Source organism: Engystomops pustulosus, chromosome 8 (assembly GCF_040894005.1).
Source record: "Engystomops pustulosus chromosome 8, aEngPut4.maternal, whole genome shotgun sequence".
Classification (NCBI taxonomy): Eukaryota; Metazoa; Chordata; class Amphibia; order Anura; family Leptodactylidae; genus Engystomops; species Engystomops pustulosus.
Window position 1 is genome coordinate 80,109,785 of NC_092418.1, and position 277,956 is coordinate 80,387,740.

The window sequence follows — 277,956 nt, forward strand, 5'->3', positions numbered from 1 at the left end:
AACATGTTTTTTTGTTTTTTTTTAGGAATCTTTGATGTTTTATATTCAAATGTTTGCATGCCTATATATTTATTATTAAAGGGCTGCAATAAAAGATAACACCTATATACAAAACACCTTAATTTCATCCAAAACGAACACTAGGTGATGTCACAGCCTATCTACATCCCTCCCTGCACAGAGCATGCCTAAAAAATGCTCCATAGACCTGAGTGGGTTTCAGACTATTGTATCAATGGCCATGGGCCGCTGTAAAGTATATCCCTATTTGCTGTTACTAGAGCGCAGGAAAAAATGTTTGTTCCTATAATCATAAAGAAAAAGTTTCACTATTTGAATATAGGTCACTTTTGCTTATTCCTTATGCTGTGATAAGTGCATGGATCACAAGAAGGTCCCTAAACAACCCACAAGAATGACCCACCAACCTCCTGATTTATTTGGTGGCCGTCCATACTGACATCCAATTTATGCCAGGCCCTACATGGCATAAAATTGTGCTAATACTTTGGCCATTCAAGCCTGAACTGGCACAGGCTATAGCAGTGCACAGGCGCAGGGGAGGGGCACCCACTCCGCCATTAGACACGCCCCCTCCACACTCATCCACGCCCACTATGTGTGAAAGTGATGTAAAGGGTAAAGCCAGTTTGCAGGGAATTGTGATTTTTGATGGTTCTTACTCCTGAAAACTGACATAAAGCCCTGATAAATGCCCCCCCCCCCCACTCCCACTTTATACTTATATTTATCTTTATATTTGTGTTTGTGCACTTAGTAAATAATATTGTAATGAAGAAAATGCCTTTGTATGATTTAATTACCCTGTAAAGCCTGTAGGGTCCTGATAATCCTTTACATCCTACAGGGAAAGGTCACCAAGAAAAGGTAACAATTGACAAAAAAAAACTATATAAATACATTTATTACAGCAAAACCAAGACAATAAAATAGACATTTTTGCAATTTTCATTATACAAAATAGATTATTCTCTGCTTCATTTCAAGCTGGTTACAAAACCTGAAATAAAATGTTACACTGAGGATAGTGACTCTTTATATGGTATGAGCTCTGTATATTGTCCCAGCATAATACAACCCATATTGTAGAAAGAGTAGCCGTGTGGTCAGTATACGGACTATCCCATACACATATGTTACAATACAGAATATTTCTGACTTCTAAGTAATAAGTATTAGATGTTTATTCTTTGGTAACCTCCTCTATACCTGGTCGCTCTGTAGTCCGGCCCATCTTCTGGATAAATTCAGTATCTGGCAGTGGTACATTAGAAAAACTCTACACTTTACAGATCATGTTAAGCAATGATATCTGTCATTCCTATGTTAAGTTCTAGAAGGAGATAGAAACCTTCTCTGACAGATCTTAAAGTCCCAATCTGAAGGCTGATGTAGATCCACCATCACCGATGTCCCAAGCCTGTTTGGAAAGTCTCCAGAAATGGGGTCCATATGGTTAGTAGTCCACATTGTTGTCAAACAATTCCTTCGCTTCGTTTGCTTCTCCATACTACCAAGGCCGTCATAAGAAGCGTTATAAGCACAGGGATGAAGATGAAGGAGCACAGGATGGGCAGGGGAGGGTCTGCGGGCAGCCTGCCAGTCAGGGCACAGTTCTTGAAGTACTTCTTATGAAGTTCTGTGAAGAACCTATCCACTACATAGTTTGGCCAGTAGCAGTGCTGAATCTTAGCCAACAGGCTAGTACAGTTTGTGACTTCAGTGTAGATCCTACAAGACAAAGATAAAACACATATACTATGTCATTGCTGTAAGAATCAGTACTGTAGGTTGGCACCATGTCTGCGCCAAATCAGTTGGTATAAGCATAAGGAAATTCTGCTTATGCAGTATATGAGACATAAACCTCTTACATGTGCTGTTCCTGTATTACTCCTACTGGCAAAGCATCACTAGTGTATATATGTATGGCCCATTATATATAGTCCATATGTAAGGACACATCCAAGTGACAAATGGTAATGTTGACACATATTGATAGCTAACATGGGAACAGTTTAACACACATTTTACACAGCTATTCACAGAGCAGGTCCTATTTTTCACACATTTAATGCAGTATGTGCCTGTGTCTCTTCTGATCAGCTTCCTCATGCATACGGCTGTGTTCACCCAGACATGATTTACTGGTAAGCTTGCCTGAATGTCTGACCCGATTGTCTACAGACCAGAACTGAACCGACATGCAGTGTTCAGTTCTGATCTCTAAACGTTCAGGCCAAGCTTACGTTGCGAGTCTGTTGCGAGTAAGGCCAGCAGCACACGTGGCGGTTTGAACCTGTTTTAGGGACATTTTTAAGCAGTCCGTTAAAAAACACATACATTTTTGAAAATGCATGAATTTTTTCAGTTTTTGTCCGTTCTTCCCCAATTATGATAATTATAGTAATTGGGAAAACCTGACAAAACGGAAAAACAGATGCGTTTTCAAAAACGCCTGTATTTTTAAAATAAATAAGTTTTTTTAAAGGACTGCTTAAAAACGGCCCCAAAACAGGTTCAAAACGCCACGTGTGCCGATGGCCTAAGGGCTCTTTTACATTGGAGTGGTTTCTCACATCTGTGAATCAGTGAAGCCTCACAAAGCCATTGACTTCTAAGGGTGTTTTCACATGGACTTGTATTTTCACTGATCCGTTGTCCGTAGGAAAAATTATGAAACGTGTCTAATTTTTGTTATGGATATAGATCATAGAAGGAAATAGAAGTCTATGTGTCTGCAAAAAAAACGGATGAAACATCCCTTTTTTTTCACTGATGAGGATGAAAAAACAGGTGTGATGTTTTCAAAGCAATGTTATACCTCGAGTCGGCAAAAAAAAACTGAAGACAAAACAGAAGAAAAAACGGAGACAAAATGGAGACAAAACGCAACAGATGTGCAACGGAAGCTGAGCACCAACGCCAATGTGAATGAGCCCTAAATCGCATCACACTCGCTTGTTAGCAATAGGCCATATATTCATCTGAACTATTCATTTACTAAAAAAAAAATTGAAATGAAAATTCTTTAAAGAGAAGCCGTCAGGTCAATCTGGGACACTAAACCAATATAGCTCCTTCTGGACCAAACCGTCAATGAGTTTTCTCTGTGGACGCATTATTAAAAAAATCGAGCCAGCATTTTTTTTTAAAGCGGTCATGGAGAGAGCCGATACAGGGAGATTTGGGACACTAAACCACCACTCCATAAAGACGAGTGGGTGGTATTGTATCAACCTGACAGGTTCTCTTTAACCATAATGTCCGGCTATGCGCCTATTTTAGTTGTGTTCTGTGCTTTACTTTTTCACCTTTTGAATGGACTAATCATTTAAAATAGCTGAATGTACCCTTTCTGCATCTAATCCGCGATTCTCTGCCATACGCCCAGACCATCTTTCTATTCTAGGCCGGAGCTGCACAGTGGGGACATGATATGGCACATTTATTTTATCTGGCAGATTCCATATCAGCAGCAGCTCATAATAACACACTTGCTGCTTATCAGTGACTTTGGCTTTATCAGCTTTACTCATTAAGAATCTTAATTACTTCCCAAACAATAGAAAGAACACACAGTCTTATCAGCACGGACAATGATGGGAAAACAGTTCTGTGTGCCAGGGGACTGCCAGCGTGTTCTGCCACTATCTGCTATAGTACCAGGATATAGACCGGGATAAAAGACTCAGATTGTTTTATATGGAAATATTATGGATTAACCCTTGAAATGAGCTGTAAACACCCATTACATTAGAGACAACTCCTGTTAGTTCATGTACTGAACAGTACAATCCAGCATTTATGATACCTGCTGATTACTTGGCTTAACAAGGGTTAATGTGAAATCATTGTAACTACTATTGGGACAGCACATAAAGTATTTCCAAAAGCACACTGGATTTTTATAGTAATGACGTCAACACTTTCCAATGGAGAGGTCACTATAGTGTTTTGTTGCAGTGTGAGAATTGAGTACCTATGGGACATACAGTCTGTAGACTGGGGCAAAGGACTCTGAGTCATCCCCCTTGAGGTTCACAGACTTCCTATAAATCATTCTCAAGGAAGAGTACAGTATCTGAGTGAGCTATGGCTGGCTCCACAGGTCCTTCCCTCTGATATGCAGCTTATAATGACCCTACTGCTGTTCTTGATTGATACCTTTAATAGGTGAAGTAATATAGCTTTCTGGTCGCAAATCAAAGATGCAATCCACAGATGCAATCCACAGATGCAATCCACTGAATATGCAAATCAGCCTGTAAGTGCCAGGATTCTAGTCACTATCTGCATCACTTGTCTGGAGCACATTGAGCTCGCCCCATTGCACTAGCACGCTTATTTACCTATCCATATTGCTTTATCTGTTTATAGGCTTTTTCTACCTATAATTGGTCCCTACATAAAGTTATTCTTGGTTTTGGAGGCAATGTGGACTGGAGAGGCCACCCCCTTCAATTAATATCAAGCCTGTATATACAAAATTCTAAAAATGTTATCATTATCCTATCCCTGCTTGTCTTCATGGAGAGGGCCTGCGCTTCCCTGACCTCTAATTTCATCATTGTTGACTGAGCGCTACCCTGACATTACTGGACAGGTGCAAATAAAACTCATTCCATCGGAAGATTCTTCCCACACTCCGGGGCCGACCCAGGCAGCTGCTGCGATATCCAGTACATAATATCAGAGTCCTTGGTGACTGGGGATCATTTCATGTCTGATGTCTAAAGGAAGAGCCCTATGAAGGGTAAAACAAGTTACATCTCTCTCTCTCTCTCTCTCTCTCTCTATATATATATCTGCTGAATATAAATATTACTCATCAGCTATGGCATCATATACAGTGTGTTACTCCAGTTTTTATTTTAGATCTGTTATTAATTGAGAACAAAGTAAACATTTTGTTGCTCATTATTGAATATAAATGGGTCCCAGTACTAAGGATTTGCCATCTCTCTGGCATTTTTTTGCCAGAATCTTTTTTCAATCTTGTATTTTCGTATGTGAATAGACAAACAACTGGGCGGAACCATTTGGAGCAAGATGGCGTTGACACCATGAGTGATTCCCATATCAGACTATGTGAGATATTGTTTGCTTCTTAGTTTATTTCTAAGTATTCCAGAGGAACGCCACAACGTAAACGTCAAAGAAAAGATGCTCCCTGTATGGGCGATTTGTCAAAGCCACAGCAAAATGACATCTCCAGCAAAGCTCTGATGTGGAAGGCATTAGTACACAGCATTGCTATGGGACCATACAGTCTCTTTATAAATGTTGCTTTTATGGGTGAACAATACTGTGACATACAAGGCTTTGTAGTGCATCTCTATAGTGATCGCATGTGTGGGTGTATAGACTGGTCTCCAATTCATATAACTATTCCATTGGTTCCTAGATGTCTTGTGCTATCAATTGCGACTATCTAGGACTGTACCATTATATAACACATTTACTTACACATGTCAGTACCTTTAAGTAAAATCTATGTATAATAAGACAAGGGCTACCTCGTGACTTCTAAATGGGACTTGCAAATCCAAAGGAGAACTCATGTACAACTTTAGTTACTCAGAACATTTCCAAACTTTTGAGTAATTTACATGCATTTTCCCCAGTAAGTCACATACAGCTGTCACATTTCTGCAACTGTATTTTCTCTGTGTAACCCAAGTGTCGTCCTCAGATATCATGGGTTCATGTTCAATGCAATATTCCTGGGGAAAATATGAAAAGCTGATGGTCAGGTCTTATGTTCTCATGACGTCGCACTGGAAACTTCTCCCAGCTGTGCGCCAGAGATGCATGCAAATCCTTTCCATAATGCACAGGAGGTTATATGTATACAGTGTTCTGCTAAAGGTATAGGATGCATACAGTATACATCTCTCCAGGCTTGGGACACTGACCCATGCAAATCCTATATTTCATTTTAGTGTAAGCAGATATACAGATTGCAGACTTGACATCCCCCCCCTCTCCCCCATGGAACCACAAACCCATAACACGTGGATATGTCTCCTATACATGATAAGCGATTGTGTGCAATTCAATGTAGATTTCTCATGAGAGTTCAATGAACATAAGTGATACCATGGCCTCTACAGGAAGGAGAAAACTTTGCCTCTCATTGCCGTTTTTTCAGCCTTTTTATATTTTAAGATTTTTGAAAGCACTTATCTCCAAGGAGATGAGGGAGCAGTCTCCCAGGGTTCAGTTACTATGGAAACTTTACATTTTATTGTTAATATTTAGTTTAGAAAGTGCAGTGGTCAACATGTCAGGTTCTGTGCACACTAGTCTACTCATATTTAGTAAAAAAAAAAAAAACCTTAAAACCTGGTAAATTAGTAAGGACATGGTGTAAAGGATTCTTTTTTTTATTGATGTCTTGCTCCTTGCTGTATCACAGGCTCATACGCATTGAATTATTCTAAACAAACTCTCCTGATGATACATCACAGGATTAATTGGCCCGTCCCATTAGGCATATTTTTCTTCAGGCACCAAAACCAAATCTATTACACAAAAGAAGAAACAAAAGGGAAAAACCTTCTAAATAATCTTTATTGTGTAAACAAAAATCATAAGACCAATGAGCATTAAAATGACAATAGACAATGAAGGAGCAACAAGCAGAATCATAAGGCATGCACACTACCTGGGTGTTAATATATATCTCGTAATTCCTCCCTGAGAATCAAGAACACTCAATGAATAGATGCAGACCGGTCGGTACAAGTAACTTGTTTCTTCCCCTGCTTTTTGTACCTCTTTTACATTGTTGTTGCCCTTATTTACTAACTTGCTCAATGTTGAGACCCCCACAAATTGCAAAAACGAGTCACTCCTCAGACTAATGGAGCAGACAGCCACGCATAACCATTCTGCTCCATTAATCTCTATGGAGCTGATGGAAATTGCTGAGCACTGAAACCAGGGGCATAACTTTAGGGGGTGCAGAGGTTGCGATCGCACCTGGGCCCATGAGGTTAAGGGGGCCCTTATGGTGTCACTTTCCCATATGAGAAGACTATTACTATAAACCATACATTATGGTCGGGACCTGGCACAGACTTTGCACTGGGGCCCATCAGCTTCTAGTTACGGCACTGACTGAGATCCCAACTGATCAGCAAGTAAGACCCTATTCACGGGATAGAGCCTAACTTTAGTTTGTGGGAAAAACCCCTTTGTTCATTTGGTAATTTAAAGCCCCTATTCATTCAGTGTTCTTGATTCTCAGGGGGGAATTATGAGATATATATTAACACCCAGGTAGTTTGCATGCCTTAGTTTCAGTTGGTTGCTCCTTCATTGTCTATGTCATTTTAATGCTCTTCTTTTTATGATTTTTGTTTACACAATAAAGATTATTTAGAAGTTTTTTTTTCCTTTTTTTTACTTCTTTTGTGTAATAGATTTGGTCTTGGTGCTATAAGACTTGGGGTGAATGTGGTTTGCCCAGTATATATATCCCCAACACTGTTTAGGTGTATATTTTTCTTCAGGGTAAATCATACTAGAGGTATTTAAAGGACACCTGTCATCAGGTCTGTGTCACTAGTCCTGTCACTACTACCTGTTAGAGCAGCTCACAAGGATCCCATCCCAGCATTTATATCTAGTCAATCATTGTAAAATCATCTTTTCTTTATTATGTAAATTAGGCTTGTCACATGGTCAGAGGCAGTGATATCATCCCTATTACCCCTCCCCTCTCCTCCCCCTGCTCATGTCTGTGTGTAATGTATAGTAAAGCATGGCTAGTGTGTGTGCTGTATCTGCTGACATGCTGCATCCTCCTAATACACAGAGACACAGACATCAGCTACACAAGTACCTGCTATGTTCTGCTATGACATGGCTGCCTGGAGCTGTTGTATCTCTCCTATACACACAGGCTGCAGGGGGCGCCAGCACCAGGAAGCACATCATTATACAGCCTCACATCATTATACAGGCTGTCAGTCATGTACTGGGGGAGTGGCTGTACCTCCCACTCATGAATAAGTTGAACAGCTTGAATATGCTAATGACTCATTGGACATTTCACAGGCCATTTGCATACAGCTTTAGGACCTCATTGCTTAGGTTTACAGACATGTAGAGGGACAATGAAGGGATAGAGGCAATGCTCTCTTATGGCAGTGTATGAAAATATAAAATAGTTAATTTTGCCTGACGGTTCTCTTTAAAGAGGACTTTTCACCACCTCAGACATTTGGGGCTAGAAAGAAAATACAAATTCCCCCTGCATCTGTAAAGCAGCCCCCAAATCATGGCATGGTCTCTTATGTGAGTGATGTGAGATGGTGAAAGGTCCACTTTAAGAGCCATTTAAAAGAGCCCTGGAGAGCTGTGTAATCTTACCTCTGTGTTATTAGTGACAGGACTGTGAAAAGTAAAGTTATAATACAGTTCTGCAGCTCTTTCAGCTGCTCTGACTAGTTATATTAGCATGAAGAGCTTTCTACTCCCTGCACTGTGTAGCTCCACAACCCTTGCCCTCTGCTAGGAGTAGGGACTGTATCAGGATATTGGTTTGATACTTACTGCAAAGATTAGAAAGCTCTTTGGGTTTATAGATCCTCCCCGAGCACTTGCAGGAGGTGCAAAATTGGATTAAAAGTTCACTTTTTACACCCCTGCTGCTACTTATTACACACAAAGGTTTGATCACACAACTCTCCAGGGCCTATACCTAGCACTGTCTGCAGTATATTATAGTAAAATCTGATGACAGATTCCCTTTAAATGGATTCTCTAAAAAAATGCTGATATTGCAGAACATGGGTCTGTGATCAGTAAGATATTTATGAAGCATTTACGAAAATTTTGGCTAAAGCTTTTTATTCCTATTTATATTAATAAAGATCTAGGGCAGTGGTGGCAAACCTATGGCACCAAAGTATAAAAAAGTTATTAGCGCCAGAAGATGGCAAAATCCAAAAGTTTGGTATCCCTTTAATCGTACCGACCCAAAGAATAAAGTAGTCATGTCATTTGGGGCACACAGTGAAATCTGAAAAATCTAAGTCCAAAAGAATACGGCGCAAATGCGTTTTTTCACCAATTTCACTGCATTTGGAATTTTTTTCCCGCTTCCCAGTACACGGCATGGAATATTAAATACCACTATTTTGAAGTATAATTTGTTACGCAAAAATAAGCCATAACACAACTCTGTACATGGAAAAATAAAAAAGTTATAGATTTTTGAAGGTGGGGAGGGAAAAATGAAAACGCAAAAACGAAAAAGGACATTGGCAGGAAGGGGTTAAAGTGTACTCACTCTGTACGACTATATGATAAATGGATGGCTTGCTATATTATATTCTGTTCTAGAAAAATACGTCCTTCCATGTTATCTGTACGACCTGAAACCATTACTTGTGTTCACAAGAATGCTGACTATTGTGTTATATTGCTTTACGTCTTATTGTAATGGATAACACTAAATTTAAAAAAAAAAAATGACAGTTATAAAAAAATGTGTACTTACTCTTCTGTTGCGTCCCAGTCGCACCATAGCTGTCTTCCTAATTCTTCCATCTTAAAATGGAATTGTAACATACAAAAATCATCAATTAGACTTGAATAAGACTCCTTGTTACATTCCGCAAAAACCATAAGTGGAGGAGCTGGAAGATAAAAAAAAAAGAAGATGTTACAGTCATCGAGTAGGTACCTGTCAGATGAAACACGAGTACATCAATGACACATGTTTATCACATGTATATTTACACGGTAATTATGTCTGATATGTTATTACCATACCAATGGCGCCTACTGACAGATGAATGACAGGTGAAAGTACAACAAGGAGCGTCAGTAACAACCGCTCCTACATTCTGCTCCGGTATACCACGGTCACCCGCTCCTGTAATAATGCTGAGTGGACAGGAAAGCCGCCACATATTTTTCTGTTAACCTATTATAGTAAGGTCATAAGTTTTTTTTACAACACTTTCTGTAAAAATGCAATAAATCTGCTATGTGTGAATGTGCCCTTCCTTGTGTTCTTCAGGAGAACACAACACGAACTCAATATACCATAACTGCAATTACAGTCTCTGTTATATCGTAGCCAAAAGGGAGCACCATTTTTTGGGATTGTTTTCGAACAGTTACAAATTTTAGGTGACAGTGTGTCTCCCAGATGGAGCCAAACACATCATTTAAAAGAAGCTGGAAGGAAATGTTCTTCATTGTGTGGCTTAGTATCAAAGTGAATGTCAAAATAAAATCAAAACCACAAAGTCTGATTTACGTTATAGAACGGAGATGTATTGGGCATTGGGTCATGATACGACATGAGCAAAGCGTTGATTTAGATAACATTTTTAGACACATTTTTGATGAAAATGATCAATTTTACCAAAATTTTTAGACATGAGGTAGCAGATATGATGGAGAAATCCTAGAAAATACAGGATGATTTCCCTGGTAAACTAGGCCTGGCCTTGTGATGATGTCAGCATGATATTACAGTATAATGAGGCCTTGACTTATCTGATTCCAGTAACGCATTACCAGTATACAGCTTAAGGCCACATTAGTCATGGTCCAGCTAATAAATAAGGACGTGCTGCTTTGTTAAAACTGTAGGTTCAGCCTTTCTTTTAGTGTGGGGTTAATTGAATTTCCATAGATGTACCAGAAAAGCCAATCTAATAGAAAAACTGTTGAAATTTCCATGCAAAGCCTAGTAGCTAAGAAACTATCGATTTCCCATAACTACCCTATCGGACAATTGATTTCTGGATAATAGAAATTGATCAAGTAGCTGATTGCTGGTCAATAAATGTCCCACAGGGCAATTAACATCTTTGCCTGTTTCTCGTGCAAGAGAAAAATGAAATTCCATTCGTAAAGTAAGAAATAATGGTCTTTCCTAACAATCTGTTCAATCGCTAAAGCCTAATGTGGCAATTTCCTGCCTTGTTAATATTGTAAGGAGATTTTACATACACCATACTGTAACAAACAGTCTCTGTCACTGACTGTCTCTGTCAGTCTCTGTCACTGACTGCCTTGTGTTGTGTCTTCATTGTTCTGGTAGCCATATTTTTTTATGTCTGTATATCTATACTGTATAAGAATTTACCAAATTTGTAGAATTTACCAGACTGTAGCTCCCGGGATAGTAAATATTGGCTATAACAACATAGCATGGGTTAACAAAAATATTTTATCTGTCGCTAAATGTCTCTATCATTGACTGTCCCTGTCAGTCTCTTTTACTGTCAGTCGGTCACTGACTGTCTCTTTTAGTCTCTGTCACTGACTGTCTCTGATGATCTCTATCAGTCTCTGTCACTGACTGTCACTGACGATCTCTATCAGTCTCTTTCACTAACTGTCTCTGTCACTGACCATCTCTGTCAGTCTCTGTCACTGACCGTCTCTGTCAGTCTCTGTCACTGACCGTCTCTGTCAGTCTCTGTCACTGACCGTCTCTGTCAGTCTCTGTCACTGACCGTCTCTGTCAGTCTCTGTCACTGACCGTCTCTGTCAGTCTCTGTCAGTCTCTGTCACTGACCGTCTCTGTCAGTCTCTGTCACTGACCGTCTCTGTCAGTCTCTGTCACTGACCGTCTCTGTCAGTCTCTGTCACTGACCGTCTCTGTCAGTCTCTGTCACTGACTGTCTCTGTCACTGACCATCTCTGTCAGTCTCTGTCTTTTTCTTTGCATCTTACCTCACCCATAAGCTGTCATATACTCATTGCTTATAATAACCAATCAAAGCTCAGAGCCCATATTAATGACCTGTGGTAAAACAGCAACCAATCACGGCTCAGCTTCTATCTGCCACAGTAGTAGCAGAAGACAAAGGCTCCTGTAAATGGAGGTTAAAAAGTGTATTTTGGAAAGTGTGGCATTATAATTTTGTCTCCAAACCTAGTCTACCACTTTCCCCGAATCACAGAGATTGGCTTTGCAAAATTTGGTGATTGTAAACGCAACGGTGCAGATTCCTATAGCGGACATTCATACACAAAACAAACTGAGGACCCTTTCTGGCACATTTGTAACCCTCACATCTCCAATGACAACACGTCTAGGGTGGGGCTAAGTGAAGCGCAGGAGGTGTTGTGCCTAAGTAACTGAAAGGGAGATTAGAACTCCCTTTAGGCTCCATTAACACCTATGTTGCCTGGAGCTCCTCAGGCTCATTTGCATAATTTTTAAAGCATTTTTTGTAAAAACAAGGGTAATGGAAAAGCAGATCCTGCCAGAAGGGGCCCACACCAGTATGTAAGTGGGCTTGGGTTAAAATCCTTCATCCTGGTGGTAGATTTCTGATCTTGTCTTCGTGGGAATATCCCTTTAAGAAGGCAGTCCCTTTCTGATGGCTTTCTAAAGCAGTAATAGCATTGGATCCCATAATACATTCTACAGAGATCTGAGGCTGGGTACTATGGCACAGAGGGAGTCTAAATGAGCCACTACAGTATACCTGCTTTATTTATCCCTATTCCCCTATGAGATAACCATCATTTTACTGTATATTCCTCTATGTATACACCAATTGAGTCCCCAATTGTCTATGTCAATTAGTATATATGTATCTCTCACACTCTGTTCCTAGTCCTCTGTCTGAGGGGAGGAGTTAAAGGGGTTGTCTACTTTCAATAAATAATTGATATGATTTGTGTAAGGAAAAGTTATACAAATTTTCCAATTTACTTTCTGTATGAATTCCTCACCATTTTCAAGATCTCTTCTTGCTGTCATTCTATAGAGCAGTGATGGCAAACCTTTAAGTGGCCAAGTGCCAAAAAAGCAACCCGAAACCCCCCCTTTTTATCGCAAGGTGCCAACCAAAAATTAAAGCAGTAACTTACTGCTCCCTGTTCTACAATCATCATATTGGCCTCCTGAAGACAGCAACAAAGTAGAAAGATGGAAAATTTGCATCATTTTAGTTTCTTTCCAGTGTCCCTCTGTACACAGAGAATCGTGGTGCCAGCAGGAGGTCTATTCATTCTCCCTTTTCTTACTGTCCCAAGTAGCGAAGAAAGTATGAAAATATAACTGAAAGCAGCATCTTGTTAGTTGCTTGGAACTGTCTGGTATGCTGGGGCGATGGCCTGGGTGCCCACAGAAAGGGCTCTGAGTGCCACCTCTGGCACCCGTGCCATAGGTTCGCCACCACTGCTATAGAGGGTCAGCAGGCCCCTGGTTGACAAAGCCTCAGTGGGTCCCTTTGCAGTGAACTCATATGGGGGCATTAAAATTCTGAAACTGAAATAGTCTCCTGTTCCCTAAAAGATTTCCTAGTTTATCGTACCAAACATCCCTATCCTGGTTATTTATGTACAGCCCCCTCATGTTATTTTATATACAGCCCCCCTCACACGCTTTGGATTCATTAGTTACAGCCCTCCTCAACCCCATTCCTTATGTACATATTGCCATTCCTTAGATCGACAGTCCTTGATACTACAACTGTTTGCTGTCAGTTTAACTTGATGCTATTCACCTTCCCATGATCTTCATCCCCCTGACTACACATTGGGGGTCATGCATCTTTATTTTTCTTCCTTTTTTTCTGTCTTTTTGAGACTTTCTTTAGCGCATTGCAATTTTTTGCGCCTTTTTGGGGACATTTAGAAATTTTCATATCAACATTTATCATTTCATATTGTCTAACATTTGAGAATTTTTTTGCGCAAAAAAACGCAGACGGAACCATACTTGAGGAAAAGTTTGAAAATGTTAAGAAATTACATTTGTGCAACATTTGTAACCAATGTCTCAAAAAGAGATCTGAAAAAAACCCAAACATTTAACTCAAGGAAAAAGTGAGATTGATAAATTACCAAAGTAGCAGACGAAAAAAAAGACAGGCAAAAACAAGCCAAAACAAGCAGAGATCAGATAAGGGGACAATGTGATTGGCAGTTGTGTTTATGGAGTGGAAGGTTTGGGATTAGGGGACGTATGGGTGATGATGGTTTTTAGATTTCCTGGGCATCTATGCAGTCACTAGCTCTGTAGACCGCAGTATTCACGTGAGGGACTCTCTGATAGGGCTCCCCAGGGGTGAGCTTACACCATAGTTCACGCCATTTACACCCCAGGACAATCCATGACTGGGATTGTCTCTTTTACATTTAGCCACCAGTTACTCATGCATCTGCCTTAGTGACCCAATTACAAATTAAGTTGCAGAGAAAAATAGAGAACCAAATAGCGCAGATATAGGGTAGGGACAGCACGGTGGCTTAGTGGTTAACATTACAGCTTCCAGTGCTGGGGTTCTGGGTTCAAGTCCCAGGGTCAACATCTGCAAAGCGATTGTATGTTCTCTCCAAGTTTGTGTGGATTTCCTCCAGGTCCTCTGCTTTCCTCCCACACTCCAAAACATACAGGTAGGTTGATTAGATTGTGAGCCCCATAGGGAACAGGGACAGATTTAGCAAGGTCTGTGCAGCGCTGAATAATCTGCGTGCTCTATATAAATAAAGGAATTATTAATATTATTATTAGTTTTGTGTATTACACTAGGTATTATAGATAGTTATGAATAATAACAGGTGGGTGCTCACCTTAAATGGTGTTGTAATAGCCACAATCAATTGATTTCATTTTATTATCCAGGGTGCAACCTCTGGTGACCCTTTCGCCAGGATCCTGTGGGTTTCTGAAAATCTCCAATATTCCTTTTTGAGCGCAAGTTTATTCTAAAAATACCATTTGTGGCTCAACCGTGGACTACAATTCCTTTAAAGCTTTATTCAAATATAACATTTATTCAGTCAATAACCAGCTAATCCAGCTAAGTCCATTTAAAATTCTCTTTGCAAAAAAGAAGCACCCCAATCTAAATGTGACCTTATTTTATGTGTGCGTCTTTTTTACAACAAAATAAACCCTTAAATGGAGCTGGATGTTGTTGACTGAAGATGAGCCCAATCCAGGTCTCAAAATGCATATCAAATCCCACATGTAGTCATAGAAGATGTGGGGCTGTTAAGATGGAGATAGTTCTCAGTGTATACAGTTTTTATTTATTTAATATTTGAATAAATCTTTGAAGGAATTGAAGCATGAGGTTGAGCGCCAAATGGTATTTTAGAGTTAACTTGCACTCAAAAAGGAATATTGGAGATTTCAGTGAATCTCCGGGGAATCCAGTTATTGGAAGAAACACGTCAGGCAAGCGTACGCCCTTTTAAGAGTCAATTTCTAGGATAGGGACAGTTGGGTGCCTACCTGTATTGTGATAACTGTACACAAGGATTCATGTGTGAACCATAGGAGTCTGCCATCCTAACGCAACAGTCCCAGACTATCCACCATTTCTTGAGGATAGACCCATGACTAGAAACAACAAGTTATCATGTAAGGTATAAATATTTGCGTACTCTTTGCTAGGCGTCTTCACATCCGGCGCTAATAGATAGCTGCCTAGTAGGTGTATATTCTTTCAGCCTTGTGTATTGCATGTGTTGTGTGCATTTTTAGGTTGACTTTGTATTGTAATGCATACCTAATAAAATGTTATAGGTTTTAGTTAATATACCACAGGTTTTGCTGGCTCATATTTGTTAAAAATACAAGAAACAGTAGATGCAATATACCAACCACATCCCCCCTCCTTGTTTGCTTTGAAATTAAACAGGTTTTTGATATCCCATATGTATCATTTCCAATACATCGTTCTCTTTCCCACACATCACACTTGGTCAATCTAAGTTTTTAGATTGGTTGTGGACTGCAGTAGTATCCTGAGGATGCAGTCACACGTTCAGTTTTTCAGAAGCAGTTTTCAATGACCAAACCGGGAGTGGAGTGAAAATAGAGGAGGAGTAGCACTTCCTATTGATAAGTCCTCACTCATTATGATCCACACCCGCTTTTGGGTTCAAAAACTGCATCTGAAAAACTGAATGCATGGCTGAACCCCAAGGCCTGTGGCACACGGGGCGTTTTGAACCTGTTTTTGGGACGTTTTTAAGCAATCCGTTAAAAAACCGCATGTGTTTTTTGAAAAAGCATCAGTTTTTGACTGGTTTTACCAATTATCTAAATTAAAACTGGTCAAAAACGGATGGGTTTTGTAAATTTAACAGGTGAAAGACATTTGTGGAACAGGTTTCCCCTTCAAAATCAAATATACCCATGCAGTTTATGTCTTTCATCTGATAAATTAACAAAACTGCACATAAAACCTCCTCAAAACTGATTGCGATGAACGTGTGACTGCACCTCAGACTCCAGAAGAACAGTTTTGGCTGTGGCTCTGTTACTTATTTTCTTACTGTAAAGCTTGTCCTGTTCCATCAAGGAGGACATATTCAGAATCTATACGATACATGTTACCTATGGGGTAACAAACAAGAAATACAAAATTGATAAAAGTAACAAATTAAACTGTTCACAAGTCGTTGAATATTATATGTACAGAGAGAGTCGGTAAATGCCTTATACACTGTACTGAAGCCAATATAGGCATTGCAGAAACTGCCAGGACCACAGGAGATTTCTGAGTCATAGCTATGTCCAAAGTACAAGGTGGGCAGATAAATGGGTATAATAGCTAGTTACTAAGGCACATAGGGGACTGCAATGAAATTTCGGAAGCAGTTAAATACAAGCCCAGAATATCCCAATAATGGAAGAATAAACAAGCAGGCACTGTCCACGGATCTGTAAATCACGTCTGCCTCTAATAGCTGTTGTTTGCCAGAATTCATGGTCTAAATTATTAGGAGTGCAGCAGCCGAGTGCTCGAATGTCAGGAACACTCAAATCACAAGCTGGAATATCCCAGTGTCACTACTGAGGGTTTAGAGCAATATCGACTTCTGACTATGATCTAAAGCTGACTAAGATGTCTTCACATCGTGAGGCGGAATAATAGTACTATTATATTTTTAAAGCAAAATTTCCCTACCTTTCTCTCCTAGCTCTCATCCAATAGAAGACACAATGGCAATTACACAAAATACTCCTACTTGTAATCAGACATGTTCCTGTCACACAGTTGTCAATACATAGATCACAGCTCAACCTTCCTGACTGACCTTATAGTATGAACCTTATGGATGAAGAGAATGATCACACTGCACTCTCAACTCTCTACTTGGTCATGTGATGTTGTGCTGAGGCATTATGAGATTGATAGCAAAGCAGAGAGAAAGACAGTGAATATAAAATACATGCAGAAAGGGAGACTGCAGCAAAATATAAGTGCTAACTGCACAAAATAAGTGTAGGGTTCATACACAGTCAGATGGGGACAGGGGTGGGGGGTGGAGAACTGCGTTTTCACTGGAATTGTTCTCTAGGTGTGCTTCATGTACAAACAGCGGGAATTTATCCAGTCTAAACAATCCCCTGTGATGTTTTATATTTCTCTCTTCTGCTTTGAACTTCCTTACGAAAATATATGTAATATACCTATCGGTGTGTGTTTAAAATAACTGAGAAAAAGCTAATTTAATAACCAGTTTGTTCAGAGACACAATGGCACTTGGGGGGCTGCACATTAAATTCCAAATGAAAACATAAAGAAAATATCAATTTTTATGTGTTTGCTCCTTCACTTACAAACTGAAATTTGCCCTTAATCATTGAAGTAATATTATATGGTATAACATTTACTTCTGGTAAATGCTGTATATTTGTGTGGCATGGAATCAACTAACATCTGACACCTGCCAACAGATGTTCGGCTGCTATTATTCTTCGCAGAACTTATAGAAAGTGCCTGGACTGACATGTTTTACTTACTTATATAACATAAGCTGGGTATATTGTTTGATGAACCCTGTCCAAGGATGTAACAACAGTGGTACCAGCCATAGCAGCTGCTATGGGGCCCACAGTGACAGGGGGCCCTGTCATCTGACCTGACACTAAAAAAAGGTAGATGTGCACCATGATATACATATTATGCTCCACATTGTACAGCATAATATATATATATATATACACATATATACACATATATAGAACATATATGATGTGTATATGCTGTATGTGTGTATTGTGTGTATACACTGTATTTGTGTTTATATGTTGTAAGTCTGTGTATGGCACTGTATGTGTGTGTATGTGTGTATATATGATGTGTATATTCTCTATATGTGTGTATATGTGTTTGTGAGTGTATAAATGTGTGTGTATGTTTGAAGAACTGTATGTTTGCTATGGGCCAAGTGATGACAGATAATAGTACATTTCTTGCCTGTTCTTGTCTACAATTTCCTCCAGGGAAACTTCCTAATGGAAATAACCCTAAAGTCATCATCAGTCTTAAAATACCCATTATAGTCAAATAAAGAGATCAATTGCATTTACATCTCCTCTGGGGGGCAAATGTACAAAATAGACTTAAAGCTTGCAGTTTTATGTTTACAATGATACTTCTAGTCTATCCCGACATCAACTGGAAACTAGTACATATTTATTGATAAATAGATATATTTTTATTATTATTATATTCATACAAATATGAATGTGTGCCATCATACAATTATTATCTGACTGACATAATTGCATTGACATATCATCTGATATCACCAACTATGTAACCAATATACCTATAGAGGCGCGACTACAGCACTAGCAGCCATGAGAGCTGCAATGGGGCCTTCATTGTTAGCCTCTTATTATATCAGGAGCAATGTGCACCAGGTGGGGGGTTGTCATGACTGGAGCATAATAATAAATCAATGTATATATTTTCATTTATTATCTCTCGTTATTTATTAATTTATATATTCTGCAGTGTGATGACTCTCTTATAATTATGTTCACTGTATAGAATTTAATATTCATATGGTAGCATATGTGGCCATTGTATGACATGCTATGATGACATGGTGTTAGTATGGGAGCATGGTTTGGCAGTATTTAGTGCACATGTGGTGGTTTCATTGGGTCATAGGGGCTCATTTACTAAGGGTCCGAACGCCGCACTTTCGTCGGGTTTCCCGAATATTTCTGCTTTGTGCCTAATTGCCCTGGGATTTTGGCGCACATGATCGGATTGTGGCGCAACGGCGCCGGCTTTCACACGACAGCAATCGGGGGGCATGGCCATCGGACAACCCCACAGATTCGGAAAAAACGTGGAATTTAAAAAGCAATTTGTGTCGCAAAATCAAGCACTCACATGCACCAGGAAGAAGAATGTGAACTTCAGCGGACCTCGGCACAGCAGCAACACCTGCTGGATATCGGGCGCACGATCTTAGTGAATGCCGGCAGAACCGAATCCTTGTCGCGGGATCGCTACTGGACCGGATAAGTAAATGTGCCCCATAGTGTGCACATTTTTAACATCCTTAGCAGATATTCACCCACATTTCAGCTGGAATGTCATGCCAACTTTTTACCCGTCAATTCACATACAGTTTTCTTTATTGACTACTGTAAAATTAGAGCGCCCCTGAACTAACCAGAACATATGCACCAGGACCTGCAGATTCACACAGTTATATTTAATGCAGTGCAGGGCTATGTCTGGAGCCATAATGATTACAATGGAATGAAATCAACATTGTCTATATTAAGGTAAAGTAGAAGCCCTAAGCGTCACTGTGGCTGCCATATGACAGATCTGTACAGTGATATGCCTGTGTGATATGTCGTAAATACATGATAGGTGGGGGTATTGTATTAGTTGTTTTTACATTTAATTCACATCCTTTACTATATTCACAACCTTTAATATATCGGTATACAGGCAGTCCCTGGGTTACGGACAAGATAGGTTCTGCAGGTTTTTCTTAAATTGAATTTGTATGTAAGTCGGAACTGTATATTTTATCATTGCAACCCCGGCCAGAATATTTTTGGTCTCTGTGACAATTGGATTTTAAAATGCAGAAGAACCAGGATTAACCATAAAGCTTAACTGCAGTCACCTTTTATAACTGTTATAGCTGTTTATTGTAGCCTTGGGATAAAGTACAGTAATTCAACAATATTCAGAGGTTCGTTTGTAACTAGGAGTCGTCTGTAAGTGCAGTGTTCTAAAGTAGGGGACTGCCTGTACTATATAACAGACAAGGCTCCCATATTGGAAACTATGGGGGTCATTTATCTTATCTCTGTTAGTTTTGGCTAGTTTTTCCATCTACTTCTTTGGTAATTTATCAATCTCACTTTTTCCTTGTGTTAAATGGGGGTTTATTTTCAGATCTCTTTTTGAGACCTTTGTTACAAAGTTCTCAAAAATGTTGCACAAATGTCTAAAGTCACTTCTTTCTATTTTCTAAGTTTTCCTTAAGTATGGTTTTGTCTGGAGTTTTATGCGCCAAAAAATTATGCAAATTTTAGACAATTTTAAATGTCATTTGCACCAATTAGCCCATCTGGAATAGAAGATAAATCTGTCTTACTAACGAAAAAAAAATTATCCGGACTCCGGAGGACATTTCAAAATGTCCCCAAAAAGGCGTAAAAATTGCAATGCGCCAAAAAATGTCTCAAAAAAGACAGAAAAAAACAGGAAGAAAAATAAAGATAAATGACCCCCTATATGCTAACAAATATCCCCTTTAGAGTTGTTTGCATTTGTGGTAATGTCTAAAAAACTACTCATATCTGATGTGTCAGGAGCCGACACTATATAGCAGCAATGGCAAACCTTTTAGACACCGAGTGCCCAAACTACAACCAAAACCCACATATTTTTTGCAAAGTGCCAATGCAACAATTTAAGCAGCAACTTATTACTCCCTGCTCTGTCACAAGTTTAAATTATATAGGCACCTGAGGACACCAATACAGTAGAAGAAGTTTGGATTATCATTGTAGCTTTCTTCTAGGGTCCTGGGCTGCCTGGGACTGCCTTGAGTCCTGTCTGGCGAACCCTACCCTGGGGTGATGGCAAGCGTGCCCATAAAGAGGGCTCTGCGTGCCACCTCTGGCACCAGTGCCATAGGTTCGCCACCACTGCTATATAGTATTGTATATGCTTCACTGACATTAGGGGCAGGTATATAATTGCCGGCTATGAAGGACTTAGCTTGTAATTCCTCCATCACTAAATAATTTACTGACACGGTGCCATGTTAGTCCAATGGATTAACACAAATTATGGTCTTGAGTTAATTGTCAAGCTGGAGATGTTTGCCCTGTACACAATGGAGCATTTCTTGCTAGTAACACATTAAACCTATTATGTTTCCATTGGATTCCACTGTAACTAATGCTCTATATACATGACAGTGTACTCAAACGTCACATAGTCATCGTAAAGAAGGCAGATATTGCTTCCATGTCGCAGAAGGTATGTAAATGGATAAAATGGTCAGAATAAAGTGACAGAGCCAAGATTTTGTTGTAACCCAGTAACATCTCTGGTCTAGAAGGCCTGGGGCAGAAATAGGAGATTTATGAGAAGTGTCTGAGGTAAAACTGTTCTAGCTGCCTATTGCAACCAATCAGAGCTCAGCTTTCATTTTCCAACAGCTGTTTATAAAATTACAGCTGAGCTGGCTTCAGTTCCCGTTGTGACCGATATTTCACATGATTTGTCTGCCTTACCACTTTTAATTATATATCTAAAAAAAATTAATCAACAAACATGGTAGCAAAGAGAATAGACTTACAAGTTACAAGTTATATTTCAAAGAAGTTTTCGCAAGTAGAGTCCACAGGGGAAGCCCATGTTCGATATTGTTGTTTATTATATTATCTAAATAACTACAAGTTTCGCCTCTGTACAAGAGCCTTCATCAGTTTAGTAATAAACACCAATATCAAAGATGCGCTGCCTGCATGGACCCTACTTGTGAAAACTTCTTTGAGGTTTCTCACAAAAGATGGACCTTCTGGAAACTCATCCCGTTGCACATCCACACCGCATGCTGCACTTTATGAGATTTTATATATGCCTACTATTCATCGTCCGATATTCTGCAAAAGATTGTACCAAACCTACACTTGAGTCCTGGGCTTTGTTGTTTCTCCTAGTCTCTGTTGGCAATTTTCCAGCAGTAAGTTCTCGTCACTTCATATAAACTGAATGTATCTCAGCTGAACGTACAGTATGGGAGGCCAACTATCTAACTCCGCTGTGATTGCAGATATTGGGAAGAGAAGGGTATTGCATGACATTTTAACATGCCAGATATTTTGTTCTCATAATTAAAATTTAAAAAGAAGGACATACCATAAAAATACTAGGCACGACAGGGTGTTGCTTAGCCGGCAGTCAGTAACTGTATCTCCACTAGATTTATCTGGCATTGGCTCTCTCTCAATGGTTATAACATAAAGCATGCTCAGTACAGTATACATGTATATGGACAAGTATAGATAGACGGCATTAGCCAAACAGACATCTCATGTGTATGACCAGCCTTGGTTTTTCTATTGGTAAGATTTGTATCAAAGGGGTTTTGTACCAAGTTATATTGTTATAATAGTTACAATCTGATTGAAGAGTTTCAACTTCTGAGACCCCCCACCAAAAACAAGAATGGGTCATATTCTAACTTGGATGGAGCAAAAGGTCGGGCAAGTGACCTGTCGCTCCTTTCAACACTATAGAAATGTTGAAAAATAGCAAGTAAAGAGCTCAGGTATCTCCAGCACTTCAATTTAGAGTGTTGAGAACGGGACCCCCATCCAGCAGTTGGACCCCCCCAAACAGAAGAATACCAATCCTGGTACATAGAGGATAACAGTGTAATTCAGTACAACTTCACCATTCTCACCATTCAAACCATGCCACTTCAGAGATAAGGCACTCAGGATAAACAATTTTTAAAAAGTGCCCCCGCGAGACTAATAGAACCCACTTTAGGCTTCACGTGCATTACTGCTTCAAATTCAGGGATATACTAATGAGCCCCCACCACTATAGCGGAGCAATAGCTGCACCCTTGACCTATCCCCTGTGCCACATTGTTGCATGAAGGAACTGTCTGTCCTCTCTTATCAGAAGTTGCCTCATTCTGCTGTGGCCTTTTAAGTAACTGTATCATATTATTGCTCCAAGTAAACTTCATTAGTGAGAGCTGATTTCTGCTATGGGGACAGTTCTCGAATACTCCTGCTACTTAGCAACGCCTTGCTATAAAGTAAGGATGATTAAGTATAAATGACTTCAAGGTGGCATCTAATATCATTTACACTGACATTGTTGTATATTATATCAGTTTATATCATTACTAAATTTCCTACAGACCTGACATGGGAGCAGAATTGAAGCCATTAAAACTAACCATCCTTTTGAATTATGGGCGCTGGTCCATTACTTTTATGTTATTGATATTATAGAGAGGTATGACATAGTGGAATGATGGCTTGTATTAACCTGAGCATGGCCCGTAAACAAGTAACTGTCCCATAGCGCTAAATGATGGTGAAGAGGTAAATGTAATAGGATACTTATTCTTCTCTCTGGTTTATGTCATTTTTCCTTATTTTTGCTGCAGACCTCCTGCTTCTAATAAATATTATCACACAGCTGTAGGACCAGCTACAGGGCAATGAGGCAGAGCATACAGCTCTTAGAATTTATAATGGGACCTTCTGTAGTGCACTGACCCTCTAAGCACCACCATAAAGAGGTAAGATCATAATACAATAATACTGTAGCAAGATTCAATGACTCAATGCATATATATCTCCAACTGTTTCTGTCTGCCTCTGACTATCTCTGTCTCCGGGTTCATCTGACTGTCTGATTGTTCATGTCTCTGATTGTCTCTAACTTTCTCCGACTTTGTCTCTGACACCGTCTCTGATTCTCTCTTACTCTCTTGTGAGAGCAGAACTGTTCTAGTTGCCTGTGTCAACCAATCAGAGCCCAAGTTTCATTTTCCACAGCTGTTTATAAAATTACAGCTGATCTCTGATTGGTTAACTTGGGCAACTGGAACATCCTTGTGCTCAGACATTTCTCATCTCAAATCCTCCCCTATATCTGTATCCCTATCCATCTTACCTCACATGTAAGCTGTCTTATACTCATTACCTGTAGTAACCAATCAAAGCTCAGAGCTCATATTAATAACCTGTGGCAAAACAGCAACCAATCACGGCTCAGCTTCTAACTGCCACAGCCGCAGCAGACAATGGCTCCTGTATATGGTGATTAATAAATGTATTCTGGAAAGTGCAGGGTTAAAATTTCAGCTCAAAACCTGGTATATGATGTTCCCTGAGACACAGAGAGCGGCTCTGCAAAATTTGGTGATTGTACACATGACGGTGTAGATTTCTGTAGAGGACGTACATACATACACTCAGCTTTATATATTCGATATATATAGAGCAAATGCTTCCCTAGGTCTTTACACCATGGCACACTCCTGAACACTCCAAAACATCAGCTTTTCTAGAGGTGGTCACACTTGGAGATGATCAATTAATAATTTAATAGACCCTTGCTGCTACTTACACATTTTTCATAAATTACAATTATATTTATGCCCAATTTGTACCAATTTTCATCTTTTATGATCTTGTAAGAAACAGATTTTTTTTATCCTGACACATCAAAACATAGATTCCAAAGAGGAAGGACTTTCTTTTTCTCATGACTATACTTAAAAAGTTTCCTTCCAGCACCCAATATGTCATGGCTATGACCACAAAAGGGGAACCAAGAGTAAGACATTCATAAGACTTCCCTTACAAGTAAAATAAAACTTGGAATAATTGATCTTTTAAAAAGTTTTATGGACACGCTTTATACTAAAAAAGTTATTCTTCTTTACACTAGTCTTTCATGAATTCTTAGAAAAGTCATTATATATTGTAGTACCTTCTGATAACATTATATAATCACCTTGATTACATAAGGGCGGTCATAATGGAGGATGGCAGCTACTCCAAAAAGAACATCCTTTTTTTGGGGACACTATACACATGCACATGTAAACAAACCCTACAACCCCGTGCGTCACAGCCGGGCAGCTACAGCTTAAGCACGCTTGCAATGTACAGAATTTCTTTCTATTTTATGAAGCTGTATGTATGAAATATGAGAGGAAGCCTGGAAAGATGTCCTTTGGCCCATCAGTCAGAGGTGACAGGAAACATACCCAGTATAACTTTGCCCAGGGCAGATCACTTCTCACTGGTTGAGACCAGAGGTCACGTCACATACATGTGTCTTTTTCTATGTTATGTTTATAATGTGTCAGGGTATATCATCGTGGAAAAAAGGCTAAAAATAATGGATAACACTGTGTATATAGTGCAAGACAAGTTTACATTCCACTATTGAAATTATTTGGGCACTTTGCCTACCTCGTAGAAGTCATACTGATCATTGCCAGGGCTGTACCAGAGCGTCTCACAAGAACGGTGCTCAGACGTCACTGATCAATAGATAACTACATCTCCTGTTTTCTACTTGGGAAGGCTTGTAGGATGGAGATTCCAATTTGGTCTCACTTTTTATTCAGAAGAAAGGTTGTACAACATGACTGTATGATAAATTCTGTTTGATGTTACTTTTTACAATGAAGTGCTCACTACATAACCTTTATACTTAAAGGGTTGGCCCATTTTCAGCAAATAATTGAAATGGTTTGTGTAAGGAAAAGTAATACAATTTTCCAATATACTTTCAGTATCTATTCCTCACAGTTTCCGAGATCTCTGCTTGCTGTCATTGTATGGAAAGCTTCTATGTTTACTTTTACTGGATAGAAATCTGTCCATATGCTTGTGATGGACATACAGACGTTATTATGACTGAGAGTAATCAGAGACGTGTGATAATAATTGCATGTGCACCTGTGTGACATCACAAGAACATAGACAGATATCTAGCCACTGGAAGTAAACAGAAGCTTTCTACAGTATGACAGCAAGCAGAGATCTAGAACACTGTGAGGAATTGATACAGAAAGTATATTGGAAAATTGTAATACTTTTCCTTATTATTTGCTCAGAGTCAACAACTCGTTTAACAAAGTTTAAAGAGGACCTGTCACCCTTAAAATCCGCACTAGGAGCTGCTAACTAAAGTAAGCAGCTCCTAGTGCTACAACAGTCCCAGCTGTATTACACTGCTAGCATTATCGGAAATCTCACCGCAGCGGCGCCGGCTTCCATCAAGGAAGCATGACAGAGAAAAATGCAACTGATGCGCAACATCAACGACCCTTAAAGCAACACTGATTTAAGTCTCAAAAAAAGCCAAAAAATGCATGTCAGTGATAATAAATAAAAAATATTTTTAATGCTGTCGCAGTTGCTCCTGTCATGGGGCAGGATACAGCAGGCAGCCAGTGAGCAATCAAGTTTATGGAATCAGGAAAGCAGGAAAAACAGGCAACACTATTAACATGGGCCAAATTATGAATGATGTGTGGGAGGCTTTGTGAGGTTACTATCTTCAGAAATTGATCCATGGAAGACAATTTGTGGCTTCATTCTGGTTTTGACAGAAATTTGTCAATACACGCCATGTATTGGAGCTTCTTTTATATGGGAGGTGTCATGCGGGTTCCTACAGGGAACATCAGAACTGAACAAAGGAGTTGTGAAAGTTGGGGCCCGGTCTGATAAATCACATGATGTGGTCAACAGAATGAATAAGTGTCCCCAACCTAGGCCTAAGGGAAGTGGAGTGATATTCTGGGCTATGTGCTGTACATGTAGATGTTATTTTGGCACATATCGCCTTCCTTGAAACAAGTGAACAAGATGATACACCCTGCAACAATGAGATTCTCCTGAGTATCACTTAGAACACATAAATACCAAATGAGCTTTGAATAATTCAGAACCAACATCATAAACTTGACAGGTCCTTAAAAGAACTTTCTAGGTTGACCGAAAAACTCCTGGGAGACCGGGACGTGTGGGAAGATAAATACATAGTACCCAATCTTTCCCCTCTTCTCCTTGCCTGGGTGGGGAAAGCCAGTGATCACATGACTGCTGCAGCCAATCAGTGGCCTCTGTGGTAACAAAAACCAGTAGGGAAAATACAATATTTGTAAAATTTAATATAATAGTAAATAGTTTTGACAGATGGACTCAACTTTGATTTTCAGCGCCCTGAACTGGTCTGGAGCAAATAAAACACTTCTATGGAAACTGTGTCCCTTGTCACCACCACTAAATTATTGCTATATTTTGTTTCCTAAACTAATGTTTCTTCTGGAGTTCAAATTTCCAAACTGGAATGAGATAACATTTTGCACGAGGGAACTTGTCACTAAACATGATATTCTGGAAGAAAGACTGACGTGTCCATAAAAAAGAGAGACAGAGAACTTGGTCCGTGAAATTAATCTGGCAACACTGTGGATATCCTCTACATGGCACTCTGAGGAGTATGATGGAGAAATCCATTACAAAGATATTTTCCTGTGGTCCTTGGGCAAGGAACGGGCTTGTTGCATATTCAGGTCAGTTACCTGACTAGTCAAGTGGAAACGTAGAAGACATGGCAAAATTTAATTCATATCTTGTTGCAGGTTTTTTTTTTTTTTTTTAAAGCATTAGGCTCTTGGTTCACATAATGGTGTATAGGCCATGGTATACATTATTCAATGCCATACTGGTCATAGCAACGTTACATTCTTATTAGCTATGGCACATGAGCAGCAGAGGAATATTGGAAATCTACTGTGCGGGATTATACTGACAGTTTTCATATCTGGTCCCAATGAGAAGTAGAGGAGGTGCCTTTTACAAGAATAAGTAGATTGATGAGCTCGCTTTTGTTTCGGACAATTACTTGGTCAGCAGATTGGTGGGGGTCCAAAACGGAACAACCCTAAAATAAGCTGGTGGGCTGCCAGAACTACAAAGAGTACAGAGAAAGAAGCAGAGGGCTTTGTGAATCACAGCTCTCAACTACTTAAAGCTAGAGGCGAAGGAACATGTGTAGCCTGTGCTAGGATACCATGGACTACACACAGAACTCTGTATGAGTCCTTGCATCATACAGAAATTATGATGCCAGGATTCCTTGCCTGCCAGCCAAACAGCAGAAGTACCATAAGAACAGCAGAGAGGGAGCGTGTGAGAGATATTTCGGTATAATGCAAGCACCCGTGTCCTGTGAAATGTGTGCCGCCCATGGGATTGGACCAACATATGGGCCTGTACCCATAGGCTGCACATGTTCATCTCTAGCCGGCCTAAAGGTGAGCTTCATGCACCTGCCCTGTTTTTAGGGGTTAATTCAGACGGGCGTGTCCGCTACATGCGGACGTGTGATGTCCGTGTTCGGTCCATATTGTATCCACATCAACAAAAAAATTAACGTGTTTCTAATTCCACTTTTTGCCCTGCCCAGTTGTTTTTTTATGTGGATCCATTGACTTCTATGGAGGTCTATGTGTGAGAAAAAAAATAGTGCATACTGAAATATTTTTTCTATCTGTGAAAAAACTGATGTGTGAACAGACCCCCAGGAATCAATGGGTCAGTATGGCATCCGCAAAAATAACGGATAGCGTCACAAACGCCAGTCTGAATGTGCCCTAATTTGCATCCCTTTGTTTTCTAGTTGTGGGACACATGGGGGCTATCCTATTTAGGAGGTACAGGTAGTTCTGTATATCAACCTCATAATCACGCAGAGCCTCAGATAATGACAGATAAAACCAACATCAATGTTTCAACAAAAGGAGAGACTATGAAGTATTTTGCCTGATGAAACAGAAAATTAAAACTTCCTTTACCTCTTCAACCAGTAGAAAAAAAAAAAAAACAGAGCGGCCTAAGGCAAATTTGGAAAAAAAAAGAACAACAAAGAGAAGTGACTTCCTCTATTACTTCTCAGTCCATCTGATGCTTCAAGGCTGAGATACTTACAGGAAGACAAATTCATTCCGGATATTCTATGGAACATCAAAAGTGCATTTGTCTAAGAACTAATTCAGTCTGTTAACAGATTGGATCTCCTACATTGTGACTCTTCTGCACCTTCCTGCTTTATATGTGATTTGTCAGCATTTATATGATCCATCAGGGAAGAACGTGTCTGTATTCTGCACCAGTTTTAAAGTTAATATTATTATAACATATTTAACAATGCCTAAAAATAAATTAACATACAGAGCAAAGATAATCATAACGGTCAAGAGACACACAGGTAGTGGAGTGCAGTACATACAGTTGGACTATAGCAGGACTGAAGCAACCGTCAAGCACAGAGTCATCAAGGGGAACTGGTTTGACTCTTTCATGACTGCCCTACAGCTATATACATCCTTGTTCCCCCTTAGGACTCTGCGGGCTTGAAGGTTGCTTCAGTTCTATTCTGCACTCCTCCTGTCTCTTGGCAGCTATATCTTTAGAGCCAGGCACCTAAATTTAAGGGAGATTTATCAAAAGTTTTCTAGAGCAGAACTGTTTATAGCAACCAATCAGAGCCCGGCTTTCATTTCCCCACAGCTGTTTATAAAATTAAAGCTGAGCTCTGATTGTTTTTTATGGGCAACTAGAACAGTTTTACCTCAGGAACTTATGATAAATCTCCTCCATTGTATTATATTAAAGAGAACCTCCACTTTAATTTCACATTGACATTGGATATATCTCTTCCTGTGGAACCTAAAAATACAAAGTAACAGTGAGAAATATTATCTAATATATAAAGCTGAATGTATGTATGTAGGTATATGTATGTCTGTCCGCTAAAGGAATCTGTACTGTCGCCTTTACAATCACCAAATTTTGTACGGCCACTCTCTGACTCAGGGAACGTCATAGACTTGGTTTTGAGCCGAAATTTTCACCGCATTTACTTCCTAACCACCATATACAGAAGCCATTGTCTGCTATTCCTGTGGCATTTGGAAACTGAGTCATGATTGGTTTCTGTTCTGCCACAGGTCATTAATATGAGGTGAGATAGGGGGAGATTTATCAGAAATGTCTGAGGTAAAACTGTTCCAGTTGCCCAAGGTAACCAATCAGAGATCAGCTGTAATTTTATAAACAGCTGTGCAAAAAGGAAACTTGTGCTCTGATTGGTTGCCATGGGAAATAAGAACAGTTCTACTCTCAGACACTTCTGATAAATCTCTCCATAGACAAAGTGACAGTCGGAGACAGAGACAGTCGCTGAAAGAGACTGCCAGAGACAGTCTATAGATACATATAAAATATTTTTTGTTAACCCATTCTATTTTGTTATAGCTAAGAGCAGTTATTTACTATCCCCTGGCAACGCTGGGAGCTACAGCTAGTTTATACATAAAGTTGCAGTTAGAAATGTGATTTTTCATGCAGCTCCTGACTGTTACGTTGAATATCTCCAGTTCTGAGGAACCTAGAAAGATGTTCTAAAGATTTTGTCATTTAAAAAAGAGCAGAACAGAACTGCAAAACAGCAGTAGCTAGTAAATACTACATAGGTTGTTGGTTTATAAGTAATAATATAGAGCTGGTGATGCAGCTAAAGTAGGAGTGAACCTAGCCTCTCTGCTGCCTGAAGAAAATAATAGAAAGATGCCCTCCCTCCCCCATCAAAGGGTTATATACTGTGCTTATTCCCGATATTCAATTGGGGTACCCACGGACCACAAAATTGATAGAGAAGTCGGTCACATATGCTCCCTGACATAAAATGGGCCATTTCCAGCAGCCCTCCACTAAAATGGCCCTTTATTGTATCTGACCCTTTTATTGTAGCCTATCCTGATAGTGCTCCTTTAATATAATATCCACAGCAGAGTCCCCCTTTAATTAAATGATCACAGCAGAGTCCCCTTTAATGTAATGTCTACGACAGAGCCCCCTTTAATGAAATGTCCACAGCAGAATCCCCCCTCCCTTTAATGTCCACATTGTCATTGTTTTGGCTGTGTTACATGGGCTTGTTATTTCACTTAACCATTGTCCATGGAAAAAATCATGCAACCTGTCCTATATTTTTCACTTCCACAGAAGTCTATGGGTCCGCAAAAAAAAGCTCATGAAATGTCCTTTTTTTCACCAATGAGGCTGAGAAACCAGGTGTAATATTTTCAAGGCAATGTTAAACATTAAATTTTTTTTTGTTGTGGACGTGGAGACAAAACAGAAGCAAAATGGAGACACAACGCAACAGATGCTGAGCGCACGCCAATGTGAAAGAGCTGTAAGTCAAATGAAAGGGGGAGACCTAAGAAGACACCTTTGGGTGGAGTTCTCTTATAGGGTGCAAAGCTATAATCACTGGTAGATAAACCGGTCCTTCCTTGTCATGTCAGTATCCAAGTATAGAAATATTTCCAGTTTATAAAGTAATGTGATGATTCATTAATGGTAATTATAATTGTTAGTTAAACTATGACCTACTTCTCCAGCAGACAGGATAAAGCTTTGTAAATCATTGTTCTCGTAGCTTCAGAATGACAAAGGAAATTTCTTTGTGTGTTTTGTTTTTATGTACAAGAAAGGTTATATTTAATCTATATTTAATAGAAAACAATCACTGCCGCGCTGGCTTTCATTTTGGACGTGCAAATCGTCTTTAGTCATAATGGATGCATGGAAATGCGTCCATGGCTACTATTTAACCATCTTTTAATATATCCTAGTAAAAGTTAGGGATTTTACTCTCCCTGGAAACTAGAATTTTCCCCCTATAATCGATATGCACAAGCAGGAAAGGGTACGGAAGATGGAAGTTCTGTATCGGGATTAAACCTTAATGCACCTGATCTAAGGCCCTATGCCTTCGAGTGCGGATCTGTTGTTTGTTGCCTTAAAATGTAGATTGTGCACAAAATATAGAGCATGTTGTTTTTTCATTCCTCTAACGCCCATAACGCCCCTCCGTTTGAAGTCAATAAGAGATAATAATACTAATAATTCCTTTATTTATATAAGCTGCATAGAGCTTGCCAAATCAGTCCCGTCCCCAATGGGGCTCACAATCTAATCAACCTACCAGTATGATTTGGAGTGTGGGAGGAAACCGGAGGACCCGGAAGAAACCCACACAAACACAGTGAACATGCAAACTCTTTGCAGATGTTGACCCTGGGAATTGAACCCAGGTCCCCAGCGCTGCAAGCCACCGTGCTGCCCCCAGAGATAGATTTTGCCAAGGAATAAAAAAGTCATGTGTCCTATATTTTGCACAAAATTTGCTAAAACTATAGGGCATAGAAGTCAAAATCTGTACAGCTGAACAATAATCTACCTTACCAACGAATCAGCCTTGTTCAGTATAAATTCGGAAGTTTTATCCATGATACAATGTGCTTCAAACGTAGCAGTGTTCTTATGAAAGGTAAGTAAAGTCAAAGGGGCTTATTTACTAAGGGTCACGGATCGCACTTTTTTAAGACTGTTCACGGTTTTCGAGATTTGAGCAGCTTTGAAAGGTATTTAACAGGTGTCTGCGCTGGCATTGTGGTTCAGCCGCGCTGGCATTGTGGTTCAGCCACGCTGGTTTCCATGCGACTGCTTGCCATCAGATGATCTGACTGAAAGTTAAATCCCGAGCTCAGTCCGAATCAATTTGTGTCGCAAGACCAAGCACTTACATGCAGCAGGAATAAGAAGGTCAACTCTGGTGGAGCTGAGCAGGGAAGCGACACATGCAGGATATCGGGCGCACAACCTTAGTGAATCGCGGCAGAATGCATGATCGTCGGACAATGCACTTTGGGTGAACTCCGTTGGACAGATAAGTTCCCCAAAATCTGTAATAGTAAATCCGTCTTTTGAGTTGGATTTTTATGGTGGAAAATCTGCATAAAAATCCACCCAACAGTGGGTCAATAAATTTCAGAGATCCAAAAGTCTGACAAGCCAGTTACACACAATGTAAAGTGGGTCAGCACCTTGGAAATTAGCCTAACATCTATTTATATTGTTAATAAGGAGCTAACATATGCTGCGATCCATACATAAAAGAGCACACGAGTGCTGGTAGCAGCCACAAATAAGGCCAGAATTTAATACAAAAAATACAGTTTTTTTTTTTTTTTTAATAAACTTTTTATTAATTTTGTAAACATACAGATACACATATACACAGAATCATGACAAATGTTGGCATATATGTTGAATCTATATCCAAGATACTCTTAGGTCATTGTTTGAACCGTTTCTGAATGTTTAAACTGTTTTTGATTATTCTCTTTTTTCACTTGGATTAGTTAAGTTGGTTTTGTAAGCTATACTGGATACCCAGATTTCTACAGGACATTGAAGTTTTCTATCCATTTAGAGAAAAATCTTTGTTATTTGATAGCAATGTGTAATTATGAAAGTATTTTGTGAACCCTACCCCCGAGCAGAAAATACATCATAGCCGCCCCCACACCTGGAATTATATGTATGGTGTAAGCAGGAGCAACAGGTTAAGCCGGACACATGCAATGCACTAAAGTACAATGAGACTGTAAGAGGGTCAAAATATGAAGTCCTACATACGCCCCTATGCAGTAGTTGATCAAATGTTTCATTAAATGAAACAGTAATTAAGCAGGGTACAAATCCTTTCCCCCCCGTTTTACAATTTAATTTTTTGCCCACTGGAAAATATACTCTCCCTTTTAAAGAGTCTAATACATTCTATCTCCTACGTACAAGCTACAAGGGCAATGACTTGCAAGGTCTGCAGAGAAGTTTGAGAAGTCTGCATGAGAGCACGAATGTTGTGTGATATTAAAGACGGGCTCATTACTGTTACTGGGTATCAGTATCACATCCGGTGCTCTCTGCTATCAAAGCTGACACTCCTGACTCTGCAAACATCCAGCGGGGTCTATGTACAGCAGGCAATATAGTAAGGGGGGCTCTGCACCTGCAATATGCCTCTCCAGTTTTATCATATGGTCTATTCCATTATTAGCAAGGAAAATACTTTACATTATTAATGACATTATTAGTCATTATGATATGGACAGTGTCTTCATCCCAGAAATCTTCTATCCACATTATTAGAATCTAAATCACATCCTGCGAGGGAGTAAAGAACGGTGTGAACAGCGGGTTATAATATAAAGGGATAATTCACACACACAATGATGGAAACATTTGCATCCAGAATACTTGACCACAGCAGATCATTACAGGAACTTCAGGTCCATTACTCATGTAGCTAATAACAAAGCAGTTCTGTGGAAAAAGAGAAGAATAGAAGGACGGTAACCTTATATCCCACCGGCCAGGACAGGGTGCTGAAATTTGTCTGTGTGAGCAACTGGTACCTGCACTAAAGATGTAATGTATATGGGATGAACCTGCAATATGCAAACCTTATATGTGTGAACATAGATGGGCAATACCTCAAACAATGATCCAGCACTTGTAGTCTTGTGAAGTAAAAGGAAAAAAATTAACTTTCTTAAAAAATATATATTATTTCCTCATATTATAAGAGAAGGATACGAGTATGTATACCGGAATAAGAAAGACCTACGCGAATTGAACTTATCTTTCTCTTGTTCATGGCTAAAAGATAAACTTGAAACTGCAATATCACAGCCTATGGTCAAAAGGGGAGCAGTGTACTAGGAATTTAGATACAGGGTTGTCACAAGTTTGATCTATATCCTCTTCCCTGTAATCTAGGGGGTCCGACTTCTGGGGCCCCTGCTGATCACAAGAACAGAAGTCCCATTCACACTAATTTGTGTAGAGCATTCATCCTGTTTCCCTACTCCATTCTACGGGAGAGTTTTTCACTCCTAGAGGCTGGAGATAGTGGAGAACTGTACTCAGCAATTTCTGGCGCCCCCATAATATTGAAGGGGGCAGCAGGAAGCAGGAGTTAGTTAGCGAGAACGGGACCCCCAATCCCGTGATCCTGTGGTAGGGATAACCACTTTAACTAAAAGTCTCATTACTCAAACCAAAGATCTATGTTGGCTCCTTTGCAGAAAACCATTATAGTTTGTATTTTATGTAGAATCTAGCCAAAATAGAAAGCCACCGCTGAGATCCGCTCTCTGTAGGCCACACTTCAATCTAACAAGTTTTGCTGTCCTGCCTAACTTGCCTTATTCAACTTATTCTCCATGTTCCCTATTTATATATTATATATATATTATATATATATATATATATATATATATATATATACACAGTATATATGTGTTAAATGTGTTATTGCTGCAGCTTTGAAGTAGTTATTTTCTGGAGCAGTAATTACATATCAGAGCGTATATTATCTGTGGGACTCTCTCTATGATGACAAGTGCTTTGTTGTGGCCATGGTTTTATCCTGTCCTATGAATACATTGATGTATAAGCAAGTTTTTATCTTTCTTAGAATTATCTTGTTACTATGCTGTTATAAATATACATATACATTTAGAATCTTAAAAACGTCCTATAACATATGTTTAAAGCGAACCTTTTCCCAGATTTTACCCCAGTAAACTAGCAGCCCCCTCAGGCAAAGCATGAAATGTCCTTTCTAGAATTCCCTCTTTTATGTGAAATTTCACTTGTTTACCTATAAAAAATTCTCTCCAAAATCAGGTGATTTTGCCTCAGTTGAGTCAAGTTTAAAGGCTACAGGAGGAGTGTGACTTCAGAAGCTGCGATTTTCGTTTCTAAAGTACTTACGTACTTTTGGTGTTATATTAAAGATGAGATCAGGCTTGCAGTTCTGTGCTACAGAACCAGACATACACACGGTTATAGATGTAGTTAGAAACATTAGCTGCAGATAAACAATTCCCACCTATTTCTTTCGCTGCCTGTATCTCCAGGTCTGTAGCTCAAAGAATCACAAGCCACATCCATATTTTATGTTTTGGGTTTTGAAAATCAAATTTTGAAAATCAAACTCGGGCAACCTTTCATCTATCCCTTAAAAAAAAAGTTACAAATGTGTGATGGGTCAGAGCACGACCCTAAGGACACCCTATGATTATTAATAGAGATATTTCTAACTACAAAAGTTGCCAACATTTCTGGAAAACTGTCTGGAAGGGAAATGGCAAGGTGCTGGTTTGTGCAAATTTAACCAAAAGTGAGCAGTTTGTGGGTGTTTCCTGACCTTAGATATGCCTGAATGTATAATGTTACCTTTATAAAATATAGGGTTTCCTCTAGCCATAGCATTCATCCACTTAATAATGCTACACACTGTGCATGGCATCTCCTTACAGAACATTATTACTATAAGGAGGAAGATAAAGAACTGCCTTTTACATTTTATCCAGGGAACCAAATAAGCGGCTGTCTCACAGAATCCTGGTCTTGTGAAATTCCAAATGTCCCAGAACTTTTGTAAACAACCCTAATTGTTAGTATTTGAAGAAATCAACAACATACATGAGCATAAAGCATGACTGATTTCAATTAATTTGCTGTATTTACATTTCCCAATCTTTCAGTTCTCCGTCACAAGTTTCTCAAGTACAATTCGCATGTGATCTCTCAGAAAATAAAGATGTTATGCAATATAAAAAGGTAAATTTTACTCTGTATCTTATTGAAATGCAATATTTCCAATGTTTGCCGTTTTCTTTTTGTTTTATTTCCTTCTCCAGTCCAGACAGCAGTATGCATTTCTCAGGTATCTACCTACCATGTACATTCAGGCTAAGTGTCAGGTTCGCTAGGGAGAATGCTGGTACTTCTGGTGGTGCCAGCAGCGTTCTCCGACCCCCGGCGCATATCCGCGCAAACTCCACCTCTCGTCCCGGGCAGCGGCTGCTAAGATCTCGCGCTGTCTAGGAGTTGTGTTCGGAACTGCTGGGACTTGTGGTACCTCTGCATGGTGCCTGGTTGTTCTGCACCATGAGGGGTTAATTCCCAGAAGCTGTCCAGCTCCTATCAGGTTCTGGAGGTGGAGTTCTGGCTGCATAAATTGCAGCTTCACTAGTCACCTGTGCCAGTGTTTGAAATTCCTTCATCACTCGCTTGCTGCATTAGGTTGTATTGCTCTGTATCTGTATCTGTATTGTTGTTACCTCGGCTAGTTTTTGACATTGACTCTTGTTTACGGATTTTGTTCTTGACGTACCCTCTCGTTGTGACTCCGGCTAGTTTACCATTCTTTTGTGTTTTATGTTTGTCAGTCTGTTTGTGTTTCCCTTCCCACACTTATCAGTGTATTTCGAGTCTTCAAGTAGTCGCCCCACGGTTGAGCGTGGGGGGCTATAGGAAGAAACAGAGGTTGGGGCAAGCTCAGGGCACACACTCCCCTGTCTTCTGTGTTACCCAACCCTAACACTAAGTGGTCTAGGCTTAAGGTGAAACCAATTAATTTTCACTCATACTTATGTTTCTGGACATGTTCTTGCTGTTGTTAACATGGTTAGTACACGTTTGTTTGTATTTCAATGGGCTCATAAACATGACAGGTCCTATTCCTCCCCATGCTTAAGGTGAAGGTAGGCTTTACTACGTTCATTGGCGCATGAGCGGACCTCACACGCACCCCGTTGTTTGCTGTCCGATATTGAACACGTTTATTTTGCTGGGAATTTGCACAGTATTTCAAACCGGAAAGTGGCAGAATGTGCAGTGATGATCCGAACAAAGAACATGTTGCGGATTAAAAGTCTGAACTGCATCGCAGGTCAAGGTCTGCTTACTTTTTTCCTGCAGAACGTGGAAATATATAGTTCTGGGATATTTGCGCAAGATTGGCAGTCCCACGAAGACAAGATTCTTAAATATACCCCGGATTCTCTAATTAATTGTTATTAACTAAAATTACAGCATTTCACAGATATAATTCCAACCTGTCTTCATCAGTCCTGGTGTATACAATTTTCAATGTCTCTGGATCCGACTATAAATCTTCTGACTATGGTTGGATTCTTCTCATGAATAGCTTCTCTTGCCTGCACGGCTGCAGTGCTCTCTGCCTCCTGCTCTTCCCCCTGCATTACAAGACCAGCTCAGATGCAGCCACTTCCTGTCTAGCAGCATCCTGTACAGTGTACTCACCCAGCTACAGACAAGATAATGTCTTTATAACAGAGCAGATTGTGTGTATTATAAGTGAGATAGCAGAGCTGAAGTGTGTCATTGTATTTTATATCCATCTCATGCCTCTGATCTGTCTCATCTCTTGTATGTGACAGATACTAGTAGGATGTTCAGAAGCTAAATAAAAGTGTAGATAAAACCTGGACCCTGATAATCTAAGTGCATCTATGCTCACCCTCTGGGCGTAGGGAATTTCTGGGAATTTTACACTGACCATCACTAAGTGATAAGAGCCAAGACAGCAATAAAACTGATCAAAATTGTAAATTAAGGCGTTAAAAAAGGATCTTTATTGTGCAAACATCACTAGTGAATTAAAATTTGAGTACTTTCTCTAATGGGCAAACCCCTTTAAGGACATGCAACTTATAGACGACCCCTAGTTACAGATGGACCTCTCTGCACACAGTGCTCTCTGGATGCTTTCCATTACTCCGAGGCTGCAATGATCAGCTGTAAGGTGTCTGTAATGAATCTTTATTGATAATCCATGTTCCCATGACAGCACAAAATTTTGAAAATCCAATAGTCACTATGACAACATTTTTATTCTGAAGTTATCAATATAATATATACGAGTTCTGACTTGCATACAAATTCAACATAAGGACAAACCTAAAGAACGTGTCGGTACATTGCATCACATGAGTTGCAACAAGAAAATGACATATAGATTATGATGGTTGTATGATGTCTGCAGTGTTCAAGGCTGGAGAAGAGATACAGTAGGGACCTGTCCTTCTCCATTGCTGATAATGAATGACCTGTAGTCACTAAGTGATGTCACACCAAGTTTAATGAACATTCTGCTAATTTTACCCTGGGTACTGTTACCAGGAGGTCAAATCACAGGAATAGACCAGCTAACCCACTTATCCAGTGCTAGTCAATATTTATTACCAAGGCAACCAAACCAGATGCCCATGGCGGCACAGTATATCCCAAGAACATGAAGTGACGATAGTATACTTACACTTTATGATACAAGACTGTAAGCTCTGCATTAGCAGGTAATTTGTACATTTACTATACCCAAATAAAAACGGATCATAAATCATGAAAGAATAAAACCTTTACTGCCAAAGAATTAAGGTAGGTAGAAAGTCTTGAATCTGAAGCTTCCAGTTACATTGTAAAGTAAGGCAAAGAAAATGTATCCTAAAACTTCGGTTCTATATCAGCCTTCACAACTCTGCTGCTATTGCACAGAATTATTAGGGCTCAGTGATGGAGATCATATGCTTATAGGAGCAGGTTACAGTCATATTTTATGTAAATTTTTATTTTTGTTTCATCTGTTATTTCTGCAGCATGAACTGCCTCCGGGGTGCAGAGTTGAAATCTGCCACATAACATATTTAACACTTTTAATTGTAGCAAACCGATAGCAACAGAAGCTTCAATGCTCTGCCAGACCCCAATACTGTCCCCGTGGACCTTACTGGCTTCCAGTGGGGTCTGCCAGGTTATTCAATGGATATAGGAAACCTGGTTTCAGATAAAAGTAAAACCTGTTTTTGCAAATAATAGTCAACTCCACTTCTCCATCTTGGATCAGAGCGTCATCAGGGAGCGATATACCATTCACATGGCAGCCTCAGGCTTTATAACGCCACTTTTTTGCAACACAATTTTTTTTAAAAAAGTGATCAAAAGGTCGTACAGTCCCAAAAAGGGTTGCAATGAAACTTTCCTGTAAAATATTACACCTAACATAGCTACTAAGTTCTCGGTGTCAAAATAGGGCAAAATGAAGACATTTTTCTTTTTGTACATAAGGTTTTACATTTTTAAAATCTATTAAAACATAATTAAAAAGACATAAATTTGGCATCCCCGTGATTGTACTGAACCAGAGTATAAAGTGTAGGTGTCATTTGGACCGCTGCATCCACAGAAAACCGTTTCCACAAGAAAATGACCCAAATGATTTTTTCTACGATTTTATCACATTTGGAATTTTTTTCAGGTATGGAAAATGAAAGGGCGTCATTGAGGAGAACAGTTTGTTAGGCAGACAATAAGCCGCCCCCCCCCCTCCCCAACAGCAATGTAAATGGAAAAATAAAAAAGTTATGTGTTTTTAAAGTCAGAGAGTGAACAATGTAAACGCTAAAAAACTAAACTAGCATGATCTTTAAGGGTTAGAGGAGCCACAAAACGCCTTGGGTTGTCTAATGGATTTACACTTGGATGATGTAATTTGAACACAATGGGGCACATTTACTAAGGGTCCGCATGGCGCATTTCCGTCGGCTTTCCCTACTATTTAAGTGGGGTTTTTGGCTTATGTGATCAGATTTTGGCGCCATCGCGCCAACCTGGTGAACTCCGGCGGACCTGAGCAGGGAAGCGACACATGCAGGAAAATGGACGCATGATCTTGAAGACTCGCCCCGGACTTAATCCTCGTTGGAGAATGCACCTCGGGGATTGCGACAAGACCGGGTAAGTAAATCTGACCCAATGAAGTGAGGCTGGATGGTGTTTTTCCTTTTCCAGCCTTATAAAAAGTATTGTATGCAACGGGGCAGTTTCTGCACCGATTCAATGTGGAAAACCCAATGCATATCCCGACCATCTACATTGATCCTAAACCATCCACCAAGTGGTAAGTCAGCCTTTACATATAGCAATAACAATAGCACTGGAGACACTGTAGTCCCAATATGACCAGTGGTATTATAAATAATTTTTACCGTTACTCTCAGGATATCTGCGTGCACCATTGTCAGGTAGTGTTGTTATATGATACTTTTTGTTTCGTCTAACGCTTTAGTTTATGCCAGTGGTAATTTTATGTTCCATTTTCATTGTAATAAATTTAAAAAAAATACATTTTCCAAGGGAAAAAAAATCTACTTTCTGGCCGACTACCAGCCAAAAACTTATCACTAGTTTGCACAAAAAACATGACACAAATAGTTGGCAACTGGGATATAGTGAAAAATCTCCATATTTGTATGAGTAGTTTTGGTATTCCTAACTAGAATTTGTATCCAGCTTTATGCAATTATAATAATTTAAAGATAGTTGTATTGAATTTTTTAGAAAAATTTTCAGTAGCTTTAAAGTATTTCTGAATCTACATAACTAATCTTTGTGACACCTTGATGTATTTTAAGTGTAATATAGTACATACTTTTTTGTGCTACTTTGCTTAGTAAAGCGCTGTCACTGTACACACATAAATGTACTGACAAGGACGGTGCAACAGAAATATCTTCTTGAGATCATAACCTGGTTTTCTGTTATTTCCAAGTGTTCCCAATCAAGGCAGTACTACTGTATATAACAGGTTTTATCTCTGCGATATAACATCTGCTGGTTGTTATACAGGAAAGTTAATATAAAATACTTGAGAGTTGTGTCATACAACTACCAGGATCATGATATAAACAGCTACGGGTGTGGACATGAAGATCATTATGATAATGAGAGGAATTTGTATGTCACACCTTAGGAGTCGCAGGTACAACTTCATATTTTAAAGATTATATAAGAGGCTGCATGCTGAGAAACACAGTCATTCAATGAGGAAGAGTCTCTTACCTATGAGGATCCAGAGGAGATGTCTGGAAGTAAGGAGGAATCCCAGGTTCATTTCTGGACAATGCGTCCACAGCTTAGGTGGCTATGTAAAAGCACATTACATGAACCATCTGAAGGCTGGACAAGTCTGGAGTCCCCAGAAAAAAAAACCCAAGCACAATCCAGGTGCAGGAGAACTTCCAACTGCCCCCAAAGATGATGAGGGAGGTTCTTAGATGAACCAACCACCTGTGGTTGTTTTATGGTCTTTAATTTAAAAAAAGGAGATGTCTTCAGAAGCACCAAGCAGATTCTAGACCAATTTCTGTGGTTTGTCCTTCTTAGCTGGAGAAGTCTTCTGGTCAGCTGAAGCTTTTAGATACAGATGCCTCTAAGGGAATGTATGTCATATCTGATTCATCTTAGGATTCTTTTTATGTGACTACTTCCATGGGCTGAAGTTCAAGGTTTCTCCTTGGGAAGTCCTCCTCTGCAGGTCGTGATCTGTTTTCTAAGAAAACATTAGAAGAAGTGGCTGGAAGCCCCTTCTTAGCTAAAGGTCTGTTTGTGTGTAGGTGGATGGGATTATACTTCAGTGTGTAGGTGGAGGGGCTTTCCTCACGATGTCTGTAGGTGTGTAGCTCCAGGCTCTCCAATGCCTTTGTATGTCTAGCCCCCTGCCTCCCCCTCCCCTACTCTTACTATATAAGATAGGGAGGATCCTGCCTCCTCCTATGTGACAGTAGAGTGTTGAGGGTCTTCTGTTTCTCCAAGTTCTGTTGCTTGTGCATCTAAGTTTAGATCCAGATCTGACATAAATAGGAAGAGACTGCAGCCGAGATTCTCAACTATAATGCCAGGAATACTTGTGTCATTGCAGCACAGGGCTCTTAGTGTATGAAGAAGAACTGTGTGTGTGTGTGTGATAGGATTCTTGGAGGAGTTAGGTGCTTCTTCTGTACCGCAGTCTGTGCAGCTTCCACCCACATAGACAGTGCAGGGCAGGGGATTAGTACACAGACTGCAGTACCTGTCATTTCCAGTTGTCCCTGCAATCTGATCATGTCACATTCATTACATTCTCTCTGCACTTCCCTTATTACCTACCTTGCTAAGGCATCCATGGAAAGCCTCTAACACAGGGACAGCCTCGGATCTTTGGTACATGTCTATTTAATTCATTGACTTCATTGAAAGAAGTGCTAAAACTTTTAGGCAAAGTAGAAAAGTCCATGTACATATACAGTCACACTTATGTGGAATATACACATCCCATCCGCTACAGAGAAACATTGAGATAAGATTATATGCTGCAGGTAAGTCCTGTACCTGGTGGTTTTATTTGGAGAGCATACCATACACCTGCACATTAGGAGCTCCCTTAGGAATCTCAGCTACAAAGATTTTATAATTGGACACTAGTCTACCTCAGTGAGGTCTGTTCTATGCCTCAAAGCTTATCATACTACAGCAAAGATTACATTATTTTCTTTTATATGTAATAAAACTTTAATCAGCTGTAAGCACTTAGTAAGGTGTAGTTTTTCAGGATAAGCTGTGAAGCCGTATGACCTTTTATGGGCAGTGAAATGGTGTGGCAATTTCAACTTTGGCCATTTTCTACATTATGCTACTCATCCCATGGCATAAATGTATACCTAGATTTACTTTTTTTTTGCAATTTTTGAGGCTTCCAGTAGGATATTATAAGCTTTATTGCATCTCTACTATGATGTAGCAAATAGTTCACTTAAAAGGTACAAACCTTTGATCGGTCTAGCACCACTCTCATGTGTCAATGGCAGGTGTCTGTAATACAATACAGCCCCGATCCCTCCCAATACAGCCTGAGGGTGCAACCACATGTTCATTCCAGGTTCGGGCATCAAAACCTGCATCTGAAAAACTGGAGTAGGAGAAGTAGCACCTTTCAAGTATTTGTCTTAACCCATTATCATCCATACCTGTTTTTGGCTTTAAAAACTGCATCTCAAAAACCAAACATGTGGATGCAACCTGACGGCGCGTTCACATGTTCTGCTAGCGCCGCGTTCATAATGGGACGCTAGCACACAGGGGGCGGGGCTCTGGCCGACCGCATATGCGGGAAATGCATGCGATTGATAATCCGATCGCATGCGTTTCTCTGGAAACGCATAGATCACCCCGCCCCCTGTGTGAACACGCCCTAAGGGCTTTCTTGGACTGTTTTTAAACGGACTGAAAACGCATGTATTCTTGTATGTTTACTGTGCGTTTGGCTGGTTTGAATGATTTTCTTAATTTCTAGAAGTGTAGGCAGCTGATAAACGGATTATAACCAGCCAAACGCACGGTAAGCTTACAAAACCGCAAGCCTTTTCAGTCCTTTTAAGAAACGTCTGTTTAAGAAGGCGGCACCATGTGATGGCACCCTAAAGGCTCAAGCACACAAATGAGGGGAGTAGGGGTGAGCTCTCCTTACACCTCCACTCTTTATAGAAAGCACAGGAGCACTGTGTGCTCAGCCTCTATGGGGGTAGAGATAAGGCCACCAATTGTGAGGTCATATCACTGTCCCCCATGCGGTCACGTGCATGGAGTCTTAAAGGGGCTATAAATGACCATAGGTCAGAAGAATTACAAGCTTTCTGCACGTGCCATTTCATCCAGTGGAATATGTGAACACTTGTATTACACATCCTTACACATCTCTGTAGTGGGATTTCTTAAATGAAACAATTAACAGAATGGTGCACTGACAAGTGGATGCCCACAGCGTCAGGCAAGTCTCCTGAAAAACTAACTTCTGTATAAACATCCTCTGCAATCAACATTTAAAACTCCATGTCTGGAGACCAGAGGGGTCACCAAGAAAGTTCAGTCTACAAAATGCCGTTTGTGGGAAATGTTGTCACACAACAAATTCCATCAAGAGGAAATACAAGAAAAAAAAGTTCCTTTTGTTAGTTTCTTTCTTCTAAAAGGGAAGAAGGGTTTCAGACTTGTGCACATGTTTTCAACCAAAAATCACATTTTAGAGGTTTAGATGTTTGGTATTAGTCACAGGAGTAGACCTTCATTATAATGCAGATATGAAATCTCAAACTACACATGGCAGGCAATGTCCATCCATTCAGATCACTCACCACCTGCAGTACAGTTTTTACCCCTCCAGGACCTTGATCTTATATTCATGAATACTATCATAAGGCCCTGGCAGGGTGATTTTATGGTCAGGAATCTATAGCAGATGAGGTAAAAGACAGGAGGTTTCACTTTAGATATCAAGAAAGTGGCCCACAACGTATTAATACGTGTATATTGGTGAATTACCTAACATCCTGCTCCCTACACTGACACACACATTACCAAAAACCATGAGGTAAAGTGGCCGACCCCTTCAATATGTTTCCAATATAATAATCACACTTGTGTCTGATGATGTAGTAACCACGTGTTATTGCAGGATAGCTACACATGATACAACGCATTTGAATCCCTTCCATAGAGTTCCCGACCACTGGATGCAGTTATGTGACCATTATACAACGTAAAGCTCATTCCTTCCTGAGTAGAAACAGATGACTTCTCATCACTGCGGACATACTTCTCTTAATCTACCAGTATTTTCCTTTAAGTATGCTTATCTTGAATGTATGATTTAAGCTGTCAAATAAAGACCCTTACAGTTGATGTATACATTATTTTCCTTTAACCTAGATATATTTTTGGTTCTAACCTCTTTTTGAACTGTTCAGATGAAAGAAATGTTAAAATATTTGGACTCATCTGTCACTAGAAGTCCTAGGTATATCCTAAGCGGTCTAATATCCTATATTATTTTGGCTTCCAAAATGTATGCATTAACACACCACCATACAAATGACAAGAGCTCTGGAGCTGGGGAAGTCATCACATATATTACTAGGCTTACTTGATTTCTAGGTTTGTTTTTGGTGATATTGTGGCCATAAACCTTGGATACAAACCGTGATGTGTAATAATCAGCAATGCTGCTGCTGACACATGTTGTCCTCTCATTGGCGTTGGTGCTCAGATTCAGTCGCGTTTTGTCTCCGTGTCTGCAAAAGAGCCTGAAGATTTACCATCGCTTTGAAAACATTACACCTGGTTTTTCAGCCTTATCAGTGAAAAAAAAATTGATGTTTTATCATTTTTTTTTTTTTGCAGACCCATAGACTTCTATTGCCGTCCGTAATCCGCATCCGTGAAAAAATAGCACATTTCATAATTTTTTTCCTCGACAACGGATCAGTGAAAATACAAGCCAATGTGAAAACACCCGTGAAATAATCATGGAATCTAATTGACGTTTACACAGAACAATTAGAAACTTTAGTTTGTATGGCTTACATACAGCTTACAGGGATTGCATATGGTTGATAGGGTTTGTTTTAAGTCAGTCTTTGTCAATTTACAATATATACATTTTGTGCATAACATGGTTGATACTGCACATTTTTTTAAAAATAATTTTAGCTTTTGGAGAGGGATAACTATTGTATTCATTTAGACGCACTTGTTCGAGACGCGTAGACCGGACTGATGCTGCTAACTGCATGTGACTTTTTTGCTGTTTTTATGGGAGAACCTGTGATCTAGTAAAGAAGAAATTATTTTATCTCCAATCCTGAGTGATTATTGGATTGCGCTGGACAAATTCTTGAAGTTTTGGCATTTCTACCCGTTGGCTGCGGTGTGTCCGTGGACGCGATACCATCATGGGACTATGAGCATGTTGCAGCTTGGTGAGCTGAACTACATTTTGTTTTTTTTGTTATATAGATAACTATTATAAGTATAATCTCTAGCCTGCCAATATTAAACCACAACCTAATAGGCCAGTGGTGGCGAACCTATAGCACGGGTGCCACTCAGAGCCCTCTCTATGGGTACCTGTGCCATCACCCGAGTGCAGAGTTCGCCAGACAGGACTCAGAGCCTCTTGTAGTCCCAGGCAGCCCAGGACCCTGGAAGGAGCTACAATGATAATCCAAAATGTCTTCTCCTTCTTTCTACTGTATTGGGGTTCTCAGGTGCTATTACAATTTAAACCTGTGACAGAGCAGGGAGTCATAAGTTACAGCTTAAATTGCCGCATTGGCACTCCGCTAAAAAACTTAGGTTTTGGATGTAGTTTGGGCACTCTGTGTCTAAAAGGTTTGCCATCACTGTAATAGGCAATTATACCAGTGCCATCTACAGGCTAAAAGTGAGTATTACATAATACAGTCAGAATAGCGTTTTAACTGCACTGAATGCTCATTTCACTGGCCATTTTTATCAAATGCATAGATGAGTACAGACCTAATGGGAAATAGTTATAGCACAGCAGCAAAACCCTGAACCTGTTATACATATAAAAGGATATTCAGATGCAGAATAAAATATTTTTCCCCTCCAATAAGAAATGATAAAAAAAAAGCTTCCTCTGGAAACGCATTTGCGATCGGGCAAGGGCCCGTCCCGTGTGCGCCAGCGGCTTGTTACAAACGCAACGCTAGCCGAACGTGCACGGCCTTACTGTGTAAACCCTGGCCTTCACAGTAGAAATCCACAGAGTTAAGAGATGTATAACATGAGAGCTACTCCAGAATACTCCAGAAACTGGGCCAGGACACCCAATTCACTTCCATGGCGATAACTCACATGTTTATAGATTTATGTATTTTTATTTCCGTTTTAGGGAAAGTAGGGGGTGATTAACATTAAGGGGATTTTTTGTACTATTTTTATAAGTACCTGAGAATCCCAAGGGGTCTGATCACTGATGCAATATGCAGCAATACCTCTGGAGGGTTAGATACCGATATTGCGGCCACACAGTGGGTTTTTGGTGCGTTTTAAACACTTCCACACATGAAGAAAAACCCATTCAAATTTGCCAAACACAAAGTAAAACATGCAAAAATGCATGTGTTTTCCCTACGTTTAAAAAACTTACCAAAAACAGTCCAAGGGACTTCTCTTAGAAGAATCCAGAGATTCCCAAATGTCATGGATTCGATGGATCCGACAATGTGGCGACACGCAAGCGCCACCAGCATTTAAATGGTTAATCGGATGACACCCCTCTGACGGATGCATAATGCAGGAGATATCCACCTTGTGTGGTGAGGACTTGGCACAATTCAGTCACGTGTGGTTAAAGTGTTAAAGAGCAATTAAGATGATAAGTTCCTATAGAGAATTTCATAAACCATCTAAAAGCAAGACAACATAAATTGTGAAATAATCATCTCCTTTTAGAGGATATTATATATATATATATATATATATATATATTAGGATCATAGATATTCAATCTACATTTCAGGCACAGACATCATCCATATACTTGTCTATACTACGTGCTAGAGAAGTACAACATTCGATTGTCTCCATACAAAATGTTTATTTTATCACACTTTACCTTTGCTAAGCAGTGACCGGAGAGATGGGGTTATGCTTTGTGCTGATGAATTGTACACAGTATAATCTGGACAATCCCACAAGCAGTTGTTCCCGCACACCTGAGCTTTTATTTTCTTTAACATAACAAATATTAATTTTCTGATTACATGATGTTTACCAAAAAGCTCAGCTTCACTATATGCACACTAGATGAGAGAAGCCTGCATCTGAAATACAAAACCATCTGCAATGCATTGTGACAATATTGAGATTGATTATGGGACCATGGAGTTAGATTCTTGCTTGAAGCCTAGAAGTGATCATCATTTTAACATTTTTTTCAGCTTCAAAAATAGGGCAGGAAATTAATCTCTAGCTTTAGAGAACAATGTATGATCACTGTATCTTTTCAGGAACAATGTAATCTTCATTGTCAACATTTGACAGATTTTTCGTAAGGGGTACACCATGCCGTATTTTCTAAAAGTATTCACATAGAACTTTCTTTTTGCAAAATAAAGGTTTGAATACACACTTGCATTCTGTCATGTAGCTTCATGAGAATTTAAAACAAGAAAAAAGAAAACATTCCTCAAACCATGACATTTCCTCCACCACTTTTCACTGACTTCTTTACACACTTTGTGTTCTATCTTTCCCCAGTTTGTCGACAAACTAATGTTTCACATTAGATCCAAATAAATTCAACTTTCTTTCATCACTAAAATGAACTGTGGGGCATTTCTCCTCTGTCCACACAACATGCTCTCCAGCAAAGGTTAGTCTAGCCCAGGGGTCTCAAACTCGCGGCCCGCGGGACAACATTTTGCGGCCCCCACCTGGAAAAGCACCGCCCGCCGTGTATTCACGGCGGCGGTCGGGTCGCGCTGCATGGAGAGGGCTCACGGGCTGAGCCCTCTCCATAGCCGGTAAGTCTTTGCTGCATATTGCAGCAAAGGCTTACTGGTAACACCCGCGATCGGTGCCAGCACCGATCGCGGGTGCTTTCACAGCGATGGCTGCCGGCAAAGCTGCCGGCAGCCTCAAAAAGATAGCGGCGCATGGGCGCCGCCATCTTACCCGGGATCGCCGCTCCCCGTGACGTCATTGGGGGCGGCGATCCGTCTCCATGGTAGCCTCGGGTCTTCGGAAGACCCGAGGCTATTTCGTTTTAACCCCTTCATTACAATGTGCTGATAGCACATTGTAATGAATGAGGAGGAAAATCCCCTTATACTGCCATACTGTAGTATGGCAGTATATGGTAGGATCGATCAGACAACCTAGGGTTAAAGAACCCTAGGGAGTCTGAAAAATAGTATAAATAAAAAAAGTTTTAAAAAAAAAAAATTAGAATAAAAAAAAATTAAATTTCAAATCACCCCCCTTTCCCTAGAACTGACATAAATATAAATAAACAGTAAAAATCATAAACACATTAGGTATCGACGCGTCCGAAAATGCCCGATCTATCAAAATATAATAACGTTTTTTACAATGCGTTTTACCCCGTTACGGAAAATAGCGCCCAAAGTCGAAAATGGCACTTTTTTGCCATTTTGAAAAATATAAAAAAATCTATAAAAAGTGATCAAAAGGTCGTACAGTCCTAAAAATGATATAATTGAACATATTATCAAATTTCGCACTGAGCCCCTGACTGGGCTCAGTGCGGTAGGAGCTTGGGACCCCTCGGTGCACAGGACGCGTTCATAGAGAAAACACGTCTCCCAGCTCGGGGCTTTCCTTGCGCTGGGAGACGCCATGACATTTGAATCTGAATAATGATATTTTGTAAGCGCATTTTGTGTGGAAAACTTGATGCGGCCCAGCCTTACCCAGAATCTACCTCCAGCGGCCCCCAGGTAAATTGAGTTTGAGACCCCTGGTCTAGCCTTTTGATTCTTTCTGCTAATGAGAGTTTGGTCCCTGCAGAGTGGGCTTTCAGTCCAAATGCTTCTAAAAGTTGTGACACAATGGAAAGACAGATCCTGGTCAGCGCTAAACTGGTGAGCAATTCCAGCTGCAGTGTTGAAACGATTACTTATGGAGATTCTTCGCATTATGCTGTCCTCTCTTGCACTTGACCAACCATCTTTGGGGACTTGAATGAGTTTGTGATGTTGTAAAGATGCAATATTCTAGAAATCACAGACTTGGAAGACCAACTTCTCTTGCTATGGCTGATAGGGTCAACCTGCTGCCGAAGGGTTTCAGTCACTTTGGAATGGCATAACATTTTTGCAAAGTCAGCGAAAACTGGAAAATTTGGGTCAGGTAAAAACAGTTTGTTAGATAATGAAGGAAATTAGCATCAGGTGCCTGATTAACACCAAATAACTTAATAATAAGAAAGCTTTATTTATACAGCACCATCATATTCTGCAGCGCTGTACAGATAACTTGCACGTATTTTGATCAGTTTTTTACTTTACTTGCATTTTTGATGTACTTTGGCTCATGGTTATTACTATTGCTGTGCCGTACCCTAGCCCTTGTTGAGATCAGTTTTTTACAATTATCTTTTTTACGTTTTCAGTCTGTGCTTTAGTATATATACAATTTATGAAGTAATCTTAACCCTTTACCACCATGTGATGTAATAGTACGTCACAAACCAGTGCAAGTGCATGGCGAGGGGTCACAGGCTGAGCTGTCTCCATAGCCGTTCAGTCTCTGCTGCATATTGCAGCAAAGGCTTACTGGTAACACCTGCGATCGGTGCTTGCAGCTTTTCAGACGGTTTAAAAAAAAAAAAAGTGGCTCGTGGCCGCCGCGATCTTGCCGAGGATCGTCGCTCCCAGTTACGTCATTGGGGAGCTGCGATCCGTCGCCATGACAACCTCGGGTCTTCCGAAGACCCAAAGCTGTCACGTTTTAACCCTTTGATCGCACATTGTAATGAATGAGGAGGAAAATCCCCATATACTGCCATACTACAGTATACGATAGGATCGCTCAACCTAGGGTTAAACTAATCTAGGGAATCTGAAAAATAAAAAAAAAAGTTTAAAAAAAATTATAATTTAAACCCTAAAAATTCACCGTCCTTTCCCTAGAACTGATATCAATAAACAATCAAAATCATAAACACATTAGGTATTGGCCTGTCCGAAAATGCCTGATCTTTCAAAATATAATAACTGTTTTTCACTGCGTTTAACCCCTTAACAGAAAATAGTGCCCAAAGTTGAAAATAACACCTTTTTTGCCATTTTAAAAAATTCTATAAAAAGTGATCAAAAGGTCATACAGTCCTAAAAATGAAAATGTCATAAAAAGTTGCAAAAAAATGACACCCCCACAGCTTCATTCACTGAAGGATGAAAAAGTTATTAGCACCAGAAGATGGCAATATACCGTATATACTCGTGTATAAGCCGAGTTTTTAGCACAAAAAATGTGCTGAAAATCCTCAACTCGGCTTATACACGAGTCAATAGCCAGCCCAGCACTTCTATCTTCTGTCTTCCGCAGGGCGCCGCCATTTTCTTCTCCCGACCGTCGCAGTATGACATCAGCAGCGGCCGCATCATATTATGCGCCTGCAGGCTGGCAAGAACATGACGGCGCCCTGCGGAAGACAGAAGAGGACCTCGGGGGAGCAGCGCTGCGCATCGGGGGCCACCGGAGGGTGAGTAAGTTTTTGGGGTTTTTTTTAGTGCTGGGCTCGCTGTATACTAGTGGGAGCAGGCTGTATACTACTGGGGGGCAGGCTGGGCTGGCTGTATACTACTGGGGGGCAGGCTGGGCTGGCTGTATACTACTGGGGGGCAGGCTGTATACTACTGGGGGCAGGCTGGCTGTATACTAATTGGGGGCAGGCTGTATACTAATTGGGGGCAGGCTGGGCTGGCTGTATACTACTGGGGGCAAGCTGGCTGTATACTATTGGGGGCAGGCTGGGCTGGCTGTATACTACTGGAGGCAGGCTGGGCTGGCTGTATACTACTGGGGGCAGGCTGGGCTGGCTGTATACTACTGGGGGCAGGCTGGGCTGGCTGTATACTGCTGGGGGCAGGCTGGCTATATACTGGGTGGGTTTGTGATCAATGCATTTCCCACCCTCGGCTGATACTCGAGTCAATAGGTTTTCCCAGTTTTTGGTGGTAAAATTGGGGGTCTCGGCTTATACTTGAGTATATACGGTATATATATTTTTTTTGTATAGGAGGTTTTATTTTTTGTAAATGTATGAAAACATTATAAAACCTATACAAATTTGGTCTCCCCGTAATCGTACTGGCCCGAAGAATAATGTAGACAAGTAATTTGTACAGTGAAAGCTGTAAAATCCAAGCCCACAAGAAAACCGAAAAAATGTGTTTCTTTTACCAATTTCACTGCATTTGGATTTTCTTCCTGCTTCCCAGTACACGACATGGACTATTACATACCCCCATTTTGAAGTGTAATTTGTTCCACAGAAGACAAGCCATCACACAGCTCTGTACATGGAAAAATAAAAAAGTTAGGGATTTTTTAATACACAATGACCTTGACATTTAGAAAATTGTGTGTTCACTATTTTTGGTCTCCAGTGCATGGTCCCCAATACTGCTGTCCAACTAATGTGTAGGGAGGTCTTTCAGCACTGAAGGTATCAAAGGGTCAGGTATATGCATTACTAACATACCAGAACCTTTTGTATCAACTATGCCATCGGGGATTGGAGGAGGAAGATCCCTCATACAATATACGCCATTTAAACACCCAATGGGGCCTAAAAGAAATCTTAACTAACCCTTTTTCACTAGAGCATATATATTTAAATAATATTGTAAGAAACAAAATAAAAAAAAATAGGTTTTCAACGCATCTCTTAAATGGGGGTAAACAACTTCCCTCTTTTTCTTCAATTTTACACAAAAGACTCCCAGTGAGACACATAATCCAGGTTCTGACTCTTGGGACTTGCTTACACAGATAATTGCATTGGAGCTGCGCTTACCTCCTCCCAAATGGCCCGATGGCAATTCTAAAACAACACATGACTTTGTCGCCATCTTGTGGCTACAGTGTATTAGGTCTGCTGATTCACTACACTAAGATTTGGGGCTTCTAAGAGAAACTTTAATAAGGTGCAAAAGATAAAAAAAATCTGATTATTTCATGTATATACATACAGGCGGTCCCCTACTTAAAAACACTAGACTTACATACGACCCCTAGTTACAAACGAACCACTGGATATTGGTAATTTATTGTACTTTAGTCCTAGGCTACAATAAACAGCTGTAACAGTTATCACTGGTGTCTGTAATGAAGCTTTAGTGTTATTCCTGATTCTTATGACAACCCAACATTTTTTAAATCCAATTGTCACAGAGACCAAAAAAGTTCTGTCTGGGATTACAATGATAAAATATACAGTTCCGACTTACATACAAATTCAACTTAAGAACAAACCTACAGACCCTATTTTGTATGTAACCCGGGGACTGCCTGTATTCATAAACTAAACTGCAATAAAATAAAGTGATGATTAAAAATACTTCTTAGAATTCTATGTTTTCTAGCATCAGGGCAGAATACTCTATCACTGGTGGCGAACCTATGACACGGGTGCCAGAGGCGGCACTCGGAGCCCTCTCTGTGGGCACCCAAGCCATTACCCCAGAATGAAGTTCACAAGACAGGGCTCAAAGAATCTTCCTGCAGAATCTTCCTGCAATGATAGACAAATTTGCCCTCCTCCTTTCAACGGTTTGGTGTCCTTAGGAGACTGAAGGATTGAAAGGTGTCAAAGAACAAGGAGAAATAAATTGCTGTGCTGGCACTTTGCAATAAATAAGTGGCTTTTGGTTGAAGTTTGGGCACTCAGGTTTTAAAAGGTTCGCCATCAGTGCTCTATATGTTTCCTAATGTTTTGTGTCCCGGAGCCTATAGACCCATGGACTCATTCACAAACATGAGCATTTTGCAACAGGTTGTGTGTCATGTTCTGACATTCACACGAGATCTGCACAAATAGGGGAAGGAATAATGACCATGATAGGCATTTTTATAGCGCGATGATGTGTGGTGCATGGGGTCCAGGTATAAATCATTAAAAAGCTCGGATAATCTTTGCAGAAAATTCACCTAGAGGTCAGACCCTATAATGTTAACCCCTTTCCACTGATGCCCTTTTAAATTTTGTGTTTTTACATTTTTTTGCTTTAAAAATCCATAACTTTTTTATTTTACCCATGTACGGAGCTTTAGAAGGGCTTGTTTTCTTCATAACAAATTGTACTTCCTAGTGCCAATATTTAATTTTCCATGATGTATGTTGGGAAGCGGGGAAAAAAATTACAAATGAAGTATCTTGAAGAACATTTAACATTTTCTTGTGGACACCTTTTTTACGGCTTTCACTGTGCGCTCCCTTTTTCCTTGAGTGGGTGCGGTTACTGGAATATAAAAATTCATTTAGTAGAATTTTAGATTTTATTTGGTTTAAAAAAAAATTAAAACCTTTCCCCATATTCTAATGCTAATAACTTTTTCATATGTTGATTTTTATTCAAGAGAAATCAGTTCAAGAGAAAAAGGTGTGCAATTTGAAAATTTTTTTTTTTTCACTTTTTACTGTATTTCTTTACTTTGTACTTTGACCCTAGAGTGTCTGAGGACTTATACACTACTGTATTGCAGTATATTGTAAAATCACTGGATCTGTAAAAGTACCTGCTGATAACAGGCTCCTTTACAGGACCTTCAATGACAGCCACAGAACCCTGTGTTGGGATCCTGGCTGCCAAAGCAACTAGCCAATGCCCACAGATGACGTCAGAGGGGACCAGCCGGATCCAAGATGGCAGCACCCATGCGCGCTGTCACTTAAGTGCCACCATGGGCCAGCTTCATAAATCCTTAACCAACATGTGACGTACAGGTACATCACATTTCAGTAAGGGGTTAAGATCAAATCAAAAATCTTGGGTACGTGTAACAAATATGTTAGCATTGCATGAATTAAGTTCCCCACTTCTGAAATCGCCAGTATGCAACTATAAATAAAGAACCATGTCAACAAATTATTTTTCTTATCTTTTAGTGAAAAAATATAGAATACAACAATCGTTACTTTTTTCCAATTTTCACATCATTATTTCATAAGTTATAGCAATCCACAGTCCATTTAGAGTCGTATACACTAGAGGAAATACTTTAAACTGTAGTCAATAGGTAAATACCTTCTTAATCCTTCTCATTCATGGAAAATCACAGTCCGACAATAGTTTAATATATCGACTCACTGTGGATATCAGGCAGAGACTGTAAGGGGTTAAGAGAAATTTAACCAGCATCCAAAACTCCCAGACTGTATAGGGTGCAGGAAACGCATCGAATTTTGAACACTGGTTGCATGGCGTAAAGTTGGTATAAAATTTATACAGTTAGCTCATGTATCTCGTGTGTCTGTAAATATTATGTCTTTGTGTATATATGCATATATATTTCATATATCCCTGTGGCTTTCCTATCCCAATTGTTTTATATGATATATTCTTTTTATATTAGTATTTTTTGTAAGACTCAATTAACCAGACAAATTTTAGACATATGTTACCAACTTACTTATTTGTAATGTGATAGGTGGGGTAGAATCTAATCCATTTACACTTTTGTATTTATTTGTAACTGTGTTGTATCACATATTCACAAGTACTTTGGTCTGATAAAGACACCGATAAAGTGTTGAAACGCGGTTGCCATTTGTTCTGCATAAAAATATGTTCCATACACAAGCATATGACCTCTATTGTTTGATGTCCTGAATGGTCAGGAAGCACAATCACAATCCCTTCTTCTATCTTTCACCTATTGATTTTATTCATTACCTTTTGCACTGCTGCCATTGCCTAGCACCACCACCCATCGGTGCCATGCCCCTCGCCTGGCATGCTCACCCATCGACTGCTGCTGCACATGTTTCCGCTTTAGTTTTAATGCTCATCAGGTGGGCATGACTAGTCAGAACGGTCGGCATGCCAGACAGCAGAAAGTAGTCTGATCGGAGTGTGAGCATTTAAAAAAACCTTTTTTTACGGAACTACATTCATCCTGTTGGATTATATTAGATGCTAATCTGACAGCTTGATGTGTGTCCTAACTATCTTGACAGCTCAAGAGCCCTGTCTCTTTTGACAGGTACAATAACAGATAATTGGGGTTAAGGATCTCTTAACATGAACAACGAATATTCAACCCACCATACCAATATAATTAATTTGAGGTACTGATCCATACTACCGTACAAGTTGGTGAACTAACCAACCTAGCAGAAATTGGTTATAATTTGAGTTATGTTTAGTGGAGCACATTTTTTTAATTGTCTATATTAAAAGCTAAATTTTAACTATAATTCTCACTACTGCTGTAATTGGTTTCTTATATTCGCGAGGGCAGATTTCTCAAATACAGATATTGAACGTATTTTTGTCTTTGCAGCTTGTTTCTGATGTGACCAGAGTGAATGTTTAAGCCCCAGATTTTTTGTGACCATGTAATTCACCTGCTACGGGATTACACAGCCAACTATACAGCATTTTCACTGGTGTGAATTTGTTACAATATTTAAATTAAATTTAGTGCTTGAATTTTAGAAAGATGCACAGAAACACAGATTTCACTGCTGAATTTTATTAAACATAACTAGAAACCAAACAAGACAAGTGGTTTATCCCACAAAAAAAATAAAGAAACCTAAAGATGAGTAAACAAAAGATGAAACAAAAATGAAAAGGTTGTTCTATTATCTAGAACGGAAAGTAGCTTTAAATATTGTTATGATTTGGCACTCCTTGGTGTCTATTATTTCCATTCTCAAGCAGTACCACTAGAGAGAAAATGAAAGCTGTACTCACTGAAACTGCTTATGGTCAAACCAACGATCCTTCCTAGATTATTGTTGGAACCATTTAAGAGACACCTGTCAGTGCAATAAAACAAACTAGCTGCACATATTAATGAAAGAATCTCCCTAGCCCTCAAAGTTATATTACGGCGACAATCTTAGTTTTATCGGAAACTAACCTGATAAACTGACCTATCTTCCAGCGGCCCGGAAGATACCCCCCACTCTTTTGCTTTTCCCCTAGACCGCCTCTCTCACACCAGATGACGGCGGTGACTGCCAGGCTTGATCCTGCAGTCAACACTCCCTCAGAAGGCCTCAGACAGCCCAACTCATGAATACGCTGGACCACTGGACTAGGTCTTTTGAACGGATCGCTACGTGTCACAGTACAGAACAACTTTTAGGTAGGTTTCTATAAAGCTAGTATTTTTACAGTGAGATAATTGAAAGAGGGCTAGGGGGATTTTTTCATTAGTATGTGCAGCTAGTTCTTTTTATTGAGCCGACAGGTGTCCCTTAATCACAAGTTGTTGTCCAGCATCTAGAAAAGTAGCTTCTTGGTGCTCTAGCTTGCCTTGTGCTTAGTCTTTGCATGTTATAGGTTTTGCAGTTAGCTTATTTCTAGAGTAGGTAAAGATACATTTTCTCTTCTTTTAGAGTTCACAGAGCAGATTATAAAACCTAACTCGTCTTTGCACAATCCTAACCTTTATGACAGATCAGTTTTTCCAGTTGTAGACTGGATCCTTAAGATTTACATTTCTACATGTTATACAGCACGTGAGTGCAGTAAAATACTGTGTATGTTATGGGTGTCCCCCAGGCAGGCTGTACCTGCAGCCAGCCATTACCCTAAGGTCCAAATACCATGGCCTGCAAAATATATGTAAACTTATTATATGGTTACACAAAAAAATATAACAAAATATTCTGCCCTGACAACTCAAAATACAGGTAAACGGGGGTGGGGTGGCTTGGGGAACCCTACATTTAGTTATAGGTTACGGTCTCTGGATTTTCCTATAGAATGAAGCATACTGGGCAGAGCACAGCAACTGTAATCCCTCCATACATATTAGATTGAGGAAATCTAACAAACACACACGTGTTCAGCTAGGCCTTGACCTTCCATCTGAGAAGTCCAAAAATCATATACACATTAGAAATAACAGAATCCACCAAAATCAAGGAGTTTGCTTTATACTGCCCGTTGTACCACCCAGTACACATTAGATGAAAATGGATCAATTACAGTTTACTGTGTGGATTTTCTCTCATTTTGAACTTGTTTTTGCTTCTTAACCAGCTGTTATACACAAGGTCATTTTATGCATAAATAACTTGTACATGTAAATTTTAACAACGTGCAAGGAAAACTGAACAAGTGCTTTTCACATTTATCTTTCCCTATGGCTCAGTTTTTCATTTCTTTAACTTCACGAGACAAAAGTATACAGGGACCTGTGAAAGAAAAAAAAAATAAAACACTGTAACACTGCATCCAAAACAGAGGGTGTTTTTTTTTTTTTTTGCTCAACAAGTACTAGGAAGTGCTCACTACAGAAATGCTGGGGAGTGGGGGGGTGACACTGTAACATACTGTAAAGCCAGATACCAGACGGGCTAGAGTGGCTCCTTAGGTGCAGTAGAATAATTTCAAAAGTTGTTTTTTGAACGGTGGAAACCATGGATAACCAGTCTAAGTAGATTACCACAGTCACACTGTCTGGAGTTAGCAGGTAGGAAATCAAAGTTCATTATATGTTTTTTTTTTTTTTTTAACTGAACAAAAGGGTGTCCTTGTGATATAAGGGCTCTACAAGAACCTGTCCATGCCGAAATTTCAGTCAAAAGTGGTGACAGGTTTCCTTTAATGGAAAAATCAATAAAGCCTTAAAGAAAAAAAAATAGAAAGATGAATAATAAGGAGGTATATATAGTCGTCTTAGCCTTTTCATACTTTGGGTTTCTGAGTTGGGTAAGATGTTATTTTCAATGGGACTAGCTTACATTTTCATGGACAACATTTTGGGGACTACACAACCTGTTGATCACTTTTTATTACATTTTGTTTTGTGTGTGGTAAAATAGCGCCAATTAGATGGTTTTTTCCCGGTGATGTGTTGCCCTGAAGGGAATAATTTGTGAGCTAGAGAGTGCATTTTTGGGACATCCAAGTTGCTTGTGTGTACGGTATTTATTTTTAGTTGCATTCTAGGGTAAGGCAAGCAATTTGAACTTTTAGGGTTTTTTAACTAATCTTTTAGGCCTCATTGGCAACTTTAACTCTAGGGGATCTGATCGCTCATACGATATACAGCTGTAACAATCAGATCAAAGATAGTGGCAGTGTCTACGGTTCAGACGCTGTTTTAGGGACAGGAGTTCAAGCATCACGGTTATCTATGATGCACAGAGCCACCACAGGATTGTCATATTCTCAGTACTGCATGGTTGTCCTGCATTCCTTGCATTAATATAGAAGTATAAATAATAATACATCACATCTTTACAGAAATGTGTTTTGAGACTGTGCTATTTTTGTTATTCAACTGGTTAAGTATGCCATGAATTTTTGCCATTTTTTGGGAATGGTACGGTATGAGCCAGTGGCCATCACTTTATATCTATGTAAGATGTGGCTTCACTACGACTAAAGCATTTGTTTAAATGCCATAAAAAGGGTGGGAACAAGATATATTTGCTAAAACATGGTAGAAACATTGGGAGGATTTACTAAGAAAAGCATTTTAAACACCAGCCTCCATTATCCCCCTCGCCAGTGTAAAGCACGCGCCATCTTACTGCTTGCTCCCAACTTTTGCCAGGTTTGACAGCTTAAAACCATGTCAGACTTGGTCTAGAAATCAAAACCAAAAGCAGTCTCTGCCATTTTATGGCAGAGTAGTAGCTGCATTGGGCGCCCCTGCCTGCTCCCACCCACTCAGCTACATTTTACACCTACGCACCTCCATACCCAATTTTTTTTATCAGTACCTGTAATATAATCATTTCAAGCTGGTGGAAAATTTCCTGACAACAATAAGGATGCAGCAAATATAATTTGTGGTATGGTCATAACACCAAATGATCCTCCTCTGTTTACTCTTACGTCTTCTAATGCTCCAACAATCTGCTGTCTGCAAGTACAAATAAAAAGGAAAACATAAAAAAAAAAAATTTCTAACAACAAACCAACAAAGACTTGATTACTCACCTTGTAGCACCTTTATGCCGCTTTGAAAGAAACTCTACAACCCTTTTGAACTGGGAGAAATTCAGCTTGTTAGGAATGACGACACCTGGACCCTCAGATGCTGTAAGTTTTGGTAAAACACCCCAGTCCTTTTGATAAAAATAAATATATACAAGTACTGCTCAGGTACAAAGTTAAAGTGTATTACACGGATTATGAATAAATGTTTTTAACAGATGTCAATCATTTCCATTAGATGAAGAATTCTTGGCATTGGTATTTATTATGTAATTTGATGAAGTTTACATGTTATGATGAAGATATGATTATATGCTTATCCAATATCCAAAACATGATATCCAAATATTTAGCAAGACAGAATAAACCTACTACCATAAATACTTGAGTATAAGCCGAGGCATCCAATTTTACCACAAGAAAACTGGGACAACTAAGCCTAGGATGGGAAATAGAGCCGCTACGCTCTAATAAAATGCCCAGCAGAGTGTCCCCATTAATGTAATGCCCAGCAGAGACCCACCTTAAAAAAAAATAAAGTTAGTACTCACCCTCCAGCACTGGCCCCAGCATGCTATTCTCCCCACAGCATGTCTTCGGGTACCCGGCCGGCAGATGCAAGTACTGTTTATGCGATCTGCCGCGTCATAGTTTATTTCATAGATTTTTTATATCACAACTTTTATTATGTACCCTAGTATACAAAGCTGTATGAGGGTTTGCCATCTGCTTGACTAATTAATTTAATACTGTGTTCCTAGTCCTGGAAAGCTGGGGGAAAAAAAACCTCCAAATGTGGCAACAGAAAAAAAGCATTTGTGCCAAGTTCTGATCAGCTCTGTATTTACAACTTTCCCTGTGCATTCAGGATGACATTTCCCCTTTATACTTTGGGAGATAACAAATTTACAGTATATAGCAGTGATGGCGAACCTTTTAGAGACCGGGTGCCCAAATTACAACCGAATCCTACTTATTTACCAAGAAGTGCCAACATGACAACTTAAACAGTAACTTATTGCTCCTTGTTCTTCCACAACATTCAATCATATTGGCCCCCTGAGGCCACCAATATAGTTGAAAGCAGGAGGACAAATTCGGACATCATTGTAGCTTCTCTCCAGTGTCTCTCTGTACAAGAAGAATCATGGGGCCAGAAAGGGGACCTCAAAAGATAATCTTGACTTTCACTCTTCCTGCATTTGCAATCAGTCAAAGATGTGTCACCTTAAAATAACATTGAGAACTGCAGGAACATTTTGGTCCTGTCTGATGAATCTATCCTAGGGTGACAGCCTGGGTGCCAACAGAAGGGGTTCAGAGTGCCACCTCTGGCACCCGTGCCAAAGGTTCGCCATCACTGGTATATAGGATGAGATGAGGTTTACATTTGATACCATTTGGACAACTGTACAACATTTTAATTACTTTTTCTTTTAATTTTAATGGGAGGCAAAAAAAAAAAATTGGGACATTTTTTTCCCCCTCACGGGGTCCACAGGAGGCACTAATCATTTTATCTTTGATAGATTATTTCAGACATTATGATATGGCATTAAATAACAAGTTTAGGGAAAAGAGGGGTATTTGAATTTCAAGGTTTCAAATTTTTTTTTTAACTTTGAAACTTTTTAAACTTTGAGAGCCCTCAAATAATTCAAATTTACACTATTACAGTCTACCTCCAGCAGACTATAATAGAGCCCGTCGAATGACAGCTATTGGAACCTCTACCAAGTTTCCAGCAATCATAATTTAATAAGGTTAAACCAATTTTACTTCTGAATTATCCCATTAATTTAATTCTCCCATTCTGCTCTTCTTTATATGAGAATATATTTGGAACTACAAAATTGACCTGGACATTCAAGAAAGGGTTAAAATTACACTAGTGCAGGCAAATAACCAATCTAAACTCCAATCACATTGTAATAGCTGCAGCTTACAACCAGGAAACATAACATAGGGGACCATAGACCATTGGGCTCCCGAGCTACTGGTTAGAGAAAGCTTCTACAGCTGCTAGGTTAGTAAACAATGTTAAAATGTTACAATTGAAGGTAAATAAAATGCATAATTATTCTCTGTGCCCCTCTTTACAGGGTCAGTAACATTGAGATCATACCGGTATTCCAGCGGAAGATAAATCATCTTGCTCTGATGTGGCAGTAGTGCTCCCTCTGGCCGGGTTGGCAGAAGGTGTGCCATCTTCTGCTCTGCAATTGGGATTCACAAATGGCTTACTGGCTTCAGGTATGGAGACACTTGATGGGACAGATGTTGGAAATCTTAAAGGAGTTGCAGATTTGAGGTTTGACGCTTCGGAAAGATTTCTCGGCTTCTCAGGAGATGACAGACATTCAGCGGAGGGGTTCTCTTCAACACTTGCTGGAGTAATCGGAAATTTAAGAGCAGCGTCTTGAGATGTAGTCTTAGACCGGTCGGGTTTTGCATTCATTGACGGAACGAAAGCCGTTGTTGGTTCACTGGCAGATTTTACCACAGCACATTTATCGTCCATGTTTGCTGCACCGGTGCTTCTTTCTGGTAGTTTGGTGTTGGTAGCTGAGAAGTTCCTCTTCTTGTGCACAAAAGATCGAGTCCGAGAGTTGCTCTGTTTGTCTGTGCTATGAATAGATTTCATAGGCATGGCATGTAAAACACTGGCTTCATCTTTACCAAACTGAAGGTGCCCGCTATTGGGATGTGCCACAGAAGGATGAAAAGGAGAACTATGCAATTTATATGAAGGATAAGAAAAGGGAACATACGCAAAATTAGGCATGCTGCTATATGATACCATGTGTGAACGATGTGATTGTAACAGATACGGATAACCTGGAGGCATGAAGTTAGAGAAGCCAGGAGAAATGCAATGTGGGGCCATGCCTTGATGTGTATTGGTGGGACTATAAAAGTTGTTGCTTGTTGTATGTGTGAAAACTTCACCAACGGGTGGAAAATGGCGGTGGTCAGGCTGCACTTGGCTCGGCTTTGTGGAGTCACATTGTGGGGGCTCTGAAACAACATTTTCTTTGGTTTCAGCTATATCAAGTCCTTTTGCATCCAGAGGGATCTCTGTTGAAACCGATTTTATCTTTTCAAAAGAAAGTGAAAGATTGTGCTTGGAAGTCTTGACAGCTCGAACTTTTAATTTTTTTCCATACATTATCTTTCCGTCCATCTCTTTTATGGCAGCTTCAGCATCTTCTGAATTGGAAAGAGTCAGAACTGCATAACTTGAGGAGAAAAAAAAAAGGATTTTGTAAAAAAAAAGATAAAAAATTATAGCTGTTCATAGCACTTTATTATCAGCCATTTTGGAAACTTTGTTCAGGCAAAAAAAAAAAAAGCCTGCAAAAAAAACCCCCTGCCAAATGCTGCCTGTAATATCACCAAAATAACGCCACCAAGCTCTTAACACCAATTATTTAGTGGAGCTTCAAGTCTCAACTATATAAAAACATACAAAAAAGGTTAAAATAGAACAACTGCTGAGAGCCCGACACCCAGCTCCACCACCAATCTGAAATTGATGACCATTTAAAGATATTTTATCAATGTTAAAAATGTCCTGCCGAATAAGAATTTAACAATATAAATTATACATAAAGACTTTAAAATTCCATTAAATACCAATAGTTTACCAGCAAGTCAGAGATGATTCTTCAAGGAAAATACTATTCACATGGTATTTTCCGAACAGATCCAATAGTTCAGCCTAAAATAAAAATGAATAAATAAAAAACGCCACTACATACCACAAAAATTCACACGACTACCTTTAGTGTATAGCAAAAGCAAGACTCTTTGTGAACAGACCTCTATACAATACAACTTTGTTGATTTATTATTTCAGGTCATGTACTTAAAAGCGGGGGTGAAAAAAAATCCAGATGCAGGGAAATTGGTGAAAAACCGCATTTGTGCCATTTTCTGGTGGGCTTGGATTTTACGGCTTTCACTGTGCTCCCCAAATGACTACTTTATTCTTTGGGTCGGTGCAATTACGGGGGACACCAAATTTGTAGAGGTTTTATAATGTTTTCATACATTTACAAAACATTTAAAAACCTATACAAGAATTTTTTTTTTTAGATTTTGCCATCTTCTGGTGCCAATAACTTTTTCATACTTTGGTATTAGGAGCTATGGCTGGTGTAATTTTTTGCGACTTTTGTTGACGTTACATCGCTAACATTTTAGGACTGTACGACCTTCTGATCACTTTTTATTGAATATTTTATATTTTTCAAAATTGCAAAGATCTTCCATTTTCAAATTTGGCGCTATTTTCTGTTATAGGGTTAAACGCAGTGAAAACCTGTTATAATATTTTGATAGATTGGGCATTTACGGATGTGGCGATACGTAATATGTTTGTGATTTTTACTGTTTATTTATATCAGTTCTAGGGAAAGGGTGGTGATTTGATTTTTTTTTAGGTTTTTTAATTAAATTTTTTTTGAAACTTTTTTTTTTATTTTTACTATTTTTCAGACCCACGAGGGGAAATTAACCCTAGGTTGTCTGATTGATCCTAATATAAACCGCCGTAGTACACTATGGCAGTATATGGGGATTTTCCTCCTTATTCATTACAATGTGCAAATTGCACATTGTAATCAATGGGTTAAAAAGAGACCCAAGGCTGTCATAGCAACTAATCGCTGCTCCCCGATTACGTCACGGGGAGTGACAATCTCCAAGAAGATGGCGGCGCCCATGCGGATTTGCCAGAGATGATACATATTATTTATCAAACTGACAGAAAAATAATTTATTATTCATTAATAATGTTCATTTTGAGTTAATTTGAAAAATTAAAAAAAGTGTTTATTGCTGTTTTCTATCCTATCACTAGTGATGGTCAGTGGAAGATTCCAAGGTGTGACCAGGGACACTCTAAACAGACACATTATTATCCATTTAGTTATGTGAGCTGAAAATATGGTAAGATGATCAGGGTACAGGTTTACATACAATTTTAGTTACCTTCTGAACATTCTACTAGTATCTGACACATAGAAAGAGAGAGGAGACAGATCAGAGATTTATATTGCACACAATGACAGTCAGCTCAACTACATATCTGCTTTTCCCCAACACACAGACCTGCTGTGCCTTCCTCCATCTCCCTAGATAAAGAACTTATCTTTCTGTAGTAGGGTTGCACGATGCATCGGAAACTCGGTACTTATACGATGCTTTCAAAGCCAGAATAGTTCAATACCAGGTTTCTGTTACATGCGGTACAGAATGACTTCCACAGACACTACAGACTCCTTGTATCTGTCTGCAGAGGAGACATCGGGAAGGGAATTCTTTGCATAGAAGTGTCAGGTTAGCTGCAGAGCAGGGACCGCGTCATCAGGGATATATCACCATCTGTCCATATATGGAGTCTATACATCTCCCATGGATTCCCCAGACACAAGGTCTCTATTTAATTAAAATTTTTACCCAGCCCACATTTGAACCCACAACCTCCACACTCCACCTGCCATAGATAGACAGAGCCTCTATCCACTAGACCAGTGGTGGCGAACCTATGGCACGAGTGCCAGAGGTGGCACTCAGAGCACTCCTTGTGGGCACCCAGGCCATCACCCCAGCACAGAGTTTCCAAACAGGACTCAAAACTTCCTCCTGCAGTCCCTGGTCACCCCGGACATGCTGTGAGTGTGACCAGTGCTATTTTAAAGCTACACATGCTTAGCAGCCTTGGACTACAGGAGGAGCAGGCAGGTGCAAGGCTGCGTTATTATTGCAGTTCCTGCTCTGGGACCGGCAGTTCTTCCTGTTCAGGGGGCCCTGGAAGGAATCTACAATGAAAATCTGAATTTCTCCTCTTTCTTGCAACTGTTTTGGTGTCCTCTGGACGCTGTTACAATTAAAAGCCTTGACAAGACAGGTAGCAACATGTTACCACTTAAATTGCAATATTGGCACTTTGCATTTAAATACGTAGATTTGGTTCTAGTTTGGGCACTCGGTTTCTAAAAGGTTCGCCATCACTGCACTAGACTATGGGCTTAGTGGTTGGGTATGGGAGGATTTCATGTAACTAAGAGCTTCACATTTACACGGGCATACAGGGGTATTCCCATCTGGGAATTCATATTTAATTTAACTGGCCATTTGTAAACTTTTCTTCAATTGGATGTTATTAAAAAAAAAAGAAAAGTTCCTGTGTGAAGATAATTTCTCATAAATGTAGCCATGTTGTCTCTTAGAAACGAGAGAACTTTCTTGGATACGACCACCTGACATTTTGGCAGCGGTGGCCAGACATGCGGTATTGAGTCCTACCTGACCACCGGAATTCAGGATTCAGGATTCATTACCACAAGACGGCTGTACGACATGTAGTAACCCCTGGACCTTTCATATACAAAAACCTTTTGTGTCTTTGTGCAATCACTCAGCAGAGGTGGCGGTATCCAAGGACACAGTCTTGTTTCTAAGGGACCATATCACTACATTTATGAGAAATTATCTTCACACAGGAAAAAAAATGTTAATATCTAAATGAAGAAATAAATATATATGGCAGATTAATGAAATTGAATGTGAATGCCCAGACAAGAATACCCTTTTTATGCACTGGTATATAAAAGATGGATCTTCTCAGGAGATTATTTATTATTATTATTATTATTATTGAGATGATGATTATTATGGAGATTATGATTATTAGTGTCATGGGGTGATTATTATTGAGATTATTATTATGGAGATCATAATATTTTAAGCATATAATACATTTAAATAAATAAAAATGTATAAACCAAAAAAATAAAGGTGTTCACGGCTCATTTGCAAAAATGCTGACAGGATGTCTGTGATTAGTCCATTTTGTATCCGTACGCCATCCATTTTTTTCACATATGCAAAAAAAGCTGATGGGTTTCTAATCTACTCTGCATACAGATGTCATGCATGTTCCGTTACATTTTTTTTTGTGGATCCATTGACTTCTAGGGCAGTACGTGGTTTGCATGTGAGACAAAATAACGCTTGCTGCAATTTTTTCTCACAGTCTGCACATCCGTGAAAAAAATGGACATGTTCAGACCTAAGGGTGGTGACACACGTGCCGTTCGGGCTGCGTTTGCAAACGCAGAACAAGCCGCACCACGGTCCGATTGCATCAGAAGTTCTATGGGAACGAGCAGCCTGCGTTTTGCATTAAATTAACGCAGAACAGCGGTGGCTCGTTCCCGATCGCAGGAGTCGCCATAGAAACACCGATGTGATCGGGCCTCAGCCCGCCCCGGTGGGTGTGGCTTTGTCTGTGTTTGCAAATGCAGCCCGAACGGAACGTGTGCCACCACCCTAATAGGAAACGGTGAGTCCATGTTATTGCACCCTAAACATTCAGATAATACCTTTTCTTTTCTTGAAAGTATCGTATTGGTAGCGAGTATTGCAATACTTTTCGGGGTATCGTACTCAAAATTCTGGTATCGGTGCAACCCTAGTCTGTAGCTTTACACTCCTCAACGCTGCTGCCGGCAGGATATCAGTGTCTGTATCGGTGTCATAGATACAACCTGGAAAGGGAGGGGCTAGAGTGCAGGGAGCAGAGAGAGAAACAAATCTCTTCTCCACAGCTGTCAGAAAATCAAGATGGCTTCCCCAAAGTTACAGAGCCCTGTCTAAGGGCAACTGAAATTGTGTACACCAAGACTCATATCAGTCTTGTGTTTTTGTTAAATATACCCTGAATAACAAAATAACACATTCTCTAATTCACTGTTATTAAGAAACTTGTTTTTGTGCAAAAAACAAATACAAAGGGTGCAAAGAATAAGCAATATTTCCACAAGCATACCTCTTTAACACAGTGAGCTACATTTCCCACATGGACATAATATTGCTTGGGTTTTTCTGACAAATGATCTTCAGGACCAATTTCTTAAGGAAAACAAAAAAAACAAAGATTCTAAAATGTATCACTACAATAAAATATGATTTTCTATACAAGTAATAATAATAATAATTCACAATCTAATCAACCTACCAGTATGTTCTACCAAGGTTCTTTATTAAATCTAAGTCATAAGTTGCCTGCACCATCATTACCCCTTAAAGAGAACCCATCATGCAAAATAACCCCCCTAAACTAAATATATTTTCATAAACTGCCATTAGAGAGCATTGCCTCTATCCCTTCATTGTCCCTCTACATGCCTGTAAATGTAAGCAATGAGGTCCTAAAGCTATATGCAAATGACCTGTGAAATGTCCAATGAAGCATTAGCATATTCAAGCTGTCCACTCTATTCATGAGTGGGAGGTACAGCCACACCCCCAGTGCATGACTGACAGCCTGTGTAATGATGTGAGGCTGTATAATGTTGTTCTTCCTGGTGCTGGTGGCCACGCCCCCTGCAGCCTGTGTGTGCATGTGTGTGTATGTATAGGAGAGATACAGCAGCTCCAGGATGCAGCCATGTTACAGCAGAACATGTCAGATTCATGTGTAGCTGATGTCTGTGTCTCTCACCTGTATATTAGGAGGATGCAGCATGTCAGCAGATGCAGCACTCACACTAGCCATGCTTTACTATACATTACACACAGACATGAGCAGGGGGAGGAGAGGGGAGGGGGAACAGGGGTGACATCACTGCCTCTGACCATGTGACCAGCCTCATTTACATGATAAAGAATAGATGATTTTACAATGAATATATGAAATAATTAGATAAAGGCTGGGGTGGATCCTTGTGAGCTGCTCCAACATGTAGAGGTGACAGGACTAGTGACAGACCTGATGACAGGTGTCCTTTAACCCCTTTTCTGCACCTTGACGTGATACTACGTCATAGGACAGTGGTGGCGAACCTGCCATGGCATGGCAACCCTGAAGCCCAATAAGGACCCCAGGGTTGCCTTCACTAGAAGCCTGTTAGGATCGTGCTTACAGCACGATCTAATAGTGCTGTCGTCAGCCTATGCAGAATGCATAGGCTGACTATGTAATATGCTGCAATACATTAGTATTGCAATATATTATAATGAACAAGTGCTCAAAGTGCTCAAGTGCACTTGTTCATGTCCCACCCTGGGACAAAATAAAACCGTAAAAAAAAAAAGTAAAAAAAAAAGGGCAAATTAAAAAAAAGTTATTAAAAAAGAATAAAAAGTGCCTTGAAGTCCCATCCCATGCAATAATCCAATAAAACATAAAAAAGTGAAAATCACAAAAAAAAAACACAACATATTGGGCATCACAACATCCGTTACAACCCATACAATAAAATAAATGTCACTGAACCCGTACGGTGAACGTAAAAAAAAAACTTGCAAAAATTATGATATTTTCACATCTGACCTCATAAAAAGCGCATAAAAAGTAATAAAAAAGTAACATTTACCCCAACATGATACCAATAAAAAGTACAGCTTGTCCCGCAAAAAATAAGCTCTAAACCAGCTCTGTAAACAAAAAAATATAAAATGTTCTGCCCATTGTTACATGGTGATACAAAAACAAGCAAATTTCTCACAAAATGAGTTCTATATTCTGCAAAACAAGTTAACCATAAAAAAGCCATATAAATGGGGTATCGCCGTAATCGTGATGACCCATTATTTTTATGGTACGGTAAACGTCCGGCGAAAAGAATGCTAAAAACCATAAACAAGAATTAATGATTTTTTTAACCACCATCAAGAAAGAGTTAAATAAAATTTGATTATTAGCTATTGAGCCCCCCCGTAAATGTACCTGAAAAGTGGATCTCATCCACAAAAAAAAATAATCTCCCATATGTACAAATTACAAAAAATAAACATTTTATAGCCTGTAAAATGTGACAATGCAGATCTGATCTGAATGGCGCAGCTTCCCTTCTATGCCCGGCAGTGAGCCCATACAGCAGTCACCACCACATATGGGGCATCCTCATACTCGGGAGAAATTGGGTATCAAACTTTGTGGAGTTTTTTGTCATTTAATACTCTGTAATGGTTTAATTTTTGGCCAAAATTAATATATTGTCTAAAAAAAATTACAACTTGTAAATTACACCTCCATATTGTTTTAACCCATGTGAAGCATCTAAAGGGTTAACACACTTCTTAAAGTTGATTTTTTTTTACACATTGAGGGGTGTAGTTTCTAAAATGGCATAATTTATGGGGTTTTACTGCTGTTTAGGCCTCTCAAAGTCAGTTAAAGCTGAGCATGTGCCTCTAAATAAGGGTTTTGGCGATCTTCATAAAAATAAGAAAAATTGCACCCACAATTCTGAACCTCCTAACAACCTAGAAAAGAGAGAGGATGCATAAAACCCTGTGCCGATATAAAGAGCCATTCAGGAAATGTTAGTTATAAAGTTACTTGGGCGCTATGACTATCTGGCAAAAAGCAGAAAATTTTGAACTTTGAAGATGAATAATTTAAAGAAATTTTTGCCAAATTTCAATTTTTTTTATAACTAATCACAAAAGATATCATCAAATTTTTTCGATTACTTTGTTTTCACATCACACATTGTACTTCAATCTCAAAATCCCCTGGTTAAGTTAAAGCATCACAAAGTTATAACCACCTATAATGACACAGGGCAAATTTTAAAAATCAGGCCTGGTCCTAAAGTCTAAAATGGCTTAGACACAAAGGGGTTAACAACCATTGTAAATTGTCTAGAAAATATTCAATCAAGTTGCATACAACACATGGATGCAGCAGCATTGACACTATTATTTGATTGAACATTTTGGCTATTTAAAGAGAGGTGTTGGTTAAAAAAAAAATTGTGGTGAAGTGGCTGGCTTTTATATTTAAAGTCTACAATTTGCTTTTATGCATTGTGAACCAAACATACCTTGAGAATGCTGTAGCAACGCAAATGCAGAAACATATCTTGCTTAAAAACACAGCTGGAGTGGGTGATTGTTTATCATGTGGATGTGTCTTCATTATTAACCCCTTAAGGACGCAGCCACTATACAGCTTAAGGCTCAGCCCCATTTCTTGTATTTTGACTTTTGCTGCTTTATATGGTTCTAACTTTTGAATACTGTTAATTATCAAAGCGATTCGGCGATAGTTTTTTCCCCACATGTACTTCATTCTAGTTTTAAAAGCTGGCTGATAAATTTTGCCTTTATTTACAAAATAAAAAAGGAAAAAACTGATGAATTTTTTTTTTAATTTGCCATTTTCGAAATCATTGCGTTTTAAGGCAGATAGATTTACCACCTAAATAAGCTAAATTGCTGAATAACATTTCCCATATGTCTACTTTACATTTTCATAATTTGTGAAATGTCTGGATAATTTATTTTGATGTCACGTGGCTTACAAATCAAACATAGGTTTTCCGTATTTTCAGAATTTACTATTTTGCAGATAAATGCTATTTTGAATGAAATTTTAAATCTTTATTCTATGGGTCGGATAAGATTACAGGGATACCATATATTAATATTTTTTTCTTATGTTTTACTAAATTTGCCAAATAAAGCCCTAATGTGGGGAAAAAATCTATCATTTTTGCATTGCCGTCTTTCAAGTGCCATAACATTTTTACTTTTTTGGCTACAGAGCTTGTTGATGGCTTGTTTTTTGCGGGACATTGTACTTTGCAACAGTAACAGTTATGGAGTACATAAGATTTTTTGATCACTTTTTATAGCACTTTTTGTGGGAGGCTACCATGGAATTATACTGTAGTTAGTGGTAGATGCCATTGGACCCCTTTTAAGGGAAAATCCTTCAGTGCCCGATAAATCTTTAATAGCCCTAATATGCAAATTCGTGAAAGTGGCTACTGTTGCGTTGAGTATCTGGAGCTGAAGCTAAATGGCACAGCTACTTCACGTCCCAGTAGCCTCTTTGAATACTGCTACTATATCTTCTGCGTGCAACTCCCAGTAGCGCTGCACACTCGTCCGCGTTGGACCTGGCGGCTGCACGTACTCGGCTCCGAGCATGTGCAGTATGTCAGGCTTCAGAACCCAGCTCGTCGGCTCTGCATACATAATCTATGCAGGGCTTGGATGAGTGTGTGCAGTAGGAGGATCAAAAGAGGCTACGTGGAGTAGCTGCGCCGTGTAGCTTCAGTTCTGGCTACTCATTGCCCCAGTAGCCTGTTTCACTAATTTGTGTATTATATATAAAAAAAAAATTATACATTTTATTTTGCATTTATCAAACAAAGCCAACAAATTCCAGGCTCGGAGGCCCTTTTTTAACAGACATTATGATGTAGTGATATACAATACCATAGCACCCCATATCACATTTCCCTAAAGTGGTACACAACTTACATATACCCAATACTGGTCTGCCCCTTGGCGAAGGACCATCTCCCTTTCCTTTTACATGATTCCCCACCAGCCTAGAGACCCTTTCTGCTGTTCCAGCAAGTCCCATAGTGTCAGAGTGATGGGACGGAAGAGCTCCCTTTCAGCATAAGTGTAAAACTTAAGCAAAACCCCTCAACTTCTTTTACAATTTAGTCATCAGCTTCGATTTTCCCCTCTCTGCCTCTAATCTCTCCAACTGGAATCCTTTTTTTGGGTCTGTGGTTCCAGCTATCTTTGCAGTAGACAACTCTTCGCTACTAAACTCACCGAGCCTCTTCATGTGATTGGTCATAGTGAAATAAATATGTAACAGGGTCCCTTTGAACTGAACGTTCCCATATTTCCTTCCCCATCCTTTCCACCTCCTCCCAAAATGTTTGTGTGTATGAGCATTCCCATAATCCATGGAGGACATCCATTGCAGGTGTCTGGCAAGCGGTCTATCGATCCTGGAATCTTGTAGAAGGTGGCAGATTGAATGTATATATGCCTTATGTTGGATTCTGAATTGTGTGTCCTGCCACAACTCGTTCAAGACATTAGTCCTAACACTTTACCAGCTTTAGGATTTTGTCAGCTATGTTCAGGTCATTTAGCTGCATTGCCTAGAAGTTCATCCAGCAAATTTTGGGACCCTTCCCTAGTCACATTTAGCAACCCCTTCCATATAGAATTTTTTCACCTGAATATACTGAAAGAATTGTTTTCCTCCCTGGACAGGCCAATAAGTTCCCTATGGTCAGGATCCCTTTCTCTCTCTCCATTCCACAAACGTCCCAGCGAGGATACCGGGCGATTCCAGAGGGAGAAATTTAGAAATTTTCCATGGCAATTTGTACCCCGAGTGCTCTTCCTTGCTCCTATAGTGTCATTAATCACCACTGGCCCCTTTACCCGTGGTGGTTGTTTGCCCTGTGCCACATGTAGGTGTGTACGTAAGTCCCATGGAAGGCAAAATATGGATTCCAGCTTAAAGTCTAAAAAATTACTGGAACCCCTAAGCCAGTCCGTCACGGGTCTAAAAATAAATGCTAGGTTGTAACATTACATTTCGAGCAGGTTTATCTCCCCCTCGTCTTTTACTGCCATCAGCTTTCGTGCATTTATCCGGGGTCTCCTTCCCTTCCTTAAAAATTGGGAGCTCACATCACTATGTTTCAAGAGAATCGGCAGGGTTTGCATAGGGTACATCAATTAAGAGATAATCATCATCTTAGTTGATTACGTCCCAAAAGGGAAAGAGGGAGATTAAGCCACTGTTGCAATTCTCTGGCGATCTTCTGAAATAGTGGGACGTAGTTAAGACAATACAGTGATTACCAATTTGCATATTAGGGCAATAAAAGATTTACAAACTAATCTAAGCATTAGCCCTAAAAAAGTTTTTATTAGAGGAACCTACCACAGGATCTACCTTAAAGGAAACCTACCACTACGGATCTACCTATTAAGGTAGATCCGGTGGTTGGTGCATCTAATGTATGTAAGGATAGCCCTTTTTAGGGCTAATCCTCTACTCCCCTCCATCTTTTCTATTCTTTAATTAGGGTAATATGCAAATTTTCTAAAGAGGCTACTAGGACGTAAAGTAGCCGGAGCTGAGGCTACATGGCGCGGCTACTCCACGCCCCAGTAGCCTTCTTGATCCTCCTACCCTGACATCTTCAGCATGCAGCTACAAGGAGCTGTGTGTACTCATCTGTGAAGCCGGGGTTCTGCGCATGCAGCTACAAGGAGCTGAAAATATATGGGTAAGAGGATTAAAGATGCTACTGGGACGTGGAGTAGCCTCGCTGTGTAGCCTCAGCTCCGACTACTCTACGACCCAGAAGTCTCTTTAGAAAATTTGTATATTACCCTGTTTAAAGATTAGAAAAGAGGGGAGAAAGGATTAGCCCTAAAAGGGCTATCCTTACATACGTTAGATGCAGCTACCACCAGACCTACCTTATTAGATCCAAGATAGTAGGTTTCCTTTAAGGCCACGAAAGCACAAAGATTTAAAAAAAATGTTTTGCCTCTAGTTACACTTTTATGAACAACCCTACTTGTTCATAAGCATGGCTGTACATCCAATTTATTATTAAATTCACATTAAACTCACCATCTGGTTTCTGGAAGGATTTATCTAAACTAGACATGAAAGATGCATCAAGGTCCTGAAGGTAAAACACATAATTAGGAGAAAAACACCCCGCAAAACATTCAAATAAATACTAGGTAAGAAATAGTACATACATTGTTCATACATTTTGTTTTCTTTAAGTCCTCGGCTGCAATAACAGAAATATCTTGCCTTCCACTGAGCCGAAATGTGTCCTTTAGCAAGTTACTGAAAAAAAAAGGTCAAATTAAGTCGCAAAATGCAATAATATTTACGTTTAAAAAAAAAAAAAAAGTAATGTAGCCATCTATTATTTTTCATGATGCTCTAGTTTCCACATTATGAAAAAACAAAAAACACTCAAATAGTCATTGACAGGCTGAGCATCTTGCCACAGTCCAAAGCAAAAAACTGCAGCTGATGGCCACACATCACTTATCCTCAAGTATCGACCCAACATAGAAAAACAAGAACTACAGTGTGGTAGCTTTTAAAATGAAGAAAACAAAATAATAAATTTGCCCACATTAATTTGAGCGTTTGCACCAGTTTTGTCTTGTGGCTGCTTGGTGTCAAAACAGCAATAATGTGCACCTAAAAAGGGCGTGATCGTGCCTAGTTGGATCGTGCGCCACAATTCTGCAGCATAAACAAAGTGCACAAAGAGAGGGGGGGGGGAGAAAGAAAAAAAAAAAAAAAGGTGGACGCATCCAGAGCAGTGCAGGGGGCGCACTTGTTTTCTGTGTAACTAATTGGCAATATTTAAAGGAAACCTACCACTTCTGAAGGTAGGTATGAGATGCAAACACCGGGCACCAGCTCAGGGTGAGCTGGTGCCGGTGCTTAGTCTCGTTAGTGTTAAAACCGCGGTATCGCGGTTTTAACACTTTTTAAACTTTCTAGCAGAAACTGCTTCGGCGCTGCGTGCGCAAGGTCGCGCGCAGCGCCGAAGCAGTTTCTGCTATAAAGTTTAAAAAGTGTTAAAACCGCGATACCGCGGTTTTAACACTAACGCGACTAAGCACCGGCACCAGCTCACCCTGAGCTGGTGCCCGGTGTTTGCATCTCATACCTACCTTCAGAAGTGGTAGGTTTCCTTTAACATGTGGCATTATTTAAAGAGGACCTGTCACCCATAAATTCAGCACTAGGAGCCGCTTACTAAAGTAAGCAGCTCCTAGTGCTAAAACAAAAGCAGTGGTGTTACAATCATAGCATTATCAGAGGTTTACGTGAACACTATCATTGTAACACTGCTGCGTTTGTTTAAGCACTAGGATACTTTCTGCATCTGTTCCTGACAGTTTCCTTGCTGTCCTTCTATAAAAAAGCTTATGTTTACTTCCAGTGCACAGAAATCTGCCCATGAAGACAAGTCTCCAAACTCTGCCAGTTCCGATCTGTAGACCATACGGAGTCTTTTGCTGTAGTCTTTGCCGGTAAGACTTAAGTAAATTTGGCGGGCCGGGTGATCAGGCCTTCGGCGGGGAGAGGGAGGTTTATATGGTTTCTCTGCCAGAAAACTGGGAGAAGCAATAGTAAATCTGGGGCAATGTGTTTTGAAACACAATTAACCCCTAAAGGACGTGGCCTATTTAGTTTTTGCGTTTTCATTTTTCACTCCCCACCTATAAAACTTTTAACAAATTAACAAATTGCATTCATTGTGACAGTATTACATGGCTTGGGAAGCGGGAAAAAAAATTCTTAATGCAGTGAAAACCGCATTTGTGCCATTTTCTTGTGGGCTTGGATTTTACAGCTTTCACTGAGCCCCCCCAAATGAGAGGTCTACTTTATTCTTTGGGTCGGTATGATCACGGGGGATACAAAATTTGTGTAGGTTTTAAAAATTAAAACATTTGCATATTTCAGGGTACGGAGCTGTGGGTGGTGTTTTGCGACTTTTGATGACATTTTTAATGCTACCATTTTGAGGACTGTACTTTTGATCACTTTTTATAGAATTTTTTTTTATTTTTTAAAATGGCAAAATAGAGGCACTTTCAACTATGGGCACTATTTTCTGTTGCGGGGTTAAACGCTGGGAAAAAAAAACGCTTTTATATTTTGATAGATTGGACATTTTGATAGATTTTGGGACGTGGCGATACCTAATGTGTTTATGATTCTTACTGTTTATTTACTTTTGTATGAGATCTAGGGTGAAGGCAATTTACTTTTTTTTCATAATTTTTTTAACCATTATTTCAGACCCTCCAGGGTACTTTAATACTACTGTATTGCAGTATATAGCAATATTACTGATGATTTCTAATAGCCTGATATCATGTAATGGTAAGTTAGGTGCTGCGGTCGAACCCAGGTTAACTGTCGCAATTGGTGCCAGCACCGACCACAGCAGTAACAGGTGGGCGTCAGCTGTATTATACAGCCGACACCTGCTGTGTATGGAGAGAGCTCAGCTTGTGAGCTCTCTCAATACACCCTTTGCAGCACAAGGAGCTTTTTCCAAAGGTTGTGAAGTGTTTAGACCTAAAACACTTGTGATCAGGAATAATCAACATGTGTTCTGCATTGTTTTACTACCAAAAAAATTGTTCCCAATCACAAGCACTTAGGTCTAAATTCCTGCCTGCAGTTGCATTGAAAGAGGACCTGTCACCCACAAAACAAGTACTAGGAGCTGCTTACTAAAGTAAGCAGCTACTAGTGTTAGCCCATTTATAGCAGTGATAAACTGCTAGCTTTATCAGAACCCTCTAATAAAGCTAGCAGACATTGCCCCGAAGTACAATAGGAACGCAGGCCACACTCAAAACAATCCGGCATATTCATGAGGGGGCGGGATTAGGAGACGGTGATTGCAACATCAAGCCCAGCAGTCACCACCCACCAGAGGGGCAGTCCAAGGTAGAACACTCCAGACCGACCCCTCATGAACACGCATCTTGCGGCAGTATCTGCTAGCTTTGTGAAGGGTTCCAATAAAGCTAGCAGTTCATTACTGCTAAAAAAGGGGTAGCTTTAGGAGCTTCTTACTTTAGTGAGCAGTTCAAAGTGCCTGTTTTATGGGTCTTTAAAAATGGAGTCTGTGATTCTTTTGGACGGAGCAGGACAAGAGTGCACTCACCGCTTTCCCCAGCAGTAGTTGCAGCCTCCAGGAGAATAATACTGAAGGACCTGTGATGATGTCATGACCTGCCGGGGAGCTGCACCAGTGAGGTGAGGGGGGAGATATGATAGGGACTAGGGAAGGGGGAGAACATGGGGTGCTGTGAGGGCACCTTACTTACTGAGGGGGGGGGGGGCTGTGTGGGACACATTACTTACTGGGGGGTGGGGGCTGTGAGGGCACCTTACTGGGGGGAGGGGGCCGTGAGGGCACCTTACTTACTGGGGGGGGGGGGGGATGGGGGGGGGCTGTGAGGGCACATTACTTACTGGGGGGGGGGGCTGTGTGGGCACATTACTTACTGGGGGCTGTGTGGAGGACATTACTAGGAGTAGCTGTGTTGGGCACATTACTTACTGGGGGGGGGGGGTTGTGTGGGGCACAATACTGGAGGGGTGTATGGGGGACATTACTGGAAAGCTGTGGGGCACATTACTGGCTGGGGGGCTGTATAGGGGACATTACTGGGGATAGCTGTGGGGGAAATTACTGGGGTAGCTGTGAGGGACATTACTGGGAGGCTGCGGAGACATTACTGGTGGTAGCTGTGTAGGGCACATTACTGGGGGGACGTATGGGGCACATTTCTTGGGGTGTGTTCACACGTGGCACTAGATCACATATGTTTCCAGTGAAACATATGTGATCGGTAACAAACACCTGTGTGTTTAAATGCAAGACAAACGTGTGAGCGCAGCCTTACAGTATTTGGGGGAGATTGTTAGGGGCAGCAGCAGGAAGATACTGTCAGGGAACGAATGCAGGGCCTAATGGAGAATATGGAGGACACGTCACCTGCCGTCACTGGATGTAACAAGTAGGGATTTCTCCTGTGGCATCTGTAGCTGTATATACCCTCCGTAAAGTTGTTATTGGGGGTTGTGTACAAGAGGGGGCATTTGAGTATTTAATCAAACATTTTCAGACAACTTTTCTTTTTGTGAAAAGTATCATATCAATATCGAGTATCGTGATACTTTTCCAGATATCGTATCAAAATTTTGGTATCAGTGTAACCCTAGGATACATAAAGAATGGTTTTCTCTTTCTGGCTTTGATGATTTGATCTTTAATTATTCAATGGGCTTTTTCACACTTCAGGTTTTTTTACCACTGAGCAGTGGTGAGTTTAGAACTTCTTTGTGTGTGTTCACAGACAACATTAGAATAATGTAAAAAAAAAAAATAAAAAAAAAAACTGAAGCGCAAGTAAAAATGGTTTAAATAAAAAAACAAAAACAGAAATCACTGATGTTAAACCACCGCTGCTTGTCTGTATCCACACCTCGCAGCTAGGAATGGTGGATGGTTCATTTTGGATGCCACAATAAGAATAAGTGCACAGCCGTTAGCTTCCCTATCTGAAGCTCCTTACTCCCTCGTAGGCGCCGTCCTTGTTGTCTTCTTCAGCACACACTCCCAGAACTCGCAGAAGACAGTGTGATATATTAGCAAGATCACACTATGAAGGTACATAACAGATTCCCTGAGGTTGTCTGCTGCTGACTGGACAGTGTCAGGTTAGGTTAGCATAACAAACACTCCCTCCCCAGCTCCAGCACCCAGCGGAGAGGATTACAATGGTCAGACACCGGGACTGATTTGTTTTGCGTTATGTTATATGTTAAACTCCACATATATAAGCACCCAACAAACCTAATGCTGTACACAAATGAAGCTGAAAGTGAATTAGTCCCCACACTAACCCTCCAAGCCTACAAACTTTACCTCCTTCTTTAATATGTACATCCCCTGGAGGTATTTTAGCATATTTGTAGGTGGCAGCATGAATGTTGCCTTTTGAGTCTTATTATTTTGTAGGATGCAGTCACACAGCAGGCCCACTCCATGGATCTTGCCCAGCCCCGTCTCCTAGATCTCCAGCTAGCTAGAGAATGACATCACAATTAGGAGGCAGGAGGGAGAATTCAGATGCATTGAGTGCATCCTACAAAAGAATAAAATATGAGGAATTCATTCATGCTTCCACCAAGAAATATGCTACAAACAACTCCAGGTGTTAGTGTGGTTTTCTTTAAATATTGTTTTAACGTACTTACTCAGTAGAAGTTTCAACAGTTGTGAGCTAGAAATTAAAAAAAAAAAAAAAAGTAAAATTCTGGTTAGAGCAATGATTTAGGCAAAAAAAACAAAAACATCGCTGGCTGTAGAATATAATAATGACTTTTTCACTGAAAGACCTTGGGCGAGATTTATCAAGTGTTGGATGTTAAAGTCTTACAAAGAACTAGACTGGCCCTCCTCAAAAATCATCAGTGGCTTTTCGTGCAAAGCATGCTTTTCCCCCCTGGCAGCAGGCATATATCAAATTCAAAACAGAGGGAATCCAGGACTTTTTCTTTAAAAAAAATGCTGTAGCTACACTGATGTAGGATCATATCTTGGTTAATCCCCGAGCCGAATGGTTTTGCTGAAAAAAACAATTATTAAATTCTGATCATGAAGCCATCTCGCTTCTGTGACTGGTTAAGGGCTTCTCCTAGCACATTAGTTATTCACTGCTTCATAGGATAATGTGATCCCTTGGTTGTTCCTGAAGGCCGAATAATCAATTGCTGCACCACCCCCCAGCTGCTGTTTATGATCCAGCTCAGGTTGATTAGTGATGTCTTGACTAAGCTCCATGTGTAATGACAAGCTCAGTGTGTAATGTGTTTATGTAGGCAGCCAGCCTCACCCAGCTTTCCCAAAGTCCTGAATGTTATAATTGTTTTTTTCAGCAAAACCACTCAACTGAGGGATCATCAGTGTAGCTACAGCATTCTCACGGTATGTTTGGTTCATAATGCATCAAATCAAATGGTAGGTTTCCTTTATTGTATATTTCTTCATTAAAATAGCTCTATTGTGGAGCAAAAATGAATTCTTTTACAGTCTTGGTGAATAAACGTCATCTTCTGGTGTACAGAGCTGTTCAAGATGTAATTTTTTGCCAGATGAGACAACAGTTTTCATTGAGGACTGTACAACCTTGTGAGCACTTTTTATTAATATTTTTTTTTTGAATGTTGCAAAATGGCCAAAAACTGGCAGACATTTGAACGTTATTTTTCATTACAGGGTTAAACTCTGGGAATAGCCGTTATAATATTTTGATACTTTGGACATTAATATGTTTGTTTGTACAGTTTATTTTTATATCAATTCTAGAGAAAGCGAGGGGATTTAAATTTTTAGGGGTTTTTTAAATTCATTTTTTTACTATTTCAGACACCTTAGGGTACAATAACCTTAGGTTGTCTGATACTACCATGTTATAGTATGGCAGTATATGGGAATTTTGCCCCTCATGTATTACAATGGGCCACTGGCACATTGTAACAAATTTGCAGAAATCATACAGTCTCAGAACTTACAGAGAGACCCAAGGCCATCATGGAGACAGATCGTCACTCTGACGACGTCATGGGGAGCAATGATCTAAGCTATGATGGCGCTTTGTTAGCACCAATCGCGGGTGCTACTGGTGGGTGTTGGTATGGAGTGGGCCCGTGACCCGCGGCCGACATGTGACGTACTATCATGTCACAATTGGGTAAAGGGTTGAAGAAAAAGTGCAGGATTTTTTCATCCTTTTGAATTGGATTTATGCTGGATCGCAGAAGGGAAAGGGATACTTTGTATGCAAACTACACCAGATGTGTGCAGATAGTGGTGCATATAAGATATGATATCATTTATTGTCAGTAGTGGAAGCAACAGAACTGCTTTCTATAGAAGAAGTGGCATCTTTCATCGTAATCCGGTCTATGATTAAAATAATATACAAAACCTCCAATTAAATGGAAATTGTCAGTCTATTAGGTTTAGTGGCCAAAGTTAAAATTGCAGGATTTAGTACTTATTACGAAGAAAAACATTATTAAAATAAAAACAAAAAAAGAGAATATACACAGGTAATATGTTTTCCAAGTAAAAAAATTCCCCCTAAAAAGGAAGACGCACCTTGGCACTTATGGCGAGTGGGACGAGGTCATCAAGTGGGGTACCAGACTTAACCTTTGCTCTCATTTCCTGATAATTCTCTTCCACCTCAGCAAGAGCTGATGAGAGATTGAAGTTGGTCCCGGATGTGGGCTGGTCACCAGGCTCTTTATTCAAGTTAAAGAATGACTCTATGGTTTGTTGTTGAGTCTTCCAGCACATTTGCCAACACAGCCAACGCTGCACATCAACAAGCAGAAGTTCAGCCTTCACCGCTCTCTGCAGAAGTGCATCTGATGATGAGCGTTCACTAGTTCTATAAAAGGAAAGACATATTATTCCTTAAGCTTACCCATCAAGCAAACAAAAAAGGAGGAGCCGGGGAAAGGAGCGGAGATTATATATATATATATATATTTTTTTTTATTTTTTTTATTTTCTTTCTTTGTTTATTTGCTATGATGGAGCAGGGGTTTAGTATTGTTAGTCTGCCCTGGCGTCTCCATAATGATTGTCTACCCCGAATGTGCTATACTGCGGTAGTGGTGTGCCATTTTCTGCTTACTACGGTTGTTGTGTTTCTTGGGTACTGGTGCAGATAGAAATAGAAAATCAACAGCACTGTCCTTCCAAAAGATATAGCCAGCACTACAGGATGTGAAAAAAAGTGTTTATTACACCCAGCCTTGGTCAAGCAGTGAACATAGTGTTACAATGGTGTTATAAAGTTATAACGTAGTGGCATCACTAATTCATTAATTAAATACAAATCCATACATATATCCATAAGACTTGTATATCTCTTACACGTAGTGACAAATGTGCAAATTCATAAATGCAATATAAACATACAACATCAAGATAATACAGTGCTTTAATGTATATTTCACAGGAATTTAAGTGTTGATTAAGGAAAAAGATCCCGTCTGTGGATCATTTCCAGTAACACGCAGAACTATATCTGTCTCTAAAGATTGTAAATGCGCATGTCTGGAAAGTATATTGGAGACAGAAAAGCTGTTAAGGCGCATGTCATGCATGCATACTCCTCCTAAAGCGCAGAACTGTGCCATATTGGAAGTGGTATTCCACTCTCCATGGTTCGCGCATGCGTAATATTCACAAAGTGTTACCTAAAAGATCTTGGCTCTGGTCATTTGAAGTCCAGAGCATATATGCATGTATATCTATCCATCCATCTCCCTCTCTATCTATCTCTCTCTCTATCTCTAAAAACCAAAGGTGCCCCTTTAAAAGAAAAAAGGGGAAAAGGGGTGGAGGCACAATTGAATGAAAAGAACAAACCAACTGGAGTAAATCAAATACTTTATTGATGAAAAGTTAAAACGTATATAAAGTATTTGATTTACTCCAGTTGGTTTGTCCTACTCATTCAATAGTGCCTCCACCCCTTTTCCCCCTTTTTTCTTTTAAAGGGGCACCTTTGGTTTTTGTCTAAGTTTATGGGAAGCATTATCTGGTGTGATTATTACCATACCATTGCCGATATATACACAAACATTTACCATATTGACTCTGACTTGTCAGGTACATTGGTCTGGTACCCCTACCCTCCTCCTTCCCTTTTCCTGATTCTTCCATTTTTTGACTAATATAAATATTATATATATATATATATATACACACACACACACACATATACATATAATTATAGAGAGAGAGAAAGTTACCAACTTAATCTAAACTGTGTATTATGGGCAAGATAAAGAGCGCAACTGTATGAAAAAACAGGGGCAAAATTAATATAGCAACATTATAGGTCACAAATAATGGGTCAATGAAAGATTTGGAAAAGTCTAATTAATAGAAGCAGTGTTCATTTAATTAATGAATTAGCGAGGCCACTACTTTGTAACTATATTACACCATTACAACCAAAATTTTGAATAGAATACAAAAAAAAAGTCAAGTAAGTGCCAGACAGATAAATTTTATTATATTAACAAATAAACGGCAATACAAAAGTAGCAATAAAAGTATAAAAAGCTCTCTTAGCTAGCACTGAGACATAGTTACCTATACCAATGTGCCTGCTTTACTGGTATAGGTAACTATGTCTCAGTGCTAGCTCCATATGAGGTTTATGTTTCCCCTTTAGTTATGGGATCTCCATTTTGGTTCTGATTTACACCATACCCTATTGATTTCCTCAATTAGCTTATGACTTTGTGATCATTTGGCACTCTCTGTTTTTATACTTTTATTGCTACTTTTGTATTGCCGTTTATTTGTTAATATAATAAAATTTATCTGTCTGGCACTTACTTGACTTAAACTTTTTTTTGTATTAAACACCGGGGGGTGACTTGTGATAAGAAATCCTATGCGCACACCCCTCGCTCTATAATTGTTTTGGTTTTGTCTATATTACACCATTGTAACACTATGTTACAATAAACACCACGTGAACCCTACGGCCTTCTTTTTTCGATATATATTTATATATATAGCATATAAAATACCAGAAACTAGGCTGCATAATTTTAACCCTATAATAACCAGGTGTCATTACTACCTGAATGTCCCTTTATTCTTTGGGACGTTGCAACTATAGGAAAACCTGGTTTTATATATTGACAGACTGGTACCATTGGGATGCGGTGCTACCTTACATGTATAGCATTTTTATTGTTTATTGTTATATCAGTTCTAGAGAAAGAGGGGGATTTTTACATTTAGTTTTTTCCCCCCCCCAATAACTTTTTTTTTGCTCCAATTTTTAGGACCCTAGAGCAGGGGTCGGGAACCTATGGCTCGCGAGCCAGATGTGGCTCTTTTGATGGCCGCATCTGGCTCGCAGCCAGGGCCAGGGCCACATCCAGAACTTGGATTTTTAAAAAAGCCTCGCATCCCCCCTCCCTCCCGCGCGCTGCAGACATTACATTACTGCAGCTGATTGCCCGATGCATGGTCATGTGACCGGAGCCCAGTAATTGTGTACATACCAATGACGCTCCGGTCACATGACCAAACACCAAGTCTGCCGGGACCTCGTGCTGCTGGAGCTGTGCCTGACCCTCTCCTGCAGGAGCCGACTGTGTGAGGAGGGGGGAGGGGCTGCAGCTCATGTCTGTTGGGATCCAGTAGAGAGAGCAGAGCCTGAGCTTCCTGTGCAGCCTCTGTACAGACCCCTGCATTGATATCCTGGGGGATCTCCACCACAGGCTGCAAGTGTATAAAAGTAACTGTTAGTGGGTCATATGTATTGTACTGTATGTATGTATGTATGTGTGTGTGTGTGCAGTATCAGTGGGTCATATGTATTGTACTGTATGTATGTATGTTTGTGTGTGCAGTATCAGTGGGTCATATGTATTGTACTGTATGCAGAGGTCGCACTAACATTTTTCCAGAAGGGTAAAAATACTCCTCTCACCATTTTTGAGGAGTATTGTTACCCGAGGAGGAGTATGAAAATTTCAGTAGCACACTGCGCACACACACTACACACTACACTGCGCACACAGCACACACTACACTCACACACAGCACACACTACACTGCACACACTACACTCACACACACACACTGCGCACACACACTGCACTCACACACTGCGCACACAGCACACACTACACTCACACACTGCGTACACTACACACACTGCACTCACATACTGCGCACACAGCACACACTACACTCACTACACACACACACTGCACTCACACACTGCGCACACAGCACACTACACTCACACACTACACTCACACACTGCGTACACAGCACACACTACACACACACTGCGCACACAGCACACACTGCACTCACACACTGCACTCACACACTGCGTACACTACACACACTGCACTCACATACTGCGCACACAGCACACACTACACTCACTACACACACACACTGCACTCACACACTGCGCACACAGCACACACTACACTCACACACTACACTCACACACTGCGTACACTACTCACACACTGCACTCACACACTGCGCACACAGCACACACTACACTCACACACTGCACTCACACACTGCGCACACTACACTCACACACTGCGCACACACACTGCGCACACACACTGCGCACACACACTGCGCACACACACTGCGCACACACACTGCGCACACACACTGCGCACGCTGCACTCACAGCACACACTACACACACACACTGCGCACACAGCACACACTACACTCACACACTACACTCACACACTGCACACACTACACTCACACACTACACTCACACACTGCACACACTACACTCACACACTACACTCACACACTACACTCACACACTACACTCACACACTACACTCACACACTACACACTACACTCACAGCACACACTACACACTACACTCACAGCACACACTACACACTACACTCACAGCACACACTACACACTACACTCACAGCACACACTACACTCACAGCACACACTACACACACACACTGCGCACACAGCACACACTACACACACACTGCGCACACAGCACACACTACACTCACAGCACACACTACACTCACACACTGCGCACACAGCACACACTACACTCACACACTACACTCACACACTGCGTACACTACACACACTGCACTCACATACTGCGCACACAGCACACACTACACACACACTGCGTACACAGCACACACTACACTCACACACTGCGCACACAGCACACACTACACTCACACACTGCACTCACACACTGCACTCACACACTGCGTACACTACACACACTGCACTCACACACTGCGCACACAGCACACACTACACTCACACACTGCGTACACTACTCACACACTGCACTCACACACTGCGCACACAGCACACACTACACTCACACACTGCGTACACTACTCACACACTGCACTCACACACTGCGCACACAGCACACACTACACTCACACACTGCACTCACACACTGCACACACACACTGCGCACACACACTGCGCGCACACACTGCGCGCACACACTGCGCACACACACTGCGCACACACACTGCGCACACACACTGCGCACACACACTGCGCACACACACTGCGCACACACACTGCGCACACACACTGCGCACGCTGCACTCACAGCACACACTACACACACACACTGCGCACACAGCACACACTACACTCACACACAGCACACACTACACTCACACACTGCACACACTACACTCACACACTGCACACACTACACTCACACACTGCACACACTACACTCACACACTGCACACACTACACTCACACACTGCACACACTACACTCACACACTACACTCACAGCACACACTACACACTACACTCACAGCACACACTACACACTACACTCACAGCACACACTACACACTACACTCACAGCACACACTACACTCACAGCACACACTACACTCACAGCACACACTACACACACACACTGCGCACACAGCACACACTACACACACACACTGCGCACACAGCACACACTACACTCACAGCACACACTACACTCACAGCACACTGCGCACACACACTGCGCACACACACTGCGCACACACACTGCGCACACACACTGCGCACACACACTGCGCACACACACTGCGCACGCTGCACTCACAGCACACACTACACACACACACTGCGCACACAGCACACACTACACTCACACACAGCACACACTACACTCACACACAGCACACACTACACTCACACACTGCACACACTACACTCACACACTGCACACACTACACTCACACACTGCACACACTACACTCACACACTGCACACACTACACTCACACACTGCACACACTACACTCACACACTGCACACACTACACTCACACACTACACTCACACACTGCACACACTACACTCACACACTACACTCACACACTACACTCACACACTACACTCACACACTACACTCACACACTACACTCACACACTACACTCACACACTACACTCACACACTACACTCACACACTACACTCACACACTGCACACACTACACACTACACTCACAGCACACACTACACTCACAGCACACACTACACACTACACTCACAGCACACACTACACTCACAGCACACACTACACTCACAGCACACACTACACACACACACTGCGCACACAGCACACACTACACACACACACTGCGCACACAGCACACACTACACTCACAGCACACACTACACTCACACACTGCGCACACAGCACACACTACACACACACACTGCACTCACACACTGCGCACACAGCACACACTACACACACACTGCGTACACAGCACACACTACACACACAGCACACACTACACTCCCACACTGCACACACTACACACTACACTCACAGCACACACTACACTCACAGCACACACTACACACTACACTCACAGCACACACTACACTCACAGCACACACTACACTCACAGCACACACTACACACACACACTGCGCACACAGCACACACTACACACACACACTGCGCACACAGCACACACTACACTCACAGCACACACTACACTCACACACTGCGCACACAGCACACACTACACACACACACTGCACTCACACACTGCGCACACAGCACACACTACACACACACTGCGTACACAGCACACACTACACACACAGCACACACTACACTCCCACACTGCGCACACACACTGCGCACACTGCACTCACAGCACACACACTGCGCACACTACACACACTACACTCACACACTGCACACACTACACTCACACACTACACTCACACACTACGCACACACTACACTCACACACTGCACACTACACACACAGCACACACTACACTCACAGCACACACTACACACACACTGCGCACACAGCACACACTACACTCACAGCACACACTGCGCACATAGCACACACTACACACACACACTGCGCACACAGCACACACTACACTCACACACTGCGCACACACTACACTCACACACTACACTCACACACTGCACACTACACACACAGCACACACTACACACTACACTCATAGCACACACTACACTCACAGCACACACTACACACACACACTGCGCACATAGCACACACTACACACACACACTGCGCACACAGCACACACTACACTCACAGCACACACTACACTCACAGCACACACTACACTCACACACTGCGCACATAGCACACACTACACACACTGCGCACACAGCACACACTACACTCACTACACACTACACACACACTACACTCACACACTGCACTCACACACTGCGCACACTCACACACTACACTCACAGCACACACTACACTCACACATTCACACACTGCGCACACAGCACACACTACACAGCACATACAGCGAACACTACACTGCACTGCACACACAGAACACTACACTACACACACAGAACACTACACTACACACACAGAACACTACACTACACACACAGAACACTACACTGCACACACAGAACACTACACTGCACACACAGAACACTACACTGCACACACAGAACACTACACTACACTGCACACACAGAACATTACACTGCACACACAGAACACTACACTGCACACACAGAACATTACACTACACACACAGAACACTACACTACATTGCACACACAGAACATTACACTACATTGCACACACAGAACATTACACTACACTGCACACACAGAACATTACACTACACTGCACACACAGAACACTACACTGCACACACAGAACACTACACTGCACACACAGAACACTACACTACACACACAGAACACTACACTACACTGCACACACAGAACACTACACCTACAATCACACACTCACCCGTCCGGATCTGCGGGCAGGTAGAGATGGAGCAGGACAGGGAGCAGCAGCCCCGCTGTCCACAGGTATCGCGGGGCCTGCGCTCTTGCTCCGGAGCACTGCTGACACAGATCACTGTGTCAAGTGTCGCGCTGAGCGGTCCGGCACACGCTGTGATCGCGCGACATTTACCTCTTTTGCAGCGCGCGCCGGGCCGCTCAGCCTGCGCACTGCAAGGAATAATTGCCAAGCGTAACTTTACGCATGGCAATTATTTTGGGGGGGTAATGGCGCCTCATCACGCGTCTATGACGCGTGGTGAGGCGTTAATGCGACCTCTGACTGTATGTATGTATGTATGTGTGTGTGTGTGCAGTATCAGTGGGTCATATGTATTGTACTGTATGTATGTATGTATGTATGTATGTGTGTGTGCAGTATCAGTGGGTCATATGTATTGTACTGTATGTATGTATGTATGTATGTATGCAGTATCAGTGGGTCATATGTATTGTACTGTATGTATGTATGTATGTATGTAGTATCAGTGGGTCATATGTATTGTACTGTATGTATGTATGTATGTAGTATCAGTGGGTCATATGTATTGTACTGTATGTATGTATGTATGTATGTGTGTGCAGTATCAGTGGGTCATATGTATTGTACTGTATGTATGTATGTATGTATGTATGTATGTATGTGTGTGCAGTATCAGTGGGTCATATGTATTGTACTGTATGTATGTGTGTGTGCAGTATCAGTGGGTCATATGTATTGTACTGTATGTATGTATGTATGTATGTATGTGTGTGTGTGCAGTATCAGTGGGTCATATGTATTGTACTGTATGTATGTATGTATGTGTGTGCAGTATCAGTGGGTCATATGTATTGTACTGTATGTATGTATGTATGTATGTATGTATGTATGTATGTGTGTGTGCAGTATCAGTGGGTCATATGTATTGTACTGTATGTATGTATGTATGTATGTGTGTGTGTGTGCAGTATCAGTGGGTCATATGTATTGTACTGTATGTATGTGTGTGTGTGTGCGCAGTATCAGTGGGTCATATGTATTGTACTGTATGTATGTATGTATGTATGTATGTGTGTGTGTGTGTGCAATATCAGTGGGTCATATGTATTGTACTGTATGTATGTATGTATGTATGTATGTATGTGTGTGTGCAGTATCAGTGGGTCATATGTATTGTACTGTATGTATGTATGTATGTGTGTGTGTGCAGTATCAGTGGGTCATATGTATTGTACTGTATGTATGTATGTATGTGTGTGTGCAGTATCAGTGGGTCATATGTATTGTACTGTATGTATGTATGTATGTGTGTGTGCAGTATCAGTGGGTCATATGTATTGTACTGTATGTATGTATGTATGTGTGTGTGCAGTATCAGTGGGTCATATGTATTGTACTGTATGTATGTATGTATGTATGTATGTATGTATGTGTGTGCAGTATCAGTGGGTCATATGTATTGTACTGTATGTATGTATGTATGTGTGTGTGTGTGTGCAGTATCAGTGGGTCATATGTATCAGTGGGTCATATGTATTGTACTGTATGTATGTATGTGTGTGTGTGTGCAGTATCAGTGGGTCATATGTATTGTACTGTATGTATGTATGTATGTATGTGTGTGTGTGCAGTATCAGTGGGTCATATGTATTGTACTGTATGTATGTATGTATGTATGTGTGTGTGTGCAGTATCAGTGGGTCATATGTATTGTACTGTATGTATGTATGTATGTGTGTGTGTGCAGTATCAGTGGGTCATATGTATTGTACTGTATGTATGTATGTATGTATGTGTGTGTGTGCAGTATCAGTGGGTCATATGTATTGTACTGTATGTATGTATGTATGTGTGTGTGTGCAGTATCAGTGGGTCATATGTATTGTACTGTATGTATGTATGTATGTGTGTGTGTGCAGTATCAGTGGGTCATATGTATTGTACTGTATGTATGTATGTATGTGTGTGTGTGCAGTATCAGTGGGTCATATGTATCAGTGGGTCATATGTATTGTACTGTGTATGTATGTATGTATGTGTGTGTGTGTGTGTGCAGTATCAGTGGGTCATATGTATTGTACTGTATGTATGTATGTATGTGTGTGTGTGCAGTATCAGTGGGTCATATGTATTGTACTGTATGTATGTATGTATGTGTGTGTGTGCAGTATCAGTGGGTCATATGTATTGTACTGTATGTATGTATGTGTGTGTGTGCAGTATCAGTGGGTCATATGTATTGTACTGTATGTATGTATGTATGTGTGTGTGCAGTATCAGTGGGTCATATGTATTGTACTGTATGTATGTATGTATGTATGTATGTGTGTGTGTGTGTGCAGTATCAGTGGGTCATATGTATCAGTGGGTCATATGTATTGTACTGTATGTATGTATGTGTGTGTGTGTGCAGTATCAGTGGGTCATATGTATTGTACTGTATGTATGTATGTATGTATGTGTGTGTGTGCAGTATCAGTGGGTCATATGTATTGTACTGTATGTATGTATGTATGTATGTGTGTGTGTGCAGTATCAGTGGGTCATATGTATTGTACTGTATGTATGTATGTATGTGTGTGTGTGCAGTATCAGTGGGTCATATGTATTGTACTGTATGTATGTATGTATGTATGTGTGTGTGTGCAGTATCAGTGGGTCATATGTATTGTACTGTATGTATGTATGTATGTGTGTGTGTGCAGTATCAGTGGGTCATATGTATTGTACTGTATGTATGTATGTATGTGTGTGTGTGCAGTATCAGTGGGTCATATGTATCAGTGGGTCATATGTATTGTACTGTGTATGTATGTATGTATGTGTGTGTGTGTGTGTGCAGTATCAGTGGGTCATATGTATTGTACTGTATGTATGTATGTATGTGTGTGTGTGCAGTATCAGTGGGTCATATGTATTGTACTGTATGTATGTATGTATGTGTGTGTGTGCAGTATCAGTGGGTCATATGTATTGTACTGTATGTATGTATGTGTGTGTGTGCAGTATCAGTGGGTCATATGTATTGTACTGTATGTATGTATGTTTGTGCAGTATCAGTGGGTCATATGTATTGTACTGTATGTATGTATGTTTGTGTGTGCAGTATCAGTGGGTCATATGTATTGTACTGTATGTATGTATGTTTGTGTGTGCAGTATCAGTGGGTCATATGTATTGTACTGTATGTATGTATGTATGTTTGTGTGTGCAGTATCAGTGGGTCATATGTATTGTACTGTATGTATGTATGTATGTTTGTGTGTGCAGTATCAGTGGGTCATATGTATTGTACTGTATGTATGTATGTTTGTGTGTGCAGTATCAGTGGGTCATATGTATTGTACTGTATGTATGTGTGTGTGTAGTATCAGTGGGTCATATGTATTGTACTGTATGTATGTGTGTGTGTAGTATCAGTTGGTCATATGTATTGTACTGTATGTATGTATGTATGTATGTATGTATGTATGTGTGTGTGCAGTATCAGTGGGTCATATGTATTGTACTGTATGTATGTATGTGTGTGTGCAGTATCAGTGGGTCATATGTATTGTACTGTATGTATGTATGTATGTATGTGTGTGTGCAGTATCAGTGGGTCATATGTATTGTACTGTATGTATGTATGTATGTATGTGTGTGTGCAGTATCAGTGGGTCATATGTATTGTACTGTATGTATGTATGTATGTATGTATGTGTGTATGTATGTGTGTGTGTGTGCAGTATCAGTGGGTCATATGTATTGTACTGTAAGTATGTATGTATGTTTGTGTGTGCAGTATCAGTGTGTCATGTGTATTGTACTGTGTGTGTGTGGGTGCAATATTAGGCAACATGCACATTAACATGGGGGCATTTTGCAGGCCACAAATAATGGGCTTTGTCCCATTGTCTACGACCCATCTGATAACGATGGGGTGAGTGGTACTCTTCTCGTAAATGTCCATAGTAAATGACTGTGCGGGATACAAAGACGGCAGGTCTTACTCCTGTCGTCTTTGCATGTATGAGGAGGTTCTGCAGAAGCTGAGGCTTGTGTGTAACAGTGTCTCTCCATGCTGTACTAAGCCACCACTGGACTGAAACAATGGTAATTCCCTGTAAAATAAAAACTAGATAATTTATATTGGAGCTTGTGATGCATGTTTCTTCTGCGCAGGCCTGATAGCTGCCCCTCTCTCATCATCAGGTGGGAAGTAGACAGATCCAGTCATGCACATTAAAAAGAAGCCAGAGTGCTGGACGAGATGTTATGGATTGCAAGCTCGAATGTAAATTCTCTAGTTTTTATTTTACAGCAAATGACCATTGTTTCAGTCCAGTTGTGGCTTAGTACAGCAGTACTAGTCAGTGTCCCTTTAAACATATTGTACGGCTCTCGCCAAATTATATTTTAAAATATGTGGCGCTTATGGCTCTCTCAGCCAAAAAGGTTCCTGACCCCTGCCCTAGAGGGTCTTATCAATCCTAACATACTACAGTATAGCCGTTTATGGCATTTTTTGCAGATGATTGGTGGAACAGACTTCCAGGCTGTCATGGCGATGACTCACAGCCAAAACGGTGCCGCCCACACCGTTACATGCCAACTGCACGTAAAGAGTTAACACTCACAATTGTTGCATATAGTAGTCGTATTGCCAGCACCAAACCACCTGGCCTGTATGGCAAGGGCTCGGCCCGTGAATCCATATGTGGCAAGGTGCTAAAAACATTCACTTCTGCTGACATTTACATCTATTCAACATTTCTATGATACTTACCCCCTGGATTCTCCCACATCCTTGCCAATTCTAGCTTCTTCATGTGCTGCAGCCTAGGAGTTAAATACAGTTCATGTCTTCAAGTGAAAAAAATATCATCTTTGTCTATAGCCATTTGTTCAGATATTCTACTTGCCATAAGGATGAACTTCATTTACCTTATGTCTTAATAACACATTGGTATTAACATGTATAGATAAATTACATGTAGTTATTGCATGTAATCTATTTGCAAACATTAATGACTACCAATATCATATCACCTTTCATGAAAAGATGCAGACCCCTCTGCACACTGTGACCCCTTGTGTAGCTCTCTGTATACCTTTCTTTAGTCCCAGACCGAGATCAGCTGTAAGGTGACTGTAATGAAGCTCAATTGCTAATCCTCATTACAGCACAAAATTTTGAAAATCCAATTGTCACTGGGACAAAAAGAAATTTTGTCTGGATTTACAATTATAAAATATACCAGTTCTGACTTGCATACAAATTCAACTTAAAGGGAAACAGTCACCACATTTTACAGGTAGTGACAGGTTCCTATAGAGCCCCATTAACCTCTTCATGCTCCACGTCCAAGATATCATACAGGGAGGACAGTGACACGAGCATCTCCGGCATTTGTGAAAGGGTGACAAATCGGCGGGTGGCCCTGAAAATGTACACAGCCTTGGAGGCACATAGTTCTTTTGCCTCAGAAACAGAGTCTGCGAGTGGGGACGAGTGTCCATTTTATTTGTCCACCTCGTCCTCCTAAAGTGACCCCGAGGAACCTCCAAGAAAGCGCCTTCTGACTAGTGATGAAAGTGCCAGGGGCAAAAATGCCCACTACAGCCCTAGATAGAGGGGTGCAGTTTCCAAAATGGTAAAATCTTTGGGGGTTTTCTATTGTACTATTACTTCAGGGGCTCTTCAAGTACGCGGTGGCAGCACAAAATATTTGTTGCTAAATTGGCCTGCCAAAAAGTCAATAGCACCAATTCTGTTCTGGACATCGCTGTACAGCAAAATAGCAGTTGACATCCATATTTATTGCTGTACACGGAAGAAACAGGCCAAAATGTTGGGGTGTATTTTTACCTCTCATTCCTTCTGAATGTGTACATTTTAGGGCTAGATGAGAATAATCTTATACAAAAATTGATATTTCAAAATTTCCAATCCATTTTTGTTTGCTTCCAGAGAAAGAATTCAAGTGTTAACATACTTCTCAAATGCTGCTTTGAATAGTTTGAGATGTTAGGTTCATAAAATGGTGCTACTTGTGGGGGTATATAGTACATAAGCCTTTACAGGGCACTTCCAAAATGAATTGGTCACCAAAGATTTGGCATTTTTCAAATCTCTTGAAAACCTGGTGAAATTTTTATTTAATAAAAAAGGGCTGAGCCTTAACATACATTCAGATTACGTCCTTAAGGTGTTAACTGACCCCCTTTGAGCTAAATATTGTTTGCCTTACTTCCCCATAAATTAACTTTATCTTCTCTGGCATCAGAGAGGGCATGTCTTGCTCGGCCAGCCCCTCCCATCTTCTCTTGTCACTAAGTATTCAGCACTTCATGTCATGTGAAAAGCGTCTGTTAGAAAACGCATGTGTTTTTTGAAAACGCATCAGTTTGACAGGTTTTACCAATTATTTTAAATAAAATTGGTCAAAACGCTTGCGTTTTTGGACGGACCGCTTAAAAACTGACCAAAACGTGTTCAAAACGCTATGTGTGGCATCACCCTTACCGGTAATTCTATTTCCTTTAGTCCACCATGACGGCCCCACCTGGAGGATGACCCTTGACCTCTATGGGGGACAGGAAGCAGAGTAGTTAAAATGCCCCACCCCGGCATCCGTACTCCAGTGTCTACCAAATAACTACACCGTCTTGGATGCAAACAGATTTACTGTTCACAAACAATCTAAATCAAAACTTTCAAGTTTACTATATCAAGCAGAAACAATACTTGGTGGGGTGGGGTGGGGGTAGAATATATGGGCAGTCAATGTGGACTAAAGGAAATGGAATTACCGGTAAGACTAATTCACTTCTTCCCTTACGTCCCCCATGACGGCCCCACCTGGAGATATACCAGATGAAGCTTTTTTTAGGGAGGTAAAACAGAGGAATATTTTCCTCCCAAAGGAAAAGGTCTAGATTATTTGGAATGTCCAATCTGTAATGTTTTGCAAAAGTAAGCGAAGATTACCAGGTAGCCGCTTTACATATTTGGTCTTTAGAGGCTCCTCTCTTTTTAGCCCAGGAGGCCGCCATAGCTCTGGTGAAATGGGCACTTACAGTTTCTGGAGATGTTCTATTTAGATGACAGTCTTAAAGAGAACCAGTCATGCAAAATAAACCCTTAATCTAAATATATTTTCATAAACTGCCATTAGAAAGCATTTATCCCTTCATTGTCCCTCTGCATTCCTGTAAACTTAAGCAATGAGGTCCTAAAGCTGTATGCAAATGACCTGTTAAATGTCCAATGAGTCATTAGCATATTCAAGCTGTCCAGCTTATTCATGAGTGGGAGGTACAGCCGCACCCCCAGTGCTCGACTGACAGCCTGTATAATAGTGTGAGGCTGTATAATGATGTGCTTCCTGGTGCTGGTGACCACGCCCCCTGCAGCCTGTGTGTGCATGTGTGTGTATAGGAGAGATACAACAGCTCCAGGCAGCCATGTTATAGCAGAACATGTCAGATTCATGTGTAGCTCATGTCTGTGTCTCACACATGTGTATTAGGAGGATGCAGCATGTCAGCAGATAAAGCACCGACACTAGCAATGCTTTACTATACATTACACACAGACATGAGCAGGGGGAGAGGAGGGGAGGGGTAACAGGGGTGACATCACTGCCTCTGACCAGCCTCATTTACATAATAAAAAATAGATGATTTTATAATGATTAATATATGAAATAACTAGATAAAGGCTGGGATGGAATCCTTGTGAGCTGCTCCAACAGGTAGTAGTGACAGAAATAGTGACAGAGACCTGATGACAGGTGTCCTTAATCCATCTGGATATGGAGACTTTTTTGCCCTTGTTCTTCCATTGGAATTGGAGAAGAATATTAAAGTCTTTTTGCCAGACTTTAGAGATTTCTATGTACCCGACTACTGATCTCCTTCCATCTAAGGAATGCCAGACAATTTCTATGGAAGATCTTGGGTTCTGGAAAAATGAAGGAAGGACCACCTCCTGATTGTGGTGAAAGAATGTCATGACCTTGGGAACAAAGTTTGAGTCAAGCGTTAGAACAATACGTTCATCAGAAAATACGGTTCATTTATTGAAAAAGCCTGAATCTCCCCAATCCTTCTAGCTGTAGTGATTGCTATTAGGAAGGCTGTTTTGAGAGTTAAATTCCTAAGGCTAACTAACTCAAGAGGTTCAAATTGAGGCCCAGTAAGAAAATTTAGTACTAAGGATAAGTCCCAGGGGGCTACCGAGGGTTTAACTGAGGGTCTAATTCTGTTTGTAGCTTTCACGAACCTTTTGATCCATCCATGTTCAGCCAAGGATGAGTCAAAGACGACACTCCGAGCTGCAATTTGAACTTTGAGGGTACTTGTTTTCAGACCTTTGTCAAAACCGGCTTGTAAGAAATTCAAGATCTTTAAGATATTAGGAGAAGACTGGTTGGGGACAACTGAACCACAGACAGAACAAACCTCTTCCATATCTTCAGGTAAAAGGCTGAGGAAACTCGTTTTCCACTAGCTTATAAGGTAGAGATTACCTTATGAGATAGGCTATTAGCCCTTAGGAGTCTCCTTTCAGGATCCAGGCTGAGAGTTTGAGATCTTGAGGATTCGGAAGGAGAAGTGGTCCCTGGTATAGGAGGTTCTGATTGGGTAGCATGAAGGGTTCTGCTTGAGCCATCTTCTTTAAGAGCGGAAACCAGCTCTTTTTTTGGACAGAAAGGGACGATTAAGATGATCTTGGATCTGTCTCTTTGGATCTTCTGTATAATCTTTGCTATTATAGGCAGCGGAGGAAATGCATAAGCTAGAGGAGCATCCCACTTATGAATGAATGCATCCATCCTTGATACTGTATCTGAAGGATTCAGAGAAAAGAAAAGTTCCGCTTTTGTGTTTTCCCTGGTGGCAAATAGATCCACCACAGGCATGCCACATATCTGGCTTAGATGATGGACCACCTCCTGGTTCAGACACCATTCGTTGTGGTCTAGCTTTTTCTTGCTCAGAAAGTCCGCAATTTTGTTGTCTTTCCCTTTCAGGTGAACCATATAATGTTCATCTCTGCACAAAAGTATATTTCGCTTGAGAGGTCCATAAGGTAAGGAGATCTTGTACCTCCCTGATGTTGTAGGTAGGCTACTGTCGTAGAATTGTCTGACAGGATCTTTACATGTAGACCTTTCAACAGACTGTCTTCAGAGCTTATAGGACCAGCTCTAAATTACCGATAGTTGGAGGACATCCTTTGGATAAGAAGCGGCCATATTCCCCGAAAGTAGGAACCTGCTACATTTGCACCACAGCCTTTCTGGCTTGCAACTGTCTGTATTATTGACAGGGGCCAGGGATGCCATGGTACCCCATATTCTTTAAAATGTGTGACACTGGTCCACCAAATTAGAGATTTAGAGCAGGAGTAGTGTTGATGTTTCTGTCTAGGTGTAGAGGATTCTGGTCCCAGGGTTGAAGTATCCATCCATCCATGCAGGATTAGAGTATGGTTCTGCACCCACTGGACACAAGAAGAGGTCAATTCTAGTTTGTAACCTTGCCCCTATTATGTCAAGAATCCATGGATTGGATGTAAGTGTTGTTCCACTGGGCATAGAATCTTAGTAACCTTCCTCCCACAACGGCGTCATTGCTTCCTAAAAAGGGACAGAATTGCTGGAACCGAGAAGGAAGCCTCTACCTCCTTTCGGACTTTTTGTCTCCATAGTCCTGAAAGGGCTGCTAAATCCCTGCACCATTGTCTTAGCCATAAGGATCGCCTGGTCGCAATAGATAAGGCCCCTTTTGCTGAAAATCTGACGAATTCTCCTGATGCATCGGCGTTAAAAGCGGTTGGTAAAGTCTCTAGAAGTAGCTCTCTAGGGGTGCCATTACTAATATAACTTTCCAGCTTTGATAGCCAAAAGTACACAGTACGGGCGACTGAGGTAGTGGCTACATTAGCTTTTAATCTTTAACCCCTTACCGACATGTGACGTAATACTATGTCACATGCCGGCGGGCTGGGGTTCTCTGTCGGCCTCGGCCCTCCCTGAGCTGTCATCTGGTACGTTAGCCGCAACCTGAGAAACTACATTTCCCGGCGTCATATCATATCAATATCAGCTACTCATTTGAAGGGTACGGAGAACAAAAAAGCATATTTTCTCAGTCAGAAGAAAATTCTCCTGTTAGAATGGTGTCTAAAAGAAGAGATCTTCCACAGTCTAATATCTCTTTGGGGCAATTCTCAAATAGATCTGTTTGCAATGAAAGAGAACACCAAGTGCCACCACTACTTTTCACTAGAAAAAGGGGAGAACAAGGAACATCTAGATGCATTCTCCCATTCTTGGGACATTCCTCTAGCATACGCCCCCCCCCCCCCCCTATTCCCCTGATCGCAAGAGTCCTGGAAAAGATACAACAAGAAAACACAAGAAACTTATTCATTCGCCCAAACTGGCCGATAAAAAGCTGGTACCCGCTACTGAGAAGGATGTCACCGCAGGATCCAGTAATACTTCTGTTATCACACGGTCCAATTCATCTCCCGAATCCGGGAAGGTTACAGTTATCAGCCTGCATCTTGAATCCAACTATTTAAGATCTCAAGGAACTTTCTACTGAAGTTATTAAAACTCTCAAGGCAAGTAGGAAACCATTTGCAATATACCACAAAATATGTAAGAAACTTTCATCTTTTTGTAAGTATAATCCACCTTCCTAATCTAACCCAAAAGTTTTACTGGTCCTCGATTTTCTTCAGTAGGGTCTGGAGTTGGGTCTATCTAGGTCCACTTGTCGGCTTTTAGTGCTTCAATCAGCCCCTCATCGAACACAGGTGGGTCAAAAGATTTATTAGAGCATCCTCTAGATCAGGGGTGGCGAACCTATGGCACGCGTGCCAGAGAGGGCACGCCGATCCCTCTCTGTGGGCACGCAGGCCATCTCCCCTGCTGTCTATATATTAATCATTAGAACTCCCGGCAGGCAGGAAAAGCTGCCGATCGCCGAGAGCTCCAATTGATCTCTTTCACTGAAGGCTGCGTCTGACCTGCTCTGTGCTCATTAGTGCTGCCTAGAGACACAGCAGCAGGTCTGTGCCCGCCCCTCCACTCCCTCCCCCTCCCCCTTCAGCCCGGGAACATGAAGAGAGAGAGAGAACAGCGGGAGCACGCAGCAGCCTGTGCACAGTGAGTACAGAGGAGTGCAGCAGGAGGGCAGGAGCTGCTCTGTGTGTATATGGCACAGGCAGCAGGCAGGCAGCTTTGGGACACTGAACAACTGTAGGTGCTTATTGTTTAGTGTCCCAAACTGCCCTGTATGACACATGTCTGTGGCCACATGTATACTGCCCCTGGTCCAGTGCTCCTGTCACTGTGCCATGCTGCCAGTGACCCTGGGGTGCACTACACTGCCCTCACTGACAGCATGGCACAGGTGCCCAGAGCTCCAGACCAAGGGCAGTATATATATGTATTATATATGTATGTGTGTGTGGCCACAGACATGTGTCATGTGGTGATTTGATGGTAAATTCACCTGCCTGGTTCCATGTAGATTTGCTGTTCAGTGCACCCACCCTCCACCACACAACATACACATTACCCTACACACCCCCTGCCGAATTCAACCATCCTTCATATTGCCCCTGGATGGCGGTAGTGTTCCTCACTGGATGGGGGTAGTGATCCTCACTGGATGGGGGTAGTGATCCTCACTGGATGGGGGTAGTGATCCTCACTGGATGGGGGTAGTGATCCTCACTGGATGGGGGTAGTGTTCCTCTCTGGATGGGGGTAGTGTTCCTCACTGGATGGGGGTAGTGTTCCTCACTGGATGGGGGTAGTGTTCCTCACTGGATGGGGGTAGTGTTCCTCACTGGATGGGGGTAGTGATCCTCACTGGATGGAGGTAGTGTTCCTCACTGGATGGGGGTAGTGTTCCTCACTGGATGGGGGTAGTGTTCCTCACTGGATGGGGGTAGTGTTCCTCACTGGATGGGGGTAGTGATCCTCACTGGATGGAGGTAGTGTTCCTCACTGGATGGGGGTAGTGATCCTCACTGGATGGGGGTAGTGATCCTCACTGGATGGGGGTAGTGTTCCTCTCTGGATGGGGGTAGTGTTCCTCACTGGATGGGGGTAGTGTTCCTCACTGGATGGGGGTAGTGTTCCTCACTGGATGGGGGTAGTGTTCCTCACTGGATGGGGGTAGTGATCCTCACTGGATGGAGGTAGTGTTCCTCACTGGATGGGGGTAGTGTTCCTCACTGGATGGGGGTAGTGTTCCTCACTGGATGGGGGTAGTGTTCCTCACTGGATGGGGGTAGTGATCCTCACTGGATGGGGGTAGTGATCCTCACTGGATGGAGGTAGTGTTCCTCACTGGATGGGGGTAGTGTTCCTCACTGGATGGGGGTAGTGTTCCTCACTGGATGGGGGTAGTGTTCCTCACTGGATGGGGGTAGTGTTCCTCACTGGATGGGGGTAGTGTTCCTCACTGGATGGGGGTAGTGTTCCTCACTGGATGGGGGTAGTGTTCCTCACTGGATGGGGGTAGTGTTCCTCACTGGATGGGGGTAGTGTTCCTCACTGGATGGGGGTAGTGTTCCTCACTGGATGGGGGTAGTGTTCCTCTCTGGATGGGGGTAGTGTTCCTCACTGGATGGGGGTAGTGATCCGCACTGGATGGGGGTAGTGATCCTCACTGGATGGGGGTAGTGATCCTCACTGGTTGGGGGTAGTGATCCTCAGTGGATGGGGGTAGTGATCCTCACTGGATGGGGGTAGTGTTCCTCACTGGATGGGGGTAGTGCTCCTCACTGGATGGGGGTAGTGTTCCTCACTGGATGGGGGTAGTGTTCCTCACTGGATGGGGGTAGTGTTCCTCACTGGATGGGGGTAGTGTTCCTCACTGGATGGGGGTAGTGATCCTCACTGGATGGGGGTAGTGTTCCTCTCTGGATGGGGGTAGTGTTCCTCACTGGATGGGGGTAGTGATCCGCACTGGATGGGGGTAGTGATCCTCACTGGATGGGGGTAGTGATCCTCACTGGTTGGGGGTAGTGATCCTCAGTGGATGGGGGTAGTGATCCTCACTGGATGGGGGTAGTGTTCCTCACTGGATGGGGGTAGTGCTCCTCACTGGATGGGGGTAGTGATCCTCAGTGGATGGGGGTAGTGATCCTCACTGGATGGGGGTAGTGTCCCTCACTGGATGGGGGTAGTGATCCTCAGTGGATGTGGGTAGTGTTTCTCACTGGATGTGGGTAGTGTTCCTCACTGGATGGGGGTAGTGTTCCTCACTGGATGGGGGTAGTGTTCCTCACTGGATGGGGGTAATATTCCCTGCTGTATTTGCTCCTGCTTTGTGATATAATTGGTGATGTTGGACTTTCTGTAGTCTGTTTATTATCAGTATGGTGGTATTTATCTTGTTGTACTGTAATGGTCATCATGTGGCAGTATTATATGTCCCTTATAGAGTGGTATGGTGTGATTTTAGGCTAAATAGACGTGTTGGCACTTTGCGATGATTACATGGACTTTGGTTTGGAGTTTGGGCACTCGGTCTCTAAAAGGTTCGCCATCACTGCTCTAGATCAAGACCCCAGATCATTAATGAAACATCTTCATGGGTCCTGTCATTAGTTTTAACACTTTAGTAAAAGAGCCATTCGAACCTATTGACTCATCTAATGTAAAAAACTTAACATTAAAAACTGTATTCCTGATAGCCATCACCTCAGCCAGAAGACTAGATGAACTACAAGCTATATCGATTAGAGAACCTTACATGAGAATTCTTGAAGATAGAATTATGCTTATGTTGGACCCAAATTTTGTTCCACAGGTGGTCTAAGACTTGCACAGGAATCAGGAGATTACACTTCCTTCTTTCTGTGAGAAAAATATTTAAAAGCTACTGAACCCTGGCGTATTGACCCTAATCTCTTTATCCAATTTCAGGGGAAAAACAAGGGGAGGAAGGCGTCCAAGACAACCATTGCTAGATGGCTGAAAATAGCAATCGCGTCATGTTATGACATCCAGAAGACACCAATACCTTCAGGAATACAAGCAAATTCAACTACAGAAGTGTCCCCATCCTGGGCAGAGAGAAGAGTAGCCTCGTTGGAACAAATTTGCAAGGCTGCAACCATGTGCACCTCCTCCACGTTTTCAAAACATTACAGGCTGGACTTACCTTCTTCAAAAGACATCCTTTGGACGCAAAGTTCTACAGGCAGTAATCCCTCCAGGTGGGCCGTCATGGGGGACGAAGTGGAAATTATGAATTAGTTACTCACCGGTAATTCTATTTTCATTAGTCCACCATGACGGCCTATGTATTCCCACCCAAGTGTTTTCATATAAAAATTTGTATGTGACTAAAACCTACTGATAAATTTTGTTGCATCTTCCTCAGTGTGGTTATTTTGTAATCACTGGTGGGAAGATGCGGGGAGGAAACCTTTAACCTCTCTTCTTCCTGTCCCTGCAAAGGTCAAGGGGTATCCTCCAGGTGGGCCGTCATGGTGGACTAATGGAAATAAAATTACCGGTGAGTAACTAATTCGTAATTTTTATTGGCTTTTATTTTAATATAATTTTTTTTGGTTTTTAACTTTTATTTTTTTAGTATTTTTTAGACCCCCCCCCCAGGGTACTTTAACCCTTGGTTGTGTGATTGATCCTACCATATACTGCCATAATACAGTACAGCAGTATTTGGAGATTTTGCACACCATCTATTACAATGTGCAACTCGCACATTGTAATAGATAGCCTAAAACATGATAGCCTCGGATCTCTGTGTCCTAGCACTGATCGTGGGTGTTAGCGACGGGTGTTTGCACCATTGTGAAGCAAACACCTGTTGAGTATGAAGAGGGCTCAGCCCGTTTCATGCCCCCCCCCCCAAATGCAACAAGACGTACAGTAACATCTTTTTGCGTTATGGGGTTAATCATTTTCCCCACAGTTGAGAAAAGATGCACTGAAATCAAGAATTGTGAGAAGGGGCACTAGTCCTCATAAGTCTCCCCAGTTGTATACTCTCAGGGCAATATATTCAACCTAATAGAAGAAAAGGGGTGGTGAAAAAAAAAATTAGGGGTCACCAAATGACCCACCAAATGATCAACACTTTTGGTAAACTTTAATGGTGTCTACCTGGAGTTTTGACCACACAAAGCTGCAGGCAGTGGCATACGTGGTGTTCGTCACGCACCTTTACATTTTACCATGCATTTGGCTGGTTTGAAAGTATTTTTCTTCATTGATGGAAGTGTAAGCACTTGTGTTGACATTTTCACAGCTGCTTACACCTCCTACAATGAAGAAAGAAAAAACACTTTCATACCAGCCTTATGCAGGGTAGCATGTAAAACGCATGCGTTTCTGCAATGCATTTAAAAACACATCACAAATGCCACATGTAACTGCCCCCTAATGTATTGGTCATGGAGATTTGTGCAACCATACCATTGTGTGTCTTAGTAGCAGCAGGATTGTGAAAAATTCATTTATATTCCTGGATTGTAGCTTATGCATTGCTGTGAGAGATCTCTTTACAGAACCAAGTACAGTATCTCTCCTCTGCGTGGCCTGCTTCTGGTTAGTTATTACAGCAAGGGGAGGGCGGCTTGGAAGCCAATTTGAAGGCAAACCTCAAAGAACCCCCCAGTGCTCAAATACAATCCGACAATATAAATGTATTTTTCATTCCTGTAAAGTAATCTGCCCACTGCTGGAAGCACAGAAATACACTGGGATGCAGCCATTGATTATGAATAAAATACATAAAATGGTCAAGCTAAAATAATATCAAAGCAATACTTTTTAGATTACATTCTTGCAGATGCTTACCGGAGTCTGTGAAAAAAATCCACCTTCCATTGGGTCTGTGTTCACTCCAATATCCTGTGTAATTCTTCTATTGGTCTGCGTTTCTTTACTCATGTAAGGTAATGAAATATCCCCTGAAAGATCAGTGTTGCATGACACATCTTTATTTTTGGATTTACCAACAACAGAATGTATTTCTTCATTGGTAGTGAACTTTGTATTCTGGAAGGATAGATCCCTTAATAGTGGATGAAAATTAGCAAGTGGAGACTGTTTGTAGAATGAGAAGCTGGAGAGGTCTTCAAGCGTCTCTTCAAAAACACATCTCTCTACATCTGTACTCTCGTCCAGGGAAAATGGCGAACTGGACCTACTGTAAAAACTGCCACTTTTAACAGAGAAGAAGGTCTCATCATCAACAGAAGAGCAATCTTGGTCTACAGGACGATCAGGAAAATCAGAGAAGCATTTAAGCCATGGCTGTGTAGTCTTCATTTCATCTTGTGCCACTGTCCTATCAGGTCCCTCAAAGTTTAAACCATTATCTTTGCTTTTGATATTAAGAGTTCCATCAGTGATTTTCTTTTCATAACCCTCTAAAAATGAAGATTCATGTTCTTTCAAATTCTTGCCTATTGTTTGTTTCACATGACAAGGCAAGTCATACTCAGAAGATTTACTGGATACAGCCAGGTAATCGCTATGGTCAGCACTATGCAGCATACTCTCACAGTTATCAGCTGTGCAATATGTATCTTCCAGGTATGTCAAATTTTCCATGGAGGAGTAGATTTCACTGTCAAAAATCTCAGTACTTTTACCTGGATAAAAGAGGGACAGCTCTTAATAAATGACTAATTATGAACTACAAGAGATTTCCATTTGAAAAGGGAACCTGCCATCAAGTTCTCACATTTAAACTGAATCACAGGTTCCTCTAGTAATATTTACATTGAGGTTAACAACTACTTTATAACAAAGCCTAAATTGCCTTCAGGACAGAGGACTTTTCATGTTTAAATCCTCAATTTTCAAAAGATATATCTTGTTATTTTTTCATTTAACATGTGTATAAAAGGGGTAGTTTTTCCCCAATTAAGGCTACATTCACACACATGTATGGGGGACTGTGCGGCACCGTACCGCTCCGTAGCACGGGAAAAGATAGGACATGTCCTATCTTTTCCCGTATTACGGCGCCGTGCGCTGTATCTCCCTATGGAGAGGGGCGGGGGTGAGCAGCGCTCATCCCCTGCTCCTCTCCACAGCGCCGATGTATGTCTGCCGTACTACGGTACTACTAAGTACCTTCCCTCTGATCACTTAATTAGGCAGCAGATGAGGCTCTGGTCTGCTACCACACATAGGAGAGGAACCTTGGGAGAAATATACCTCCCCTCCACAACCTGTCCTGCACAGGTGCCACTTTACACAACACTACACTTTTATTTGGGGGGAAAAAAAAAGGCTTAAGGTGTGTTCATGCGTTCAGTATTCAATGCCAAAAGCAGGTGTGGATCATATGGTTGATGACTTATCAATGAGATGTGCTACGCCTTCTCTTTTTTTTTTAACTACACTCCTGGTTTGTACATAAGAAACTGCATAAGAAACTGCGCAGAGGTATAAGGAATGTATGAAGAGGGCTCACGGGCTGAGTCCTCTTCATACAGAGGTGGGGGTTGTTGCATATTGCAGCAAACCCCCACCGCTAATAACCGCGGTCGGTGCTTGCACCGATTGCGGCTATTAACCCTTTCAACGCCGCTGGCAAAGTCGCCGGCGGCGTTTAAATGACGGCGGCGCTCATTGTAATGAATGTGCTGCAAAAATGCCATATATTGCAATACAGAAGTATTGCAGTATATGGTAGGAGCGATCTGACCATCTAGGGTTAATGTACCCTAGATGGTCTAAAAAATAGTGAGAAAAAAAAAAAGTTTAAAAAATAAAAAAAAAATTAATAAAATATAAAAAATTCAAATCACCCCCCTTTCCCTAGAACGGATATAAAACATAATAAACAGTAAAAATCACAAACATATTAGGTATCGCCGCATCCCAAAATGCCCTATCAAAATATAAAACCGGTTACGGGCGGTGGTGACCTCCGAGGCGGGAAATGGCGCCCAAATGTCCGAAATGCGACTTTTACACCTTTTTACATAACATAAAAAATTAAATAAAAAATGATCAAAAATGAAAATGTATTAAAACACAATAAAACCTGTATAAATTTGGTATCACCGCGATCGCACCGAACCAAAGAATAAAGTAGGCATGTTATTTGGAGCAAAGAGAGAAAGTCGTAAAAACTGAGCCCACAAGAACGTTTTTTTTTTCAATTTTTCCACGTTTGGAATTTTTTTTCAGCTTCGCAGTACACGGCATGTTAAAATAAATAACATTACAGGAAAGTAAAATTTGTTACGCACAAAATAAGCCCTCACACAGGTCTGTACACGTAAAAATGAAAAAGTTATGGATTTTTGAAGTTGGAGAGCGAGAAATGAGCCGAAAAACCCTGCGTCCTTAAGGGGTTAAAAAGTGGACCTGCCGTGTGGGCATAAGCCGTGTGCTAGAGGAGATGACCCCTCCTCCCTTTATAGGAAACAGCGGCACACAGCCGCACACTCGCAGAAAGCTAGAGCATGCTCTATCTTTTTGCAGTGTTCAGCGCCGCGCCAGGCCGCCATTGCAGTCCATGGGGACGTATATATGGCCGCATGTACGTCCCTATGAACGGCTGTGTGAATGAGCTAGAAAAGGAATTTTTGTAGATCCAGCACTCAAGGTAGGTAAAATTAAAATGGCATTCATGAATAAGGGCAACATGCAAGGTTATGCCCGAAACGCGTAGGTCCGCTACTATGTACCTTTTAACTGATAGCACTATGTCTATTTAGCACTTACAGTGCACTCCATGCCTTTTTGTAAAGATTTTTTACGCATTTTTTGGAATCAAATAAAGTATATGCCATTTTAATTTTACCTACCTTGAGTGCTGGATCTACAAAAATTCCTTTTCTAAATCCTTCACCTGGAGCGGCACAGGCTTCGCCTCTGTTTCCAAGACCCGGGCACCGTTCACTTTACTTATGTGGATACAGGATACAGGACTACTACCCATTGAATATCGGCTGACAAGGTGAGCTGAAAGTTTCCATTCCCTTCAACAACTATATTTTTCTATGTTTCTATATATGTGTGAATGAGCCCTTACAGTATATACACATATAACCAACCCCCAAGGAACACAAACACAAAGCTTTGCCGGCATCAATCAAGCACAGGCTATTCAACCCCAGCACATATGCAATATGCAGGAAATGAAGAAATAAAAGTGGCCATAGACACAGGTTTTGCTGGCCGGCAGAAGTAGGGAAACAGAGAAAGATACACACACACACACACACACACACTTTTTCAGTATCCACCCCCCTAACAATGGAAACATTGGGAAAAGAAGTGGGAGGGTAAAGAAGAAATGTGTTTCAATCTTAACCCCTTAACGCCTCAGCCCTTTTTTCGTTTTTGCGTTTTCATTTTTCACTCCCCACCTTCAAAAATCTATAACTTTTTTATTTTTCCATGTAAAGAGCTGCGTAACAAATAACACTTCAAAATGGTGGAATTCACGGTAATATTCCATGCCGTGTACTGGAAAGCGGGAAAAAAATTCCAAATGCAGTGAAATTGGTAAAAAAAACCCCTGCATTTGTGCCGTATTCTTGTGGGCTTGGATTTTACGGATTTCACTGTATGCCCCAAATGACAGCTCTACTTTATTCTTTGGGTCGGTCCGATTACGGGGATACCAAATTTGTATAGGTTTTATAATGTTTTCATACATTTAAAAAAGTGAAAACCTCCTGTACAAAACATTTTTTAGGGATTTTGCCGTCTTCTGGCACTAATAACTTTTTTATTCTTTGGTATACGGAGCTTTGGGAGTTGTAGATTTTTGCAGATTTTGATGACGTTTACAATGTTATCATTTTTAGAACTGTGCAATCACTTTTTATAGAATTCATTTTTTTAAAACGGCAAAAAAGTGCCATTTTCGACTTTGGGTGCGATTTTCCGTTATGGGGTTAAACGCAGTGAAAAACCGTTATCATATTTTTATAGTTCGGGCATTTTCGGACGCGGCGATACCTAATGTGTTCATGATTTTTACTGTTTATTTATATCAGTTCTAGGGAAAGGGGGGTGATTAGAGGTTTTAGGTTTTTAAATTACCGTATTTTTCGGTGTATAGGGCGCATTAAGAATAAAGGGCAGCTAAGACGTGTTGGTGCATACTTAAGGCGCAGGCGGCCACGGATGTGGTTTGGATGCCGAGCAGAGAGGCGACTCAGCAGCGCCACAGCAGTGGCGGCTACTGTCAGAATGCCTACGACAGGGGACATGACGAAGATTGAACGCCCCAGGCCCCCGCAAAATCCCGAACTTGGCGCTGATCGTGCCAGGAGAGAGCATCCAGGAGAAGTGAGCGACCCCCACGAATAGCCGCAGCAAGGACACAGGGAGCAGAGGTAATCGGGTTAGGCGGCAGATGAAGAAGCACCGTGGCTATTTGGCCCGGAGCTCTTCCCGATTCATATATTAGGCACACTTTTGATTTCTAAGAAAATCATAGGTTTTTTAGTGCGCCTTAGAGTCCGAAAAATATGGTATAATTTTTTTTTCTAAACTTTTTTTTTAAAAATTTAATTTTACAATATGCATCAAAGACTTACTGGCTATGGAGAGGGCTCAGCCCGTGTTTTTTATGCATACTCTTCTTTTTGTAAGATGTTATGGGGCTTTGAACGTTAGGTGCGATTTTTCACATTTTCATAAAAAACACAAAATCCTGCTATTGAGGGACCTGCTCAGGTTTCGAGTCACTTTGAGAGACCGAAATAAAAGTAAAACCCCATAAATTATCCCATTATAGAAACTACACCCCTCAACGTATGTAAAACAACTTTTATGAAGTTGGTTAACCCTTTAATTGTTTTACAGGGGTTAAAACAAAATCGGATGCAATTTTGAAAGTGAATTTTCTTTGGCTAAATGAATGTGTTTTTCAAAAAGAATGTACAAATTTTCAGTGGATAAAATACCAAAACGCTCCACAAAATTTGATACCCAATCCCTCCCGCGTATAACAATGCCCCATATGTGGTGGTAACCTGCTGTATGGGCAAACGCCAGGGCATCGAAGGGAAGCTGCGCCATTCAGAGCAGATTGTCATTTTTTATTGGCTATACAATGCATAATCTTTATTTTTTGGGCAATTTGGACATATAAGGGCAATTTTTTTTGGACATGAGATGCACTTTACAAATACTACATTTTAGTGAGTCATTAGCTTATTGACGAGATTTTATTAACTCTTGAATGTATGGGTGAAAAGAAAATTGTCAATTTTGGTTTACTTTTCATATTTTTTGGTGATCGTACACCGTTCACTAAAAATACTATTTATTATCTTTATTCTACAGATCACTAAGATTACGGTGATACTTCATTTATATAGTTTTTCACTTATTTTTACAATTTTACTGGATAAAAACTAACACAGAGGAAATCTCATTTGTTTTTGCATCGCCATCCTTTCGGAGACCTAACTTTAATACTTTTTGGTTGCCTTTAGGGCCTTTTTTGTTACAAGTTGAGTTGTTCTTTTCAGTGGTAGCATTTTGGCGCACATAACTTTTTTTGATCACTTTTTAGAACATTTTTGTGTAGAGATTTTATGAAAAATGTACATTTTTGGCATGTTTTTCGGGTTTTGTTTTTACAGCGTTCACCCAGTGGGTCCAATAATGGTTCTGAGTTACTGTACAAATTGTAAGGGATGCGGCGATACCAAATATGTGGGGGTTTTTGGCGATTTACTGCGATCGGAGCGTATCAGGGATTACCGTATATGCCGGCGTATAAGACGACTGGGCGTATAAGACGACCCCCAACTTCTGCCCTAAAAATATAGAATTTGGTATATACTCACTGTATAAGACTACCCCTCTCCCAAATGAAAAAAAGTCTGCTTAAAACTTTGCAAAACAAACAAGAGAGCAAGTGCCTGGTGATCATTAATATCGCAGCTTACAGTTATGAAGATCCGACATGCTTCTGTAAGTGCCGCCTGTGACCCCCAGCTCTGTGACGCCGACCGCTGTGACAGGGCGGCTGCATTAGCATACAGCGCGCCGCCCCGTCAGCGCGTACTAAGCCTCTTCTAATGAATGTGAGAGGCGGACTGCCGCGCATGCGCGGCGGTCCCAGGAAGCGGCTCTCTGCGCGCTGACGGGGAAAAAAAACACCTCACACAGTGCGGCCCCCGTATATCCGGCGTATAAGACGACCCCCCACTGTAGCCATTATTTTAAGGGGTTAAAAAGTAGTCTTATACGCCAGTATATACAGTAATACCCGCGATCTGAGAAATCTCCGATCGCGGGTGTTAGAGGCAGGTGTCGTCTATAATATATAGCTGACACCCGCAGCTTCTGGCGCCAGAAGCATGACATAATAGTACTGGATTTTGCGGGAACGCACCTCCTGCGATGCAGTACTATTAGGTCAAATGTCGGGAAGGGATTAAAAGATCTGAAGGACAACACAAATATAGTTATCCGCTCCGCAGACAAGGGTGGAGGAGTGGTCATTCAAGACCGCATCGATTATATTGCGGAGGCCACGAATATCCTAATGGATTCCGACTATTATGTACCCCTCAATGTATCCCACTCCTCAATTTCTAAAAGAATACAAGATCATGATACAAGAAGCATATGAGGCGGAAATAATAAATACAAATGAACGAGGCTTCCTCACTGTGCCTCACCTCTCGATCCCCATCTTCTACCACCTTCCGGGAGTCCTATAATATCAGGAATTGGATCTCTAACATGCAACCTTTCCCACTATATAGACCTTTTTCTACAACCTCTGGTGATAGAACTTCCATCCTATTTACGCGATTCTACGAGTTTGATCATCGATTTGGAAAATTTCATATGGGAAGAGGATTATCATTTTCTCACGCTCAATATCTCCTCCCTATATTCTAACATCACCCATACTTTGGGTCTGGAAGCCACGAGACGGTCCCTCCAGGAACAATCAGACCTTTTGGAGAAACAAATCCTCTTCCTCTTGAAGGGGCTAGAATTCGTTTTAAAACACAACGTTTTCGACTTTCAGGGAAAGCTATTATCACCAAATTCATGGAACACCAAATTCGTGGAACTGCTATATCGAGCCGCTCCCAGCTATGCGAATCTATTCATGGGGCGGTTCGAGTCCTCCTTCATATACAGTTCTACTTTTTGGATGAAGAACATCGTCTATTACAAACGTTATATAGATCTATTCATTATGTGGCGTGACAGTAGGACTGAAGCGGATGATTTTGTGAAGACAATCAACATGAACTCTTGGGGACTAAAATTCACCATGTATCTGAATAACGAAGAAACAGTTTTTTTGGATCTTGAACTCAAAAGCCAAAGGAAACAAGATCGTTACTTCCACCCACTTCAAAAAAGTGAACAGCAACAGCTTCCTTGAATACAGCAGTGCTCATTATCCCAAATGGCTTAAAACCGTGCCGTACAGTCAATTCCATAGAATCAGAAAGCACTGTACCTCAGTCGAGGATTACACAAATCAATCTATTATCCTCAAGGAGAGATTTCGGGAGAAGAAGTACCCTGGACATCTGATAGAACACGGATACAAAAAGTATTCCGAGACATCCCAATATTATTGTCTGAAACCCAAAAACAAAAAATCGTCTGTGGCTTCAGAATCCGGAAGGAGACTTTTACATTTTGTAACTACCTTTGATAAAGGGAGCAATAACATCAGAGCCATTTTATCAAAGCATTGGAATATCCTCCTTAAGAATCCCTTGCTCTACAACCTATTACCAAAACAACCTGCAATAACCTTCAGGAAATCTACTACAATCAAAAACATGATAGCCTCCAGCAAATTGAAATCTATTAAAACTACAAGCACCAATAACACCACTCCAGGAGTTTATAAATGCCACCACAAATTATGTCTTTGTTGTGCTATTATAAACCATGGGGCCAAGACCTTCACATCCAAAACCACAAGGGAAACTTTCAAAATAAAAAACAATCTTTCATGCTCCTCCGAATTTGTAATTTATCTGGTAGAATGTGTTTGCGGCAAACAATATGTACACTACTTAAAATGAGAGTCAACGGTCACCGCTTTAAAACCAAAATCGGCTTTCTTAAGCAAAGCCTGTCTAAACATCTTACTTTGGAGCATGGTCGGGCGTGTGATGTCATCAAAATCACCCCCTTCAAGCAAATATCACAAGATGCATCTGATAGAGTGGGTTCCCTCAAACGGAGGGAATCATATTGGATCTACAAGCTGAACACACTATACCCTAACGGCCTGAACGAGGCGATTGAATCAGTCTGAATCTATTCTTCAACTCCGATTATATCATCCCTTCACATACCACCATTACACTGAGACCTTCCGTATCATTCGATTTTTCTTTAAACAAAACACAAATAAAAACTGTTAACATATTTAGAAGACAATCTCATTCCTACCGTTTATGATTCCAACATCTATCTCCCAGGCCGGCTATAGAGCTGCCTTCGCAGCTATTCACCTTCTCTCAGCATCCCTTGTAGCGGTCCTTTGAGTTTCTCCCAACTTTGTCCATTGCGCCTTCCGTAGCTTCCACAATCAGCTGAGAGTTACATCACAACGATCGTTCTGTCCACTCAACGGAGCACCTCCACATCGGAACCCTACTTTTCCCATCAGGTTCTTCCTATCACTAAGTTAGTTTATTAAAGTGAATGTTTTAACTCCATCCTTTATATAATGTCCTCCTTTTTAAAATTTTAAACTCCAAGTTTTATCAAAATTTGCTAATAACGCAGGGAGTGCGGGCAACACTGTCCTCCTATCAATCATTCTATTATCTATCTACTATATGTGTTTGTGTTTTTTAGTATGTATTGCATCATATGTTGTCCTTTTTGGACTTTTATGATTTTTTTTCACCGGGGAACCGAACTTTGACCCCACGGTCACCTGAATGTGATGTCATCACGGCGTCCGGTTTAACTCTTTGTATATATATTGAATGATTTGTTCTACATGTCATGCCTGATGAAAGCTCCGGTACAGGGCTGAAACGCGTCGTTACAATAAAGCTCCTTGTATGAGATTAGGCTCTCCAGAATTCTTTATCCACCGGGCGCCAGTCCGCCATTTGCCTATTCCACAGGATTATGTACATTATCTTACTCGACTAAGTGGTTCCCTGGATCCACCCGAGACAAGGTTACAGGCTGGACGGGCTGCCATCACCAGTACTATTCAAGGTCCATATCTCATCTGAGACCAGGTGAGAGTCCTTATTGTGTTCTTGTTTATACTTCATTTTACCGTATGGTATTCTTGTGCTTGTCCCCCTGGTGATTAAACACGCAAAGGTTTGCGTTTAACACCATGCTCCAGGTCCACAATCCCCACAGAACTAAATGGATCATAATGGGACAGATTTCTCAAGTTGTCTGAAAGTCAGAATATTTCTAGTTGCCCATGGCAACCAATCAGCTCCCCTTTAAAATATTCATGAGCACTGGTAAAATGAAAGCTGAGCTGTGATTGGTTGCCAAGGGCAACGAGAAATATTCTGACTTTCAGACAGCTTGATAAATCTGCCCCAATGTGTCTGCTTAGTGTCCATGCTCACACTGTGGAATATTACACTGACCATCACTGAGTGTTAGGAGCTAAAACAGCAATAAAACTGCGTAAAATTGTAAAGGGTTAATAATTATCCCTATTGTGTTATCACCACTAGGGGATTGAAATATGAGAATTTTCTTAAATGGAAAAACCCCTTTAATCTTTGTAACCCCTTAGGCTCTACTGACCGTGTTACTTAAAAAAAATAAATAAAAACCACTGCAAACATTTTTAAACAAAAATACAGCATTTCACAGATATAATTCTAACCTGTCTATCAGTCCTGGTGTACACAATTTCAGTTGTCCCTGGTTGATAACTACTGTAGCAGATATACAGTAAATTCTTTATCCAGGGAGGGGGAGGCAGGAACATTACATCTGATAACTGTGTTTGAGTGTGTGTAGCTGACATGTAACAAGAGCCAGAGAGTGTCATTGTGTGTAATATGGATCTCATCTCATATCGGTCTCATCTCTCACATACTAGTACAATGTTCAGAAGGTAAATAAAAGTGTTTATAAACCTTGTACCCCAATAATCCAACCACATTGTCAGCTCACAGAAGGAGATGGATTATAAAGTGTCTTCTTAGAGTCTCTGCCCGCACTCGAATTTTACACTCACCATCACTGACTGATAGGAGCTAAAACAGCCATAAAACTGAGTTAAATTGTAAAGTAAAGGGTTAAAAATTACCTATGGGATTAACACATTAACCCCTAGGCGCACCAGGACGTTATAATACGTCCCCGGGGCTAGATACTTAGCGCACGGGGACGTTCTATAACGTCCTGCTTCTGGCACCGGCTCACGAACGGAGCCGGTACCAGAAGCAGCGGCTGTCAGCTGTCTAGTACAGCTGACAGCCTGCGCTAACACCCCCGATCGGAGCCGGCTCCTATCGTGGGTGTTAACCCCTTACACGCCGCGGTCAAACATGACCGCGGCGTGTAAGGGTGTTTGCGCTGTTGATCGGATCCCCCGTGCCGCTTACCGGGGAATCCGATCCACTTCTGGGCAGCTCCGTGGACTGGCATGTGCCCCGGAGCTGCTCGGTCTCCATGGCAGTCAGACCCCTTCCGGGTCTGACTGTAAACTGTCTGAGCATGCGCAAGCTTGCTCAGACAGTTTACACTGCTCTACAATAAAATAGTATTGTAGAGCAGTGTATTGAACTTAAACCAGTGATCAGAGCATCACTGGTTTAAGTTCAAGTATGTATAATTAAAAAAAAGTAAAAAAACACTAAAGTTAATACATTAGAATAAATAAAAAAAAATGCATTAAAATATAAGCCCCTAAAATGTCACTTTCCTATAAAAACACTTAATAAAGTATAAAAAAAACACAAAAACACAAAACCCCCCCACATATTTGGTATTGCCGTGTCCGTAACAATCTGCATAATAAAACAGAATCGTTACTGGACCCGCACGGTACACGTCGTAAAAAAAACTTAAAAATGTTCCGAAAAAATGATCATTTTTAATTAAAACCCTATAAAAAATGCTCTAAAAAGTGATTTAAAAAATGTTATGCACTCCAAAATAAGCCCACTAAAAAGAACAACTCTTCTTGCAAAAAATAAGCCCCTAACTAGATTTGTCAGCTGAAAAATAAAAAAGTTATGCACTTTAAAATAAGACCACTAAAAAGAACAATCCTTCTCGCAAAAAATAAGCCCTTAAACAGATTTGTGAGGCGAAAAATAAAAAAGTTATGCATATGAAAGACGGTGATGCTAAAATTAACAACATTTTTGCCAAATTATTTTTTATTCAGTAAAAATGGGAAATAATAAAAAATCTATATAAATTAGGTCTTTTTGCAATCGTGGCGACCCATAGAATAAAAATAATATACTGTTTTTATGGTATGGTAAACAGCCCAAAAAAACAAAAAAATCTTCCTAAAAAATGACGATTTTCATTTCCTCCACCAACAAAGAGTTAATAAAATCTCACCAATTAGCCTATAGATTCCCCAAAATTATGTACCAGAAAAGTGCATCTCATGTGGCAAAAGAAATAAGCCCCTATAGGTCCACATTAAAAAAAAGAAAAAAATTATAGCCTGTACAATGTGACATAGCAAATCTGATCTGGATGACGCTCCTTCACTTCTATGCCCGGCCGTGCGCCCATACAGCAGGTTACCACCACATGTAGAGTATCCGTGTACTCGGGAGAAATTGGGTAACAAACTTTGTGGAGCCTTTATTCATTTAATCCATTGTAAATGTTTAATTTTCCACCCAAAATGAGTGTATTGTGAAAAAATATTACAATTTGCAGACTGCACCTCCATTTTGTTTTAATCCCTATAAAACACCTAAACAGTTAACAAACTTCTTAAAAATGGTTTTTCATACATTGAGGTGTGTAGTTTCCATAATGGGGTAATTTATGAGTGTCACTATTATTTAGGCCTCTCAGTGTCACTTAGAAGTTGAGCAGGTCCATCTAAATACAGGTTTTGGTGATTTTACAAAAAATGTGAAAAATGATACCTAAATTCTGAGCCTCATAACATTCTAGTAAAATATGTGGAATCTTAAAAAACCATGCCAACATAAAGCAGACATTTGGGAAATGTAAGTTATGAATTTATTTGGGTGCTATGACTGTCTGTATCAAAAGTAGAGAATTTAGAATGTTGAAAATAAAGAATTTTTCAAAATTTTTGCCAAATTTTGTTTTTTTTCATAACTAAACGCAAAAGATTTCATCCAAATTTTTAAACTAATTTGAAGTACAATGTGTCACGAGAAAACAATCTCAAAATACCCTGGATATCTCATAGCGTTCCCACGATATAACCACTTATAGTGACACAGGCCAGATTTGAAAAATGGGCCAAAAGAGGCCCACAGGGGTTGAGGACACAGCCTAAAATGGCCTTCAGGACACAAGCCTATTTTTCAGACCTGACATTTATCATTTTGTTTGATAATAACTTCAGAACACATTAACTTATCAGTGTTATTTTGAGATTGTTCTTTCATGACACACTGTGCTTTATGTCAGTAGTAAAATGTTAGTTGATACGATACATGGTTTTCATTAAAAAAGGGGAAATGTAGCAAAAAATATTTAAAAAAAAAAATCAGCAATTTTCCTAACGGTTTTTTTTTCAGACAGACAATCTTGCCATCCAAATTACTTAATAAATAGCATTTACCATAGCTCTGCATTATATTGTAATAACTTTGTAAACATTCTTACATTTTTCTAGGATGTTAGCAGACTTACAATAGTAACAGCAAGTTAAAGAAAATTTAGAAACCGTGTTTATGGGCTGTTGCAATTAAGAAAGGGCTTTTTAAAGACTTTGCAATAAAAAACCATCACAAATGACTTCATTTTCAGAAATGCCCCCATTCAGCTTTTCAAAACCACTTTTAGAAAGTTTTTTTTAACCCTTTCGGTGTTTCATAGGAATTAAAGAGAAATAGAAGTAAAATTTTGACAAAAATATTTTTTTTCACTAATATATTAATTTAGGCCTAAAATGTACAAATTTACAATGGGTTGTAGGAAAAAATACACACCCCATTTTATTGCACAATTCCTCCCGAGCACGGAAATACCCCACATGCGGGCGTAAACTGCTTTTAGGGCATATAGCAGGGCACAGAACAGAGCGAGCACCATTTGGTTATGAGTGGGTAGATTTTCCTGAAACTGTTTTAGGCCACCATCATTCATTTACAAAGACTCTGGGGAATGGGAACATTTAAAAACCCCAACAAGTGACCCCATTTAGGCCTAAAATGTACAAATTTACAATGGGTTGTAGGAAAAAAACACACACCCCATTTTATTGCACAATTCCTCCTGATAACAGAAATACCCCACATGTGGGTGTAAACTGCTTTTAGGGCATATAGCAGGGTACAGAACAGAGCGCCAACAAGCACCATTTGGTTATGAGTGATTAAATTTTCCTGAAAGTTTTAAGTCACACCTTTCATTTACAAAGACTTTTGGGAATGGAAACAGTTAAAAACCCCAACAAGTGACCCCATTTTGGAAACAAAACCCTTAAAGGTTTCCAGAATAAAGCAATAGTGACTTATAGGCCCCATTCCACACTTATAGTAGATTTGAGCTAACAGAATAATGTAACACCACCATAAGTGAACCTTATTAAAAACGACACCCAGAAAGCAAAAATTATTCATCTAGGGGTATAATGAAAGTTTTTGGGGCTAGTAAAATTAAATCCAGGCAAAATCTATTTGCATATGCTGTAAAGAACACTTGTTCCTTCTGTATTCATCTAGGGGTATAATGAAATGAAGTTTTAAATTTTAGGTATAATATCAATTTGTAAATGGCCAACATTGCAATGAAATTTTGGGCATGTTTGTTCAGGATCATGTAAAAATAACAAAAATGACAAAATAACAATACAATTAATATTCCAGGGAAGTACGGTAAGCGCGGAAACAGTCTTTGATGCACAACCCTGGCTTATCAGGGCAAGTGGCGCATTGATAACCGGTATCTTTGCGAGTTCCCTTCTTGTAACACACACGGCATTTTTTGTATGGCCGTCTTTTCTTTTGAGTGTGTGTGTGTGTGTGTGTGTGTGTGTGTGTGTGTGTGTGTGTGTGTGTGTGTGTGTGGGGGGGGTGGGGGGGGGGGGCCATTTTCAGTGTCACACGGCTGCTGGAGAAAAATTGCTGTAGTGCAGTTGTTTGTGGCCGGTCGGGCGGTCGGTTGGCGATGTGGTCTGCAGCGAGCGGCTGCATCTCAGTCGGAGAGATCGCAGCTGCTGCTCCTGTCCTGCTCTGCGGGGGCCGCCCAATGGCGCCAGAGTGGAGCGTGGAGACAGAGCAGCCCCAGCTCGCAAAGACGCAACCTATGCTGTGCCTGCGCGGGAACATCTACACAGGAGCTGAAGCGGCCTGAAGAGGAGTAACGGAGGCTCGTGGTGTCGTTGGAGCCTGTGCCGGTTAGGTAAGTTAATTTATTGCGTTGAGCTCTGCCGGGCTGGGCTGTGATGTACACTCTTTGGGGGGCACTTCTCAGGACACAAATATCCTTAAAACTAGCTGTTGCTGGACTGCCACAGGTTCGCCATCACTGGAAGAATTCCCCCTCCCCCTCACTTATCTTAGTTCATGGCACCCCACACAAGTTAAATAACAGCAAGACCAACAAAAGAAACCAACTGACCAATTAACAAAGAAGTCACTAAGAAGGTAAGTTAAATAACTATACGTACCGTATTTTCTGGACTATAAGACGCACTTTTTAGCAAGAAAAAATCTTGCTAAAAAGTGCCTGCGTCTTATAGTCCGGAGGTCAGGAGGATCCAGCACTGCCAGACCCTCCTGACCTCTGTAAGGGAGATCGGGTGCTACCCAGAACTGCACCCGATCTCCCAGAGAAGAGCCTCCGCACTGCTCTTACCTCTCCCCGAAGTCCTACTGTACGGGACCTGCGGTGATGTCAGAATCATGTGACTGATCACATGCTTCTTACATCACTGCAGGTCTCATACACTCATGCTGCGCTGGGACAGGGTGAGAAGAAGAGCAATGGGGGAAGTATGTGTGTGTGTATAGGTGAGCTGAGTGAGTGTGTATAGGTGAGCTGAGTGAGTGTGTATAGGTGAGCTGAGTGAGTGTGTATAGGTGAGCTGTGTGTGTGTGTGTGTGTGTGTGTGTATAGGTGAGCTGTGTGTATAGGTGAGCTGTGTGTGTGTGTATAGGTGAGCTGTGCGAGTGTGCGTATAGGTGAGCTGTGTGAGTGTGCGTATAGGTGAGCTGTGTGAGTGTGCGTATAGGTGAGCTGTGTGAGTGCGTATAGGTGAGCTGTGTGAGTGTGCGTATAGGTGAGCTGTGTGAGTGTGCGTATAGGTGAGCTGTGTGAGTGTGCGTATAGGTGAGCTGTGTGAGTGCGTATAGGTGAGCTGTGTGAGTGTGCGTATAGGTGAGCTGTGTGAGTGCGTATAGGTGAGCTGTGTGAGTGTGCGTATAGGTGAGCTGTGTGAGTGTGCGTATAGGTGAGCTGTGTGAGTGCGTATAGGTGAGCTGTGTGAGTGTGCGTATAGGTGAGCTGTGTGAGTGTGCGTATAGGTGAGCTGTGTGAGTGTGCGTATAGGTGAGCTGTGTGTGTAAATGTATGTCTGTGTGCGCTGTGCTTTAGTGCAACCGACAGAAATATTTTAATTGGTGTAAAATATATTTTTCCTTTTTTTGGAAGCCTAAATCTGGGGTGCGTCTTATAGTAAGAAGCGTCTTATAGTCCGAAAAATACGGTATTTGTTATTTAAACTCTAAATATCACAAAATTAGGTTTTTTTTCTCAAGGTGACACGCCACCCGAGTTATGCTCGGTTTTTTGACGAATTTTGACACACCAAGCTCAAAAGGTTGCCCATAACTGGGCTAGATCAACCCCTCCCATGTGTTGGCTGTACTCCTGTATGCAGACTGGCTTGAGGACTGTGGCGTTGGTTCCTCTAACAGAGACAGGGGTGCTGTAATCTGCATGGATAGATGTGAGGACAAACATCTCTCTTGTCCTTATTTTGTCAGCATGATGTTACTCTGACACAAGGACTTGCTTTCACCCTGTCTCAATTTAAGGTCCACCAGATTTTTTGGGAGGCCTCTTTGATTCCTCCTTATTGTTCCGCAGGCCACTGTTCCTTTTTCAAGGAGACACTGAAAGAGAGGGACACTTGTATAGAAATTATCTATGTAAAGGTGATAGCCTTTACCCATCAGGGGGAATAAAAGATCCCATACAATTTTACCGCTTGTGGTTAGGACAGGGGGGCACCCAGGTGGACAGATCTGGGAGTCCTTTCCCTCATAGATACGGAATTTGTAGGTGTATCCGCTTTCACTTTCACAGAACTTGCAAACTTTGATCCCGTATCTATCTCTTTTGCTTGGCAGATATTGCTGAAATTTAAGCCTACCTCTAAAAAGTACAAGTGACTCGTCAATGGCTACATTTTTTTGTGGGGTGTAAGCCTCCATAAATTTCTCATTAAAATGAGTCACTACTGGCCTAATTTTATACAAATCTGTCTTGGACATGGTATCACTGTAATGCAGAAATAGTAACAGCGCCTCAAAGCGTGGTCTCGTCATTACAGCCCTGTACATTGGTTTGTGGTATAAAACGTCACTGGACCAATATGACCGGATGCTAGGATTTTTAACAAGTCCCATATTAAGAAAGAGCCCCCAGAATTTTTTTTTAATTCTGTGGCATTAGTGGGGTGCCAACTCTGGCTTCTAGCATAATAAGATGTGGGGTGACCGGCCAGAAACTGTTCTGCATACAGATTTGTCTGTGTAACCATTAGGTCTACAAATTCCTTTGTAAAAGTTTTTTTTAAAAAAATCAAGTTCCTTGTACCCATCTATATTAATATTTATTCCTGGGTTAGAACTGAATGCTGGAATTTGGGGAGAAAACATATTTGGGGGCTCCCAACTGCGGTCACTTGACTGCTCTTCACTCTGCCTACTGCGCCTTTGTGAGGGCTCCTCACTGTCACTAGAGGAGGACATTAGAAAGTTTTCTTCATCACTTGCAGTGTCTGTATCTGAACACATGTAGGCATAGGCCTCATCCGCAGAATATTAAACCGTTTAGCCATGCTAGAAACTATATTTGATTGTAATTTATTACTATTTTTTTTAAATTTAATGATGAAAGAAAAAACCTAACTGAAACGTCAGCGCAGGAAGGGATACAAACGCTGAAGATCTGTGTAGGTGTAAGTATATGTAATGTACCCCTACAGTACTAAACTGATATTATATCTATAAAACTAGAAACTATAATTTTTTGTATTTTTTTTTAGCATTCTTTTAAAATTTTATAATAAAACAAAAACCAGTAACTGCAACGTCAGTGCAGGAAGGGATACAAACGCTGAAGGTCTCTGTTGGTGTAAGTATATGTAATAACGTACAAGATTTATATACTGCTTTTGTGTATACAGTATATATCCCTAACCGCTAGCCCTGATCACACCAAAAAAAAAAAAAAAGACAGCTCCGGCTGTCACACTGAATAAAGATGAAACAGGGGTGTGGAGGGGGTCGGAGTGGGTTTTGGGGGGTATTTGTACGTGAGGGGGCACTTTCAACACATTGAGGGGACAGAGCTTCGGTTGACGGCTCCGATCCTGTCACGAAATATGACAGAATCAGACCCGGGAACCAGCTCTCCCCTCCCTCTTTAACAGTGATTGGTCAGGCTGGATTCCCTGACCAATCACAGTGATCGTCGGGCAGGGACGGTGTGATAGGTCCTTGGCCCTATGTCCGTGACGATCAGCTGTCGGTGACATGGTGACAGTCTCAATGTATGACGATATAGATCGGCTTTTTTCGCGAAGTCGCTGACATGTTAAAATTTGAGAATTTTCTTTCATGTGAAAACCGCCGGTTGGGCCGTAGCCGGACCGGCAAAGGTTCGCCGCAATAGAGAGGAGGAGGGGTGACCCCTCATCTCTCCATAGCGATGCATGGCGCACGGTGCCGTAACACAGGGAAAGATAGGACATGTCCCATCTGGGGGGACATTTCCCATTCTGCCAGTGCCCCAGGGCTGCGCGATCCTCTTCCTGCAGCCGGGTCCTGCCTCCTAGCAGGAGCCGGCTGTAACACACTGAGCATGCACAGCATGCTCATTGTGTTACACAACACAGTGTAATACATCTGTATTACACTCTGTTATAGGAATAAGTACTTCAACAAGCAATGAGAGCATCACTTGTTCAAGCCAACCTGTAAAAGTTAAAGCTACCGTATAAAAACAATTTTTAATAAAAAAGAATTAAATAAAGTACAAAAAAACAAAATCATGGAAAAAAAAAATAATAATTTGGTAACAATCTGTACAATAAATCAGTAACATTATTGGACTAGCTCGGTAAATGCTGTAAAAACAAAACACGAAAAAAAAAAATTCACAAAAATGTTCCAAAAAGTGATAAAAAAAAAATTGATGTGCGGCAAAATGGTACCACTGAAAAGGACAACTCAATAAGTAAAAAATAAGCCCTAAACCAGCTCTGGAAAGGAGAGGAAACCAGAATATAGAATCCCCATATGGGGATTTTCCTCCTCATTCATTACAATGAATGAGGAGACACCCTCTTGCCTGGCCTGCCTGGTAATTATACCTATCAATTTATATTACACAGTTTACGCTACTATTTCATAGATGTATATCTTTTGGCTATCTTTTTTGCTTTTTAACATCTTTGGTTATTGACAGGCTTAGGGTTTGGGGCTGGGTAGGGAGATGTTGCTCTTGTTGGGCCTCATCACGGGCCCTACCCTCCCCTGGGTTTTGTACAGAGGATTTTGTATCCTTTTTAAATGTTTTTATGTTTTTTGGTTTGGTGTATAGCATAATATTTATGTGATATTTACTTTCAATAAAGATTGTGTATTTTGGAATAGCACATGGTCATTGTATTATTGCCCAGATGTGGAAAGGTGACTAGATACCAATTCGGTTCTGATGGAGGGGCTACGTCTGAAGGTAACTAGTGGTCTTTGTTTTGTTACTCCGGAGGGCTGTTAATCTAGTTCCAGAATTCTCCAATTCCTATGTGTGGCAGTGCGAATGGCCCGCTCATGTGGACCAAACCCAAAAGAGAAGGCCACACACTCCTCATCCCTCCCTTTACCAACACGACATTACTTTTCGCTGTATTCACCGGAGTGTCTCTTGCTAGAGCTTTTTCCAATAGAGGAATGGGGTATCCACGGCTCATTAATCTCTGCTTCAATTCAGCGGCTTGTTTTTCGAAACCATCCACCTCACTATTTATCCTTTTTTAGCGAAGGAATTGACTAAAGGGTAAACCTTCTTTTGTAAGGTGGGGATGGAAGCTCCTGAAGTGAAGGAGAGAGAGTTGGTGGCCGTGGGCATGTTCATCGCATTGGTGTCATTCAAAAATGCCACAAAGTTAAGGAAATCTGTTTCCGTCCCATCCCAAATTAGGAAAATATCGTCCACATATTGAAACAGGGTCACAATGCATTTAGCAAATGGGTTCGGAAGAGAAAAAATGTATTTACTTTCAAAGACCGCCAAAAAAATAATTGCAAAAGTGCACACCACGGGAGTGCCCATGGCCGTGCCGGTCTTTTGAACAAACCATCTCCCATTGAACATAAATGCATTGGATTATAAAATGAAAGTTAAAGGAAACCTACCACTTCTGAAGGTAGGTATGAGATGCAAACACCGGGCACCAGCTCAGGGTGAGCTGGTGCCGGTGCTTAGTCTCGTTAGTGTTAAAACCGCGGTATCGCGGTTTTAACACTTTTTAAACTTTATAGCAGAAACTGCTTCGGCGCTGCGTGCGCGCGCAACGCCTGCGGCATTTCCAATGTAGGCGCGCGCACGCAGCGCCGAAGCAGTTTCTGCTATAAAGTTTAAAAAGTGTTAAAACCGCGATACCGCGGTTTTAACACTAACGAGACTAAGCACCGGCACCAGCTCACCCTGAGCTGGTGCCCGGTGTTTGCATCTCATACCTACCTTCAGAAGTGGTAGGTTTCCTTTAACCCCTCGCAGACTAACTGAATGTAATCTTCACTTTGTTGTGTGTTCTGGAGGACACATCGCACGCTCTCTATACCCAGATCTTGCGGGATCCGGGTGTAAAGGCTCTCAACATCTATCGAGGCTAAATGATAATTCTCCTGCCAGGTCACTGATTAGAGCATTTTCAAAAATGAGTTTGTATCCTTCAAGTAGGATGGGATGCTGGAAAGGAGGGGACGCAACAGCCAGTCCAAATACTTGGACAAAGGTTCAGACAGTGACCCTATCCCTGCCACTATCGGGCAGCCGGGGGAGGGGGGGGGGGGGGTTTACAAGGGTTTTGTGAACCTTAGGGAGACAATACCATGTTGGGTACCTGGGATGTAAAGGATGTAAAGTTTTTCATGCTGTGCATATCGGTGAGTGCCGTGTCTTCTCTCTTCGTGGGATCAAAAGGATTTTGTGCTGTGACTGTCACTTTAAAGGAAACCTACCACTTGAAGTGGTAGGTATAAGAAGGAACTACCGAGCACCAGCTCAGGGTGAGCTGGTGCCGGAGCTTATTTATGTTAGTGTTTTAAACTGCTGTATCGTGGTTTAAAACACTTTTTAAACTTTATGGCCCAAGCTGCTTTGGCGCAGGGAGGTACGCGCTCGGCGCTTACCGTGCGCGCGGCTCTCCTTCACTTCCTATGTAGCCGCGCGCACGGTAAGCGCCGAGCGCGTACCTCCCTGCGCCAAAGCAGCTTCGGCCATAAAGTTTAAAAAGTGTTTTAAACCGTGATACAACTGTTTAAAACACTAACAAAAATAAGCTCCGGCACCAGCTCACCCTGAGCTGGTGTTCGGTAGTTCCTTCTTATACCTGCCACTTCGAGTGGTAGGTTTCCTTTAACACTAATTTAACACTAATGTAGCCCTAACAAGGGCTGTTGGGTTCTTGTAGAATCACTCCTGCCTAACAGTAATCTACTAGCAGCCTAACGCTTTCCCTGACCAGCAGCAGCTCTATCCCTAATGGCATCCAGACAGAATGATCCGAGCAGCGCAGGCAGTGGCTAGTATATTCCAGGGTCACCTGATCAGGCCAGCCAACTGCTGCTATCGACGTGTAAGGGTACCACGTCATGCTGGGTGGAGTGCTTGTGATTGGCCGCTAAAAATCAGAACGCCGGGAGATGCCATTTTCTCGAGCTTGCGAAATACTCGTCCGAGCAACGAGCAGTTGCGAGTACGCTAATGCTCGAACGAGCATGCTCGCTCATCTCTACTGTTTACCCTTCGGCATGTAGGATCTGTGGTATTCAAACTTGCAAAGCACTGGCACTTTGCACAATACAGTCATATGAAAAAGTTTTGGCCACCCCTATTAATCTTAATCATTTATCAAAATTTGGGTTTTTGCAACAGCTATTTCAGTTTGACATTCATAATAACTGATGGACACAGTAAAAACTGAAAATGTGCAATATGCATTAAAACTAAATTTGACAGGTGCAAAAGCATGGGCACCTCAACAGAAAAGTGACATTAACATTTAGTAGATGCTCCTATTGCAAAAATAACAGCCTCTAGTTGCTTCCTTCAGCTCTTAAGGAGTTGCTGAATCCTGGATGAAGGCATTTTTGACAATTCCTCTTTACAAAGCAATTCCAGTTCAGGTAAGTTTGATGGTCGCAGAGCATGGACAGCCCGCTTCAAATCATCCCACAGATGTTCAATGATATTCAGGTCTGGGGATTGGGATGGCCAATCCAGAACATTGTAATGGTTCCTCTGCATGAATGCCTGGGTAGATTTGGAGCGGTGTTTTGGATCATTGTCTTGCTGAAATATCCATACCCCAGCGTAAATTCAACTTCATTATTCTCAAGAATCTGCTGATACTGAGAGGAATCCATGTGACCCTCAACTTAAACAAGATTCCCGATGCCGGCATTAGCCACACATCCCCAAAGCATGATGGAACCTCCACCAAATTGTACAGAGGGTAGTGGGTGTTTTTCTTGGAATTCTGTGTTTTTTGGCCACTATAACGCCTTTTTGTATGACCAAACAACTCAATCTTTGTTTCATCAGTCCACAGGACCTTCTTCCAAAATGAAACTGGCTTGTCCAAATGTGCTTTTTCATAGGGCGACTCTGCTTGTGGCGTGCTTGCAGGACCAGCTTCTTTCGCATGACTCTCCCATACAGCTTCTCCTTGTGCAAAGTGCGCTTTAGTGTTGACCAATGCACAGTGACACCATCTGCAGCAAGATGATTGTAGGTCTTTGGAGGTAGTCTGTGGATTGTCATTGACTGTTCTCACCATCTTCTTCTCTGCCTTTGATATTTTTTCTTGGCCTGCCACTTCTGGTCTTAACAAGAACTGTCCCTGTGGTCTTCCATTTCCTTACTATGTTCCTCCCAGGACAACATAGACAACTTTGAATCCTTCTTGAAAAAGGTAACTGATCAAGCTCACCTCCAGCCTCGTAAACCATGGAAATGGCACGGACTCCACCTCGTTTGTCAAGGTTTGAAACAACGTGAAAAAACTTTCAATGATCCAGCCAGGTTCCAATGAAACTTCAGACTTTATTTTGTCAAGATTGTACATTCACAGTGTGATTTCATTATTCCCCTTCAATCCCACTGTGAATGTACGATCTGTGAATGTACGACCTGGCTGGATCATTGAAAGTTTTTTAACTTTGTATCCTTCCCCTGAACAACTATGTTAAACAATCTTTGTTTTCAGATCATGTGAGAGTTGTTTAGAGGAGCCCATGATGCCTCCTCAGAGGATATTCAAAAAGGGGAACAACTTGCAAGTGGCTGCCTTTACCTTTTCTCATGATTGGATACACCTGGCTATGAAGTACAAAGCTCAATGAGGCTACCAAACCAATTTAGTGCTTCGGTAAGTCAGTAAAATGTAGTTAGGAGTATTCAAATCAAGCAAATGATAAGGGTACCCATACTTTTCAGCAGTCAAATTTTGTTTTAATTCATATTGCACATTTTCTGTTAGTACAATAAACCTCATATCTAATAACTAATTGACAAACTGAAAAAGCTGTTGCAAAAACCCAAATTTTGATAACTAAAAATGTTTAAGATTAATAGGGGTGCCCAAAGTTTTTCATATGACTGAATATATTATTATTTACTAATTACAATAGCAAGCGGCTACATGGCCATAACTGTTATTTGTTTTTGACATGGGATGGCGTTCTATGGACCTTGGGAAAAAACTTATGTAAGATATGTTATTGTAGTGTACATCTACAGGCGGTCCCCTACTTAAGGACACCCGACTTACAGACAACCCATAGTTACAGACAGACCCCTCTGCCCACTGTGACCTCTGGTGAAGCTCTCTGGATGCTTTAAAATAGTCCCAGACTGCAATAATCAGCTTAAAATTGTCTGCAATGAAGCTTTATTGATAATTCTTGGTCCTATTACAGCAAAAAAATTTGAAACTCCAATTGTCACTGGGGCAAAAAAAAAAATTGTCGGGAACTACAATGATAAAATATACAGTTTCGACTTACATACAAATTCAACTTAAGAACAAACCTACAGTCCCTATCTTGTATGTAACCCGGGGACTGCCTGTAGTGTGATTTTAGTGGAAAAGGATTACATTAAAGTAGTGTTGTAGTTTGCCTATTTGGACTAACATTTCATTTTTTTTTTTCTTCAATTGGTTATGATTTACTGATGGAGTGGGTTCTATTAATATAAAAATGTTTATAAAAATGTTCCTTCATTTGTTGTGCTTATAATTTGGTGTTTTATAAATTACATTACATACCTGTTAGTTTCAGATCTCTGCTCCTCTCCGTTCTTGAACTATACCCCGATAAAGCTTTCCTGGCTCCCTGCCAACAAATCATGGCCAAGTCCCAAGTTCATGGCTCCTTTCAAATCGGATGTTCACTTGTCAATTAGCATAGCCCTAGGCACTGCCCCCACTCGTTAATATTCTATCAGCTCACAACACTGCCTCTCGACATTGGCTCACCGCGCAGCGGTACTCGAGCTCTGCCAAGCAGGAAGGTGTGGAGAGGAAATACATGCGCAGCTGGCTGCCACACCAATAGCGCCAACAAGCAGTTAACTGCACAGGCGCACGGCTGTGCGAGGGTGTAGGGTTCACCGCTAAAGTGCGAGGTTTGCTGCATGGCGAGTCAACGTCAGGAGAGGTGGTTTAGGAGCTGATAATTAGTGGAGACAGAAAGGTTACCCCTCCCACCTCCTTTCCCTGCTCATGTCTGTGTGTAATGTATAGTAAAGCATTGCTAGTGCTTCATCTGCTCATCTGCTGCCTGTGAGAGACACAAACATCAGCTACACAAGAACCTGACATGCTCTGTCCTCCCATACAACTACTACAGGATACAGCAATGTATATCTCATACACACAGGTTTCAGGGGGCGTGGTCACAAGGAAGCACATGGAGGAGCCATTACACCATTATATCTCACACCATTATACAGGATGTCAGTCATGTGTATAGGAGTATCTCATACACACACAGGATGCAGGGGGCACCAGAACCAGGAAGCACATAGAGGAGCCAGCACCAGGAGTGTCACATCATTATACAAACTGTCAGTCACCCATCTGAGGTTATTTGCATACAGCTTTAGGCCCTAATTGTTTAAGTTTACAGGCATGTAGAGGGACCAAAGGTTGCACAATTTTTAACATTTTTTAGGAGTATTTTTTGCCGATGAGTATTTTTACTAATACAAATAAAAATTGCATATACTCGAGTATAGGCAGAGTTTTTTCAGCACAAAAAAACAGATGCTTGCATGATAGAATGTGCGCCGCCATCAGGGTGTAGGAAAGGTGAGTACAGAGTTTATTTTTTTTCTTATAGGCTGTGCATACCTAAGGCAGGGGCTGCTGGCTATATACTGGGGACGGGCAGGGGCTGGAAGGTCAGGGAAAATCATAGTCCGGATAACGAACAGTGCAACAGCGGCATATAGTTATATTGCCTAGGATGCCGGAGTCTGTAGTGGAAGGGCGAGTGTTCATTTTATTTATCCACCTCGTCCTCCCAAAGTAAACCCTGAAGCCATATTTTTTTTAGTGAAGACCTAATTAGTCGGATTGTATCCCAGACCAATCTCTACGCTGCGCAACATATTGCAGAAAACTCCAATTATTTTTGTACGAAACCCCACATGCGGACCAGTTAGTGTGCAGTGTAAGGGAGACTTCCGCCAGTTCCTGTCAAATAAAAGGGGCAAGTTAAGGCGTGAAGATGTATAAGCTGTGCAAGAGTGCATCAGGGTACACATATAAATTCAGGGTAACTGAAGGGAAGGACTCCCCAGAATGCAACCCCCCCTGGGAATTGCTGGAAAGATAGTGTGGGATTTGGTGCACCCACTGCTGGACAAGGGCTGCCACTTCTATGTAGACAATTTTTACACCAGCACTACTTTGTTTAACCCCTTCCCGCCGTGGCCCTTTTTCGATTTTGCGTTTTCATTTTTCACTCCCCACATTCAAAAATCTATAACTTTTTTATTTTTCCATGTACAGAGCTGTGTGATGGCTTATTTTCTGCGTAACAAATTACACTTCAAAATGGTGCTATTTAATATTTCATGCCGTGTACCGGGAAAAAAATTCCAAATGCAGTGAAATTGGTTAAAAACCGCATTTGTGCCGTATTCTTGTGGGCTTGAATTTTACAGATTTCACTGTGCACCCCAAATGACAGGTCTACTTTATTCTTTGGGTCGGTACGATTACGGGGATACCAAATTTGTATAGGTTTTATAATGTTTTCACACATTTAAAAAAATTAAAACCTCCTGTACACAATTTTTTTGGGGGATTTTGCCATCTTCTGGGGCTAATAACTTTTTCATACTTTGGTGTATGGAGCTGTGGGTGGTGTCGTTTTTTGCGGATTTTGATGACGTTTACAATGTTATCATTTTTAGGACTGTACGAACTTTTGATCACTTTTTATAGAATTAAAAAAAAAAATTTAAGTGGCAAAAAAGTACCATTTTCGACTTTGGGCGCGATTTTCCTTTACGGGGTTAAACGCAGTGAAAAACCGTTATCATATTTTGATAGATCGGGCATTTTCGGACACGCCAATACCTAATGTGTTTATGATTTTTACTGTTTATTTATATTTATATCAATTCTAGGGAAAGGGGGGGTGATTTGAATTTTTAGGTTTTTTTATTATAATTTTATTTTAACTTTTTTTTAATTTTTATTTTTACTATTTTTCAGACTCCCTAGGGTACTTTAACCCTAGGGTGTCTGTACGATCCTATCATATACTGCCATACTACAGTATATAGATATGGGGATTTTACTACTTATACATTACCATGTGCTGACAGCACATGGTAACGAATGGGTTAACCCGAAGTAGCTTCGGGTCTTCGTGAGACCAGAAGCTACCATTGCGATGGATCGCTGCTCCCAGATGACGTCACGGGGAGCGTCGATCCACGGAAAGATGGCGGCGCCTGCGCTCCGCCGTCTTTTTTAAGCCGCTGGCACCTTTGCTGGCGGCAAAGACTTACCGGCTATGGAGAGGTCTCGGCCCACGAGCCCTCTCCATGTACCGGGATTCGACATGTGACATACTATTACGTCACAGGTCGGTAAGGGGTTAAGAGCCTCTCTTCCAGAAAAACTGTGGCATTGTTAGAAGACATCAAAGAGGTCGCTGCTAGGGGAAAAGCTCAGAAGGCACGAGAGCCAAGCACTATTCAGTATCTACTGGGTTTGTTTCTATAGGCAATGATTGTTTGATCAGGCGCTCAGACTGTCGCTGAATTTCCAAATTCCTTGAAAATTAACTACAGAGTCGTCCTAGCGCCTGATGAAACGCTCCCTACCTACAGAAACAAACACAGTGGATACTTATCGTCAGGATTTATTCTCCGATATCTGGAGAAAGGATTCTTCCGGAGAGCGCGGCTGCACGTGCTTCAGCAGAACTCCATCAGGTCAGTAGTTACAATACTACAATAATACTATTCATAGTGCCGGTTGAATGTTCGGCCACTGCTGTGAATAAGCCTCTCTGCAGCCGCTGTAAGCGCACCACATCGCATAGAGCAATTGTGCAATATATGCGTACTACCTGCATAATTATTTTTTATGTGTTTAACCCCAGTGGCATGAGTTTGGCAAAATACATGGCATATTTAAAAAAAAAAAAAAAAAAAAATTTTTACTATACACTATTCACTTTGTATTACATTTGAGCCAAGATCTTAGGGGTTAAAATGCTCATACAACCCTAGATAAATTCTTTGGGGGGTGCACTTTCCTAAAATTGTATCATTTCTCGGGGGTTTCTATTGTACTGGTAGCACAGGAGCACCCCAACACTCGTCTACTAAAAACTGAGCTCCAAAATCAAAATTTTATTCCTTCCCTTCCGCTCTGCTGTGTGCCCAGCCCAGGGTGGCACGATGTATTAAAAGTATGGCACAAGTACTGAGATTTCTTAGCCAGAACGGTTCAATACCAGGTTGTGACTTGTGGTACTGAAAGCACCTACAGTTCAACAGACTCATTATAGGACAAGGAATCCTTTGTGTAGAAGTGTTGTGTTTGCAGCTCTTCATATGGAGGTCCAGTAAACCTCATAACAGAAAACAGCACCCAAATGTCCGAAACACTACTGTTGTATGTAATAAAAAGTGCTCAAAATGTCGCACAGTCCTTTAGTACCAATGAAAAAGATAGCTCATTTAGTGAAAAATTACACCTCCCACAGCTTCGTACACAATAGTATGAAGAAGTTATTAGTGCAATTTTTTTTTCCTACACATTTCTTTAATTTTTGAATATGTAACACAATTAACCTATATTAATTTGTATCACCGTGATTGTACCAAACCAAAGAATAAAGCAGAGGCGTTATTTGGAGCCCACAAGAAAGTGACACAAATGCATTTTTTGCCAATTTCACCACATATGGAATATCTTTCCAGCTTCCCAGTACACAGCATGGAATAATAAATAACGCCACTGAGAAGTAAAATTTGTTATGAAAAAATAAGCCCTCACACAGCTGCGTACAAGGAAAAATGAAAGTTATGGATTTTTGAAGGTGGAAAGCTAGAAATGAGCCAAAAAAATACCTGCGTCCTTAAGGGGGTAAGGAGGTCTGTTCCTTTTTATAGTTTATCAATTTACAACACAATTTGTAAGGGAAATTGGTTTAACCCCTTACCGCCAAAGCCACATTTCACCTTCCTGACACGGCCCATTTTTAAAAATCTGACATTGTCACTAGAAGTTATAACTTTGGAATGCTTTAACATATCTAAGTGATTTTGTTTTCTTCTAACACTTTGTACACTTTTTCAGCTTTCAAGTCACTGAGAGGCCGGATTAAAAGTAAAGCCCCATACATTACCCCTTATACAAAATACACCCCTCAACGTTTGCAAAACAACTTTTATAAATATTTTTACCCTTAACCCCTTCCCGACATTTGACGTAATAATACTGCATGGCGGGAGGTGCGTTCCCGCAAAATGCAGTATTATTACGTCATGCTTCTGGCGCCGGCTCCTGAACGGAGCCGGCGCCAGAAGCTGCGGGTGTCGGCTATATATTATAGCCGACACCTGCCTCTAACACCCGCGATCGGAGATTTCTCCGATCGCGGGTGTTAACCCCTAACACGCCGCGGTCGCGCTGACCGCGGCGTGTCAGAGGCATTTAAATGCAATTTGAAGGGAATCGGACCCCCCCGCGGCGCTTACCGGGGGGGTCCGCTGCTCCGATCGCAGCCCCGGGACTGCCGGTGCCCGGGGCTGCGAGATCTTCATCCGGAAGCCGGGTCCGTGCCTCCTGGCAGGACCCGGCTGTAAGACACTGGGCATGCGCAGCATGCTCAGTGTCTTACATTACACAGTGCAATACTTCTGTATTGCACTGTGTAACCTGTAAAATAGCTTGAACAAGTGATCAGAAGATCACTTGTTCAAGCTTAGATGTCTTTACCTGTAAAAAAAAGTTAAAACAATAAATAAAGGTTTTTAAAAATAAAAAATAAATAATAAAAGAAAGTGAAAGTCCCCCCAAACACCACATTTCCCTTTACACAAGTAATAAAGTATAAAATACACTAAATCACAAAAAAACCCCACTTATTTGGTATCGCCGCTTCCGTAACAATCTGTACAATAAATCCTAATCATAATTGGACCCGCTCGGTGAAGGTGGTAAAAAAAAAAACCCAAAAACTTGCCAAAAATTAAAACTTTTTATCAAATTGCTTTACAAAAAATGTTCTAAAAAGTGATCCGAAAAAGTTACAAGCGCCAAAATGATACCACTGAAAAGAACAACTTATCACGCAAAAAATAAGCTCACAACCAGCTCCGTCAACCAAAAAATACTATAGTTATGCTGCTATAAAGATGGCAATACTAAAACAAATTCAATTTTTTCTATTCTAGTTTTCCTTCAATAAAATTGGACAAATATAAATAAAACTATATAAATGAGGTATCACCGTAATCGTAGTGATCCGTAGAATAAAGATAATATATTATTGTTATGCTACAGCGACCCCCCCCCCTCAAAAATGCTAAAAATCCAAAACAAGAATTGATGATTTTATTTTCCTCCACACGAAAAAAGTTAATAAAATTGCTTCAATAAGCTAAACACCCTCTAAAATAAAGGTTTTTTTACAGTGCATCGCGTCTCGCAAAAAATAAGCCCTTATTTGTCTAAATTGCTTAAAAAATAAAGATTGTATAGCCTATTCCCAACGCGTGTAGTAATAGAACGGTGCGGCGGGTAGTGACTTGCCAACACGGTTCAGACACAGTGATCGGGGCAAGATGGCAGCTGATCCTAACAGCCATCCATCCTGCCCCATGGACCAGAAGGGTTACGTCCCCCCCACACACCCCCAGTTTATTATCGCTGCTATTGGCTCATCAATTCAGACGAGCCAATAGCAGCGAATTTACTTATGACGTCAGTAATACCGTCAGTAATACCGGTCACCATGTCTATAGACACGGTGATCGGGGCAGGATGGCGGCTGTTCCTGACAGCCACCAATTGTGCCTTGTGGTTCAGAGGGGTTTTGTTGCCCCCCTCTGTCCATGTTTGCCGCTATTGGCTGGTCGATTTGGTCCAGCTAAAAGCAGCAATATTCGTCACAATGGGCATCGCTAGGGTGAATAAGAGCAACACTTGGCGATAATTTCCCTTCTAAAACGAAGATATGGTACAAAAGCGCTGGCCGTGTACATTGTACAGATTATGGTGTACAACTCTTACGAGCTGTTCCAATGTGCAGGTCCTGCCGTATCATTTCTCCGTTTTCAAGAGGAAGATATTAGGAAACTAATATTGGGACAAGAAGGACGGGGCCCCAGTACCTCTGGTTTAGATGTTCCTGTGTTTTGCCAGGGCAGCATTTTCACGGTAAATTCTGCTGCTTCTAAAGGTAGGACTCAATAAAGAGTCTGTTCCAAAAGAGGAGTTAGGATGGACACTATATACTAAGGATGGACACTATATACTAAGGATGGACACTATATACTACTAAGAGACCAGCGACAACTCCAAGTGTGACAAAAGTTTAGATGGTCCCCTGGTATATTCTACCTCCTTATACGCAACACATTCAAAATTCACGCCCAACCTGTTGTGAATTCAGTAAAATGAATAATTGTAACAACTGGTAGGTCACGTTGCTCCCTATACCCCTCCACATTATTTCATAAGGGGCGCCACATAACGGGCACTGAACGTTCCAGAAATAATTGCAATTTCCATCTTGGACTCCATCGCACATCGTATTTGGAAACCACCTGTATGTTCAAATGCTCATTTCACCACGTGTATTACACTACACCACATATTACACCTTGCTATATTCCCCAAGGGGTGTACATTCAACAATTAGGGTCACTTTTCGGGTTTTCCTCCGCTTTGGTACCACTACGGCTCTCCAAATGTATCCTGACACATGTGAAGGATTTCTTGCAAATTTGGCCTCTAAAAGACAAACATCCCTCTTTTCCTCTACTGTGCGCCCATAAAGCATTTTATATGCACATGTGGGGTACTTCTACACTCGGGAGAAATAGTTTTACACCTTTTTCGGGGTTATTTAATATATTATCCCTTGTGGCTTACATAAATTAGGGGTAAAGTGACATTTATAGGAAAATTTTCACCTTTTTAATGTTTAGGGCCTAATTGGATCATTCACCTGTAGGGGCAAATACATATATTACACATTGCAAAATTCTCTAAGGGGTGTGCATTCAAAACTTAGGGTCACTTTTTGGATTCTTATCTGTTTTATACCACTAGGGCTCTCCAAATGCATGTCAAACATTTCTGTCAAATTTGGCTTCTAAAAGACAAACCTCCCCCTTTCCTTTTACTGTGCGCCCATACAACATTTTATATACACATGTGGGGTACTTCTACACTCAAGAGAAATAGGTTTACACATTTTGGGGGGTTATTACATTTTTTTTTATCCCTTGTGGCTATAAAAAATTAGGAGTAAAATGACCTTTATAAGAAAATGTTCACCTTTGTCCTATTTAAGCCCTAATTAAATCAAACACCTATATGGACAAATACTCATATTACACCTTGCTAAATTCTCTAAGGGGTGTGCTTTCCAAAATGGTGTCACTTGTTGGGGTTCCGCTCTGTTTTGGTACCACTACGGCTCTCTAAATGCATCCTGACACATGTAAAGGATGTCTGTCAAATTTGGCTTCTAAAAGGCCAACGCCCCTCTTTCCCTTCTGAGCTTCACTGCGTACCCATACAACATTTTATTTGCATGTGTGGGGCAATTTTATACTCGGGAGAAATGCTAGTACACATTTTTTGGGGTTGTTTCATCTTTAATGCCTTATGGGATACAAAAATTAGCCGTAAAAGTGACTTTTTTGGGAAATTGTCCATCTTTTTCCTTTTAGGGACCTAATTAAAGCAAACACCTGTGGGGGAAAATACACATATTACACCTTGCTAAATTCTCCAAAGGGTGCACTTTCCAAAATGGTGACACTTGTTGGGGTTCCCCTCTGTTTTGGTACCACTAGGGCTCTCCAAATGCATCCTGACACATGTAACGGATGATTGTCAAATCTGGCTTCTAAAAGGCCAAAGCTCCTCCTTCCCTTCTGAGCCCTACTGTGTACCCATACAACACTTTATATGCAAAAGTGGTGCAGTTCTGTGCTTAGGAGAAATAGTTTTACACATTTATGGGAGTTGTTTCATCTTTTATCCCTTGTGGCTTACAAAAATTTGGGGTAAAAGTGACTTTTTTGAGAACATTTTCACCTTTTTTCCCTTTTGGGGCCTAATTGAATCAAACACCTGTTTGGGCAAATACACAAATTACACCTTGCTAAACTCTCCAAGGGGTGTACTTTCCAGAATGGTGTCTCTTGTTGGGGCTTTCCTCTGTTTTGGTACCATTATGGCTCTCCAAATGCATCCTGACACATAAAAACTTTTTCAGCCATATTTGCCCTGCAAAAACGAAACAACGCTCTTTCCATTCCAAGTGCCCCCCTGTGCCCGTACAGAAGGGTACAGTGACAAAATGGGCATTGGCATGCTCAGGAGGAATTGCCTTAAACATGGTAAAATGCATTTTCCTTTTTAACCCATTGTGAAGGTGCAAATTTTAGTGTTCAATGAATCTATTGTAAGATAAAATTACATTTCTGTAATTTCACTTTCATTTATCTTTCACCCTCATGAAACGCTCATAGGGTTAACAAAATTCCCAAAGGTTGTTTTGAATATTTTGAGGGGTGTAGTTTCTAAAATGGTGTCATTTGTGGGGGTTTTCTATCATGTAGGCCTTATAAAGTCACTTCTAACTAAACTGACCCTCCAAAAGTAGGTTTTGATGATTTTCGTGAAAATCTGAAAAATTGCACCTAAAGTTATAAGCCTCCTAACATCCTAAAAAAAAGGAAAAGATTTTTGAAAAATGATGCCAAGTTAAAGCAGACATATGGAAAATGTTAGTTATCAAGTTATTTTAGTGATATGACTAACTTTCCAAAAAGTAGAAAATTTTGAATTTTGAAAACATTGTTTTTTTCAAAATTTTTGGCAAATTTCCATTTATTTCATAAATAAATAAATACCAAACATATTGATTAAATTTCTCGACCAACATGAAGTACAATGTGTCACGAAAAAACAATCTCAAAATCAACTGGATATGTTAAAGTGTTCCAAAGTTATAACCACTTAAATAGACACATGTCAGATTTTAAAAAATGGGCCGTGTCAGGAAGGTGAAAAGTGGCTTCAGCGTTAAGGGGTTAAATTGTGTTACAGGGGTTAAAACAAAATCGTGTGCGATTTTAAAATTTGTATTTTTTGGCTAAATGAATGTGTTTTTCAAAATATGTACACATTCTCGGTGGCTAAAATACCAAAATGCTCCACAAAGTTTGATACCCCCCCCCCCCCCCAACGGTGAGTACGCAGATTGGCATTGTCACTTTTTATTGGCTATACAATCTTTATATTGGCAATTTGGTCACACAAGGGCTTATTTTCTGCGAGATTAGAGGCACTTTACACTGTATTATTTTAATATATTTAATACTTCATTTTAGTGGGTCTTTAGCTTATTGGTGAGATTTTATTAACTCTTTAATGTATGGAGGAAAAGAAAATTGAAAATTTTGGTAGAATTACTTTCTTCTTGTATTTTTTAGGGGCCTTACACTGTACCATAAAAATAACATTATCTTTATTCCTTGGGTCACTACAATTAAGGTGATACCTCATTAATGTATTTTTTAATATAGATTTTTACTGAAGAAAAACTAAATACAGAGAAAATTTCACTTGCCTTCGTATCGCCAACAATATTTTTTGGTTGACAAAGCTGGTTTAGGGCATATTTTTTACATGTTGAGTTATCCTTTTCAGTGGTAAAATTTTGACGCACATAATTTTTTTAATCACTTTTTACAAATCACTTAAGCTGCCCCTTACTCACTGTGAAAGGGGTTAACACCTACGATTGGAGGAATCTCTGATCGCAGGCGTTGGAGGTGGGTGTTGGCAGCTTCTGGTGCCGTTCAGGAGCCTGTGCCAGAAGCTTGACGTAATAGCACTGCATAATGCGGGAACGCAGCTCCCGCCATGGACAACTATTACATGGGATGTCAGGAAGGAGTTTATTACGTTTTTACATTTTTATAAAACATTTCTTCTTCTTTTCAGTCCCACAGAGGTACGGATATGTGGCCATTTAACGTTGTGCATAATAGAATGACGTATGAAAGACAATGGGGCAGATTTATCAAGCAGTCTGAAAGTCAGAATATTTCCAATTGCCCATGGCAACCAATCACAGCTCCCCTTTAAAATATTCATGAGCACTGGTGAAATGAAAGCGGAGCTGTGATTGGTTGCCATGGGCAACTGGAAATATTCTGACTTTCAGACTGCTTGATAAATCTGCCCCAATGTATTATTATGTAAGGAAAACACGGACAGGCTGTCTATTAAGCCACAGCTCCGGCACAGCCTATTACAAATACACTTTTCATTATAGAAGTCTTACTTGACCCCTCAAGAAATAATATTTCTGAAAAATTAAAATGCATACATTTTCTATGGTGCATTTACAGAGGTAGTTACATGCAGGGCAGGCAGTGATTTAATACCTCTACTTACTTTTCAGCTGCACAAAATTATCGACTATTGACAGAAAGGGATTGTCTTTTATATATTTATATATATGACCACACTCTGAAAATAAGAAAAGCAGAAATTAGCATTACACAAACAGAAAAAAAGTGGGAAGATGTACCAAGAATGGAGTTCTAAACTCCAGCCTCCAGTGTGTCCCCCTCTGCTAGCATACCGCACAATCGATTTACTAAGAGTCTCTGTCCTCTTGGTAAACGATTTTAGACCAAATCAAACCTGCTATAAAATTTCATAAGAAGCCTCGGCCATTTAGTAAATTCGATGGGATGTCCATCGCATTCCCACCTGTTCAGCCTCCAGCCACATCACAGCTAAAGTGGCATGTTCACAAACCACTTGAAATCAACCGAAACTATTATTTTACCACCAGAAAACTGACCACTCACCTTTCTTAGACAAAAGAAACATACATACAGGTCCACATACATTTCTGAGTAAAGATTTCTGAATAACCTCAGATTTTGAAACTGAATTTATATTCCAGGATTAAACCCGGAATTGGAGTACTAAGGCAATCTCCTCACAATGCTGTGTTCCTTGTAATCTGCAGTAGAACTCACACAGAAGGTGCACCCAGTCCAGCTCAATATGGAATATTTAACTTTTCAGAATCCTGCTGCTACTAACAACACACACAAAGGTATGGTTACATCCAACACTGTCTGCAGCTGTGTATGGTCACAAATGCTGGTAAACCTTGTTAACATGAAACTTGTATTGACATACTATGATGACTTTGTACAGAAAGGGGTTTACAGGCTCCCCCCCCCCCCCCCACAGTATTCCTGCCATCAACATCATGCAGGAAGCTATCGACACACAAATTTCCCAGGTGGCTACTGGTCTACCAGCTGCAGCCTGGCATGATGCATTTTCATATTGTGTACATGGCACTGGCAGAAGGTATAATAACTATAATATCCAGAATACACCATTATCCACACTTTTTCCATCCCTAAAGCTATTTATGAACAACCCACAGGATAGCTGTCACATACAATGCATGTAACACATAACTGAGGACATCACAAGTGAATTTCTACAGGTACAGGATTATATGATCTTCAGCTGTTATATAGTATGGAACTCCGAAATAAGATACAAAACAAATTCTACAATTTAAAGTTACCCCACTACCTACAATAAAGTCCACTAAAAGCTAAAGCAAAAGTAAAATGTACCTTTAATAAATCTTCTGTCTTCAGGAGGAAGTAGCATATACCACCCTAGAATCTCCTTTCCAACTATTTCAAGAAAGCCATGTTTTTTCACCAACTCACATAACTGCCTGCAAAAAAAAAACAAGAGATCCCCATCTCACAGTCTACTCACTATGCACAGCAGGTACAGACAGTGGCAGGAACAGACAATGGCAGGTAGGTATGGTGTGGAGAGCTGCAACTAGCCATATCAAGCCCTAAAAGGGGTATTCCCATTTCAGAAAATTAATGTTATTGTATGTATCATGAAAAAAGTTTTACAATTTTCAAATATACTTTCTGTATAGATTCCTTGTGGTTTTCGAGATCTCGGCTTGCTGTCACTCTGTCAAAAGCTTTTAAGTTTACTGCCAGTGAACAGAAATCTGATCTTGGTCATACAGTAGTGCGCGGCTCAATATATCACAGAGAATAATCAGAACTGTGGGTTATAACGAGCCTCGCACCTGTGTGACCATCGTCAGTAAATTTAAAAGCTTTCGACAGATTGACAACAAGCACAGATCTAGAAAACCTTTAGGAATGGATACAGAAAGTTTATCGGAAAATTGTATAACTTTTCATTATACATACAGAAATATTTATTTGCTCAAATGGGAATACCCCTTTAAATGAAGCAGCCAAAGGAGACATGGCATCTAAAGGGTTTTTATAGTTGTAATATATTGAAAATGAGAGGGGGCTCACTGGCGCCTTTATAACCTATTTGGTGCTGCAATCTACAAAATATCTCCTAATACAGTATTAAAAAAAAAAAAAAAAAAAAACTTTGATAAGATAATTAATCTTCTTTTTCCGTAGTGTTCGTTCTTAATCAATGGTGGACGGCGGAGTATATCTCTTACTACAACGGATCCCATCAAGCTCCAGCCGGTGGCTGTGTTCAGATGTCCATAGTTGCTGTCTACCATTCGCAGGCTTCCGCTCAGGTGACGTCACAGCTTTGCTATGGAAGGGATAATCGCTAAAGTCTCTATGTACTATGACTTGATAGCATCAGTCATAGCAAGTGATATACGCCCACCCTTGATTGGATTAAAAGCTTCAATAAGAACTAACACTACTTAAAAAGAAGGTAAAAATAACCTTCACTTTTGAAGCACAAATACATTGTTTTGCATATTGTATCAAAGTATCAAGGTATTTTGAATATTGCAGCACCAAATAGGTTATAAACATATACACCAGTGAGCCCTTTCTTGTGTTCTTTAAACTACTGTCCATTATTCTCACATTTGGCAGCAGTTCAAGTTTGAGTAATTTGCGGAACGATCGGAAGGAAAGAATCAATAACATCCAGGCACTCTTCCACATCCCACACAAGCATAATGAGAGCTATAAATCTGATGATATGTAAGAAGTCACACAAACATTAAAGGAAACCTAACACTTGATCCTGAACTAAATGACGTCACACCACCCTCTCGGCTCATTACAACTAACCCCGGGACATATTTTGTTTAGGGACACAAACCGACAGTTTAGGCAAGTTTTAGGCAGTTTTTGGCACTCCACTTACGTCACACTGTCAATTCTGCGCACCTCTGATATTAAATTATGCACGCACCATCTTCGTTGTGTTCCTCCTCCTTGGACTTGCCACTTCTTGCCTGTACAGGCAGTGAATCTTGCACAGCTGCAATGTGGCGAGGCCGGATGCACAAAATACAGTGATTGCGCATGAGCGAGAAGTGCCAAGAGCCAGTGACGTCACTCGGCTCTCGGTCCAAGGAGGAGGAACACAACGAAGATGGTGCGTGCATAAAGAAATATCTGAGGTGCGCGGAATTGCCAGTGTGACACAAGTGAAGCGCCAAAGCCACATTTCTATAGATTATAAAATACTTTTTTGCCTAGACTATCGGTTTAAGTCCCAAAACAAAATATGTCCTGGGTTCCGTGGTAAAGAGCCGAGAGGGTGGTGTGAGGAGGTAATTTCGGCCAGGATCAAGTGGCAGGTTTCCTTTAAAATCAATAGAGCGATGGCGAATTACAGAGATGAGACTTGTGGGAGATTGCAACTTAAAGAGAACCCGTCATGCAAAATAACCCCCCTAAACTAAATATATTTTCATAAACTGCCATTAGAGAGCATTGCCTCTATCCCTTCATTGTCCCTCTACATGCCTGTAAACCTAAGCAATGAGGTCCTAAAGCTGTATGCAAATGACCTGTGAAATGTCCAATGAAGCATTAGCATATTCAAGCTGTCCACTCTATTCATGAGTGGGAGGCACAGCCACACCCCCAGTGCGTGACTGACAGCCTGTATAATGATGCGAGGCTGTATAATGATGTGCTTCCTGGTGCTGGTGGCCACGCCCCCTGCAGCCTGTGTGTGCATGTGTGTGAGTATAGGAGAGATACAGCAGCTCCAGGCAGCCATGTTACAGCAGAACATGTCAGATTCATGTGTAGCTCATGTCTGTGTCTCTCACCTGTATATTAGGAGGATGCAGCATGTCAGCAGATGACATATACTCACACTAGCCATGCTTCACTATACATTACACACAGACATCAGCAGGGGGAGGAGAGGGGAGGGGTAACAGGGGTGACATCACTGCCTCTGACCATGTGACCAGCCTCATTTACATGATAAAGAATAGATGATTTTACAATGAATAATGTATGAAATAACTAGATAAAGGCTGGGATGGGATCCTTGTGAGTTGCTCCAACAGGTAGAGGTGACAGGACTAGGGACACAGACCTGATGACAGGTGTCCTTTAAAGGGGTATTTCCACGAAGACAAGTTTCTTATATGTACTCAGGATAACAAAATAACACATTCTCTAATTCATTGACAAAAATGCAGCATTTCACAGATTAATAATCACCAAAAGGAAAACGGGGGTCACTGACCCCAAACCTCCCAAGAAAGCAATACACATACAGGAACAAAAGAAAAACTAATAACGAATATAAACAACCAAGTGGTTAAAAAGTCAATTTCATTTTATTATTATATATATATTAAATGACAAACATGAATAGGGCAACAAACAGAAAGAATTGCACAATACCCGATGTAAACTATGTTATATAGCAGCAAAGGGCTCCCTATCACGCCAAGGTAAGGCAGCTAATAGTAATGCAAGGAATACATTGTTTTGATAAAAGTCACAGACAGGGTTACAAGAAATAGAGGGAAAACCACATATTATGCATATAAATAAATAGATCACATACAGACCGTCGGTAGTGCACATTGCACACTACCGACGGTCTGTATGTGATCTATTTATTTATATGCATAATATGTGGCTTTCCCTCTATCATGTTTGTCATTTAACATACACTCACCAGCCACTTTATTAGGTACACCTGTCCAACTGCTCGTTAACACTTAATTTCTAATCAGCCAATCACATGGCGGCAACTCAGTGCATTTAGGCATGTAGACATGGTCAAGACAAACTCCTGCAGTTCAAACTGAGCATCAGTATGGGGAAGAAAGGTGATTTGAGTGCCTTTGAACGTGGCATGGTTGTTGGTGCCAGAAGGGCTGGTCTGAGTATTTCAGAAACTGCTGATCTACTGGGATTTTCACGCACAACCATCTCTAGGGTTTACAGAGAATGATCCGAAAAAGAAAAAACATCCAGTGAGCAGCAGTTCTGTGGGCGGAAATGCCTTGTTGATGCCAGAGGAGAATGGGCAGACTGGTTCGAGCTGATAGAAAGGCAACAGTGACTCAAATCACCACCCGTTACAACCAAGGTAGGCAGAAGAGCATCTCTGAACGCACAGTACGTCGAACTTTGAGGCAGATGGGCTACAGCACCAGAAGACCACACCGGGTGCCACTCCTTTCAGCTAAGAACAGGAAACGGAGGCTACAATTTGCACAAGCTCATCGAAATTGGACAGTAGAAGATTGGAAAAACGTTGCCTGGTCTGATGAGTCTCGATTTCTGCTGCAAAATTCGGATGGTAGGGTCAGAATGTGGCGTCAACAACATGAAAGCATGGATCCATCCTGCCTTGTATCAACGGTTCAGGCTGGTGGTGGTGGTGTCATGGTGTGGGGAATATTTTCTTGGCACTCTCAGGGCCCCTTGGTACCAATTGAGCATCGTTGCAACGCCACAGCCTACCTGAGTATTGTTGCTGACCATGTCCATCCCTTTATGACCACAATGTACCCAACATCTGATGGCTACTTTCAGCAGGATAATGCGCCATGTCATAAAGCTGGAATCATCTCAGACTGGTTTCTTGAACATGACAATGAGTTCACTGTACTCAAATGGCCTCCACAGTCACCAGATCTCAATCCAATAGAGCATCTTTGGGATGTGGTGGAACGGGAGATTCGCATCATGGATGTGCAGCCGACAAATCTGCGGCAACTGTGTGATGCCATCATGTCAATATGGACCAAAATCTCTGAGGAATGCTTCCAGCACCTTGTTGAATCTATGCCACGAAGAATTGAGGCAGTTCTGAAGGCAAAAGGGGGTCCAACCCGTTACTAGCATGGTGTACCTAATAAAGTGGCCGGTGAGTGTATATATAATAATAAAATGAAATTGACTTTTTAACCCTTTCACGACCCGTGACGTAATAGCACGTCACGGGTCGGCCGCGGGTGCATGGAGAGGGCTCACGCGCTGAGCCCTCTCCATAGCCGGTAAGTCTTTGCTGCATATTGCAGCAAAGGCTTACCGGTAACACCCGCGATCGGTGCTAGCACCGATCGCGGGTGTTTTCACCTCGATCGCCGCCGGCAATGCTGCCGGCGGCTTCAAAAGCATGGCGGCGCGTGGGCGCCGCCATCTTTTCGAGGATCGCCGCTCCCCGTGACGTCATCGGGGAGCGGCGATCCGTCGCCATGGTAACCTCGGGTCTCGCGAAGACCCGAGGCTACTTTTGGTTAACCCATGCATTACAATGTGCTATCAGCACATTGTAATGTATGAGGAGTAAAATCCCCATATACTGCCATACTGTAGTATGGCAGTATATGATAGGATCGTGCAGACCCCCTAGGGTTAAAGTACCCTAGGGAGTCTGAAAAGTACTAAAAATAAAAAAAAGTTAAAAAAAAAAAAAATTATAATAAAAAACCCTAAAAACTCAAATCACCCCCCTTTCCCTAGAACTGATATAAATATAAATAAACAGTAAAAATCATAAACACATTAGGTATCGCCGCGTCCGAAAATGCCCGATCTATCAAAATATGATAACGGTTTTTCACTGCGTTTAATCCCGTAACGGAAAATCGCGCCCAAATTCGAAAATTTTTTTTTTTGTAATTTAAAAAAATTAAAAAATTCTATAAAAAGTGATCACAAGGTCGTACAGTCCTAAAATTGATAACATTGTAAACGTCATCAAAATACGCAAAAAACGACACCACCCACAGCTCAGTACACCAAAGAATAAAAAAGTTATTAGCGCCAGAAGATGGCAAAATCCCAAAAAAAATTTTTGTACAGGAGGTTTTAATTTTTTTAAATGTATGAAAACATTATAAAACCTATACAAATTTGGTATCCCTGTAATCGTACCGACCCAAAGAATAAAGTAGACATGTCATTTGGGGCGCACAGTGAAATCCGTAAGATCCAAGCCCACAAGAAGGCGGCACAAATGCGTTTTTTTACCAATTTCACTGCATTTGGAATTTTTTTCCCGCTTCCTAGTACACGGCATGGAATATTCAATACCATTTCTATGAAGTGCAATTTGTTACGCAGAAAATAAGCCGTCACACAGCTCTGTACATGGAAAAATAAAAAAGTTATGGATTTTTGATCATGGGGAGTAAAAAATGAAAATGAAAAAACAAAAAAGGGCCAGGTCCTGAAAGGGTTAACCACTTGGTTGTTTATATTCGTTATTAGTTTTTCTTTTGTTCCTGTATGTGTATTTCACAGATTAAGTCTAACTTGTCTATCAGTCCTGCTGTACTCAATTTCAGTTGCTTCTAGACACGACCCTGTAACTTCTGACTTAGGGTCGGGTGGCCACCATCTTGGATTTGCATGTGACAGCGTGCAGATGAGATTTGTCGCTCTCTGTTCTGCCTGTAGCCACGCCCCCTGCACAGAGCTCAGAGACTCACATCTTGCAAGGAGATCAGAGAGAGGCTACAAACTACAAGGAGATAAGTGATCCGGGGGAAGGGGGAGGCAGGCACATGTCAGTGAAATGTAGCAGAGCTCACAGTGTAAAAGTCTGTCAGCCTCTGTCTAATAGGTATCACGCATCTCATCATCGCTGATGTGTCTCATCTCTCTCTGTGTCAGTGTGTTAGTACAATGTCAGAAGCCAGAGGAAAAAGTATATACACATTGTACTCTGATAATCTAACCACACTCTCACCCCACAAAACTAGATGGGTCATAAAATGTCTGCTTAGAGAATCTCCGCCCAAACCCTGGAATTTTGCACTGAGCAGTCCTGGTAGCGAGTTGCTAAAACAGCAATAACACTAAATAACATAGTAAAGTAAGGGTTAAAATGATCTTTAATCTTTGTGGGGATTGAAATGCGAGAATTTTTTTTTGTTAGAAAACCCCTTTTAAAGTTCAATTGCATACCAAAAGCTCTAAAAATTGAAAAACATTAACGGGAGATATTGGAGACACAGAAACTATGGCAGAATGGGATGAGTTATTTAATGGTTTCTTCAAAAAAAAAAAGAGATAAATAAATCTAAGGAAAGTCAAAGAATTATTGGATCTATTTGATAAAATAAAACCATATAAAGACCCACAATTACCCACAAATACACAAAAACGAATTAAAACAAAAAGTAGATGAAATGGAGTTTAAAAGGATAAGACATTCAGAGCATCGCTGGTTTAAGTTCCAGTTTAAGTAAAAAAAAGTTGAAAAAAGTAAAGTTTAAACATTAGAATAAAATAAAAATATAAGCCCGTAAAAATATCACTTTCCCAAACAAACAATTAATAAAGTATAAAAAAAACAATTACACACAAAAAAAACCCCTTATTTGTTATTGCCAGGTCCATAACAATATGTAGAATAAAAACAGAATGGTTACTGGACCCATATGCCAAATGCCTGGAGAAAAAAAAAATACAAAAAACCTTCTGAAAATAGATCAATTTTAATTAATACCTTTAAAATGCAATAATTAACAACATTTTCACCAAATTACTTTTTGCCCAGTAAAATTGGAGAAAAAATTAATAATAATATACAATTTTTATGGTATGATAACGGCCCAAAACAAATACAGGCAGTCCCCGGGTTACATACAAGATAGGGTCTGGAGGTTTGTTCTTAAGTTGAATATGTATGTAAGTCGAAACTGTATATTTTATAATGGAAGTTCTAGACAATTTTTTTTCTTTTGCCCCAGTGACATTTGGAGTTTCAAAATTTTTGGTGTAATTGGACCAAGAATTATCAATAAAGCTTCATTACAGACATCTTACAGCTGATCATTGCAGTCTGCGACTATAGTAATGTATCCAGAGAGCTTCACCAGAGGTCACAGTGGGCAGAGGGGTCCGTCTGTAACTATGGGTTGTCTGTAAGTCGGGTGTCCTTAAGTAGGGGACCGCCTGTAAATATCTTCCTAAAAATTGATCATTTTCATTTTCTCCACCAACACAGAGTTAATAAACTCTCACCAATTAGCTATAGATGCCCCAAAATTATGCATCTCATGTGGCAAAAATATAAGCCCCTATAGGTCCATATAAAAAAAAAATTATAGCCTGTACAATTTGATATAAATCTGCTCTGAATGGCTCCTCCTTCATTCCCGGCCGTGAGCCCAAACAACAGTTTATTACCACATATGGGGTTTTGGCAAACGCGGGAGAGATTGGGTATCAAACTTTGTGGAGAGTTTTCATTTAATCCATTGCAAATGTTTCATTTCCCACTGTGGGGAATTGCTCTGGTAGTTGACAGGTAGCAGTGCAAGAAGCAGTGACACACGCAGGTTTAAAAGTCCAACTTAAGTGTTTATTCACACTTGCAAAACAGAACACAAATTCAGCCTTGGCTTAGGCACATGCAAAAACATTATAAAAGTAATTCCTGCCCGGCTAGGCGCTGTCTAATACATTTTGAGGACCCTAACTATCCGGGTACCAGGCTGCCTGGCACACGCTCTTGGCCAGCAGCAAGACAGGAGACCCTCAGTTACCTTTGCTGTGAGAATGCAATCTCACTTTCAGCTCTCCAGGTAGGGCCTCTCCTACTGCTTCTGGCCTGCAGACTAAATCAGACCCTAACAAGGCCTGAGACCTGCACCTGTGGGCTATACAAAAGCCCAGGACCGAAGCCCGGGTGGAGTAGGAGTCCCACTACCAGCCTACCCCTACTCCATAATAAGCAGGCCCAGTACGGACATTACAAATGTGTCTGTGTTAGCTAGGCCAACACAGACAAAACAGACTATTCCTGCTTATCATGTCTGCATTAACCCTTGGGTTACTGCAGACAAACCCAGGGCTTTTACCACCAGCATTTCATCTGCCTGTAGGACAGATAGCGGTTTTCCCACACAACACCTCTCACTTTCTCACATACCCTCCCCCTCAGTTCAGACCCACCGGGGCGAACTCCTGACATTAAGCAATGCGTTCGGGACAAGGCATCCGCATTGCCCTGTAGCTTCCCGGCTCTGTGCTCCACCATGAAACTGAAATTTTGGAGGGACAAGAACCACCTAGTGACCCTGGCATTCTTCTCCTTAGTTCTACTCATCCACGTGAGAGGAGAGTGGTCAGTTATGAGACGGAACTGTCGTCCCAGCAAGTAGTACCGTAGGGACTCTAATGCCCACTTTATCGCCAGACATTCCTTCTCTACGATACTGTAATTTTTTTCTGCTGGCGTGAGCTTCCTGCTCAGGTAAGTAATGGGGTGTTCCTCGCCATTCACCTCCTGAGACAGGACAGCTCCCAGCCCTACATCTGACGCATCCGTCTGCACAATAAACTCTCTCTTGAAGTTTGGCGCAATGAGGACGGGAGATCCACACAACGCAGACTTCAAGGCCTGAAAAGCACCTTCTGCTTGTTCATTCCACCGCACCATGACAGGCCTTTTACCCTTCAGCAGGTCTGTCAGGGGAGCGGACATGGTGGCAAAGTTTGGTATAAACCGTCTGTAGTACCCTACAATGCCCAGGAATGCCCTGACTTGCTTTGTGCTCACTGGTTGAGGCCAACCCTGTATAGCGTCAATCTTGTTGACCTGAGGTTTAATTATACCTCGACCGATCACATACCCCAAATAGTGTGTCTCCTCCATTCCCAGCGCACACTTCTTGGGGTTTGCAGTCAGGCCCGCTGCCCTTAGAGAGTTCACTACGGCCTGTACCTTGGCCAAGTGACTCGCCCAGTCTTGGCTGTAGATGATAATGTCATCTAGATAGGCGGAGGCGTATCTCCTATGTGGCTTTAACACTATGTCCATTAACCGTTGAAAGGTAGCGGGGGCCCCATGAAGCCCAAACGGTAATACAGCATAGTGAAAAAGGCCCTCAGGGGTGATAAAGGCTGTCTTTTCTTTAGCCCTATCTGTCAGGGGTACCTGCCAATATCCTTTAGTTAGATCCAGGGTGGTGAAGTACCGAGCACCCCCTAGTCTCTCAATAAGCTCGTCCACCCGGGGCATGGGATAGGCATCAAACTTAGACACCTCATTCAATTTTCTAAAATCGTTGCAAAATCGCAACGTCCCATCCGGTTTGGGAATTAGAACAATTGGACTGGCCCACTCACTTTTGGACTCCTCAATAACCCCTAGCTTCAGCATCTTCTGAACTTCTTCTGATATGGCTTGTCTACGAGCTTCGGGGACTCGGTACGGCCTTAATCTTACCCTTACCCCTGGCTCAGTGACAATATCATGTTTAATTACAGATGTGTAGCCAGGCAACTCTGAGAACACATCTGTATTTCTTGCTACAAACTCTCGAGCCTCTCGCTGTTGCTCTTTGGTAAGGGTATCGGCTATTCGCACTTCTGCCTCCGGCACAGGCTTATCTGCAGCCTGTGAGGGTAGCGCAGGAGGTGGACTGGCCAGGACCATCTCTGTATGCAGACTCTCTCTGTCTTTCCAGGCCTTCAACAGATTTACATGATAAGTCTGCTCGGGTTTTCTCCGTCCGGGCTGACGTATCCTGTAGTTCACCTCTCCTATTTTCTCTATAACCTCATACGGTCCTTGCCATTTAGCGAGAAACTTACTTTCTACAGTGGGGACTAGCACCAACACACGATCACCGGGACTAAAGCTCCTTACTTTTGCTGACCTGTTATAAACCCGGCATTGAGTTCTTTGTGCTTCCTCCATATGCTCTTTGACAATGGGCATGACGGCTGCCACCCTGTCCTGCATATCTGCGATATGGTCTATTACACTTTTGTGGGGGGTGGGCTCTTGTTCCCATGTCTCCTTGGCTATGTCCAGGAGACCCCTGGGATGTCTGCCGTACACTAACTCAAACGGTGAGAACCCAGTAGAGGCTTGTGGGACCTCTCGGATGGCGAACATTAAATATGGCAATAGTACATCCCAGTCCTTCCCATCCTTGTTTACCACTTTTTTTAGCATACTCTTTAAAGTTTTGTTGAACCGTTCTACCAATCCATCCGTCTGAGGATGGTACACAGAGGTGCGTAACTGTTTAATATTAAAGAGCCGACATAGCTCCTTGGTGACTTTTGACATAAAAGGAGTCCCCTGATCTGTGAGGATCTCCTTGGGAAGTCCCACCCGACAGAACATGGCAAACAACTCTTTAGCAATTAGTTTCGCAGAGGTGTGCCGCAGTGGGATGGCCTCAGGATATCGGGTAGCATAGTCCATGACTACCAGGATATGCTGATGCCCCCGAGCAGATTTAACTAAAGGACCGACCAAATCCATGGCGACCCTTTCAAAGGGTACCTCAATAATGGGCAGAGGTACCAACGGACTTCGAAAGTGTACCATGGGAGCATGCAATTGACAATCAGGGCAAGTTTCACAATACCTTTTTACCCTATCATATACTCCTGGCCAGTAAAAACGCTGCAAGATGCGTTCCAGAGTTTTTGTGGTACCTAGGTGCCCTCCCATCACATGCTTATGTGCAAGGTCTAACACCATCTGACGATATGGCTGAGGCACCATTAACTGCTCCCGGGTTTCACCGTGGACCTTATCAATGCGGTACAATAACTCCTGATTTACCACCACACGAGGAAACAACTTATCCGCACCTGGGTGCTGAGGTACGCCATTAATTTCCACCACATTTTCTCTGGCGCGGACCAGAGTGGGGTCCTGGAGTTGGGCAGTACCAAAGTTGTCACGGGATACCTCCAAATCAGACAACTGCGGTCCTGTCACTACCTCCTCAGTTTCGCCTGCCATAACATCTAGGGGAAACATTACACTTCCATCTTCTGTGGCGGTCACCCCTACGGCAGGAACTCCAGACTCTGGGTCATCAGGCTCGGCTTCAGAGATCTGACCAGACAACACAGGAGAACAACCCCCCAACTCTTGGTTTCCCCGCCATAGAGTCCAGAACATGGGGAAGTCCCGTCCCAAGATAAGGTCATGGGGCAAGTTCTTGACAACCGCTGCCTCATGTAGTGTCTCTCCACAAGAGGTCTGGAAGTTAATAACTGTGGTGGGGTAGTCCTTTACGTCCCCATGGATGCACAGGACTCCAATTGTGCGCCCTGTGACTGCCTTGGGGTCTGTGAGGGACCCATTAATCAAGGTCACCCGACTGCCTGAGTCCAGCAGGGCCAACGCTGGATGCCCTGCCACAGTCACCCGGCACAGGTGGCACTCATCAGCAGAGTCGGGGCTAGTAGCTGTGTAGACAGGGGCAGCATAGAGAGAAACCCTTCTGGCGGAACTGCAGTCCATGGGCTCTGAGGAATTGGGGCAATGGGCTGCAATATGACCTGGCTCATGGCAGGTCCAACAGGTGGGAGCCTCCCCCCTCCTCCTCCCCTGGGGTACTTCCCGGACATTGGGCGTTGTCCTGCCCCGGGAATTTGTGGGTGACAAGACCTTCCGTGCCTTAAGGCCTGTCTTGGTATAAGGGGCTTTCTTTGTTAGGGCCTGAGTGGCACAAAACCTCTCCACCAACCCCACCAGCGCATCGGCATCAGACGGGTCCCCGTGTCCCACCCATTGTTGGATCTCACCCGGCAAGGCCCTCAGGAAACGGTCCAAAACAACCTTCTCGACCATCTGGGCTGGGGTTGATGTCTCCGGCTGGAGCCACTTGCGGACCAAGTGAACAAGTTGGTGCATCTGCCCCCTCGGTGGTAGCGCCTCCTGGTATCTCCAGCCATTCACTCTTTGAGCGCGTAGATGCTGATCAACTCCTAGTCGGGCCAAGATCTCTGCCTTTACCTTGGAGTAGTCCCGGGCATCCTCCTCGCTCAGGTCGTAGTATGCCTGCTGGGGATCAGCGACGAGGAAGGGGGCCAACACCTCTGCCCAGTGTTGCTGTGGCAACCTCTCTCGGGTGGCCACCCTCTCAAAGCCTGTCAGATAGGCCTCCACATCATCCTCGGCGGTCATCTTGGTCATAGCTTTGCGGACCTCTTTCCTGGCGTCCTTCACCGTCATTGCTGGGACAGTCCTTTGCTGAGCAGCGGTCAGGGCTGTTATCTGCTGGAGCAGCAATCTGTTTGTCTCTTGCTGCTGCACGTTGGACTGGACAAGCTGCTTGATTAACTCCTCCATGGCTGTGGCTTGCAGCTTCAGTGCTGTCAACTTCCAGGACATGCACTAGTGTATACTTCACTGCACTTTGCCCGCTCCAATCCACCATATGTGGGGAATTGCTCTGGTAGTTGACAGGTAGCAGTGCAAGAAGCAGTGACACACGCAGGTTTAAAAGTCCAACTTAAGTGTTTATTCACACTTGCAAAACAGAACACAAATTCAGCCTTGGCTTAGGCACATGCAAAAACATTATAAAAGTAATTCCTGCCCGGCTAGGCGCTGTCTAATACATTTTGAGGACCCTAACTATCCGGGTACCAGGCTGCCTGGCACACGCTCTTGGCCAGCAGCAAGACAGGAGACCCTCAGTTACCTTTGCTGTGAGAATGCAATCTCACTTTCAGCTCTCCAGGTAGGGCCTCTCCTACTGCTTCTGGCCTGCAGACTAAATCAGACCCTAACAAGGCCTGAGACCTGCACCTGTGGGCTATACAAAAGCCCAGGACCGAAGCCCGGGTGGAGTAGGAGTCCCACTACCAGCCTACCCCTACTCCATAATAAGCAGGCCCAGTACGGACATTACAAATGTGTCTGTGTTAGCTAGGCCAACACAGACAAAACAGACTATTCCTGCTTATCATGTCTGCATTAACCCTTGGGTTACTGCAGACAAACCCAGGGCTTTTACCACCAGCATTTCATCTGCCTGTAGGACAGATAGCGGTTTTCCCACACAACACCTCTCACTTTCTCACACCACCCAAAATATTGTAAAAAAAATATTACAATTTGTAGATCGCACCTCCATTTTGTTTTAACCCCGATAAAACCCCTCAAAGGTTAAAAAACTTCCCAAAAGTCCCTTTTCTTATGTTGAGGGCTATAGTTTCAATAACGGGGTAATTTACAACTTTAGCCATTATTTAGGCCTCCTATAGCCAATTAAAAGTTGAGCAGGTCCCTCTAAATACAGGTTTTGGTGATTTTCCCAAAATTTTTTAAAAATGGCCCCCAAATTCTGAGCCTCATTACATTTTAGTAATATACAATAGAATGTTAAAAAACCATGCCAACATAAAGCAGACATTTGGGAATAGTAAGTTATGAATAAATTTGGGTGTTATTACCATCTGCTTCAAAAGTAGAGAAGAATTTTTCAAAAATTTCTGCCAAAACAAAAAAATACTAAAGAAAATATATCATCCAAATTTTTTAAACTCATTTGAAGTGCAATGTGTCACGAGAAAATCTCAAAATCCCTTGGATATCTTATTGCGTCCCAAAGCTATAACCACGTAACGTCCTAGAGGCCAAAAGAGTCCCAAAGGGGTTAGTGCCCAATTTCTCCCAAGTATGCCAGACTGGCATTGTAAATTTGCATAAGATTTGCATAGTACAAGCTATTTTTTTTAAAAAAAACCTTTTTTTTTGGTAATATACCATATATACTAGAGCAGTGGTGGCGAACCTATGGCACGGGTGCCAGAGGTGGCACTCAGAGCCATTTCTATGGGCACTCAGGTTGTCACCCCAGGACAAAGTTCAGCAGAATGGAACAAATCCTCCAAATCTTCCTGAAGCCCCAGGCAACTTAAGGGAAGCTGCTCTCAGCGCTATTTAAAAGAGACATTTCATTGGCTGTTTGGAACTGCAGGAAAAGTGAGAAGGTGTGGACAGGGCTGCATTATCTTTGGAGATCCTACTGCTGGACTTTCAATTCTTCCTCTGCACAGAGAACCTGGAGAGAAGCTATAATGAGAGTCTGAATTTGCCCTCCTTCCAACTGTATTGGTGGCCTCAGGGGACCGATATGATTGAAAGATGTGGAAGAGCAGGTAGCAATAAGTTACTGCTTAAAATGCCATGTTGACACTTCAGAGTAAATAAGTGGATTTTGGTTGTAGCTTGGGCACTCAGTCTCTAAAAGGTTCGCCACCAATGTACTAGAGTAGAAGCCGACTCAAGTATAAGCAGATGTACCCAATTTCAACACAAAAAAAGACTGGGAAAATCTGACTCGAGTACAGTCATGGCCATAAGTTTTGTGAATGGCAAATATTATATTTTCACATGATCTGTTGCCCTCTGGTTTTTATGTGTGTTTGTCAGATGTTTTTATCACATACAGAAATACAAGTGCCATCATATTATGAGTAACAAAAGCTTTTATTGACAGTTACAATGAGTTCATGCAGCAAGTCAATATTTGCAGTGTTGCCCCTTCTTCTTCAGGACCTCTGCAATTCTCCCTGGCAGCTCTAAATCAACTTCTGGACCAAATTCTGACTGATAGCCATCCATTCTTGCACAATCAATGCTGCTTTTTATCACAATTTGTTTGTTTTTTGTTTGTCCACCCGTCTCTTGATGCTTGACCACAAGTTCTCAATGGGATTAAGATCTGGGGAGTTTCCAGGCCATGGACCCAAAATCTCCATGCTTTGCTCCCTGAGCCATTTAGTTATCACCTTTGCTTTATGGCAAGGTGCTCCATCATGCTGGAAAAGGCATTGTTGATCACCGAACTGCTCTTGGACGGTTGGGAGAAGTTGCTCTTGGAGGACATTCTGGTACCATTCTTTATTCATGGATGTGTTTTTAGGCAAGACTGTGAGGGAGCCGATTCCCTTGGCTGAGAAGCCGCCCCACACATGAATGGTTGCAGGATGCTTTACAGTTGGCATGAGACATGACTGGTGGTATCGCTCACCTTGTCTTCTCCGAAAAAGCTGTTATCCAGATGCTCCAAACAATCGGAAAGGGGATTCATCAAAGAAAATGAGTTTACCCCAGTCCTCAGCAGTCCACTGCCTGTACCTTTTGCAGAATCTCAGTCTGTCCCTGATGTTTTCTCTGGAGAGAAGTGGCTTCTTTGCTGCCCTCCTTGACACCAGGCCTTGCTCCAAGAGTCTCCGCAGTCTCAGTGCGTGCAGATGCACTCACACCTGCTGCTGCCATTCCTGAGCAAGCTCTGCACTGCTGGTAGCCCCATCCCCAAGCTGAAACACTTTTAAGAGATGGTCCTGGCGCTTGCTGGTCCTTCTTGGGCGCCCTGGAGCCTTTTGGCAACATTGGAACCTCTCTCCTTGAATTCCTTGGTTATGCAATAGATTGTTGACTGAAGTGCAATCTTTCTAGCTGCGATACCCTCCCCTGTTAGGCCAGTTTTGTGCAGTGCAATGGTGACTGCACGTGCTTCTTTAGAAATAACCATGGTTAACAGAAGAGAAACAATGATGCCAAGCACCAGCCTCCTTTTATAGCGTGCAGTGGTGTGATTCTTACTTAATCATGACAGATTGATCTCCAGCCCTGTCCTCATCAACACCCACACCTGTGTTACTGGAGCAATCACTGAAACAATGTTAGCTGCTCCTTTTAAGGCAGGCCTGCAATGAAGTTGAAATAAGTTTTGTGGGAAAAGTTAATTTTCTAGGCAAATGTTGACTTTGCAATTAATTGCTGTTAAGCTGATCACTCTTTATAACATTCTGGAGTATATGCAAATTACCATTATAAAACCTGATGCTGTAGACTTTGTAAAAATTAATATTTGTATTGAAAAGATGAGTACAGTGTTAATTTTTTTATAGACTCGAGTATAAGCCAAGTTAGGGTTTTTCAGCACAAATTTTGGTTAGGGATTTTATGAAAAATCATCTTTTCAAAGAGTCTTTCTGGTTTTCCTTTTCACGGCGTTCACCTAGAGCAGTGATGGCTAACCTATGGCACTGGTGCCAGAGGTGGCACTCAGAGCCCTTTCTGTGGGCACCCAGGCCATCACCAGAGAGGACTCCAGGTATCTTCCTGCAGTCCCAGACAGCCCAGGACTTGCTGTGCACAGAGGTATTTTAAAGTGACAGCTCTACCTCTACTATTTTCTGCTTTATTGGTGTCCTCAGGGTGCTGGTATCAATGAAAACTGTGACAGAGAAGGGAGTATAATAGTAAAGGAAAGGATAGCAAGATATGCAAATCACATTTGAGCTCACAGCCACACACCCCCTGTATGCAGTTCCAATTTGGGCAATATCCGGCTGTACGCTAGCATGTAATGGTTTATGCACTGAACGGCTATTTGTGCCTCTATTTTAGATTGGATTTGTGTACCTGCATGCTTACTCTCGGCCATAAAAACTTACTATGAATTTTTGTGATAGGATTTTACTGCATTCTAATATCTAGGGGTGTTTTGTGGAGGTTTTTTTGGTTGCATCATAACCATTCCCTTTGTCTGCATGAATCTTTTCATACAATTTTAAATGTTTTTAATGGTGTCTTTAATAAATTTTGCATCGATTACTTGAACCCTATATCTTTTTGAGGATCATTTATACACACCATACTGGTCCATATTGATACTAGAGAAGGGAGTATAAATCACAAATTAAATTTCTGTGCTGGAACTGCGATAAATAAGCGGGTCTTTGTTGTAGTTTGGGCACTCGGCCTCTAAAAGGTTTGCCATCACTGACCTAGAGGGTCCAATAATACTTGTGATTTATTATATATGGGGGTATATCTGAGGTATCCTTGATAATGGGCATTATAGCTACTATAAAAGGGCTCTTCTTATGAAAACTTACCAGACCGCTTCTGTATGCATACACCGATGCTGCACAAAGCCCAGTTAGAAACCTCTCCTCATTTATACAATATCCGATCCTTCTGACTGTTTTGCTGCTCGCTTCTGTACAGCCAATGAAGACTAACAGATACAGGAGGCTTTGAAACCTGAAAAGAATCTATGCAGAACTGTATACGGCTGAGGAAGTGATCATATAAATGAATCATGTGACAGAGGATGTACACACAAACCCAGGATTCCCTTTTTACACTGTGTATTATATATAAGCAACCGTGTACTATGATGATAAAAAAGGAAACCTGTCAAACCCATTAAACCCTGCTAATAAATAGCAGGCCAATAGCAAGAAAAAATGGACTAAACAAAAAAAAAAAAAAAAAACCTCTAGCCCAATAGAGCCTAGTGGAAAGCTTTAATTTACAATAACTCCTCTAACATTAAACACATGACATACCTGTTTAGTGACACTTTTTTCTCCAATCTGCACTTTTCACAAGTTGTTTCAACTTTACCTAATAAATAAAAAGAAGGCAACATAAGTATACAAGCCAATAACATGTGCAGTGTTAGGCCAGGAATACATTCCCATAGACGGCTATGGTGACCCATGGTAGATCTTTCCTCTTATGTGCAGCCGGGTAGTGGCATTTCCTTTGGAGAGGGGAGGGGTGAGCAGCGCTCAGGATAGATTTCCATGTAGATTTATTGCAGAAATATTTGCAACAGTCAAATTCACCTAAATGCAGTCTCCAAAAAAATAAACAAATCAAATATATTAACCCCTTAACTTAAAGAGAACCTGTCTCCCACCTTTTTCACAGAAAAATGGCAGGTTTCCATAGAGCCCTATTAAAGAGGACCAGTCACCAGATTTTGACTACCCTGACTAACAATGCCTGCGGATAAAGGGTTACAAGTCCACCCCATATCACTTAAACTTAGCTGCCAGTGGAGTATTGTACCTCAATTTGACGTTTTTCTGATCTGCAAATTAGTTTTTCTGACTCATGTCTGGTACCTGTGATTCATCTCTCAAGTTGCCAGTGAACCACGCCCCATTATTCTGACTTACAGCTCTATGTCTCTTCACATCACTGCTCTGCCTACTTCTACTGAGGGACGGTCTGCTAATATTGAACTACGGACATATAAAGCTCTATGTACAGATGGGAAATATTGTGTCAATATCTGTTTTTTACACAGTGCATTGTGTTACATTCATAACATGTGACCAGTGACATCATCGCAAGTCCTTCAGCCTTCTAAGAATAGCAAACTGTACACCATGTAAGTGATTACATGAAATCACAGCAGCCTCCATGAAGGATGGAGAGGAGTAGAAGTCCATGGAGGCTGCTGTGACTTCATGTGGTCATGCATGGGGTACAGTTTGCTATTGTTAAGAGGCTGAAGTACCTTAGATATCATTCTGGTCACATGATATGAACTGTGACCAGTAAGGAGGATACGCCCCCCTCTGATGCCAGGTAATACAAGATAAAAGGTGATTTATGTGGATGTAAGCAAAACAATTTTTAACTAAAAGAAGTCAGTTAACCCCTTAAGGACGCAAGGTTTTTTTCCCTCATTTGCTTGCCACCTTCAAAAATCCATAACTTTTTCATACTTTGGTGTATGGAGCTATGTTAGGTGTTATTTTTTGCGAAATTAGATGACATTTTAATTGCTGCCATTTTGAGGTTTGTGCAACATTTTGGTCACTTTTTATGTCATGTAAATGGTGTTAAAGTCGCATTGCAGACATTTGGGGTTCTATTTTCCGTTATGTGGTTCACTGCCGGCAATAAGTTTTTATATTTTTATAGATTGGGCATTTTGGGACGTAGCCATACCTAACATGTCTGTGATTTTTACTGTTTATTACATTTTGTATCAGTTCTAGGGAAAGGGGGATGATTTGAACTTTTCGTCTGATCGTTCCTACCATATACTGCAATACTACTGCTCGATCCTAACAGGCTGCTGCTATAGACAGCCCTGGGGTCCTTATTGGACCTCAGGGTTGCCATGGCAACGATTGACATCTCCATGCCCCGGCGCTATAGACGCCACAGTCATCTATAGGGTTAAACAGACGGTATTGCGATAGTCGCAATCAGTGCCGTTACTGCCCAGGCAATTGCCATGACGTAATTATACGTCAGGGTGCAGGAACTACCCGCCTCCTATGACGTAGAATTATGTCGGGGTGCAAGAAGGGGTTAATGGATTCCAGCCAGCCAAACGCATGGTAAACATGCAAAAAAACATTTCAGAGCATTTAACCCCTTAGTGAATAAGCTCATTTGCGCCTTGATGACCAAAACCTATTTTTCAAAACCAGCATTTGTCACTTTATCCAGTTAGAACTTCAGAAGACGTCAACTTACCCAAGCGTTTGAGTTTGTTTTTCCGTTACATTTTGTACGTCAAAATAGAGGGAAATTTTGGTTTATATATTAAGCATTTATTTATGAAAAAGGTGAATTTGGTAAACATTTTGAAAAAATTAGCCATTTTCAAACTTCAAAATGTTCTTTTTTTCAAACGGATAGTAACTAATTTGGGTAGGAAGTAAAATTTACCATATCTCAGCTTTGTGTTGGTGTCATTTTAAAAGTGTCCTTTTGTTTTATTATGATGCTAGAAAGATCACAAATTGAACAGCATTCTCTCAAATTTTCAAGAAAATCAATCAATTATTTTAGGGACCGTTTCATTTCTATAGGGGTTTTGAATGTTCTGTTACTAGAACCCCCCCCATCCCCCCCCCCACACACACACACACACATACATATATATATAAACCTCGTTCTATTAACTTCAGCCCTCATAATATTCATAAACATCAGGTAGGAAGCTTGTAAATTGGAATTTACTAATATTTGTCTTTTATACATTTATTTAGCCACAAAATGTACCCACATTAACTGAATTAAAGTAGAAAATGCATCTAGGAATATATTGTGTAGTTTTTTTTTTAAGTGGACGCCCCATATGTGGATATGACGCACTCCAAGGGCACATTGCGGGTCGCAGAAGGGAAGGAGCCATTGAGCTTTTGTAGGGCAGAATAGTTTTCAGGTGCTATGATGTGTTTGTAGAGCCCCCCGAGGCCACGTTCACAAGTGGCATTTTGGTTGCGTTTTGAAACAAAATACAAAGGCTCCACCTCCGATTGCATGTTGAGGTAAGATTGCATTTACTTTGGGTTCAGTTAATGTGTTGGAAACAGAATGTTACCAAAAAAATGTTATTATGAGTGGAGCCTTTGGATCACATTTCCAAACAAAACCAAAATGCCACATGTAATTGTGGCCTCAGGCACCACAAACTTTTATCCCAGAGAATTTGATAACTTTTCATGTGGTATGGGGGGGCATTTAAACCTCATTGCCACCGATGGGCTTTTTCCATTTTCATTTCTGTTTATTGCTCCCTACTTTAAAAAAAAATCATTGAAACCTTTGAACTTTGAAAAACTTATTTTTCAGTGGACAGAGCTGTGTGTGGGCTTATTTTCTGCGTAACAAATTGTACTTCTTAGTGACAGTATTTTATATTCCATGCCTTCCATGCCTTGTACTGGGAATACTATTCAAAATGCGGTAAAATTGACAAGAAACTGCATTTGCAACATTTTCTTGTAGGCTGTTTTTTACGTCTTTCACTGTATATTCCAAATGGCATCTCTAATATATTCTTTGGTTTGGTTCAATCACTGGGATAACAAATTTATATCGGTTTTATTAGGTGTGAAGAGATTTTTACAAAGATTCAAAACTTACTGTATATACTCGAGTATAAGCTGACCCGAGTATAAACCGAGGTACCCAATTTTAGCACAAAACACTGGGACATCTTATTTTTTATAGCTTCTCTCTGCTCACGATGTGCTGGCAGGAAGTGAATGTCTGAACTCTGTGCTAGACTGTAGGGGGCATGGCTACAGGCTCAGAGCAGAAAGAGCCAAATCTCAGCTCCGAAATTGTGTACACCAGGACTGATAGAGACAGGTTGGAATTATATCTCTGAAATGCTTTTTTTTTTATTTTTAATAACAGTAAATTAGAGAATGTTATTTTGTTATCCTTGAATACATATATAAAAAAAAAACTTTTTTGGGAATACACCTTTAACTGCCTCAATTTGATTATGTTGTATGAGAGGATTGAGGCCACAATGTCGGATAGATTAGAACACTAATAATATAAGGCAACCATGGATCGTAATCTCGGCCTTCCCCGCCTTGAACAGAGCTTTACAGTTATCCTCATAACTTTCAAATCTAAAAACGCACTAAGAACGCACCCTAAGAAGGAGGTGGTAGGAGGACTTCACAGTTCCAGCACAATCTGATTGCAAAAAATGGTTAGGAGTGTAAATATGAGCAAGAGAATATTTCAGTTTAGTGTAGATGGTCTGACACAGAGACCCCATTCTCCATGATGTGTACAATCACTTATATTGTCTTAATATACCAAAAGGTATATAAAAGATGCACTCACCTGAATAGCTATACAAAGATCTTTGTTGATCAGAAAACTCTGTTATATCATCCTGCTGATAGGGGATGACTGGGAATGTCACAGAATAGGAAATTGTTGATTGTGTCAGAGGTACAGGATTATATTGTCCACCTGCATTACAGTGAAAAGTAAGAGTTAAAGAGGAGAGGATTTCTTAACTTTCTAAAGTAGCGTATATCATTTTGATATGACTGAAACATAAACAAACCCAAAGAAAGTTCCATAAAATACACCATATTTTATATTATAATTGCACATCATTACTATGGTAACGAAGCAAAATAAAACTGTAAGGCTACATTCACACGAACATATGGAGGACGTATATACGGCCGATATACGTCCCCCATACACTCCTATGGGCGCACGGCGCCCTACGGGAGCGGTACAGTGCAGCACACGTGCGGCACCGTACCGTTCCGTACCCGGGAAAAAGATAGGACCTGTCCTATCTTTTCCCGTAATACGGGGCCGTGCGCCATAGGTTGCTACGGTACGGTACGGGCGGGCAACGGCAGTGTGAATATAGCCTTAGATCATCACTGGGAGCAGAGCATAAGAGGTAGGAGTTACTGAGAACTAAAGGATCTTGGGACTTGTAGTTTCCAGTGGCCGCCATCTTGGTGATAACTCCGCATACTTTAGAGAGGCCATAAAATTTTGTGAATCATAAAATCAAACTTATTAAGCTCCATTTTGTGACTAATGACACCGAGTTTTGTTAAATTCATTTATTTATAGCATCATGGGTTAATGTATCAGACGTTCATATTCCCATAATACCCCTTCATCCCCTTATCACTGACACTAGTTTTTAGCTCAATGACCAGACTCGATTTTTCGAATCTGACAGGTCTCATGATAATTGGTTAGAACTTCGGAACGCTTTAACATATCCAGGTGATTTTGAGAATGTTTTCCCTTGACACATTGTACTTCATGTTATTTGTAAAATATAAGTGATAAGTTTTGCGTTTCGTTCTGAAAAAAAATAAAAATTTGGCAAAAGTGTGTAAAATTTCTTCATTTTCAAACTTTAACATGTTCCGCTTTCCAGAGAAGAAATGAAACTATCCCAAAAGCTTGATAATTAACGTTTACGGAACGTCTGCTTCATGTTGAGACGATATTTTATGCATCGTGTCATTTTTCTAGGATGTTATGAGGCGCAGAACTTTAGGTGCGATTTTTCTCATTTTCATGAAAATTGCCAAAAACTCACATTTTGAGGGACAACTCAGCTTCCAAGTGACTTTGAAAGGCCTAAATAATAGTAAGACCCCATAAATGACCCCACTATAGAAACTTCACCACTCAACGCAAGTAAAACAACTTCTATTAACCCTTTAAGTGTTTCACATGGGTTTAAACAATATAACCCTTCGATTTAGAAACTTTTGAATTTTTTGGAAAATACTGCCAAAACTGACAGTTTCATAATGAATAAAATGATGAAACGTTCTGCAAAGTTTGATGCCCAATTTCTCCCGAGTGTAGCGATACCCCATATGTGGTGGTAAAGCAGCGCCATTCACAGCAGATTTGTATTGTCACAATGTACAGGCTATAAAATTAAAAATTTTTTGGTAATGTGAACATGTGAGGGTTATTATTTGCGGGGTGAGAAACACTTATAAAAAGAATTCATTTTGGGGGTCTATGGCTTATTCATGAGATTTTATTAACTATTTAAAGGGAGACAAAATCATACATTTTTATTTTGGATTTTTAGCACTTTTTTCACCCTGATGATAATAATGTAAAACTAATATTATATACCGTATATTCCGGCGTACAAGACGACCTGGTGTATAAGACGACCCCCCTACTTTCCTGTTAAAATATAGAGTTTATGATATATTCGCCATATAAGACTACCCCTTTTCCAACGCATACAAAACACCGGTAAAATTTTAAAAAAAAAACTGATTTGAATTTAACATGGTCCTTTTTTTAATTTAAATTCTTATGACATGCAGGTATATAGCAGGAAAACATAAGGCATACAACAACAACATTACCATCGTCCATTTTACTGTAAATGTTACCATACTGTACCTTAAATTTTTATTTTATTAAATATTCCATGCCATTCCAAATGCAATGAAAATGGTGAAAATCGCATTTGCGCCATTTTCTTGTGGGCTTGGATATTATGTCTTTCACTGAGCGCCCCAAATGACATGTCTACTTTATTCTTTGGGTCGGTACGATTAAGGGGATACCAAATTTGTATAGGTTTTATGTTTTCATACATTTACAAAAATGAAAACCTCCTGTACAAAAATAATTTTTTTGATTTTGCCAACTTCTGCCGCTAATAACTTTTTTATACTTTGGTGTATGGAGCTTTGGGTGGTGTCATTTTTTTTTGCGAAATTTGATAATATTTTCAATGATATCATTTTTAGGACTGTACGACCTTTTGATCACTTTTTATAGATTTTTTTTCTATTTTTCAAAATGGCAAAAAAGTGCCATTTTCGACTTTGGGCGCTATTACGGGGTTAAACGCATTGAAAAACCGTTATCATATTTTGATAGATCGGGCATTTTCGGACGCGTCGATACCTGATGTGTTTATGATTTTTACGGTTTATTTATATTTACCTTATATACTCGAGTATAAGCCTAGTTTTTCAATACAAAATTTGTGCTCAAAACCCCTAACTCGGCTTATACTCGAGTCAACTAAAAAAATAAATTCAAAACTCACCTTTCTGACATCACCTGTAGGTCCTCTTCTGTCTGAGACAGTCTGAGACAGAAGAGGACCTATGGGGGACGTCGGAAAGATGAGTACAGTGTTATTTTTTTTCCTACTACAGGGGCTGGGCAGGCTGTATGCTACAGGGGTTGGGCAGGCTGTATGCTACAGGGGCTGGCAGACTATATACTGGGAGGCTGTAACCAATGCATTTCCCACCCTCGGCTTATACTCAAGTCAATAGGTTTTCCCAGTTTTTTGTGTTGAAATTAGGGGTTTCGGCTTATACTCGGGTCGGCTTATACTCGAGTATATACGGTATGTCAGTTCTAGGGAAAGGGGGTGATTTGAAATTTTAGGGTCTTCGGAAGACCCGAGGCTACCATGGAGACTGATCGCCGCCCCCGATGACGGCACAGGGAGCGGCGATCCCAGGTAAGATGGCGGCGCCCATGCGCCGCTATCTTTTTGAGGCTGCCGGCAGCCATCGATGTGAAAACACCCGCGATCGGTGCTAGCTAGCAATATGCAGCACAGACTTACCGGCTATGGAGAGGGCTCATGCATGCAGGCAGTCAATTACCGGCGTATAAGACGACCCCAGACCAGACAGAAGATTTTTCAGTCTTCAAAAGTTGTCTTATACGTCGGAATATACGGTACTTATTCTCTGATTCACTACGATTACGGTGATACCTCATTTATATAGGTTCTCTTATCCAATATTTTAGAAAATCGCATTGTTTTTACTATCGACAACTTTTCAGGGCCATAACTTCTGTATTTTTCTGTTGTCAGATCTGGTTGAGGGCTTTCCTTTTTGCGAAAAGAGTTGTTCTTTTCAGTCGTATCATATTAAAGCGCATAACTTTTTTTTGATCACTTTTTAGAACATTTTTTGTGATGGAAAATTGTATATTACGGGAAGTTTTTCGGTGTTTTTTTTTTACGTCGTTCACCGAGTGGGTTCAATATGGATTTAAATTTATTGTAAAGTTTAATACGGACGCATTGATGCCAAATATGTAAGTTTTTTGGCGTTTTTGTGTTTTATATACTTTATTTGCATTTTATGTGCAACTGGGGAGATTATGGGACTATTTTATTTATTTAATAATTATTATAAAATGATTTTTATTTTTTATTTTTTTTTTACACATTCCATATGTGTGCTTGAACAAGCGTTCATCCGATCGCTTGTTCAAGCCCTTACACTGCAATACACTCTTCTGATCCTCTTCTGATCCTCTTTGCGTTCGATGGACATACAGGGGCAACAAGTAGGACTTGGAATACAACATAAATGGACACTATTCACGATCTATCAATGGGGTCTGTGCACACAAGGGTTAGGTGTGGGGTGGGGATTTGGGGGGGGGGGGGATAAAAGAGTGGGGGGGGGGAGGGGGAGAGGAGGGGGGGATGAGTTGAGTGCATGGGAGTGGGGGGGTGGGGTGGGGTGGGTATAAAGGATGGGATGGGGGTAAGGGGGGTTTGCCTTGGAGGAGGATGGAGGGTTGGGGGTGGCGGGGGTGTAAGGGGGGTTTTTTAGCATGTTTGGTTTGATTTGATATTATTGGTTTAGATATAGGGGCGTTGGGTCACTGCATTTATAAGCATTCACACACATGGTTTTCAAGTCACTACAATAGCACCTAATATTTATTTTGATTGGAGCTTAAATGTAATATACTACACAGTAATCACAGTTTTAAAATATTCACACTATCACACTTGTCACTGCAGCCTATTATATACAGTAATAATTATAATAGTCACATTTTCATATATCGACACTTTTTCACTTATACCACTAATAACACTTAACCCAGCACATTCACAATACTTTATACACTAATAATAAACTTATGTCAAGATCCCGGTTAATATAGGCATATTTAATACCTAATATTTCCAATTAATCCACACTACTGTGCCCCATCTTGCACGAACCACGAACCTCTCCCCATCCACCTCTCAGAATTCTGATTCCCCTTTCTTGACATCTGATACCATCTTTCGGCATATATGTCCAAAAAGAACCTGCGCACCTTGTAACCGGCTCCCCCGTGCGGCGGGGGTGCACCACTGCTCCCGAATGACATGTCCTCGGGTTCAGTGCTGTATCCTCCGTTTTGACACCGGGGGCTGGGATCATGGAGGCAGCGGCAGAGTGGGGAATGACGTCAGCATTAGGGCGGATCATGTGACACGGCGGTTGCCACTCCCGCGATGACGCGGTCGGGGGAGTGGCCTCTCTGTCCTGTCTGGTTCCGGCCGAAGTGGGGCGTTACCTCATCCTGCCCACGTGACACGCCGAGATGCTTAAATATGAAGACACACACATGCACCCACAGGCCCCCTGAAGAAGCGGCAACGCGAAACGCGCGTCGGGGTACCAGCGCCCACACTAAACGAAACATGGGTAAGCCAGTTTTTGCCATCTCCGTACATAATATGTAAAGGGCACATAATACTTAAACTGTAGCCACATACTTATGTTAGGCTGTACTACTATCTACTGCTGCACCGGCACTTTACAATATCTCTTGTGATAAAATTTCTTGTATGGATAATTGGGCACTGGCACTTTATAATACATCTCTGAATAATTTTGATATATTCCTGTGTTTCTGTGGAGTGTGGACGCTTTAGTGGAACTCCAGAGGAGAACTTAACTTCTGTTTGCATTTTACAGATCATATTGTCATACTGTGTTTTTTAAATAAGTGTAATGATTAAATAAAATGAATTAAATTTTAACTAAACGGTATAATGAGATTTCTATGAACCAGATTTCACTCATGTGCTTTTCTTAGGTGTTGTTAAGGTTTAATAGAGTGGGTTCGCATAAATTTACGAACAAATGATACGACTTAATTTTGTGCTAACTTTTTGGTTTGGTGTACTATTTTTCTGTGTTTTCACAGCTAATAAGCACAACATGGATTTTAGAGCCCGTGACCAGTCATGGGCCAAACAATTGGACGCATTGTTCTCTGACGGTTCCAACTTGGTTTTAAATACGAGTGGTGGTGAGGTTAAAGAAATGACAAACAAATTGAAAAATCATTTAAACAGGAGAATGAGATTGTGGTGGAACAGGGCTTTCTTGGAAAAGTATTTGACTAACAACTTAATCCCGAGAGGTCTACGGATACAAGTCTTCCCTTCATTTGAGGTAGAAGACCAGACCTGGAAGAATAAATGGAAAGAATTATCCAATAAATGTGCCAGAGGCTATATGCAATTACTTATACAAATGAACGAAGAGATGTTAACAGAATTAGAGGTAGATATAGATACACTCCAAACAAATATCCAACAAAAAATATCTCCGGATATATTGGATAAATTTAATCAAGAACTAGACGTAGAATACTCCAAATGGGAAAAAGAGGTGTGCCAAACTAAATCTGACAAATTTCAACGGGATATAAACGATTACCAACAGGGGCGGGTATATAAGTGGACTCAGACTCGTGGCAGAAGCAATTTCAGATCGAGATCTAGATCTCGATCTTTGGCATCACAGGGTGGAAATGAGGAACATCAAAGATCAAGGCCCCCCAATATGGACAGAAGTATGACACAAAAAACAAATACCCCTGAAGGCGGACACAATACAGACATCCCCAGTCAAGCCCAGGGTGGGAAAAGGAAATGGAACGTACGGTATCAGCATGAGAAAAAACCAAAAAATCAGCTACAGGTGATTAATTTATCAACCCATCAGTTAACCGATGCCCAGTGTAATGTATTGAGCAAAGGGCTCACATTCTCTCCCACTAATGCTTTTAATTATTTTTCAGCACTAAAAAACCTACATCTGTTCTCACGCAAATTACTTTTGAAGAAAATTTATAATAAGAATGAGGCTGAGTCCCAATTTAGTGAGCAAAATGAACAAGAGGCACTTCGGGCACTCGAGGACCTATTACAAGAGCAAGCAGGAGAAACGCAAGGTACGTTCCCTAAGACGATATTACCGAGATCTACCTACTTCCCCCCTTGTCCGCTTGCTCCTCAGTCGAGATTTTTACCCGACTGGTGACGGAAGAATTTAAACAACTCCCCAAAAAGATCGCCCAAGATAATTTATCTAAAATTGAACGAAAGGCGTTAGAAGAATTAAAAACTTGGGATGACGTGGTATTTAAAGCGGCGGACAAGGGAGGGAACGTGGTGATCTGGCCTAAAGCCAAATATGAGAAAGAGGTAAACAGACAGCTAAGAGACAAACACACGTACTCGAAGCTGTCATTTAACCCGATACATACCTTCAACCGACAATTGATCTCCATTCTAGACACGGCACTGGAAAATGGAGTCATCCTCAGGAAGGTCTTTAACGGCCTAAAAGTCGATGAACCAAGGGTACCCACCCTATATTTACTCCCCAAAATACATAAAGATCCCATTGACCCGCCAGGGCGTCCTATCGTCTCTGGCCTTGACGGCATTTGTGACCCTTGCTGTAAATTTATTGATTTTCATCTTAAACCTTTAGTGGAATGTCTTCCATCCTACGTACGGGACACGATGGACGTCCTGGCAAGGGTCAATGGGATCTCATTAGATCCTGATATGTGGTTGGTTACCGCAGACGTAGAATCTTTATATACATGTATTGAGCACCAAGATGGCTTAAACGCCGTACAGTACTTTTTAGATTCCAGCAGTATGGACCGATCCCTTGCCAGCTTGATTCTGGAACTGCTGTCATTTGCTTTGACTCATAATTTCTTTGTCTTCAAAGACGTCTTTTATTTGCAGCAGCGCGGCACTGCCACAGGGGCGGCCTGCGCCCCATCGTACGCCAACCTCTTCCTTGGACTCTGGGAGAGGAGCATTTTTGGTGACGATGGGGTGCGGCTCGCCCACCATGTGCAGTGCTGGCTGCGCTATATCGATGACATTTTGTTCATCTGGCAAGGGACGGAGGAAGAACTAATACGATTCATGCAACAACTGAACCGTAATAAATACAACATAAAACTTACGTACAAATACAGTCAGAATAAAATTGATTTTTTGGACATACAGATTGAAGTGGGACCACAAGGCCTATTGCAAACTGACATGTACAGAAAATCCACCTCAGTGAATTCATTACTACACGCTTCCTCAGCACATCCCCCCTCCACAATCAGGGCCATACCGGTAGGCCAATTTTTACGTGCCCGACGGCTCTGTTCATCAGAAAGAAGTTTTAAACACCAATGTAAAGACCTTAGGGAGAGATTTCAAGACCGAGGGTACAGTAACAGGAGTATAAAAAGAGGCCTGGATAGAGCCAGAAAACAATTAAGAAATGACCTATTGACCACTGGCCCCACATGTAAAAAGAGGGCAGTTGAGGACAACTGCGTGAGATTCATTGCAACTTATAATGATAAATGGCCTGAAATGAGGGCCATTTTAACCAAATATTGGCCAATATTACAGACTGATACCGTATTGAAAAACACCCTACAAGACAGACCAGCATTAACCGCCAGACGGAGTAAAAATCTAAAAGATTTATTGGTTAGCAGTCACTACATACCCAAAATCGAGAGACCTTTTGGTATGAGAGATAAGAAGCAGGGATGTTTCCCGTGCGGAGACTGTATAGCCTGCCAAAATATCCTGAGGACACAGGAATTTGATACCACAGATGGGAGCAGGACTTTTAAAATACGTGAGTATATTTCGTGCAGTAGCACAAATGTCATCTACTACGCCACCTGTGGTTGCCCTTTAGTTTACATAGGGTTGACAATCAGGGAACTGCGAGTCCGCACAAGGGAACACGTAAGAGACATAATGAAAGCCCGACAAGCTAGTACCCCATTGGAACTGAGTCAATTAAAGACATTACCCAGACATTTTAGAACTCACCACAACTGCGATCCTAAAACTTTTAGGGTCCGTGGAATTGAACAAATACATCCAGGTATCAGAGGCGGCAATGTAAAGAAATTGCTAGCACAAAAAGAGTGCAAGTGGATCGTACTCCTGGATACAAAGGTTCCGAAAGGCCTTAATGAAGCACTAACCTTTTCTCCCTTTCTATAAGATGCTTCCCTCGAACTAGTCCTGTTCCAACCAATCTATTTCCAATCTCCAAATATAACCTTACATAAAGCACGAAGTGTAACTATATTCTTGTTTTTCCCTCTCCCCTACTTGGTTTTTTAATTTTATCTTGTTTGTGGTCTTAAAGCAGAATGACTAAAATATGTATATTCTTTCCGTATTAAGATCTAATATAGAACATACAGACACGATATTTCGATGTACTTCCCTGTGTCGCGCTGTGTGATGGTCTTGGGGATGGAGTATGATGTGACGAAGACGGATGTTATGAGAGGAAATTTCGATCGAGACCTAGGAAGAAGAACCACAATAGAAGATCTACACACAATTTACCATGTGGAATCTTGGGGATGGACTTATATGGAACTCTTCTGATCCTCTTCTGATCCTCTTTGCGTTCGATGGACATACAGGGGCAACAAGTAGGACTTGGAATACAACATAAATGGACACTATTCACGATCTATCAATGGGGTCTGTGCACACAAGGGTTAGGTGTGGGGTGGGGTGGGGATTTGGGGGGGGGGATAAAAGAGTGGGGGGGGGAGGGGGAGAGGAGGGGGGGATGAGTTGAGTGCATGGGAGTGGGGGGGTGGGGTGGGGTGGGTATAAAGGATGGGATGGGGGTAAGGGGGGTTTGCCTTGGAGGAGGATGGAGGGTTGGGGGTGGCGGGGGTGTAAGGGGGGTTTTTTAGCATGTTTGGTTTGATTTGATATTATTGGTTTAGATATAGGGGCGTTGGGTCACTGCATTTATAAGCATTCACACACATGGTTTTCAAGTCACTACAATAGCACCTAATATTTATTTTGATTGGAGCTTAAATGTAATATACTACACAGTAATCACAGTTTTAAAATATTCACACTATCACACTTGTCACTGCAGCCTATTATATACAGTAATAATTATAATAGTCACATTTTCATATATCGACACTTTTTCACTTATACCACTAATAACACTTAACCCAGCACATTCACAATACTTTATACACTAATAATAAACTTATGTCAAGATCCCGGTTAATATAGGCATATTTAATACCTAATATTTCCAATTAATCCACACTACTGTGCCCCATCTTGCACGAACCACGAACCTCTCCCCATCCACCTCTCAGAATTCTGATTCCCCTTTCTTGACATCTGATACCATCTTTCGGCATATATGTCCAAAAAGAACCTGCGCACCTTGTAACCGGCTCCCCCGTGCGGCGGGGGTGCACCACTGCTCCCGAATGACATGTCCTCGGGTTCAGTGCTGTATCCTCCGTTTTGACACCGGGGGCTGGGATCATGGAGGCAGCGGCAGAGTGGGGAATGACGTCAGCATTAGGGCGGATCATGTGACACGGCGGTTGCCACTCCCGCGATGACGCGGTCGGGGGAGTGGCCTCTCTGTCCTGTCTGGTTCCGGCCGAAGTGGGGCGTTACCTCATCCTGCCCACGTGACACGCCGAGATGCTTAAATATGAAGACACACACATGCACCCACAGGCCCCCTGAAGAAGCGGCAACGCGAAACGCGCGTCGGGGTACCAGCGCCCACACTAAACGAAACATGGGTAAGCCAGTTTTTGCCATCTCCGTACATAATATGTAAAGGGCACATAATACTTAAACTGTAGCCACATACTTATGTTAGGCTGTACTACTATCTACTGCTGCACCGGCACTTTACAATATCTCTTGTGATAAAATTTCTTGTATGGATAATTGGGCACTGGCACTTTATAATACATCTCTGAATAATTTTGATATATTCCTGTGTTTCTGTGGAGTGTGGACGCTTTAGTGGAACTCCAGAGGAGAACTTAACTTCTGTTTGCATTTTACAGATCATATTGTCATACTGTGTTTTTTAAATAAGTGTAATGATTAAATAAAATGAATTAAATTTTAACTAAACGGTATAATGAGATTTCTATGAACCAGATTTCACTCATGTGCTTTTCTTAGGTGTTGTTAAGGTTTAATAGAGTGGGTTCGCATAAATTTACGAACAAATGATACGACTTAATTTTGTGCTAACTTTTTGGTTTGGAATACACTTGTATTGCAGTGTAGAGTGTAAGTAACTGAGCATGCCTTCCTGTCAGGAAGGCAGAACCCGTTGAGAAGAGGAGTCAGAAGCCTTGGGGCACTCGTTGGACCCCGGGGCAGCATCAGGCGGGATCGGATCCCCCAATAAGCTCACCGGGGCTCTGAGTTTTTACAACGCACCGCCATAGAAAGGAGTCGCGTCAGAAGAAGTACCGCCATAGAATCCCGCAGTAGAACGTGGCCCCAGGCCGCGTTCACACATGGCGTTCCGTTTGACGCATTTGCAAAGACAGTCCCGTTCCTATTCCATTTAAATGCATGTGTTTTCGGGACTTCTATCTCTGTGTTGCGTTTTGGTCTTTGTGTTGCGTTTTTGTAAAGCACGACAACTTCTAATTTACAAACGTGCTAGGGTATGGGGGAGGGCCTTGACCCGATCGTGTATGCGAGCGCTAACTAGAACCCGGTGTCTTGCATTACAAACGCCACAATATGTGTGACCTCAACCAGAGTGCATTTTTCAAGCGTACAAAAGACAATTGGTTACAGCTGTTTGGGATTGCAAAATGCATTTGCAAACTGGTCTCTTGCTGTGTAAAAAATGCATTTGTTTTTGATGTGTGAAATACAACCACAAGGCGTGAACACAGACTAAGGCTACATTCACACGAACGTATGGGGGACGTATATACGGCCGATATACGCCCCCCATACACTTCTATGGGCGCACCGTACCGTTCCGTACCCGGGAAAAAGATAGGACCTGTCCTATCTTTTCCCGTAATACGGGGCCGTGCGCCAAAGGTTGCTATGGAGAGGGGCGGGGGTGAGCTGCGCTCACCTCCTCCTCCTCTCCCCATACACTGCCGTTGCCCGCTACGGTACGGTACGGGCGGGCAACGGCAGTGTGAATATAGCCTAAAGGTACTGTCACGCATTCTTAGTGCGTATCAGGTGTCAGGCTCCAGGTGATCTCTCACTCATGGGTGCATTGTTTTGCATCCTTTTTAAATGTTTTAATTTTTTGCCCTATTGATGTTTGTTCTATGTCCATGTTGTTAATCTAAATAAATTTGGTCTTTTTTGCTACTTGACACATGCCTCTTTGTTATTGTATACTCTGTCTTTGCATGTGTGTAGCCCTTTATAGGGTTTAAACATTGTGTTCAGATCCCAAATCTGCTTACATAATATAATGTATATAGACTATATACTGGAGACTACAATGGGCTATAGTATAATGTATATAGATTATATACCGGAGACTACAATGTGCTATATAGTATAATGTATATAGACTATATACCGGAGACTACAATGCGCTATAGTATAATGTATATAGACTATATACCGGAGACTACAATGCGCTATATAGTATAATGTATATAGACTATACACCGGAGACTACAATGCGCTATAATATAATGTATATAGACTATATACCGGAGACTACAATGCGCTATAGTATAATGTATATAGACTATACACCGGAGACTACAATGTGCTATAGTATAATGTATATAGATTATATACCGGAGACTACAATGTGCTATATAGTATAATGTATATAGACTATATACCGGAGACTACAATGCGCTATAGTATAATGTATATAGACTATATACCGGAGACTACAATGCGCTATAGTATAATGTATATAGACTATACACCGGAGACTACAATGCGCTATAGTATAATGTATATAGACTATACACCGGAGACTACAATGCGCTATAGTATAATGTATATAGACTATACACCGGAGACTACAATGCGCTATAGTATAATGTATATAGACTATATACCGGAGACTACAATGCGCTATAGTATAATGTATATAGACTATACACCGGAGACTACAATGCGCTATAGTATAATGTATATAGACTATATACCGGAGACTACAATGCGCTATAGTATAATGTATATAGACTATATACCGGAGACTACAATGTGCTATAGTATAATGTATATAGACTATATACCGGAGACTACAATGCGCTATAGTATAATGTATATAGACTATACACCGGAGACTACAATGCGCTATAGTATAATGTATATAGACTATATACCGGAGACTACAATGTGCTATAGTATAATGTATATAGACTATACACCGGAGACTACAATGCGCTATAGTATAATGTATATAGACTATACACCGGAGACTACAATGCGCTATAGTATAATGTATATAGACTATACACCGGAGACTACAATGCGCTATAGCAGTGATGGCGAACCTTTTAGAGACCGAGTGCCCAAACTACAACCAAAACTCACTTATTTACCCTGATGTGCCAACGTGCCATTTTATGCAGCAACTTACTGTTACCTGTTCTTCCACTTCTTTAATTGTATCGGCCCCTGAGGCCACCAAAATAGTTGAAAGAAAGAGTACAAATTCAAACTATCATTGTAGCATCTCTCCAGGGTCTCTCTGTTTAGAAATAATGGTGGGTCCAGCAGGATTACTTCCAAAGATAATGCATTCCCTTCCACACCTTCTCACTTCTCAAGCAGTTCCAAACAGTCAATGAAGTGTCGCTGTAAAATAGTTCTGAGCGCAGCATCTCATAAATTGCCTAGGACTGCAGGAAGATTTAATGGATTTATTCCTGTTTGGTAAACTCTATCCTGGGCTGATGGCCTGAGTGCCCACAGAAAGGGCTCTGAGTGCCACCTCTGGCACCAGTGCCATAGGTTCGCCATCACTGCGCTATAGTATAATGTATATAGACTATACACCGGAGACTACAATGTGCTGTAGTATAATGTATATAGACTGTACACCGGAGACTACAATGCGCTATAGTATAATGTATATAGACTGTACACCGGAGACTACAATGCGCTATAGTATAATGTATATAGACTATACACCGGAGACTACAATGAGCTATAGTATAATGTATATAGACTATATACCGGAGACTACAATGTGCTATAGTATAATGTATATAGACTATATACCGGAGACTACAATGCGCTATAGTATAATGTATATAGACTATACACTGGAGACTACAATGCGCTATAGTATAATGTATATAGACTATACACTGGAGACTACAATGCGCTATAGTATAATGTATATAGACTGTACACCGGAGACTACAATGCGCTATAGTATAATGTATATAGATTATATACCGGAGACTACAATGCGCTATAGTATAATGTATATAGACTATATACCGGAGACTACAATGCGCTATAGTATAATGTATATAGACTGTACACCGGAGACTACAATGCGCTATAGTATAATGTATATATACTATATATAACGGAGACTACAATGCGCTATAGTATAATGTATATAGATTATATACCGGAGACTACCTCTCTTCTCCATAGAAGCCGCGGCACAGGATTCGCGCGCTCCTCACAGGAATGGCGGCCGGGATGACGCAGCATACAATTCCCCTATTCACCCGCCCAGGAGAAGCTGCTGGGACGCTGCTCCAATCAGCGCTAAGGGGCGGGATTCAAAAGTCTTCATCTATTGGCTCAGAGGCAACGGTTGTTTACAGCAATACATCCATAAGGTATAAGGCGCGAGGACCTATTTCCATACCAGATACTACGGTAGTTTTATTATCTCCAGGACCTTAGAAGACATCAACGTCACGTGACTTGGAGGAGGAGGAGCCGGTGAAGAGATCTGACGTTTGAGGAGGGATTTGTGATGAAAGTTGTCCCTACCCTGTAATAGAAACTCTCCGGGGATCTGTGTCCATAGCTGATGGGGCAGGGTGAGGGGTTTCAGATGGTAACACTTTTGGGATGCTCTGCAGAGATTTTCCTGACACTGGGTGAAGCAATTCTGTGTAATGCTCTGCAGGGGCTTTGTATCAGAATGTGGTACTTTCTAGAAGATAGGAAACCCGTGTAATGCTCTGCAGGTTATAGGGAACAGAGAGGCTTGTGTAATACTCTGCAGGTACAGGGAGCAGGGTGTGGTACTTTCTAGAAGATAGGAAACCTGTGTAATGCTCTGCAGGTTATAGGAAACAGATCTATAAAGTAAGAGACTTGTGTAATACTCTGCAGGTATAGGGAGCAGGGTGTGGTACTTGCTAGAAGATATGGCCACAGTTGCGTTTGCAGCGCTGGTGCAGGGAGGAAAACCGCAAGCGATTGGTAACCATATCCGATGTTTTGCATTAAATCCATACAAGACACTGGGGTTTGGTTATCCATCACTTGCGTTTCCGGAGATATGTTTATGGAATCGGGCCGAGGCCCACCCCCTGTGCTAGTGTAGTGGTACGGGTGGCTGCTCCCTAAGGGTGAAGACACACATGGCGTTTTTGGGCCGTTTTTACTAAGTGCGTTTTCAGATCGCTAAAAACGCATGCGTTTTTGTCCGTTTTTCATTGCGCAATTTTGGAAAACCGGACAAAACCGCATGCGTTTTGAAAACGCACTTAGTAAAAACGGCCCAAAAACGCCATGTGTGTCTTCACCCTAAGGGTGATGCCACAAGTTAGTATTTTGATTCAGTTTTGTAACGGAATCAAAACACAATGGGGTGGCCTGTGGCTGATTGCTTAAGCATATGTATGCAAATGTATGCGATCAGAGCCCAGAGTTTCGCATTTACACAATACAAGACACTGGGCGCTGACTGCATGCGCTTGACCGCGGGACGCCTCAATGCGCTTTGATTCCGTTACAATATAATCAAAACGCTAACGTGTGACACGACCCTTGATTGGTAAAAGTTGTCAAAAACGGATGCACTTTTTAACGGACTGCTTAAAAACGGCCCAAAAACGGGTTCATAACGCCACGTGGGCCGCCAGCCTTGGGCTGTAATAGTTTTAAAGGGAACCCGTCACCAGGAGACCCCTTTTAACCCCTTCACGCTCCGTGGCGGATATATCCGCCACGGAGCGCAGTGACTTAGCGCTCAGTGGCGGATATATCCGCCACGGCGCTTATGCCGGCTCGGCTCTGGATCAGAGCCGAACCGGCATCGGGAGACACGGGGTGCCGGCTGTAACTAATAGCCGGCACCCCAGTGTAACACCCGCGATCGGAGTTGTCTCCGATCGCGGGTGCTTAACCCGTTAAATGCCGCGGTCAGCGCGACCGCGGCATCTAACATGCATCTGGGGGATCTTTCCCCCACGATCGGCCCCCCCGAACCGTTTTCGGGGGGCGCCGATCGTTGCTATAGTAACTCTGGGGTCCGATCTGGACCCCAGAGTTACCTGCAAGAACTGCCAGTAAGATGGCGTCTGTGACGTCATCTTACTGGCACAGTGCCAGCCTATGCAAGTGTATAGGCTGACACTGCTAATATCCTGCAATACAGAGTATTGCAGAATATTATCATGAAGAAGCAATCAGATGATTGCTTCTTCATGTCCCATGGTATAAAAGTGAAAAAGTTAAAAAAAAAAAGTTATTCAATAAAAAAATAAAGTCATAAATCACTAAAAATGCCCCAAACTCCCAAAACATATAAAGAGACATATAACTCAAAAAAAAGTCTAAATCATAACACAAACCCCACATATATAGTATCACCGCGTCCGTAACAACCCGTAGAATAAAAGTAAATCATTATTGAACCCCCACGATAAACGCCGTAAAAAAAAACTGCTATAAACCTTCCAAAAATTATGATTTTTACCTTTTCAATCCCACAAAAAATGCTATAAAATGCGATCAAAAAACCATATGTACTCAGACATGATACTGGTGCAAAGTACAACATGTCCCGCAAAAAACAAGCCATCAACCAGCTCCGTAGCCAAAAATGTAACAATGTTATGCCACTTGGAAGACGGCAATACATAAATGATAGATTTTTCCCCACATTAGGGTTTTGTTTGACAAATTTAGTAAAACGTAAGAAAATATATTCATGTCTGGTATCCCCGTAATCGTATCAACCCATAGAATAAAGATAACATGATTATTAGTCTATACGGTGAACACCAAAAAAAAAAAAGTTAAAAATCCAGTACAGAATTGATGCTTTTCTACTCCTGCCCTCAAAAAAAGTTCCTAAATTTTCAACAATAGGTGATACCAACCCCAAAATGGTAACAATGGAAAAAGCATCTCGTCCCGCAAAAAAAATGCCGTCACATGGCCCCAATAACGAAAAAGCGAAAATTTTATAGCCTTCAAAAGGGGCCAATGAGGAAACTAAAATCCTGGCAGCTGCAGGGTGCTCCTTCCCTTCTGCGCCTCGCTGTGCCCCCATAACACAAGTCACAGCCACATGTGGGGGGTCTTTGTACTCAGGAGAAATTGCAGAACAAATTGTATGGTGGGTTTTCTCTTTTTATATTTTGGAAATGTGTAAATTTTAGTGCTAAATGAACGTATAAGGGAACAATATGACCATTCTAAATTTCACCTCCATTTTGATTCAATTACTATGAAGATCTCAAGGGGTTAACAATCTTCGTAAAAGCTGTTTCTGATAGTTTGAGGGGTGCAGATTTGAAAATGGGTAGATTATATAGGGGGTTTTGATGCTAAATATGTAAAATATCATTCAAAACTGTATTTATCCCCAAAATAGTCAATTCTGAAAATCCGGAAAAGCGATATTCTATTTGCAAGCCGCGTGACATCAAAATAAATTATCCAGACATTTCAGAAATTATGAAAATGTAAAGTAGACAAATGGGAAATGTTATTCAGCAACTTATTTAGGTGGTAAGTCTATCTGCCTGAAAACGCATTGACTTAGAATTTCGAAAATGGCAAATTTTTCAAAAAATTTATCATATTTTCTTTTTTTTTGTAAATAAACGCAAAACTTATCAGCCAAAATTTACCACTAAAATGAAGTACAACATGTGGGGAAAAAACAATCTCAGAATCGCTTTGATAAGTAACAGTGTTCAAAAGTTATAACCATATAAAGAGACGCAGGTCAGAATCCAAAAAATCGGGCTGAGCCTTAAGCTACAAAATGGCTGCGTCCTTAAGGGGTTAAACAAGCCCCCATCCCCATAGAGCATTGCACATACACTGCTAAAGATTTTTCATATGAAAAATCGGTTTTACAGAGCAAAAGATAACTTGTATATTACCTTTGAATGACATGAGCTGTGTGACTTAGGGTGAAGACACACATGCCGTTTTTGGGCCGTTTTTACTAAGTGCGTTTTCAGATCGTTAAAAACGCATGCGTTAAAAAACGCATCCGTTTTTTAAAAACGCATGCGTTTTTTTGAAAACGCATGCGTTTTTGTCAGTTTTTCATAGCGCAATTTCGGGAAAACGGACAAAAACGCATGCGTTTTCAACGATCTGAAAACGCACTTAGTAAAAACGGCCCAAAAACGCCATGTGTGTCACACATGGCGTATTTAGTCAGTGCGTTTTCATATGGTAAAAAACGCATGCATTTTTTAAAAACATGCGGTTTTTGAAAAAGCATGTGTTTTTGTCAGGTTTTCCGAATTTGCACAATTTAAAAACGGACAAAAACACACGTGGTTTTTAAAAACGGATGTGTTTTTTAACGCATGCATTTTTTACGCTCTGAAAAAGCAACTAAAAACGCCATGTGTGACATCACCCTTAGGCTGGTACCACACGCACCGATTTGTTTGCGTTCGGAAACGCAGATAAAGCCGCACCTACTGGGACGGGCCGCGACCCGATAGCATCGGCGTTTCTATGGAAACGCCTGCGATCGGGAACGAGCCGCCGGTGTTTAGCATTAAATTAACGCGTTTCGGCGATTCATTCCCGATCATAGGCGTTTCCATAGAAATGCCAATGCGATCAGGCCGCAGCCTGCCCTGGTGGGTGCGGCCTTGTTTGCTTTTTCATACTCGGACAAAGCGGTGCGTGTGGCACCTGCCTTAGTCTAGTCGCACCCTGGGCTTAGCTGAAGAGGAGTAGCTTCCCCCACCCTTGGGAAACCGCTCCACCGTGTGTGAGATTTCAAAAGTATTCTCCCGCCGCTCACCTGCCCTTCTCCTTTATTCTTGCGCCTGGCGGTCAGCATGTCTTGTACTGTGCACACGGACATGCTCAGATGCAGTGGTGCCGAACGTAAGCTCCCTGTATTTGTCTACGCATGCTGACTCACTGTCTACGTAGCCAACCCGAGTCAGCAGCGTAGTGTGGTGCATGCACAGACAAATGTGGGAACCTTGCGGCCGCTTCATCTGTGCACGTCCGTGCGCGCAGTATGAGACATGCTGACCGCCAGGCGCGAGAATTCAGGACAGCGGCGGGATGTGGGTAGGTGACGTGTGCTGGGGCCGTAAGAATGAAGAAGGGCAGGTGAGGGGCGGTGGGGGAAACTACTCCTCTTCAGCTATGCCCAGGGGGCGACTAGACTAGTCACACAGCACATGTAATTCAAAGGTAATATATGTTATCTTTTGTTCTGTAAAACCGATTTTCCATACAATAAATGTTTAGCAGTGTATGTGCAATGCTCTATGGCAGTGATGGCGAACCTTTGAGAGACCGAGTGCCCAAACTACAAACCAAAGCCAACGTTTCTATCGCAAGGTGCCAACACAGAAATTTAGCCCAATAGTGCCACAATACCACCTAACAATAAGACAAATAATACTGCCATATGATGCTGCCACCTTTACAAGCACATAAATAGCATCATTCTGGTAATAAAGACTATAGAAAGGCCAATGTTACCAATAATATTGCTATGCTATACAAATATAGCGATGAATATCATATTACCGCCATTCAGTGAGGAATATTACCGCCATATGCTGATTATCATTACCCCCATACAGTGACAGTAGTCCTGAGTAGATGCAGGGACTGGGGGACTGTGATAAGATAGTTGCTCATGGACCAAATATTGCCATCTTTACCCCCTATTTGTTTTTGCGTTTCCATTTTTTTTACCCCCTATCGTCAAAGAGCTCTGTGAGGGCTTGTTTTCTGCGTAACAAATTGCACTTCATAGTCATGGTATTTAATATCCAATGCCCTGTACTGGGAAGTGGTAAAAAATTCCAAATCCAGTAAAATTGGTGAAAAAATGCCTTTGTGACATATTCTTGTGGGCTTGGATTTTACAGCTTCCACTGTGCACCCCAAACGGCACATCTACTTTATTCTGTGGGTCAGTACGATCACAGGGATAATATATTTATATAGGTTTACTAATGTTTGTATACATTTTCAAAAATTAAAACCTCCTGTACAAAGCTGTGTGTGGTGTGATTTTTTTGTGATATGGGATGACGCTTTCAGTGCTACCATTTTGAGGACTGTACGGCCTTTTGACCACTTTTCATAACATTTTATTATATGTTGCAAAATGGCAAAAAGTGGCATTTTCAACTTTGGATGCTATTTTCTATTAGGGGGTTTAACTCATATGTGGTAAATACAAAGAAGGGGCATGGTGAAGGATTGGGGAATCCAATTTGGCAGGTGGTTTGTAAGGGAAAGTGGTTGTTGTGGGGTGGAGGCACAGGTGGATTTGGGATCACGCGTATGACAGCTGTCCGTGGCCACATATACACTTGCCTCTGTCCGCAGTGCTCATCACCTGCATGGTGCAGCAGCATAGCACCCGGTTACATTGTGCATAGGGTGCTTACTGTGGGGTTGTCCTGGCTTCACTGGTCGCCTTGTGCAGGTGATGAGCACTTCAGATACAGGCAAGTATATATGTGGCCACAGCTGTCACACAGGGGGATTTGGGACACTAAACCACAAGTATGTATAGTTGGTTTAGTGTCCAAAAGCCACCTGACAGGACCTGTGTGAGTGCACAGCTCTGTGTGAGCAGCTCCTGACCTCTTATCTCTGCTGCTGTAGGCTCCATTCTGTGAGCTTCCTCACTCCTCGTTCTGTTTTCACCGTTTCCCCGGGCTGAAGAGGAAGAGGGGCCGGCGCTGTACGGCTACTACTGTTTCACTAAAGCAAAACTAGTGAGAGCAGAGCCAATCAGCTTCAGGCTGCACTGGGCCAGGATCATTGGAGCTCTGCCTGGCCGGGGCTCCAATGGCTAACTTTGATAAGACTGGGGAGATGGCATGCGTGCCATAGGTTTGCCACCACTGCTCTATGGGGACGTGGGGTGTTGGGGGGTTTGCTAAAAAAGGGGTCTACTGGTGACAGGTTCCTTTTAATAATTTATGCAAGAAAATCATTACAGTTAGGCTGGCGCCACACGTGGTGCTTTGTCTGCGCTTGCAAACGCAGACAAAGTCGCGCCCACCAGGGCGGGCCTCGGCCCGATCGCATCGGCGTTTCTATGGAAACGCCTGCGATCGGGAACAAGCTGCCGGTGTTTTGCGTTAATTTAACGCGAAACACCGGCGGCTTGTTCCCGATCGCAGGCGTTTCCATGGAATCGCCAATGCGATCGGGCCGAGGCCCGCCCCGGTGGGCGTGACTTTGTCTGCATTTGCAAGCGCAGACAAAGCGCTACGTGTGGCGCCGGCCTGAGTGTTTCCTCTGCTTAAAGAGGTTTTCCACTTTCGATTCCTTGCGGTTTTCTAGATCTCGGCTTTCTTTCCTTCTATAGAAAGTTTCCACTTCTAGTGGATAGAAACCTGTCCTTGGTCTTGGTCAGGTGCACAAGCTGTTAGGGCGTGTTCACACGTCCCCCTTTTGGTTGCGTTTGAAACGCATTACAACAGCTGAGGAGAGGAGATTTGCCTAATTAGATTAATGTTAAAATTTGTGTTTACAGAATGCATCGTAAATGCGATGTTCTGTTAACACATTCATTAACATAGCGTTAACAATTGTAAACAGTAATTTAAGTAAATCACCTCTCCTCAGCTGTTGCAATGCTTTTTTTTTTTTTTTACACAATAAAAACTCAACGTGTGAATGTGCCCTGAGTATTACACGGCTCTGATTACTCTCATACCAACGTCTCGCGCACCTGTCTGTCCATCACAAGACCAGGGACATGTTTCTACACACTGGAAGTAAACATAGAAGCTTCCCATTTAAGACTTATAAAGGGGGACAACCCCTTTAAATAGCCAAATGAGACAATTTATTTTATTTTTACATCATTACAATAAATAAACTGTAAAACTTTTTTTTTTGTCTCTTCAGGAATTTCAACCGGCTGACACCACCACATGCCCCAAACTGTCTGTGGATGACGCCCCCGTTCCCCCCAGACTATGGGTGATGCCACTCGTTGCATTTTTGGACCGTTTTAAAGCTTGTGTTTTCAGTCCGTTTAAAAACACATGGTTTTTTTTGTATGTTTGCCGTGCGTTTGCCTGCTTTAAACGTGTTTGTCTTCATTTCTAGAAGTGTAGGCAGTTGCAAAACAGATTGAAACCGGCCAAACACATGGTAAACCTTCAGAAACTCATGCATTTTTAAACGGACTAAAGACGCATGCTTTAAAACAGTCCAAAAACATGCGTTTTTTGACACATTCCAAAGGATCCAGCCTTGATCACATGCTGAGGTTACATTGAGTTTCCATTGCATCTGCTAAAACGCAATGTAACCTCAGCATGTGATCAAGGCTGAAGCCTTTGGAATGCGTCAAAATGCATCAAAAAACGTGACACAACAGATCCTGTGAAAGCCCCCTAAGGCCGACACCCTCTCCCTTCCCCTAGACCAGACTATGGCTGGTTTCTGTGTTGAAGAAAACTGCAGCTTTTGGAACATTTTTATTTCATTTATTCTTTGGGGAGGGGGTGATATATAACTTAATTGTGTTATTTTTTTTTAACAATCTTTTACTGGGGTATCATTCAGCCAGAATCACATAGATGTGTTCCCTGCTGTTGGGGTCATATGGTAGCATCCCATAGGACAGTGATGACGAACCTTTTGGAGATAGAGTGCCCAAGCTACAACCAAAACCCATGTATATATTTTGCAAAGTGCCAACATGACAATTTAAGCAGTAACTTAGTGCTTTTTGCTGTAGCAAAAGAAAGATGGAGACATTTGGATTGGAGCTTCCCTCCAGGGTCCCCTGAAGAGAAAGAATCAGGGGACCCAGAGCAGGAGCTCCAATGACAATCCATCTCTATCCACACCTTCTTGCTCCTCTGGTATCACAGGAGAAAGGCTCGAGTCCTAGCTGTTGGGGTGATGACCTGGGTGCCCACAGAAAGGGCTCTGTGTGCCACCTCTGGCACCCGTGCCATTGGTTTTCCACCACTGCCATAGGATCTCTTTTATCAGTCATCTAATTATACAGACATGCAGAGAGGATACACATGGCATCTTTTCCACGTGCCTTTTTACCCCCTCTGCTACGGCAATCCCAGTCAAGGGATTCCTCATTAAAAATCCCATTAACCTTGTACAAATTTCCAACTTTAACAGCACCAAAGCAACCCCAGACCATCACATGACCTCCATCATGGTGACAGATGGCGTAAAGCATCTTTCAGCATCTTTTCAGTTGTTCTGGGACTCACAAATGTTCTTCTGTGTGATCCAAACACCTCAAACTTTTCTTCCTCTGTCCAACGTCTGTGTTCCTTTGCCCATATTAATCTTTCCCTTTTATTATTGATTTTTCTTTGGCCCTGAAGGCCAGCATCCTGAAGTCACCTCGTCAATTTTGAGGTTGACACTGGCGTTTTGGTGGGTACTGTTTAATGAAGCTGCCAGTTGAGGACCTGTGGGGCGTCGGTTTCTCAAACTATAGACTATAATGTACTTGACTTGTTGCTTAGTTGTGCAACGAGGCATCCCACTTTTCTTTCTACTCTGGTAACTGCCTGTCTGTGCTCTCCTCTGAACGGAGTAGTACACATAGTATATGCTGTCGTAGGATATCTTCAGTTTCTTGGGAATCTGTTGCATGGCATGGCCTTTATTTCTAAAAACAAGAATAGACTGTTGAGTTTTTTTTTATGGCCATTGTAAGAGTTTTATAGAACAAATGTGATGCTCCTAATTCTCAACCAGCTCTAATCAGCCAAACTGTTTTCAGCTGTGCTAGCGCACTTGAACAAGGGTTTTCACACAGTTAGCAAACACAATGGGGGAGATCTAAAGTGTCTTAATCTCCGCTGGCTTGCTTTCCAACTAGCTGTCAGGAAATGCATATATATTTCTTTTTATGTTGTTCAGTAGACCCATTTTTGGCACCGAGACAATTTTTTGTCCCTGGGACTAATTTCCGTTCGGAGCCACAAATGTGCACTAGTCGGAGAACAACCTAAGCAGGCTGCCCAGGGTGGTTTTAAGTGAGCAGCTGACTCTGCACAATATTCACTTGCCCGATCCCGCTTCACATCAGTAGTACACGCATTTCACTGTAAGGCTGCATTCACACTACAGTATGGGGGACGTATATACGGCCGATATACGTCCCCCCCATACACTTCTATGGGCTCGCGGCGCCCTACGGGAGCGGTACAGTGCAGCACACATGCGGCACCGTACCGCTCCGTAGCTCGGGAAAAGATAGGACATGTCCTATCTTTTCCCGTATTACGGCGCCGCGGCCACACATCGCTATGGAGAGGGGCGCGGGTGAGCTGCGCTCACCTCCTCCACCTCTCCTCGCGCTGCCGTGTGCCCGCCGTGCTACGGTGCGGCGGGCTCACGGCAGTGGGAATGTAGCCTAACCATTTTTGCATTTTGTCAGAGTGGCCGATTGGATTAGTTAAACAGTGGATAAATGGAATATGCCCCATCTACGTGAACATCGGAGTGGACAATTAATTTTGCTCCCGTCACTTCTCTAAAACAGATTTCCATTTGACAAAGGAAGATCACTGCTGAAGCATGGAATTCTGTCCCCTGCAAGAACAAATTTATTTTCGTCTACTCTATGCTACTTTGCTGGAGCGGCGGGAGAGAGCCCACTCACAACCTCCTGCACCAATGAAAGCTACCATCAGTTATGTTAAATCAGTTATAGAAGTGCCTATTGGACTGATTGTCAGCAGGGTGCGTACCACATCTCATGGCTTGGCAGGCTCCATGTGGCCTGTCTGCACGGCTTGTGCACCCCTCATCCCCCCCTTGAGCCGAAAGCATTGTGTGATGCACTTTATGTACATGCTCAGGAGAGAAGCTCCTCTGCAATAGATTAGAGGAATAAGGAATGGTAAGGAGTGCCTTCACTTATCTCAAGCACTGCTAGAGTGACCAGGAAAACAGGACTGTAGAATTGGAGGCCATATTGGTGGAAAGCATTTCAATTTTAGGTGGCAAAAAAGCTGGATACTGCTCTGGTAACTAGTGTATATTTAGTCATTCCAAAACCTATTTATCTAGTTTATACCTCATGCTTTTATTTTCTCAATTTAAAAGAGAGACAAATACAAATCTACTGTTTCATCCTCCTCTTTATTCATGAAACATTTTTTTTTATTATTAAACCTGAAAGAGAAAACTCCAGTGTAGACGTGATATGCCTGTCGCTTCATGCTCCTTCATAGAGAGAGTCCAGCACAAGTCAAGTAAGGCCACTTTCCTCAAAACTGAATGGCATTGGGAATGCACACATCATATGACATAAGTCCGTGCTTCAATGGCTTGTAAGTCCAGAAAAGGGATAACACACTTGTACAAACACACTCACATTCCAAAATGTTTGGGGCGACTTCTATTTCCAGCTGTTTTCTGCAATATTATTGTGAGGGTCGCCCAAAAATAGGCAAAAACATTCCAAGTGTCTGAAAAGGCTCAAGGCAGGTGAGAGCATCCTACACATAACATACAGGTTTTAGACAATAATGTAAAACCATAATGGGCTCATTGCCAGATACAAGATGCTGGTCTCTGATTGGTATCATGGGTCAATTCCATTATCTGTATTGCGAGATACTCCTCCGTGGCAATACGGGATCCCATAGCTGCATCTTTCAAAAAGTGAAGCAGGAAGCAGACAAGTGGAATTACAGCCCTTTTTGCGTGTCCAATAAAAATGGTACCCAGTTCATATTGTGCTTTTTGTTGCAGCAGCAGAATTTAGCATGTTCTCAATGAGGGCTATATACTGCTACATATTTTCGGACCTCTGAGTGGTCAGAATATTAGGGGAAAAGAGTAGCTGGTTTGAGAAGATGCTCGAAGTTAATGACAACTTTTGCTTTTACATGAGACCCCCATATACAGTAGGTGACAAGACTTTTCTCTGCTGCACTCTACTGCGGGAGATACCGGCTCAGCATACTTGTGTTCTACCTCCCAGGAGGTGTCAAAGGAGTCACATCAGAACCATCATGAGCCTCCAAGATGTGACTTTTCTCCCCCTCCGAAGAAGAGGAAATGTTCAACAGACAATGTATTGTTATAAAGACACCTCCTGCAGTATTGGCTATAGTCCATACCGCCAATTCTTTATACTTTAATAGAAACGGAAGCCTGCGCTCCTTCCCTATGTGCACACGGTTCATAGACCTCTGTATGAGACAATGTCACTGCTGAGACAGGATCGCACTTCGATTAGCTTTCATCTTCTCCAGCCGCTTGATCAAATGACTATTGCCAACTTCAAGCTCTTCGATTTTATCCAAGGCTGCACGCAACTACAAGAAAAAAAGAGAGCGCAATAAAGACAGAAAACAGTGAATTGTGAAGATTTCTGCTATGTACATAAAATCATCATTAATATACTGAGTTTATGTGGTTACGAGAACTATGTAATCGGGGATTTCCAAAAGATTTTTGAAACCAAAAAAAAAAAAGGTAGAATGCGATTTTAGGAAGAAAGCCTTTAGGTTTTTAATTTTTAGCGTAAAGTTTGACTCAAAAGTTCACATTAAACACTGTGAATAACCTCAGATGTTGCATGGTTTAATGACCCTCTGCATTCAGGGTTCATGCAAATCAAAAACTCTTCTTCCCTAAAGCCAAGAGAACCATCAGGTGGACACGTTTTGTTAGAATGGTGGTGCACGTGTATGTGGGGACATGAGTATGGCTGATATAGTGTGTGTTCCTGTTTGCATGGCATCTAGAAGGCATTTTTCTTAAATGTTTTCATTTTTTTTTTGTATTGGTAGGTGTGAATTATTATCAAATTCCCTAGTGCTCTTACTAGACCTTGGTCTTAAGGTGCATTCTTCTAAGTGCAACTCTTAAGTGCACAAACCGAATTATACTAGAATGTAAACTAGAATTGAACAAAATGACTCTTTCTGCAAGTACTAGTCTAACTAAAAATACTAATCACTCATCTTATACTTTGAAAAGCAAATTCACACTATGACCTCTGTCCCCCATTGCCAACCTACCTACTCTCAAATCTTGTAATCATTCCAATCTACACCATCCCCTTTCCATCTCCTCCTCAACGCTCTCTCACTCTAGAGCACTATGAATCCAAGTTCCATATGCAGCCAACTCCCTGATATTTTCATCTCTAGAAAATTGCCTTTTCTGGGCATAATGGAAACACGGCTTACACCATCTGACACTGCCTCCCCTCCTGCGCTCAGTTATGGCCATCTCCATTTTACCCACTCTCTCCAGCCCCGCAATAAACCTGATGGAGGAGTTGGCATTCTACTGTCAGATAACTGCTCCTATAACCCAATCACACCATTACCCTCCCTCACCTTTGCATCTTTCCATATTCACTACATCCACACCTATGTGGCTGGGTACAGAATAGGTGAAAGAGTGTGAGGGGAAATAAAAAGCACAAATGGTGTAATAATGTTTTAGGTAGAGATGAAGGTGACATATTGGTTGTGCTTGCAAATAGGCACAACTCTACTAAGGGCCTTTATATCAATTAGTGACTGGTGCTGCCTTCAGACCGAAATCTATCCTCTATTCGTCAGTAGCCACACTGAACAGGATCATTATAGAAGAAGAACAAAGGGATGATCTAATTAGTTGGTGCACTCATATAATGAGTCTGTACATGGACGTTGAAAAGTTGAAAGTCAATGAAGGTTTTATTGAAAGTCTTAAAAGCACAACGTGTTTTGGAGTATAATTCCCCTTTTTCAAGTGTAAAAGTAAGACTGAATCTTGGGTACGGTGGTACCCAGTGCTTCTAACCTGATGCCTCCATCTATCATGTGCCATAGAGAGCAGACGCCCAAGCACGCTAACCTGAGCATCTGCTCTTTATGGCACATGATAGACAGAGACATTAGGTTAGCATGCCAAGCTAGAACCACTACCTATTGGTGGCACCATACCCAAGATTCAGTCTTACTTACACCCAAGTGTCTGCTCTCTATGGCCAAGAGATATGAAGACATCGGGTTAGCGTGCCAAGTTAGAACCACTTGGTATTGGTCCCACCGTACCCAAGATTCAGTCTTACTTTTAGACTTGAAAAAGGGGAATTATACCCCAAAGCGCGCTGTGCTTTTAAGACTCTCAATATCCGTGTCCATACTCATTATAGGAGTGCGACAACTAATCAAACCATCCCTTCGCTCTTCATATACCCTCCAAGATACCCTTTATAAATAAATATTACTCATTGCTCATATATGGTAACAGACTCCATACTCCAGTGACCATATATTTAAAATGGTGTTCTCCACTGCAATTAATTTTAGTTTAAAGGAAATCTACCATAAATAAAGAGCATGATAAACCAGGGACACTTACTCATAGATCCAGGGACTGTGATAATCTTCTTATATTGGTTATCCATGGCCTCTTTACTTCATTATGCTAAGGAGATTGAATCGCTCTTGGGGGTTTTACCAGGGCCCCTCTATGTTACTTCACAGGATGTTACACTGTCTGCCCCCTATTCCTTCAGCACTTCCTGTAGCATTTTCTGCGCCAGAGGAAGTTTCAGCACAAATTTGGAAGGGTGGGGGGCACAGTGTAACAACCAGTGAATCTGCAGCTCGGAGACACTCTGGTAACAACCCCAGGAGCCCTTCAAGTTCATTAGCATACTATTATTAAAAGTTGATTTTAGAAGGAAGGAGGCCATGGATAACAAATAAGAAAATAACCAGAATCACGGTCCCTGGTTTATCATGCTTAACTTTGATGGTAGCTTTCTTTAAAAAAGCCTACAGATATAGTACACAAGCTTAATAGATGCATGCAGGCACAACCATCTTTCACCTCTCTCTGTAATCTTCGTTTTTCAGCTTTTAATTCGTCCTCGACTTTTTCAGCATTTTCTGCTGAAGACTTGTATCGAGTTAGCTGACTCTCAAGTCGGATAATCTGAAAATCAGACAACGCTGTAAGAAAACAGTAACATTACATGCTCACTTCACTTCTGTGCATTGCATGAAACGTCTTAGGTTCAATTTATGGTGGAACTCTATGCTGTGTTGCTGAACAATTGCCAGTGCCAGGGATGGACCCCCCCCCCCCCCCCCCACTGCCTTAAAGAGAAGTCAGTGTGGTTACCACCCGTTAATGACAATGGGCTGTGCACAGACCATATTTCAGAACACAGTATGATGTCAGGATTTTAAGATCACAAGCTCTGCTACATCCATGTTCAGTTTTATTTAGGTCTAAACTTACATTCTGCTCTAGCGCAGTTATCTCTTGTGTGGATTTGGTGAGTTTAAACTTCAGATCGCTGATTTGTCTATTGGCGTCTCCTAAAATATAAAGAAAAATGAATAGTTATGTCAGCACTTATAGCATTATATTGCAACTGACAACTCTTCGTTATGCTATAAAAGCCTTCATTCACATTTGTGTGCAAACATTAGCTGGTTCTATTAAAAATCCCAGACACAATAATGCAGTATGCGCAACTGAAGTGATATAATAATGGCTGTAATTGACCGAAATCTGGTGTTGATGAGAGGAACAGGCTGCTACTTTTTTGAATGACCCGTTTAGTATTCATTCAGTATTAGAACCCCTAACAAATCTGTGTATTCTACAAAACAATTAAAGCACTTAGAATTGTGTCACCCCCTTCAGCCTCATAGACTGTAAGCTCTTCATCCTCATCTTTTGTGTCACCCCTTATCCTCAAAGACTGTAAGCTCTTGTGTCACCGCTTCATTCTCGTAGACTGTAAGCTCTTGTGTCACCACCTCATCCTCAAAGACTGTAAGCTTGTGTCACCCTCTCATCCTCAAAGACTGTAAGCTCTTGTATCACCCCTTAATCCTCATAGACTGCAAGCTCTTGTATCACCTCCTCGTCCTCATAGACAGTAAGCTCTTGTGTTGTTCCATATGACTGTTTGTACTCTGTAAGGCTACATTCACACACATGTATGGGGTACATATATATACGGCCGATGTACGTCCCCCATACACTTCTATGGGCTCACGGCACCGTACGTACGGCACCGTAGCAAGATAGGACATGTCCTATCTTTCTACGTGATACGGCGCCGGGCCCTTTGTTACTCTATGGAGCGGGGCGGGGGTGAGCTGCGCTCATCCCGTGCTCCTCTCCGCGGTGCTGATGTATGCCCGCCGTACTACGGTACGGCGGGCATACATTGTCTGAATGTAGCCGAATGCAGTATTTTATTTGTATATGTCTCCTATTTGTAAAGTGCTACGGAATACAATGGTGCTATATAAATATTATTATAAGAATAACTTATTTTAAAAGAGCTGTAGTTGCAGTTGTATAAATGGGAGGCAGTACACTGTATTTTGCATGTCTGAACACTCTATTCATTTTTGTATATACTAGCAATCTGTATAGTTAATTTGTGGACATCGAGAACCCCCTCAATAACATCTGGGCATCTCTATAAGGTTATGTTCAGATCTCTTTTAGGAAAGCTCCTGGCGTAGATGCTGAACGTATCCATAAACTTACTGGCAGGGAGAGGAATCCAGCAGGAAATACTAGATGAAGTGCCACAGTCTGTGCTGTATCATCCTGCTTCATTCTGAAGACCCCAGTATATACTCATCGGATGCCATTAGAGGCTATGGGGGACGGATGCAACTGTTTGACATCCATCCCTGGCCTCCTTAGAGAATGCTGCAGGCATTTCCCCAGTAATGTATCTCTCCAAAGAATTACTTATTGTATCAAAATTGACATTCTCCCCTTCTGCACAGGTCATAGTACATATCTAAAACTCTCTGCTTAAAGTCGATGAACATCTACTAACAATTGTGGCTGTGTTTTATGGGGTTGCTTTATAGCATCTGTAAATTTGATTCACTGCCGATCAGGCAAAATGGTCACCATGTAACCATGTACAGAAAATAAAATATATACATTTACTCATTTTAACTAGAAAAGTTAAATATAGGAGATACATTAGAAATAAGGTATAAGTTCCTCCAGCAGGCTTTTCAATAAGATTTTATAAATTCTGTTATTTAGCTTGGCAGAAGCATTTGGGAGCTGCTAGACTCCCTCTAATTATTGTCAGATAACATCAAAACCAGGCACATTACAGGGAATTAAATATTAGCAAACATTAAAACAAACCTGACAAAAATGTATCCTGACGTGATGACGTTGCGGTCTCCCTGGATCTGCTGAGCTGTGGAGATCTACATACGTCTACAATAATGGGAGTATGAATATATCATTTACATGTAATATGTATCATCCAGTGTGGTAACTGGCTCATAGTGAAGGCTGGTCATTAAACAGCCTGTAATATGAGGACTCTGAGGAACATATTAATAAATAAATACTAGGTGTAGGTTTAAAGGGACACTGTCACCAGCTTTTACACTACTAGAAGCCCCACCAGGTAGGGTATGAAGTATACTTTATAGAATTCCATTGAAGATAAAGGCAGATATTTTTTTGCGTTGCTGCTCCATTAGCACCTAATGACCCCCCCCTAATGGAAATTATAATATAATATAATATAATATAATATAATATAATATAATATAATATAATATATATATATATATATATACACACACACACACACTGTATGCTCTGGCCTCTTGTTACATGCCATGAGGTGGATGCTGGCACAGTGTCCTCCGCATAGTTCTAAGCCAGGCATGACCCTGTGCAGTCTGTAGAACCTCCCCTCCCAACCTGGTCTAGAGGGGTATATAGTTGCAATTCCCGGCTCTGCTCCAGGAAATGCGATGGTTTCACAACGGTATCCAGAGCTAAAAGTCTGGATAAATCTCCCCCACAGATGGGAACATGAGAGGTGCAGATAAAGATGCAATTCCAACTCGTTTCTTTAAAGGATATCTATGACCAGGATGAAGGATTGTAAAACAAGTACACTGACATACTGGTGTGTGCTCCCTATGGCGGGGTCTGCTCTTCTTTAAGCTTCTTATGCCCTCGTTTTCAATACAAAAAAAGGATTTGTAAATTAGCCTGAGGGGCTCCCGTCTCCATTAACACCTATGTAGTCCAGAGCCCCTCATGCTCGTTTGCATAATTTTAAAAGCTCCTTTTTTTAAAAACCAGAGTAGAAGATGTTAATGGGGGTTTCCCCTGAAAAAAGTTAGGCCCTAATCACGAAATAGGGCCTAACTTGTTGATCAGTGGGGTTCTCAATGCAGAGACCCCCGAAATTCTCTATGGAGCTGACGGGAATTGCCAAGCGCCATGCTTAGAGATTAATGGAGCAGAACGGTGATGTGCGTCCGTCTGCTCCTTTAATCTGACAAAGCAATGAGGGGTGCGACGGACCCCTTGTTTCCCCGATCTGCAGGGGTTTCAGCACGGAGATGGGGCCTAACTTTTCTTCTTGGGGAAAACCCCTTTAAAAGAAGTGCAGAGACTGCATGAGGGAGCACACACCAGTATGTCAGTGTTCTTGGTTCACAATCATTGATCCTGGCGGTAGATGTCCTTTGGGATATATTGAGATGGCCATCTGTGGGGATGAATATGCGGCCGCATATATGCCCCCATAGCAGTACGGTGCCACACATGTTCCGCACCATAGATGAGATAAAGATAGAGCATGCTCCATCTTTCCCAGTGTGTGTGGCCCTGTTCTCAATGGATGGGTCACCGGGCATAAGGCTTTGTGTATGGACCCTTAAGTGTCGGTATCTCTGGTTCTGTAACTCTCATAAAAGATGAGATCCTTATCTTTAATTAGAATACCAAAAGCATGGTAATGAAGAATCCAAGAAGTGACGCTCTAAAGATTATTTCCATAGGACTTTTTTTCTTCAAATAGGTTATCAGATGTGATTTAACATAAAAAAGGGAATACTACAAAGCGCATTTTATACCCAACTGAGTAGACTGGCAGTCCAGCGATATAAAACCTGGTAACGGGTTCCCTTTCAGGTGATTGACAGCACAGCTCACAGTGATATAGTGGATAATTTAATATGCTGCACACAGAGGACCCCTGTTGTAATGCTACTTTTTGGCATGTTATTGGTCTTTTGTAGAACTGACCACATCTTGGGGACATCCCAAGTGTTGCCTTCAATTTATTGTAAAAGTCCAGGAGTTAGTAAAAAGTTTACAAAATAGCGGAAAACTACTAATTGTAATTTTTACAGAAATGCAAGTGTCAATGAAAATATATTTTTCTTACAATATTTCAAATACATTAGGGTCTGCTGTAGAGTTTTCTATATTGAGACCATTCTATTAAAAACACTCAAAACTTTATCAGATCTCACAGGTTGGACTATCATACATCCCTTGGTACTAATTATACAGCTTCTGCAGAGTCTAAGGAAGATGTATACATTCAACAGATAACGTATGGGCATATGGTGATATTTGGAAGCCTTTGTCTTCAGTAGTATTGAAAAATTGAACTTTTTTTTTTTAGCCTACTAGATATGTATTACGAATTGGCAAAAATCTACTGCAAAAAGTAGAGGACATTAGTTTTACCTCAATAGGTTTTTATAAGGTTTTCCACAATCTGTTTAATTTAAAGTGGAACTAAACCGTTAAAGAAATTTTTAATTGAAGAAATAAATGAATAGTGCAGGTGATAAAAATAAACTTTGTAATGTACATTATTACATGAAACCGCTTCTCTTTCTTCAGCTCGTTCTTTCTCCTGCAGTGAGCAGTGTTTCATATCCAATATAGAAATAAGTAAAGTAGGCAAAGATTAACTATTTGCAGACCTAGAGAATAGTTCCCTTAATCATTCAGCCATCTCTCAGAAGACATTATACTATCCAGGGACTATCCAAGAGTTAAGTCATTAGATGCTTTACAAGGTTCCTTTATCTCTCAGCGGTAATTGGATATAGGACAAAAATCTGATTTACACAAACCGTCTAAATAAGAAAGGAAAGGGTAAAAGAAAGAAACTGTAATATACTTTTTTTTTACTATTTTAACTAGTTTACTATTATCATCTGCACCATTGATTCTTGCAATTCTGTTTTAAGTTTAGTTATGCTTTAAGACACATAGCCTAATAATTAAACGCAGTCCAGCCACCTTAGGTCACTGGTGTGTATGCATAGTTGGATACATTATAAGCATATTCTTATTTCCATGCAGATAATAAGTCAGTGCGTTATTGTTTTTCACAGTGAACGTGCAGAGAGGTACCCCATGAGCTACATATGGTAGATGAAACCCTGCTCACTTTGCACATCAGTGCCATTCTCCATATTTTCAATGTCTGGATTTTCTGGGCTTCTGTTCCTGAGGCTTTTCTCTTCCAGCTGGAATTTGAGTTTCTTAATCTGGATAAGAGAACATTAAGAATTGGAATAGTGACAGGTATTACTAAGCAATAAGCATATGGCAAAATGACCTAGTAGCTGTGATAATATGATAGCATGCACTGTGTAGGACATGAAGTTCTTATTCATCCTGGAAATGCTTAATATGTAGAACACTAAAGGTCCAGGGGTCCATATAACAATGAACAGACACTTCTATACACAACATTTGGATAATGAGAAAATGACAAAAATACATATAAGTTTCTTCATAACTCAGGATTATGGGAATTTGTTATTCCCTGGGTGTTACCATTAGAGGGGTGTTTAACCACACAATGGGTCAGAGAATAATCATCCCACCATTTCCTCGAGTAGCATCTGAACACTGTGCATCTGGATTTCATGTAGAACAAGATGTTATGGTAACTTCATAAATAAAAATGAATCCAGTACCAGTTGTAAACGAGTTACTGCAGCTTTATTCGATATTCCAGAAATCCATAAAAATCACATTTATAGTCACACAGAAAGGACAAAGTTTACAACTGGTGCCATATTAACTTTGATTTACGAACACTTTCACAATGTCCAGTCAGTGCCAGATTCTGCAGGGACAGAGGAGAGTAGTCACACTTGGATGACAATTACTTCATTAAGCTCTAGTAGGAATAAGGGCGTATTCACAAATACGGTTTTTATCAGTATGTTATGCGGGATTTTATTTTATGAACGGATACCAAACAGAAACAAACAGATTTGTTTTTAACAGATGTGCAATGGACACCCCTGTGTGAATAAGCCCTAACAGAAAAACACTACAAGACAGAGAAGATGCTTCTTCTGTGTGTTGCAAATATCTTTTAAAAAAGTGTGAAGTTGGCATCTGCTTACTTTAACATCAATTTTACCCCTGTGGATGCTAAATAGTCTAAAAAGAACATGTGAAAAGTAACAAGATTCTTTTTCACCTTAGAAATATTCCAAACCAAAGAAAAACCAATTCAAAATCCCATCAAAGTTGTAGTAGAATGGAGCTGATTTAGACAAATACCCATGGTCCAAAGGTGTATAATAACTTATTTTTATTAGGTACAAATAGAAGTTATAAGTGTGATTCCTACATCTTTTATTTGTACGCAGTATAAAATAGTTATATTTTATCACATCTTAGGCTGCATTTAGACGGACGTATATCCGCACGGCATGTCCTATCATTTCGCTGTGCAGCACCATATCGCTCCATGCGGCCATTGTCGTCTATGGGGGACGCATTGGGTCTATGCCATTGCCACCTAAGGTGGTACCTCACCCATACGTCCGTCTGAATGCAGCCTTAGAAACTATTTTTCTGGTCCTTGGGGCTTTTTGTAAATACAATTGTCAGTTCAAACTTCGTCATGGTATTGGTCCTGAGCCGAGACACATTAATACTTTCCCAATAATAATGGATTCTGAACAGATAAAAGTGAACTCATTTTGAAACCCGACAGTCTTCCATTACCTGCTCCAGGAAGGACTCTCTCTCATCCATTAGCTTCTTCAGCCTGATCTCTTTAAGAAGACAGTTTAGAAAAATAAAGTCAAAGACAGCAGTTAACAATGACAAAAGGAACACAGAGCACCTAAATGATTAAAGGGGGAATGATAAACCAGGGGCACTTACTTATAGATCCAGGCACTGTGACTGTGGTTTACCATAACCTCCTACTTTCTAAAAATTCATTTGTAAAATTATGCTTATGAACCCGATGGCTACCTGGTCAGTTCCAAGAAACTCTCCGTGCTATAGCTTCCCAGGCTATTACACTGTGCAGGAGTCATTTCCTCCTCGTACTGTGTGAGATTACAGCAAGCAGAGGAAGGGGAGGAAGTCCCAAGGCAGCAGGGGGAAGGATGAGACAGTGGAACAACCTGTGAAGCTAAAGCATGGGGGGCTCTCGTAAAACCCCCCAGAGCCATTCAGCATAATTTTAAGTTTATTTTAGAAGGAAGGAGGCAATGGATAACAAATATAGGAAGATTACCACAGTCACAGTGCCTGGGTCTGGGAGTAAGTGCCCTAGTTTATCATGCTTGATTTCAATGGTTGATTTTTTTTAAAAGATAACATTTTTTGCAAATACAGCTAGTGGCAGGTTCTCATAAAGCTTGATTTACTAACCGACACCCTTCTTTTAGCATTAATTTCTACGCCTCTCTATGCAGGCTGCTGTAATTTCATGTGGTCAAATACATATTTTTTATAAATTTATAGGGTTATGAGGGAAACATTTTTTAACTGAAAAAATAGTGTCAGTTAATAGACTACTGGAACGTGTCACCAGCTGTATTTGTGAAAAAGGTGCCGACAGGTTCCCTTTAATTGAAAGGTATTGAGTGGAAATACCAGGAACATAGAAAACAACTTTTACGGATAGAACAAGCCAAAAGACCTTTATGCAGATTCTCAAAGGAAAGTAATCACCACATTTTACCCCATTAAACTACAAGCCTCCTCAGGTAGAGGATAACATTTCCGTTCTAGAATTACCTCAAAGTTAAATCTCATTCTTTTCCCTTTAAAAAAAATCTTATCCATCAAAGTCATGTAAAAACAAGCAGAGTCATATTTGCCCAAGTCACATTTAGAGGCTGCAGGGAGAGTGTCACTTCCGGAACTTCTATAGTAGCTAGAAATATGTTACTGGTGTCATATTAAAGATGAGATCTATCAGAACTGTATCTTTAGGATATTATCTTATAAGTAAAAGGATGAGCTTTTAAATAAAAAAAGGAAATTCTAGAAATGAAATTTCATGCCCTACCTGAGGAGGCTGGTAGTTTAATGGTGTAAATATCTGATGACAGATTCCTTTGATCATCTTGCTTGCCACGAGTAAACTCAACAACTAATCTATACATTAGCACAATACTCCAGATATAAATGTGCCACTCAGGGAAATCTCATTTTTTGGACATGACAGGTCGTATTCTCCATATTGCACTTAACAAACAAGAATGTTTGTCACTGACAAAGAAGTGTAGTATACTCAAAAACTGTCTTAAAAAGAACGACCCTGTCCATCAACTTTATTAAAGTCTATGAATGTCATAAATGAAGCAAATGAGGCTATAAATGGAAGTTTGTCTACCACTGTAGAGGATGTCTTTGCTTGTTTCTATAAATGTCATACATGATAGCATGCAAAATTACACTACATCAAACCATTACTAAATGTTTAATGCAATGCACATTACACTTTCTAGCAATGGCAAATGCAAGGGGTTTTGTGCAACCTTATTGCAACATTAGAAGATGTTACCAGAGCTCTTCATGGGGCAATGAAACAGATGTATTTGAAAACAAAATTGCATTTGGGGTGCTTATACAGATTGTACAAGTTCATCCTTAAATCTCCCCAAAAGGTAAAAAAAAATATCATAGAACAACCACCAAACATCTATGGTGACGTGATGAGTAGATGGCACAGTTCAGTCATTGGTAAAAGCCATCACATGGTACATGACCCATTATCAGCCCTGCAGGGGATCCAACAGGCAAGTAAAGCTGCTTTTGCCATCTGAAAACATTATCTGCCTTTCAGGAGTTTTTTTTTTATTATTATAACCCAATTATTATAACATTGTGAACACATCTGTGATCTTCAGGATCTTGTAGAAAACACACAAAAGGGCAAGACTATGTACACATAATAATCCATGTTCATAATGGAAAGTACAATATTCAAATGCAGATTTCACATCTACAGCAATGAAACCACATGAAAACAGCCTGTTAGTGTAATGTGATGTTCCAACATGCAGCCTGTGTAGCCAGAGCACGGAGGGGCCCTGGTAACACCAGCTTATAACAGTCACAGTGCCTGGCTCTATGAGTAAGTGTCCCAGGTTTATTGTGCTCGATTTTGATGGTAGATTTCATTTACTATGAAGAGTCTTACTAGTGAATCTACTGTAATGTCTATCAGCCTGCATTATGTATATGATGACGGTGGGGCCTGCAAACTTGAGGGTTTCAACCAAGTTCACAGTCAGCTTTCTAACTGAAGATTGTTTAGAGTTCGGGAATCTGTTGAGACGGACTACCGAGGATTAAAACGTCATTCAGACTCATGCTATGCATCTTCTCAACTATCCAACCTTTATGACAGCTTGTCTGTAAAGATGGGATGGGTGACTAGTTCCTTTTTAAGTGGTTCTTCAGATTTAATTTTACTGAAATTTGCTCCACCAATTCGCTGTAAAAGGAGGTCCTGGAACAATGGACAATATGATTTTCTATACTTGTACTGGTCAAATCTCTATGAAAACCACCAAACTTGCCCAATACCATTAAAATCTAGAAATGTAATCTTATTTTCAGAATATATGTGCATTACAAGTTTTCAGGATCTCTGCTTCAAGTCAGTGTATGGCAGCTGTCAACGTTTACTTCCCAGGGGATGAACTCTTTGGACAAACTCAGCAATAGTTTCAGTTCAACCATTATTAAGCAGGATGAAAATGTAATACACTATAAATAAATGAAGAATTTTTGTTGTTTACAGAGTAAAATTTATTTCCAAAATATACAGTTCAGATTTACACAAATCTTCTTCTTTGTTACTTTTACATTGTATCGCTTTCAGCAGGAATTCTGTTATGAAGTTTTTTCTGGCCTATTGTAAGTCAAAGCTGGTTTATTCTAGAATGCAGCCTCACACAATGTGAGTAGCCACCACATACAATAGGGAATTTTACACTATGTATGATGAGCAAGGTTTTATAGGTAGTGAAATGACTGCATATGTAAATGTATGAATACAAAGATTCGTGAGCCAGACCATTTCAGAAAATAAAGCATGACTTTATGTTATATAGGTAACTATATCTATGATCTAACACATGATGACAGGCACTACTTAACCAGCATTTGATACCATAAACCAACCAAGTGAGTGACCCGGCAGATAGACAATAGTTACATATGTTCACTCTTTCATTCAACACATCATTGTGACTGACAGACCAGAAAAAAACCATGACAGGCTGCAATTTACAATACAACCACAAGATGGCGACACATACAAATATATCAATGACCGATTATCCCTATGTTTTTTAAATAAGCAAAAGAGAAAAAAAAAAAAAATCATTTTGTGACATTCATATAACTATATTTAAAAGGGGTTGTCCAGTCACAACTAGTTAGTGCCCATCGATGGGGATAGGGGGGGTTTGAAGAGTCACAGTAATGGGAACCCCACGGATCACAATAATGGGGGTCCTTTTACTCCCTGTTGAACTTCAAAGGAATGGAGTGGCCAGTCAGATATGTGCACTGCTGCACGATTCTATGTGCAGTGTCTATGGAACTGACAGACAGCCAAGTGTGGTGCCATCTACCGCTAAGCCCCTGAATAGAGAAGCAGGGTCAGCATGGTGCATGTGTGACTGGTCGCTCTGTTAATTTGGGGTACAATGGAACCTCATTCTCAAGATCCATGGGGGGGGGGGGGTATTTTTCACTGTGTCCCTCTCCCAAAAGCAAGTTAGCCCCCATCCTTGTTGGGACTAAACAACCGCTTTAAGATGTGTTCAGTTTAACAGATTAAACCCTACCCCTACTTAGCATTACCCCAAGTCATTTCCATTCATCTCTACGCATATCAGGCAGTGCAAGTAGCACACTCTTGTTATTTTACCATCAATGAATGTGATTTGTGGACAAAATCCATAACCTTGGACTGGAAAATATTACAATGAACTTATTTATATTATATAATGTAAAGGCTTCTTCTATACCAGAGAAATGTACTGATGAGTACAAGGATTGAATGATTGTTGCAGGATAAAATTTAGCTGGAAGTTAACTTCTACATTGGTCTATGGCAGAGTAGCAGTGTACAGTATTTACACCTCCTTATAGCTAAAGTGTAACTCTACCTTCAAAACCTTACTGTATATTTTCTCTGCAACCCTCATCATACATCCCCTCACATCTAAACAGGACAAACTCGTCATAATTTTCACAATTTTTATTATTATAATTTTTTTTATAAAAAGAACATGTAGCCAGATATGTCCAAAATGCTGGTATAACAGTTCTGTACTTTTAGTAAAACCCATAAGAAACACTATACTGTATTATGACTCTACGTATACAGGACAAACATATACAACAAAGAATTCATTACTTATTAATCACTTCCTTGATCATTCATACTAGGTTTTACATGGAATCTGAACTCAAATCATGCGACTCCAAGGACAAGAGAAATAAATAAAAGTTATGCTATAAAACTATATATGGAGTCTCAAAAACTCTAAAAACATCTCACAATTTTGGTGAAAAAAAAAAAGAGAAATTATTAACTCCTAAAGGCACTTGAATAAATTAGATTAAACAGGTATAAAAGGACAAGCCTGATAGAATTATTCAAGAACATGAGTAAAATGGAAGGAGAATGAAGTGCAAATTTTGCCTACAGGCACGACAAAGGCGAGATTTACTTAAAGTGCCTAAATACAGACTGTAGGCGAGGAGTTAAACCATACTGAATGTCCTCCAGATAACATTTTAAAACTAACCAACAATGTCTAGAGGTCTTCATCTAGAAAAAAAGAATAATCTGTTGTTTCTGAAAATGTTTGATACTTAGTCAAAAGTGCTTTCATTCTCACAGAAGATCTTTTGGTCCATGAACAGTGAAGATCCTTCCCTAATATTGTCTTAAATATGTACGACCCGATCTGCAGAACGTTCATTCAGTAGTCGTTGAACCATTAACCTACTTTTTTCTATTGTATATATCCAAATTTACACTTCTATATCGTATATTCCGCCCTCTGCAACATAAAATGTAGCCCCTTAGGCTCCTACTCACTAAGGTGCTTCTCAAACTGTGAGGCCGGCCTCACTCATGTCATGCTCATCATGTTATACTGGGTACAGAAACAAATGTTTGCTTAATAAAGATACATAATCAACATTTGCATGAACTGGAACCAATGGTAGGGCTATCGGTAGAAAAAAGGATAAGTAGCTTTGTGCTATAATATTCATAGGCTTAAGATGCATCCCCAAAATGCAGCAGCATAAACAGTAGCCAACAAGAAGAATCAGAAAGGTGTACTGTGGGATAAACCTCCAACCTGCATTTTAGTTACAAAATATGCAACCCATGGAAGCTTTTCATAGTCTGACTAGTGCAAAAGCATTAACTTTCAGTGCCACAAGGACATCTACAGAATGGGAGAAAATCACTTCATTAGGAGACCACACAGTCTTCCTTATTTTTGCCTTTTCCTCTCTTGGGACTCTTATCTGAGGCATCATCCATGCGAATATCTTCCAGCGACTGTCTGTCCACTGATGACCCTAATGTCGGGCAGGGCATTTCACTCTCTCCAGTGTACTTTTCACTTCTCGTGGCACCACTATCATCGTCGTCGTCTGTATCCTCGACTTCTTGTGAGGATTCTCCTTCACTACTAAAAACCTCAGGTGGAACAGTCTCTTTTGGAGTTTCTGCTTCATTTGCCGAAGTGTCATCTGTAGTTTGGCTGTTGTCGCTCACTACATCACGTGACAATGTGTCTTCTTCCCTTTGCTCCACTGATTTGAGATCTTCGCTTTCCAAAGACACTTCTTCTCTTTCATTGTCGGGAACATGTTTATGCACATTCTGGCTACTACTATCCTGGGGAACTACGTGGACTTCATCCTCTGTTATGCTATTATGTTTAGACCCTGAAGCATCTGAAGTTTTATCATTTTCACTTTCTACTTGTGCGACCAAGTCATTACTTGTCACTTCCGTGTGTTGTTCAGGTGCAGGAATTCTCTTACCCTGATCAATATCTCCTAAGCTTTCAGCAGACAATATTGCATCAGTTTTACTTTGATCCTCAGTAGTCAGTGACCCAGACTCCACCTGTTGAGTCTGCTGTGGTTTTATTTCATCGTCACCTTGGTCTTCATGTTCTACATCTACAATTTTATCAGTAGTCATTTTTACTGACAATTCTGTACTAAGATCTTCATGAGTGCTGCTCTCTTTGAGACCATCCTGTTTACCCTCTAAAGTGTTACTTTCATCTTTTGTACAGATATTGACATTATCTTTTAGAGCTTCAGCTCCTTCCTGTATGCCGTGTATGCTACATTGACCGGCTTCAGTGCTCTTAGGTTCCTCTTTTTCAGAGTCACTTGCACAACCGCTGACGTCTTCATCAAGCTCACTCGTTGTACTGGGTGTCTCATCAACAAAATCCACAGCGTCCTGGAAGACTTCACTTCCAGAGGGGCTTTCATCACTTTGCTTTAATGTGGCCTCACCATCAACTTCTGATATGTTCTCCAAAACCTTAGTTTGTGAGGTCTCCTTTTTATCTTCTAGATCAACAGATGTTTCATCTTCTTGGTTCTCCCGATCAATATCAGATTTGTGATGGCCAAAGACATCAACAGGTTCTGTTTCCTCAATTTTGCTATTATTTACCTCCTCATTTTGCAAATTTGTCACATCTCCACCCTCAGCAGGCAACTGAATGTCTTTTTCAACATCTTGTGCAATTTCCTGTGCATCTTGCTCAGTTTCAGAAGGTGAACATTCACCCACCGCTGATGTGGAATCCATTTTTTCTATTGTTTCTTCTGTTTTCCCTACAAAAACCATGGACAAATAAAATGACGGATCCACCAATTGTCTAAAGCCAGCAGAGGTCAGAAGAAAGTAGAGGGAATTGTTTTCTGCACAAGATTAGGTAGGAAAGCAACAGGTTGGATAGTGCAGAGAAATACAGGAAAACCCACTGCTCCAAGCCAGGATGGTTGCTGAAGAGAAGAAACATACAGCAAAGCATGTTCTGTACATCCTGAAAACCCGTAGAGATGCTTCAGACTACTTTTTTCGGCTAGCTGTAAAATTGTCAAAAAGACAGCAGATTTCATTGGTTCATAAACAAGACCTGTAAAATATGTAGCAGCCTTCGTCCTCTAGGGGACCATAGCTAAGGTATCAGATAAAGACATTTACTCTAATAGTGAAGTCACTATAAGGATTGAGGAACCCAGGACTAATTTTGGTGCACAAATGCCATAAATGTAAGAAGAAATTGTAGCTTGTGCCTCATCACACCCAAGACTGCAAGCTGTTTAATGTGCACAAATAACTAATAGTTACCAGATAAATGTAGCTGGATCCTGCTGTAGTCTACATCTGATACTGGTTTTATAGTCTATCTTGTCTTTATATAGTTGCTTACTTTTACTTTGGAATAGGGAGGCTGTTATGGACGAAGAATACCCTTACAAGGTAACAGGCTACAGAAGTTACACAAAGCACAGCATGCGGGGTTAGTGGAAGGTTACACAGCACAGAGTTTACTGCCAGAGAGATTTAACAGAGAAACAATAGCTCACGCGATTACTTACCCATCGACACAGCCCGGACTGGAGGATCAGGGGGACCATCAGAATTTACATGGTGATCTATTGAAGCGTCTCCATTTAAGGTACCTTCAGAGTCCAGCACAATGCCGTGTTTCTAAATGGAACAGAACTAGAAGTCAGCTACAGTAGAAATTACAAGTCATCCTCTGGATAGTAAGAAAGTCATCCGACAGAAGATCCAAATCAACATAAGCATCTGCAAACAAATCTAAGAGGTACGGTTAACAGAAATGACAAAGTTATCCTTTTTTGTTATCTGTTCACATCTGCAATCCTGCATCCCGTGCTACTGAGCTCAGTAAAATGAAAGGCCCCACATATCTGAAGGACCCCATTATTGTCAATGGGGAACATTATGATTTACCAGGGTCTGTGGACATCTGTAAATGTCGCTGTTCTGCTCCTATAACGGAGCTAAACTATGGAAAATCATTGATTCAGATGTGAACAGAGACTAAAACATATCATGTTATCATCATCATTAATCTGAACACGCACCCATCTAGATACATTCACAGCAATTTTAATTCCTATTTTTCTGGCTTTATTTTTGGTTCAGACTGATAAAACTGTTATATCTCTGGCTGCTAAAATGGACGGGAAAGCACAGTGGGAGGCTGCAAAGTAAGACAGTGCATGAAATTTCTTCTTAAAGGTCAACTTCTTTCTAAAAAAATCTCAGCTTTCTATTTATGGTAGGACATTTAACAGCGATAGTAACTGTATAATACATATCTGTAGGCAGCGGTTTTATCACACAATTCTTCACCATCCTTCTCATCCGTCATCTGCACTTTCAGAAGAATTTGGATGGGAGATATAATTCCTAGAGGATGTTACAGGACTGCCTGCTCCTGAAGCCGCAGTGCTACACATTCACATACTGTTATTGGGGGAAACTTATGAGAAGTATCGGAGGTAAAACGGTTCTAGTTGTCCACGATTTGTCCTACTGAATCAATGTACTACACCTATACGACACAAAAAGCATATGATATACTGGAATTTGTGGTATAACCATGTGTAAACATGAAGTGGCATCTAAAGCATATCTCCTTGCCTTAAAAGAATGAAATTCACTGTGAAAATCTGTGAATTAAAGTAACATTCTGAAAGGCATGTCAATTTCACATGGACAATATAAAATTTCTGCTTGTGCTGTGCTGAAAATCTGCCAACAATGTGTATGAAGCCCAAGGGCCTTGGGAGAGGATACTGACAGATGGTGTATCTTATGTAGAATAGATTCTCCTCACTAGGAAATGCAAATACATAATGAAACAATAAAAATACACATTGTACCTTCAACACCTCTCTTAGGTGAGTCACTTCTTCCCTGAGGGTGTCCCGCTCACTCCGAACTGGATCAAAAAACTCCTTTTGTCTCTCTAGAGCCTGCACTTCCAGGGAAATGAGAGAAAGAAAATGAAGGATGATATTTATCAAGGCGGGAACACAGAGGGAAAAACTGCACCGAAAAAGGTATTTTAAACAGGTTTCAAACATATAAAGTGGTATTCCTAATTTTGCCTGTCTTTTGGAAAATGGTGAGCAGAAGTTCGGATGAGAGTGTCAGAGGTCTATGAGCATTTTGCAGGGACCCCAGTACTTGGACAAGAGCTCAGACTTCTCTACATAACACAGTATACTGTATAAAGGCTGCGCTTGGTATTGAAATTGAAGCCCGTTTGAATAATACTGAGCTGCAATGCGGCCATGTGGTTGATAATATGGGAACATATGGCAGCACTCCTGTAGCATTAAAGGTGTTTTTTATTCACCTAGAGTAAAAGGTGCAACGTTTCAGCCCCTCAATGGAGCCATTTTCAAGCTCCATTGAGGGTCTCAACATGCCTCGTCTTCTATTTTTTTTTTTAGTCCAGACTCTATATTTAAGTTCAGATCCTCCAAGTAATTTCCCCAACAGAAATCCTTAATGCGGATTCATACCCCTATTTTTTTATCCTTCCACTCTATGGTTTCCTTGAGGTCACAGATCTCACGGTCACTGACATCTTGTTTCTGTTGTAGTTGGCGTATTTCCTAGTGGTCAGCAAAGGGCAGCAGAAAGAAAGACAGAAAAGTCAAGAGAAATTGAAAAGGAAGGACTGTAAAAGAACAGGAATAATCAGAAAGAGAACTAATAGGTTAAAGACACTCAAGGTGTTACCATCTCCAATGGACCATCCAATTCTTTCAAGACAAAGAATAAAGGGGCCAACAAAATAAAAAAAAAATTAAAAATAAAATAAAAATCATGCTTCCTCACCGTCATCAGAGCCTCCCTTTGCTCCAATGCTTCCTTCATCTCCGCTAGTTGAAAACGGAGGACGCCCTGGTCATGTTTCTGCCGCTCACACTCCTGCCAAGAAAGCAAGTATTATTATAAGATATAGAAATCTCCTATGCATGTCATCTTTATGAGAACACTACCCAGGGCAAAGTAAGGACACCCCCTACTACAAAGATATACTCAACATAAAATTGTATGGCCAATTGTACAAATGGGAGTTGTATCACCAATTATACAAAATACAACTCTAAAACACAGACACTGAAAGTAAATCTACAGCCATATACACCAACGTAATTAATAACTGGCTGGTAATACAGTATAATTGTGTAATTATTTGTCATTGTATACTAAAGAAGACAAACCGAGATTAGATGGAGTTAACATTTTCAGTGTGACAAAGAAAGTGTCTGGAATCAGGTGAAGGAGAACTGAAGGTACTTTCTAAAATAAGGTGTTCCTCTGGGAAACAATGATGTATTAGATAATTCTAAGGGAAGATTTCAATACCTTTCTTTGTATGGTACATACAGTAGTAGTAACCTATGAGGCAATCATTCATATTTCACGTTTTGCAATTTGCAGCTACATGTAAATGCAATGTGATAATGTATTCAACAATGTCCCAAAGAACAATAGACAATGTCTGGTGGCGGTCCAAGTATCTACAGCACAGACTGCAAATATAGACATTTGGGATTTTTACACTGCTATTAATAAATCATCTCTATCCTATAGGTCTCAGTAGCTAAAAATCACCTGTTTGCCACAAGAACTCCCCTATAGAAGGATTGTTAGTCCCCCAAAAATAGGCATGTAATAGAGATTCTACAACTTACTTTCTGTTTATCTTCATACTGACGCCTGGATTCTGCCAGTTCTTCTTCCAGCTCCAGCAGAACCTCCCGCAGAGTGTCCACCTGATATTGCAGGGATGTTTTCTCGTTGTCTAACTGAGCATTTGTCACCATGGAGCGTTTATACTTCTCCTCCACTTCTGCCAAGGAGTCCTGAAAGACAATGGACATACGTCAAAAAAGGAAAATACAAAATGATTTAAACAAAAAACATACAAACAAACAATGCACATATATTTTGCATATTTGTGAACATGAATTAGTAGTCCAGCAATATGAAGCAAAGGTTTAGTTCAGTGTGTCAGCACACCATATGCCCGGCGTGGATTAGTGTCGCACACACTAGTACCTTCATCTCCTTCAGCCCTTGCATGTATTTGCCTTCTACATCCTCAATCTGCTCCTTTAACTCACTGATCTCCTGACAGAGGGACAGAGAATGCATAGGAATAAAGCAGCAGACAAAACAAAGTATGGAATAAAACAGTAGATAAAGCAGGTCTCCTATGATAAAGCATTCCTACTGAGGATTAGGGAAAACGTCACCCGTATGTTCAACCAGTGGCAGAAGGCTTATCAGATTGGGGTAAACCAGCTGTGCACAGCTGGAAGTACAGAAGACCTACATAGTCCAGGCACTCCCTAATCCGAAATGACATCAGGACAGAAGGAGAATGCTTCAAATAATCCAAACCTATAAATTTGCTGTGGTTACAAAGACGTCAGAAAATAAAAGGGATGTGATTTCTGGCCAAGTTACTTTCATGATAAAGACATAAAAATAAAGACATGTTCCAAACTGAGCCGCTAATATACATTCAGAAAAAAAAAATTAGTCATCTAAAGACGTGATTTAACAGTTGGGAATCACTAATATAAATCTGAAAAAAAAAATCTGATGCTTACCTTTCCACGTTTCCCTGAGGCTGCTGTTCCTCTGTCATTACTGTGTGCGCTGTACCGGCAGGTGCAATGATGTTAGCACATGAAGTCTGCCGGTATAAGGGCTCCACATACAGACAACGCAGCAGAGAAGAGGATAGGACAGCCACAGGGCAACGGTGGAAAGGCAAGTGTCAGATTTTTTTTATTTTAACAGAACAAGAGTGGGTGAGGGTTTTGCAAAGAGGAATTATAGGGGCACCTCTCATATACTGCCCCCTTTCCTTTACCGGACATTGTAAAAGAGGGGCTGCTGTAAAGGGGGCAAATCATCACCTGCTAGAAAAATAAAAAACCTATAGTGAAAACAGACTGTGAACCGGCCATTAAGTTTTCTCAGTGACTTTAAAACAATGCAAAGGGTGGAATTTGTAGAAAACCATCAGCTAGAATTTCGCTGCAAAAACCACGGGTACTGCTAGGGCACAAGAGAAGCAGACCCACTGCTGGCCTTGCCACATGATAGAGGATATACCGTATATTCCGGCGTATAAGACGACTTTTGAAGACAGAAAAATCTTCTGTCTTCTCTGGGGTCGTCTTATATGCCGGTAATCGTCTTATACGGCGGCATGGAGAGGGCTGAGCCCTCTCCATAGCCGGTAAGTCTTTGCTGCATATTGCAGCAAAGGCTTACCGGTAACACAGCGATGGCTGCCGGCAGCCTCAAAAAGACATCGGGGGGGGGAAATACTCACCCTCCGTTGGCCCCGATGTCCGCGCTGTGCTGTCTTCAGTCTTCCGCGCCGTCTTCTTTCTTCTGCTGGGCGCCGCCATGTCTTTCCCCGGGTCGGCGCCTAGTATGACGTCAGCAGCGGCTCGTCATACTAGGCGCCTGCCGGGGAAGATGGAAGACGGCGCGGACATCGGGGGAGCAGCGCCGCACATCGGGGCCACCGGAGGGTGAGTATATAAGTTTTTTTTTTTTTTTTTTTAATGCTGGGCAGTGCTGTATACTACTGGGGGCAGTGCTGTATACTACTGGGGGCAGTGCTGTATACTACCGGGGGCAGTGCTGTATACTACCGGGGGCAGTGCTGTATACTACCGGGGGCAGTGCTGTATACTACCGGGGGCAGTGCTGTATACTACCGGGGGCTGTGCTGTATACTACCGGGGGCTGTGCTGTATACTACCGGGGGCTGTGCTGTATACTACCGGGGGCAGTGCTGTATACTACCGGGGGCTGTGCTGTATACTACCGGGGGCTGTGCTGTATACTACCGGGGGCTGTGCTGTATACTACCGGGGGCTGTGCTGTATACTACCGGGGGCTGTGCTGTATACTACCGGGGGCTGTGCTGTATACTACCGGGGGCTGTGCTGTATACTACTGGGGGCTGTGCTGTATACTACTGGGGGCTGTGCTGTATACTACTGGGGGCTGTGCTGTAATGGTAATGTTGTTGTTGTATGCCTTATGTTTTTGAGCGACAGTTTTCCTGCTATATACCTGCATGTCATAAGAATTTACATTAAAAAAAGGACCATGTTAAATTCAAATCAGTTTTTTTTTAAATTTTTACCGGTGTTTTGTATGCGTTGGAAAAGGGGTAGTCTTATACGGCGAATATATCTTAAACTCTATATTTTAAACAGGAAAGTAGGGGGGTCGTCTTATACACCAGGTCGTCTTATACGCCGGAATATACGGTATATATATATTTTCCTTCTTTGTAAACGAAGAAAGTATTTCCTATGCCCTTTGTTCCAGGACTTGCTTGTGCACGTTTTTTCCCCTTCTGTCTGTCTTCAGTTTCTTTGCTATTTAGAATATCCACTTACCCAAAACATGTCTTTTCTTCTTAAAGTCTAGACACCTGCTTTGGTTAGGATTTTAGTTTCATGTTTTGCAGCTTTCTATATTATTATCTGCAGTTTTTGGCAACTTTGTTGAAGTGTACTATTAGACGTGTTTAGACGCTGCTGGTCCATTACCCTTCTATTGTGTGAATATATAATGCAGGTCAAGTTTTAAAAATCATGTGTACTGCGTTTTTTTAAGTTTGCTTTGCTTTTGGTATGTACTTGTTTTACGGAAATGTTTTAAGGCTATTTTCTTTTTGACTCCTTAAAATCACATAATGTTACATACCCTGTTTCCCCGAAAATAAGACGGTGTTTTATATTAATTTTTGCTCCTAAGGAGGCACTAGGTCTTATTTTCAGGTGATTCTTATTTTTCCATGAACAATAATTTACATTTAACGTTGAACAAAAAAATCTACTTCTCTAACATCCTTATGACTCTCCAAACTCTGAATTTCCAGCTGTATTTCTTGTGACTCCATATCTGTTAGAATCATTGGCCCCAATCTCTCATGTTTAGTAAAAGCACCTCCCATAAATGACCCTTCTTATCCTGGTGGCTGCTGGTGTCACAACAGCCAGTGATTTAGTTCCACGAATTCTTCGCCATGTCACAACCTTCTGCCGCATCTAAAAGATTTCCTAATACTCATGTACAGTGTGGGGGGAGCTGCTGCAATGGCTGCCTCTAGGCCTTTTTTTTTTACCTTCTCCTATGTTCCCGTTGTCCCGTGCCATCGGTGCCTTGCCTCTGTCTCTATAAGCCCACCCAACCGCTGCCAAGCACCAGATACAGCATTAGGAGCAATGCTATATCCGGTGACCGGAAGTAGTTAGCTAGATGTAAATAAACAGAGGTACAGCACCAATGAGCGGTAGCGCAGGAGAATGGGAGCGCCGGAGAAGGTAAGCACAACTTCCTGGTCGCATATGTATTATATATTATTATATTATTAAACCAACAACCCCTTTTAAGCCAGAGTGAAAATTGAGGGAAATACCGTATATGCCGGCGTATAAGACGAATGGGCGTATAAGACGACCCCCAACTTCTGCCCTAAAAATATAGAATTTGGTATATACTCACTGTATAAGACTACCCCTCTCCCAAATGAAAAAAAGTCTGCTTAAAACTTTGCAAAACAAACAAGAGAGCAAGTGCCTGGTGATCATAACTGTAAGCTGCGATATTAATGAAGATCCGACATGCTTCTGTAAGTGCATACAGCGCGCCGCCCCGTCAGCGCGTACTAAGCCTCTTCTAATGACGGCGTATAAGACGACCCCCCACTGTAGCCATTATTTTAAGGGGTTAAAAAGTAGTCTTATACGCCAGTATATAAATATAAATATATATATATATATATATATATATAATATATATATATATGATATATATATATATGATATATATATGATATATATATGATATATATATATTTATATATTATGGTACTGTGTGAATATACCTTATATACTCGTGTATAAGCCTAGTTTTTCAGCACAAAAAATGTGCTGAAAAACCCAAACTTGGCTTATACTCGAGTAAAAAAAATAAATATATCTAAACTCACCTTTCCGGCGACCCCTGTATATCTTCTGTGCGATCTGTCCAGCAGCGGCGGCAGGCTGTATACACCGTGGCAGGGTCTGGCAGGCTGTATACACCGTGGCAGGGTCTGGCAGGCTGTATACACCGGGGCAGGGTCTGGCAGGCTGTATACACCGGGGCAGGGTCTGGCAGGCTGTATACACCGGGGCAGGGTCTGGCAGGCTGTATACACCGGGGCAGGGGCTGTATATATACACCAGGGCAGTGGCTGGCTGGCTATATACTGGGGAGGGTGTGACCAATGCATTTCCCACCCTCTGCTTATACTCAAGTCAATAGGTTTTCCCAGTATTTTGTGGTAAAATTAGGGGCATCGTCTTATACTCGGGTCGGCTTATACTCGAGTATATACGGTACATATTATACATGAAAATACATACACACCGTACATATAGTATCAATAGATGCTGTAACTGGAGAGTCAGAAAATTGCTTTGTTTGCACACTCACCTTTATTTCTCTGATTGACGCCTCTGTATCAACCGATATGGATGTGTCTCCGCTTCCCCGGCGCGAGGATGTCCCACCCAATGAAGCAAGAGTTGCTGCAGATAAGCTAGAGACAGGCCGGCCACTCTGGAACAAGAAGCAAAATAAAATAATATATTACAGCTTTAAAATATGAAAACACATATATATCCCACATGGCAATATGAATTGACAGCATAGGCCAAGTCGTATCAACATCAGCACTTTTTTCAACTATGGATAATGGAAACATGACAGAAGCTACCCTTCCATACATGAAACCCTATGGGAAATAGAAGGCCTCCTGTTTACCTTCCATCTTTCTTTTACCCTTAGTTTTTCAAAACCAGCACGTATCACATTATCCAGTTGTAACTTTAGAAGGCTTTAACTTACTAAAGTGTTTTTGAGTTTGTTTTGTACTTTAAGTTAGAGGGAAATTTTGGCTCATATATTTAGCATTTATTCATGAAAAAAGGGTGAATTTGGTAAATGTTTTGGAAAAAATTGCTATTTTCAAACTTCAAAATGTACTGTTTTGCAAGCCGATTGTCTTACTACCCAAATTAGTTACTAACTAGCATTGCCATATCTCAGCTTTGTGTTGGTGTCATTTTAAAAGTGTCCTTATGTTTTATTATGATGCTAGAAAGATCACAAATTGAACAGCATTCTCTCAAATTTTCAAGAAAATTCTAGAATAAATAATTTTAGGGATCATTTCATTTCTATAGGGGTTTTGGAAGTTGTTTGATTCGATTTGGAACTAACTAATATTTATCATTAATTCATTCATTTAGCTGCAAAATTTACCAACATTAACTGAAGAAGAAAATGCATCTAGGAATATATTGGGCAGTTTTTTTCCGAGTAAGAGGATACCCCATATGTGGATCTAACCCGCTGTCAGTGCACATGGCAGGCAGGAAGGGAAGGAGCCATTGAGTTTTTGTAGGGCAGAATAGTTTTCAGGTGCCGTGATTTGTAGAGCCCCTGAGGCCACGTTCACATGTGGCATTTTGGTTGTGTTTTGAATCCAAAGGCTCCACCTGCGATCGCACGTTGTGGTAAGATTGTATTTACTTTGCGTTCAGTTAACGTGTTTGAAACACAATGTTACCAAAATATGTGATCACAAGTGCAGCCTTTGGATTGCGTTTCCAAATGCAACCAAAATGCCACATCTGAATGTGGCCTCAGGTAAAACAAACCTTTAGCTCAGAGAATTTGTAAACTTTTTATCATGTGGTATGGGGGGCATTTTAACCCCATTACCACTAATGGACTTTTTCCATTTTACTTTTTTTATTGCTCTCTACTTTAAAAAAGGAAGAGCACTACTGACGTCCTGGCACAGGTGTAAACTGGGCCTTCGTTTTTTCTTTCCTCCCCTGCAGAGTCTGTAGTGCACACATACTGCAAGCGTTTACATATATCTACGCATTTAGAAGTGTCATTCATTAGCCTTTGTCCTCATGCACACAAACGTATGCTCACACGGCCTGTACCCCAGGTGAGTATGCAGCAGAGCGGAGGAGTGAGCACTCCACACCCTTCTCTCTCTATTAAAAGCAGAGTGGTTTCTGCCGCGATACGGAAAAATATAGAGCATGTTCCATATCATGCACAGCGACCTCCCCTCCAGGTCAAGGTGAGCTCCGTGACCGGGTTCCATAGACCTCTTTGGGGGCCATGATCCCGTCACGGTCCTCCATACAGTTGTGTGAATGAGGATTTATGCAGATTGCACTGTATGCAAGAGTAAGAATTGTCAGCAAGCCTTACACAAAGTTTACTCTATGGCTCTGCGCTATAAATCATAATAATGACATGAAAAAACAAAACGTACCTTCTCTGCAAAGTCTTTGTCTGATCTTTCTTCAACCTGTAAGGTGAAAAATAAATGTTAGTAACAGTCGATGGGATAGTGTGACAGACGAAAACATCCATTGTCATGGTTGCACCAGTTGGTAGAACCATCAGACACCTTGATGGATAAGTCAGAAGCTGGTCGGAATTTATTTTTTCACAAGAAATGAGTTCTCCACACAAATGCTGGCAGCGTTAGAAATCTTATATGGATCAGCGACGGCCGCCACACAGTGCAATTCATGCCCACATACACTCACTCTGCTTACTGAAGGAACAGACATATCTTCAAGAAGACTCTGTGAGAGGACACTGCCACTGGAGGACCCACGACGAAATAAAGGTGGGCCTGTGGGTTCCGAAGTCTGATCAAAGTGGAAATGGATGCGGTTATGTAAATTACAATTGATGATCAGACATAGACAAGTGAAAAATATTCAGCCTATGAGGATTAGATCTTTTTTTTTTCAAAATGCAAACAGTAACTACTTAACACTATGGCAACAATCCGAAATCCTTCCATTGCTACCAAACAACCACAATACTAGCAATGTTAGTAGTAGAATAGCACAAAAGCTTTTTACTATCACTACACCAAAAATACATCTCCTCATGCTTGAGGCACCATTACACTAAAATCTGCATTAGTGTTGGGGATTTTCCCATAAAAAATGTGTGTGGATATTTATATGGAATTTTAAGGTCTGGAATTGACTTCTTTAAAATCTTGATAAAAAAAATGCAACTTATACGTAAGATTTATAATATTTTATTGATTTAAATGTTACTGTATTAAGTTGCCGGCTGATCTTCCACCACAAGGTGATTTTTCAGAGATGCAAAAAGCATGATGAATGTATAAAACAACAACAAAATAACACAAAAATACTTACATGTTAAATCACCTGTCATTACCGCACAGCCTCTCCAATTGTTCCTTTAGGTTGTTTGTTACTTTGCTACAGGGATGATGTCCTAGGTAAACACTGGCCTCAGTAGTCTAGAGCAATAGACTATTGAAGCCAGTGAATATGTTGTGGTGGTCACATGGACAGGGGCATCATAACTGAGGCTAGGTAACCAAAGCCTGACAAGGACTACTACGGCAGTGGCACTGAGGCAGGCAATTTAACAGGTAAGTAAATTTTAGGCTATTTTCTTCATTTCCAGCAATCTATTTTAGAATTTTGAAAATCCCTATTGATTTTCTATAGTTCAACACAAAAAAAGACAAAAACTAATTTGTTAGGAAACACCTCTGGGGCGGCTGCATGATATATACAAATGAAGATTATACATTAAAAGAATGCAACATAAATAAACATAATGTTATACAAAACACTTCACAAAAAGGTGCTGAAGAAGAGGAAGGACAGAGTAAAAGCAGGCCTCACCACTGGGCTGGCACGGGCAGAGCTGGCACGAGAAGAGGCACGGGATCCAGAACCTAGGTAACAACTGTACTCAGAGGGCTTCCAGAGTCAGACAGAGGAGAAGTGCAAGGAAGGGAGGATCAGCAGGATAGATAAAAAGAAGAATGAAAGAATATTGAAGTCAATGAAATAAAAAGCATGACTGGAAGGAAGAACTATATGATGCAGAACATTACAAGACCTTCACATTTATGTCCCCACCAACTCCTAGCATATCCTACGTTCACAGATGGGCTATCCAAATGCTTTTCCTTGTATTGCAATGCTCTGCGAGATGTTTTCTGAAAAGAATATCTGCCATTTAAGGCCCATTGCAGTACTAGCACAGACTATGTACAGTCAGATGGGCCGACATATTTCGGTACTTCTCTTAGTAAAACTAAAGACTATGGGTTAAGCATTTCCTTTACCAGCAGGATTATGCTAATCCTTACTGGTACAAGCAGACTAATCCTCAGAGCAAAACTAATACCCATGGTTCACAAAAATACCACTAATCTAGCAACAATGCCCTTTAATAGGTGAAGGAATAGGAAATATCCTGGATTATTGGAGAGAAATATAATGTAATTCACTTCAAGAAGAAAACAAAAAATTAAATAGTATCAGGGATTTTGATTCGATATCCAAGTGGTGTGTACATTGTAAGATAAGTCACATACTAATGTAGTATCTGTAACCAGCTCCCAAATCACCCCGCAAGTAAAATCTGTATTGTGTATGGCACTTTACACGGAATGATATCATATACTGATTATTGTAAAAGAGGAAGGAAAGTAATCTCACAGGTCGGGAACTTGAGGATCGCCGGCTACTGCTGGTGCCACCCTCATCATACAGAGACCCCTACCAGCAAGACAGAAAGCAGAGAGTCAGATGGGTGCACTCATACAAATAGATAAGAGAAGGTAACACACAGGATAAAGAGGAGTGACCCACCCGCTGTGATCTGGAAGGTAGAGAGTTGCAGTTCAATAGTGATGGCTGGAAAAGGAGAGGATGAAAGTGTAAGCAAAAAGAAGCAAGCAAATACCCATGTCAGAATATTGAGAAGGAGATCAGTATAAGCAAACACAGGTTTTTCTTACTAGAAAGCAACTACTATTACTACTACATGGCAATCTAACACAGAAGAGGTTCCTCCATATGAAGACACAAATGAAGTTTGGATTTCTCCAGTAAGAATAAGATAGACAAATCTTAGAAAATCAAGCTTGGCAAGACTTTAGTGTTATGTTCCCAGGCATGACAGTCCATATTCGGCCACATACATCCAGACACCCTGCAGATCTCCATAATGCTTTGCAAATCCATTAAAATCCATTATTTCGATAGACTATACTGAATATTGTGAAACATATCCAGAGGTGAGAACTGGTAGCCAAGAAGGTCTCTGCGTCTCTGGCATATCAATGTGCATCTATGTTTGGTTAAGTAAACTGCAGGGTTATGGTATCACCAACATAATGCATGTGTCACTAAACCCTTACCCCAGGCTGTGTGTACAGCTACATTACATGTTTCATAAAAAATATAAAAGACAAAATAGCCAAGCAACGTATTGGGGTGAAATAGTGGACAATATCATGGAGTCCCAACTGACCATTCAAAGTAACTGGGATCCATCTGTAGGTAAAATGATAGAGCAGAACAACTACCTTAAAGGGGTTTATAAGGGCTGATATCAGTTACAGATACCCAAGTCCACCACAAATCTTGGGAATGGAGCTGGATGCAGAGCACCACCCTGTATGTAGTGGCCGAGCTGTGTTATTGTAGCGCCACTTCCATTCAGTTAAAGAGAAGCTGAGCTTTAGTAACCTGGCCCAGGTAAGTACCAGATATGTGTCCACATCTATGTATAGAACACCATTAGGATTCATTTTATACCTACATCTCTTGTGCAAATCTATGCGTCTTCGTGCAACATTCTGACCTACTGAACACACAGCTGCATAAAATATAGGTCACACTGTCGGAAATGTATGCATAGTATTTAGTAATGGCTTTCTTGGCTTACAAAGTTATTCTGAACTTCCAATATTTTACATCATGTCAAAATGTCTTAATAATTGACAAAAACAAAGTGACGACTTGGGGCTGATCACACCATGGCACACAGCTAGGAGATACAAGTAGTTATTCACAAGTGAGCGGAAAGGAACAGACCCGGCTTCCATTGTGTACAGACTGCTGCGGAGACTTGGCTGTGAGCGGAGCACTGGCCAGGCTGAGGTCAGAGTAATAAGCGCTCTATACAGGGGAGACAGGAAGAAGGATGAAGATACAAGCCATTCACAGACAATAGTGCCAGACAGCGGTGACCTTTCAACTTTCCAACACGCTGACATGCACTGCATCACAAACCATTCCTGTATGCAGGTCACCAGCGAGACTCTATTGTCTGTAAGGAAATGACAAGAATGTGTAATCACTCTGCCTAATGAGACTGGAGGGTTTGGGTTTCTTTTGCATTGGTAGTGACTAAATGTAAGAGCCTCAAACGTCACTGGATAAAGAATGTGCAGGAATCCAAAGCCTTAGAGCTGATAATGAGAATTTCTACTTATAATGCACTTGGATTTATAGTTCATCCATATATTCTGTAAAATCTATAAAAAGATATTGGACCTGTTGACACTTGACTTTATCTACAAAGTGATGTCCTCCAATGGTGCCAAACAGTTGAATGGATTCTCCAAAATACTGCAAATTGGTAGGGAATCCTCACGCACGTCCTAGTATGTGCTGATATTAGCAGGTCTATGCGTCAGTGCTCGTGCTGTACTATTACAGCTAAGGGTGATGCCAACGTTTTTGGTCCGTTTCTAAGCATGCGTTTTCAGTCCGTTTTAAAAACGCATGCGCAGCTTAATAGATAAACAGGTTCAAAGCAGCCACACACATGGTAAACAGTAAAAAAAAAAAAAAAAAAAAACGGATACGTTTTAAAAACGCATGCGGACTGAAAACACATGCTCTTAAACAGACCAAAAACGCCACGTGTGCCATCACCCTAAGCTACCACACATGTGAACGAGAGCTGAGCTGCATAACTGGGCCACTACAAAATGTTTGTATCTTTTACTGTAGTGTTCTAATCAATGTGAAACATGGTTCTGGAGCCCAGAAATTGTATATCAGAACACAAACTGAGAAAATGTTCCCGCCACCACCAGTGTGTCTATATAAAGGATGGGAGCTACCCAACAACTATAGCAAAGTGAAACATGAAAGAAAATGGGTGCCCACTTACAAGATCATGTAAAAGATCCCTTTATATAGAGAAAGATAGATATACAAGTAAAGAAAACAGCAGCAATATAGTGAAAACTAACTTGGTGTTTATTCCACCTCTATCAATGTTTAGTTTTTTTATTTTTTAGATAAATATAGAAAAAACAGCAGCACAGGAAAAAGGTTGTCCTGCCGCTAACCCAATGTAGACAATTCAGAAGTCTAACGTTAACTTTAGCTGCATTAGGTGAAAGAACCCCTTTGGTCACCATTTTTGTGAGTTTTGTCAGCTTTTTTAATTTTAGATATGGTAGATAGAATGAAGAAAAGTTAAACAATGGTATAAATCCAGAAATGTGCCTGATAAAGGGGATATGAGCTCATGTAAGAAACACCCTTCCCCCATAGGCATTGCACAGCGTTCTGTATTCCAGCTATTAGTAATGTCTGTCTGTCTCTGGTGGACTGTGCTATTCAGTAACAGCTGCACTACAAGGCTGGTCCATCCATGTGACTGGCCTCGTACCAGGGATCCTCTAGATGCTGGAGAATAAACATACAGGAAATGTAACTGTACATTCACTAAAATGTAGCCCACACTGCATAGTTACCTGCTCTGCACTGCAATTATATGTATATAGCTGCATAGAGTGTAAAATGGGATTTCTGCAGCAGCTTAGTATTAAGCTTTTTAACCGAAATTAAACCGAATTACACAACAAAAAATTAGTTGTATCGTAATTCAATGCACATAGGCGATCTGTTAGGGATGCGCTACCAAGCTCCACACACAGTGCAGGATAAAACACCAAGCACAGGACCAACCATTGCCTCATCCCTGGGGGGTCCCCGGGAAGACTGGGTGGTATCGCCACTGCCTGTTGAGCTCTGGAGGCAAAGGAAAATACCACAACTCACATTAGCCATCACACTGAACAAAACCTACATATATGAAAGCACATGAAGGTTGGCCAGGAATAACCATTCAGGTTGGGACATCCATACTACAACAACAGGGGGCTCCTCAGACACCCTGTCACAGCATGGATAAGCTGCTTGGTGCCCAAAAAGTCCCACAGGATATAGAGCCAAAAGCAATTGGTTCAATTTCCCTACAGCAGTCAGACGCTGTAACTACAGACAAAGCTCACATTCACTTTCATAGGGAGCTGCGGCTACAGAGACGGCACCCGACCGCTACAGGGCAACAGATCCTGGAGGATAGACCATCAATAGTTATTCCTGGTCAGCCCCTTACAGAGGCAAACAGCCGATTGTGGCTTTCACCATCCTCAAAGTATGTGAACATATGCCCAGGCTGCCACATGCCAATCCTCAGCTCTGCACTGACCCTGCTGGACTTCCTATACTGAGCTGCTCCAAGCAATTCTTCCTCGTAACCATTGGTCTGTTAGAGAAAGAGAAAGAAGGACTGAATGCTAGGTCTGGGGGCACATAATACAGAATAGAGGTACACAGCAAGACACATGGGCATGCCAATATCATGAAATAGCAAGAAATGTGTAGAATATAGACAATATCTATATATAAGATATATAAGCAGACGTTATAGAGGAGATAAAATATGTGACAACTTCAGAGAGCAGGAATATTCTTACAACTATACCCTTTGCCCTCTGGCCAAGTAGCCACTGAAGTATATAGAATACCATCTGCAAGGATGGTATAAACTTACACCATCTTCAAGACTATATAATAGCTGCCCTATGGACCTGGGACATTTAGCTGTAATAAATCTCTTGTTATTCACTTTCAGTCATAGGGTACCTCCACATATCCCAATTTTATACTTTGGCTAATCCTAGTACTAGTATAGAGATTCCTTGTATCCACTACAGCTACTGTAATACAATCCAGATTTCCCATTTACGGATCAGGGCAGCGTATGTGACCTGTATTTTACATTATTGTGCAGCACATTGAGTCATTCACAACATATTCATCTTGTGACAATGCACATGACATTTGGGGTGTCCACTTCATGACCACAGGGTGTGCCACTGCATCCTACAAGTCTTATCAGTTATACTGTACAATAATATTGTGTATTCAGGATGATTAAACACACCAGCACACTACACCACGGGTTAGGCACGCAGAGTATAATGTACCCAGATCAGGAAGGTTACTGACCCTTAGACTGCTCCTGCTAGTCACAGACATAACATCATCTTCATCAGAAGCCTTGGAAAGGTAGAGGGAAAATGAAACAAACAAGAGGTCACAAGAAAAGCACAACGAAAGAGAGCAATAAATCAGGGTGTTTACTAATGGATATGATATACAAGCGTATTTTACTGAATCAAGTTGTGAAATATGTTACATAGATTTTCAGGACTCAATGCCGATTTAGGATTATACCAGTACTATAGTACCAGGTATGTGCATGGAAATGCCTGATATCCATATGGCAGCCATAGAGATCAAAGTACATCTACCACCAGGGTGAAAGACTGTATGCAAATGAGCCTGAGGGGCTCCAGGCACCTACAGAGTCTGGAGCCCCTCAGGCTCATTTGCATATAGTCCTTCATCCTGGTGGTAAATGCCCTTTAAACTTGGTTGTCCATAGGTTGAAAAATAAGGCTACTTTCTCCATGAAACGGCTCCACTCCCGACTATGGGTAGTGCATGGTACTGCAGTATATATACACTCTATACAGCTGAGCTGCAGTAACAGAACAAACCATGGTGAGGGGTGGTGCAGTTTTTGGAAATAAGACAAGTCAGAATATGTCAGACCCCACTGAATCAATATTGATGGCTCCATCATAAGAAAGGACACCAATGTATAATGCTGAAAAAGAATGACCAATTCAATGGCTTTCCTGAACACCAAGCACTAATATTAAATCAAGACCCTTGACAATATATAGGAAAGGTCTAGGGTCCGTAAAATGCATAATTGGGTTTATAAGGTTTAACATATTTTCTATAATTAGAGTCATTTATGTCATTGGTTGTAAAGAGAATTACCAAATCCTTTGAATGAGTCAGTAAAATGACACTTGGGACACAATTGTTTTGGTTTACTTAAGTGGATGACTTGTCCACAGTATTTATTATTACTCTGCTGCATGAATTATTATTACACAATAAATGACTATTACTTCTGAGACGTGTAGGAAGGAGTCCTTAGTGACCTATACATGCAAAGCCACCGGGTGGGAAACTGACCTGGAGATTCCTCCGTGGCCGGTGTGAGTAGCGCTCACTGTCTTCCTGGAAATGCATTAAGGGGCAAGAGAAAAACATGAAGCAGAGAAAAGCGAGGGGAGAAAGCCAGACAACAAAAGCATAAGAGGGCAAATTAAGGAAAGAGGAGGAAAACACAGGGAAAGCGACTAAAGGGGAAAAACATAAAAAGCGCACAGACTATATGCAACGTAGTCTATGGTGTGGGAGTATATGCTATAATGTCTGTGTACTGTGCATCTTACGGTCCAACTCCCTGGGTTTGTCAAAATAATTTGTTGAAATAAGTTTAGTATTTTTTCATGTTAATGACCGCAGTTCAAGACGCAGCAAAGTGAGCATTTGCCCCACCGTTCCATGTAATTCGATTGTAGTGCTGGAAATTGCCAAACACAGCGCTCTGGTACTCAAATAGACAGTGAATGGAAGTGCTGGAGATAGGTGTTGTGCACTAACATTGCTATACTATTGAATGGAGCGACAGGACACATATTTGATTGACCTCTACTCTTTCAAACAGAGGGATTGGCACCCTCATTATTGCGTTCAGTGAAGTCCCAGTAGTCACACTCCAATCCATCAGAAGTGTCCATTGTTTTACAGAAAGATATTTTAATAAGAATCTACAGTGCGTGTACATGTAAATATAGTGCTGTGTTGACTTTTTTTAATAGGAAAAATAATTCTACAGTCGGCTCCATATTTCTTTCAGACAGATCATTATAAACCAGCGCATGATTTATTCAACATCTAATATTCAGACGTGAACAAAGCCTTATTGTCTAATTGTAAAATACTGCCTGAAGTTTAACAGTGTTGAGGAGGTCTTGAAGGATTACACTTCTGATAACACACTTAAAGGGGTTAATCAGGATTAGAATAAGATTTCTACAAAACACAGCGCCACTGCTGTCCACTTGTTATGGGTGGTATTGCAACTCCGTTCCATATACTTGAACCTTTAATGTCCCGGAGAACCCCTTTTATATTTTCCAAATAAGAGGGATCAGGCATATAGTCCATAAAAAAATTGACCATTTAAATAAGCCATTTACAATAAATCAGTCAATATGAAATCCAAGTCATAAAAACGGGAAAAACGCCCGTCTGACCAAGCCCTTACACAAGGATTTGCATGTTTAATATAATGGTACAGTAAAGAAAAAAAACAAAAAACACAATCATGCAAAAGACAAAGACAGAGATTGTCTATCCCACACAGACAAGAATCAGTAAATAAATATGGGGGAGGCTACACTGGGAAACTCCTACCATCCACTGCTCAATGTCACCCCACTTGGTATCCAAACCATAATATTTCTAAAAGAAGGAGAACAAAAGGAAGATGAGAAGCACAGGAACTAAGCAAGGCAAGTACAGTAATAGCTTCATAGTAGAGGGGTTGTCTATTTTCAGCAAATAAATAATATTGTTTATACAATAAAAAGTTATACAATTTTCCAATATACTTTCTGTATCAATTCCACTCGGTTTTCTAGATCTCTGCTTGCTATCATTTTATAGGAAGCTTCAGGCTGATGCCACATGTCACGTTTTTGGACCATTTTAACGCATGCGTTTTCAGTCCGTTTAAATACACATGTTTCCCATCCGTTTGGCTGCTTTTAACCTGTTTATCTTTATTTCTAGAAGTGTAGGCAGCTGTGAAACAGATTAAAACCAGCCAAACGCATGGTAAACATTCAAAAACCTATAAAATTCAAAAACGCATGCGTTTTTTTGACTAGTTTTACCAATTATCTTAATTAAAACGGTTCTAAAACGCATGCATTTTTTTTACTGACTGTTTAATAACGGCCCAAAACGCCACGTGTGCTGCCGCCCTTATGGTGATGCCACACGTCCAGTTTTTGGTCTGTTTTAAAGCATGCGTTTTTGACAGTTTACCACGCGTTTGGCTGCTTTAAAAGATAAACAGGTTCAAATTAAAACAAAGCATGCTTTAAAATGGACCAAAAATGGGAAGTATGGCATCACCCTTAGGCTAGTGGCACACATTGCGTTTTGAACCCGTTTTTAGTTGTGTGTTTTCAGTTCGTTAAAAAATGCATCCGTTTTTGTCCGGTTTCACCAATTATCTGAATTAAAAATGGATGAGTTTTAGGAAAAAACGCACGCTTTTTTTTAACAAACTGAAAATGCATGACTAAAACTGGTTTAAAACACCACATGTGCCACCACCCTCATGATCTCTTTTTAAGACAACAAAGAACAACCGGGAGAAAAAAAATTGGGAAAAAAATTGTCACTATGGAAATGCAGTAGAATTTGCAGGCACAATGTTATAGAGCAGGAGGATGTGAGCAGATTGTCTATAGTGTCCTATCTGCAGGGAGCATGTTATAGAGCAGGAAGGGGTGAGCAGATTGTACATAGTGGGACACATTTACTAACAACAGTGCAAACTGCACTAAATGCAGTTTGCCTGTGTATAGTGCAGAGTGCGCCATACCCAGGATTGCTGGGGCCATTCTTCAAGAATCTGGCGCTCCCTGCACTGCCTATACAGAGTGCACCACTTTTTTATGGTGCACCTTTAAACAAATGGCGTGCGACACACTTCTGTTGGATTTTGCATAATAAATCTGGCGCAGGGTGTGATTGAGCACTGGAACTATTTTGTGTTGCCGCACCACAAAAGGGTCACATGCGACACATGTGGCGCAGACACTTCTTAAATACCTGTGCGAGCAGTTTACACTAGAAAACACATGCAAAGTCTGACAGAGAACTGGTGCACGGCCCTTAGTAAATGTGCCCCATTGTCCCATCTGCAGGAAGCACGTTCTAGAATAGAAGGGGCTTATTTAAGAGGAGGACACAATCTCCGCAGCTCCTCCTGACTTACTACAAGCTGCCTGCAGAGAGGGGACCACGTGCACGCAGCATGTTATAGAGAGGGGAAAGGGGTAAATATTCAGTGTTACTAGTGATTTATATGCCTGATATTTTCTACTGTATGTTGAGAAGTCATGAATGCAGTTCTATCACTGCACAGTCATAAAGAAGAGACCCCAGAGAAGGTATTTCAATTAAAAAAAAAAGTTACTAGTTACAATAGTATCTTTTCCTAGAAAACAGATCAATCTGCCCAGATCCTTATGCTCCACAGCAGTGATGACGAACCATTTAGAGACAGAGTGCCCAGATTACAACCACTTATTTATCGCAAAGTGCCAACACAGAAACTTAATTTGTGATTTAGCTCCTCGCTCTATCACAACTTTCATTGATATCAGCACCTGAGGACACAAATAAAGCAGAAAATAGAAGAAATTTGGATGATCATTGTAGCTTCCCTCCAGGGTCCCATAAACAGGAAGAATTATAAGGGCCGGAGCAGGAGCTACAAAGATCATCCAGATCTGTCCACATCTTCCCACTCCTCCAGTAGTCCCAGATAGCGCAGTCACTTTATAATAGCTCTGTGCACAGCAAGTCCTGGGCTGCCTGGGACTGCAGGAAGATACCTGGAATCATCTCTGGTGATGGCCTGGGTGCCCAGAGATGGCCTTCTAGTGCCACCTCTGGCAGCCCTGCCATAGGTTCGGCACTACTGCTCTATAGCATGCTACCTGCAACTTACACTGCATTTTCATGGTGACAGTTTTGCTTTACATAGTCACATGTGTTGGAAGACATGGGGCTCCTTGAGGCAGTTCTATGCCAGTCTTTGGAGCTCTGATGATTTAGATTCATTAAAGTGGCTTTGGCCTTTAATAAATGTACTTCTACTCGAACGACCGCTGTGTTATATAACCTTCTTAAAGCTTGTGGCTTTATGACACACTGGTTGGGAATCATTGGAACTGAAAAATATTTTACCAGCTCTCAAAAATAGAATCATGATTAATAATGACTGAAACATTTGCGTTTCCTCAAATGGAACATTTTTAATGAGAAATAAGCCAGTGAAACATTTGCACTTTGCTACATACATCCCACATCACAATAAAATGTACTCATAGCTGATCCTGCTGTTAAATCAGATGAGTCAGATTTACTGCATAGCAGGGAGAGGACACCTAAACAGCTAGACCTGTGGTAGAACTGGTACAGGGGCGCAGCTCAATGTCAATTATTAGTTGTGTAATCCAGGGCTTCAGTACAAATAATAAAATCTACATCTAATAAGGAGCTGGGAGTCACTGCATCTACAACCAAGATTTCTCGTTTTTAAAGGGAACCTGTCACCAACTATTACCCCTGAGAGCTACCAGTGTCCTCAGGTAGAGTACTGTATAACCATAGCATGGCTTTGTACAGTATAGAACTGAAGATGGGGGTGTCTGCAGTGACGGCTGAGATGTCACATAAAAGAGGGAATTCTAGAAAAGCCATATCATACCCTACCTGAGGATGGCAGTAATTCAATAGAATAAAATCTGGAAACAGGTTCCCTTTGAAGGAGATCTACCATCAAAAACCAGAATAATAAACCGTGGTTACTTACTCATAGATCCAGGCACTGAGACTGTGATAATCTTCTCATGTTTGTTATCCATGGCCTCCTTTCTTCTAAAATCAACTTTTAAAATGACAATAATAACCCAAAAGGGCTCTGGGACACATTACCAGAGCCTGCATGCTGTAGCTTCACAGGCTGTTACACTGTCTCCCCTGCCTGCTGTAATCTTATACAGTTTGAGGGGTAAATCCTCCTGCAAAGTGTAACTGCCTGTTTAGCTGAAGCAAAAAGGGGCTCTGGTAATGCCTCCAGAGCCTCTGTGTCTCATTAGCATAATTGTAAAAGTGGATTTTAAAAGCAAGCAGGCCATGGATAACAAATATAAGAAGCTCACTACAGTCCGGGGACCTGGATATAGGAGTTTGTGCCCCTTATTTCATGCTTTATTTTGATGATTTCCTTTAAGGCCGCATCTGGCTAGCGGACTGTGCTCTTCATCTCTCCCAAATCCACCTGGCAGAAACAGGCTGCAAACTTTTCTGCACTTGGTATGTGTGTGTGTGTGTAGCCTGAGAAATTAGCGTGCTGGGAGAACACAATTGCTACCATACAAATCCTGGAAAGCCATATCTAGTAATATACCATTGTATCCAGTATACAGAATGCTCTGTGAAGACACATCAGTTGTACAATTTGCTACAATGTATCAATCTGGAGTTCAGGCTGTTTAGAGCATTGTCTGGAGTAAATGGAACTGTATCAATTACTCTATGGAGATCAGTACTAGCTAGGAACTGGTTTTCAGCTTAATATTCTAAAAACAATGAGAATTAGAAACACAGTGAATACAAGACTGTGATAAAACTTCTTCCTTGTTAAGTAATTCAGCATTACCGTATTTAGGAATAAAATCTGGTTTAAAAAATGTGCGGTTTTATAAAAATGTTACAGTCATAGTGTAAGGCAATACAGTTGCTTCAGAGAATTTTCTCATACTAGACATTGATTACTTATACACAGGATGCCTTATGAAGGTCTGATCATTGGGATCTCCAGTCATATTCCTCCTCACTGCGGTATGAATGGGAGGGCTTGTTTTAATGGTTGAAGGATCGCAGTCTAGAGCCCCAAATGATCAGGCATTTATAATCTGTCTGCCGTGTAGGTAAGTGATAACCATCAACTGTGTTAAAACCCAGAGGCTTGAACAAAAAGACAAATGTTATTGTCTGACACAGGGTTAGATGAAGAAAAGATCATGCAGATCTCACACATTAATATTACCTTCTGAACCTGGTAAATCTGTACAAGAAGAGAAAAAAAAGAAACATGACAGTCAGAATAAAGAGAAAAATAGCAAGCAGAAATAACAGCGAGCAGTGAAAGAAGAATAGCTCCGAGCCCTAACCCTACTGCACCTGAGCAGGACATTGAGCTTAAGCTGATATTGTTCTTCGTCTAATGGTTCTCCATGATGTCAATCATTACACTAACAATAGAGCTTACACAAAGGGTTACAAGGTGTAAAACCACATTCTATCATTCACAGATCTCCCAAGGTTACAATCTGTATTACATGATGCAACGTTACACCCTACAGCTTCTTCTAGTAGGAGGCGCTCCTGCTGAAGGCCTGTACAGAGAAATCTTGATATGCATTATATCCGGAGGAGGTGTGGGGCTTCATACACTTAGGATTGGTAATATCTACAGTACAATTTAGGTCAGGCTGGCACGTGACAAACCTAAGGTTATGTATGAATTTGAGAAGAGGCTCAGGGGCTGTGCTGACAACTCCTGATACAAGTAACCTGAGCTTTGGGAATAGGGGTAGGACATGTGCCTCTGCAAAATGTCCATTACAATTTTGCAGTAAACCCAATTACAATATGAAGACTGAACCAATTACCTGCCGTGTATAGGATTGCTGCCAAGTGCTTCTTATTGACAAAAGTCCATATATTCTGATTAATATAACACTTCACATGACAAGGAGATTTCGTCATAAGGGGTCCCATATAACGCGGTTCATAAAGTGGAAGTATAAAGCACCCGGACCGGTCCGTGCACTTATGCCGTGGTGAAAGAGCAGCCCTTGATCTCGGAATGGAAGATAAACATAGACAGGCTGCAGCTCTCCCCCTTCCGGCTGTGTTTACATGGGGATTCTGCTAATGACTTAAGCTCATCGTCTGGGAGGAGCTGTGAGAGGAAGATTAACAATCCCTATCGGAGTCAATGAAGGTAATAATCTGCAATACCAACTCCTGCCCTTGTAGTGTACCATGGCCAAACATATCAGTGATCAAGCATGAGGAATATCCCAACCTGCTGCTGGCCATGCACATTAGAGATAATATGTACGGGGACCTCCCTCTGATATCAGGTGGGGCAAGGATTACAAATGGCCAATACTTTGGTTGAGATCAGATAGCACCAAAGGTTTTTGGCAGTAACAGCCTCCTCCTCCACTATCTGGACAAGCTGCTTTATCCTGGAGAATTTAGAAAAATAATGGAAATGCCTCATGATTTCTCCTGACGAGGCTGGAGGTCAGACTCTGCCGTAACATCCATTTCATATGTATGGCTGGATTCACACTATGCAGTAGCCCCTTCAGAGTGAGGCTGCATTCACATGTGGCGTTTACATTGTGTTTTGAAACACAATACAACAGATGAGGAGAGGAGATTTGTCTAATTAAGTTGCTGTTAACATTTGCATTTACAAAAGGAAATTTAAATGTGATGTTGACACATGTTAACATTGCGGCAACAAAACACACATGTTAACACAATGTTAACACCTGTGTCACCTTTGCAGTATTGGTTGCGTTTTGTAGACTCAAATTTTAACAGCAATGTCTTTAGGCAAGTTTCCTCTCCTCAGCTGCATTTCAAAACGCAATGTAAATGCCATGTGTGAACGCAGCCTGAATTGCCATGGGTATCAGGAGAAATTATGTAAAATGTTAGTAAGCTTTACAAAAGCATGGAAACTGCAAAAAGTGCACAGCCCCTATAAAAGCCTATTACATCCAGTCCACTTACATCCTTGTCCCTTTCTAATGACAGATAAGTAGAGGTTCTGGAAGTCTGTATAAAGGTAAAGAACTAGGTCTGAAGAGACAAGTAAACATAAGCCAGTTCTATTCCAGTATTTGCCTTGAACTCCATGAAGAAGCACTGAAATGTGTCACATAGGCTGGAATTTACAGAGCGTTCCAGAAGATATTAGAATTAAGGGGAAGGGTTCCCATGGCCAACACTGAATATTTATGACCATGAGTAGTTAAAAGGAACACCAAAGCTAAAAATATAATGTTACAATGAAAGCGCAGATAATCTTCCCTCCACTGTCTGCAGGACTTGATGAATACTCCTGAAGGATCCATAGCCAGAGCTGGGGGAATCAATCTTTATGTCCTTATAAAGAGAGCGAGCAGTGGGGGAGGAAAAGGGGACGTGTCTGACATCACCTCTTTTGGGTTTTGATTCTTGGTTTGATCACAAGGATATTGTGAATATTGTCCGAGCATGAATGATTATTTCAAAAGAAACCATTACAGGATTTGTCATGTTTAAATCCAGCGTTATGGCTGCCCCATAGGTTTCCAGCTCATCCCAGATAATCGTAATGTGTGCTTTCATAATGTACTTTCATATATCATAATTCACACATTGAATATCCCACACAGCGACACACTGAGCAGACTCCTAGAGCAATGCTCCTAGAGCAATGCCTACATAGCCTACAGCGCAGGCAGGACTTGAAGACGATAATGTTATTACCTCCTTTTGCTGTCTCTCCAATTCCTTCATACGAATCTCTCGGGCTTCAGCTCGTGCTGCCCGCTTCGCTGCCAACCGAGCCTCTGCCTGTAATAAAAGTGTACAAAAATTAAGCATTTTCTGAACATTTTATTTTAATCAAATCTCATGGAAATATGATAAAGAACTTGTAATAAGAGAAAATATTTACTGGCAATTCATCTAATGTTTATTGTGAAACTCTTTACCTCCTGCCGTCCTAATTCATAATTAAAAAAACAACACCAAGTGGTAAGAGATACCAACCTCCCTGCTTGACCTGTCCTGGCCCTGACCAGGTTCTACTGAGCTCTATTCTCTCTGGTGCTATTCAGACAGAGAAAACCCTACCAACTGAGCGTCAGTGTATGTAGGTTAAAGGAAACCTGTCAGCAGGAAGTGACCTAATAATGGGCAGGGGTCAGTTCTCTGACCATACTTTTTTCCCTATCCTGTGGATAGGGGAATATTAAAACCCGGTACAACCCCTTTAAGGATCATGTTCACTTATATAACAATGCCTTCACTGAACATCCCGTCAAAACAGCAACATCATAGTCCCATCCCTAATACTGTAAGTGTCTCATGTGATAAACCGGCTATTGCTGCCACTTCCATTTTTTGGATCCCATGGACAATCAAAATGGAAAAGCTGAAATGAAATGTGCCACTTTTTGTGCTTTTTTTCTGTAGTTTATTTGTATTTAGTAAAAGTAAAACAAAATTTTGGCAAAATTGCATCAAAAATGCTCCATAAGCAGCATTTGAATACAGTCTTAGTGGTTGCCTACTATTAGATACAAGTTACAGTCATGTGTAATTGATAGTCTTCACTCCCACAGACGTGTGTGTGTTTTATGTTCTCATGTACATCCTGTGTGAAATAAGTCAGGATTATTAAGAGGTTTCGACCCCTGTTCTTACACAGCAGTGGCATGCCAAATTCTACATCAATTCGACGCCAGAATCAATTTCTGGCACGAGTTATAATACATCTGGCTGCCTTGTAAGCCTCTGGTGAACGATGGCTGACCACTGTGACTAAGGCTACCTGCACACAAATGTTTGTCTTCTTTGGCCGCAAACCATGGATCTAACCATGTCCATTATTTGCTGTCAACGCGCCTTCAGTATTCTTAAAGTAGGTCCGCATGTAAAACGTAGGTCACTTTTTGGAAAAAAAAAAAACAGCTAGCAAATGTTTGGCATCAGCATTTTTCACGTCCCAAACACTACACAAAAAGTAGGACCTGCTTTGAGTTTTTTTACTCACGGGCACTAGGCTCATACACAGGGCAGAAATACATGGGGACATGAGTTAGCCGAAAAAACACATGCAAAAATGCGCTTGTGTTCATGAGGGATAAGGCTGACACCATTGGAAGCACTCTACAGATATTAAAGGGTTTATAGCAGCAGAGCAGAGTAAAAAATCCTAAAGATCCATAAAATTAGCTTTCCTGCATAAATTGGAAATTGCATAAGCAGAGAAAAGCATGTACACAGACCCTGAGGTAGAAATCTAACCAGCGAGTGTTTGTGGATTTGCAGTATAAAACCCATCATTATCACATGTTACATGGAAGGGCTTAGTGATATTACAGCTTTTGTGTTTCCTACCATGCAATAAAGGCAACAGAGTAAAACTGTATATGGACACTAGTATTGGGGGAGTTGTCTTTTTTTTTGGGGGGGGGGGGGGGTTATAGCTACTACCTGGTTCCCCAGACAGTGGTTTATTACTGGCAGGAACGCGGGGGTATCTGTTGCTGGGCACCATCACACATAAGAAGGTAAACCTATTACTCATAGGGAATGTTCACACAATGCAGTTCCCGATGTAGATTCCGCCTCCCTACAGCATTAGCCAACTCCAGTATGCAGCCTTTTCTAAAATAGACAATTTCTTCATTATGAAAATTGATTGCAGGGTCTATTGGGGATGTGGAGTAACCTCGTAGTGTTCTGGGGGGTAAAGGCTACTCCAAAACCCCAGTAGCACCTACAGACCCACCTACCCCTCGGCTTTTCCTCTTCTGGCGTGTCTGGAGCAGCAGGCGAGCTCTGCGTAAGCGCAGTAGCTCCTGTTCCGCTGCTAGTGACACGCTTGCAGCAGGTAAAGAGTAGCCGCTATTTGTCAGCGAAATAAGAGCTACCGTGCATGCGCAACGCTCGTCTGTTGTCAGAGATGTGCCCGTAGAGGATAGGCAGAGAGTGCAATTAATTAGCTTAAATAATAAAATAAGTTTATTTTAGAAAAGGCTGCATACCAGAGTTACTAAACATACTAAAAACTGTATGTGGATGCTGCAGGGAGGAGGAATCAGGAACTACCATACTCTAGAAAGTAAATTCCCAATGGTAGATTTAACTGTCCTGTCGTGTGGGTCTTTAATCTGCAGCACATCAATTGTGTGCAACACATTTTTATTGTCAAATTAATCCTTTTTGATGAAAAAAAATTATAAATATGTCTTAACGCCTCAGCATTTCCCCTGTAAAATCTACACCTAATAAGGTCTTAATCTGAGAGTGGAATATTTACAATACATGCATCCACTTTAACTGAATTCTGTTCACATTTGATCTGACTTTCCTACTACAGCGGCTCCATTGTGGACACTACAGCAGTATACTCGCTTCTCTAATATGAAGCAGTAGTGGTATCATCATAGACGTGTAGGGTTGAGGGTACATTACTCCCATATTGTTGACAGCATATCCCCTAGGCGGGGAAAATCCACAGAAACACTTCAGTGAATGAGCTTTTCAAACTATATATATATATATATATATTTAATTTATATCTCGAAAAGCAGTAGAGTAGAATGTTAGGGATACTCCTAGATTGTAAGCCCTTGTGATTAAGGCCCTCACTCCTATTGTTTGACAGGATCATTAACGTATCACCCTGCAATGCCTTATTCTATCTATTACAACTGGACTTTCCAGTGACTGGTGCAGGAGGTGACCCTTTTGGGTCTTTGGCCTGCTGGAGACCCGGGACTTCAGCTTCCATCTTATAACACTCGTGGCTGTCATCAGTCTCCAATTACAGGTTCTTTCTCATCACCTTGAGCCTTCGTCAATCATCCTCATGATTAAGAATTAAAGAATCTCTATACAAGGTAGAAGAGAGAAGGAAGACGTGTGGCGGGAGACGCCCCTGAGAGCTCACAGTCACCCATAGGAAGGAAGACAACTAATTTACCATACACATAACACAGGAAACCTCTGAATAACTGTGGCAACCCCACAACAGTACTGGAGGCACAATGACAAGGGATAACCTCATCCAGTGACCTCCTCCAGCACATACTGTATGCTTAACACTTTTACAATAGAATAGTAGCAGATGTATATAGCAGGATCTCCTCTGTGTATTTCAGCTACTTAGTTATATTAGTCTTTAGGAAAGCAGGGTGACAGAATTAGCTACCATTATGCGCCGGACAGGAACAGCGCCAAAATATAGATTAGCATATTTGCTCTAGGAACAGGTATCCCCTGGTAGAGGTATAACCGCAGCCATGCTGGTCGTCACTCTAGTTTAGGATAGCGTAACGGAAACTAAAAAATAAAAAAAAACAGAAGGTGAACAGAAAATCTTCCATTCATTTTTTGTTCCCTAAATTCTGTATTCTCTACATTTGTTATAATCGTGGGAAAAAATATCTGCGCAAATAGAACCAGCCAAACACAGGTGTGAACTTAGCCCTAGCTTTAACAAAAAACAGAGCCAGGCCGCAGAAATTTCACAGTAAGGCCTCATGCACACAACCATATGCATTTTATAGTACAGTTTTTCGTGTCAAAAGGCAGTGTGACAACTGTATATAACCCTTATGTCACCACAAAAAACATACTGGCTGGCACCCGCATGACCTGGGCTCCTGGGCAACCCACCGGAAAAAAAAAGGATTCATGCAGTGGTCAAAAATGCAGGCAACATGGTTTTTTTTGGGCGTTTCCATAGACTTCCATGGAAAGATCATGGCGCAAAAACCTCCAAAAATAATACGTTCTATTTTTATTTGTATTGTGGTCTCACGGCCAGTTCATGGTGCAGTGATAAAAACGGCTGTATATATACACTCACCGGCCACTTTATTAGGTACACCATGCTAGTAACGGGTTGGACCCCTTTTGCCTTCAAAACTGCCTCAATTTTTCGTGGCATAGATTCAACAAGGTGCTGGAAGCATTCCTCAGAGATTTTGGTCCATATTGACATGATGGCATCACACAGTTGCCACAGATTTGTCGGCTGCACATCCATGATGCGAATCTCCCGTTCCACCACATCCCAAAGATGCTCTATTGGATTGAGATCTGGTGACTGTGGAGGCCATTTGAGTCCAGTGACCTCATTGTCATGTTCAAGAAACCAGTCTGAGATGATTCCAGCTTTATGACATGGCGCATTATCCTGCTGAAAGTAGCCATCAGATGTTGGGTACATTGTGCTCATAAAGGGATGGACATGGTCAGCAGCAATACTCAGGTAGGCTGTGGCGTTGCAACAATGCTCAATTGGCACCAAGGGGCCCAAAGAGTGCCAAGAAAATATTCCCCACACCATGACACCACCACCACCAGCCTGAACCGTTGATACAAGGCAGGATGGATCCATGCTTTCATGTTGTTGACACCAAATTCTGACCCTACCATCCGAATGTCGCAGCAGAAATCGACACTCATCAGACCAGGCAACGTTTTTCCAACTTTCTACTGTCCAATTTCGATGAGCTTGTGCAAATTGTAGCCTCAGTTTCCTGTTCTTAGCTGAAAGGAGTGGCACCCGGTGTGGTCTTCTGCTGCTGTAGCCCATCTGCCTCAAAGTTCGACGTACTGTGCGTTCAGAGATGCTCTTCTGCCTACCTTGGTTGTAACGGGTGGCGATTTGAGTCACTGTTGCCTTTCTATCAGCTTGAACCAGTCTGCCCATTCTCCTCTGACCTCTGGCATCAACAAGGCATTTCCGCCCACAGAACTGCCGCTCACTGGATGTTTTTTCTTTTTCGGACCATTCTCTGTAAACCCTAGAGATGGTTGTGCGTGAAAATCCCAGTAGATCAGCAGTTTCTGAAATACTCAGACCAGCCCTTCTGGCACCAACAACCATGCCACGTTCAAAGGCACTCAAATCACCTTTCTTCCCCATACTGATGCTCGGTTTGAACTGCAGGAGATTGTCTTGACCATGTCTACATGCCTAAATGCACTGAGTTGCCGCCATGTGATTGGCTGATTAGAAATTAAGTGTTAACGAGCAGTTGGACAGGTGTACCTAATAAAGTGGCTGGTGAGTGTACATAGTCATATGGTCACTGTGGTGCGTTTTTTTGCCTGGTATTTTTAGTGACTATGTTTCTAAACATTGCTTAGAGAATTAGCTGAATAACAGAAGATGTATGTCTATAGAAGATCACAATCTAATTTGTACAAAGATAAAAATGCGACAGATCAGAAACGGGAGTAATATGTTTATAAAGCTTATACCCTGCTGGTTCTACTTGTGGAGGATTTGGAGGATCACACATTCACCATTATGACCGGGATGTAGGCAGAGCAGTAAGGTGAGGTCCTGCTCCCACCACTCAAGTTCTTGTTTAGAAACACTTGGAGATTCATTACCCACATAATCTAAACACAATAAATCCGGTTTCTGGAGACTGGTACTCGCAGCTCTGATGGTGAACAGACACATGCACGGACACCTGGAACGGCTCAGCTCCCCAGGGCACAGCAGCACCTCACTATTTTGCACATTTTTATGTTAGATCAGTAGAATACTATGGCCGCTCAATAGATTACTACAATGCAGAGAGACATTGCTGTGGATGGTCCTTGAATTTCATCCTGGTCTTAAAGATGCTTTTTAAGATTATTCTCAGTAATCTGATGAGTAACCTTTGCGGGTATACTACTGCTTTGTATGGCAGAGGGTGAAAGTTGTGGTGAAAACCAATATTATATACTGTATAAATCTAAGCCACTTTGGTGCCACTGCACAATACAGCTGATCTACCTTCATTTATTACATATTACAAGGTACATACAATACAATAAGGCACATTTCATAGATTAAATAAAAACTGATCCCTCCATGTGACTTATCCTTTATCTTCTATTGGTAACAACAGGAATCACAAGGTATGCGTTGTGTATAAAACTTATACCATGTGACTTAAAGGGGATCCATCTCCACCATTTACCTACCCTAATTAACTACTGTGTTATATAAAGCTATGCCCACACATTTCCCCCCACACATTTGTTTTCTTCTTCCATGGCAAAAGTTCACTTTAGAAATATGTAAATTAGGCTAAAGTGCTAAGGGAGGCATTATCCTCAGGGATCTACAGCTATAACATAGTTCTATAGTGAAGTTTTGGCATAAATGGATCAGCTGGACAAGAAAACAAATGTATGGGTGGTATGTGTGGGAATACCCCTACGTAACAAAGCAGTTAGTTTCGGTAGGTAAATCATGGTGACAGAATCCCTTTAAAAGATAATCACCATTGTATGGAGAAAGCTCAGCCCGTGAACTCTCTCCATACACCCCCCACAGCACCAGGACGTTATAGTACGTCCTGGTGCGCGTAGGGGTTAACTAACTGTCCCCCTACTTTTAGCTAAAACTTGTTTCCCTTACATCCACATAAATCTTTATGTTATATTTCTTGGCATCAAAGAAGGCTTGTCCTGTTTGGCAGACCCCTCCCCCCACCTATACCTCCCCATGCCTCTTGACATTATCCCACGTCCTTTAGCCTGCTAACATAGCAAACTGTACACCATGAATACATCTGATTACACAAACTCACAGTAGCCTCCATTGACGACCTCTCCTACTAATCCACCATGGAGTTCTACTTATCCCCATCCTCCATAGAGGCTGCTGTGATTATATGTGATCACCTACATACACAAAGTAAATTTTGAAGATGTAACAGGACCTAAGAGGATGTCATCCTGGTCTTATGACTTTAAGTGCCCAATGATGTAACAGAGCTCTCCATACAGCAGAATGTTATAGTCTGTCAAGGACAAGGAGGCAGGGCAATGCAAGTAAATTATAATATGCAGGAGTCAATTTGGGTGAATGATTCACATCAGGCATGTTGCATATAAGTTTACAAACTGAATTTATGCAGCCATGAAAAAGAACCATTTATGGATAAGGGCAATGCTTTTTAAATATAGTTTTTAATGAAGTCTTTATTATGGGTGGGTTAAGGCAATTTGCATGAAAGGTTCTCTTTAAATTTCTAGCTAGGCCCCATGAAGGCTACTTCTGCCCCTGAAATGTCAACACGTTATCCCAAGCAAGCATATGGCATACTATGCATGAACTTTACATTAATCCTCACGTCCCCGCAATCTTTTAAAAACTTTTGATTCCCTAATATGCAGATTTTCTAAAGAGGCTACTGGGGTGTGGAGTAGCCGGAGCTGAGGCTACACAGCGCAGCTACACCACGGCCCAGTAGCCTCTTTGATCCTCCTACCAGAAATCTTCGGCGTAGCTGCGTGCCCTTGTCCGCGAAGCCTGCTGTTTGCACATGCGCAGAACAGCAGGCCCAGGGCTACGCGGTCACTGCTCCGAAGCTGGAGCTGCGCAGCCGCTGGCCTGCTGCTCTGTGTAGGGAATTAGGGAATTAAAAGTTATTAAAAAATTGCGGGGATGTCAGGACTTAAAGGGCTATCCTCACGTCCTATAGATGCACCAAACACCCGATCTACCTTTATAGGTCCCTTGTAGATGTGCCCTAAATGTTACTATCTTAGGCTCCTTCACATGAACTACGCTGGCTCTTGTCCGTTGCCAAGAACCGCTCCATGAATTCTCCATTGTTATCATGGATCCATTCATTTCGATGGGTGAATCAGTCTGTGAAAACAGTTGTGCAGATAAAAACTACAAGAAAAAAAAAAAACCCAGCAACATACACACTCATTTTCTTTGACAGATCATGTACATGAGGCCTTAGCTATTAATAAGAATGTGGTCATTCTCTCACAACAACTAGAAATCCTCAAAACATGTACGGAAATAAGAATTGCAGCAAACAAGTCTATAACAAAGTGGGACCTAATCCAAGATATTTTTTATTGTATTTTAATGCCAATAAACACATACAAGACGAGGATCTATAGAACAAGTGGTTACAGAGACTGCTGTTATAAACCTGTATAAACCTGACAGACAAGTATCCTGGTTATGGGCTGCAGTAAGATGATAACACGGTGCGGCACTTTTACATGAGCCATGTAGTTATTATATGTACCCCAGTAATAATAGTCTGGCCATGACACTGCAGTGATTCAGTCACTTTATAGAAGCTAAAACTAAAACAGTGATGCCAACAGTGCTCCACCCTGGCGGGTACAGCTCTGAGACAGTGTATACACGTGTGCCGCCAACCCGCGCTCTGCTCGGATATCTGGCTATACAACTACTTACTGCAAAACACAGACTTAAATAGACCAGAATATATGGAAACTTTGCTCTTTGTACGTACAGTTGTTGATTTAGGTGAGGACGACGTGTAGTCTGTGGTTACACAATGTATTACACTACAGGAACAACCTGTACTGTGTGTTATGCCTGGTCCAGGTCCTGAAGAAGTGCTGCATGATGTGCCAAATACAGATACCCCCCTGCCCTGCGCTGGGCATATCCTACTATTACTTCTTTCTAGGGGAACAGTGTTTTACTAGATAAAGGGAAATATAACAACCTTTATTCCCCTACACACTACTGTTCCTTCCTTCATTGAAAAAGTCAAGTATGGAGGTTTAACCGGTTCCCAACCACCCGCTGTGTATTCACAGTGCCGTTGGGTGCCGGTGCATGGAGAGGGCTCACGGGCTGAGCCCTCTCCATAGCCAATAAGTCTTTGCTGCATATTGCAGCAAAGACTTACCAGTAACACCCGCGATCTGTTATCAAAAATAGGGCGGCCCGGCATCTTGCCGAGGATCGTTGCTCCCCGTGTCGTCATTGGGAAGCGGCCATCCGTTGCAATGACAGCAGCCTCGGGTATTCAGAAGACCCGAGGCTGTCTCGTTTTACCCCATTCATTACAATGCACTAATTGCACATTTTAATGAATGAGGAGGAAAATCCCTGTATACTGTCATACTTCAGTATGTTTACTTTAAGAAATTCAACATTACAGCCCATACGTATATTATACCATGTCCAATTGAAGACTGAAATAAGCTAAACCCCATTAAATCAGGCTTTGCCTGAATACTGTCCTAAATCTTATAGGGGCTTTCCCACGAACAAAGTTAGGTCCTATCCACGAGAACGATGGTCCCAGGTAACTCAGTCGGACCCCTCGAGGCTCCCATAGATTAATGGAGCAGACAGCCGTACATGACCGTTCTGCTCCATACATCTCAGTGGAACAGACAGAAATTGCCATAACTCTTTTAGTTACCTCTAACTATCCCACCCATTCCAATCAAATGCTAGGGATTCTAAAGAGTGTTTGGGATTTTTGTCACTGCCCTGAAACCAAAAATATGTTGGTGGCTGCCGAGTTTCCTGTTAAGGACATTACACAACAATGATAGTGGTTTAGTATTATCAGGGTACTGCAGGAGGACCCCTTTGTACTTGTTCCCCTTAAAGTGCGCATTGCTGTATTATGTGTAACATGCTGCAGTATAATATATGTCATTTTGTGTTCTGGTATAAAGGTATGGATTATTCTGTACTGTTCCTATATTATAATATATAGGATGAATGAGGCCGCAGTGCAGGTAGGTCCTGAGTAAATGATTGGTTAACTCCTCACTATATAGAGTCTACTGCTGATATATAGAGAGATAATGGTTCATAATAACATGAGTGTATGTGGTTAAAATGGGTGAAGAACCTTGCGGCACAATGAAATTCTCGGCAAACACTGACAGTAAATATCAGCAAATACCATCCAACCTCACAGACCTGTATAACCTTCAGTGTAAGAGTCTATGGGGGGAGCTGCAGCCCCCCGCTTATCCTGCAGCCGCACATTGCTGCACTCACTACTTCCTGTTACTGAAACCATGAGAGCAGCGATGGAGTAAGAGCTCAACTACACACAGCACAAAGCAATAAAAGTGGAAAAATACAACTAAATTGTCATAGAAGAGATTCTGTTACTGGCGAAGAGACAGATATATGCCTCAATCCATCTGTGCCCCCTACATCATGGCATATAAGCGTTACTGCCAATATCTACCCAGCACCTTAATAAGGAATTAACCTGGACCCCAGGAAGAGGGGCAAATACTTATCCAGGTGTAGGACAGACATAAAGGAAACATGACAGTGAAAGATCACAGGAAAGATGTTATAAGGGGACAGTGGGGGGCAGTCTAATAAACTCCAATTATTTATATCCGTTCCTGGAAAAGTTGGGTGATCATCAGAATGGTTTGCATTCAAAAAGTTTCTTGCTACTTTACACAGGATAGAGAATAGGAATCTAATGCAGGGGGTCTGTCTGCTGGGATCCCTGGAGTTCAGGGAGAATGAGGGGGGAGGGGGTCCCTGAATAAAAGGAGAAGTAGAGTGCATGACCCCCGCTCTATGGGACACAGTATTACAATACTAGACTAGAGTGAGTGTGCCTCATTCACAGGAATTGTGAGTAAGGACCCCAGCACCTAGAGGTCATCCAGTGTATCCCAAGTGTAATTAGTGGAAATCACCCTTTAAAGCTCCTGCAGGAGGTCACTCAGCTTTACTATACAAGGAACAGGAAAACTTCCTAAACTGTAATAGCCAGTTGTCATTCAGGAGACTGGAAAAGTTGGGTGATAGACCAGGAAGCCACCCAGGTAGACCTTATGACTGGTGTCCGGCTTCCTGGCAATAGTTGTCAACCAACTTTTGGTGGCAAAGACCCGGCTGAGGAGTGACAGCTCTTACCACATGCTGAGCCTCCGGGCTGAGGCAGTCGGAGATGTCCTGCATGTCTGCGCCTCCTCCACTACTTTCCTTAGAAGAAGCCTCCGGGGATCCGCTCCGGGCAGGTGGAGGTCACGGAGGAGCTGCAGGAGGTCTCCCCAATGTCAGAGGCTGCACAGGTAACAGGTAGTGACCCGACTCCCCCGGCCGGGCGCCCGCAGAGAGTGCAGGGAGGTGCAGGAACTGTGCACGGGCGGCAATTTCCTCCTGTGACTCAGCGCCCGCCCCTCTCACTGGAGACATGACACCTCCCGGGGAGGCGCCGCCGCTGGCAACCTGCGCGTGCCGGGAGATGCCACCTACCAACATGGGGGACGCAGGAGGACCTGCCACCTACCAACATGGGGGACGCAGGAGGACCTGCCACCTACCAACATGGGGGACGCAGGAGGACCTGCCACCTACCAACATGGGGGACGCAGGAGGACCTGCCACCTACCAACATGGGGGACGCAGGAGGACCTGCCACCTACCAACATGGGGGACGCAGGAGGACCTGCCACCTACCAACATGGGGGACGCAGGAGGACCTGCCACCTACCAACATGGGGGACGCAGGAGGACCTGCCACCTACCAACATGGGGGACGCAGGAGGACCTGCCACCTACCAACATGGGGGAGCCGCTACCTACTCACGTGGGGGAGGACACAAGACGAGCTGCAACCTACTAACATTGGGGAAACAGCAGGCGCAGCCACCTACCAACATGGGGGGCCTAGGAGGAGGGGTCACCACCTACGAATATTGGGCACACAGCAGGTGCCACTACCTACCAACATGGGGGGCACAAGAGGAGCAGCCAACTACTAACATGGGGGAGACACAGGAAGAGCCACCACCTACCAACATATGGGGAGGCTGGGCAGAAGGAGCTGCCACCTACCAACGTGGGGGGGGGGGAGGGGCCAAAGGAGTAGCTGTCACCTATCAACATGGGGACAGAGAGGAGGAGCCACCACCTTCCAACATTAGGAACACAAGAGGAGCTGACAACTACAGACATGGGGGTACACAGGGGAGCCACCACCCACCAATATGGAGGGACGCAGGAGGAGCCACCACCTACCAACATGAGAGGGGGGGGGGGCAGGAGGAGCCACCACCTACCAACATAGGGAGATAGGAGCTGCCACCAACCAACATGGGGGACAGAAGAGGAGCTGCCACCTACTAACATGGGGGCACATGAGGATCCGCCACCTACTAATATGGGGGGCATAGGAGGAGCTGCCACCAACCAACATGGGGGGCCTAGGAGGAGGGGCCACCACCTACTAATATGGGGCACACAGCAGCTGCCACTACCTACCAACATGGGGGGCACAAGAGGAGCAGCCAACTACTAACATGGGAGAGACACATGAAGAGCCACCACCTACCAACCGCAGGGGGAACAGAATGAGCCACCACCTACCAACATATGGGGAGGGGAAGGGGGCAAAGGAGTAGCTGCCACCTATCAACATGGGAACAGACAGGAGGAGCCACCACCTTCCAACATTGGGAACACAAGAGGAGCTGACAACTACAAACATGGGGGTACACAGGGGAGCCACCACCCACCAATATGGAGGGACGTAGGAGGAGCCACCACCTACCAACATGAGAGGGGGGGCAGGAGGAGCCACCACCTACCAACATAGGGAGAGAGGAGGAGGAGCTGCCACCTACCAACATGGGAGGGGGGGCACAGGAGGAGCCCCCACCTACCAACATGGGGGCACATGAGGATCCGCCACCTACTAATATCAGGGGCATATGAGGAGCTGCCACCAACCAACATGTGAGGGCACAGGAGGAGCTGCCACATACAAATATGGGGGGACACAGGATGACTCATGCACAAAAGTCATATAAAAAAAAAAAGTCAAATATTATTATTTATTTATTTTTTTGAGAAAAACGTTATCAAGTTCAAAGATATATCACAAATACAAGCTGATATTTCTGTGAACCAGGCTGGAGAATTTGATGCTGCTCAGGTAAATTTACAGCAGCTCCATTTTTTTAGTAGTTTACAGATTGTCTCTCACCAGATTTTACCCCTTTAAAGGGAACCTGTCACTAGGAGACCCATTTTTAGCACTCTTCCAGTCCCCACAGAGCATAGGACATACACTGCCAACGTGTTATTGTATTAAAACTTGGTTTTACAGAAAAAAAGAGATGTTATATTGTACCTTTCATTAGCATGTGCTGTGTGACTAGGCAGTTGCCAATTGGGAGGGGCTGGAAAGGAGCAGTTCCCCCCCCCCACCCTTGGGGAACATCTTCTCCATGTGACATTTTCAAATATATGAAAACACCCATCACTTGGCTTAGCGACGCCCCCTGCTCCACTACAGCCAATCCCAAGTGTGGGGAGTTATTCATATATTTGAAAAGGTCACATGTTTCCCAAGGGTGGGGGGACTGCTCCTTTCCAACCCCTCCCATTGGGCAACTGCCTAGTCACACAGCACATGCTAATGAAAGGTACAATATAACATATCTTTTTTTTCTGTAAAACCTATTTTTAATACAAAAACACTTTGGCAGTGTATGTACTATGCTCTGTGGGTACTGGGGGAGTGCTAAAAATGGGTCTACTGGTGACAGGTTCCCTTTAAACTATCAACCCCCCCACACACACACTCAAAGGAAGGGTATGAAATGTCCTTTCTCGAAATCCTATCTATAAAAATAATCCCCTCCAAATTCAAGTAAAAATGAAAAGAGAAGAGTAAAATTCTGTCAATTCTGTCATTTTTACAAAGTCTACAGCATCAGGTTTTATAATGGTAATTTGCATATACTCCAGAATGTTATAAAGAGTGATCAGCTTAACAGCAATTAATTGCAAAGTCAATATTTGCCTAGAAAATGAACTTTTCCCCCATTGCATCTGTAACAATCCATACAAGAACTCGGAAACATTATTGGACCCGCTCGGTGAACGTCGTAAAAACAAAACCTGAAAAACACGCCAAAAATTTACATTTTTCATAAAATCTCTACACAAAAATGTTCTAAAAAGTGATCAAAAAAGTTACGTGCGCCAAAATTGTATCACTGAAAAGAACAACTCAACACGTAAAAAATAAGCCCTAAACTAGTCTCCAAATAGATGACGATGCAAAAACAAATGAGATTTCCTCTATACTGTATTAGTTTTATATTATCCAGTAAAATAGTAAAAATAAATGAAAAACTATATAAATGAGGTATCACCGTAATCGTAGTGACCTATAGAATAAAGATAATATAGTATTTTTAGTGTGCGGTGTACGACCCCCAAAAATTACAAAAAGAAAGGAAACCAAAATTGACAATTTTCTTTTCACCCATACATTCAAGAGTTAATAAAATCTCATCAATAAGCTAATGACTCACTAAAATGAAATATTTGTAAAGTGCATCTCATGTCGCAAAAAATAAGCCCTTATATGTCCAAATTTCCAAAAAAATAAAGATTGTATAGCCAATAAAAAATGACAATGCATAATCTGCTCTGAATGGCGCAGCTTCCCTTTGATGCCCTGGCGTGTGCCCATACAGCAGGTTACGCTATACGCGGGAGGGATTGGGTATCAAATTTTGTGGAGCGTTTTGGTATTTTATCCACTGAGAATTTGTAAATTTTTTTAAAAAAACATTAATTTAGCCAAAAAAAAAATTTACTTTCATAATTGCATCCGATTTTGTTTTAACCCCTGTAAAACAATTAAATAGTTAACAAACTTCATAAAAGTTGTTTTACGTACGTTGAGGGGTGTAGTTTCTATAATGGGGTAATTTATGGGGTTTTACTTTTATTTAGGCCTCTCAAAGTGACTTGAAACCTGAGCAGGTCCCTCAATAGCAGGATTTTGCGTTTTTTATGAAAATGTGAAAAATCGCACCTAACGTTCAAAGCCCCATAACATCCTACAAAAATAAGAGTATGCATAAAAAACCATGTCCACATAAAGAAGACATTTAGTGAATGTCAGTTATTAAGTATTTTTGCGGTTATGACTATGTATGGAAAAAGTAGAACATTTTGAAGTTCGAAAATCAAGAATTTTTCCAAATTTTTACCAAATATCTGATTTTCTCATAAATAAATGCAAAACATACACCCAAAATTTTTCAACTAACATGAAGTACAAAGTGTCACGAGAAACCAATTTTAAAATCACTTGGATATGTTAAAGTGTTTCAAAGTTATAACCATTTATAGTGACACAGGGCAGATTTGAAAAAATGGGCCGTGTCAGGAAGGTGAAAAGTGGCTTCGACGTTAAGGGGTTAAGGAAGAATCACACCACTGGACCCTTTAAAAGGAGGCTGGTGCTTGGCACCATTGTTTCTCTTCTGTTAACCATGGTTATTTCTAAAGAAAAAGAAACACGTGCAGTCATCATTGCACTGCACAAAACTGGCCTAACAGGGGAGGGTATCGCAGCTAGAGAGATTGCACCTCAGTCAACAATCTATCGCATCATCAAGGAATTCAAGGAAAGAGGTTCCATTGTTGCCAAAAAGGCTCCAGGGTTCCCAAGAAGGACCAGCAAGTGCCAGGACTGTCTCTTAAAAGTGTTTCAGCTTTGGGATCGGGCTACCAGCAGTGCAGAGCTTGCTCAGGAATGGCAGCAGGCAGGTGTGAGAGCATCTGCACGCCCTGTGAGACAGCGGAGACTCTTGGAGCAAGGCCTGGTGTCAAGGAGGGCGGCAAAGAAGCCACTTCTCTCCAGAAAAAAACATCAGGGACAGACTGAGATTCTGCAATAAGTACAGGGAGTGGACTGCTGAGAACTGGGGTAATGTCATTTCCTCTGATGAATCCCCTTTCTGATTTTGGAGCATCTGGAGAACAGCTTTTTTGGAAAAGACAAGGTGAGCGATACCACCAGTCTTGTCTGATGCCAACTGTAAAGCATCCTGCAACCATTCATGTGTGGGGTTGTTTCTCAGCCAAGGGAATCGGCTCTCTCACAGTCTTGCCTAAAAACACATCCATGAATAAAGAATGGTACCAGAATGTCCTCCAAGCGCAACTTCTCCCAACCGTCCAAGAGCAGTTTGGTGATCAACAATGCCTTTTCCAGCATGATGGAGCACCTTGCCATAAAGCAAAGGTGATAACTAAATAGCTCAGGGAACAAAATATAGAGATTTTGGGTCCTTGGTCTGGAAACTCCCCAGATCTTAATCCCATTGAGAACTTGTGGTCAATCATCAAGAGACTGGTGGACAAACAAAAACCAACAAATTGTGACAAAATGCAAGCATTGATTGTGCAAGAATGGACGGCTATCAGTCAGGATTTGGTCCAGAAGATGATTTAGAGCTGCCAGGGAGAATTGCAGAGGTCCTGAAGAAGAAGGGGCAACACTGCAAATACTGACTTGCTGCATGAACTCATTCTAACTGTCAATAAAAGCTTTTGTTACTCATAATATGATTGCACTTGTATTTCTGTATGTGATAAAAACATCTGCCAAACACACATAAAAACCAGAGGGCAACATATCATGTGAAAATATAATATTTGTGCCATTCTCAAAACCTATGGCCATGACTGTACTATCAGTAAAACTGATGGTAGATGTCCTTTAACTTTATCTTTCACAGAGCCAAAGGCTGCTACCACATGTTGCGTTCTTGGAACGGTTAACAGAATGCGTTCTCAGTCCGTTTAAAAACGCATGCGTTTTTGAATGCTTACCATGCGTTTGGTTGCTTTAAACCTGTTTATCTTCATTTCTAGAAGTGTAGGCAGCTGTGAAACAGAATAAAACCAGCCAAATGCATGGTAAGCTTTCAAAAACGCATCCATTTTCAGTCCGTTTAAATGTTTATATTTGATTCCTGGTTCTAACTACTATAGGGCTCAAAATGGGGGCATTTGAGGTGACGCTCCCCCTTCAGCCTCTCGGACCACGATCCACTTATATTCAATCACATTAGGGAGGTTTTACACCTGAACGCAGATGTGTTTATAGTAAACATTTGCGTTCAGGAACTAACACAACTTAGTTTGCTTTTGTAACCTGCAAAACAAGTGTCGCTAGTTTGCAAATACAATTGTTTTGGTCTAAATGCTCTGCACACAGTAGTAGCTCCTCCGTAATGTGCTAGAAGTGAATTACAATACGCTTCTGTAACCTAAGCTCTAGGGCGTAGACTTCATCTCCATCTTTAGTAAGATCACAAACTAAAGAGATATCTTAGTTCTGGTGCTTGCGTGAATTTACTAATCAAGTGCAGTGAAGCCTCTTGCACACAGCCATTTTGTTGTCCCGTTTTCCGGCCGCAAAAACAGGCCGTCTGCCACCAGGCAGTAACCCATATGTCATTGTAAACTAGCTGTATCCGCAAAAAAATAAGGTGGGCTCAAACCCACGTGACCAGGGAAATGCACCGCAAAAAACAAGCCCTTAACGGTGGACAACACAAAAACGTGTTCTGTTTTTATGTTGCGATCTGACGGTGCAGTAAGATGGTGATCAGATACATGGTCGTATTTCCCTTTACATTCAATGGCAAAAACTTTTTTTTGTAGGTAAACGGGCTTGATTCCACAAGTAGGAATTCTCCTAAGGACATTTCATACCCTACCTGAGGGGGCTGGTAGTTTAATGGGGTAAAATCTGTTGACGGGATATTGATGGATACTAAAGAAATTATGTGAAGAAAACACCATCTAAATGCAACACAGCTCCAAAGATGACACACACCCGCCTCACAGTGACTTCAGCCAGCTAGTGTGGGGAGATGCTGAAGCCGTGTTCACATGTTGCGTTTTGATGGCATCAGAAGAAGCAACGCAAAGGGTTTTGCCAAAATGCATATACATTTTCACTGAAATGCATATGTTCTGGAGTGTGCACCACAGGTTTTACATTATTTACATGCAAAACATGTGATGTTTGTTCCAGAAGATGTTTTTTAATGGAAATCCCTCCTCATTCCATTTGAGTTGCATTTAAAAAGACAACTGAAATGCAATGTGTGAACGCTGCCTTAGGATAACAGTGTCCCCCTCATTTCCTAATGGGCCACTGTGCAGCTGCAACATTGATTTGTCTGACCCTGTCCTGGAAATACATTACAATACATCACTGGCCACCTCAAAATGGGAGTAGCGGGGTATTGATGCACTGTATAGTGATTTAAGTTATTGTAACCCACTGCCACAAAAAAATTAGTAAACACTTTGTCCATCACTTTCCAATAACAGATGACTCAATGCTCAGTGATAATGTGTCTTACACAGCTAGTGACACCTCTACATGGCTGACCTCTGCACCGGTAGCTCAGTGATTCCTACCTCATATGGCGCACTGGATCATGTCCAGAAGAGGTCCACAGCACTGATGTCATAGGGTAAGGGTGAGAGAGGCCGCAGATTTGGTACTTTGCCTGTCTATAAACAGCTAGATCTACATTTTTATTTGAGTTTTTTTTCTATTCTTATATTCTGAATACAAAGACACTAATATGCACATGATACTGTATGGGATCCATAACTGCATAGATCTCTGTGAACAAATGAGTATGTTCGCATATAAAGCTACATACATTTTTGTGAATGAATTCTACTGCCAAGGCGAAACATGAAGGTGATGGGCTCTAGTGACAAAATCTGTACTAGGCCCCCCAACTATAAGCATTGTTTTTAGTACTGTTTATCTAAAAATGGGACCCAAAATTTCACCTGTAAATTCCCTGCATTAAAGACTAGAGGGTTAAAACTCAACATAGTCATGACACCTTGATTTAGCTTGTAAGGTAAAGGGTTTGCTTCTACGTTTGGTTACATAGTAACATTATTACTATGATCCTCATCATTCCAAGGAAATCCTAGATCTGATAATAAAACCACAACCATGGTCAGTCCATGAATCACTGACCATCCGCTGGCAGAATTTCACAGACCCCACAGTGCTGCGGATGCGACTTATAGTGAATATGGTACAACGAGTCCCTGCTTCCCCAGAAGCGCCATACTAAGAACATGATTATAGTTTGGCCCTGCTGGTTTGTGGTGAAGCAGGTACTCCTCACATCATATATCACTATGACGCTCGGAGTCCCATCCTCTATTCTTTCTAGCCTTGTAATGATGTTTCTGTTCCAAACAGCAGTGTTTTGGTCACAGTAATAAAAGCAATTGAATTAAAATTTAGTGTTCTATTAGACCTGCCCATCCCAGACATTTCCACCATGTAATTATTCGTATAACACATACAAGGTTCTGGTCGTACTATAGAGCTATGCGGAGCGCCTCACTACTGTATGCCAGTATGCAGCCAACCTAAGAAATCTATTTATAATATTCACAGTCAGGCAGAACTCCCACAGACACACCCGGCCCTGGCTATTTTTATATACACCTCTTGACAAGACGGCTGGGAAAGTAGGCAGGGAGGAGGAGAGTGTAGGTTCTTACAGTTCTCCCATGTAAGGAATGAATGTCTCGGAGGTCGGAGATGTGTAATATCATGAGGTCCCTGATGTGATTAAGGCTATTGTTCCATGGTGACATTTTGTAGGATGACAGAAAAGTTCCCTGACCTCAGTGTTTTTCTTTGAAGGAAAAGGCAACTTGTGACAAACCATTTTGGAATTCCTTAGAGCATTTCCCCCATAAGGAGGGGGTGAAATTCCAGAGTAGCCCTAGTGGTGTAAAGACAGAAGGTGGATTTACACCATGACCACTGAAATAAAGACATTCAGCCCTAGTACTGGAAAGGGAAAGACTATGGATATACACTCAAAGTGACTAACTATAGATAGAAAATGAAATGGAAAGTAGATGTCACTCAATTGCAATTAAAAAGTCAATCTAATACAAGCTGCAGCCTGTAGCTCTTGCACACTGTTAACACAATGGGGTTTATTTACTAAGGGTCCGTGGTTGGATTCCGTCGTGTTTTCCAACAGTTTCGGAGATCGCGCTGCTGGAACAGGTATTTAGTAGGTGGTTGTGTCGTTCTCGATCGGATTTAGTTGCAATTGCGGCTTACATGTAACACAAATCGGGGGCGGGCTGTCGTACGATCTGACGGATTCGGACAAACAGCAGGATTTAATTTAAAAATTGTGTCGCAAGCCATGTACTTACATGCATCGGGAGAAAGATGGCAAACTCTAGTGGACCTGAGCGGGTAAGCGACACATGCGGGATATCGGGCACACAATCTTCTTGAATCGCGGCACAGTGCGTTGTTGTCAGACCATGCACTTTCGGGATCTCCTCCGGACCGGGTAAGTAAATGTGCCCTAATGTCACAGCTGAGCGGCTGTATACCAACTGAGGTGATTGAAGGCTCTATACTCGACCAGAAGTAAGGACTCTTACTGAGGTAAGTATAATTTCACCTGTAGCCCATACCAGATCCTAGATAACCCCTTCAGGAACTTAATTTAGGAATGTACCAATTCTTAAAGGACGTCTACCACCAGATTACTGGTGGTAGAGTGTCCTAATTAGGCTGCTCGTTCCATCTAGGGGATTGGGGGGCTGTTTTTTACAAGTTTTCGGGCATCTGTGCTGTGCATAAATTAAAAGCCAGAGAAGCCGAGAGGTGCCCTGGAGCAATGCCGTTTTCGTTGCATTTAAAAACGCAATGAAAACAAATGCAGTGAAATGCGTCACAGTTTTGGTGCCAAAGTCTTGCACAAAGTACCGTATTCGTGTATAAGCCGAGGTTTTCAGCACAAAAAATTTGCTGAAAAAAGTCCCCTCAACTTATACACGAGTCATACAGTAAATCATACAGTCATAAAAAATCTTTAAAAAATAATAAACTTATATACTCACCCTCCGGTGGCCCCGACCTGCAGCGCTGCTCCCCCGATGTCCGCACGGGTCCTCTTCTGGCTTCGGCGCCCGTCTTCTGTCTTCACTAACTTCGTGCCGGGCGGGGGAGAACAATGGCGGCGCCCGGCACAAAGTTAGTGAAGAGAGAAGACGGGAGCGGAAGCCAGAAGAGGACCCGCGCGGACATCGGGGGAGCAGCGCTGCAGGTCGGGGCCACCGGAGGGTGAGTATATAAGTTTATTATTTTCTTTTAATGCTGGGCTGGGCTGTATAATTCTGGGGCAGGCTGAGGTGGCTGTATACTACTGGGGGCAGTGCTGTATACTACTGGGGGCAGTGCTGTATACTACTGGGGGCAGTGCTGTATACTACTGGGGACAGTGCTGTATACTACTGGGGGCAAGCTGTATAGTACTGGGGGCTGCTGTATACTACTGGGGGCAGGCTGTATACATACTGGGGGGGTCTGTGACTAATGCATTTCCCACCCTCGGCTTATACTCGAGTCAATAGGTTTTCCCAGTTTTTGATGGTAAAATGAGGGGTCTCGGCTTATACTCGGGTCGGCTTATACTCGAGTATATACGGTAAGCCATTCATAGGTGGTACGAACAAAATATTCTAAAGATGCAGCAGACAGTGCTTTTTGGTTGTGTTTTCATTGCATTTTGAAATGCATTACAACAGCTGATATGAGGTGATTTGCCTAATTACATTAATGTTAACAGTTGCGCATTTTTTTAACGCATGCGTTTTTGGAAATAATGGTTAAAAACGGACCAAAAACGGGTTCAAAACACCATGTGTGGCATCACCAGAACCGGTGTCTTGCATCAAAACAATGCAAAACACTGGGTTCTTGTTACCAATCACTCACCATGTTAATTAGGTGATCAGTATCAGATGTAATTGGATCACAGGTGCAGGAGGCCGTTTCATATAACTCTATACAAGTGTTAGGGAATCCACCAGCGTGGCCGGATAAAATGCTTTTTATTATGCACCTTCTTTTGCTTTTTAACCGGATGGAATATAATTCTCTCCGTTTTATCCAGTCATGTTGGTGGATTCCTTAATGTTTGAGAGATTTGGTACCCATGTAGAAATACTTTTTTACTAGTCTGTTTCATCTACATTTTTTGCAGTGTGAGGTCACACTGTGTTCCCATAGTTGCCTCTTGTGATGTCATGTGTGTGACCGTATAAGGCCAAGTTAGGAGCTGCTCATAAACATTAGAGAGATCACAGCTCAGAGCCGCCAGCATTGCAAGGGACAGATTATACTGGCAGTGATCCATGGAGAATTAACTAGACGCTGGCTGTGACGTGAACACATTAACCCTTGTTGATTATCTGACGATCTGTTGCAAATTCTCAAAACTTGTTCAAGAAATGTGCAAAGCATGGAACTAATGTACAATGATTATTTATAAATACTATTATTATAATATGCAGAAAATGTATCACTTGCTTTACACTTTTGTAATTAGGCAAATCGCCCCTCCTCGGCTGTTCTAATGCGTTTCAAATACAATGAAAAAGCAACCAAAACGCACCTTGTGAATGCACTCTTAGGGTGATGTCACACATGGCTTTTTTAGTGCGTTTTCAGATTGTAAAAAACGCGTTTTTGTCCAGTTTTCTGAATTTGCACAATTAAAAACTGACAAAAACGCATGCGTTTTTTACGATCTGAAAACTAAAAACGGCCTAAAAACGCCATGTGTGTCACCACCCTAAGGGTGATGGCACACATTCAGTTTTTCAGATGCAGTTTATGATGCCCAAACCAGGAATGGAGTAAAGCGCAGCAGCTTTCAATTATTTGTCTGACCCATTATGATCCACACCTGCTTTTGGCTTCAAAAACTGCATCTGAAAAACTGAATGTGTGACATCACCCTAAGGCTGGTGCCACACGTAGCGCTTTGTCTGCGCTTTCAAACGCAGACAAAGCCGCGCCCACCGTTTCTATGGCAACGCCTGCAATCGGGAACGAGCCGCCGGTGTTTTGCGTTAATCTAAGCACTACTTGCGGCACCAGCCTTAGGGTGATGGCACACGTGGCGTTTTGAACACGTTTTTGAGCAGTTTTTAAGCAGTCCATTTTTTAAAAATGCATCCGTTTTTACAGGTTTAACCAATTATCTTAATTAAAACTGGTCAAAAACGCATGCGTTTTTTGAGTGACTGCTTAAAAACGGACCAAAAACGGGTTCAAAGCGCCATGTGTGCCATCACCCTTAGGCTCAGTTCACACTACTGTCGGGATTTCCGTTTGTAGTTTCTGCTTTACAAAGTAAAAAAATTTAATTGAACCGATCCATTTTAAATCCCATTGAAATCAATGTCAATTTTTATGTCATCCGATGTCATAAGTTGAACAATGTTATTCTCCAAGTTTTTTCATGGAAAGAGCTTGCAGTACTTTTCTCCATTGAAAAAAAAACCTGATTCATAACAGATGATGCCAAACTGACCATAATGGATGACATTACCGTAAGTTATTTTTTTACATTGAAGTCAATGGGGTGTCACTTTTTACATTTTTCTTTAGATGAAGAAACAGACAGATATAGATAGATAGAAATAGTTAGATAAAAAAATGATAGATTAGAGATAAATGTGAGAAAGATAGGTATGCAAATAAAAATTGAGAGATCAATAGGTAGATAGGTAGTTAAAAATGAGAGATCGATAAGTAGGTAGGGAGATTGATAGGGAGATAGATAAGTGAGATTGATAGGTAGGTAAAATGTAGACATCTATAGATGGCAACTATTATGAGGGATAGATAGATAGATGTAAGGTATAGATATAGCTAGACAGATATAGAAGCTATAGATCGATGTATTGAAAGTGAAAATAAAAGTGTAATTAACTGTAACAGACAATGTCATTAGTTATGGTCAGTTTTGTTACCGTTTATTTACCATCCGTTATCTATATGGAGGTAAATAAACTGAAATCCTGGCGGTCGTGTTAACTTAGACTTATACAGTTTAGCAATGTGTAATAGTGCACTTAAGTTTCTCTTTTTGTGAGAAAATATATACATTCTAGGATTAAACCTGACTAGCAACTAGTACTTAAACACATGTATATCCTATCCATAGGATAGGAATGAGTGTGTGATATCCAGGTGTCTGATTGCAGATGCAAAGTGATTGATTGAATGGGGAACCACAAATCCCAGAGTGTTCTATGGTGGATAGGATTTCTGGGACTGCAGTCTCATACAAGTCAGTGGAGGTAAAATTATGCTAAAGCAATGATTCTATACCCTATAGGTTTATTCACCTCAGACATAGCTAAACTGAACTATCCAATAGTCTATTAATAACCTTTTGTATAACTTTTTTCCTTAATGACTCTCTAGCACCCCCTGTTGGCTGTATAACACCTATAAGCAGCGTTGTATACTGAATGCAGTACATTGTAACCAATGTATTGTACAATAGCAAAGGTTCTATGTAGTTATGTTTCAATTTTGTGACTCCACAAATGACTTGAAGAGTTTTGTTATTAGGTCATTCTACCCTTTAATATGTGGTGATAAAGGGATTTTTATTTTACTCTTTTTTTATACCACACAACACATTTCTAACATGTTATAGCCATTTACATCATGACATTTTAATTGTATTCCTAAAAGGTTCTCAATAAAACCATGTGTTCACCTTAGATTTACAGAGTAAATTCTATGGGTCTCTTGTGGAAACGTTGTGGTCACAATCCTGTTATGAAGTATTGCCTTTCTAACCTTATGTTGCCTTTTTCCTGGACATAAAAAGCAGTCTACGCTTTACAGTCTTGTACTATGAGGCTACGTTCCACAATGCAAGACGATCTCTTCGTGACATCATGGTTGATGCCAACGCTCATGGACAGGTTTTCATGCAGTTCACAGAATCGGGTTACCTATCCAGTTCGAGGTCAACAGCTGTTATGTGTTTGTCAGGTGCAAATCGGCATGCCTGCATCAAAGACATTTCCCCATATTTTTGGTGTGTTTTTAAAGACATTAAAAACACATTCATTTTAGCATGTTAACCATGCATTTGGCTGGTTTGAATCCGTTTTTGGAAGTGTAAGCAGCTGTGAAAATGTTAATACAACTGCTTACACTTCCATAAATGAAGAAAAACGGATTCAAACCAGCCAAAACGAATGGTAAACTTGCAAAAATGGATGCGTTTAAAAATGCACAAAGAACACAACCTAGGTCAGTGATGGCGAACCTTTTAGAGACCGAGTGCCCAAACTACAACCAAAATCCACTTACATATACCATGAATTGCCAACATGGCATTTCAAGCAGTAACTTATGGCTACCTGTTATTCAACATCATTCAATTGTATTGGCCCCTGAGGCCACCAATATAGTTGAAAGAAGGTGAGCAAATTGAGACCATCATTGTAGCTTCTCTCCAGGTAGAATAGTGGGTCCAGAAGGATGACCTCCAAAGACAATGTAGTTCTGTCAACACCTTCTCACTTTTCCTGCAGTTTCAAACGGCCAATGAAGTGTCGCTTTAGAATACCTCTTAAGTTGCTTGGGACTGCAGTGGATTTGGTCCTGTTTGGTAAAATTGGGGCGATGGCTTGAGTGCCCACAGAGAGGGCTCCGAGTGCCACCTCTGGCACCCGTGCCATAGGTTCGCCACCACTGACCTAGGTCCTATGCAATATGTTTATTTGTGCCAATCCAACATTAACTATATACTTCATGCTTAAATAAGGGGGTTGAGTCTTATGGCACAGATTTTTTATCAGGGCCTGAAATAATCTCAATGCCTAGCAAACCAATTGGCACTGTGATTAATTTCTTCTTCATGCAACTATCTGATGTGGCATAAAGGGGCACATTGGGCGCATTGGCAGGTACAGAGTGAGTAGCCTGCAACTGGTCTAACTAAATGGTTGCTGGTAATAGCAGCAATTGTATACTAGGCAGAGCCAGAGCTTCCTGGTGTATCCGGTGGCACCAGAGGGAGAGGGCTTTCATCTTACACCAGTGCACAATGTGCTGGCTATTGATAAATGTCTCTCATAGAGTCTTGTAGATAAGTGCACACAGGGGGGGACATTCATTATGACTTCCCTGCCACTTTTTTGAATCTCCTCCTGCCCGCCAGTTTCTGGCAGAGAGCAGGTGGGTAGGGAGGGGTGGCACGCCACATTTACTATAGTCTCCGCTGAAAACTGTTCAGATCCAAACTGATGGAGTTTGCACCCATATCAACTAATAGGTCAGAGCCTCTTAGTGAATACAGACACATGACCGCCAGCAGGGGGGATTTTAAGACTGGCTTTAAAAACGCCGGTCTTAATGAATTCCCCCCAGTGAGTGCTGATTTGGTGCAGTTTTTTTTTAGTACGTGCATACGTGCAGTTTGAAGCTGTAAAAAGCACAGAGTAAGCAGCAGCTGTACCTTTCTAGTGCACTGGTCATCTTCTATTCTACCTTTATAACTCCTTAAATGCTACTGCCAATAGTGACAACTGTGCCTAAGGTGAGAATAACATTCGAAACACAAGAACAGCCTAAATGGAGTCTACCACCTCCACCAAACCTTACAAACAACGTTTGGCATTTTAAAAATCCAGGACATGTCTTTAGTCCCCAGAGCACCACTCTGGTTGGACACTTTGCCATCACATGAAGTTCATAGGGAAACCTTTCTGTTGAGTTGTCATGAATCAATTGGGAAGATCCTGCAAATACCAGTCTCAGATTCTGCCACATTTTCATTACAAACTCACATTACTGACCAGATCTGCCCTGTCCAGCGCATATACAAGGACTTTGGCACATTATTTTCAATTTAGACAACGACTCCGGGGAGTTTATCATGCACTCCGACTGGAATTTTTATGTCTTACCGAAACACACACCCCCCCCCCCCCCCCGGCCACCCTCTTAGTATATCAGACACAACATGCACTGGCAGGGTGAAGATCATGACTGGCAAACGATGCCCCAACTTTTGATAAAGTGAGTGACTATGTACTGGAAATATCTTGTTCCTAATAATGGGCTATTTTGCCTGTAATTAAAATTAATTCTGTCCCAGGAAGGAAGGACTATATCTAGTGAGAATGGGTTGTGGAAAGTTGGTGGATTCCCTTTCAGGGGTTGCAGTCCTGCCCAGTGGCGTAACTAGGAGAAGCAGGGCCCCATAGCAGGCTTCTGTATGGAGGCCCAATTCTCACTTAAGAAATATACATATTTGTATGCTCACACATGCAAGTTACAATCACACATTTATAAACACATATAGCGCATATATACATCACATGCGCAGCATAATATGTATATAATGGTGCACATCCTCCACTGTTTAGTATGTCAGGTAGGATGACGGGGCCCCCTGACACTGTGGGCCCCATAGCAGCTGTTATGGCTGCTACCACTGTAGTTACGCCCCTGGTCCTGCCCTTGACTTAAAGGATATCTACCATCATTCCTATGACTGCCTTGCACATATTAACAGTCATGGCCCGGGCAAGTTCTTTTTATATTCAGGAACAGCCGCACATCATAGAAATCGACGTTTAAAGGGAACTTGTCACCTCCAATCAGCTAAATAAACCCTGGTCAGTACCTTAGAGCACACTGTAGAGTCATCGCAATCCTTCTAATCCTGTTATTCTGCGCTGCTGTTGTGTGATAACAACAATTTTTATTCTTCTTGCCCTTATTCATTTATGCAGTCAGGGAGGTGGGGCAGCTTTCCGAGCCACTCAAACTATTCCCACCTCCTCACAGCTGCTCTCGCTTGAACCCACGAATCAAAACACTGTCCGTGTAGTACCGCTATGTTTGGTTGTTTCCCAAACTTTGACCACCTGACCATGTTGGTGTCTATGCCCCATCTCTTTGTTGTCCACTTCTTATCTCTCAAGGTTTCTACCACCATCTTTATATGAATCACTTCTCTCAACACCCCCATTTCATAATTTTTTTTTAAATTGTTCTCTTTAGAATGGTAAATTTATCAAATTAATTTGGTCAATGATCCAGTTCTATTCGTTTCATGTGTTTGTTAATATATTAAGATTAAAAACTGATTAATTTAATTCTGAAATGAGACAACTATTTTAATCAGAATGTTATAGCAATGTTGGCATATGTTGATGGTAAATATAGGAGGATCATTTAGGTCATTACCTTCTAATAGTATGAAGAGGGGGAAATTGGGAAGTTATACACTGCTAATATGTCTCATGGGACTCTAACATCATTAGTAGTATGCTTTCTTGAAAGTGGTTATATGTAAATTAAGTGAGGTTATTAGTGTAATTAGCTCACTACAAACAATTCAATAATCCTTAAAATGAACAGTTTTTACAGATCTCTGCTCCTGCTGTCCTTTATCTGCAGTGGCTCTTTAATTACACTGCGGAGAAAGGCCAGAGACCCATCGACCTATAGATTATAAAAATCCACAGGGGATTAAATGAATCGGAAAGAGGCCATCATAGAATATATTTGTGATGTGCCTGTTAACCTTTCAGCTGCATCTTGTACTCTGTATAGGATGATGCCATAACTTCGCATTTAATATAATTCTAATTTTAAAAATTTAAAAAAGTACATCCGCTTTAAATTCTTTGGTTTTACAAACTCAGATGATCTGATGACAAATTGTATTTTATTATTTAACACATTTTAGGGCAAAAATGCATTATAAGTATAGGAAAAACTAAATTCATGCTTTTGAGAGGTTGAGGGTGCCCTTACACCTGGCATTAACGCATCACAACAGCTGAGAAGAGGAGATTTGCCCAATTACATTGTTGTCAACATTGCCTTTACAAAACGCATGCGCTAGCTCTATGTAAACGTATGTGTTAACATCTCATTAACACATGCATTTTGTAAACACTATGTTGATAGCGATGTAATTGGGCTAATCTCCCCAGCTCTTGTGATGTGGTCACATGTACTGCTAGCGTTGTCTTCATAACCCTATCCTGAACCCAAGATCACCGCAGTTACGGTACCTGGATCTATGAGTAAGTGTCCCTGGTTCATCATGCTTGATTTTAATGGTAGATTTTCTTTAAAGGGAACCTGTCATCAGAAATTGGCTTAAATGGGTGGTCTACTTTCAGTAACTATTTGATATGGTTTGTGTGAGGTAAAGTTATACAATTTTCCAATATACTCTCTGTATCGATTCCTTGTAGTTTTCTCTGCTTGCTGTCATTCTATAGAAAGCTTCTATGTTTACTTCCAGTGTATATAATCTGTCCATGTGATGGACATGCAGATACATGAGCCGCTAGTACCACACAGCTCCTATTACTCTCTGTGATAATAACGCGATTCACTAAGGTTGTGCGTCCAATTTCCTGCATGTGTTGCTTCCGCGCTGAGATCCGCCGGAGTTCACCTTCTTCTTCCTGGTGCATGTGCGTGCATGATCTTGCAACCCAATTTCGTTTTTAATTTCCGCGTTTTGTCCCAATCCGTCGGGTTGTTTGAAGGCATGTCCCCCCATTTCTGTTGCATGCAAGCCGGCGCCGATGCGCCACAATCCGATCGTGTGCTCCAAAAAAACGGGGCAATTTGACACAAAAAGAAAATATTCTGGAAACCCGACGGAATTGCGGTCCGCAGACCCTTAGTAAATGAGCCCCATTATATCCACTGGAAGTAAACAAAGAAGCTTTCTAGAGTGGGTCAGCAAGCAGAGATCTAGAAAAATTGATACAGAAAGTATATTTTAAAAGTGTAGATTTTTTCCTTACACAAACCATATCAAATATTTGCTGAAAGTGGACAATCACTTTAATAAACCACTAGCAGTATGTCATCAAGCAGCTGAGCAGCTTCTAGATGCTGTTTCTTTCATTATCTGGTGCGGTGGCAGCATCCTGAAAACCAATTTTAAAAAGATATGTATATTGGTTTCATGGAGTCAAGGAGGCGCAGAGTTTAACACTGAAGTCAAGCTTTCCCTGCCCTAGAAGGTCACTGTTATTATGGTTCGGCGTCGAGGGAAGTCTGGCACGTGATGTCAATCACAAGGGAGGAGGTTCTCATAGGCAGGGAAGCTTGACTTCAGTATTAAACTCTCGGCCTCTGTGACTTTATACAACCAATTCACATGTCACTTCACAGTTGATTTTCTGGATGATGCTACCAAGCTGGGCCATAAAAGAAACATCATCTAGAAGCTGTTCAACTGCTTGACAACATAATGTTATTGCTTTATTAGGCCAATTCCTGATGACAGTTTCCCTTTAAATTGTCCTTAAACTGGTATTGCTAGAATGCTACATCCGGTAACATCGTGCACATAGAAAACTGTTCCTAGCTTTCGAAGGAGCGACAGGATGAATCACATCACTCAGGTATCCTGTAATCCCTGGTGTCTGCTGAGTAGTATTTGTAAGACTACAGACACAATCAGCTTAGCATCAGATTAGAAAATATTTTATGTATAAAATGGAACAAGCTTTTACATAGTGACTCTACATTAGCTACTAAGCACATAGTTCAGGTTACCTACATTTTATAAAATATTTTTGGATTGTTTTGCCCATATGTAGAAGACACATGATATCTCACAAATCATGAACGTGCCATGGAAATTACGGCACAATGTATGCCTAGACGTAGTGGTACTCTATGAAAAGGCTCACCCACAGTAGCATACTATACAGCAGTGGTGGCGAACCTATGGCACGGGTGCCACAGGTGGCACTCGGAGCCCTCTCTGTGGGCACCCAGGCCATCACCCAGGTCACCATTTAGGACTCAATACCTTCTCCTGCAGTCACAGGCAGCCCAGGATGTGCCACGTTCAGCGCTATTTTAAAGTGACAAGAAGTTCAGGAGGAGCAAGGAGGTGCTGACAGAGCTGTATTATCATTGTATACCCTTATCCGGACCTGTGATTGATCCTCTTAAGGGACCTTAGAGGGAAACTACAATAATAATCTGAATTTCATCTTCTTTCTACTGTATTGTCCTCAGGACGCCAATACGTTTGAAACCTGTGAGTTACTTTAGTTACTTTAAATTGGGATTTGGCACTTTGTGAAAAATATGTGGCTTTTGCTTGTAGTTTTGGCACTCAGTGCCCAAATGGTTCGCCATCACTGCTATACAGAGTTGCAATTTTTTACTCATTATTGTCCCATAGCTTTCTTGTGCGTTGTTTTATATGTGAGACAGTCTCTATTGGGACTGAATTATTACAGACTATTTCCTTCCTAATCTTGTACTGATACAATAAAGATACAAAAATGTGAAACTCCACTTATGTCCTTGAGACTTCAAGGTCCATGAAGATCACACATATGATAAAAACTCCAGCATTTATCTCCTATTAAAAAAACTAGATACTTATTTCAGATACGGCAGCTGGAAGGCTCTTTACAGCGTGTGCATTCAGAGAATATGTGATGGACTGTCTGGTGGGGACCTGGCACTGCTGCTTTACTTTATTCCTCTCTTTTATATGTCTTCTCATTTGTGAACCGTTCTATCCAAGCTGTTATATGTTGTGCTCCTACAATAACCACCTAAATTCAAAATGTAGCTTCTAGACAGGGGGCCAGTATATTACCTATATCTCTGATGGCATTTAGGAGTAGAACGAAAGATTGACATGTTGGACAACTTTCCAAATCCTGGCCTGTGGGCTACCCTGGCTTGGAATCTGCATTGCACACCCTATAACTATGCAGCAAACTTCAGTCTTTGTGACCTTTTGATGATTTTGTTCTCTATCCCCTCTATTTGATCAAATGGATTTTACCAAAAGCATAGGGCAACTTAAAGAAAATATGGTTACATGATCAGACTACGCAAGGTTTGTTTGTAGTCTGCAACCAAGCAACACAAGTGTGAAGCATCTGCAGACACAAAACACAAGGTCGTTTTTCATCAAATCTACTTTCAAGGTTTTTAGATACTTTGGCAAGTGTATGAAAGTCAATTCTACTACTTTAATAGGTCCTGCCATGCAATGCCATAACTATCTGTCCACAAATGGAAATTCAGCTTCTGTAGGTACATGTGTCATCTTCTAAGACTAGATAGTGACTTCCAGCACAGATATGCAAATAGGATTTATAGATGTTTTTATATGCGATACCTGGTTGCAATTGTTGCTGGTATCTTTTAGGCAAAGTTTACATCTGCATCAGACGTTCTATTACAAGCCTCTATGCATGGAGTGATTTTTAGCTGGCACAATATTGGATAACTAAACAAGAGTCCAATGAGGCCCATTCATTGCCATCAGTTATTCTTTACTAGATGTAACTTATGGAGAACAGATCTAACTTATGGATATGTAGAGAAAATCATCCTTAATTAAATATCTAATCATATTTTTTATTTTGCATGTTATGCAAATAAACTAGCCATCTACATAACATCAGCATTCGTAAGGCACAATGGTTTGTAGGTACTTCGCTTATTGCTCTTTTTGGCCATGTAGATATCTAACACTATGTAACATTTTTCTTTTTTTTTTTTTAGAAAATCACTATACACAGTTTGAGAAAGGAAGGAGAACAGGATATTCTTAGAATTAGTCCTTTTACAGTAAAGTTCCAGACATAGTGTTTCTGTTAGCTCAAAGCCAATAAAAAGTAACAGAGTGTACCCTTTACTAATGCTTTTGTGGATCGTTCAGTACCATATTTGCTGTTGCATTGCCTGTACACCTCAATGATACAAACTGTACAATCATACAAATAAGAAAGCATTATTGTCTTTTTTTTCGGATAATAGATGGATAAGGAAGAGCCTCAAATGGCTCTCAAATTGCTGCCCTTTTATTATCTGCTGCCCGTTAGTATCATTACTTCAAACAATCACAAACTTGAACTTGACTCTGCCTTTGTTGTCCCAACTGAACATTGGTTTAGGAGACATCCCTTAAGTTTTCTGACACCCTGGCACAACAGAGGAAAACATACACTCACCGGCCACTTTATTAGGTACACCATGCTAGTAACGGGTTGGAACCCCTTTTGCCTTCAGAACTGCCTCAATTCTTCGTGGCATAGATTCAACAAGGTGCTGGAAGCATTCCTCAGAGATTTTGGTCTATATTGACATGATGGCATCACACAGTTGCCGCAGATTTGTCGGCTGCACATCCATGATGTGAATCTCCCGTTCCACCACATCCTAAAGATGCTCTATTGGATTGAGATCTGGTGACTGTGGAGGCCATTTGAGTACAGTGAACTCATTGTCATGTTCAAGAAACCAGTCTGAGATGATTCCAGCTTTATGACATGGCGCATTATCCTGCTGAAAGTAGCCATCAGATGTCGGGTACATTTTGGTCATAAAGGGATGGACATGGTCAGCAACAATACTCAGGTAGGCTGTGGCGATGCAACGATGCTCAATTGGTACCAAGGGGCCCAAAGAGTGCCAAGAAAATATTCCCCACACCATGACACCACCACCACCAGCCTGAACCGTTGATACAAGGCAGGATGGATCCATGCTTTCATGTTGTTGACGCCAAATTCTGACCCTACCATCCGAATGTCGCAGCAGAAATCGAGATTCATCAGACCAGGCAACGTTTTTCCAATCTTCTACTGTCCAATTTCGATGAGCTTGTGCAAATTGTAGCCTCAGTTTCCTGTTCTTAGCTGAAAGGAGTGGCACCCGGTGTGGTCTTCTGCTGCTGTAGCCCATCTGCCTCAAAGTTCGACGTACTGTGCGTTCAGAGATGCTCTTCTGCCTACCTTGGTTGTAACGGGTGGTGATTTGAGTCACTGTTGCCTTTCTATCAGCTCGAACCAGTCTGCCCATTCTCCTCTGACCTCTGGCATCAACAAGGCATTTCCGCCCACAGAACTGCCGCTCACTGGATGTTTTTTCTTTTTCGGACCATTCTCTGTAAACCCTAGAGATGGTTGTGCGTGAAAATCCCAGTAGATCAGCAGTTTCTGAAATACTCAGACCAGCCCTTCTGGCACCAACAACCATGCCACGTTCAAAGGCACTCAAATCACCTTTCTTCCTCATACTGATGCTCGGTCTGAACTGCAGGAGATTGTCTTGACCATGTCTACATGCCTAAATGCACTGAGTTGCCGCCATGTGATTGGCTGATTAGACATTAAGTGTTAACGAGCAGTTGGACAGGTGTACCTAATAAAGTGGCCGGTGAGTGTATATTTACATAAGAGCAACACTGAGCATGGCTGTTTTCTTTGGAAAATAGGACTCTGTGTATTATCATAACATGTAATCATCAGAGTTGATACTGTGATCAATGATAGTATTGCTGTTGCTGTTTAGAGGGGAGGGTAGAACCTCCTTGCATCACAGATCAGTATGATGCAAGGAATCCCATCTCTGCAGCGTGGTTAACCCATGACACAGGACTCTACATGGTTTGATCAAGCTAATTGTGCCCCGGGGAATACTACGAACCCTTAAAAGGCAGCATTTTTCTATGTGTTAATTTTCACCACTTTGGACTAAGGTGTCAGTGACCTGCTCATGTACCTCCTATACATACAAGCTTTACACAGGTCATTTACCTATGAAAAGTAGCGCCTCCAATGGCATAAGCAAAGAGCTGAGATTAATCAATTTTTGCTCAAGATGAATGACTTTTACAGTACTTGAGGAGAAGCGCCACATCAGACACCCCTATCTTGGGATGTCTAGCATATATAAGCACATGAATCTCATGTAAACATATGAATCTCATCTCTGTTTGTTTAGTGGGTTTGATAACCTGCAGTGGGCAATAAGGCCTTGAAGTGAATATAGCCGTGTGCTACCATATTAAAACGGGTAGCACACAGTTGTTAAAAACATTTGTGTGCAAGGGGCCTTAGGGCATTGATGGCCCAAACTAATACCAAAACCCACTTATATTTCACAACGTGCCAACATGGCATTTTAAGTAGTAACTTATTGCTAAGTGTTCTTCCACATCTTTCAATCGTATCAGCCCCTGGGGGAACCAATACAGTTGAAAGAAGGTGGCAAATTCAGACTCTCATTGTAGCTTCTCTCCAGGGTCTCTCGGTACAGGAAGAATGGTGGGTCGAGCAGGATGACCTCCAAAAATAATGCAGCCTTGTCAACACCTTCACACTTTTCCCGCAGTTCCAAACAGCCAATAAAGTGCCGCTTTAAAAAAAATGCTGAGAGCAGCATCTCTTAAGTTGCCTGGGACTGCAGGAAGATTTGGTGGATTTGTTCCTGTCTGGTGAATCTGTCGTGTGGTGATGGCCTGAGTGCCCACAGAAATGGTTCTGAGTGCCACCCCTGGCACCCGTGCCATAGGTTCACCACAACTGCCTTAGGGTGTACATTTATCAGAGGACTTGTCTAGGGTCTACATGTGTCCAAGGTCTGGAGCAAGTCTGTATTCATTGGAGGTCTTTTATGAATCTGTATTTTTGAATCTGGTTTGTATTCACTCTACGGTCTGAGGAATGTTTTTAGGATGTGTCTTTTGGAGTAATTTCAGTAATAATAATTCTTTATTTTATATACACACACATTACAGAGCTTTCCAAATTGGTCCCTGTCCCCATGACGCCCGCAATTTAATCAACCAGTATGTTTTGAAGTGTGGGAGGAAATTAGAGGACCTGGAGGATACCCACAAAAACACAGGGGGAATATACAAACTTTTTGCAGATGTTGACTTTGGGACTTGAACCCAGGTCCCCAAGGCTGTAATACTAACCACTAAGCCACCATGCTGTATTTTGATGGCTTTCCTTACTTTGAGATCTACCGTATATATTTAGCTTTTGGCATGAGATATTTCCTACTTATGGGGTTTGCTGAACAATTCTGCATTCCATGTAGTATAGGCTAGCAAGTTTTTGGAAGAGGGGACTTTGTTTTACCCTCTTACAACATGGGGTAAATCCAGCTATAGGAAACTGACTCCAAGTCTTAAAAGGTTGAGTGCTTTTTAAATGTATTGTAGCCAATGAAAGCAATAACTAATGTGTGTACATGTATACTAGGGACTTCATTTAACGCTGCTATTGTCTTACAAAGTGACCTCAGCATAACTCATCATAGGAATCCACACTCTTGAAAGTTTGGGGATATCATTTACTGCTCCTTTGTGCTGTGGGAGTAGCTGTCTACCCAGAGACCACAATTCTTTTTTTTGTTTCTCTTTTTATTCATTTTTTTCTTTTTGTTCATTTATCCCTAATACTATTGTTCTGACATTGTTTGTTCTGTACTCTCTCTACTGCTTTAAGGCTGTGAATTTACCACTGTGGGACTAATAAAGGATTATCTTATCTTATCTTATGGTAAACACATATGCCTAGGCATATATGTGCAGGGCTGGTATTAGGAAGTAGCAAACTGAGCATTTGCCCAGGGCCCCCTGTCCTAAAGGGGCTCCCTGCATGCGGACTTTTGTGGGAAGAGGATGTATTGCTCCTTTAATAGAGGATGTATTGCTCCTTTAATATCCCATTGTTGAATGCCGAGTGAAGATGCTTATCATCTATCTTCTGACTCTATATCTATCATCTGTCTATTTAACTATCTAGCTTTTTGTCTATTAATCTATCTTTCAATCTTTTATCTCTCTTCTACTGTATCTATCTCTCATACCTATGTATCTACCTATCTCCTATCCATTATCTATCTATCTCTCATATCTATCTATCTTCTATCATCCACCTATATAATGTACTTTATATTTCTGCATCTATAAATCTATCATCTATCTATAAATCTATATCCTCGTTCATATTTATCTTCTATCATCAATCTACCAATCATCTGTCTATTTCTTATAACACTCTACTACTGCCCCATATTAGATACTTATCATGCTACTGTATGTAAACTACAAAGTGTGATTATTGTGCAGGGCTACAGGAGCCTCTTACTGACTGACCGTTCATAAAACTGGCCCTGTATAGATGTATGTGACATGTCAGAATTGATTATGGGACATAGCTAGTGAAAATACGGTATAAAGCTTTCTATAAATATAATATAAATGTAAAAACTTTACTTGTCAGCGATAGCAATAAGGATTGTGAGAAGAGCACAGTCACTAGGGACACACTGACAGAGAGGCCCAGCTGTCCCTATCAGTACATACCATGCATAGCTCAATGTCCAGCCTCTACTCATTTACCTTATTAGTCCAAGAGGTCTTCAGGCTGCCTGGCTAGAAGTCTACCATAGTAACTACAGTAAGTGACCAGTGTGAGCTGTACAGCAGATAGCTCCATGTGCCTGATTTGTTGCTGATTCAGTCTCATCAGCGATAAATGTACTATTAAAGTATCTGTCACCAAGACTTTTATGGTGATCCTTAGAAAGCTATTGACTGTATGCTTGTTTTATTTTGACACCCCTATACATGCTTAGCTCAGCCGAGGGTGCTCGTGTTCTCGAAAGAAGACAAAGCTGCTGTGGCAACCTTCTTTTTTTTATGACAAAGCTGAAAGCATATTTTTGTCAGTATTACAAAAGCTCCATTGCAGTCCATTGTAATTACCTTGGAGGAAACAGGATTTATCAATGCTTGTACGCAAGTTGGGAATGGAGGGACATGCGCTCTGGCGGAGTGGGCCAACGCAGGAACTGCAGCAGCTTGTAGCGCAATTCTATGTCAGGTTGGTTTACATAAATCCCATGTTTCTCTACATTCTCTATTTTGGAGGTTTTCTCCACAGAAAGTAATGTTCACATCGTATGGCACTGCATACATGCAGCTTGATAGTTGGAAAAACGACTTGATTATTAAGCTCAAAATGAGCATAAATGTTATTATGCGGGCACACGTCGGTGCCAGGGAGAGGAGGAGGGGGTGAGCCCCACTCAACCCCGCCCCTCTCCACAGTAATATTTGGCGCACGGTGCCGCATTCCAGCGAAAGATAGAATATGTCCTATCTTTCTCCCGGCTACGGAGCGGTACGGTGCGCCCATTGCAGTGTATGGGGGACGTATATACACCGTATATACATCGGCTGATATATGTCCCCCATACATGTGTGTGAATGCAGCGTTAGAACTATATTTTTAATGTAATGTAATATTGTAATTGTGCAAAACACGGGGGGGGGGGGGAGTTTTCAACTAAAATGTACTGAATAATATTTGTATAGTGAGTCTATGAATTTGTTCTTAGAAACAGTATCATCACCATCAGATCCTCCTTCATAGATGACCTCAAGTCTGACCTAATTATTTTAATAGAACCTCTCCACACTTATTTGGGTTGGTGGCAATGCAACAAATCACACAGGTAACAATTTCCGGCTATAGAGGAATTGCCTCATGAACATTCAATTTTGATGAACGGTTGAACTATCAATATAAGGTTTTTGTCTGAGGACAGCTCACTAAGTGTTTCACATGAAAATGCACAGTGCTAGGTAACATGAAGGCTGGCTTCTTTACCTGAATTTGAGATATTAGAAAACATGTTTTCTCCTCATATTCTATGTATAGTGTATGGAATCCATCAGAACAACTAACATCTACAAACATGAAGGCAGAGGGAAATCAACTAAAACATAAAGCAGTATGCAGAGAGAAATTGTATGCTTAATCCAGTTTTCCTGATCACTCTAGCAGTTCTAATACTGATCTGATCTGTGGGGGAGGAGTATCACTAAAATGCATACTTAATATGCAGTCATGTTCACCTCAACTAAAATCCTACAAACATGAGTTCAGAGAAAAAGCAAACAAAAACATGAAGCAGCATACAGAGTGAATTTACACAGGGTGAATTTTGTTCTGACTACCACAAAATGGTCTCCAACTTCATGACTCTTACTCCAACTCCACATCCCTGATTACATTGAATCTAACCAAATTGCTGTATGTTAGAATCGATTCTGTATTATGGAGGTATTCCTCTTGTAGGGCTGCACGGTAGCTCAGTGGTTAGCACTACAGCCTTGGAGCACTGGGGTCCTGGGTTCAAGTCCCATCCAGGTCAACATCTGCAATGAGTTTGTATGCTCTCTCCTTGTTTGTGTGAGTTTCCTCTGGATCCTTCAGTTTCCTCCCACACTCCAAAACATAATGGTGGGTTGATTAGATTGTGAGCCCCATGGGGACTGTGTAGGGCTGTGTAATCTGTGTGTGCTATATAAATTAAGGAATTATTATTAAAGGAAATCTACCATCACAATGGCAGGTAGCTTTAGTTTGCCCCAGTCCTATGGTATTTTTGATGAAACTTTTAGTTCAGCAGAGGCTTGTAAAAATTGTATCTGTGATATATGCAGAGTTTGTCTAGAGGCTACTGGGGCGTAGCACGCCCCAGTAGACTTTAGGGTTATCATACTCAGATATACCCCTCTGTGTTTTTCCATATAACCTTTGTACACACAGATGAGACCACTTGAGGATATACACTAGGTATTACTTATTAGGAATTCTTATCTTTATAAATATTGTAGAAATAATAGCCATGAAAAGTATTTTCATATATCTGTCTAAACAAATACTTCTACGGAAGTACAAAACCCTTTGAAGATCCAATGGATATAATAAGCCTCCTGAATATAGACATGTACTAATTCCGCATGTGAAGGAAAACGGCCTAAACATCAGAGACAGATAAGATAAGATCCAACAACTAGAGTGTCAGCGAGGTGATCTACTCCAGGCCTTGTCACATAATAATACAGCTTTTGTTCTTTTCCACCAATTTTCTTACATGAGAAGGAGAGGCCTAGCCATGCCCAATAAGTATTACTAGTTTGCAGTATTTTGTAGCATGAAAAGCTGGAATTATTCCAGACAGGAAATACCAAAATCCCACATTCCCTTAATTCTAATGTTAACTGAGAATGGGACTTTCAACTTCCTAATTGCAGCTTTATTTAATCAATAGTTCAAGGATGTTAATGGCAATTCAGAAACCTCCAAATGCTCACCCAGGAAAAAAATAGGATAAGACGGGAAGATATTAATGCTGTATGGAATAACATTAGATCATAAGTCTAAATTCTGTGTTGTAGCAGCTGGATAACACTCAGCTGTAGTTGGTTAAGTTGTCAGACCTACTAAATCAGATTGATGATACAGATGATACTTTATAGTAAGATGTGCCATCTGCCCTGACCCAGAGCTGGCTTTACAGAGAAGGTTATTTTCGGCAATGTCCCATCAGGAATCACTCTGGGCTACCCACCCTAAAGCCTGGGTCTCTATACTAGATTACAGTTTGATCTCCAGCCTAACTCTAAATATATGTATATATAGCGCATGACCAAAAAGTTATTTATGACTCCAGTCAGGAACTGTGATAAGTAATTTTTCAAATCCAGAAAATGTAATATGAATATTCATGAAGCTTAAAATCCCTATTCATTCCAATGTTTGTTCCAGCAAGCACATGGAATTCTGTAAGTGATGAATGGGACAGGCGCAAAACCTTCAGCCACAAATATTCCTCATGGGAATATGTTCCTTTGGTTCACACTCTGTTTTGTAAAATTAGGCTCAAGGTGGAGGGTCATTGGCTGTATTAATGAGCCAACAAATGGTTAACTTGGCTTTATTATTGGGGACAGAAGGCTTAGGGCATCTCAGTCCCTGACAGCAGCACCAGGTGACACGACAGCTGAGAGACCCTTGCCAGAGTCTGGCTTTAGCCATGTGACAGGGAAAGAAAGAAGAGCTCTCCGGGGGCTCACTTATTGCTTGCATATGGTCTTTAACTCCATATTTACCAAAGAGGAGTTTGCACACTTCATATATATATATATATATATATATATATATATATATATATATATATATATATATTTGGTAGTTATGGAGTTATACAAATATATATGTATGAAGTGTGCAAACTCCTCTTTGGTAAATATGGAGTTAAAGACCTTATGCAAGCTAAATATTATATATATTACAGTATCTTACGTTATTTACTATTATCCCCACTGGGGTGTCATTGAATGGAATAGATGATCAGCGTAAGCAAGAATCTAGAGATTGCACAGAAGTGTTCAATATTTATAAACATACAACATAATCTAGAAATAAAAGCATCAATAATAGACATCACTCACCTCTCGAGCTATCTGGTTTAAGGCATGGTCCTCAGCAGACAGTTTTTCCCTGTTGGGGTGTCTTTTCCTTCCAGGGCCCTGGGTCCCCATTTCCTCTAGGAGGTATCAGTTTTTGGAAAAGTAGAAAAGATCAATCCAAATTCCACATGCAGCCTCTTCCGGGTAAACCATCAGCAGGAGAGCGGTGCACTATAGCATTGCAGAGGGCTCTGCTGGCCTCCCTTCTTATAATCCTATCACCTCTGATGCCTATTCTTCTAATTTTCTTTCTCCCATGTACCTGAAGGCTGTGTAAGCGTCAGCGTATCCTGCTTAATTTCCACTGGAATGTGGAATCCCACTATTTGTCCTCACTGGTACTTGCACCAATGCCAGTCTCACTATAGAGTGCAGCCAGGATACATGTGCCTCTTGTCCTTGTCTCTGTGTGTCCTCCACTGATCCTGCTGATGCTGATTAGTGTTTGCTTAGCTCTGTATGCAGATACCTGCCTGTCATGTCTCCCACTTACATCCAATATAAACCCACTCTTGTTACAGTATCCCTCTTCTGCTACTGTTTCTAGCATGGAGATTGTAAAAGGAAATGGGTCAGATGTTCTTCCTCTCTGCAGGGTACTCCCCTCCTTTCTCTCCCTCCTCTTTCTCTCACCTCCTCATCTCTCCTCTCCCCCTAAGCTCTGCAGCTGACATCAGAGGGAGTGGATGAGCGGCAATGCAGGGGGAGGATTTACACAGTATACAAACCATCTGACTTTATCCATTGGACAATTTATCGATTTATTCGTTTTTTATGTCTTGTACATATACATAACGCTATATGCAGTGACCTTGAAGTCCTTGATCTTTGGTGCAAATGTGTCTTTGAGACATCCACCTGCCTCAAGAACCATAGATTTATGAAAAAAACAAGTAAAACCCCCTAGAAAAAAAAGGTAAAACCCTTTGTGCTTAGATATAACTGGCACATATCCACGTGTATTGCAAATATTGACACTTCTATTTGTTGGCCAGTTGCAACCTCAGTGATCCTCATTGCATATGCACACTACTATAATAATACTATAATAATAGCCTTTAATTAAATAGCGCCATCATATTCCACAGCACTGTACAATTCATGGGGGACATATACTAATAAAAGACATTTCAGAAGAGGCAATTGGAGTGAGCGCCCTACTCATCAGAGCTTATAATCTAGGAGGATAAAGGGTGGGGGCACAGAATGTGACTTGTATGATGGCCCAGACATTCTTTAATGGATAAAATAATTAAATAAGTAGATAAATAATGCTGAATGAACCAGTCACCAGTGGCTATCAATATAAACACTGAAACCAAGGTCTATCAGTCTGCAGAGAAACCTGTTTGATTGTATCAAGTGATGAGAGATCACATAGACTGGTGGATTAATCAGTGGAGGATTAGAAAAAAATAAAGTGAGGTAGTGTATAGCCTGAGGTAGTGTATTCCAGAGAATAGGTGCAGCTTGGGAAAAGTTCTGGAGACGTGAGTGAGATGTTCAAATTAAGTAGGAAAGTAATCTTTGATCACAATATTAACTTATGTTTATACTGTATATTAAGAAAGTAGTCCATGAATGCAGAATAGCAACCATTAACAAACAAGTCTATGATTAAGAGTCGCAAGGACTTGAAACGCTTAAGATGTGTGGATCTACTACTCTCTGATGTTGCCAATTTGTCTGTTACTGGTTTATGAAGAAGAAATAAAGAAAAAAGTTGTATTGAGAATTCATCCCTGTGGACTTGCTGGTTCATTTCAACAAGCTTCTCCTATTGTTTGTGTGCTGCCAGAACTTCAGCCTTTTGGAACGCCAGGTGAGCTGGATTGATTGAATAAATTTCTTTTCTACATTAACAAACAAGGCATTGGTCCCATTTTTCTTTTGGTGGTTTATTCTGAGGATAGGACATCAATAGTTGATTGTGGAGTGGAGTTGATTTGAATGTGGGCACCACATTTATCAATTTGCTGTTCAGGACACACATCCCGGGAGCAATTGGACAGAAAACTGTAGGATACAGGAAGAAGAATGCAAAAATGTTGCTTACTGTATTTTTGCGCTGTATTCCAGTATACTCTATACGTCCAGCATATACGTCAGGAGCTCTCCTCGCTGAGGGTTTGCAAAAAATTAGATGTGAATGTAGCATAGTATGCCTATGCAACAGACTACAGGCGGTCCCCTACTTAAGGACACCCGACTTACAGACAACCCCTAGTTAAAGACGGACTCCTCTGCCCACTGTGACCTCTGGTGAAGCTCTCTGGAGGCTTCCATCTGGACTACTAACCTCAACAAGATTAGTCTTATGAAAAGGATGGGCGACATTGGGAGAAGAGGGTAGTAATCCAGGCAGGAATAGTAATACTCAGAGTGCTGAGTGTATGTTACTGGGGCACCAACTGCCTCATTAGCATATGTACTGAAATGGGAATATCTTGTAAATGGCATAATGTACTATAATATTCAAGATAGTTTATAAATCACAGTACATTACTACAATTATCTTTGTACTTTGTTAGCTAGTGGTTAACAACATGCTGCTAAGAGATTGTAACACTTGGTGGAAGTGATAGACAGGGGAGGTGGACAGGAGTCAGTTTAGGGTAGAAGCTGTGTTGTGGCATGGAGAGTTCTGACCTTGCCTCCTCTGGGCCTCATTAGGATCTAAGGTAAAAGTTTTATTTTCTACACTGCCACAATACTGGCCAATGAGAAGGAAATGGATTGAAAACTGTGTGACTACAACATAAGGTACTGGTTCTCTTTTCTTCCCTCTGCTGACAGGTTCACTTTCAAATCATATGTCAAATTATTTGAAATTTTATAAGGAACAAGGATTCCTTATGAAAGTATACAGAGTACTGCTGAGTAATCATAAGATTGCAAGAACCACTGCATGTGTAACACTATAGTATGCTAACTTGGATACAGTATCATAGCAAAGTAGCACGCAGCACACCCAATCATTGTCCATGTGTTTAATAATAAAGGAGGAAGTGCAAGAACAACAGAAGAGACAAGACTGACTGAAATATATATAATTGTATACTGATCAGACCAAAGTATGGATAAAGTGTAGACTGAAAAATGCAGTTTTGGCAATGTGCACCAGTCAGCTATCATCGGTGAGTTTATCAGGGACACATTACAATGTAGTTGTGTCGACCCAATTGTTTCCTTGTTGTCTTGTTTGCATGTGCAGTGCATCACTGCAGCAGTCGTAGTGGTAGCTATGGGGCCCAATGTGTCAGATGGCCTCAATGGGGGAGATGTATCAAAAGTTTGAGAGCAGAACTTTTCTACTTGCCCTTTGGGGTAGCTCCACCTCCCCTGTTTGCCCTTGCTTATAAACTGTTTTTTGGAACTCTTTGCCTAAGGGAACCATTTTTTCCTGTCTGCAGCCTTTTCTAGTAAGGTATCTAGCTCAGGCCCAAATAAGAAATCCCATGAGAATGTGGTTGTCGCATACTTTTGTCTTCATTCTAACATCACCGCCCCATTGTTTGAACCACGGGCAGAATTTGATACAGCACCTTTTTTTAGCCTAATACACTCTGCAAGGAAGCTGGTTGCTTGATGAATTAGCGGTATAGATTGTACAATTAGCTCTCTATCCACATCTATTCCAAATCTCCCTTATCAGACTGTTAGGCTAATTATCCATGGGGTTGTGTAATTGAAAGGAATCTTCAAACGGAAGATCCTTTTGCTTGACTGCTTCAGATATTTGTACATCAAGCTTTGGAACCTGATCCCATAATACAGTCTAATTTTCATCAAAGACAGTCTATTGCGAAATTCCCTGGAGATATTAAACAATTTCTCTGGATCCGGCCATTACTCTAGAATCATATCTTTTACGGTATGGTTGATGGGGAAGACCCGTTTACGTTTTGTTTTTAATCCACCAAATAGTTTGTCCTGGATGGATTTCGTCTCTATAACCTCCTCAATGTTAAGAGTATTGTGTATAGCCTTGAGAAGCTTATCCAGCTGATCATTAGAAAAGAAGTATCTAGAGAAATCCGGTTTGTCAGAAGTGACAGAGGTGGAGTCGTCATTAAGCGAGTTTCTGAGTCTTTCTCATAATCGGACAAGGAATCTGCAGATCTGAATATTTTAGAAGGAGGTTCGGACATACAGGCTGGGTTAAAGGTCTTGGTAAACTGAAGAAAAAGTTCCTCTTTAAGAGCTGACTTCAACTTTCCTTATACAATACTTTAGCAAGGCAACCCGTACATAATGCTTTAGGGCAGAGATGGTGAACCTTTTAGAGATCGAGTGCCCAAAGTGAGACTCAAAAACCACTAGCTTTTCCCAAAG

At 41.3% G+C, this 277,956-nt stretch overlaps 3 protein-coding genes and 1 long non-coding RNA gene across 33 annotated transcripts; 1 reads left to right on the top strand and 3 right to left on the bottom strand.

Annotated features, from left to right (window-relative positions):
* Positions 1–907: 907 nt before the first annotated feature.
* RAMP1 (receptor activity modifying protein 1) lies at positions 908–42,439 on the bottom strand. The gene is made up of 3 exons (XM_072121400.1): positions 41,441–42,439; positions 9,536–9,674; positions 908–1,752 (listed from the first exon to the last, which is right to left on the bottom strand). Exons 1-3 carry the CDS (start codon positions 41,490–41,492, stop codon positions 1,497–1,499), a joined length of 447 nt encoding a protein of 148 aa, XP_071977501.1. The 5' UTR covers positions 41,493–42,439; the 3' UTR covers positions 908–1,496.
* Positions 42,440–56,430: 13,991 nt separating this feature from the next.
* On the bottom strand, positions 56,431–177,459 carry RBM44 (RNA binding motif protein 44). 3 transcript variants are annotated; one of them, XM_072121401.1, is made up of 17 exons: positions 177,252–177,459; positions 163,059–163,190; positions 159,005–159,062; positions 141,239–141,345; positions 140,022–140,096; positions 105,023–105,822; positions 93,943–93,995; positions 81,411–81,705; positions 79,505–79,530; positions 74,443–74,536; positions 74,309–74,363; positions 67,715–67,797; positions 63,525–63,598; positions 62,003–63,116; positions 59,881–60,008; positions 59,661–59,803; positions 56,431–58,124 (listed from the first exon to the last, which is right to left on the bottom strand). In XM_072121401.1, exons 1-16 carry the CDS (start codon positions 177,334–177,336, stop codon positions 59,677–59,679), a joined length of 3,306 nt encoding a protein of 1,101 aa, XP_071977502.1. In that variant the 5' UTR covers positions 177,337–177,459; the 3' UTR covers positions 56,431–58,124; positions 59,661–59,676. The 3 variants fall into 3 exon arrangements, with proteins under 3 accessions (XP_071977502.1, XP_071977503.1, XP_071977504.1); XM_072121402.1 differs by having other exon boundaries at positions 177,262–177,385; XM_072121403.1 differs by lacking the exons at positions 140,022–140,096; positions 141,239–141,345; positions 163,059–163,190; positions 177,252–177,459.
* Positions 177,460–188,177: 10,718 nt separating this feature from the next.
* Positions 188,178–274,275, bottom strand: LRRFIP1 (LRR binding FLII interacting protein 1). 28 transcript variants are annotated; one of them, XM_072121434.1, is made up of 27 exons: positions 273,604–274,268; positions 232,768–232,854; positions 230,261–230,278; positions 225,820–225,867; positions 224,530–224,574; positions 223,486–223,536; positions 222,683–222,739; positions 222,157–222,219; positions 220,264–220,347; positions 219,034–219,078; positions 218,881–218,940; positions 218,056–218,133; positions 216,922–217,026; positions 216,642–216,677; positions 214,775–214,900; positions 210,311–210,382; positions 209,944–210,114; positions 209,081–209,173; positions 208,762–208,854; positions 208,114–208,206; positions 206,794–206,905; positions 198,877–198,926; positions 197,294–197,393; positions 194,215–194,289; positions 192,316–192,395; positions 191,902–192,006; positions 188,178–189,380 (listed from the first exon to the last, which is right to left on the bottom strand). In XM_072121434.1, the coding sequence occupies exons 1-27, from the start codon at positions 273,691–273,693 to the stop codon at positions 189,270–189,272; spliced, it is 2,148 nt and encodes a 715-aa protein (XP_071977535.1). In that variant the 5' UTR covers positions 273,694–274,268; the 3' UTR covers positions 188,178–189,269. The 28 variants fall into 28 exon arrangements, with proteins under 28 accessions (XP_071977535.1, XP_071977536.1, XP_071977508.1 ...); XM_072121435.1 differs by lacking the exon at positions 194,215–194,289 and having other exon boundaries at positions 273,604–274,267; XM_072121407.1 differs by lacking the exons at positions 188,178–189,380; positions 191,902–192,006; positions 192,316–192,395; ... (1 more) ...; positions 197,294–197,393; positions 198,877–198,926 and adding an exon at positions 204,168–206,022 and having other exon boundaries at positions 216,931–217,026; positions 273,604–274,274.
* LOC140075460 (uncharacterized) lies at positions 206,890–209,949 on the top strand. The gene is made up of 3 exons (XR_011849425.1): positions 206,890–207,026; positions 208,204–208,293; positions 208,843–209,949. It is a non-coding gene; the product is annotated as an uncharacterized lncRNA (long non-coding RNA).
* Positions 274,276–277,956: the final 3,681 nt, after the last annotated feature.

Excerpts from the sequence above, each read along its gene's own strand:
- RBM44 (XM_072121401.1), bottom strand. The coding sequence starts at position 177,336 with ATGCTGCGTCATCCCGGCCGCCATTCCTGTGAGGAGCGCGCGAATCCT. Across the intron at positions 141,346-159,004 it reads AAAAAAGTGTCACTAAACAG|GCAGTTATGTGAGTTGGTGA; the intron begins GTATGTCATGTG and ends TTTTTTTTGCAG. Across the intron at positions 67,798-74,308 it reads ATCCTTCCAGAAACCAGATG|AAATTGGTCCTGAAGATCAT; the intron begins GTGAGTTTAATG and ends GTTTTCCTTAAG.
- LRRFIP1 (XM_072121406.1), bottom strand. The coding sequence starts at position 273,693 with ATGGGGACCCAGGGCCCTGGAAGGAAAAGACACCCCAACAGGGAAAAA. Across the intron at positions 218,941-219,033 it reads TACCTTCCAGATCACAGCGG|GGGTCTCTGTATGATGAGGG; the intron begins GTGGGTCACTCC and ends TCTTGCTGGTAG. Across the intron at positions 208,855-209,080 it reads AAAGGGAGGCTCTGATGACG|GAAATACGCCAACTACAACA; the intron begins GTGAGGAAGCAT and ends GCTGACCACTAG.
- RAMP1 (XM_072121400.1), bottom strand. The coding sequence starts at position 41,492 with ATGAACCTGGGATTCCTCCTTACTTCCAGACATCTCCTCTGGATCCTC. Across the intron at positions 9,675-41,440 it reads TCTCCTCTGGATCCTCATAG|CTCCTCCACTTATGGTTTTT; the intron begins GTAAGAGACTCT and ends TTTATCTTCCAG. Across the intron at positions 1,753-9,535 it reads GACTGGGACGCAACAGAAGA|GATCTACACTGAAGTCACAA; the intron begins GTAAGTACACAT and ends TTTGTCTTGTAG.